General features: G+C 41.1%; 2 protein-coding genes across 9 annotated transcripts; one reads left to right on the plus strand and one right to left on the minus strand.

Moving 5' to 3' along the window:
* Positions 1–27,723: 27,723 nt before the first annotated feature.
* Positions 27,724–78,726, minus strand: NUGGC (nuclear GTPase, germinal center associated). 6 transcript variants are annotated; one of them, XM_061199447.1, is made up of 21 exons: positions 78,659–78,726; positions 74,608–74,710; positions 68,483–68,570; positions 64,667–64,771; positions 63,939–64,047; positions 62,580–62,802; positions 61,883–62,113; positions 59,147–59,356; positions 54,151–54,326; positions 52,729–52,747; positions 52,357–52,446; positions 45,930–46,035; positions 44,095–44,228; positions 39,422–39,586; positions 37,404–37,561; positions 35,775–35,916; positions 34,495–34,603; positions 33,303–33,439; positions 32,872–32,919; positions 31,194–31,284; positions 27,724–27,946 (listed from the first exon to the last, which is right to left on the minus strand). In XM_061199447.1, the coding sequence occupies exons 3-21, from the start codon at positions 68,523–68,525 to the stop codon at positions 27,807–27,809; spliced, it is 2,436 nt and encodes an 811-aa protein (XP_061055430.1). In that variant the 5' UTR covers positions 68,526–68,570; positions 74,608–74,710; positions 78,659–78,726; the 3' UTR covers positions 27,724–27,806. The 6 variants fall into 6 exon arrangements, with proteins under 6 accessions (XP_061055430.1, XP_061055429.1, XP_061055431.1 ...); XM_061199446.1 differs by lacking the exon at positions 78,659–78,726 and adding an exon at positions 78,511–78,569; XM_061199448.1 differs by lacking the exon at positions 78,659–78,726 and adding an exon at positions 76,889–76,968.
* A 118-nt stretch (positions 78,727–78,844) lies between these two features.
* ELP3 (elongator acetyltransferase complex subunit 3) lies at positions 78,845–183,591 on the plus strand. Of its 3 annotated transcripts, none has more exons than XM_061199452.1 (15): positions 78,845–78,934; positions 84,724–84,823; positions 87,555–87,693; positions 95,161–95,231; positions 96,170–96,233; positions 98,264–98,332; positions 100,695–100,849; positions 122,286–122,447; positions 125,226–125,352; positions 133,556–133,749; positions 145,827–145,917; positions 148,245–148,310; positions 149,884–150,111; positions 151,045–151,126; positions 181,138–183,591. In XM_061199452.1, the coding sequence occupies exons 1-15, from the start codon at positions 78,916–78,918 to the stop codon at positions 181,212–181,214; spliced, it is 1,644 nt and encodes a 547-aa protein (XP_061055435.1). In that variant the 5' UTR covers positions 78,845–78,915; the 3' UTR covers positions 181,215–183,591. The 3 variants fall into 3 exon arrangements, with proteins under 3 accessions (XP_061055435.1, XP_061055436.1, XP_061055437.1); XM_061199453.1 differs by having other exon boundaries at positions 84,727–84,823; XM_061199454.1 differs by lacking the exons at positions 78,845–78,934; positions 87,555–87,693 and having other exon boundaries at positions 84,764–84,823.
* Positions 183,592–288,358: the final 104,767 nt, after the last annotated feature.

The raw sequence follows: 288,358 nt of genomic DNA on the forward strand, positions 1-288,358 counted from the left end.
CAGGATATGGGATACCAGGCCTCTCAGGAACACATAAGAGAAGAAAATAAGATTTTTAAATGACTTTGAGGTTGATGTAAGTCAGCAAGAGTTGAGAGAAATAGATATTCAGCTATTTCAAAACTTGGGCTGCATCAGCAGAAGCATGGTGAACAGAAAAAGGGAGGTGACAGAGCTCCTGCAGTCTGTACCACTGAGCTCACACCTGGTGAAGTATGTTCAGTTCTAGGTGCCTCTGATTGAAAGAGTAAGTTGCAGCTTAGAGGGTGCCCATGGGTGTGAGTAGGGTGGAGAAGGGTCCAGAAACCAACAGGAAAGAGTAGTGTTTCGCCCAGAGCAGAAATCACTCATGGGGATGGGATTTCTGCTGACAGATGATGTATGAAGAGCTGTCATGGGGAGCAGTGTTAGGGTTTTTTTTTAAGTCCTAGAGAAAGAGGCAGATTTCCATTCACCATCTAGAAGCTCTTATTCACAACGGAGCTGTCTGGCTCTGGAGGTCCTGGCTGATGACTGAAAATTCACATTGTTTAATCAGAGCCTGGGTAGTCTGTGCTGAACAGAAGTACCGCAGAGGGGGTCTCCTAAACCAGGTGACTGGTTGGACCCAGTGACCTCTGACATCTCTCCCAAGTCTAAGAGCACCTTTACATGAAAAATTTCTCCACCTTGTTAAAAAGTCACTTAAACTGATTTTGCTGCTTAGATTGCTTTGGTTGGGGGAAAGAAAGAACATTCCATGCATGCTTTTAATATTAAGAACTAAGAACAGGAAACATTATGTTCAATAAATATAATAAGTAATAATAATAAAGATATTTTGGCTACATGTCATGCCAGAAAGAGAGAAAAGGAGAAAAAAGGGAAAAAGTTGAAGAGAAATTGAGAAAGAATTATGGTGGTAAAAGAGAGGAAAGCAAGGCAAATAAATGGAAAAAGAGAAGGGGAGGGAGAGAGGAAGGAGGGGGAGGGAAAGAGTGAAGGAATCAGACAGAATATCAAGTGATAGAATATTTTTCTTTCTTTCTCCCCCTTCCTGAAGCACTGGATATATATCACAGCTAGTGCAATATGAAGGTTTTCTTTCTTTAATTTAGATTTTACATTTATCAAAGATATGCATACATTTTAAATAATTTTTAAAAATAATCAATTAGTTCTACAGGTTTATTATGAAACAACAGCTCCCTAAATGCTCAAACCCAAATCCTAATTCCCATAGGCACCCATTTGCAGTCTTTAAACTGTTATTTTTTATATTTATTTCCATCTTTCTAAATAACACAGTTATACTGCTATTTCCTGATTTTTGTGTGTTTTATGCATTATCCATTCCCACTGCGGAGAAAAGAATTAGCTTTCCCTACCTCCCATCCCAAACACATTCCTTCCCCTGCCCTCTTAGTAAAACCATATCATACTTCTGTTTAGACTGTTTTTCAGCTTATTTTATTATGACTATGTAGATACTATTTACAGCCAAGCCATGTGATATATTTTCTTCTACAATATTTGATTTTCCGTGGAGTTAGTAATTATCTTATTTTTCTGATTCTGTAGTTTTCTATTTCTGTATCACGAATTCTTCTCCAATCTCCACCCATCCCCCAGCATCATTTGCATCCCTCTCTTCTAGATATAATCAAATACATCAGATATCCTACTAATTTATATTTCTGTAGATATCCCCCCAAACCTTCTGATTGGCTTCATGTAGACCAATTGCACTCTACACCTAGTTCACGGCTATTATCCAGAAATTTTCCTTCACCTTAATCCTGGAGCTTCTCCTTGATTCTGTTTTGGGTTGGAGCCTCTGCTTTCTTATTATCCTGCCTTTCTCTTCCTTGTTTGGTGGAGCACATTTATGGTAGAATACTTTTATGGAGACTTTGCACAGCTGAAAATATCTTTACTTTTACTTTCACCCTGGACTGATAGTTTGTCTAGGTATAAAATTCTAAGTTGAGATATTTTCTCCTCCAAATTTTGAAGGCATTCTACTATTGTCCTCTAGCTTCCAATATTATGAAGTTCAAAACCATTCTTATCCCTGACCTTTACCTATGACCTTCTTCCTTTCCTCTTTAGAAGTGTTTGAAACTTCCTCTGTCCCCAGTGTTTTGAAATTTTACAAAGATGACTGTTGATATGGGTCAGTTTTTACCCATTGTTCCAGGCACTAAATGGGACCTTTCAATCTGAAATCTCAGGTTCTATATTTCTGGGACATTTTCTTGAATTATTCCCTTCACAATTTCCTTCCCTCCCTCCCCCCTGCCTTTTCTTTTTCAAAACTCTTCTTATTCAGACGTTGGACTTCCTGAACAAGTTCTCTAATTTCCCTAGCTTTTCACTCCCAGCTTCCATCTTCTCATTTTTTGTCCTACTTTTAGGGACATTTCCTTGAATTTATCTTGCAAATGCCCTTTTTAATTTTAAAAAATTTCTGCTAGCAAATTTTTTAATTTCTAGGAGTTTCTTACTGTGTGATACATTTTAATCATAGCACTTTCTTTTCTCATCAGTGCAATATCTTCACGTCTCCCTAAAGATATTAATGATAGTTTCTAAGAAATATTTTCTTCTCCCTATAATTGTCTCTGTTTCCTCTAAGCTGCTTATATTCTCTTTGTTTTGGTCTTTATCTCTTATTTGAGAGACTTTTCTCTAAAGTCTTGATTGTATTTAAGAGTGGAGAATTGAAAAAGCTATTTGAAAAATCTGTGGATGTGGGTGGGTCAACTCAGGCTTTCATTGTGGGGGTGATCTGAATGGGCTGTTTTACAAGGGACCCCCCCAATATTTGTCTTTAATATTTTTTTCTTGTTTGATCATCTTCAGCCTTCTCTCTGGAGAGTCTAAGACTGGCAGTCAATTTTCTGGGAGCTGAAGGGGAAAGAGTGCTGACAAGTGGGCATCAGCATCCTGCTGTGTACTTAATTTGTTTACAGTATGCTATCAGTATGATATAACCAGGCTTGATTTTCCTCAGTCTAGAAACCCCCGAGAGACCAGCCCACAGTTTTCTGTTGGGGAAGGGAAGGAACAATTTCCCCAGAGTATGGAGTCAGAGAGACTAGCTGAGAGTTGAAATGCTTAATATACAGATTCTCAAAACCATCCAGTTTTAAGCTCTACCTTCAAACCGGTTCGAAGGGTATCTGGTGCTGTCTGTTCCTGAGACTCTGGGGAGTTTTATGGTTTGTATCAGTTGCTATTGCTGTGTAACAAGCCAGCCCAAATCCTCATAGTATGAAACTAAAACCATTTTAACAGGTTCATGGAGTCCATGGGTTAGGAATGTGGGCAGGCCAGGCAATGATGTCTGGAATTCAGTTGGGCAGACTCAGATGGCTAAATGTGACTCAAATAGCTGAAGACTGAAACAGCTGAGGCTGGAAGATCTACTTCCAAGATGGTTTCATTACTCATCTGGTACTTGGGCTGCAATGATTTGGACTGGACTCAGTCTGTTAGGTGGGACTCAGCTGGGACTCTCTACGTGGTCTCTTCATGTAGTTTGGTCTCTCACAGAGTGATGGCTAGGGTCCAAGAGGGAGCACTCTGAGAGCAAGCATTCCAAGAGAACCAGGCAGAGGCTGTATGGTCTTTTATGAACTGCTTCAGAAGTCCTACAGCATCACTGCTGCTATTCTCTATTGATTGAAAAAGTCACATCCTTCCAGATCAAGGAGAGAGGACATAAATGCCATCTCTTACTGGGAGGAGTGTCAAACAATTTGGGGGCTATGTTTTAAAACCACCACATTAGTTTTCAAATCAGATTGTTCCTTGGCCTCTCTGCCTTCACAATTTAGGGAATTCAGTTTTCTTGAATCTTCGTTTTTCTGCTTTTCAGCTTCTAGAATTTTGTTGACGTTGTTTTCTCTCCCATCCACTTCAACTAGGTTTGTGCCTAAAAACAACAACAAAATACCAAAACCATTTTTAGTTGTTTTAGTGGGGTTCTAAAGGCAGAGGAGATAAATATTTATATTCAATCTGTCATATTTAACCAAAAGCCCCATTTATTTAATTTTTAAAAATTCTTTGCACATGTAATTTTACGCTAGTTCATTATTGTGATTGATTCATCCATGATTGTTTTAGCCAATCTTTAAACACTTATTGGGACTTCCCTGGTGGCACAATGGTTAAGAATCTGCCTGCCAATGCAGGGGACGTGGGTTCGAGCCCTGGTGCGGGAAGATCCCACATGCCGCGGAGCAGCTAAGCCTGTGCACCACAGCTACTGAGCCTGCACTCTAGAGTCTGTGAGCCACAACTACTGAGCCTGCGTGCCACAACTACTGAAGCCCACACACCTAGAGCCTGTGCTCCGCAACAGGAGAAGCCACTGCAATGAGAAACCCATGCACCACAAGGAAGAGTAGTCCCCACTCACCGCAACTAGAGAAAGCCCACGTGCAGCAACGAAGACCCAACACAGCCAAAAATAAAAATAAATAAAAAATAAAAAATAGGGCTTCCCTGGTGGCGCAGTGGTTGAGAATCTGCCTGCCAATGCAGGGGACACGGGTTCGAGCCCTGGTCTGGGAGGATCCCACATGCCGTGGAGCAACTAGGCCCATGAGCCACAACTACTGAGCCTGCGCGTCTGGAACCTGTGCTCCGCAACAAGAGAGGCCGCGATAGTGAGAGGCCCGCGCACCGCGATGAAGAGTGGCCCCCGCTTGCCGCAGCTAGAGAAAGCCCTCGCACAGAAACGAAGACCCAACACAGCCATAAATAAATAAATAAATAAATAAAAAGTTTTCAAAAAATAAACACTTATTATTCTATGTACGGCTTTGTATTTAGACTCTTGGCCATCCTGGTCATCCTTCTCTGGACCTCCTCTTCTTTCTCAAAATATCTGTTGAGATGGACAACCCAACATTGGTCTGCAGGTCTGTAGGAGTATGGCACTTTGGGACATTGCCTCCTTGCTCCAGACACAACTCTTTGCTGTTGCAGCCTGAGACCAAATGACATTTAAATGCTGCTCGACACTGTTGACTGAGTCACGCAAACCACGTTACACACGGGTTATTCAACCAGGTTTTCTCCATCTTGTTCTTAGTAGTTGCCTTACGGGTTCTGAGTGAGCATCTACTTTACATTTATCCCCAGTTATATTTTATCTTGTGAGCATCAGTTCATCACTCCAGCCTGTTGAGATTTTTTGAATTTTGATTCTATCTTCCGTAATATTAGCGAATCCTACCTTTGTGTCATTTATAAATCTGACAAGCCTGCCATCTGCTACAACCAGGCCACTGATAATATGCTGAAAAGCTCAGGACTAAGGCTTTGGATGACCCTACTGGCTCTCTTTGGCCCCAAGATGATGCCGACCCACTGGGCAAGTATGCTTGGCTCTTATAACACAATCTATATCTCTTGGCATTCAGCCCATATTTCTCCATCACGGCCACAGGAATGTCATGAGTCTTTTTGCTTCTCTATGTCAATGGAAATTGTTTTAAAACAGAACGTGGGACTTCCCTGGTGGTGCAGTGGTTAAGAATCCGCCTGCCAATGCAGGGGACACGGGTTCGAGCCCTGGTGCAGGAAGATCCCACGTGCCGCGGAGCAACTAAGCCCATGTACCACAACTACTGAGCCTGCGCTCTAGAGCCCGCGAGTCACAACTACTGAGCCCACGTGCCACAACTACTGAAGCCCGCGCGCCTAGAGAAAGTGCTCCGCAACAAGAGAAGCCACCGCAATGAGAAGCCCGCGCACCGCAATGAGAAGCCCGCGCACCGCAACGAAGAGTAGCCCCCGCTCTCCACAACTAGAGAAAGCCCGCGCGCAGCAACGAAGACCCAACTCAGCCAAAAATAAATATAATTAATTAATTAATTTTAAAAAACAGAATGTATTAATAGAAGATTTGAGGTAGGGTAAGGCCAACAGATGAGGAGGCAAGTGCTAATGAAAAGATAGTTTGTTGCTCAAACTAAGAAAAAGGGGGCGGGGCAGGCCACACCAGGGTGGGTCAGGAGGCAGATGGAGTGGGGAAAATGTGGGCAAGAGCCTTCCTTGTGATTTCCCTGGGAAGGAACAGGTAAATCAGGATAAGCAAGTTTAGGATTAGCTATTTTGAATACTTTCAGCAGGCTCTGGAGCATGGGGGCTGTCCCTAGTGGTCTGGTGCCTGGCCCTGGAATGATTAGAGGGGGTAGTGACCAGAGTCAGAGCCCAATAAAGGAGGTGGCATGGGGCTGGGCTCTGGACTAGTTGGTTTGCATTTGAAAAGCACACCCACTGGAAGGCAAGTTGTTTACTAGCTGTAGGAGTTGGATAATCCTGAGGCGGGGGGTAGGGGACCAAAGTAATGAGGGGCAGTCCCTCCAGGGTCAGCAAGGCCCCAGATGTCAAAGTATCAGAAAATAGAAAATAAATGATGTGTGTAATGCACAAACACAGTGTGTTAAGACACAAACATAGTGGGCCAACGTTGATTCCAGGCAAGTCTGTGGACAGTCTCGTGGAAGTCCTGCCTTGGGGCTCATGATGCTACAGGTCTGCTCTCTCTCTAGCCCAAATATTCTCTCTTTTACTTTCTTCATCCAAAAGAAGAAGAGAAGAAAGTGTCGGAATAATCTGGCCACATTTCCACAGACCATTCCTCTCTGCTCATGAGCTTTGGGGGCTCTGCTGGGGTTAAGCCGAGGTTCAGGGTGCAGGGAGTGGCCAGCACTGGAGATCCCCTCCCTGGATCCCTCAACGCGCTTCTTGGAAAGTGTGTGTGCACGTACTTGTATTTCTCAAGATAGACTCATCCTCAGATCAATAGTTTTCCCCCTTCCCCAACTCATACTGATACCTATTATGCATGGAAACCTCAAATCCAAGGTAAAGACAGTGAGTTAGAATGAAGACTGGCTGAGATTAAGTGTCTGCTCCTTAAGAGCCACTAGGATGAGCTCTTGGCAAGGCTGAGTGAGCATTCTTGCTGTAGGGCATCTCTCCCCTTCTCTGGATTGCGTGCGTTTGGCCACCTCCCCGGCCCGCACTGGTTCTCCGCACGCGTGCCTCTCACAGAGTGGACTTCATCTCCTGAGGATTTTAGCATGTGTCAGGAACAGGCTTGTGAATCTTGCTGTCTTTCTCCGGAAACTCTTCCAGTCCCTTGCATTAATAGAAAGAAGCTGGTGGGGACCCAGACTAGAGGCAGATGGTCAGACCTCAGCCAGAGGCAGGGGCTGAGCAGGGAAAACCGCCCAAGAGCACTCACAAGCCTACAAGATGAGGCCAGCAGGCCAGCAGATGCCACATCAGGGTGAGCGTGGTTGACTCTCCATTTGGTCACACTGCTCCGGCCACTGTCCACCGCCACAGAAGACAGAAAGAGAAAGTCCCTGCAGCCACATCCTCCTCCAAGCCTGCATTCCCAGAAGGCGTATCTTGGATCAAAGATTCATTGGGAGGGATTTTACGGTCCCTTCCAACTCTTCTGCTCTCTGGCAGCATCCCTCCTTTAGAAGCCATCCTGCCTGGTAGCCAAGTCTGTGTTCTTGTTTTCTTCTTTGAGGAGTCCTCTCTCCAGCCTCATGCCCTGAGCTTGGGCACACACAGAGCCCATTCCCCTGCATGACTGCATGGCCGGGCAGCAGCATCTCCAGAGGCCACAGGCATTTTGCCAAAGGGTTGAAGCCCAAGCATCCAGGTGCCAACATGCCAAGCCCACACCCTTGACCTCTCTGCACCCTGGTGATTCCCAGGGCCCCTTCGGTGCTGACATTCCAGTATTCAGTTGGGCACATTTGAGCGCGTGGTCTCATATTACAGCACAGCTTGGCACACATTCAAAGCACCGAGCAGTCACTCCTAAGCTTCCTCTTCGAGGCACCAGGCCCTTTTAGGCCTAATCTTTTCTGACGGAGAGGGGAAAGCACTTCTCAGGGGGCCGGGAGACCTGTCATTAGTGGGCAGTTGGAGGAGTATTGATCCCTCAAGCATACAGCAATTCTAAAAATTGGCAATGCATTCTACATGGAGAGGAACTTTTGTGGGAACTCAAGAGTTAAGGGAATAAACAGACATAGAAAAGTTTGCCTGGTAACCCTGGGGCTGCTCCATTGTACAAATCCAGGAGGTCCCACTCACATGCATCCCTGGAGTTGTGCAGCACTGCTATCTACTGTGGCCTTCCTATTTCTTCATCCAGTCTATTATCATTTGGGAAAATGCCCCACCCCTCTGGCAAACTTCAAGTTAGTCTCTTAGAATGTGAGATCCAGAAGGGACCTTTGAGTTCAGTGACACACTGTTCCCTCATTTTGGAGATGAGGGGTCCGTGGCCCAAAGAAGTGAAGTAACTGGTGCAGGCATCCCAGCAGAAGAGGCAGGGCCTGTAGCCAGGGCTCTTGACTCCCTCTCCCTCTTTTTTCCCCGAAGAGTGGTCCAGAGACCAGCAGCGTGAGCAGATCTGGGAGACAGCTGCAAAGGCAGCTTCTCCAGCTCCAACCCCAGACCTGCTATATCAGAGCCTGCCTTTAAACAAGACTCCCTGGTCACTTGTATATACACATGCAAGTTCCAAGCACTGACCTTCACCCACCCAAGAAGAAACCATGGAGATCTCTACGTGCGCTCGTGTTTTCAAGACAACCCAAATTTTCCCCTGCCCTCTGGAAGGAAAAGAATTGATGGGGAGAAAGAGGAGAGACTAATGTGTGCATTTTCAGAATCTACTCATCTAGAGAACCGTACTCTTCCAGGTGGACAGCCTCAGAGGGACATCCATGGGGCGTGCTCATGTACGTCTGGGGAGGTATGACCTCACGTCCTCTCTCATTCTCTTACTTGAGCAGGGTTTTGTCTTGACTTCTGCCTTACTGAACAAAGGCCAAACCTCTTGGCTCCTCGCCCTCTTGATATCAAGAACATGACCCTTTGAAGAGGGAGGAGGGCCTGGAGGAGTGAGGGGCCTTGGACTTGAACACCCTTCAGTGCCATTAGCTCAGCTCAGCTTACTGTCTCCTGCAGTCACTGCTTTTCAAGAAGAGGCTACAGCTACCCAGGTGCTATGGACTGAATATTTGTACACAAAATTCATATGTTGAAATCCTAATCCCCCAATGTGATGGTATTAGGAGGTGGGGTCTTTGGCAGGTAATTAGGCCATGAGGGTGGAGCCCTTTTTTTAAAAAATCTTATTGAAGTATAGTTGATTTACAATGTTGTATTAATTTCTGCTGTACAGCAAAGTGACTCAGTTATACATATACATGTAGCTATTCTTTTTCAGATTCTTTTCCCATTTAGGTTATTACAGAATATTGAGTACAGTTCCCTGTGCTATACAGTAGGTCCTTGTTAGTTATCCATCCCATATATAATAGTTTGCATCTGCTAATCCCAAATTCCCAATCCTTCCCTCCCCCACCCCACTCCCTTGGCAACCACAACTCTGATCTCTATGTCTGTGAGTCTGTTTCTGTTTCGTAGACATGTTCATTGGTGTCATATTTTAGATTCCACACTTAAGTGATATCATATGGTATTTGTCTTTCTCTTTCTGACTTACTTAGTATGATAATCTCTAGGTCCATCCACATTGCTACAAATGGCATTATTTAATTCTTTTTAATGGCTGAGTAATATTCCATTATATATATATATATACACACACACATATATGTGTATATATATATATATACACATATATGTGTGTGTGTATATATATAAATATATATATGTGTGTGTGTGTGTGTATATATATATATATATATACACACTCCACATCTTCTTTATCCATTCATCTGTCAATGGACATTTAGGTTGCTTCCATGTCTTGGCTATTGTAAACAGTGCTGTTATGAAAATAGGGGTGCATATATCTTTTCAAATTATAGTTTTGTCTGGGTATCTGCCCAGGAATAGGATTGATGGATCATATGGCAACTCTACTTTTAGTTTTTTGAGGACTCTTCATACTGTTTTCCATAGTGGCTGCACCAATGTACGTTTGAGGGCAGAGTCCTTGTGAATGGGATTCGTACCCTTATAAAAGAGGCCCCAGAGAGCGCCCTTGCTCCTTCCATCATGTGAAGACACAGGGAGAAGGACCTAGCTATGAACCAGGAAGTGGGTTCTCACCAGACACTGAATCTGCCAGCACATTGATTTGGACTCCCCGGCCTCCAGAACTGTGAGAAATAAATTTCTGTTGTTTATAAGCCACCCAGCCTGTGGTATTTTATAGCAGCCCAAACAGACTAGGACACCAGGCAACAAGCTCCCTCTCCCCACTGAAGCCCCATAACTCTTTGTACTTCTCTTTAGGTTTGGTTTGGTTTTGTTTATAGAGGTCACCTCCACATCTCCACATCTCCAAAGCTAGATTGCAAGCTTTCATGAGGGGGGGCTTACTCTTGGGCATTGGAGCCCTAATCAGACTTAGTAGATAGGTAGTGCTGACCATGAATTACTGGAGAAGGACTGGTGAAGAGCACATGTCCGGAGTGCGGAGGCAGCCAGCATTGGGCCTTGTCAAGGATGCACCAGGCGTCCCTTGGTTCTGGGAAGACTGGCCCGTGGTTATGGGCTGAACTCTGTCCCCCTCAAGTTCACGTGTGGAAGCTCTAACACCCCACTATCTCAGAATGTGACTATATTTGGAGATAGTGTCTTTAAAGAGGTATTTAAGTTAAAATGAAGCTGATGGGTGGTCCCTAATCCAATCTGACTGGTATCCATATAAAAAGAGGAAACTCAGACATACTGGAAGACTCCAGGGAGCGCAGACAGGGGAAAGACGGTGTGAGGCTGCAGTGAGAAGGCAGCGTTCTACGAGCCAAGGAGAGAGGTCTCCAACCAACCCTGCCGACACCTTGAGCTTGAACTTCTAGCCTCCAGAACCGAAGAGAATAAATTTCTGTTGTTGCAGCCACACAGTCTGTGGTTTTTTGTTACAGCAGCTCCAGCAGACTAAGACACCCATGAATATGTGTAGCAAACCAGATTCTGACTTACCAAGCAGACATTATTTTCCATTTCTGTGAAGAAATTGGAGCAATTTCTAGGCTCATAGTGAAAAACTTCTTCTCTTACTTTGTTATAAACAAGTGATAGAAGAAAACAGAAGACTGTGGAGAAAATGTAAAATTTTCTCCCCACTGGAAAGGAATCTGCAGCATATCTGGTTGTCTTATGGCTGAGGTCTTTATTAGCATATTTTACAGCAGGGAGTGTGTACACTCCCTTTTCCAGGCATAATTAGATTTCCGTAGGAGCCAGAGAACCTACAGTGTAGGGTCTGATTTGATCTGTTGGTTATTAGTCCACCAGCAATATTTCTAAAACTGTATGCCTCAGGAGAGCAGCACTTGAAACACTTTTTTAAAAGATAGTTATAGTGCATATAATCTCTTTTTTAATTTCAGTTTTATTGTGATATAATTGACACACAGCACTGTATAAATTTAAGATGTCCAACATAATGATCTGACTTACATATGTCACGATTATCCCAGCAAGTTTAGGGAACATCCATCATCTCGTGTTGACATAAAATGAAAGAGATAGAAAAAGTGTTTCTTCCTTGTGATGAGAACTCTTAGGATTTACTCCCTTAACTTTCATATATAACATACAGCAGTGTTAATTATATTTATCATGTTGTGCATGACATCCCTAGTACTTATTTATCTTATAACTGGAACTTTGTACTTTTTGACCCCCTTTATCCAATTCCCCCTCCCTATTCCCTGCCTCTGGTAACCACAAATCTGATCTCTTTTTCTATGAGTTTCTTTGTTTGTTTGTTTTTGAAATATAATTGACCTACAACACTATGTTAGTTCCTGTTATACAACATACTGATCTGATATTTCTATACATTTCAAAATGATCACCATAGTTATGGCTGTGTCACCATACGAAGATATTACGTAGTTATTGACTATATTCCCCACCCTGAACACTTCATATCTGTGACTCATCTATTTTGCTTTTGGAAGTTTGTACCTCTTACTCTCCCTCACCTATTTCTTTCCTCCCCCCGCCCCCCTTTCCTCTGGCAACCACCTGTTTGTTCTCTGTATCAATAACTCTGTTTCTGTATTGTTATGTTTGTTCATTTGTTTTGTTTTTAGATTCCACATATAAGTGAAATCATACAGTATTTGTCTGTCCTCTGACTTATTTCACTTAGCATAATACCGTCTAGATCAATCCATGTTGTTACACGTTGTTACAAATGGTAAGATTTCATTCTTTTTTATGATCAAGTAACATTCCATGTGTGTGTGTGTGTGTGTGTGTGTGTGTGTGTGTGTGTGTACACCACATCTTCTGTCCATTCATCTATTGATGGGAATTTAGGTTACTTTCATATCTTGGCTATTGTAAATAATGCTTCAGTGAACATAGGCGTGCATATAACTTTTCAATAATAGTGTTTTTGTTTTCCCTCCGATAAATACCCAGGAGTAGGATTTCTGGATCGTATGGTAGGTCTATTTGTAATTTTTTGAGAAACTTCTGTTTTGTTTCCGATAGTGGCTGCACAAATTTACATTCCCACCAATAGCGCATGAGGGTTCCCTTTTCTCCATATCCTGGCCAACACTTGTTGTTGTCTTTTTTATAATACCGTTGTGACAGGTGTGAGGTGATATCTCATTCTGGTTTTGATTTGCATTTTCCTGATAACTAGTAACATTGAGCATCTTTCCATGTGCTTGTTGGCCATGTGTATGTCTTTTTTGGAAAAATGTATATTCAGACACTCTGTCCATTTTTTAATTGGGTTTCTTGGGTTTTTTGATGTTGAGTTGCGTGAGTTCTTTGTATAGTTTGGAATACTATCCTTATCGGATATATCGATTATCTTCTCCCATTCAGTAGGTAGCCTTTTCGTTTGGTTGATATTTCCTTAGTTGTGCAAAAAGTGTTTTAGTTTGATGTAGTCCCATTTGTTTATTTTGGCTTTTGTTTCCTTACCTGGAGAGACATATGCAAAAAAATATTACTAAGACCAGTGTCAAACAGTTTACTGCCTATGTTTTCTTTTAGAAGTTTTATGGTTTCAGGTCTTACATTTAAGTCTTTAATCCATTTTGAATTTATATTTGTGCATTGTATGAGAGAGTATTCCCATTTGATTATTTTGCTTGTAGCTGTCCGGTTTTCCCAACACCACTTGAAGATGCTGTCTTTTCCCCATTGCATATTCTTGCCTCCTTTGTCATACATTAATTGCCTATATATGCCTGGGTTCACTTCTGGGTTCTCTATTCTGTTCCATTGATCTATGTGTCTGTTTTTGTGCCAGTACTATACTGTTTTGATTACTGTAGCTTTGTAGTATAGTTTGAAATCAGGGCACATGATACCTCCAGCTTTGTCCTTTCTCAAGATTGTTTTGCCTATTTGGGGTTTTTGTGTGTCTATATAATTTTTAGAATATTTGTTCTAGTTCTGTGAAGAATGCCATTGGTATTTTGATAGAAATTGCATTGAAGCTGTAGGTTGCCTTCAGTAGTATGGTCATTGTTAAAATGACCATGAACACAATATAGCTTTCCATATGTTTGCATTGTCTTCAATTTCTTTCATCAGTGTCTTACAGTTTTCCAAGTACAGGTCTTTTACCTCCTTAATTAGATTTATTCCTAGGTATTTTATCCTTTTTGATGTTATTGTAAGTGGGATTATTTTCATAATTTCTCTTTCTGATAGTTTCTTTTTAGTGTATAGGAATGCAACAGATTTCTGTATATTAATTTTTATCTTGCAACCAAATTCATTGATGAGTTCTAGTAGTGTTTTGGTGGCATCTTTAGGATATTCTATATATAGTATCCTGTTATCTGCAAACAGTGACAATTTTACTTTTTCCTTTCCAATTTGGATTCCTTTTATTTTTCTTGTTAATTTGTTAATTGGTTATAACATTGATTGATTTGCAGATATTGAACCACCCTTGCATCCCTGGGATAATTCCCACTTGATCATGGTGTCTGATTTTTTTAATGTGTTGTTGAATTCAGTTTGCTAAAATTTTGTTGAGGATTTTTGCATCTAAGTTCTTCAGTAATATTGGCCTATAATTTTCCTTTTTCTGTGATATCTTTGGCTGGTTTTGGTATCATGGTGATGCTGACCTCATAGAATGAATTTGGAAATATTCCTTCCTCTGCAATTTTGTTTGGAATAGTTTAAGAAGGAAAGGTGTTAACTCTTCTCTAAATATTTGGAAGAATTCACCTGTGAAGCCATCTGGTCCTGGACTTTTGTGGGTTGGGAGTTTTTAAATTACCGATTCAATTTTATTACTGGTAATTGGTCTGCTCCTATTTTCTATTTCTTCCTGATTCAGTCTTGGGAGATTGTACCTTTCTATAAATATGTCCATTTTTCTTTTAGGTTATCCCTTTTATTGGTGTATAATTGTTCATAGTAATCTCTCATGATCTGTTGTATTTCTGTGGTGTTGGTTGTAACCTCTCCTTTTACATTTCTGATTTTACTTATTTGGGCTCTCTTTCTTTTTTTCTTGATGAGTCTGACTAAAGGTTTATCAATTTTGTTTATCTTTTCAAAGAACCAGCTCTTAGTTTCATTGATCTTTTCTTTTTTTTTTCCCCCTTCAGTCACTGTTTTATTTATTTCTGCTCTGATCTTTATGATTTCTTTCCTTCTGCTAACTTTGGGTTTTGTTTTTTTTTCTTTTTCTAGTTTCTTTAGGTGTAAGTTTAGGTTGTTTATTGAGATTTTTCCTGTTTCCTGAGGTGGGCTTTTATCTCTATAAACTTCCCTTTTAGAACTGCTTTTGCTGCATCCATAGATTTTGGATCATTGTGTTTTCATTTTCATTTGTCTCCAGGTATTTTTTTAATTTCTTCTTTATTTCCTCAGTGATCCATGGGTTGTTTAGTAGCATATCATTTAGCCTCCATGTGTTTGTGTTTTTTGCAGGTTTTTTTCCTGTAGTTGATTTCTAGTCTCATAGCATTGTAGTTGGAAAAGATGCTTGATATGATTTCAGTCTTCTTAGATTTACTGAGACTTGTCTTGTGACCGAGCAAGTGATCTATCCTGAAGAATGTTCCAAGTGCACTTGAAGAGAATGTGTATTCTGCTGCTTTGGGATGGAATGTATATATACAGTCCATTTGTTCTAATATATCATTTAAGGCCAATGCTTCCTTATTGATTTTCTATCTGGATGATCTGTTCATTGATGTAAGTTGGGTATTAAAGTTCCCTACTCTAATTGTGATGCTGTCAATTTCTCCCTTTATATTTGATAATATTTGCTTTATGTATTTAGGTGCTCCTATGCTGTGTGCATATATATTTACAAATTGTTATATTTTCTTATTGGATTGATCCCTTTATCTTTATATAATGTCCTTCTTTGTCTCTTATTATAGTCTTTGTTTTAAAGTCTATTTTGTCTGATATAAGTATTGCTAACCCAGCTTTCTTTTTATTTCCATTTGCATGGAATACTTTTTCCATCCCCCCACTTACAGGCTATGTATGTTTTCAGATCTGAAGTGTGTACCTTATAGGCAGTATATACATGGATCTTATTTTTTTATCCATTCACCGTTATATGTCTCTTGTTTGGAGCATTTAGTCTATTTAATTTAAAGTATTAATAATTATTAATAGATATGTACTTATTGCCATGTTGTTAATCGTTTGGGGGTTGTTTTTGTAGTTTCTTTTTTGTTCCTTTTTTTTTCTTTTGCTCTCTTCCCTTGTGATTTGATAACTACCTTTAATGTTATGTTTAGATTCCTTTCTCTCTGTGTGTGTTTGTGTGTGTGTGTGTGTGTGTGTGTATCTACTATAGATTTTTTGTTTGTGTTACATGAGTTTTATATATAGCAATCTATTTATCTATATGTATATATATACACAATTATTTTAAGTTACTGATCTCTTAAGTTCAAACACATTTTATCAACCCTACATTTTTACTTCCCTCCTCCCATGCTTAATGTTTCGTCTTTTAACCTTCCTGCTAGCTTTGTACATGGTTGATTTTTACCTTTACTGTATATTTGCCTTTACCAATGAGCATTTTCCTTTCATAAGTTTCATATTTCTAGTTTCTTTTCTGCTTAGGGAAGTCCCTATAACCTTTCTTGTAAAGCTGGTTTGGTGGAGCTGAACTCTTTCAGCTTTTGCTTGTCTGTAAACTTTTGATCTCTCCATCAAATCTTAGTGATAGCCTTGCTGGGTAGAGTATTCTTGGTTGTAGATTTTCCCCTTCATCATCTTAAATATATCATGCCACTCCCTTCTGGCCTTGCAGAGTTTCTGCTAAAAAGTCAGCTGATTGCCTTAAGGGAGTTCCCTTGTATGTAACTTGTTGCTTTTCCCTTGTTGCTTTAATATTCTCTCTTTATCTTTAATTTTTGTCATTTTAATTACAATGTGTCTCGGTGAGGTCCTCTTTGGGTTGATTCTGTTTGGGACTCTCTGTGCTTCCTGGACTTGGTTATCTGTTTCCTTTCCCAGGTTAAGAAAGTTTTCACCTATTATGTCTTCAAATATGTTTCCTGCCCCTTACTCTCTTCTCCTTCTGGGACCCTTATAATGCAAATGTTAGTATGATTGATGTTGTCTCAGAAGTCTCTTAAACTGTCCTCATTTCTTTTTATTCTTTTTTCTTTCTTCTGTTCAGCTTCAGTGATTTCCGCTACTATGATTTACAGTGTGCTGATCTGTTCTTCTGTATCATCTAATCTACTGTTGATTCCTTCTAGTGTATTTTTTATTTCAGTTATTGTATTCTTCTCTCTCTTTGGTTCCTCTTTATATTTTCTAACTCTTTGTTAAAAACTTCTAATTTCTCACTCTGTTCATCCTTTCTTCTCCTGAGTTCTTTGAGCCCCTTTATTATACTCACTCAAATAGCATAAATAAATGTCATTATCAAAATAATAAAAATTGAACAGTCTCAGTAAGATGTAAAGAAGTACATGCCTAAATATAGTCCTTAATTGTTCTCAATTATTCCTACCTAATGTTGGCTCTGCCCAATCTGGACTTGAGTAGGAATGTTTCAATCACCCTGAACTGTTTCTAAGACACAGGTAGTTTCACAGTTTCAACAATTCTACCAGGTTTTTAAAAACTTTCTACTACAGGTTTTGATTTCAGTGAGAGAGAGAGAGAGAGAGAGAGAGAGCCAATCAGCAGTCATCAGCTTTCTTTCTACCTGTCTATACTGCCTTTTCTCATCTTCTCACTCAAAGTAAGATCTGCCTTTTTCTCCATGTGATGCCAAAAGACAAAGACCACAGTCACATAACTTGTCCCCTTTCCAGCAGCAAGAACCCGCATGTTTCTGCCAGAGGGAAAAATAAATGAAAAGACTTGTATAAAGACTAGGCAGCAAGATTTTAAAATAGAAATTTAAAGTGGTTCTTATTACAGAGGGTGTCTAGAACACAGTCTCATCCAGATTTCATGGCTTGTTATCAATTTTCTCTTTATCCCTAATCAGATTAAACCATGTGGCTGGGAGAAAGGAAGATATACTGAGCTATGACATGGTAGTTAGAAAGAAGAAAATAAACCAGCACACATTCGTACTTTTCTGGGTAATTCAATTGGAATTGAGAGAAATGCAAAAGAAACAGAAGAACTGAAGGTAAATTGGTAACACACACTGCGCGTGGTATGATGCTTTCAGAGAAAATGAGAGGTCGCTTCTCAATTCTCTCCTTGACACGGAAATGCTGATACTGTTGTATTTTGATAATAACACCTCATTTATCCCATGTTGTCAGGTAGTGAAGTGCTCCACAAACAACACATTCCCTTATGTCATTTATCAGTGAAACATTTTTTATTTTTTAATTTTTTTAAACTTAAAAAAATTTTTTATTGACGTATAGTTTATTTACAATGTTGCATTAGTTTCAGGTGTACAGCAAAGTGATTCATTTTTATATACATAAAAGGCTTTGGCCATGAGCTCTGGAGCTTTCACCAGAAGATAGAAAAGGGAGGAATTCCCAAAGGAGGATGTCTGGGGCCTGAAGGGAGCTGCTGGAAAATGAACATGAGGAGGCGAGACCAAGGGAGGTCAGGAGACAGGGAGCTGCTAGTGGTCTCAGCCTGGCAGAGTCCTCTGCTTAGTGGCAAAGGTCATGCCTTTTGTTCCCCCCCAATGCTGTGCTCTGAGATGCGCCCTGCGCTTCAGGGGTTCAGCCGATCTGGAGAGTAAGGGAAGCTTGAGAAAGGAAGGTATTGCCTCCTGAAGCCCACAGGCTGAAATGGAGCTGAGGGTCCACTGCCTTCTCCCCGCTCCTGCTCCACATTGTGAAAGTATCTTGGCAATGCCTCCTGGTCACCAGCAACCATGGGCAGATGACATTCAGGTCTAAGAGACTGGGAGGCTTATTCCCAGTCCTCCTCAATCTTTCTGCCCTACACACTCACCCCCATGGGCTAGTGAGGACCGCCCTGCAGGACAGAGAGTGAGGGACCCGCTTCTAGACTAGTATCTGCTTTTAGTTTCCAGATTCCTCCCTCATTGTCAAGAGGTCAGCGGTGAATTCTGACTCTGTTCATTAAAAATGATGAGGCACTTAAGCGGTTGTTTTTAGCCAAAGATATCTAATCCTGATTACGAAGAGACATCAGACAAACCCACATTTTATAAAACACATGGCCTGTATTCCTCAAATATGTCTGAGATTAAAGGAATCTAATGAAGTACTTGGTCCTGGGTTGGATGCTATACCAAAAAGTATTGCTTTATAAGCCAACTGGACAATTGATGAAATTTGAAAGTAGACTGTGGATAAGGTGATAGTATTATACTGATGTTGAATTTCCTGAATTTAGTCATTATACTGGGGTTATGTAAGAGAACATACTTGTTTTTATGGAATACACAACAATATTAGGAGGTGAAGGGACATGACATACACAACTCCTTTGGAATAGTTGAGAAAGGTATGCACAAGCACACACACATACATTCATAAAGAACGGTAAAGCAAATGTTATAAAATGTTGGCAAGTTGATACACGGTAGATGGGAGTTCTTTGTACTATTGCAACTTTTCTGAGTTTGAAATTCCTTCAAAGTAAAAAGAAAAATGTCAACCCAAGCAGTACAAGGCAGTAATATTATAAATCTGATCCCATGGACCCACTGCAGGAAAGAATAATATTCATTTTTGGTTTAAAAAAAATGGTATCACAGGAATTCTCATTCCTGCTAGTAAGCAGTGTTTCTTGAAAACATTTGAGACTTTAAAATGCTCTTATACTCAGATCCTGTAATGGAATTCTTAAAAATTCATCCTGAAGATAAAAATCAGAGATGGAGACAGAGATATCTGTATAAGAATATTCCCTATGATATTATTTACAATGGAGAAAAACAGCACCATATAAATGTCCAACCATAGGAAAATGGTAAAATAAAGAGTAGTACATCTATACATCGGAATACTGTGTGGCATTTAAAGCTGTGTTTTCAAAAACTATTGTTTTCCCTGCCCACCTCCCAGTCTTCTGAGCAATGTAACTTCTCCCCTGGTCTCCTCTAGAATCAAGGCCTGGCTTGAACCCCAGTCTTGCTGTTTCTGATGGTAGCATCCTGCCTAACTCTAGCCAGTGTCCCTGGAAAGATGGATCAGCTGTGACTTAGAACCTTGATGGAGCCCGTGGGCTAGACTAAGGACCAAACGAAAGACTCTTTTTTTTTTTTAAATTGAAGTATAGTTGATTTACAATGTTGTGTTTGTTTCTGGTGTACAGCACGGTGATTCATTTATACATATATATATTCTTTTTTCATATTCTTTTCCATTATGGTTTATTACAGGATATTGAATATAGTTCTCTGTGCTATACAGTAGGTGCTTTTTTTGTTTATTTTATATATAGTAGTGTGTATCTGCTAACCCCAAACTCTTAATTTATCCCTCCCCTACCCCCTTTCCCCCCTTGCAACCACCAGTCTGTTCTCTATGTCTGTGATTCTGTTTCATAGATAGGTTCATTTGTGTCATATTTTATTTTATTTATTTATTTATTTATTTATTTATTTTTGGCTGCGTTGGAACTTCACTGCTGCGTGCAGGCTTTCTCTAGTTGCGGCGAGCGAGGCTACTCTTCATTGCAGTGCATGGGCTTCTCATTGCGGTGGCTTCTCTTGTTGCGGAGCACGGGCTCTAGGCACGTGGGCTTTAGTAGTTGTGGCTCACAGGCTTAGTTGCTCCGCAGCATGTGGGATCTTCCCGGACCAGTGCTTGAACCCATGTCCCCTGCATTGGCAGGCAGATTCTTAACCGCTGTGCCACCAGGGAAGTCCCTGTTTCATATTTTAGACTCCACATATAAGTGATATCATATGGAATTTGCTTTTCTCTTTCTGACTTACTTCACTTAGTATGATAATCTCTAGGTCCATCCATGTTGCTATAAGTGACATTATTTCATTGTTTTTTAGGGCTGAGTAGTATTCCATTGTATATATATACCACATCTTCTTTATCCGTTCATCTGTTGGACATTTAGGCTGCTTCCATGTCTTGGCTATTGTAAATAATGCTGCTATGAACATTGGGGTGCATGTATCTTTTAGAATTAGGGTTTTCGTTTTTTCTGGATATATGCCCAGAAGTGGGATTGCTGGATCATTTGGCAACTCTATTTTTAGTTTTTTAAGGAACCGCCATACTGTTCTCCATAATGGCTGCACCAATTTACATTCTCACCAACAGTGTAGGATGGTTCGCTTTTCTCCACACCGTCTCCAGCATTTATTATTTGTAGACTTTTTAATCATGTCCATTCTGACTGGTGCAAATGTTGCTCCCAACATTAACCACCTGAACCAGCAGCTCTTGTTCCTGAATCTCCTGTATTCCTCTTGATTCCACCCTTCGTGTGTAAGCTTTGTATAAGCTTTCCCTTTCTTTCTGGCATCTGTTCTGATCTTCTCTCCTGGATTCTTGTTAGTATCAGCCAGGACTCAAAACTCTGCCCCAGCTTCTTCCCCATTTGTTCTGCTCTGCCAGCTAAGTGCCTTCCTAACAGACAGCTCTTGGTTATGTTCTTCAGGCAGTTAACAAACAGCCCCACTGCCAGTGCCAGCTCCGATTAACATTCTAAGCTTTGGCTGGAGTCAACTCTACACCTCCTGTTAGCAACGAGGTAATTTTATTTGGGAAGAACTAAGATTTGGAGGAGAGAGATATAAATCCAACAAGATGTTAGTCTGCAGACCTCACTTTGCACAGAGGTTATTTAGAAGTGTGTTGTTTACTTTCCAAATATTTTCCAGATTTCTTTCTGTTATTGATTTCTAATTTAATTCCACTGTGGTCAGGGAATAAACTCTGTATGATTTCAATACTTTTAAACTTATTGGGACTTGTTTTGTGGATCAGGATAGGGTCTATCTCGGTAAATGTTCCAAGTACACCAAAATGAATGTGTACTCTGATGCCGTTGAGTAGAATGTTCTATAAATATCAATTTATAAGGTTGGTTGATATGTTATTCAAGTATTCTATATCATTTCTGAGTTTCTCTACTTGTTCTAACAACTAACAAGAGGAGGTATTGAAATATCTAACTGTAATTGTGGATTTGGCTTTTTCTCCTTTGAGGTCTATCAGCTTTTGCTTCATGTACTTTGAAACTGTTTGTGGTGTACAATTAGGATTGTTATATACTCTTGATGAATTAACCATTATGTCACTGTTCAATGACTCTCTTTATCCCTGAAATCAATACTTTGTCTGATATTAATATAGCAACTCTAACTTTATGTTAGGATTTGAAGTATATATTTTCTATCTTTTTACTTTCAACCTACTTGTGTCTTTTTATTTAAAGTGGGTTTCTTCCCCTTTCTGAGAGCTTCATGATGACGAATCATACTTCTACTTGCCACCATGCCAGGCCCCATGCCCTACAAGGACATAAGCTCCATTATTCAGGACCTTGCCCTATATATCTCTTCATTTGGCTATTGATTTGTATCCTTTTTTAATAAATCAGTAATCTAGTGAGTAATAAAATAAATAAATAAAGTGTGTTTCTTGTAGACAACACATAGTTGGGTCTTGCTTTTTTCAATCCAATCTGATAATCTCTGCCTTTTAATTAGTGGTTTAGGTCATTTACATTTAATGTAATTATTTATATGGTTGGGTTTAAATCTACCATCTGGCTATATGTTTCTATTTTACCATCTTTTATTTGTTCCTTTGCTCCTTTTCCTGCCTTTTTTAGGATTATTCAAGTATTTTTAATATTCCATTTTACTGCCTTTAGTGGCTTATTAGATATATCTTTCTTCTGTATTTCTAGTAATTACTCTTGGGTTTATAGTATACATCTTTAACTTATCACACTCTATCTTCAAGTAATATTATATCACTTTAGATATAAAATCCTTACAACAATATATTCCATTTCTCCTTTCCTTGCCTTGTGCTGTTGTCATACTGATATATTTTACTTCTACATGTTATAAACCCTGTGATACATTGTTGTTCTTTTTGCTTTAAACAATATTTTAAATCTTTCAGAGATGAAAGAAAAGTGAGAAAGTCTTATATATTTACCCACACATTTACTATTTCAGTGTACTTCATTTCTCTATGAAGATGAAAATTCCATCTGGTACCATTATCCTTCTGAATGAAGGACATTCTTTAACATTTCTTTTTTTTTAATGTATTTATTTTATTTGTTTATTTTTGGCTGCTTTGGGTCTTTGTTGCTGTGCACTGGCTTTCTCTAGTTGCAGCAAGTGGGGGCTACTGTTCATTGCAGTGCACGTGCTTCTCATTGTGGTGGCTTCTCTTGTTGTGGAGCATGGGCTCTAGGCACGTGGGCTTCAGTAGTTGTGGCACGAGGGCTCAGTAGTTATGGCTCGTGGGCTCTAGAGCGCAGGCTCAGTAGTTGTGGTACACAGGCTTAGTTGCTCCGCGGCATGTGGGATCTTCCCGGACGAGGGATCGAACCCATGTCCCCTGCATTGGCAGGTGGACTCTTAACCCCTGCGCCACCAGGGAAGCCCTCTTTTTTTAAATTAATTTTTATTGGAGTATAGTTGATTTACAATGTTGTGTTCGTTTCTGCTGTACAGCAAAGTGAATCAGTTATACATATACATATATCCACTCTTTTTTAGATATATTTTCCCATATAGGTCATTACAGAGTGTTGAGTAGGGTTCCCTGTGCTATACAGTAGGTTCTTATTAGTTATCTATTAACATTTCTTATAATATGAATCTTCTGGTAATGAATTCATTCAGCTTTTGTATGTCTGACAAAGTCTGTATCACCTGGCTTTTGAAAAATGTTTTTGCTGGGTGTAGAATTCTCGGTTAATGGTTTTGTTTTGTTTGTCCTTTCAGTTCTTTAAAGAGATCATTTCTCTCTCTTCTGGATTGCATTGCCTTTGATGAGAAGTCTGCTGTCATTCTTATCTTTATTCCTCTGTGTTTAATATCTTCCCCCCCTCACTGGTTTTATGATTTTCTCTTCATCACTGGTTTTTACAATTTTTTATGGTGTGTCTTGGTGAGATTTTCCTGTTTTCTTGTGCTTGGGATTCACTGAGCATCTTGAATCTTTAAGTTTATAGTTTCTATAAAGTTTGGGAAATTCTCAGCCATTGTGCTTTTAAATGTTTTTTTTTTTTTTCCATATCTGCATCTCTTTCTTATCCTTCTGTGATTCCAGTAACACATATCTTAGGTTGCTTTATGATGTCTCATAATTCACTGATACTCTGTTCTTTTTTTTTCTTCAGTTTTTTTCCTCTCTGTGTTTCATTTTGACTATATTCTGTTATGCTGTCTTCAGGCTCACTATTCTTTTCTCTTTTTTTTCAGCTTTATTGAGGTAAAATTGACAAATAAAATTGTAAGATATTTAAAGAGTACAACATGATGATTTGGTATGATTTGATATACATATACATTGTAAAAGGATTTCCCCCATCAAGTTAATTAACTAGCACATCCATCACCTCACATATTTACCTTTTTAAAAATGTAATCTTTTTTTTTTTTAAACAGCATCTATTCTGCTGTTAATTCCAGCTGAACATTGAATTTTTTATCTTGAGAAGTTCAATTTGGGTCTTTTTCATTTCTTTCATTTCTCTCCTCATTGTGTTTATGTTTTATCCTATCTTCTTGAGCATTTGGAGTAAATTTTTAATAGCCATTTTAATACCCTTGTCTACTAATTCTGTCACCTGTGTCATTTCTGGGTCTGCTTCTACTGATTTTTCTCTTCACTGTGGGTCATATTTCCTGCTTCCTTGCGTACCTGGTAATTTTTGTTTTGATGTCATACCTTGTGAAATTTCCATTGTTGGGTGCTGGAATTTTTTATTCCTTTAAATGCTTTCATATTTTGTTTTGGGATGCAGTTATTTGAAAACAGTTTGATCCTTCTGAAGCTTGTTTTTAAACTTTGTGAGGTGGGTGCACAACAACCTTTAATCTGGGACTATTTTGGCTCCAATATTAAGGCAATATTCTTCTGAGAACTCTACTTGACACCCCAGTGTATGAAGGTCTTTCCACCAAGGCTGCCCCTAGCTTGATGTGAGATTTAGGTATTTTTCTGCCTGCTCCTTTCCAGTGTTTCTTTCTTGGCACTTGCATGTGCTAGTCAGTACTCAGTTAAGATTCAAGGGAAACCTGCTTCATACCTCTGGAGCTTTCTCTCTGTACATCTCTTTTCTTCATGGTACTCCACCCTGTGAATTCTAACCACCTTGGACTCGCCAAACTCTGAACTCTGTCTCAACTCAGGGAGACCTGAGGCTCTGTTTGGGTTCTCCCTTCCTGTATTGTGGCCTGGAAACTCTATTCAGGCAGCAGAATGGGCAATTGTAGGGCTCACCTTTTTTGTCTCCCTTCTGGCAGGGATCCTTGTCCTGCACTATTATTTTCTCCTACATGAAAACCGTTGTTTCATAAATCTTGCTTGGTTTTTTTTTTTTTTAGTGGCTTAAGGCCAGAGGGTAAATCTGGTCCCTGTTACTCAAGCATGGCTGGAAGTAGAAGTCATCCACATTCCTCACTTGAAATATAAAAAGTGAAACTATGCAAACTGCAATGGAACTGTATGTGTTTAGAATTTTAAAATGAAAAGGAAGCACTGAGACCCACCTACATGGATGAATCATTTTTTATCTTACTCAGGGGAAAAAAAAAAACCCCACCAAAATAAGAAGGGAAGAATTTAAAAATCCTAGAATTTTAAAGACGCAAAAGATTTAAAAACCATCCAGTTAATCTCCCTCATCTGGTATAAGAGAAAATGAAATCTGAGAGATGTTAAGGAATTGTCAAAAGTCATATTAGTAGTGGGAAGAGCTGGAATTAGCCAAGTATCCCAATAAACAAGCCATTAAACCATGCTACTTCTGTTCTGCCCCCAAATAATAACCATTTATCAAGTACTCTTGAGTACAGTGTATCAAAAGCATTCTTGAAAGCATTATTTTAAACTTCCTGACACCCCTAGTAGTTTCAAGGTAGGTATTACTGTTATCATATTTTACAGATAAATAGCCTGAAGCTGAGGGAGTTTAAATGATTTGTCTAAAACAGTGGTTCTCAGGGGTTCTTGAAATACTTCTGTGGTCTGGTAGGTCAAACTATTTTTATAATAGAATTAGGACATTTTTTGCCTTTTTCTTTTTACCATATTGACCCTTACATGAAAGGTTTAAAAACAAAGGTAGTAAAACCACTTGCACCTTAGCATGAACCAAGGCAATGCCACCAAACTGTTCTAGTAACTATTGTATTTCTCACTATTCTGCACTTGCAGTTAAAAAAAAAAAAGGCCAGTTTCACTTTAAAATGTTCTTAGTGAAATATTATTAATTCTATTCATTATTGACCCTTAAGTAGATGCCAATTTATGTGACAGAATGGGGAGTACACTTAAAGCCCTTCTACTGCCTCAAAGAAAAGCACTTGTATGGTTCAGTTGTGAGTTGAACTTGACAGTATTTTCATGGAACATCATTTTTGTTGGAAATGGCATTTGACAGACAAACTATGGTTAATCATACTTAGTTATACGGTGGACATTCTCTCGAAAATGAACAAAATGAAACTATCGCTTCAAAGAAAACAACTGAGAGTATTTGTTGCCAATGATAAGCTGAGCTTTTAGGGGAAAATGGATATTTATAAAACTTGTATCTTCCACCACGAGTTTGACAGATTCCCAATACTTCAAAACTTTCTGGTGAAGTTGGTGGAGATATCAACAAATATGATTTTTAGTATCATATAGTGAAATGTCAACATTTGGAAGATCTGCTTAACCCAGTGAATGAATGTTTTCAAAATGACCAAAGGCTGACACCACAACTGGTAAAAGATACATTCAAAATATGAGATAGAAATGTATTTTAATGTAACAGGATATAAAAAAAAATTCACCAATATGATTTCAGATTCCACACTGCAACTAACCTTTAAGAAACTACCACTTGTCAAGACTGTAGTATCAAAGAAGAATATCCACAAATGACCTAAGAGTCTATTAAAAGACTCTTCCGTATTCCACCTCTGTATCTGTGAGACTGTATTTTTTTCATATTCATTGTCCAAAAAGATTGCAACAGATTGAATGCAGAGACAGATAAGGGAATCCAGCTGTCTTCTATTAAGCCAGAGAATAAAGAGATTTGTAAAAGTGTAAAATAATGTCAGTCTTCTTCACTAAATTTTTTGAAGTTTTTTTTCATAAAAATGTTATTTATGAAAGCATGTAGTAGGTTTATTATTGTCATTTTAAAATGAATTAGTAAATAATTATTTACAATTTTTCTTGGTTTTAATTTTGAGTACAGTATATACCAACCGATATAACCCACATCAAAAACCTCTTTAAAGTTCTCAATAATTTTTAAGAGTGGGGTCCTGAGATCAAAATGTTTGAGAAGTGCTCATTTTAGATAACAATCCTGAGAAGTGGTAAAGCCAGGTCTCTTATCTGTCTGGCTCTCAACCCACAGAACAACCCATGTTGTTTCCATGGCACAATGTTACCTCCTTAACCAAAAGTCTCATCAGTATTAAAATGGCAAATAGAATTGGGTCCCTAAAGCTTTATTTTGCAATTTTTTTCCCACAATATTTAAGTTTTTCAATGTTTATTTTTGGTTTTTGCTTTTTATTAAACTATAGTTGATTTACAATGTTTTGTTAGTTTCTGGTGTACAGTAAAGCAATTCAGTTATATATATATATATATATATATATATTCTTTTTCATATTCTTTCCATTATAGTTTATTATAAGATATTGAATATAGCTCCCTGTACTATACAGTAGGACCTTGTTGTTTATCCTTTTTACATATAGTACTTTGTACCTGCTAATCTCAAACTCCTAATGTATCCCTCCCCACCCCATTTCCACTGCGGTAACCATAAGTCTGTTTTCTATGTCTGTGAGTCTGTTTCTGTTTCATAAATAAGTTCATTTGTATCATATTTTAGATTCCACATATAAGTGTTTCGCTGTTTAGATATTTTTCTCCAGTAAAGCACAAGTTTCTTGTCCCTAGAGCTTTAGACCTTCGTGAGGGTTTCAAGATGACTCTTTCTGGCAATAGTAGAAAAATGAAATGATGTTGCTCTGTACTCAGCTTATGACAGAAGTAACAATACACGGAGTTGTCTATAAAGCCCCCAAAGTTGGGAGGTGTTCTTTATTAGGTTTTAACAAACAGTAGTAAATCTGATTTTTTGCCTCCAGGTTTGTACTCCATGGTGCTAAGCCCCAAGAATTAAATCTATGTTTTGGGGGGGCCAGATTTGCTGGGGGACATTCTCAGAAGGAAATCTTGCATGCCCCTACGCAGCAGTGCATTCTCAGCAACCTCCCTCAGGCTCCTGTGCAGCTTCTCCAGCTCCTTGTATTCACTTTTGACATCTACAGAAGAGCAGAAAGCAAGCATTAGGAGTTAGTCCTTTTCAGAAACGTCCCCAGAAAACAAATCCCCCGAGAATCCTGTTCTGACCTCGGTCACCTGTCCCAGGATGTGAGCTTGAGAATGGAGCTTAGAGATCAGACAGTCCAGTCAATATGTGTTACAAATAGATTGATCAAACCAGGCATTCTTGCTCTTACCTTAAGGCTTATCTCAGCATAGGGGGCACCTTGAAAATAAACACAAACCTACCCATAAAAAAGGTCTGGGAAATCACTGAGTCTTTACAAAGGCCTCATAAGTGCTCAGTGGAAGGAGATACAAAGCACACCCCACACAAAACCTCCCCCAAGTCTTTTCCAGGCATCTCTCTCCTTCTCTGATCTCTCTCCCCACAGCTGTCCCCGTTCTAAGTGAATTTGCTCTTATTTTTGGCATCTCAGGTTTTTAGCCCATGATCTGCAATCAAATGGTATCCCTTTGATGGTTAATTTTATGTGTCCGCTGGTCTGAGCTGTGGTGCCCAGATATTTGGTCAAACATTATTCTGGATGTTTCTGTCAGTATATTTTTGGATGAGCTTTACAGTTAAATCAGTGGACTCTGAGTAAAGCAGATTGCCCTCCACAATGTGGGTGGGCCTCATCTAATCAGATGAAGGTCTGACTAAAACAAAAGGCTGGTCTCCCCTGAGCAAGAGGGAATTCTCCAGCAGACTGCTTTCAGACTTCATCTGCAATGTCAGCTCTTCCTGGTTCTCCAGCAGACTGCTTTTGGACTTGAACTGCAAGTCCTTCTTGTATCTCCAGCCTGCTGGCCTCCCTTATCAGATTTTGGATGCACAAAACTGCCATAGTTGCATGAGCCAATCCCTTAAAATGATCTCTTTCTATATATATATATGGACATACGTATACATTCTATTGGGTCTGTTTCTCTGGAGAACCCTGACACAGTCCTCTTTGAAGGGACACTTCAGACTGACCTTGGGGTTGGCTCTGGCATTGCTCCTGAAAGCCTCTCCAATCGCCCTTGGCTCCATATGCCCCACATCATGACTCAGACTCACCCACCCTGAGCTGGCCAGTGATGGGAGCCAAGACCTTGACCAAGCAGGGAGTCTGAACCCTGAGTCTATTTGTCTTTCTCCTGAGTCTAGAAGGTCTCCCATTTCCTCACTGCCTCTTAAATCGTATTTATCCTTCCAGGCTCCATTCTAGGGCCCAGCTTACTTGAAGCTACCCCAGTGTCCCAGCCATAAATAACCACTGTCTTCTGCACTGTGGGAATAACAGTCTGGTGCCCAAGTGCATCCCCTCCCTCAGGTTTTTGTTTACATGTCACATTTCCAGTGAGACCTTCCCTGGCCACCCTGGCCCCTCCTCCGGGACCTCTCTCTCTCCTTCCCTGCTTTATTTTTCTCCATAGCATGTATCGCCCTTTGGCTTGCCACACACTTTATTTATTCTGCTTCCTGCCTACCTTCTGCCCTCTGGGCTGTAAGCTCCATGAAGGCAGAGATTTTTGTCTGTATTGGTCACTGCTGTATCCTCAGTACCTAGGACACTGCCCAGCGCCTAGGAGGGGGCTGTGGTTTCTTGTGGAGTGAATGCATATGATCTGCTATTGTGATTTACAGTCTTGCACATCTTGTCTTAACAACCATCTAAGACTCAGAGCAGGCACTGTTTCAGACCTCTTTGGTACCTGGTACAGTACTCCCTACATAGTGTATATTCACTGGTAATGGGAAGAAAAGGAGACGGTCTTAAATTGTGGCAAGAGTAATTTACATCAAACTCAGGGGAACATTTTCTGTCTGTGAGACCTGGAGAGTCGGAAGACCTTTGACCACTTCGAAGGGGGGTTCTTAAAAGAAGACACGATTGGGTGACTCTAATCTTAAAACAGGTTCAAGACAGATGGTCAAGGGAAAGACCGATAAACTGCAGTGCAAGGGTATCGTATCTCCTTCCCGGAGACCATTAGGAACAGGTTAGACGGCCGTCTCACCAGCCAGAATTGGGAGAGAACGATGATTTCCAAAGAAATACGTAAGTGCAGGACAGATCTTTAGAAGCGGAAATTGTGGCTTTTTCTTTGGAAATAGCTCTGACCACTTTCACCCTGATGGACTCACCAAAGGCAGCAGCTCTTTTTTTTTCCAAGCAGGCAACTGTGCACACAGTTTAAAACCTAAAAGACCCAGTGCAAAGCGAGTCTCCGCCCTCCCCATTCTCCAGGCTCCAGTTCCCCTCCTTAGAGGCAACCAGTGTGACCAGTTCCTGTGTACCCCATGGAGATTTTTCTGCATATACAAACACGTACATGTGCTTTTCCTTTTTTTTCTCTCACAAATGGCAACACATTACATGCTTTTTTTTTTTTTTTTTTTTACTTTACAATATATCTTGGAGCTTGTTTCTTACAGCTACATATAAAGCTGCTTTTTTTTTTTAACCAGTTGCAAGGTCCTCTACTACTGGTGTAGCTAAGTGAGCTTAACCGTCACGACCCCTAAGTCTATGGATGGATCTTTGAGGTCTTGACACCATGAACAATGCTGCCCTGAATAACCTTGTGCACATGCCACTCTGCCATGTATGAGGATATCAGAGGATAAATGCCTAGAAGAAGGATTGCTGGGCCAAAGGATGTGCACATTTTAAATTTTGCTAGAAATTGCCCAGTTGCTGTTTGCACCAGCTTACACTTTCCAGTTTACACCAGGGCACCTGATGGAGCCCATGGTGTGAAGGGGAGATGGCTGCCTGTACCACACGCACCCTGGTGCTGCATCCCCAGCTTCCTGGTGGATGAAAACAAACCTTCTCCACCACAACCAGAAAACGAGGCTTCTCATGGGAAGATATCAATCTAAAAGAATGGGTTTATGGAGACACCAGGACAGAGGTATGGATTTGAATTTGCCACTTTCCAGCTATGGATCCTCGGCACATTATCCAAGTTTCTGTTTCTGCACCTGCAAAATGGAGCAAGAATGCCTGCCCCTGAAGGTGAATGTAAGAATGTGGTGAGACACTGTACACAAAACCCGAATATAATGCTTGGTCTCAGCTGGGTGCTCAGCAAAGGAGGGGGCAGTCATAATTGTCCTCATCATCTCCATCCCTTGCCCTCGAAATTCTTCCTAACTTAATTTCTTTAAATCCAGCAAAGAGCAACCACAGTTTGGGGGGTAGGGCTGTCGGCATCATCACCCTTTATGCAAAGGTCGTCTGTATTTACCTGCTAGCTCCTTGTGGAGCCCATCGCCCTGGGACGAAGCAAGGGTCACCATGGTGGTGATGCTGCCCTTCACCTTCTCCGTGATTCCATTCTACACGACAAAGGACGGTCATTCTGTTAGGAGGGCACAGCCTAAGGGAAAGGAATCTCATGAAAGGGACCCCACCCAATCCCCCAGCCAGAGAGTGTTAGCAACTGGGGTTGCCTTTCGGCAACTTTTTCAAAGTTCGCCTTTTGGCAAATTTTTCAAAGTCAGGTCCAAGGGTGGACCACTTGAGAATACCCTGGGTGACCAGAGTCATCAGGACAGCATTTCTGAGGGGTCCCGCCTGCCTTTGTATCTCCTTTCCTAGACTCATGGAAATTGTACCTCTGATGCTGAATGACCGAATCAGGAGTAATGAGGACGCACAGAGGCATGGTGTGGGGAGAACAGCCACCGCAGAGACAGAAAAAGAGGCAAAGCGAGGGTCACCGTCCCATTGTCCTATCATGCATTTAGTCACTGTGTAAATGTTTGTAGACCTCCTGCTTTTCATAATACACCATTAATATATAACTTTCCAATTACCTGAGAAATGTCTTCTTGCTACTCTCAGTCGTTCTATCAACTAAAACCAGTTTTCCTCTTCTAAGCATCTCTTGCCTCCCTTTGAAAAACACTGGACTCTCCACTAGCCTGACAGAGCCTAGTTTTGAACCTGCATCTCCTGACTCCAAGTCTTATGGTCTTTTCTTCAATGCACCAGGCCGGGAACCCAAAGCTCTAATCTCGGCTGCATCTGTGAACCTTGTTCTAGTACCTCAGGCCCTTGGCCTCAGCTTCCTTGTTTGTGAGATCAGAGAATGGGAACCCTCTGTGGTCTTGCCCAGTTTCACCTTCCTGCATTGCTGTCATTTAAGATACATTTGTACATGCTCAAAGTGCTAATCATTTTTCAGAGGAATTGTTTTCTTGGGCACCTTAAGGGCCAGTTTTTATACATTCAGTGGGGATTGGCAGCTGTAGAGTTTGGCAAATTTTCTGCAAGTATTTGTAGTCGGTGGTAATATGTTAAATGATGGAAACTAAACCGCGCCTGGTAAATGAGATACCTCTTAGCCTGGTCCAAGAGATATTACATGCCTTGTATTGTGGAGAAAGGTACTTTCCAAAACCGTGGTGATGCGGGGAGAGGAGATTGTGCAGAAGCAGGTTTCAGGAAGCAGGCTGGTTCAGAGGTGGACGGAAATAGCAAGGAGCCGGGGTCCTCAGGAGGTTGGGAGAGAGTCAGCTAAGCCTGGACTGAGGCTCATGAATTTGGAAACCCTATTGGCTTGGGGCCTGGGTGGGGGGGCAGCCAGCAGTACCTTGGGCTAAAACAAAGAATTTATATTACTTGGGGAGGGGTTGGCAAGCTAAGAGACCCAGGGCTGGGATAAGATCGTCCAAGCGTACTTGACAGAAGCACTTAGGTTTGAGGAAACTGTTAGGAACTGTCTTCTGAGATACACAGCGTCACACCTAAATCTATGCCAGGGACTGTAACGGACTGACCTATAATAGTTGACTGGTATTTATCTATTGGTATTTTATGTAGACAAGTCATTTTCCCTCATTTAAAAAAAAATCTGTCTTAAGATTATGCTATTGCTGGAGCCAGGTTACCTGGTCCCAAATACCCGCTCTGTAACTTACTAGCTGTGCGACCTCTTGATACACCTCTCTCTGCCTCAGTTTTCTCATCTGTAAAATGGGAACAATAATAGTATACTTCACAGACTTGCTGGGGATTCAATGAACTCATGTTTGTGAAGAGCTTAGGATCCCCTCTAGATATTACAGTTGTCCTAGTGATGACTCAGTAAAGAGGAAAGAGGCAGGAGAGAGCTGGAGGGGCTGCATTTCTGAAGCCACGGCCTCAGAGAGAAGCCCGAGCCAGCATGTGGTGGCAGTGGAGGCTGGCCTCCTCCCCAGCATCATGGCCATCGGTTGGGCCCTCTCTACAGAAGGCACCTGGCTCTATTTGGGCCCAAACAACTACAACTTCTTCTGTCTTCTGTACCTGCTTCCTGTGCTCCCCCAGGAGCCTCTTTCAGACTGGAATTCAAACCATAGATGTCAAATACCTTCAGGTGGTGAAATTGGTGCTGCATCCTTTCTTGAGCCCGTTCGAACATGCCCTCGGCCACCTGCTGGTCCAGCCCTCTTCTGAGGACATCTTTCATTCTTTCACATGCTTTTTTGCCCGTGATCTGAGCTGCCTCTGGCAAAAATGATAGTCACAGTCACAGCACAGCAAGGACTTGCTTAGAGACCTTTAGCATCAGAAAGACAGACAAGCAAACAGGGACTTCCCTGGTGGCACAGTGGTTAAGAATCTGCCTGCCAATGCAGGGGACACGGGTTCGAGCCCTGGTCCAGGAAGATCCCACATGCTGCAGAGCAACTAAGCCCGTGCACCACAACTACTGAGCCTGCACTCTAGAGCCCGCAAGCCACAACTACTGAAGCCCGCACGCCTAGAGCCCATGCTCCGCAACAAAAGAAACCACTGCCATGAGAAGCCCATGCACCACAATGAAGAGTAGCCCCTGCTCGCCGCAATTAGAGAAAGCCCGCGCGCAGCAACGAAGACCCAATGCAGCCAAAAATAAATAAATAAATAAATTTATTTAAAAAATAAAAATAAAAAGTAAATTAAAAAATTTAAAAAGCACATTTTAAAAAAAAAGAAAGACAAGCAAACAAACTATACACACACACACACACATATACATACCTACATACATACACATATATATTCATACATGTAGCACCATTTTCTACACCATGGAAATAGAATAACATGATACAAAACACTAACTCAATATTTAGATCATTTTCATGTTGAAAATCTAATGAGTGAATTAAGCAGAAGCTTCCAAAATTCCAAACTCACCCACCCACCCCAGAAAAAAAAAACAGTGGGACCACCAAACCAAGAAAAAGCTGGAAAGTGAGTTTACAAATATTTAAAGAAAATAAGAATGAGAATTGGATAATGGATTTTATCGTTTAATTAGCTGAGATGCAGCACGGAGAGGAGAAGCCAGGTGTCTAGATAAAGGCTGGACAGAAAGAACTAGAAACACACAGACGGAAATGGTTCATGGCTGACCTCTCCCCACACCCTTGCAATTGTTTGGTTTTAATTTGTAGACCAAGAGTGCTATGGGGACTTAGGACACAGGAGGACAAATACTTTGAAGGGCAAGCAGCAGACAAGGAAAGAGCCGACAGACCCCGGAGGAGGCGGAAAAGTTACTCTCGGGGGCCCACCTTCGTAACAGGGCTTCAGGTCGTTCTGAACAGAGGTGCTGAGAGACTCATAAATCCTCCTCTTCTTTCTGAGGATGTGTCCCTCCAGGCCTCCCAGGATGGCGCTTATCTGAGAATCCACGTTAACCAAAAGCCATTTGTGACAATCCCTTAATAGAAGCAGGGCAGGGGTTCCCGTGTACGGCCACCGCCTCCTCTGCCCTGTATTATCGTTGGCTGTTCACACGTCTCCGCCACTGTGAACTCCTCACAAGCAGGAACTTTTATCTGAAGCATTTTTATTTCCCCAAGTGCTTCCCACAGTGCCGGGCACCTCAGAAGACTCGGTAACTATTTGTAGAGTTGAACTCGGGTGCGTGCAAGCTGCTGGGATGGGGCATTTGGGGGAGGGCGGGGGAGGCACAGGCAATTTCTCTAGTGTTACCCTGTAACTTGGGCTGGGCCTGTGCTGTGGACGGAATAGTCATGTTCCCCCAGATTCTTATGTTGAAATCTTACACCCCAATGTGATGGCATTAGGAGGTGGGGCCTTTGGAGGTGATTAGGTCTTAAGGAGGGAGCCCTCCCAATTGGGATGATTCCCCTTATAGACAAGACCCCAGAGAGCTCCTCTGCCCCGTCGGCCATGTAAGCGCACAGCAAAAAGATGGCCACCCGTGAACCAGGAAGCAGGCCCAACCAGACACCAAATCTGCCTGCGCCTCGATCTTATACTTCCAGCTTCCAGAACTGTGAGAAATAAATTTCTGCTGTTTATAAGCTGCCCGGTCTATGGTGTTTGTTACAGCAGCCCAAACAGACTAAGACAGCCTGGACTAAGAAAATGAGTCACAGACAAGAGTCTTGAGGACTCAAAACTAAAAAATGATCTGCAAAGAAAGACACTTCTTTAAACTTCACCGCTGTGGATAATACTTCATGATACTGGCAAAAATGATAAAGAAGTCAGTGAGAATGTTACCAGTGGATTCAAATGTTTATACTTCTAAGGATTCTTTGAAGAGTCTTCTTGGGAACTGGGTCTACTTGACAATCTCAGCATTTACTGTTGCTTGCTTCTCAGTGGGACAAAGCTTGCTACGTCTGTAGCAGACTCAGGACCGCTTCTCTTTGCCCCATCCCACTATGTTCTGTATCCCACAGTGCCTGCTATAAGGTCCACCCAGACCCTGGACACTCCAGGGAAACAAGTGGGAAAAGACAGGCAACCTCCAAAATCCTGCTGGGAAGAAAACCACTACCCCACTCTCGCTGCCCTCTTCACTTTATAAGGATCTTACCTCCTGGATCAGGAAACGCTTTTTATAGCTATCATATTTCCAGCCATTTCTTATCCCAATTTCCGTCATCTTCTCCTGCAGAGAGTGCTTAAAAGCATCTATGTGGGGCATCAGAGCTGAACCATCAGTGGGCTTCCCAGACCTACAGGGGAAAGCACCATAAAATGTTAAGAGACAACGGTGGCTATTGTGGGGTTAAAACAAAGAGGAAACTAGCTGGTATTCTTTTAATCATTTTTAAGAGAAGGAGGACGAGATCTAACAGTTATAAAATTCCCATAATGAAGTCCGTGCAATGATGTCCATTTTACAGATGAGAAAGCTGAGGCTCAGAGACAGTAGCTAATGTGTTCAAAGTCGCACAGCTAGTGAGTAGCAGGGCCAGACCTTGGGCACTGATCTGTTTAACCTCAAAACTCATAGTCTTTCTGCTGCCCAGGTGTTCCCACTTGAAAGGGTGGGACGAACTACACCTTAAAAGATGGGTAAGATTTAGGGATGTGAAAAGAAGGAGGAGGCGTTCTCCACAGGGACGACATAGTGAACTAGGTTTCAGGACATCCCAGGAATAAAAAGCATCAGGTGAGTAGAGGAGAGGGCAGAGGCTTGAAGTCCTAGCTCTCTACTTATGAGCCGAGTGACCCTGGGAAAACTATATGATTCCTCCGAATGGCAGTGTGTTCACTTGTAAGAAGACCAGAGCCACTTCAGAGGGTTATGGGGAGGGTGTGACGACAGGATGCCTGCCAAGTGCTTAGCACAAGTTCCTGGTACATATCAGTTGCTCTTTGCTGCCCTCAGGCTGGTTAAAGCCAGGGGTTGACACTGACAGGGGGGTGGGGAGAGATGGGAAAGGCCAGTTGGAAGCAGGTGGATTGTCTTGAAGGCCGTTCCAAGGAATTTGGAGTTTACCCTACAGATGTGTAAACAGGGGTGGGTGAGCGTAGGTAGAATAGCAGGATTCCAAACAAATTTAAAGGAAGGTTGGGGGCACGGGGGTGGAGGCACTGAGTAAGAATCGAGCAAAGGTAGAATGGCTCAAACAGGAGAGGGTGGTAGGCCAGGTGAAATGCCAGGGGCAAAGGAGGGAGACTGGGGACAGGCTGGGGATTAGGAGAGACTGTTTCTGTGGATGGAGAAAAGGATTGGAGGTCAAGGAAGAAGGGAAGGACGGGGCGCTGTGAAGGTTCAAGCCCCCCACCCCACACCATGTGTGAGCACGCTGTGTGTCAAAAGCAAGCAGAGTCATTGTGAGCCACTTTTCCTTTTCTCATTCAGGGAAATTTACGAAGGCCGTGTGTTTCCTTAACTCCACACTCTCCAACCAAAATACCCCTGTCCTGGGCTCAGATCTATAAGAAAATGGATCCCCGGTGCATGTAGGAGATATTTGAAAAATAATGGGAATCATAATATTAATCTGAAAGCAGCATCTCCAGCTGCACTCCAGGTCACCACGGGAAATTTTTAACTAAACCAAACTAAGGCTTTTGTGTTTTGCCAAAGACTAAGTTTTCCTCCTCAAGTTGCAAGCTACTCTGGACCCTTCCAGATCCAAAGTACAAATTCTTAAAGATGAGCGTTCTTCGGATGTTTGTTCACAGAGGAGCCAAGTGAAGGATCCTTTACCTAAAAATGCCTCCAAACACGGGATCAATTTGTTCATAGATGGGCTGCGTGATGGCTTCGTTCAGATCTATTCTCCCAAGAGTCCTGGAGGCGTAGATACCATTTTTCAGGCAAACCGCTTTCAGAGTCTGGTGAAAACCCTGGTTTCCTCTACTCCTCTGGATAATTAAACAATAAGACAGTGGAGTTAGTAGGTGTTACCTAGAATTCACGGGATCAGAGTTGCACTGCCTTTGGCCAAACACCATTACCAAGAATCACAGGGAAGAGTAGAGACATGATCTTTCAATGTATTATTAAGCTACACAGAGAGGACAGCAGTCACACCTCAAGTTGGCGGGTGTCCCTGCCCTGGGTTCCCAAAGCATCCTCTGCTCTCTGCTTACATACAGCTTTGCATTTGTGTCTTTACTCATCAGGCTGCTAAACTGGACCATCAGCTGGCTAAGATGAGGCCCAATGTTTCATCCATCGTGATGTCCTCACCATCTGGTCCTGGTATAGGTCATGCTTGATAAGTATGTGCCAAATGAGCAGTTATTAAATGAAAATGTGCTCTGACTCTACCGCGAGTATGTGTTTTAGGTTTTCCAAGCACAGCCTCGATGTTTTACACTTTTTATGAAATATTTGATAAAATGTAACTTGATGTGTGTATCTTTGTAATATTTTCTCCCAGAGACTTAAACTCACACATCGGAAGAAAAAAATAATATGAAGCTAGAGCTATAAGAGACTTGACAAATTTTAGCCACATGGTGATTGATCCTCAGTAAAGAGAATAAAAAATACATTTGCACTGACTGAAATTTCAGTAGAGGCCTCTGTGATCATTAATCAATGATATATGTTTTAAGGGAATATGTTTTAAGTGAATGGTCATGTAGCATGGTACAACTGGTATCATACTATCTCTATCTATCTATGCATATCTATCTTCCCATATCAATCTATCTATCATCTATCTCTATTTTAATATTCTGCCATTTTTGCTTAATATTATAACATGAGCATTTCCTGAATTCACTGTAAATACTTCCAAAAAATTATTTGAATAACCACGTAATGTCATATGGATGTATCATAATTCACTTTACCATTCTCGTATGATTAGACATTTAGGCTATCGTTACCTAAAGATATGATGTTAGTATATACATGTCTGCCCAAATATCTGATCGCAAAGGCAAGTTGCTTATCAAATAGGAACACCCTGGGTTGTGCCCATAGTCACAGAGTAAAGAAGCCATTGAAGGGCTGAGAAGAGAGGGGACGGTTCCTCGGATGAAGCCCTGGTGACAGCCTGAAGGTGCCTGATGCTACTCCTTCCTCCACAAGCACATTGTCTCAGAGGACTGGTCCCCACCTCGTGCCTTCACCTTCTCAGCACCCACCCACTCATTCACCTTTTGTGATCTGGGATCTTCCACCATCGTATAGAAACAGTTCTCTCCAGGGTCACTTCGTTACCTATCGCTATGAAACAAATTACCCCAAACTTCATAGCTTAAACAACCACACACATTTCTTATGTCTCATCCCTTAGAAACCCCATATAACTATTGAATAATTAAAAGATAAAACAACAATTTGTGTGCCAAGTGAGAGATTATAGGGTGCTTTCTTACTGTGTATCTAATTGATACTTACATCAGCCCTGTGAAATAGATTGGGCAAGTGTTTACCATCCCCATTTTATAGAAGAAAAATCCCAACAGGCTTAAGTGGGTTTAGGGCCTTGCCCAGGCCTACAGAGAGGATGTTTGGTGGGGCTGGCGTTCAAAACAAGACCCTCGGATCCTAAATTCCAATTCTTTCTGCTGCACATGTACCCTTCCCTGCGTCCTCACAATGCACAAACAATTCACTCAATATGCTTTCTTGTGTGCAATTTTCACTCTCTCCTAATTTCTTCTAGCTCTTTATTTCTTTTAAAAGCAATGGGATAGTGAAAAAAGGTGGAGAATCAGGCAGGTCTCACCGAACATCACGGTTTTTCTTTTTAGAGGGTCACTCACCACCAGGCACGCCCCAAGGATCTGTCGGTAGGAACTCCTGGCACTTCGGACCCCTTCTTGCAGAGGCTGCACTATGTGGGCAAAGCACTGGTCGATGGCCTTCTCCAGCAGCTCTATCTCCTCTTCCACAAATCTCCGCAGGCCACTCACGTGCAAGTATTCGTTCTAGAGACAAGGACCATCAGGAACATGAGGCCACCCCCTCCCTCAAGGCACCGTCTCCTCCAGCTCTGCTTGCTTTGAGTCTGTCACCAACACAGGATTTAGCTTGAGCAGGTCACCCATGGTGGACTCCTCCCTGTCATCCCAATAAGGCATCCTTCAGGGCACAGACCTCCTTAAGCTTTGTGGGATTGGAGAATCGAACAAATATATCCTCCTGCAACTTTTCCTGGGGTTTAATCCATTAGGCTACTTGAAAGAGTAAATATTTTTAAACAATCCAATTGTCATTAAGAGAGATTTTTCCAATGACATCTGATTCAACAAATATTTATGAACTTCGTGCACAAAGCAGTTTTGGAGGATAGGGTTTGTCAAACTTTAATGTGCATAGAAATCACCAGAAGAGTTGGTTCAAACCCAAGGGCCTGGAATTCTACATTGCTAGCAAGCCCCAGGTAATACTGATCTTCTGGACCCCACTTTGAATAAACAGCAAAGCTACAGGACCACAAAAATAAAGACTTGGTTCCTGCTTCAAAGGAGAATAGTCTAGTCAGGGAAGAAAATATCTATTCAAATAATACAAGGGAGTGACCACCAGGGGCAGCCTTGACCTCTAGGTTCCAAACTGGGAACTCTGTAGTGTCTGTCCCCTGTACGAGAACCCCAGGGACCACACGGTGCCTGACTGCAGTGGAAAGAGACCACACTTCTTAGCTCATCACTTAAGGTCCTTCGTGGCCAGAACTCAATCAATTTCTCCAGCACCACCAGCTCTCTGTTTGCCCAAAAGGTCCTCCCGCATAGCTGCCCCTGAACTTGCTACCATTCCCCAAACGTGCCATCCTTTTGGTCCTTTGCATGTGCTCTTCCCATGTTCTCATACTCCCAAAGCTCAAAAGTCACTTCCTATGTGATGCTCTCCCTGACTCCCCGGGCAGAGTTGGGGTGCTCTTTCCTGGGCTCCCGTTGCATTTGGGACACCCCTGCTGTGCTATGTCTCTCTCAGGCCATGTGTCTCCTGCCCTGGGCCAGGACCTTGCTGGAGAGACAGACTCTGTTATTCATGTTTGTTTATTCCAAGGCAGGGCATGGAGAGCACGGTCCATAAACATTTCTGGGGTGAATGAGTGGCGTGGAGAAATGGCTGGATAATGTAGGCTTTTAAAGTGTATTCCAAATTTGATGACAGAAATAGCTCTTGAATTGAGGTGTGACCTTACAGAGATGACTTAGCATCTCTGGATCGTAAGGGCATCGTCTGTGAAGTAAGTGAATGGGGCTGAATGATCCTGAAAACAGCCTCAAACTCCTATACCCTGAGTCTCAGAATAGAGGAGTTTTAGAAGTTTATGGAAACTATTCCGCTTCAGGCAAGCCCTGGGCAGTTTCAGAGTTTTCACTAGTTAGAATTCTATAAGCCATATTTTCTCCCCCCAGAGTTCCCTCTAGATCCTTTGGAGTTTGCGGTGTCACTAGTGATCAAAATGAAAGAAGAAAAAAGTCATGAGAAGAAACTCCACGGGCAAGATTCTCACAAAGGCTCACTCTCAAAGAATCCTTGTTGAAGAAGCAAAAGAATGATAAAAAGGGAAGGGGCTGGAAATAAAAGAGCAGTAAGAAAGGGAAAGGCTGGCATCTACTATGAATAAATGCAGGACTCATTCAACATTGAGATCGTCATAATCAACTTCCCATTGATTCTTAAAAATAAAGACTAGATCCCTGTTCATTTAAAATCACTACCTATCCAAACTCTAAAATTTTTGGTTTGAGTCACAATCTTAAAAATTGATCCATCACGTATATTTTTAGATTTGATTTTTTTTTCCAGAATGCAAAGGAACTGACAAACTCTTGCCTTCCAGCTTTCCATCAGAGAACTAAGACTGAGACCAGTATCTGAGGCCAAAGAATTTTGAGTAAGCCTGCTGGCAACTCCTTCTAAAAGGCTATCACAGAAGTGCCAGCCAGCCCCCTGCTCCGTGTCTTCTGTCTCCTGCAGTCTGGCTACAAGGAGGGACTGAGCCCCAACACGGGTTGCACCTCCATACCACGCTCCAACTTTGATTGCAAAATGCTTTGTCCCGGTGTTTATAAAGTAAACCAACCACACACGGCACCACGTCCGATTCGTTTTCCATCAGCACTTCCAAAAGCAATCTTTTGCTGGGCAGAGAGGCAACGTTCACCCCAAAGAATTTTGGGGGGAAGTTAGAATGTCAAAACTTTCGCTAGTATTTCAGAGGACAAAAGTCAAATTGGAAAATCTCAGATTCCAGGAGGGTTTCTTTTTTCTTACACGGAACTAGACCCAAACAAGGAATAAGAAATACGATGAAAAAGATGGTGAATCTTGCTCTATATGGCACTTTTAATTTCTAAAACGTGGACATTTGACTGACACTGCGTGGACCATCAAGAGTTGACATTGCTGGGACTTCCCTGGTAGTACAGTGGTTGGGAATCCGCCTGCCAATGCAGGGGACACGGGTTCGAGCCCTGGTCTGGGAAGAGCCCACATGCCGCGGAGCAACTAAGCCTGTGCGCCACAGCTACTGAGCCTGCACTCTAGAGCCCTCGAGCCACAACTACTGAAGCCCACACGCCGCAACAAGAGAAGCCACCTCAATGAGAAGCCCGCACACCGCAACGAAGAGTAGCCCCTGCTCGCTGCAACTAGAGAAAACCCATGTGCAGCAACGAAGACCCAACGCAGCCAAAAATAAATTAATTAATTAAAAATAAAAGAGTTGACATTGCTTACTTTTCACACTGAAGTCAGGTCCCCACCAGCTGCCTCTGCTCATCACTCCACAGGGCCCTCCCAGGTTCACTGTCCCACATTCTCAGGACCAGCCCTACTGGTACATTTCTCTCCCCTTTCCCTATTCTGCATAACAAGAAGTCAGACAGCTTGGCTGTGCAAATCTGATAGCTGACAGCAAGTGTGGAAATAAAGAAATACCAACCAAATGAGAACACACAAAGGCTATTAATTTAGAGCTTGCTATAGCAAGAGAGTCAGTGGCCATCACTTGCGTTTGGCAGACACTCAAAGGCAAGCAGAGGGATGGGAAGGCTTCTGGTGCCCTGATCAGAGGCCCCTGGCATGGGGCAGCCATAGGTGGAGACCTTGAAGCAGGGATCCTATGTGATTCATGAGGATGCATATTTATCTTTTCTTGATTTGTCCTCACTTGGAAGCAGGATAAAGATTAGGGAAGCCCATGAGCTAACAAGGCTGTCTGTGATGAGAGTTTCACGGGCAGCCAATTATAGTGAGGATGTGTGTGATCAGAATAATGCAGCCTGCTGGGAGACTGTCATTTGCAGAATTAAAGGCAATGCAATCGTTGCTAAAGGGCTTAGTTTGGATGGGAGATGTAACCTTCCAGCCATACTTCTGTCATCTGAATTTGATGGGTTGTTTTTGTATGTTTCAGGTTGTTTAAATTTTTTTTTTGGTTTTGTAAGCAGCCATTGCTCGTATTTTAAAACACCTAAGAGAAATGGCAATCTCTTTGCCATAAAATATGGATGATGATTTTAAAAAAAAGGATAAGGGAAGCCGTCAGTCATTAACAAAGGTCTGGCCATTTGGGGCTGATTGTTACAGAAGTTATTGTTTAGCTTCTTAGATTGTTACTAGAGATAGCAGTCTTAACTTCCTACAAGTTTTAGAGCAGGCTGGCTTCCTGAGCTGTTCATTGTAGATGGGGGGTTGGTTTCCTAGGCAGTTTGCTGCAGGCTGTGGGTCAGAGTTCTGTTTTTATATGTGCTTGTCTGTTTGTATTTTCATTCCCTCACAAGGAAACAATGCAGTTGGTGATTGATTCCAGCAACAAAGTTTTCTCCCAAACTCTCCCAAACCTCGAATTTAGCAGCTTATCCCTCTTATCTTAGGGTAAAAAAAATTCATCCATCAAAAAGATAACTTTGTCCACTACTATGAAAAAAGTCATTTTTAACTGGTTATTCAGAAGACCTGCATTCTAGACCGTGAAGATAATATCTCTCTGCTGAAAGGCCCTCCTCTTTTCCTTCCTCTCACATTATATAACCACGCTGCTCTGAGTTTGAGATTCTGACAGCACCAGGCCATGCAGGAAGTCCACAGGCAGAAGAAAGTTTTTTGGACTGTATGTGCACACATGTCTCTTTAGGATAACCAAGAACTGACATATTCCAGTAGAAGTAGACAAATCCCTCCTGCCATTAAACACATTCTACCTGATTCAAGTCTCAGGAGAGGCAAAAGTGACAATTTTTACCTTTTCCTCTCAGCCCATCTGTCCTAGGTAAAACATTATTTCTTTTTTTTTTTACTCAAAGGTTACAATGTTAACCCTCGAATTATCTTTCTGCTCTCTTTAGATTCTCTGAGCTTAGGGTCTTCTTCTGATGAGAAAAGAAAGATTACGGTGAGTTAATTTTCTAACTTGGTAAGAGGGAGCATTCTGCCCAGGCCGGGAGGCAGAGGACACACAGCCCAGGGGTCTTCCTACCGGCAGGTTGTCTGTGCAGCTGAAACTGTCTGTGAGGAGCAACAGGCCAAAAGCTTCAGTGACGTACTTGGTCGCCATCCTCCTCTTCTTATCCAAGAGCCTCCTCCTGATATATTCTCTTAACTTGGGGATTTCTGGAATTCACAGGCAGCACAAACAATTTGAAAAGGCCAGAGCTGGTAGGAAATAGAATTCTTAAAAATTAACAGATCAGGCTGGCAGTCTGAATTAACTTCCGCTGAGGTCCTGTGCGGGTGGGTTGCTCACTAAACCAACCTATCTGTTTTCCCCAGTCTAGGATCGGCAACTATGGACGGTAGATCAGCAGTGATGCATGCTAATTTTATTCAGTGGTAGAGAACAAACTCTGTGGAAAAGTTCAGGCTGGTCAAAAAAACGGGCACTTCCCTCTGGACGGCACTTACCTGGATAGTATATCGAACCGGGGGCTCACATTTCTAGAGCCTCAGCCATTTGGTCCCGCTAGACTTTTCTATCTATATCAAATAACCATTAACATCAAAATAGCTCATGCTTGCTGTAGAAAGGGTAGGACCTTTGACAAGTGCAATTCCAGATTAGACACGTATCTTAGTCCAAATCCTCTGTTAGTCGGAAGATAACAGATGTCATGCTACTTTCCCCCCATTATCCCTGTAAGTGGAAATGTTTCTATATTATTCCTTGCCTGTGCCGTGCTGATTATTTCTTTGATATCCTTGTTCAAGCAGTTCCCCATTTCTGGCAACTTTTCACATCTTCTGCTCCTTAATCGCCTTTGACACTCATCCATGTCTAGCGACATATAGGCCCATTTTAAACCATTTTCAGCTGAGATCAAGGTCAAGCTCAGATCCTGCCTCCTCACCCAGCTTTCCTTCAGTAATCCAGTCACACAGGTCCTGGGTTCTCTGAATTTCTGCTGTACTCAGAGCACCATAGAACTAGCCTCATTTTTACTTTGATTTTTGCATGTGGCTTAGTATAGTTAAGTCCCCTACTTACGAACCTTCAAGTTGCAAACTTTCAAAGATGCGAATGTGCATCTGGTTCCAGCAAGGAACCAGAGGCTGTGCCATCAACGTCAGGCGTGAGTGACATTGCAGCTCGCCCTCCATCTCCTATTGCTGACGATCCTTCAGCTCTACCATCTCCCACCTCCTCTCCCTCCTCCAGTCAGTAACTCTTCTTGCCTGTTCACTCCATGCCAGCCCCTGGATGCCACCTGTTGTTCTGTACTACTGTACTTTTCAAGGTACTGCACTGTAAGATTAAAAATGTTTTCTTTATTTTGTGTTTGTTTTTAATGTATTATTTGTGTGAAGAGTATTATAAACCTATTACGGTACAGTACTGTATAGCCGATTGTGTTAGTTGGGTACCTAGGCTAATTTTGTGGGACTTACGAACAAACTGGACTTATGAACGCGCTCTCAGAATGGAACTCGTTCGTATGTAGGGGACTTACTGTATTAGCTCTTCATGTAAATTTCAAGTTCTCTGAAGAAAGGAGCCATGTTCTCTACCCCCACCGCACCCCCCAAAGAAAAAGCATGCCATGGATGCTATTTCTACCTGTCCCTGGGTGAGCAAGGACTCTCAAGGCAAACACTAAGGAAATGACAACTCATCGTGAGATTTGGAGGAGAAAGGAATTGTGGTCTCAGGCACCACAACAATGCAGAGAGAAACACGCATATAGTTGCTCATAGGTATAGAAATGTGGCAAACTAGAAGTGTGGCACAGAAAGTTCTAGAACGGGAAATTCAGAGTGCCAAGCTTAATCCTGAGAATTGGAGTGATTGAGATGAAAATACATATATGTATAAATTACCGGTTTCCTCCTCGGTGAGGAGAGCCTGCTGCCAGTATTCCTGGGCGCTGACCGTGTACACCAGCTCTGAGTCTTCCAGAACCCTGGAGTCAGCTGGCAGTTTTCTCTGAAGTGAGAGAGGCACACAGAGAAGAGAATAACTCAACCGCCGCAAAGGCAACCATGCACATGCTCCACAAGAGCCTTCAGCAAACTTTAGCTCATTCGCTTTCAGTTCTGCACAAGCCCTGTAAGGAACAAGCAATAGTCCCAGTGTCCACCTCGCAAGGTCAGAGGTTGTGAGGACACTGTTGCAGAGATTCTCTTGGGAGTGAAAAAAATAGCAATTCTAGAAGGAAATGTGTAGAGAAAATAGTTCAAAAGTGTATTTAACCTTAAAAAACTAAAGATAGAGTTACCATAGGATCCAGCAATCCCACTCCTGGGCATATATCCAGAGAAAACTGTAATTCCAAAAGATACATGCACCCCTATGTTCATAGCAGCACTATTTACAATAGCCAAGACGTGGAAGCAACCTAAATGTCCATTGACAGATGAATGGATAAAGAAGATGTGGTATATATACAATGGAATACTACTCAGCCATAAAAAAGAATGAAATAATGCCATTTGCAGCAACATGGATGGACTTGGAGGGCATTATGCTACGTGAAATAAGTCAGAGAAAAACAAATACCATATGATATCATTTATTTGTGAAATCTTAAAAAAATGAACTTATTTACAAAACAGAAATAGACTCACAGACATAGAATATAGACTTATGGTTACCAAAGGGGATAGTGGGGGGGGAAATAAATTAGGAGTTTGAGACTAACATATACACATTGTTATATATAAAATAGGTAAACAACAAGGACCTACTGTACAGCACAGGGAACTATAATCAATATCTTGTAATAACCTATAAAGGAAAAGAATCTGAAAAAGATTAGATAGATAGACAGATAGATAGATACAGATATTATAACTGAATCACTTTGCTGTACACTTGAAACTAACACATCATAAATTAACTGTACGTCAATTTTTAAAAAAGGTATATTTAAATGGTCAGAGGGGGGAAAGTACCAGGATCTGTTTTGGAAAAAGAAGCACAACCCTGACAAAGGCAGTGATGGGCAGGAGCCAGCTTGGACCAGCTCCTGAGCATCCATCGTACACAGCTCCTCCCGACTCCGCCCTCAGCACCAGCACATCAGTAGCTTGAAACTGACAAGGGAGCATTTACACCACAGGAATCGGCAAATGCTACAAATTGGGCCTTTTTTGTTTTTTAAACAGAGAGCTGACTGTTAAAACGTTTATCAGTTTATCAGCACAACACAACACAACACTGGGCAAAGGTCCTATAAAAGTACAAGTTTCTTAACTGGGTGGTTAGTCATCCTACGTTTAAATGCAGAGTAATGTTTAAGCAAACGATGGTTTTAAATGTCAAGGAATTAAGAATCATATGAGAAATTTTTTATGATTAGAAAAACATCACCACAGAGAAGGCATGCTAGTCATGCTAGAATGACACATAAATGATGTTTCATAATACTTTATTCTTCTCACTTAAAAGAGAAAAGCCATAAAGAGTATGCATGTGTGTGCATGGGTATATGGGGGTGGTAGAACACAGTAGGGAGTTGTCAACCTTCTTCTGATGCAAAGATATAAAAAAGCTGAGTGAGTGGTCCACTGGGAGAGGCAAGAAGCTGCATCTCTGGCAAGTAGTGAGCCCATCTAGTCAAGGCCGGAATAGAGATGCTAGAAGGCCCACACTCGAGTCAGGACTAAAGTTATATAAAGGAGCTGCCAAGATTATTATTTTTTCCCTGTTTGATAGAGTTTTGACTCTAGGAAAACGTTTAGGGAAAGTTGACCCCACTTTCTACTGGGAGATAAAACTAATGTGGAATTAAATGTTAGTAGAGTTTTAAAATAGTTAAAAGGAAAGGAGTATTCCTAGCTTTACCCAGGTGTTTGCGTTATTTAAAATTTTGCTCTAAATTTTGTATATCTTTTCTAAAACATATTGAAGATTAGTTGACACTTCTGCTTGTTATTGTAATCTAAAGAAATATTTTTATCGTGTCAACGGGATGGCTACAGTAGCAGGTTCCATATTATTGTTAAAGAGAAGTAGAAACAGTTACAGTTGGAGGGTAGGATCCAAGAGCTAAGTAGATGCTCATCAGATTATCCTATAGAAAGATGAGCCACTGTTATCATTTACACACATGGTTTTTAATAACTATATATAGCATAATGTATTAAGTTTGTAAGAAGATATTGTATATAAGAAAGGAGAAAACCTGGAAACTCAAAATAGAAGTGACACAAGATGGAAGCAGAATCAAAAAGCATATAGTAAAGTTGGAGTTAGATTGAAATCAGGAATATAATTTGTAACCCCATTTTTTAAAAAAATTTATACAATTTTTAAAGGTTACTTTTCATTTACAGTTATTACAAAATATTGGCTATATTCCCCATGTTGAGCCTATCTTACACCCAATAGTTTCTACCTCTCACTCTTCCACCCCTATATTGCCCCTCCCCCCCACACTGGTAACCTCTAGTTTGTTCTCTATATCTGTGAGTCTGCATCTTTTGTGTTATATTCAATAGTTTGTTGTATTTTTCAGATTCCATATATAAGCCATTATCATACAGTATTTATCTTTCTCTGACTTATTTCACTTAGCATAATGCCCCCCAAGTCCATCCATGTTGCTGCAAATGGCAAAATCTCATTCTTTTTTATGGCTGAGTAGTATTCCATTGTATGTATGTATGTGTGTGTATATATCTATATCTATCTATCTATTTATCTACATATATATATTATATATATACACTGCAACTTCTTTATCCATTCATCTGCTGATGGATACTTAGGTTTTTTCTATGTCTCAGCGATTGTAAATAATGCTGCTATGAACACTGGGGTGCACGTATCTTTTTGAATTAGTTGTAACCCCATTTTTAAAAAATCTGTATTTTCTAGCTTTGTCATTAAAATGACTTTGCAGTGATATCACCCTGTCCACTTCTTTTACTTGTATGAATTATTTGATATGCACCTCTTGTACCCCAACTTTTATTTTTAATATTATTCTCTGCTAAAAGAAACCCAAGTTTCTTTGATAGTAATAGTTCCATGCCTTGGGGCAGGGAAAAAGAAAATGGGCCTGAATATGTTCTTGTTGTCAGAGAGGAAAGATTTTTTTTTTAATGTCTGGGTAATGCTAAAAGGAACCAGCTTAAATTAAAGGCTCCCCTTGGCCAAGATGTGAACTTGAACATCAAAAAGAACACAGTAATTCTGTGAAAAGCCATGAGTTCATTATAATCCTCAAACTGAGTAAAATAATAAGGTATTATGAAATAATAAGCTCTATCTCTATCTATCTATCTAACTATCGGTCTCTGCCCTGAGTTCCCAGCACAGGGCTCCTAAACCCCTTATAAATAGGGGGTTTCATTCTAACATTGAGTCTTTGGCCCCAGTTCCCAGCACAGAGCTCCCAAATCCCTTGGAATTTCTACCCCCCACCCCCATTCTCCAGAGAGGGGAGAGGAGCTGGAAATGGAGTTAATAATTGATCATGTCTATCTGATGAAGCTCCATAAAATCCCAGTAGTGTGGGGTTCAGAGAGCTTCCAGGTTGTGAGCACATCCACATACTGGGAGAGCGATGCACCCCAGTTCCATGGGGACAGAAGCTCCTGTGCTGGGGACCCTCCCAGACCTTGCCCTATGTATCTCTTCATCTGGCTGTTCATCTCTTATCATATCCTTTATTATATAGTAAACTGGTAAATGTGAGTGTTTCACTGTGAGTTCTGTGAGCTGTTCTAGCAAATAACCCAACGCAAGGGAGAGGAGGTCATGGGAACAAATTTGTAGCCAAGTCAGGCAGAGTTGTGGGTAACCTGGGGACCTACTTCTTGTGATTCATATCTGAAGTGGGGAGCAGTCTTGTGGGACTAAACCCTTAACTTGTGGGATCTGACACTATCTCCAGGTAGACAATGTCAAATTGAGTTAAATTGTAAGGTGCCCAGCTGGTGTCAGAGAGAATTGCTTAGTGTGAAGAAAACTCCCACACATCTGGTGTCAGAAGTGTGAGTGCGGTAGTCATGTGCGAGTGAAGGAGAGAGGCACTGGAGCAGTAGCATAGGTTTTCTTTACAGGTTTGCTAAAGCAAAGGTAAAATGCTGTATAATAATCAGCTCAAAAGACATGCCTGAGAACATCAAAACCCAGCTTTCTTTTACCTGCCACATACAGTTAGTCGTCCAGACTTATGGATCTGAACCCCCTATTAGTTCTTGAATGCATCTCCTCTACTCTATTTCTATGGTTACTGCCTGTTCAGGCTCTTATCACTTCTTTTTTTTTGGCTACGTTGGGTCTTTGTTGCTGTGCGTGGGCTTTCTCTAGTTGCAGTGAGCGGGGGGCTACTCTTCGTTGCGGTGCGCGGGCTTCTCATCGCGGTGGCTTCTCTTGTTGTGGAGCACGGGCTCTAGGCACGCGGGCTTCAGTAGTTGTGGCTCACGGGCTCTAGAGCACAGGCTCAGTAGTTGTGGCGCACGGGCTTAGTTGCTCTGTGGCATGTGGGATCTTCCCAGAGGGCTCAGACCCATGTCCCCTGCATTGGCAGATGGATTCTTAACCACTGCACCACCAGGGAAGCCCTATCACTTCTTTTTTTTTAAACACCACCTAGGTTACAGAAAAAGCCTCCCAGCTGGTCTTTCTACATCCAGTCTTCACCAGCCCCTCTCCCCACCATCCATTCTCCATATTCCTGAGAAAATCACCTTTCTAAGATGCATAATATTTCCAAATTGAAATCAATAAGTGTAGTCCCAGGAGCCTGAAATTTTTCTTACAATATTTTTCTTAATTTTCATTTTTATAATTAAAAAAATAAGCATAGACATCTCTATGAGTGGCTACCCTATAATCAACTTCTGCCTCATATTTTCTATGATCAAAATTAAATTTGCTCCAAATGAAGGTCTGCAGTACAAATAAAGGTCTCACAATAATTCAAACTGAAAAGAAGTGGTTGGAGAATGAAGGCGTTACCTAGCCATCAGAGGTGTAGGTGTGCAGACCTAAAAGAACTTGTGCCATAAGAATCAGAACCACAGTCACCCTGCAAGCTGATGTATTGTTGCCCAGACCCTATCTTGTACATACCAATTTGCCACATTTTTTAGCAATAAATATAATTGTAAATTGTGTATTGAGGTATTTTATGTTTCTGCTTCCAGAAACAATATAATTAGGTCCTCATAAAATGCATATTTCTTTAATGCCAAAAAGAACAGTTAAAGAGAATAAGAACAGCTTTACTGATTTATTGTCTCATTAAAATCAACATTCAAGAATTGCTCGGTAGAAGACTTTGGCTTGAGTATGAGGTCTGATTATTCTGAATTAGAAACAAAAGTCCTGAAATTTCCAATTCCACATTGTACGCCAGACATTTTCTGCATCAATATAATTGAAGTCAAAATACAGAAAGCAATTAAATATAGAACTGGACGTAAGGCCATGTGTTTTTACTGTTAAATCCAACACTGAAGATTTAGTTTCAGCAAAACCATCCGTTCTATCACATTATACTAAGTGTGATATAACACTTAAGTTGTTCTGTTTATATTTTATCTTCAAGTTGGTTTCAGTTTTATACTTGCATAAGACTATTACAGGAAGGGGTTTTATGTTTGCACCTATTTTAGTGACAGCATAATAAAAATAATTTAAGAAACAGCAAGATTCCCACAGAACAATTACTCAAGCTTGAAAAATAGAGTTCAGGGCTTTTCTCCCAACACCCCTGCATATGCCCCTTGCTGAGCTATTCAAAACTACTTGCCTATAATTCACCAAGCGTGGCAGTTTTTTTCAACTATGTTCTTCCTTCTGTATCAAACACATTTTCTCTGACTTCTTCACCTCACTCAAGACTACTGGTTCTTTAAAATTCTGCTGAAGAGGCTGAGAAGTTTTCCCTGAACTTCTCCTCAACACCGCCTCCCCCAGCTGCCCGCGTGACTGGGGCATCCTTCCTCTGTGTTCCCCCAGCCCCGCTGCATCCCTCTAGCCAAGCACACTTCAACCTGCACTGTGATTCCTGATTTTATCTGCACATAGTTCTCAGTAGACCATATGCTCATGCAATCCTTCCAACAATCACAGGCAGTACATATTATTATTCCCCCATTTTACAGATGAGAAAATGGAAGCTCAGAGAGGTACGGTAATTTGCCTAAGGTCACAAAGTAATTAATCAGCAGGACTAAGTTGTCTACTCCAAAGCTTCTGCCCTTGCTACCGCACAAGACCAAATAGGTGTTTCTCAAAATCTGAGTGGTTGAAAAGCAGAAAAATGCATAGGAGAATCTGTTAACTTACCTTTAGTTTTTCCTTGAGAACTTTATTCCTTTGTAGCTTTATCATTTCATTTCTTTCTAAAACAGCCTCTCGCTGACTTTGAATAGCTTGCTGGATTGTGAAAAGAAGTAAAAGCATAGCAAAGAGTCTACGGTTATCAAGAGTGATAAAGGGATAAGATGCACATTTTGGGGGCAGCTCTTCATCTGGCCCACACAAATGTGCATGTGTTCGAATCATATAATACTAATCATAAAAAGTATTATTTAAGAATAACGAGTCCAAACTCATCAAGATGTTTACATTAAATATGTGTAATTTTTTGTCTATCAATTATATCTCAATTGAGCTTTAAAAAAGAAAGAAAAGAAAAAATAACTAGTCCATACTTACACTTCCCACTTTTCTTTCCCTAAAATGAGAAATGTAACAATTATTTATCTCATGATGTGTCACAGCAGTCTTGACTTTCCCTGATAGCAGCGTATACTGTCATGCCTTTATACCTCTCCCTAAGCTCTTTCTTCAGTCCAAATGCTCTGACCCACGTCCAGTCTCCATTTGAAAAAAGTATCTTAATTTCTCACTATTTTGTCATCGGTGGAATTTTCTGTGACCTCACCACCTGGCCCAGTCAAAACGCAGCCCTCACTCTCCGAGGTCCCATGGTACTTTACTTGTCACTCTCATATAACCTTTCATCCTCTTTTAAAACAGTGACCTCAGCGACTAAGCAAGATGCCTCTCTGAATCTGCTGCCCCTACCACAGTGTTCAATAAACATTTAATAAATTCAACTGTATTATGTTCAGTTTTAGAGCTGGCATTGGAAAGGGAGCACTTGAGATACTATTCTGTGGGAGGGAGTGGGGTGAATGGAATTGCAGGGAAAAAAATAATGGAGCTGAAATTCCAACTTAGACCATGAAAGCAAGAAGTTGGGGGAAAAGTCTTAGTCTGTTTCTTCACTGAGGAATTTTTCTCTGCTTAGTTAGTTCCTGGAGACAGTAGACTCGAGTGGGGGGGGGGGGATACGGCAGAGGGGACAGGTGGAGAAGCTTTTGTTAGAGCAGAGAAACGCTGGCAAGGGTAGAGCCCATGACCATGTGTCCCATGCCCCCGGAACAGACCAGTGTATACCTGCCGATCCTCTGTAAAGATTAATAACAACCCCTTTCACTTTCAGAGTGTCCCAACATGGAAGATAAGTTCCAGTTCTCCTAGTTACAGGGGGAACAGACATGTGCATGGAAATCAACATATATTAACATCTATTAAGCTCTAAAATGCTTACCTTTCATTATTTTTTGTTAGAGTATGACTCTAAGAATGCTTTTACTTTGGGCCAAGCTCTGAAACTTTGAGAAGCTTGCTCCTTATGGGTTTAAAATCTCAGGAGGAGACAAATCTGAAACAGAATCTTGACACTTCAAAGCGGTACCGGGCCAGACGGTGTTATAGGAAGTGCCCACTAGCTGTGGGGCGTCTACACTTCCCATATCTGGGGGGACGGGCAGGTCCACCACTCTGTAAAATGCCAGGAGCTGCTCCTTGCATCTCAGACACCTGAGTGGCGCCCCTGGAGCTGTGCAGAGCACAGCCTGTTGGGCGTTAAGCAGCTGCTCTGGAAGATTCCCAAGACAACCTACCCAAGGGTCCTGATGTCCCAGGAAGTCACCCAGACTTCTCTTTTATCCCCAGTGGTCACTTCCCTGAGTCCGCAATGCCCATGAGTCAAAGCTCTGTTGTTACCGTAATTACGGCAGTCAGGACCCATGGAGGAAAGCCCGCATCCCTGTAAGCCCAGCACCGTACCTTAGATATTCCGACAAGTGGAGCTTGTCGGTCTTGGTGACCACCAGGGCCACGTCCCTGCAGAACCCCCTTTGGCAGGCTTTGATGCTCTCGTTCAGAAGGTCTTCATGGGCTCTCCCTCCAGAAACTCTTTCAATGTCACTGATCAGCCAGATCACTGAGCATTTATCAATCGTCTGTGAAACATGACCACAGCATGTTTAAGAGCATAAATGATGCCTCGGTTGTAGAGCATGTGCTTCCTTAATGTACCATGTCTGTCCTCGATGCTCTGCCCCGACTCTCTCTCCAACCCCACCTCTCATCCCTCCCCACCACATTCTTTTAGGCACCAGCCATACGAGCTTCTTACACTTCCTGGGATGTAAATTGCTCATCTATCTCTTGGGGCCTTTGCCCTTGCCGTGACCTCTGCTTGACCTCCATTTGCCATCTGAGACTGCCAAGGGCCACCTGAGGCTAGGTTGGCCACCTCCACCTCTGCATCCCACAGCACCTGGACTTACCTGCCACAGTACTTCTCAGGCAGAACTATTGTACAGGGTCGGCACTCTATACCCCTCTCCCCCTCTTCACCCAGACTGTGAGGTACCGGATGGGAAGGGGCTGCACCTTTCAGCTTGGAATCCACATCACCTCAAGCACAGTACTTGGCCCATAGTAGAGGCTTCAGAGATGTTTGTGCCAGTAGTCATTGATAGAATTCAAGAAATCAGACCTCCAGTTCCAGATCCATCACGGGCTTGATTTACCTCAGCTGTCCTCTAGGGAAAATTATTGTTCTTCCAGAACTAGTCCTGGTCATGCATCTACCCCAAAGCTGTCACCACAGGGCATCATTTTGACGTCTGGCTGCCCCTGAATATTCAGCATACTACCACCAGGTGGCAGCAGGGAGCCATAAACCGTGTGGTTCAAGTTGCAAAGGCCAATGAACCTGAAATTGCAACCTACTGATTGAACACATATGTATTGCTTTAGCTAATATGCAACTTTCATGTGACAAGCAATAGTGTGTTGCCTTGTGACATTTCTCTGACTGTATTGTTTCACTCATCTTATCTCGCCATATAAATGAAAAGCTGGTCCAACATCAGGACTGAGTTTGTTTATGGTTCCTCAGAACAGCACTTTGTACAAAAAGCTGTGACAACTTTGCGAGTTGCTAATGCAATCATTATTTGCTTTATACTAATGGTTCTTAACTAGTGGAGATTCTGTACCCCAGACGACGCTTGGCAATGTCTGGAGACATTTTTAACCGCTTTGACTTGAGGGGGCACTAGTGGGTAAAGGCCACGGATGCTGCTAAACATCCTGCAATGCCCAGGTCAGGCCCCTACAACAAAGAATTCGCTGGCCCCAAAATGTCAAAAGAGCTGAGGCTGAGAAAGCTTGATCTAGAGCAGGGGGTTTCAAACATGTTTTTAATGGTGGAGCCTTTTTCAAATGAAATCTTAGGAAGAATTCCAGTTGCCAAACTTGATTTTTAAAAATCCCCACCTGCTCTGTGTCCCACACCCTCTGCCCATGAACCTCTTGGCTTCACGGATCATTGTTATGAAAGCATCCATCTCAAGAGTCAAACAAACTTCATTGTTTTATAAAGAAGGTACATAACAGGGCCCCGAGAGGCAAAGGATCAGCTTAAGGCCACACAACTATGGGTCCTGAACTTCCTCCCCTACATGGATGGATTCAAATTCGGGCAGGAAAATAAAACCAATCGCTCCCTCCTGCTTCCCAAATTATAACCAATTTAGGGATGCTTCAGACTGTTCCATCAGGCTGTGGAAGATGAAGCTCCTCCTCTAGGGCAGGGCCTCTTTCACTTTTATATTCCCCTGGTCCTGGTAAACTACAGATGCTTAATAAATGTTTATTAAAAGAGAAGAGAACTGCAATCATAAAGGTTGCAGTGGTTAAATTTCAGGCCCTACACAAAGCTCCCGACTGCCAGGATTTGGTAAAATTAGAGTCACAGAAAACACCGGAAAAAAGCCGATCTGTAAGACAAGAGCCACTGGATTTGGGAGTGGGTAGGATGGCCCCCTGCCATCGCCGCCCTCCTCCCTTCCCACAATGAGAATGGGCCTCCAAGAGGTCAGGTGACTCAGGCAGCACGGGGACGTCTGAGCTCTTAATTGTTTTAGTTTAGGGAAGGTACTGCTGGGCAGCTGGGGAGGTGGGGGAGAGGCATCGTGTTCTGTTCTCCCTGGAAGGAGGGGAGTCTTTAGTAACTTCTCATGAGAGGGTATCACAAAACCACAAGCATGGAGGGGAGCTGCGACCAAGCAGAGCAGGCTGGGAACCATCACTTCGCTTCAGCCCAACCTCCTCAGAGTTCCTCTGTTCTGAGCGGCCTTTGATAAGCTGCCCAGTGTATCTGAACTGGCAGCAGCCTCGGCTCCATCCTGTGAGAGAGGCCGGCCACCTGCTCAGGCTGTTGCCCCCTGGGACTGGCCTGGAACTAGAGGAGGTTGGCGATTCCACTCCAAGAGCTGAAACCCTGCAGAAACAAAGGTTCTCCCAGCCAGGCCTGAGCAGACCACCAAGGGTGAAGGATGCTGGGACTGCCTCCACCTTAAAGAACTGTTAGGGGATGTCGTGGGGGGTGAGAGACAGAGCCTCAGCTGGGAAGGCAGGAACCTGCACTCTGGTTCAAATTCTGCCACGCAGTAGATGTGTGGTCTTGGGCAAATGACTTCCCATCTCTGAGCCTTCATTTCTTTATCTGTAAAATCAGGGCATAGGCTGATTATCTGTAAGCTGTCATCCTGATCTGTATTGGAAACCACAGTCACAAAGCTCCCCCAGCCCACAGTCATTCATTTAGCGCAAATCTCCTGAATTTAAAGTCTACATATAACAGAGAAGCAGTGGGCCTGCAGTGAGTTTTTCGGCAGCCACTGCACTGATCATGACTCACAGACACTGGCCCTCCTTCCCAGTCCCTTCTGGCTCTGGTCCTGTGTCCCGTGTTCCCTCCCACCCTGCACTCCTGAGCTCCTTCTAAGACGCCCTTTCTTTCTCTATCACTCACCCGAGTCCCTCTTGTCCTTCGAACTTCCCCCAGGAAGCATGGTATTAAAGCCCACCCCACCTTTCCCAGGCTTGGCTTCTGCGCCTCTCTCCATCCTTCCCCCACGCCCTCAGCCCTCTGGGCTCCGCAAATGCTGCTCTCCGGCCTGAAACGGTGCTCAGGGTCCCACCCCCACCTGCCTTCTCTACCTGGTGGAGGCTGAGGATCTGTGTCCACTCTGAAGCCTCACCCACCTCCCAGAGGAAGTCATCACCTTGTGCTCTCATTTTTAAGTAATGGGGTTTGTTCATTAGTGTATTTCATTCCCTTCTGGACTATAAGCCTTCCAAGGGCAAGGACTTTGTCTCTGTCCATCCAGAGCCTATTATAAAATTGAGTAGATGCTCAGTGGCTGTTTGTTGAAGGAATGAGCTCTCTGGTTGGAGGTGATTTCGACTTTTGAGAGCTCATAGCGCCTTGTGCTTCTCTTACATCATTTTCTGCCATGTATTTAGTCATCTGCGTGTTTCATTTCTCCTAGTAGACTCTAAGCCCCTCGAGGGAAGGCTCTGCTTCGCATTAACGTTGTTTTAGTTTGTTTTCGTCTTTTTAGTTTTAAAGATAATACATGTTCAGGCAAAATATACAAACAATACAGAGGTGTTTGTAGTAAAGAGCGGTAGGAAACACAGAAACTGCTGTTAACAGTTGGGTATGTATCTTACCAGAAGGCAGGATCTGACTTTTGCTGTGCATTTGCAAACATTACACACACACACACGCTTCTTAACATAAAAGGTCATGTTCTGTATCTGTTCATTCACTCTTCATTTTGTGTTGTTTATTATGTGGGATATAGTAGAGGTTGACAGCAGAGAGGCTCTTGAGCCTTCTTGCATGGGTTATTAGCTATAAAATTAGCTCAGCTATCATTATTATTATTATTATTATTATTAGCTATAATCTTTGCATCCTCAGTGCTTAGTACATAGTCTTACATATTGTATGTGTTTGATGAACAGAAAGCAAATTAACAAAGAGATAAATTCTTAAAAATCCCCCAGCCTCTAATCACTAGGTGCAGCTCAAACTGCCCTAGTGCTTAACTCTCTGGCTGCAGACATATCTGGGGGGGCCTCGATCAGCTTATGCTCCATTTGCTGGGAATTGAACTCCTACCTACTTTCATCTCAATGACCCCCTTCAGGCACAGCTGACTGCACTAGGGATGGATACGTAATCCAGAGAGAGTTGATCCTTAGCTGGGCGGTAATTGATCAGATTTTCCTTCTGAGGAATTTGAACTAAAAGACATAGAGACTATAGTCAGACCGTCACAGGCACAGGAAGAGCAATGTCATTTAGAGACGCAGCTAAGGTGGTCCTATTCCACAACATGGGTCCTAATGGCTAGAAGAGAAAGCTAGGGGAGAAGCAGGACTCTGCAGAGAGATGCACGAAGAGAAACAGGGTCACAAGAGACCAGGCAGAGGATGAGCGAGAAAATAGCTGCTTCCATCCTGATAGGTGGTCCTGGGGCCTGGCTGTGTCTCGTGAGATCCTTGGATAGCCTTTTGATGAACCCTTCTTGACTTGGGATTGCTTTAGTGAGTTTCTATTCCCTACATCCAAACATGGGAGCAGCCTCCTGGTTCCTCGGTGCGTGGCTATTGGCTTCTCTGCTTTGTACCCAAATCTTGGCCTCCCTCTCCTGCTCTGTCCTTGTTTCCTCTGCTCACTCTTGGACAACTTTATTGCTGGCCCTTGTCATCTGTCACATACTCATGATTCCTCCCTCCCCAATTTCTCTGGCCAACCATATCCTGCCATTGCCCTGAGGCTTAGAACGTGGAAGAATTTAACTCCGATGAGTTCATAAAATCCTGTAAGCGGAAAGCAGAGCATTCTTTGCTGCTTTAGAAAGGGTGCTGGCGTTGAGGGGAGAGGGAACAAAGCCATAGGAAAGAGAATCACCTTTCTCCACATCTCGTCCCTCTTGCTGTTGAAGTCGCCTGTGCCTGGAATGTCCACCAGCACAACCCCTGCTGGAATCAGCTCCGATTTGGGAAGAGTCACTTCCACCAGTTTGATCAAGGGCCAGATTTGTGTCTCAGCTGATCCTTCATCCCAGCCTCTCCTCTGAGTCCGGATGTAGGGGTCCAGCTTGAGAGACAGCTCTCCTGCCTGAGGAAGAGGGTCAGGTCACACACACCAGACATTCTCCCAGCACGTCCACCCTGAATGGGCTGTGACTCAGGTTCATCGAAGGTCCACTGAGAAACGTGAAAAGCAGCACCTGGGCAACAGGCACCAGGAGGCCTCAGATCCAGCCTGGAAGGGTCTAAACTCAGAACCAGAAAGGACGCTGGAGATCAGGAAGTTCAAGCTCCTTAACTGACAGATGCAGAAAACAAAGTCAGTTAGAACAGGGCTTCAGGAAAGTTATAGCTTCACTGGATAATGATTGTATCTTCTAAATTCCATTCCAGTTCTAAAATTAATGGAAGTCATATGCAATATTCTAAATGTGAGAGAGAGAGGATTCTTCCCACATGGTTAATGTGAACATGTTTATTACCAGAAAGCCTTGACTGTGGAAAATGGATAGTGAGATGGTGACCATATTTTCCAGATTGAAAATTGAAGTTGATCTTCAAAAAGATTTTAAAAATTTATCTTCCAAGTACCAAAAAATATATTGACATATAGGCATTTCCAGGATGTTTTAATGATGGTGGGTGAGATGCGGAATCACTCTCAGCCTATTGTTTTTCATGAAACATATCTGGGTACAATGACATATTCATGCCAGCAGCTATGTATGGCAGCGAATCTCTATGGGATACTTCAGGGGACAGAAGATTTGGGATGCACGGTAGTCACTGTTAATAAATATCTACAGAATGGTCCTGAAAGAAAGATAAAGTAAATTCTTAAGAGAGTTGAGATTAAGTCAGAGGATTTGTTGCAATCTGATTTAATTGCAGGGTAGGGAGTAAGAGGTTTCATCAATTCTAATCAAATCACAAGAAATTGTGAAAGAGGAAATGATAAAAGTTCTTTAAGATATTTTGATTAAAAAATAAAGGAGATACAAAAAGAGCAACATAAAAGAAAAAGCATGGGCTTTCTATGAGAAGAGGGCTCCACTCAATAAACTGGTGGAGGCGAGTCATTCTGGGAGGCAAACTCAGATTCCCTCACCCCAGCCTAGAATCCCTGACCCAAACTCTGAATTTGTGCCCTCATTCATGGAGATGGTAATTCTGTTCCTCTTGTTTCAATGGGGTAAATTCGTAACACCGGGAAGGGATATTTCTAAATACAGAGTAGTGAAGAAATGAATATTATATTGATACCTTGGTGTAAGCGGTGTGTATTCAGATAAAGTAACCAGTTTTATCATCATTATGTTTCTTTGGACATGCTCGGTCTATGTTTTACATATTAGGAGCATAATGAGTTTTAACTATAATAGCCATTTAAATATAAGAAATGGCTACTACATTTGTTCCATTTTCTAGATATATAAGAGCTAAGTGCCTTGAAAGGTTTAATTCATTTGACTTCTAAGGATGCCTGGTCAAGTAGTTCAATTTTTCTGAGAGAATCAAATATATTAAATTTGAACTATAAAAAGAAATGTTGATTAATTATGTAAGTAGCATTAACTTTTAAAGGAGGCTTTTCTATGGTAAACTTAGGAGATAATTGAACATTAAATTTTAGAACAGGCGTAAGTAATTGTTCTTGCTTTATACAAAAATTGCCAGATTTACAAATAGAATAACAATATATTAAAGGTGAATTTTAAGATGCAAGAAACACTAGGTTTTTAAATGTACAACATTAATAAATTACATATTAGTTGCCCGTGTATTCTGGTTTAATTTAAAATTGAATTTTAATTTACATACAATGACTATTGATCATAAAAATGAAGAGAGCATTGTTCTACTAGGTGCACATCCAGTATCCATCCTGCCCTTCACCTGCACCAGCAACATCCTGACTGTTTGTTTATTTGGGAAGGCAGTGGATTGAGATTGGTCTCAGCCAGTCTTGGCAAGTCTGCTTCTTGTTTTTTCTAGACTCTCCTTCAGCTCAGAAAGGCCATGTGACTCAGTTCTGAACAAGAAAATCTACATGGAAATTTGTTGGGTGTGTTTCTAGGAAAGCTTTTACTTCCCAGTGAAAGAGGAGATGTGGTTGGTGCCACCTTTTTATCCATTTCTTCCTTCCATGAAGCTAGCTGTGAAGTCCAGCACTTCAGTAGCAATTTTGTTACAATGAGGCAACAGGATGTGGAAGGTCAGGGGAACCAGAGGGATGCTGACATGGTTGAGCCACTGAACCAACCCACAAACCCAGCTGCCCCCAGAATCCTTATGGGAGAAAATGAATAAATCCCTATTTGTTTAAGCCATTAAAAATTGGGCTAATTTTTTAAATTATTTGCCACCAAAAGCATCCTTAATTAATCTTCAAGTAACTGTAAATAGTCTTTCCTGTGAACAAAAACTTCCCATTCAGACACTAAAAATTCCCATTTGACAGTCATAAATAATGAAAAACCACTTTCTCATGGATACTTCTGATTTTGGTATCAACTTATTTCCAATAAGAAAACTGTGCCTTGCGCAAATCCCCTAAATGGATTCAATTGTTATCCTTGAGACTCGTGAAAAAATAAAGACATCCTGAACCTACCTCTTCCGCCTTGAGGGTGATGACTCTGGAGGTGGGAATCTTTCCTTTGGGCTTTGCCCTTAGTAACTCCTCATAGTTCTTCCTTGCGGCCCCGTTTCCATAAAACATTTGCAGCTTCCAAATGGCTTCCTCCACTGCATCAGCCCTGTCCCAGGCATCCTCTTCTTCTCTGCCCAGCGCCTCAGGCCTGTGCAGGAGTTTCGTCAAGTTCTTCAGTTCCTCCTTCCACTCCTGCCAAGGCAAAGTGGGGGCCAAGCCCCCCATGACACAGATACAGAAGACACTGACAAAGAGAGAAATCCATCATCCCTGTGGAGGGCAGGGGGCTGCATACCCAGGAAATCTAAAATCACCTAATCCCGTCAGGGGTCATCTAATCCAACCCCCTTGTTTTGTCCATGAGGAAACAGGAACCCAAAGAGGGAAACGTCCTGCCCAAAGTCCCATAACGAGCTGAGACAGGACCCACTAGAACCTGCATCTTGTTCTGTTGGACTTTCTCATCCTGTACTACGTTCTTTTCGTTTAACGAAGACGTGAGCTATATTTACAAGGAACATAATGTTAGTCTCTGAGAGGGAGCAGGAAGGAAAGAAAAGGAAGAAGGAAGAAAGAGAAGGAAGGAGGAAGGAAAGGAGGGAGAGAGGGAGAATAACAGGGAGGGAGGGAGGGAGGAAGGGAGGAAGGCAACACTTACCTGGTCGGAGAGTAGGTGGATTTTGGCTTCATACTGCTCACAGCAGCCTGAGCTCACTTGAACAATACATGAGGTACATATACTTTCTCCAGACACTGGCAGAAACATGGCTTGCTGGATGATGGCATTGATCAGGGAGCTCTTCCCAGCCCCAGTGCTTCCAAATAATCCGATGTAGATTGGGTCCAATGACGGTTTTTCAATCAAGGCAAGAAGCCTGTTTCTAGATCAATTTAAAAATGCTCATTGTCACGGTCATCGAAGCATAGTAGGGAGATCATCAGAACAGAACACAAAACAACTGAGTTCTAATCCTGGGCAAGTCACCGCATCTTTCTGAATCTCTGTTCTCTCCCTGGTCAAAGGGGAATATTCATCCCTGTTTACTATACAGAGCTGTCATGAAGATCAAATGAGATTATGCAAAAATACTTGTTAATGATAATTCTACACAAACTCTACAATGTCTATATAGATGTGAAGTCTCCTTGTTTGTGTTCCATGGAAATTACATAGTCTTGATCTTAGAAATAAAGTTTATGCAGAGGTGAAGTATTATTAGGAGCAACATTAAGAGTCTTACTGGGCAGGAGATGCAGCCTTGACACCACTCAAGTCTTTCTAGTCAGCTGGGCACAGGCCACTGAGGGCACAGGCTCAGAGTCCCACAGCCTGGGCTGGATTCCAGGCCCTTTCACTTACCAGCCGTGTGACCTTGGTCAGTGTCTTGGCCTTTCAGAGCCTCAATTTCTGCAAAATGGGGGTGATAATAATGGCTCCTACTTTATAGGGGTATTGGGACAATTAAACGAAATCTGATATATATAAAGTATCTAGCAGATCACGTAGCCGCAGTGACAGCTCAGTGAACGGTAACTATCGGAAATAACAATAATGGCCCGTAGCTACAGAACTTTCTGGCTTTCTTTGCTCAGTTTTTGTTTTGTTTTTTTAAATTTATTTATTTATTTATTTATTTATTTTTGGCTGTGTTGGGTCTTCGTTTCTGTGCGAGGGCTTTCTCTAGTTGCGGCAAGCGGGGGCCACTCTTCATCGCGGTGCGCGGGCCTCTCACTCTCGCGGCCTCTCTTGTTGCGGAGCACAGGCTCCAGACGCGCAGGCTCAGTAATTGTGGCTCACGGGCTTAGTCGCTCCGCGGCATGTGGGATCTTCCCAGGCCAGGGCTCGAACCCGTGTCCCCTGCATTGGCAGGCAGATGCTCAACCACTGTGCCACCAGGGAAGCCCCTTTGCTCAGTCTTTAATTGAAAATTCCCTTTCATCGTTGGAGAAAAGCATCTACCACCACCTAAGGAAAGACATCCAAGTAAGATCTGACGGTAGCTGATGTCAGACTCACATGAGGTACTTGACACCATTAGGGATGCTGTCATCCAGGAACACAGACTGAATGAGTTTCTGGTAAGTGTTGCTCAAAACCCTTCTGGTCCGTGACTCCAGTTTTTCATCTGGAATCAATAGAGATGTATTAGCCGGGATGTACCTGGCAGGGATCAAGTACTTGGTCTCCACAAGCGGAATCTGCTCAATATTACAGAGAAAGGAAAAAAAAAAAAAAAAGAAAGAAATGAAAAGCCAATTAAACAAGAGAACAAGTTATCTGACATAAGAGATAATAGCTTGTGGGAGAGCAATCATTGATAATGAGGGCCTCCCATGAAGCCAGCCTGCTCTGAGGCTCAGTGTAACAGAAGTCAGCATATGCTTCACCATGGGCTGTAGCCCTTCTAGATTCTTCTCTCCTGTGGTCATAAAAAGAAAAAATAAAAATGCAAGGACATCATATAAATACCCATGAAAGCACCAAAACAGCCATTTTCATTCACAGTTCTAATCAAGAAGAGATTATTTTTGTAACAAGCCTCCTATCCAGATTCTGAGAGATAAACTGTCATATTACATTATCTCTGCAGAGACTAGGAGGCCTCCTTTTTTGGATTGGGATCATTCGAAGATGTTCCATCCTGCTTCTGAATGTAACCTTCTCTTCCTTTGAGCATGTTAACACATTTGGAAAAGAACAGAGCCACATTAAAACAAGTAATAGAGCCCTTTCATGACACTCACATTCCTTAAGGGCGCTTTGTTCCACAGAGGGAAACGCTCGGAACCGCTGGTCTCGATCTGACCGTCTTCTTTTTTTCGTTGGTTCTTTAAATAAATCATCATCAACTAGAGATAAACAGAGGTTATATAAAATTATAGGTCTTGGGGGCATAGTATACAGTTGACCTTTAAACTATATGCAGATTTCTGACTTCGAAGCAGGGTGGGCGCTCTAACCCCTGCGTTGTTCAGGGGTCACTGTGTTTGCCTGACCTCCATCGATACACAAACCCAAAGCGTCTAGGAGGACCCCTGCCAGCCCTGGATGTCCGTGAGCTCATTTCAGAAGCAGCCCTGTTGGGCCATTCCTAATTCCCAGAGTCCCAGGACTCTGCATCTAGTTCCAAAACGCAGAGTCTAACGTATCTCCCCAGAAGATAAGTTGAAATGACATGAAAAATTCCCGTTTGGGAATCCTGAGAAGACAAAATGGCTCGATATTCTTCACCAAATGCCAAGAGTGTAAAGAGAAGCCCAAGACGGCTCAGCGTGGGGTGGAGAAAGGCCCCTGGGAGATCTTTTCAAACAGGGAAATTGATTGGGAGCCGAATCAGAGGAAAGAACAGGCCACGTGACCAGGGCAAATCTCTTCTTCTCCCGGAGCCTCAGTTTCTTCATCTGTAAAATGAGTCGGCTGACAAAAATATCAATATAAGTAATACAAGAGTTTTGGAGGGTGCCCTCCCAGTGGACATCCTTCAGAGATTAAATTGGGGGGCTTTCCCCCCGCTTCCTCACTGAAAGACATTAGCAGCTGCTTCCTTACATGGGCAAGAAAAAAAAAATTGCCAAGAAGCAAATCTTTGTAGTTCTGCAGAGATTTCTTCACTTTAGTGGCTTCCATCGGTTATGAAGTGAAGAACTGGAAGGGTCCATAAACCTCAGGAAAGGGTGTAACCAAAACTGTGTGTTTGGGTGAGTTTTAGAAAACACCCCCCTGGCAGGATTCACCTGGTTAGAAAGGGGTAGTAGGTGGGTCTTTGGAGTCAAGATTGTTGGAAATGGTTCTAACCCAGTGCCCCTGGGGCTGGCGTGGGCCTTAGGAAACGGCCATGAGGTGACCTGGAAAAACAGGTGACCCCAAGAGTCATACTCTCTAAGCTCATAAAAGGGCGTGAGGCCTCCAAACCGAACATGATACAGGGTTCATATTCCTTCAAGAACCAGAGAGAGGGAGTTTCGCTCAGGGACCCAGGGTGGCAGCCTAAGCAGAAGGCCCAGCCTCTGCCACTGGCCTGCAGACGCGGGTCTCCCAGGTAACTCAGGCGGCCTCAGCCTCGCATCTTCCAGCACAGATTCTGCTGTGTTCTGGAGCCGGCTCACTCCCCACAGAGTACTGCAGCACAGCCTGCGCTGTCTGCCAAAGCCCGAATCTCTGCGCCCTCATGCTCACACAGTGACAGGGAGTTGACAGAACTTGTCCTTAGACCCTCTCTCTCAGACATTCTAACTTTACGAGTGAGATCCACTCAAAGAATTTACCCTGGCTCAGTCTAAGGACTGCCTTAGAGACACCAAGTGGTTGCTGGCTCAGTGGCTATGCCGGAGTGGAATGGGCAAAGAAGAAAAAAAACATGCCACTAGTTAGGGAGTTTGGGATTGACATGTACCCACTGCTGTATTTAAAATGGACAACCAACAAGGACCTACTGTATAGCACAGGGAACTCTGCTCAATCTTACATAACAACCTAAATGGGAAAAAAGAATTTGAAAAAGGATACATGTATATGTATAACTGAATCACTGTGCTGTACCCCTGAAACTAACACAACATTGCTAATCAACTATACGCCAATATAAAATAAAAAGTTAAAAAAAAAGTGGAGGCAGATAAGGTCTTCCAAAGTCCCCAGATTATTTGATTATAATATGCAAATATCAATAGCTAACTTTAATAATTTAGCTTAAGTAAGGGAATACACTGTAGGTTAAACTTTTGAACCTAGATATTGATAGTAGGGGGGGTGACAGAATCACAGGATTTATGAGCTGGAAAACAATGTAAAATATGTATGAATTGAGATGTAGAGTTCCAGAGAGATCAAGTGACTTGTTATAACGGGCACAGAGCTAGCAAATGACAGAGCAAGAACAAAAAGCCAAGGATGTAAACTACAAGTCCAATGTTTTTTGATGCACAATTACAGTCTTATTACTTTAAATTATTATACATTATGGTTTAATATTGTGGAAGATGTTTATAACTTATTCTTCTATTTTATCCATGATCCCAGAGTGTGGAAAAGAAAAACATTTAGAGTTATAAATACGTTATGACTGAAGCTATCAAGTGAAATTCTAGAAAATCTGCCAATAAGTTTTAACAAAATAAAGCAAATAATTTTTAACCATTAAAAAAGAAAAAAACAAACCAACATGTAACTTGGGCCCCTAGGCCAGCGGCCAGCGGCCAGCTGAAGAACAATTTAGTACGTGTTATAAACTGTGTCTTGGAATTCCAGTGTGTTTCCACCCTGCCTGTGGAAAGAAAGTAAAAGGATGGAGGGCCTTGATCTTGACTCTGTAACTCCGGAACTCTTTTGTGTAAACAACGTTTGCACAGTATCTTAGCCACATGTGCAAAAGAGTCTCAATACAGCCCATGTATCCTGGCCTTTATTTCAACTTTGTAAAGACTGGCAATTAATCTGATCAAAGTTTGGAAGCTTATTTCTCAACTAAAGCAAACGCTGAGAAGTCAGATAAAACAGCAAGGTTTTAAACTTTTTCTTCAATTTCTAAAATGAAAAACCACGTGGAAAGGAAAAAGTACTTCATCTGGGATTTAAACCACTTAAGGGTAGTGGTTTTATATTAAACTGTAACCAGAATGAATTGGTGTGAACTGGCCACATTCATTCTTTCCTGTAATTGCTCAAACACTCCCTTGCCTTTTCCAGCATTTTACACTGATTTATTCGAAGAAAGAGCAGAGGGGTGAGTAGCAGTCCGAAGAAGTCTTAGTCTCTGCTGCTGTTGCTTCCTGCCGCCACAAGGTGTCGCTTTTGACAACTGCTCTCAATACAGGCTGTTTGTTGATCCAGACCGTTGCCAGAACCTGCCGCAGATCTTCCCAGCAGAACGCCCCACGCCTTCAGGCCTGACCTCAGCCAAGGGGTCCCCAAAGTTGCAGTTCCTTCAGTTTTCATGCCCAGCCACGTCTCAGATGCTAGCACTACCCCCACTGACCCAGAAACACTGATCCCTTGCCCGTAAAGGAATTCATCCCCAGGAGTGAAGCAGTTTTTCCTCTTCAATTCTCAAAACACAAAGGATGTGATACACCCTGCTATCTGCACATAGGGGTTACTCCCCTGCATGTTCCGAGGGAAGGTTCCCCCCTTGTCTCCGGGGGCCCTACACCCAGCCTTCTAGGAAGGGGGGCCACCCTCACGCACTCCAGTGTTGTTCACCCTACAACTCTCCTTCTAAGGAAAGCACCTGCAGTGATTCCAGGGGCTTACCTTGCCCATTCTGAGAGGGCTACCCTCAGAAAACCCAAGATGGTTTCCTGGAACCTTCTTTTAAAGGAGGGGGAAGCACAAATGTAATTGCTGGTCAGACAACCCACTGTACTATGAATAGGATATTTTAGTTGTTATTGAAATAATTGATGTTCATTCACTGTTAAAAATGTGTCGTGAGAAAGCAGCTTCTGAATAAAGATCAAGGAACAATGACTATAGTTCAATACAGTCTCAGCTCATTTGCCCTTGAGTATATAATGGTAAACAGTTCCCATTCATTTCATCAGGTGATATTGTAGGGATGTTACCTGGATGTGGCTCCTGACCCACAAAATCTTCAGTTTCTGCCATTTCCTGTTGTGTAATCACCTGCTTTTGTCCACTTAGAGCATCAGCCTGAAAAAAATGCACACAAAGTACAAAGGTGGAGGTGGGAGGGGTAGACTGCAGAAATTGTAAATACAAAGCAAAAAACCAAAAATAACATGTAATTTTGCTTACGCTTTGTCTCCCCAGTTAGATCCCAAGCTTCTAAAGGGCAGTGGCCAGTCTAACTTATTTTCAAATCCATCACAACAGCTACTTCACTACATGTTGGTTTAAATATGACAAAAATCCATGTTTGACTATTGGTTTTCAACAGTAGTTGCATCCGTAGAACTTTAAACTGAAAAGACCTGAGATCTTTAAGGCAACTCACTCTGAAAAGAGAATAAACCTCTAGTGACCAGACCCTTGAAGGTGAAGTTACATAGCTTTGCTGCTTTGGGAGACATCAGCGCCCCAATCAGGTAACCCTTGAACTCCTTTGCCAGTGATATCGAGTCCCAGGGGGTCTCAGCAAGTGTCTGGGAGTTGGATGGAATATTTGATACTCCTGGGGCCCCCTGGAGTTGCCACTGAGTGGGGAGGAGAGATGCAACAACTAGGGTCTCTGGATCTTCCTCACCAGCCCACCCACCACTTCAATCAGGAAGACACCCCTACTGGGGTCTACAAGCAGCTCCGCCTCATGGGGCATCTGTGGGTGGCGGGGTGGGCGGAGAGAAGGAGAAGCCCCTCCAAAAGAAGAAGTGCCAGATCCAACCTGTCTCTAGTCCCGGGCACACAGGGTTGGGCACAGAGGGAGAAGTGGGTCTGTAAAGGCTCAGAACAGTGGGCCCTGCTCCCCTGGAGTTTCTTTGTCCCCACACGTTGAGGAGAATCTGAGGGACACAAGTTGGGGGGCATCTGTGCTTCTTCTCCACTTCTGATGTTGCTATTTGGATCACTCAGCTGCGTAATTCAAAAGCAGAGAGTCACCAGCCCTTCTGAAATATGCAAAAGCCCACCTGACCTGTCAACCCCGACGAGACCCACAGGCCGTTAGTTGTGGAGACGGTGCCTCGTTTACATATTACCCCCAAACGAAAATCACCACTCATCAGTCGAAAGAGCCTCTTACTCTTAGTTTGGCTCATGGGTATCAAACCAAACAAATGGTTTCTGTACTTGGTGGGTGTTTGTTGAATGTGGGGTGAACCCTACTATGTACAAGGTCCTGAGCCTTCACTAGAGCTCCTCATCTCTCCATTCTTCATCTTGAGGCTCCCTCTCGGACCACCCCAAACACCTTGCAGTCCTCCGAGGCAGGGAATCCAAGAAGAAACGTGCTTCTGTGTAGGGTACCCTTCCCCTCTTCTTCCTGGTGAATTCCTACTCTTTCTTCAAGATCTTGTTTGAGTATTTCCTCTGTGCAACTGTGTCCTGATTCCCATTCATTCCCTTCTTGTGTCACCACTGCTCCAAGGACATCTGTGCTATGATGCTTGCTATGCTTCCTTTATGTCTCTTCCTCTTTACTGAACCGTGAGCTATTTGAGGTCATGGCTGCATTGATTTCAATGCTGCATTTCTATCATGAAGTGCAATGACTGACAATAATGCTGAATGATTGAATGAATAAAATAGTGATGGGAAGCTTTTGATGAGATTCTATACCAAAGGATGTTTTAAAATCAAATTCATTTTGATAGGACTGCTCCATAGGAACTGAGAATGCTTAGCTTGAGGAAGGGAAGACACAGGCTAAGGCAGAAGGCAGGGAGAGGACTTCGTAGTGGTCTTCAAATACTTGACCTTAGAGCTGCATATAAAAGACGGATGATGCATGTTTCCAGTGGTCCCAAGCAGGGAGAACTAGATCCACTAGGTGTAAAGTATAAGAAAGCACATTTTTGCTGAACATTCTCTGGTAGTCAGAGTTGTCCAAAATGGAATGTAACAAATTTTCTGCCCCAGAGGTGTCTAAACCTTTACTGGCATAGCAACCTAATAATAGCATTGGACTAGATGGATTTTAAGGCTTCTTTAAATCCCAAGATGCTGTGTTCTTGCTTGAAATGGTCACCAGTAAAGCTGGTGGTGGGAGGGCTCTACGAGGTCACTAAAATTCATCAGTTTCCTGATTGGAAATGCTGAGTTAGAAATGCTAAACCACATCAAAACCTAGGCGAGTTAGGAGGAAAAAATATGGTAATGTCATCAGTAACTTTAGATGCGGAACTGGGAATTGTCCCTCAGAAAGAGATCTGTTGTTTTCTGAAGACAGCAGCTCCAGGAGCCATAGTCACACAAAATGTTAGGCATCATATCACAGTGGGCACTGGAAACAAAACAACATGTGTGGTCCTCCCAGGGGACAGATCCGCTGTAGACCTTCAGGACAGCTTATTCTGCTAGTCAAATGCCAGGAACAGATAGAGAAGCCGGATGAAGCCCCAAAGAACTAACAAGTTGATAAGTGTTACCACCATTTGAACACTGAGATTAAGGCCCTTCGGTCCAAGATGGAAGAGGACTTGGAGTACAAGCAGACATGTTCACCAAATTCTAGAATGTGGGCAGTGGTTTGGACTCCCTTCAGGGTCACACGACTTTACTGATTAAATCAACAGTGCACAGTGGCCAGCAAGGGTTATTGGCATGTAACTGTCTGGGGTTAGATTGGGTTTAGCTGCTTGCAATGCAGACACCAAACCATGAGCCTCCCACTATAAAGCATCTATGGTACCAGTATAGCAGTAATGTGTGACCCCTAACTGAAATTTGGAGAAACTGGAAATTATTTGAGTTGTGGTTGTGGTGAATTCTGCTTCATTTATTCCTTCTGCCAACGTTCCAACACTGGCAGAAAGGGACCATTTGATTGATAAATGAAGACACTGGAAAATGGAAAGGGATCGTTTACTAAAAGGCTGAAGAGGCAGAATGAAATAAATGCCAAGCACTTACAAAGGAAAACCTATAGACAAACATATCAATTAATAGGGGATAGTGTGGTATAGCCCCTCAGTATATAGCCATTGAGTTAAACTAAATGACACGGTGGGAAGGGCATTAAGCTGGAAATCAGGTGTGGCAGTTTCCAGTTCTGGCTTTGCCAAAATCAAAGGAACCATAGGACTTGAGACCCATCATTGTACCACTCTGGGCCTTAGCTTTCCCATCTATAGATTGAACTAGTCATTAAGGTGCAAATTTTCTCTGATTTAGTTGGGAGCCAAAAGGATTAAGTTCTTATTTTGAAATGTCACTTGCCATGGAAACCAAGACTGTACCAATAACTAGGGCTCCTGTGTAATCAAAAGCAGCATAGCTGAGATTACGGTCATTTCAGGTTCATTTTGCTTTGAAGAGCAAAAGACCCATAGTCCTTCCTCAAATTTTGTTGGGCTCCACTTTCCACCAAAGAGAGGTAGCAACAATGGTATATTTTGTGAAAATTTGTTTCTGTAGAGAAGCAATTGAAAACGTCCAAATGTATTGCTCACACGGGCAAGCTTTTTATGTGTGGTTTATTTCACTTGTACTTCAACTGTGTGGTTAACAGTTAAGTTTTGCTCTTAGTACTTATTTACATTCATGTGCACTGAGCCTAAGAATAGCATCTTTCAAATGAGACTCTCTGCATCTTTATCTAGATGTGTGAAGGTTGCACAGAACCAGTTTCCTGTCAAATAATTGTGACTATTGACACTTTTTCTTGCTTCTCTTGCTCTCCTTTCCTTCTGTTTGTGTTTGCTTACTGCCTTTTCTCTTAAGAGAACATAACAGAGGCGACACAAATGCAACGGTCACTCCTATACTAGAACAGCTTCATGTAGTGGAATTAAATAATGTTCTTGAGCCCCTTCTACAGATTTGGACACTGAGGCCCAGAGAGGGTAAGGGACTTGTCCAAGGTAACGTAGTGAGTCCAAGTTCTGTGTTCTCTTCATTCCACCAAGCAGCCTCTAAGTGGTACTATTTAAACAAAGTCTCCGGAGCTTAAGAGTAGGAGAATGAGGGAACAGTGCCCACAAATGAGGGGCTCCCTCTAATGCATGATGAAGGCATTCGGGGAGTGAAGGCTGTTGAGTAGCAGGGAGAGTGGGAACTTGATAAAAATTGTGCTTAGGGACTCCAGCTGAAGCTACTGTCTGCAAATTCTTCAATGCCCTCAGAAGAAAACAAGCCAGACTGTGTGCGGGGTGTGTAGGTGCGTGTGTGCATGCGTACGTGTGTGGTGAGGTGGGGGACGAGTAGTACATTTCACTGCCTTCAGTCCGTGTCTGAGGCAAACTGCATGTGTTTATTAAGAATGACAAGTGTCCAGGTTTCTTCTCCTCCTTTAGTCAGAATCTCATCCCACCTTCCCTTGCTTCCCATTAACCCCTCCCGACATGATTCTTGTTTTCCTTTCATTTCTGTCCCCTACCCACCACCCCAAGGTAACACTGATAGGAAAAAATTAAAATGCTTCAATAAGCAAAGTTCCTTGAAGGGGCATTTTAATCATTAACATTGGTTTATTCCCTACTTTTAACAAATGTGGGAAGTGCTCAGTGCTTAGTAAACACTGAATAAATATTTGTTTAATGAATGAAGCGTGTCATTAATAATGGCAGGAATTAAATTCATTCGTTCAATAAATATCTGTTGAGTGTCGACTGTGTGCCAGGCACTGTTATAGGTGTTGGGGACACATCAGGGAAGAAAATGGGCAAGGTGTGCCCATACCCAGAGCTTATATTCCAGACTGGGAGTGGTGTAGTGGGAAGTACTCAGGTTTTGGAGTTAGAATGCCTGGATTTGGAGATCTTGCTCTGGCATTTCAATGTAACACTGAACAAATCACTTAATCTCTCTGAGCCTCAGTTTATCCATGTATAAAATGAGAATTAAAAATACTTATGTCTGGAGTTCATTGTGGGGACTAAATGTGACATTGCATGCATAGTTGGTCTACAGACACTCATGCATCTGTACAAATGTTATTGTCTTTCAGAATATTTGGTGAAGACAGTTAAACAAGAAATCAGTACTAATATTTACCAGGGCAAAGTCTATTTATTTTGGGGGGAACAGATGCCACCTTAACTGATAAACTGACACCCCCATTCTTGTCCCCATTGACCAGTCACCTTGAAGGTTCTACGCACTTGGTAGAGTCTCGTCCCCTTCTCACAGGGAGGTAGCTGAAGAATGAAAAATAAGGGCAAGGAGGAGATTCTTAATAAAATGATGGAATGTTGATGACGTTTAGGATTTATCTCCTTTCTGTTTTTAAATCTTAAATACCTTTGGTGCTGGCAAAATTTCCTAACCACTTTATTGGACATTGCACTGCTCTTCCAAACTAGGTACATTCCAAAGGAACAATTTAAATACATTAGCTTAGAGGCAAAAGTGAAACAAGGGCCTTCAAACCCCCAAAGGAAAAGAGTTCTGTTTTGAGCATTAATGCCTCAGCTAATGTGTGCAACATTAGAAGCACAGCCATGGGAGGCAGATACAGTAGAGAAGGCATTGGGATGACATGCCTCCTTCTCCCCCAGGCGAATAGGTCAGTAAAATAAGCAGATATTTTCATTACGTACTTTATTGGATTCTAAGGAAATGAACTTGAATCCTCTCATATTGCTTCCTCAAGCTTGCCAAAGTTAATGAGACTTTTAACTCTGTAATCTTCCTCCTTAAACCCATAACTCCAGTCTAATCCTGAGAAAAAAAGGACAACTCTCAATAGAGGTGAGCCCTACAGAATGTCTGACCAGGACTCCTCAAAACTGTCAAGGTCATCAAAAACAAGGTCACAGCCAAGAGGAGCCTAAGGAGACATGACAACTAAATGTAATATGGTGTCTTGGATAGGATCCTAAAACAGAAAAAGGACATTAGGTAACAGCTAAGAAAATCTGAATAAAGATAGCCTTTAGTTAATAATAATATTATAAATGTTGGTTCATTAATTATAATAAGTGCATCATACTAACGTAAGATAAGAGGGGAAACTGGTTGTGGATTCTATGGGAACTCTCTGTACTATCGTCTCAATTCTTCTATAAATCTAAAGCTAATTTTTTAATCAACCATAAGTTACAGCATAAATTGCATAAGAGAAACAACTTACCAGATGTCACTTTTTCTGCTTCAGCTCCAGGATTCCAAAAAGAAGACAGTGGCAGCTTCTTTGCCTTGGTCTCGGTATGTGGAACCAGCCGGGGTATAGAGCCCTTTATAGCCACAGTCACAAAACCACATTTACAAATAAGCAGAAGTGAAACTAATTTGTCATCAGAGGGCTATTTATGATGACTTCCTCCCTCAGAAATTGATTCACGCTATTTGCCTCTTTCATTTAAACTTAAATTGTATGTGAACTGGGGCTCTTATATTCTTTCTTCTCTGCCCTATCCCTACAGGTTAGTCATTTTTCCCTTCCAAATAGATTGCAGGATCCATCCTGCAGCATTCTTTCTTTGAGGATGAGAATAATTCAGATGGATCTGACTTACATGAGCAAGAGAGGAAAAATGCCCCCATCCCAAGAGAGACAAAGCACTCCTTTCCCCTCCCCCCCCCCGCCAAATACAAGACAACTGGGAGAGATGGATAATATGAGATGATGAAGATAAACTGATTCTTGATACACAATCTTGACATTTACCAAAACTCAAACAACATTGGATTGTTTGATTGTAGAAATGTCATATAGTTTTAAATAACTCTTTCTGGAACTTAAATTTTACATCCATATTTTAAAAACAAAACAGAAAAACAAGTATTTTTAAATTGCTGTCCAGGAAAAGAAAGCATAACCTACTCCACATTGCTATATCTGAGAACCCAAACAATCACATCAAGTACAGGGGAAAAATATGTTTTTTAACCTGCAGCTTCAGGTAGTGTTTGACCTTCAAAGACAGTCAGTCATTACTAGGATAACCCTCGGTAACTGTAGGTATGTTTTTAGCCCAAAGTGGGGATTCAGAAAGCAAAAAGGTCAAAAAGAATGTGGTCTTAAAAACTGCTTTGAACTTTTAGCAAGATGGGTGCCTTATCCATAAGAAAACCATAGAAATACCAATATAAAGTTCAAAACAGAGAAAATCAGCGTGAATAACATGGTTAGTGTTGGATCTTCTACTTATCTCTGGGCAAAATCATACCTTATATTCATGACATATGTGCTTAGCTCTCCCTCTACTGGCTGTTTCTCTGCTTCAACAGGTAACTGTATTCTTAATCAGAGGTGCTACTAAAGTACCTAATAACTGAAATTAATTTTGGTCCTTTTTAAAGCTGCCTGGGTCCTTGACACCTGCTGTTGGACATCTGAATGCTAGGTCCTGAATGCTCAGTTAGAAGTTTGGGCAAACTACCAGGCTGAATTTTCATTGAACTCACTGGAACCACTGACACAATTGAAAGAGAACTTCCACAGAGCCCCACCATCACACCCAACCACCTCTCAGGATCTGCATCACCTGCTCCGCCTTCCAGCCTGTAAATAGGTGAACTACCTACGCATGTGCCCATCAAAAGCTAATCCCTTCTCTTGCGCACCAGATCCCACCCCCTCTCTCCAACCGCAGGACGAGGTAGAGTACTTTCCCCTCTTCGGTCATCAAATTTTCACTCTCCACTGGATATTCCCATCGGTACACAGACATGCTGTTATTTATTCCATTTTAACAAACACTCCCTCTGACCCCAGTTTCCCTGCCAGCTACTGTCGCATTTCTCTGTATTTTATGGCGAACCCCCTCAAGAGTTGTGTCTAAACTTACTGTCTCAAATCTCTCTCCTTTCAATCATCAACCCACTCCAGTCAAGCCTTCACTTCTACCGTTCTGTGAAACTGTTCTTGTCAAAGTCCCCAGTGACCCTAGTTAATTTTCAACCCTCTTCTTTCTTGACCCATCAGCCGCATTTTACCCAGTGGATCACCTCCTCCTCCTTAACACACTTTTTCCACTCGGCTTTCAGGAACCACACTTGCCTAGTTTTCTTCCCAACCTCCCTGGAGGCACCTCCTCAGCCTTCTTTTCTAGTTACTCTTCTTTCCTGCTGATAATAGAGGAGTAAACTAGAAAAGAAGGTCTTAAAGCTTAATCTTTGGTCTCTTCTCTTTCTTTTCCACGTTCACCCTGTTTCGCGGCTTTAAATATCACCTATATGCCCACAACTCTCACTTGAGTATCTCCAGCCCCAATCTTTTTCGTGTCTTACTGCTCACTAGGCATCCCAAACCCAATGCATCCAAATTAAGCCTCCCACACTCCTCCCGAAACCCCACTCCACCTACAATCTACCCCATTTCAGCTCAGGGCAACTACACGGCTCCAGTCCCTCAGTCCAAAAGCTTCCGTGTCACCCCTGATGTTGATGCCTGTCTTTCTCCCACATACCACATCTGGCTGTCCAGAAGTCTTGTTGAAATCTTCCAAGCGTATTCAGAATCAGAACACGTCTTGCGTCTCACTGCCTCCACTGCTTACTACCCTGATTCAAGTCATAATCATCCCTGGCCTCGTTCAGCGGTTCCCAAACTTTGCTGCATTTTGAAATCACCAAGGATCTTAAAAAATACTAATGCCTGGCTGCCACCCCCTTGAGATTTTGATTTAATTGGTATGGGATGTGACCTGGGCACCAGGATTTTTCACTTCTCTCCAGGTGATTCTCATGTGCATCAAAGTTTGGGAATCCCTGGCATAGGTATGATAACAGCCACCTAACTGATCTCCCTGCTTCTACCCTTCCTCACTACAGTCCATTCTCAACACAGCAAATAGAGGTACTTTTAAATTATAAATCAGATTATATCTCTGCTAAAAACTCTCCAATCGCTCCTCATGTGACTTAGAGTAAAAGGCAAAGGCTTTACACTGGGCCTACAAGGTCTTACATGAGGTGCAGTGTCCCCCATTGCACCCCATCACTTCTCTGACCTCTATTACACTTCCCCTGGTTCACTGCTCAACTGACAGCGGCCTCCTTACTTTCCTTGAATACACCAGGCATCCTCTCTCCCTAGGACCGTTGCTCTAAGTGTTCCCTCTGTCTGAAATACTCTTCCCCCAGATATCTGCGTATCAAATATTAGCTCAAATATCACATTTCCAATTATAAGTTAAAATCTACAAATGTACTACCCATCTCTTTCTCTTGTGTGAGGTAAAAGAGTGATGAGGTAGAGGATGGTGTCTTCAGTTAAGGAAGATTGGGGAAAGAGCAGAACTGAAGTAAAAGCAGAGTTCCTTTTGGGACATGTTAAGTTTCCGATACATATCAGACATGCAGATCTAACAAGATGTCAAATAGGGAGGAAGTTGGAGCTGGATATAAAATGGGAGCAGACAGATGGTGTTTAAAAGCTCTGGTACTCTGGGGATCACGTTGGGGAAGACAAGGCTGAGAAGTGACCCCTGTGGTACACCAATATTTTGAGATGATATACAGCAGCACTGAGAAAAAGCAGAGAAAAACTCAGAGTGTGGAGGGTCCTATCATAAAAGACTTCCTAGGTAGCTAACTTATGTCACTTGGTACTAGGATGACAATAAGGACACATAAATGCTACTGAATTTGTCCTGCTGGGCAGTCACAAAAGACCAGGACAGTTTCAGTGTCATGGCGAGGTCAAAGACTTGGAGATACCTCAGTTCTAGTGGAAAGTAAGGAACTGGAAACAACACAGATTCCTGTCTTTGTTAACGAGAGGCGTTCTTAATTTCTGGTCCATGAACAAAGGAGATCATGGACGGGTTTCAGGAAAACATGATTCCAAGTCCTGCCTCCAAACACTACAAAACTTTGTGCGTGTGTGCGTTTTTCTGGAGAGACCTCCAGAGCTTTCATGATGGTTACTGATAACGCGCCATTCATCCGAGACCAGGGGGATCCACTGGCGTCAGAGCCTGAACCTCAGATCGTTACTTGATCCCTGCATGGTCTCTTCCAGGCTCTGAATCTAGTTTCCCGCGATCCCCACTCACGTTCCCGCCCAGCCACCCTGGACGCAACGCACCCTGGGCTCCTCCACCTTTATTTACAGACCGCCCACATCCGCCCTCTTATCTAGGTTTCCTGGCACAGCCTCTGTCCATAAGCTCTGTCCTGTCGCTGTGCTGCCCAGGTCGCGGTTTCTAATGCTCAAGCTGCCCTTGCGTTCGGACCTGGGGACCCTACAGCCCTTAGACTCCGGGCTGTTTCGCCCGGGCCGCAGCTTTGCCCCGCCTCCTGAAGCTCCGCGAGCAGCTGCCGGGATGCGGGGCGGACCCTTTGCGCGCGCTGTCTTCTGGGAACAGCTTTACGATATATTGATCGTCATTTTACGACAGGACAGGGTTGCTTTGTGGCTGTCAATTTTCCCAGCGGTCCGAGTGGGCAGCGCTGCATTGTCTGGGGTGGCTGCTGCTACGACAGCGGAGAGATGAGGCAGAAGCGGAAAGGTGCGAAAGGGAGGGGAAACGGGGCGGTGGTAGGGAAGGGGCGAACCCCGGGCCCTCAGATGCTGAAGCCAGTTTTTCCCGCGGGAATCCGCTACCTGATCCAGTCTCCCCAGCCACCTGTGGTCCGTCTGTGGCCTCCAGCCCCCTGCTTTCTCGTTTCACCTGTTGTGCTTTTTGAACCAACCTATCCTTACTCTTCCTTTTTGGCAGTCACTTGGTGTCTTTTACATAAAGGACAAAAAAGCTCTAGTCCAAGGTATGCCCTCCAAGAAGTTAACGTGGTCGGTGGATTTAACACGTTCTCGGACTCTTAATTTGCTAAGATTCGTTTTACGACACATTTCACGTGCTTTTTTATCTGAGATTGTTTTAAAGCTCAAAGTTAAAAAAAGAAAGAAAGAAAACCACTGAATTATTCTTGGATTCTGTGGGGGCAGTTAGGCAGTTATTCCCATTTGTATTACCTCCTGAGTTAGCGTGGAGCAATTCCATCTTTAGTTTTTCAGCCGAATGGAGTCAAATTTCAAGTATTTTCTCACAGGTTCTAGTGTTATCTCTGTAAGCTCAATTGAGCAGTCGGTCTGATAATAATGATGGTTATGATAACTATGGCTACCGTTTATTGAGCCTTTGTTAATAATTCTTAGGCTGATATCGTCCCCTTTTCACAAATGAAGAAGCCGAGATTAAAAGAGTTAAGTAACTTTCCTAGCCCAGAATTATATTTAGGAAGTGGAACTGGTTTGTCAGGCTGTCTCTATGAACCCCAAAAACATAAAATTAAAAAAAAAATCTGTTCCTTAATCACTGTGCCTCTTGGCATCAACTGCTCCAAGTGTCCAAGTTACCTTCAGTTGCTTTGTGGCATTAAATTCTACATGCCCCTAATTGATTAGTCATCTTCTCCCTCTAACGTGCTCCTCCTCCATCTCTCCAGCTTTAAACTTTTGACTTCATTTATCACCAAATCCTGTTACTTCTTATACAAATTGCTTCTTGAAATAGTTTATTCCTCATCATTCTAGCCACCATCCCCCTAACCCACCTTCATTAAGAACTGATACTTGAATAATGCTTTGGCTTTCATATATACATTATTTTTGTTGATTCTTACTGAATCTTGTGAAAGCTATGTATGGATTATCCTCATTCTGCAGACAAGGAAATGGGAGCTCAGAAGCCATTCATCTTTTCATTATCACACAGCCAGTAGGGTTTGGAAGCTAGAGACTGAGTCTGTCATCCAAGTTTTTTTTACTGTAAATCTGTTTTGTTTTGTTTTTTTAACAATGTTGCCTTTCAAGAGCCTTTTACTTAGTATCCAGAGGATGTGTATTCTTTTCATCTTCTGAATCATTTTTTGTATCCTCTTTTTCTTTAGTATATTTTGTATACAGTTGACCCTTGAACAATGGAGTGGGGGGTCGGGGGCACTGACCCCTGCACAGTTGAAATTCTGAGTGTTGCTTATCTCTGCCTGAAAAACAAAGGAATTGATAAATGACTCACCCAAGGGCAGGAAGCTGAAACAGTTTGGATAGAATCAGGACTCAGATCCTCAAACACAAACTTTTCCCCACACTTAGTTAATTTAAGGATCTGTAAAATAAAAATACAGGTACTGTATTTATTTGAAAAAATGTGCATATAAGTAGACTTGTGCAGTTCAAGCCAGTGTTCAAGGATCAATCTGTACTTATTTTCTTTAAACACTACTTTCATCTTTTTACTCCCAAACTTGAGAACATATAATTCTCCACTGTGTATTGCATCCTATTTAAATGCCTTTGCCTTGTAGCCAGTGTACCCTGTAATTTGTTCTTACTGAACCCTGTCAAAAAGCCTCTATTCTATTTAGGCAGTACTCCTGCACATAAAGATGATAGGTAATTCCTATACCTAACATTGTTCCTTCTGGATTGCCCTCTGTTTTGCTTGTCCAAATCCTGCCCTTTAAAGATCCCTGTGTGATTTCCTCCACGAAGCCTTTTCTTACTAATTTACTTCTCTGGTTAATTCTTGATATACTCAAGGGCTATACAAGTGTTTTAAAAATCTTTATCTTCACGCATACCTCGTTTTATTGCACCTAGCTTTAGTGCGCTTCGCAGATACTGTGTTTTTTACAAATTGAAGGTTTGTAGCAACCCGTTTGAGCAAGTCTATCAGCTCCATTTTTCCAACAGCATTTTTGCTCACTTCATGTCTCTGTGTCACATTTTGGTAATTCCCTCAATATTTCAAACTTTTTCATTATTGTTATGTTTATTATGGTGATCAGTGATCTTTGATGTTACTCTTGTAATTGTTTTGGGGCCCCACAAATTGCCACATAAGACGATGAACTTAATTGATAAATGTTGTGTGTGTTCGGACTGCTCTACCTGTTGACCATTTCCCCATCTCTCCCTCCCCTCAGGCCTCCCTATTCCTTAAGACACAGCGATATTGAAGTGAGGCCAATTAGTAACCCTACAGTGGCTTTTAAGGGTTCAAGTAAAAGGAACAGTCATACATCTCTCACTTTAAATCAATAGCTAGAAATGATTAAGCTTAGTGAGGAAGGCATGTCGAAAACTGAGATAGGCTGAATGCTAGGCCTCTTACACCAGTTAGCCAAGTTGTGAACACAAAGTTCTTGAAGGAAATTGAAAATGATACTGTAGTGGATACATGAATGATAAGAGAGCAAAACAGCCTTATTGCTGATATGGAGAAGGTTTTAGTAACCTGCATAGAAGATCAACCAGCCACAGCATTTCCTTAAGCCAAAGCCTAATCCAGAGCAAGGCCCTAACTCTCTTTAATTCTTTGAAGGCTGAGAGAGTTGAGGAAGCTGCAGAAGAAAAGTTTGAAGCTAGCAGGGGTCGGTTCATGATGTTTAAGGAAAAAAGCCATCTCCATAGCATAAAAATGCAAGGCAAAACCCCAGGTGCTGATGGAGAAGCTGCAGCAAGTTATCCAGAAGGTCAAGCTAAGATAATTAGTGAAGGTGGCTGCACTAAACAACAGATTTTCAATGTAGACCAAACAGCCTTATATCGGAAGAAGATGCCATCTAGGACTTTCATAACTAGGGAGAAGTCAGTGCCTGGCTTCAAAGCCTCAGAGGACAGGCTGACTCTCTTGTTAGGGGCTAATGCAGCTGGTGACTTTTAAGTTGAAGCCAGTGTTCCTTTACCATTCTGAATTATGCTAAATCTACTCTGCCTGTGCTCTCTAAATGGAACAAAGCCTGGATGGCAGCCCATCTGTTTCCAACATGGTTTACTGAATTTTTTAACCCCACTGTTGAGAGCAGATTGCTTTCAAAATATTACTGCTCATCGTCAATGTACCTAGTCACCCAAGAGCTCTGATGGAGACATACAAGATTAATGTTGCTTTCATGCCTGCTGACACAACATCCATTGTGCAGCCTGATCAAGGAGTCATTTCGACTCTCAAGTCTTATTATTTAAGAAATACATTTTGTAAGGCTATAGCTGCCATAGATAGTGATTCCTCTGATGGACCTGGGCAAAGTCAATTGAAAACCTACTTGGAAAGGATTCACCATTCTAGATACCATTAAGAACATTCGTGATTCATGGCAAGAGGTCAAAATATCAACATTAATAGGAGTTTAAAAGAAGTTGATTCCAGCCCTCATGGATGACTTTGAGGGGTTTAAGACTTGATTGGAGGAAGTAGCTGCAGATGTGGTGGAAATAGAACTAGAATTGAAAGTGGAGCCTGAAGTTGGGACTGAATTGCCACAATCTCATGATGAAACTAATGGATGAGGAGTTGCTTCTTACGGATGAGCAAAGAAAGTGGTTTTTTGAGATTGAATCTACTCCTGGTGAAGATGCTGTGAAGATTGTTGAAACTACAATAAAAAATTTAGACTATTACGTTAGACTTAGTTGATGCAGCAGCAGTAGGGTTTGAGAGGATTGACTTCAGTTTTGAAAGTTCTGTGGGTACAATGCTGTCAATCAGCATTGCCTGCTACAGAGAAATCGTTCATGAAAGGAAGAGTCAATGGATGAGGCACACTTCACTGTGGTCTTATTTTAAGAAATTGCCACGGCCACCCAGCCTCCAGCAGCCACCATCCTGATCAGTTTGGTAGCTAGCATCGAGGCAGGACCCTCCACCAGCAAAAAGATTATGATTTGCTGAAGGCTCAGATGATGGTTAGCATTGTTTAGCAATAAGGTATTTTTTAATTAAGGCTTTTTTTTTTTTTAAGGCATAATGCTCTTGCACACTTAACAGACTGCAGTACAGTGTAACCATAGCTTTTATATGCACTGGGAAACCAAAAAAAATTCGTGTGGCTTGCTTTATTGCAGTATTTGATTTATTGTGATGGTCTGGAACCGAACCTGCAGTATCTCTGAGGTCTGCCTGTATTTTTATCACCCGAATCGCCTTTTCCCCCTCCAAATAGATTCTTATGCAGAACTTCAGCATATAAACAGATGAAAGCCAAGCTGCTTTGGTTGAAATGGAGAAAGAGAGCCTCCCTCTCCCTCCCCTTCCTCCTTTACCTTAATCACCACCAGCCCTACCTCTGTTACATGGCCCCTCAGGCACCTTTGTAGAACTCTGAAGGGCTGAGTTACATGGTTTAGAAAGCACTTAGCCTTTGACTATAGATGGACTTCTTTTTCTCTCAAATTGTTTTGTATGTGTTAGCTTTACCTCATTAAATGAGACGTGGCTTGGTACAGTGGGAAAAAGCATGTAAGTTGCGGAGCAAAGACCTGGATTTGAGTCTTAACTATGCCATTTACAATTATGTCTTAACTAGCCTTAATTTTTCACGTCTGTAAAATGTGGTAACAATACCTACCTTCCAGTGTTGTGAGGTTTCAAATGAGATAAAGTAAATGAAAGGGCTCCATGAGCGCCAGGGCTTTCTCATCTGTGTTTCTCTCTGATGACATCATTATCTTTGCACACCAGCTTTCTCTGCAGGCAGGAGGCAGGCTTGCTAGTAGCTCCCAAGCTGCAATCTCACAGCTTTTTATCACTGGAGAGGGACTGGTGTCTTTTGCCTTGAGAAAAAGAGCTCAGATTGGCCCGACCTGGATAGGTGCCCATCCTTGAACCAGTCAACTTTAACTGGGGGGATGGGGTCATGTAAGAACATGTCAGCTTCTGCTGTTGCCTTTTAGAGAAGGGCGGCCTCAGTTGCCAGGAGAATGTTGCGATGGCGGACAGACTATATTTTACAGATGTGTTAAGATCCCTAGGCACGTACAGACCCATGTCTTTGTATTTCAAAATAGTAATACATTGCTTTGTATTTCAAAATAGTATTAACATTACTTCTGCGGATACCTGGGTTTGAGTTTCAACTTCACCCCTTGGTAGCATTTTTATGGGACAGGCAAATATTCTTGTTCCATCCACCTCACTGTGTTCTGAGAATCAGATGAAATAATGCATCTAAATGTAATTACCAATCTGGAGATAAAGGGAAGCTGCTTTAACTACTTTGGTCCTTTCCTGTGTGATTAGGTTCTTTTTCCTCATGTTTGTCTCTACTCTTTCCTGCATCTATCATTCTTGAGGTGTATATGCTTCTAAAGTGAACTCTTCCCATATATAGGTGAAGCCAGGTTTGTTTTAAAATTAAAGATATAAAATATATGATCAAATTGTAAACAGTAGTGTCTTGTGTACTTGAGCTATTATTTTGACATGATTGGAATGATTTTGGAAGGAAAACTCCTAATAAATACAAAAACCTTTACTGAATAATATTTTTTTAGTGTCAAATATTATCTTTTCAGGAGATCTCAGCCCTGCTGAGCTGATGATGCTGACCATAGGAGATGTTATTAAACAACTAATTGAAGCCCATGAACAGGGGAAAGACATCGATCTAAATAAGTAAGTGGATCTATAAAAAAGAAGGTAATCTTGTTCTTGGGTAGTAGATCTCTTTTATGAAATTATCAAATACTACTGGTTCTATCTCATGTTTCATGTTTTAGTTGAGAATTTAGCTTTCTGCCCTGCCCTATCGATTATTTATGGCAAAATTGCCTTATAGCCTTATAATATTAATAGTTTCTAACATTTCTTGGGCGCTTACGGTATTCCGGTCACTGTTAGTAGTACGTTAAATGTATTGGCTCAGCTGATCCTCTCAAACACTATATGAGGTAGGTATTTACATCATTTGACAGATGGGTCCTCTGAGACAGAGAAAGGTTAAATAATTTGTTCAGGAGTAAATAACTGGTGATTGGCAGAGCTGGGATTTAGAATCAGGTCATCTGTCTCCAGAGCCCAGGCGCTGTCCTGCCGTGCCATCTCACTTCACATCCTTCCTCTCTTCCCTGTCGTCTCAGAGAGGTGGTAGCTCTCTTCCAGGGAAGCCCTCTCTTTGGGGCCTTTGATCCAATCCAGCCTTTCCCTACTTTAGAACATCCTTGACACGTTCATCCACTTCCTCTCCACAACCATGTTCAGCTTTGACTTTGCTACATCCTCAAATAAGAGTGGTCTTTCCTCTCTGCATCTATTTATTTACTATATATTTGTGATATAGATCTGCTCTAGTGAAAGGGTTCTCCCCCCATCCCCAGGTCGTCAATGGTCTAGTCACTACGCACATGACCTTTTTTTAGACCCTGTCTTCTGTTACTTGAGATACTACAATGTTATACCCCTTCCTTGGAACATTGTGCTTGATAAACATTTGCTAAAGAATAAATTAGTAACTATTCTTTTTTACCATGAAGACATTATATTTTATTGGTTTTTCTACCATGTGTTTAGCAGTGGGTTTTTTTTGCCCATCTTTGTTGGCTATGCCCCTAATTATACAAATCTTTTGTTTCTCATGAACATTTCTACTTCTTGTATATTTTTGTCATTCTCTTTAATTTAGCACATCTAAAGCTAAAGCTAGCATCTTCTTTAAAACCAGCCCCTACTCAGATGTCCTCTTTGCCTAATTGTTTTAACCTTCACCCAGGTTTGAAACTCTAGTGTCATCTTTGAATCTTTTCCCTTAGGTCCACTTAGAGTCAAAATTTTGCCTACTGCTTCTTCATTTTAACTCTCTTTCATGTTCACCACCAACTTCCTCTTCCATTCCTTTTTAAACTTAAGTCTAGACTCCTGCAGTAGTTTATGCTTTCAGTCCTTTTTACTCTCTTGCTGGATTAATTTTCCTTCGTCATTTCCCTGTGCAGGAACCTTCAGCACGTTCCCAGTGCTTGTGGAATTAAACGCAGATTCCTCAGCCCATTATGTAAGGCCTCTCAGTGTGGCTTCAACTTACTTTTCCAACTTTTTAAACTTCTGTATCTTCATGTTGAAAACCTTCTGCTTTCTGTTAAGTTGGTCTACTCATATTTCTTAAAATCTGTACTATCCTGTTTTTGCATCTTCACGTAAGCCAGCCTGTCGGCTCTCGGTGTCATCTCTGTGTCTTTATTGCCTGTCTGAAGCCTATCTTTTTTCTGTGCCCATTTTCTTTGAATATCTCCCCAGCACACATTGAGTTCCTCTCTTGAGCTCTGGAATCATTCATTGTTGTGTGTGTGTTTCATTATTGATACATATGTTTTTATTACTTGTAGATTTATTTTTGTGCATGCCTGTCTGCAAACATGCGAACATAGAGCACGAAACAGCTATGCCTTACACCTCCTGACGTACCAAGTACTTAGGTAGTCTCTTGTACCTATCAGGTACTCAGTAACCATTTGTTGAAATGATTTGAACACCCCATAATATTTCTAGATGGATTAAAGTGAGAAGATAAAGTGACTATTAGGATTTGGTTAGCAGCCACAAAGAAAAGAAAAATTGCTAAATTATAGAGGAAAGCGAGGAATTATTAGTTGGAATAAAGGTTACTTCTGGGGGTTAGGGATAGGGTTACGGTCAGGAAGGGGCAAACGGGTCTTCTGAAGTGCTGATCATATTCTCTTTCTTGGAATGTGGTTACAAGAGTGATTGTTTTTAATTGTTAGAGTATATTTATATGTTTTATTGTTCTGTTCTTTATATAATATTTTGTATTAGAAAAAGTTTTAAAACTTTTAAAGCTTTAAAAATATATCTACTTTATTTCCTATTTGGTTCTGCATAGCTTTGCTTTAAATTGTTCTGTTTTGTTTTGTTGGCCTGAGGCAGTGCTTTGCAACCAGGCATGACACCCGCACCCGCAAGTCATTTGGCAATGTCTGGTGACATTTTGGTTGTTACAACGGGAAGAGGTGCCAGTGGGTAGAGGCCAAGGATGCCGCTAAACATCCTACAGTGTACTGAACAGTCCCGCATAACAGAATTAATGTGATCCCAAATGTAGTAGTGTGGAAGCTGAGAAAAGGGTAGAATCCTTTGACGCTGGAGCGCTACTTTGAACGAGACCTACACTGTATCACTGTCCTGGGCTCCCGCCCTGTCGTCATCTGGTTTTCTTTCTGGTACTCTGGAGAACAAGAAGTCATGAATTTTGTTCTAGTTCCCTGATAATTACAAATGTTAAAACCGCTGTTGTCATCTGGTGAAAGGAGTTGATGATGTTATTTATAGGTTATCCTTTTGGTAGCTCGTCCTTGAAATATTGTGATCTTGATAATGCTAGATGCTTTACTTTCAGGGTGAAAACCAGGACAGCTGCCAAATATGGCCTTTCAGCACAGCCCCGCCTGGTGGATATCATTGCTGCAGTCCCACCTCAGTATCGAAAGGTCTTGGTCCCCAAGTTAAAGGCAAAACCCATCAGAACTGCCAGTGGGGTGAGTGATTCAATTCATCAAAGATTGATTGTGTATCTCGTCCACCACAGATCCCTGCCTCCATGTAACACCCGGGTAGTGAGGTGGAGGTGGGGGATTTGGACTAATAAAATCCATGTGCTGTGGTGTGTGCCGGAGCGCAGACACGTGCAGGATGCTAGGAGGGCACAGAGGGGAAAAGGTCACTGTTCTTAGAGGAGTAGATGATGTTTTGGTTTTTGGTGTCTTTAAAAGTATAGCTAGATGCTTGGGGACTATCATAAGATGACCAGTATTGTTGGCCATCTTCAGCTTGTGGTGTATAAGATTGATACTTATAAAAGGTATTTTGAAAAGTTAATTGATAGTGTAAAGTCATTCTATTAATATATATGGTAATTGTGAAACAGTTGACACCATAGGGAGTGATATGGGAGTCCAGAGGACAGAGATGTCCCTGCAGTAAAAGGGACTAGGGAAAGCCCAAGAGGAAGCGTGGAGTTTGACTAACATATAAATGGTGCCCATGTAAGCAGAGAAGAGCAGGTTCAAAGAGTAATGGGAGCGAGGACCCAGGAACTAGGGCACAGAGGTAGAGATGATGTAAGAGGTGTGTGTGCAGGGAACCACGAGTGTACCAGACTCACTGGGGCTGACAGTTCATTTTGGAAAACAGCAGGACATTGGGGTGAAGCGTTAGTGTGGGATCCACTTGTAAAAGATCTTAAATGTCCTGCAAAATAGCCAGATAATAGGAAACTGAAAGATTTTTGAGAAGGGGAGTGATGGGAACCAAATAGATTTTCAGAAAATTAATTTGCATACAAGATGTAGGGTAGCTTGGAGCCAAAAGGACCAGTTGGAATACTCTTGGTTTGACCTAGGTGTGAAGTGTTAAGAGCCTGAATCAAGGTAGGGCCTCCAGGATAAAAAGGATGAGTGTGAGAGACATGAGAGAAGAATTGCTAGGATTTAGACCCTCTTAAAACATGGTACCCAGAAGCGAATGCTGTGTTCCTGATGTGATCTAAGAAGTTCAATCTGTTGTTTGGATGGGGATATTGTACTTCTAGTAAGTGCAGCTTATAATGACTTGCTGGGTAGCCGTATCTCCTGGATCATATATTTGTGACTAATTAAACCCCAGAACTTTCACACACAATGTACCACCTATCCTAGTCTCTTCTCCTTTGTACTTAAGTGTTTGGGGTTTGTTTGTTTGTTTGTACCTAGTATAAAAGACTCTTTCAGAAAAACTAATAGGTCCAAACCCCTCACCTCCCATCCCCCCCCACCCCCACTATTCCCCCAGGGCAACCACTTTTAGGTCTTAGCTGATTTCTTGGCATTTACTTCCATATCCCTAAATAACGTGCTTTACGGGTGAGTCTTGGATTTTCAGTTTCCAGCATTGTGTGTGGGCTTGCCACCATGGAGACAAAGGTTTAGCAATGTTTCAACCTGACAAATGCACTTGGCTTTCATAATTCCGTTCTCTCTGTCTTCCTCCTACCTCGGATCATTTCTTTCTTTGACAGCTACTCTTGTTCTGCTTCCCTGTAAAAATTGATGTTTTCTGTGGTCCTGGGCCAACTGCTTTTAGTGTCACACATGCTTTCTTTGGTGATCTCATCCATTGATGTTTTTAAGTATTGCCATATGCTGACTCGTAGCTCCGACTTCTCCCCAAGCTTCACATCCATGTCAAATTGCCTGTTAGACCTTTCTCCTTTGACTGCCTGTAAGTATACCCTTAGGTATAGCATAACCAAAACCTCAGGCTTGCTCGTCCATCTTCCTTGTCAACCTTAGCTAATGGTGCCCCCATCCACTCAGTTTCTAAAAGATGCGAAATGCCTTGTCCATTCCTACCACCGCTGGGAGGAATGTTTTGGCCTTTATTATTTCTTGTTTAGATTGTTTTAGTCATTTCCTAATGGGCCTACTTTGTCTTACCTGCACCAAATCCATTTTCTGCAGTGTCACCAGAGTGACTATTAAACGTATCAAAAGAACACAGCTGATTGTCATTCCCTAGCTGCTATGCATCCTAACCTCTATGCTTTTTAAAAAATTTATTTTACTGAAGTATAGTTGATTTACGATGTTGTGTTAATTTCCACTGTATGGCAAATGTATGATTAAGTTATACACATATGCATTCTTTTTCATATTCTTTTCCATTATGGTTTATCACAGGATATTGAATATAGTTCCCTGTGCTATACAGTAGGACCTTGCTGTTTATCCATTCTATATATAATAGTTTGCATCTACTAATCCCAAAATCCCAATCCATCCTTCCCCCACCATGCCTCCCCCTTGGCAACCACAAGTCTGTTCTCTGTGTCTGTGAGTCTGCTTCTGTTTTGTAGGTAAGTTCGTTTGCGTCATATTTTAGATTTCACGTATATGCAATATCGTATATTTATCTGTCTCTTTCTGACTAACTTAGTATTATAATCTCCAGGTCCATCCATGTTGCTGCAAATGGCATTATTTCATTATTTTTTATGGCTAATATTTCGCTGTATATATGTACCACATCTTCTTTATCCATTCATCTGTTGATGGACATTTTGGTGGTTCCATGTCTTGGCTATTGAAAATAGTGCTGCAGTGAACATTGGAGTGCATGTATCTTTTTGAATTATAGTTTTCTTCAGATGTATGCCCACTAACCTCCATGCTTTTACTTCTGCTGTTACTGTAGTGCTTTGTTTATATTTGTTTATAGAGCAGCTTTAGGCGTACAGAAAAATTGACCAGAAAGCACAGAGAGTTCCCATATACTTCCTTTCCCCCTTCCCCAGGTTGCCCTATTATTAATACCTTGCATTGGCTTGACACATTTGTTATAATTGATGAACCAATATTGCTATCTTATTATTAACCAAAGCCTGTAGTTTACATTGGGGTCACTCACAGTGTTGTACATTCTGTGGGTTTTACCAAATGCATAATTTCACATATCCACCGTTACAGTATCATATGGAATAGTTTCACTGTCCTAAAACTTCCCTCATCATTTCCTCTGTTTCATACCTCTCTCAACTAGGGATCTATTTACTGTTTCTGTAGTTTTGCCTTTCCTAGAATGGTATATAGTTGGAATCAGGATGTTTCGTAGCCTTTTCTTATTGGCTTCTGTTACTTTGCAGTGGGCATTTAAGGTTATGCCATGTCCTATTAGTGGCTTGATAGCTCATTTGTTTTTAGCACTGAATAATATTCCATTGTCTGAGTGTGCCACAATTTGTTTATCCACACACCTGTTGAAGGACATCTTGGTTGCTTCCAATTTTTGGCAATTATAATGGACAAAGCTGCGATAAACATTTGTTTGAAGGTTTTTGCATACACAAAAGTTTTCAAACTCATTTGGGTAAATAAATACCTAGGAGCATGATTGCTGGATCATATGGTCAGACTACGTTTAGCTTTGTAAGAAATTGCCCAACTGTCTTCCAAAGTGGCTGCTCTGTTTTGCATTCCATCAACAGTAAATGAGAGTTCCTATTGCTCCACAAGCTCATCAGCCTTTGGGGTTGTCAGTGCTCTGGATTTTGGCCATTCTGTTAGGTATGTAGTGATATCTCATTGCTTTAATTTGCAATTCCTGAATGACATACGATGTTGAGTATCTTCTCATATACTTATTTTGCCTTCAGTGCATCTTCTTTGGTGAAGTGTCTCTTCAGATCTTTTGCCCTATTCCTAATTGGGTTGTTTGGTTTTTTTATTGTGAAGTTTTAAGGATTTTTTTTGTATAGTTAAGATACATGTCTTTTATCAGACATGTGTTTTGTAAATATTTTCTCCCAGTCTGTGGCATATCTTTTTAGTATACTTAAGTCTATGATCCATTTTGAGTCTGTTTGAAAATCATGATTTTTATTATTCAGAGTAGTATCATTACTCATTGCAACAGTAGTGACCATATGTTGCCCACCTGTTACATACCCAGCCACTGCACTGGTGTGTTTTCTAATTTAATCCTCAAAACTGTTTTGAGGGTAGGTAGTATTGTCTTCATTTTACAAAACAGGAAAATACACAGTAAGAGGCAGAGAAAAGATTCAAAGGTTCATCTCTCTGGCTGACTCCAAAGTCATAGCTTTTTCTACCTTATCAGTAATCTTTAAGCTGTATTCTACAAAACTACAGGATCCGTATAAGTTTTTTAGGAGCTACTGTGGGGAATAATAGGGAAGCCGTGGGAGCAGGCCCCATCTCTACTTCACCCAGGGCTGTTGCTTTTCTCTCTTCTGTAAGTTGATGTTCTAAGTAAAACATTACTTGAAGGGAGAGTTCAGCCACTTAAAAAATGCTTGAAAACTCCTGCACATTGCTTCCCTGGTCCCCACGTCCCTCTGCCTTCTTAGCTCAGTTAACTCTTACTCAGCATGGCTGTCAACCCCTTAGGGAAGGCTTCCCTGACGCCCCTGGTCAGGGCTAATTAATCCCCTTCTTTGGGCATCCCTAGTATTTTCTTTGTGCTTCTTACCATGTGGTTTTGAAAGAGCCTATTTCTCTATGTCCTCCTCCCCTGCTAGCTTGTATGATTTCAGAGGACAGAGGCAGTGCATTAATATTTTTGTAGTCTTAGGGCCCACCTGCTCTGTGTAGTTCAGAACCTGGCCTATGTTGTAGGCCCTCAATAAAAGATTGGGAAATTAGATTGACCTCATCAGTGGTATACATATACCACTTGTGTCTCATTTTAAATACAAACATTTGTTTGAAAATCTAAGTTTTTAATTCAGATTTGCAAAATTATTTATTTTGGAGTTTCTCTAGATCACTAATGATTTAAGTTCAATTTTAACCATTTTTATTATTAAAAAATAATCACAGACTTACAGAAAAGTTGAAAATCCACTACAAAGAATGCTTTATCCCTGAGCCATTTGAGAGTAAGTTGCAAAGCTGATGCCTTTGAATACTTTAGTGTGTACTTCCTACAAACAAGAACATTTTCTTGCATCACCACAATACAGCCATCAAAATCAGAAATTTAACACTGAAACGTTATCATCATCTAATCCTCAGACCTCATTCAAGTTCTAATGGTGTGTCAGTAATGACCTACAGGACCCAGTTCAGAATCACGTGCTGCATTTAGTTGTCATGGCTTTTCAGTCTGGACACTTCTTCTGTCTTTCCTTTACTTCATTACCTTAACACTTTTGAAGATTTCAGGCAAGTTGTTTTGTAGCATCTCCCTCAATTTGGTTTAATCAGATGTGTCCTCATAATTAGATTTGGGTTTGCATCTCTGGCAGGAACATCACAGAAGTGATACTGTGTTCTTATTATATCCTGTCAGGTGGTGCATAGTTTGTTGTCCTGTCACTGATGTCGTCTACTTTGATCAAGGTGATGTCTGCTAGGCATCCCCTTTGTAAAGTTATTCTTTTCCACTTTGTAATTAAGAAGTTTTGTGTGGTGAAGTACTTTGAAACTATGCAAATATCCTGTTCCTTATCAGACTTCCAGTTTGCTCATTCATTTGTGTGAATGGATTAAATGGTTTCCTGTTTGGTGGGTTATAATCTGTTGCATCATTATTTATTTTGATGTACAAATTTTCCCAGTTTTGACCAGTAGGAGCCCTTTCAAGCTGGTTTCTGTTTCTTTTTTAAATGTCCCCATCATTCTTTGAGCAGTTTCTAGCTTTCAGTCATAATAAAATGTTCCAGGCTCATCTTGTACTTTCTTTACCCCAGCCCTGGAATCAGCTGTTTCTCCAAGGAGCCCTGGTTTCTTTTAGTGGAGAAGAGTATTTAGAAACAAAGATCTGAGTGCTCAGTGCCGTTAGGGCGTTGCTGCTCCCAGACCCTCTCCGTGGACCAAACTAGGAAATATATATGTAGATGTACATACATGCACACACATATACATAACACACTTGCATCTATATTTGTGTGTGTGTGTGTGTGTGTGTGTATACTGTGAGTCCACAACAGTACCTTTAATTTCATCTAACCCACAGAGTTCATTCTAGTTCTCTCCCTTTCCATATTTTAACTTTCTTCTCTGAGGTACCGCCTCACACCGGTCAGAATGGCCATGATTAAAAAGTCATTACAAATAACAGATGCTGGAGAGAGGATGGAGAAAAAGGAACCCTCCTACATTGTTGGTGGGAATGTAAATTGTGCAGCTGCTATGGAAAACAGTATGGAGGTTCCTCAGAAAACTAAAAATAGAGTTGCCATATGATCCAGCAATCCCACTCCTGGGTATGTATCTGGATAAAACTATTGATATAATTCAAAAAGATACATGCACCCCTATGTTCATAGCAGCCAAGACATGGACACAACCTAAATGTCCATTGAGAGATGAATGGATAAAGAAGATGTGGTACATATATACAATGGAATACTACTCAGCCATAAAAAAGAATGAAATAACGCCATTTACAGCAACATGGCAAGTAAAGTAAGTCAGAAAAAGAAACACAAATACCATATGATATCACTTATATGTGGAATCTAAAACATGACACAAATGAACATATCTACAAAAGAGAAACAGACTCACAGACATAGAGGACAGACTTGTGATTGCCATGGGGGAGCGGGGTGGGGGAGGGATTGATTGGGAGTTTGGGGCTAGCAGATGTAAACTATTTTATATAGGATGGATAAACAACAAGGTCCTACTGTATAGCACAGGGAACTATATTCAATATCCTGTGATAAACCATAATGAAAGAGAATATGAAAAAGATTGTATATATGTGTATAACTGAATCACTTTTCTGTAGAGCAGAGATTAACACAACATCATAAATCAACTATACTTCAATAAAATAAATTAAAAAATCATAACTTTCTTCTCTGACAGTAAGAAACCTGGCTTGCATTCATCTTAGTGTATACCCTTATTTGACCAGCTGCCCCCATGTGTAACCGATTGTCTAACTCTGCCATCGCATCCTTCTCAAGCAGATGCTCTTCTTACCCAACTTGGGCTCTGACAGACCCCTCTGAGAATATCTTGCACACACTCTGAAGTCTAGCTCCTAGTTTAATAGTCTCTATTCTAAATATTGAGATCTATTGGGAAGAGTTTGAGATACAAAGGTTAGGTTTAGATATAATTTTATAGAATTGCATAAGTAATTGTTCTCTTGTAGGCTATTTTATTAAAACAAATCAGAAAGAGCAAGAGAGAATAAGAATCACCGTGACTTTAAAAATTATTAATTCCTTATTTTGCACTTAATTTATTGTAAAATACAATACAAACTAGTGTATACAATGCATATGTACATTTTGAAGATTAATAATATTGAAAAGAGATCAACCTGGTACCCACGGCTCAGTTTAAGAAATACAGCATTGCCAGTACTTTTGAAACCCCCTTGTGTGCCACCCTCTGATTGCATTCCTCTCCCGCTTTCTGAGCGATAACCACTCTCCAGAATTTTGTATGAATTATTTCATAATTGATTTTTTATTAATCTTCCTTTTATAGATTGCTGTTGTGGCTGTCATGTGCAAACCCCACAGATGTCCACACATCAGTTTTACAGGAAACATATGTGTGTGAGTATGATGATTGTGACAAGTTGTGTATGTGTGTGTATTTTAATTGAACCAGTAAGTCCCCTAGAGCCTTGATCAGTACATGCTGGTAATATTTAAAACTTTTTTTTGTTTGTATTTGTTTTTTGGCCACGGCTTGTAGGACCTCAGTTTCCCGACCAGGGATTGAGCCTGGGCCACAGCAGTGAAAGCCCAGCATAACTAACCACTAGGCCACCAGGGAACTCCCTGGTAATATTTAAAACTTTGACTTAATAGATTCATAAGTTAGTTCTTTGAAACAAGCACCTATTAATAGAATATTTCAATGCTTTAAAAATGAAGCATATAAAGATTTTAATTTGTTGCAATATACAGTAAAAAAAATTCATAGGTTACAGAACTCGAAACAGTAGATATTCTGTTAACTTGATAAATGATACATGGAAATATGAGCTGCCTAAATTCCAAATGTCAGAAGTTTATGATGAATTTGGATCAGAAAAGTATCAAAGTAAAATGTTATCCTTACTAATAATCTTTAAACTTATTAAATTTAGATAATTAGAAAAATTAGCAGAAGAATGTTCATGACTCTAGCCAGGAAGATTAATCAGGAGAAAGATTTTCTTAAGTGTGGTTACCAAGAGAGCCCTGTGCGTATCAGTCCAAACTTAGGAAAACTTAGGCCCGGTTATTTGCCCCTAAAAGCTTAAACTTCTAAAATAATAGTGACTGCTGTACTCTGAAAATGACTGTAATAATGTTCCTTTATCTGTTTATCTTTTTACTTGTTAGTAGAAAATGTGTATATTTGCAGATACTACAAAGGTACACTCTTCTGTTAGGATTCGAAAATGAAGCTGGTTCAGTCAGGATTTTATGGAGCCTGTAGATACTTGAACTAGACTGTTGAACTAAGTTCTGTATCTGACATCTTCATTTTATTGTATTGGCAGATACTGCCCTGGTGGACCTGATTCAGACTTTGAATATTCGACCCAGTCTTATACTGGATATGAGGTAAAGTAATGTGAGGCTGTCCTGAGGAGTGTTACAGCATACTTTATTAAGAGTATGCTTTTATAAGTACTGGCTTTCTTAAAAATTTTATTTTTTATTTTTTTCCTGATGACTTAAGTTAGTCATGCACCAAACATTTGCTGAGTGTCTGTTGTTCGAGTCACTGGAGAATATTTATGTAAGCACTTACTATTAATATATCAACTTTGTTCTCAGTGCTTTACAGCGTTAAACCTTACAGCAGGATTTTGAAGGTAGACACTATTATTATCCCAGTTTTATAGATAAGGAAACCAGGGCCTAGAAGTCTTACACGACTGGCCTGGAGACACGCCCCTAATATGAAACAGGGCCAGGCTTTGAATTCTGTGCTCCTCACCAGTACATTGTCCTGCCTCTGCAGCTGTGAAAAAACAGGTCAGGTTTTGAGGAAATTACATTCTAATAAATGGGGGGTAGACAGTAAAGAAACAAACAAGAAAAAAATATCAGGTACTGGTAAATGCAAAGCAGGGAAGTAAAGTCAAGTAAGGTGTAGTAGCAGGGTGGATACTTCAGCCTTGGAGGCTAGGAAGGAATGGTCTGAGGAGGTGACATTTAAACTGAGCCCTGAATGAGCCTTGAAAGAGCCTTTCAAGAATACCAAGAAAGAGCATTCCTAGCAGAGAGAATAGCTGGAACACGGAGCCAGGCTCAGAATGACGGTGGGGGGCTCTGGAGCAGAGCAGGTGAGGGGAGAATGAGATTCGGGAGACGGGAGACACAGGGGATTGTAAGCCAGGGCAAGGAGTTTGTTACAGGTGTCGTGAAAAGCCATCCAGGTTTAAAGCAGGGGGATGATATAATCCAGTGTCGGTTTTTTTTTTTTTTTTTTTAAATTTTAATTAGTTAATTAATTAATTTATCCTTGGCTGTGTTGGGTCTTCATTTCTTTGCGAGGGCTTTCTCTAGTTGTGGCAAGCGGGGGCCACTCTTCATCACGGTGCACGGGCCTCTCACTATCGTGGCCTCTCTTGTTGGGAGCACAGGCTCCAGACACGCAGGCTCAGTAGTCGTGGCTCACGGGCCTAGTTACTCCGCGGCATGTGGGATCCTCCCAGACCAGGGCTCGAACCCGTGTCCCCTGCACCAGCAGGCAGATTCCCAACCACTGCACCACCAGGGAAGCCCCCCAGTGTTGGTTTTTAAAAGATCATTTGATGGTTCTGTGAGGGCAGGATTAGAGCGGGGGCAAGAGTGAAAGCAGGAGGCCAGCGAGCAGGCTTTCGAAGCCGTCGGCCTCATCCGAAGAGGCCAGCAGCCAGGAAACCATGCGACTTTTTTCTTATACATGGTGTTTCATTCCTTACCTGTTTTTCATAGTTCAGATTTTTAAAAATACAAAAAGAATTTTTCAGTGAAAAGACTCCCTTTCATCACTCTCCCCTAGCCACCCCTTTCTGCTCCAGCCCCCGAACAGACAATCAGTATCATCCCTTTCCTATACGTCCTTCAAAGATAGTATATAGATATAAAAGCAATACATATTCTTTATCCTAACTTTTTACACAGGAGGTAGTCTATCAAAACCTTGCACCTTACCTTTCTCATTTAACAGTGTATCTTAGGGAACATTTTATATCAGTATATTGTTTCATGGCTGTAGACTATTCCATTGTATGATAGCATGATGGTTTTTGTTAAGCCATTACAAACTATGTTGTATTGATATTTAATGATCTGGTTTAAAGGTTGTTTTATCAAGTAACTCTTTTGAATGTGTATACACAGCTATGTCTGTGAGCAGTATAACAATTTGGTGACCCTGGGGATCCATAAGGGTTTACACAAAGATATAACTATGATCCAAGGAGCTGCCTGCTGTTGAGTGGAGACCAGCCAGGTGCTATTCAGGACATTATTTTGAACCCTGACAAGACTGAGAGAGGAAGAAAGGAGCCCAGGAGAACTTTATTTTTAATACCCTTTTGAAACTACTTTTTATTCTTAATTCAATGTGGGCATAACAGGATACTTTTCTTTTTTCTTAGCCAACCTCCATGCGAGCTATCCGTGCTAGGTATGACCCTTATCTACAGACAAGACACCGAATAGAACAGGTAAGGTTTTAAAAAGCATTTTTACATTAGATCTTTATACTTGGTTAGAAGGTATTATTGCTTGATTTGAGTTGAACCAGAAATAAGAACTGAAAGAATATTTCTCCCCTTTGTAAGTTTTTAATATCCATCTGAGGGAGAGGGACTATTTTGCAATACCTAGCAAGATCAAAAACACTACTTCCTTTAAAGACTGTATTATTTTCTGTAAGGATTTTATAGTCTCTAAAGTTCTTTCAATTTGTAGAAAGTTACTTATGGTATGAAATTTACAGAATGTGGATATGTCTTAGACAGTAGGTGGGTGGATTGAATTTTAGCTTCCATAAGCCAAGTGAGAAGTATTGTGACTGGTTTACTGGGGTGTGAATGGGGAATTGACTGTACAGGGGGATGAGGGGCTCTTGGGAGCCATGGAATTGTTCTGTATAATGGTGGTGGTAGTGGTTACACAACTCTAAACATTTGTCAAAACTCATTTAATTGTACAGTTAAAGTTAGTGGATTTTATTGTATATAAATTATACCCCAGGAGTTCCCTGGTGGCCTAGTGGTTAGGATTCTGGGCTTTCACTGCCGTGGCCTGGGTTCAATCCCTAGTCGGGAAACTGAGACCCTGCAAACTGCATGGCAAGGCCAAAAAAAAAAAAAATGTATACCTCAATATAACTGATTAAAAACAAGTACTGTGTAGATGGCCTTGCTCTGTTCAAGAACTCTGAGCATTAATACAGATTTTCTTTTTCACAATTTTATTTTAAACTTGTCCAATTTCAAACAATGCAAGCACTGTCCATAGTTTTTATAGTTACATCTAACAGGACAACTAGAAAATCTCACATGGAAAGTAGCACATACCATAGTAAGTGGCTTCTGTGCTTAACTGTTACTACGAGTGGATACCAGCCACTTCTAATTTTCGCATCATTGTCACCCAAGCGTATATGGATCAGGACCGCCAGCTGTAGGAGAGGACCCCACCTGCAGGGAGCCTACATAGTTTCTAAACTGACCATTGCTTCAGTTTCTTTTTTAGCCATAATTTTTTTTTTTTTTTTTTTTTGGAACCCATGCCCCTTGCAGTGGAAGCACGGAGCCCTAACCACTGGCTGGACCACCAGGGAATTCCCTTAGCCATGATATTTAACTCATTTGAAGTGTTTCAGTAGAGTTCGAAATGTTTATATTTACCAAAAAGGAGCACGGGTTTTGAAAGATTTTAGAAACTACCAGAGAGTAGTGATTCTTTTCCTAACTGTAAATGCACTAGAATCACCTGAGTAACTTTTCCAAAACACATGCCAGATTTCACTGCTGAAGTTCTGATGAGGTCTGGTTTAGGGTCCAGGCAAGACATTTTGAAAAAGCTACCAGGAAGATTTTGTTGTGTATTCCTGGTAAACAACCATAGTTATAGAGTATTCTTTTAGTGTTGATAGCTATGTACACATACTTACAGATATATATTTGCATGTGTATGCACCTGCATGCCCATATGCTTATGTATCTGTAAGGATTTACATATGTATAAGGATGTATGTATGTATAAGTTATTTGCCATTTTCAGAAACAAGCATAAAACAAGGTAACTTTTTGCTCATATTAAGTGTGGACATCCTCTTTACATAGTACATTAGAGTTCATAATTTGTAGTCTACTTGACCTAGTTTTTCTCAGGCCTAAGATATGGCAAGACATTTAAATACCTGTTTCTAAAAATTAGAATCTGGCCTTATTGTAGTTGAAAAACTGAAAGATCTATACCATTCTCTTCCCAAATAGAAGAGATGTCATATTTCAGACTTTTATTGTCCTTCCCCCCACCCCTGAAACCAGGCTTAAGGTGCTACCTGTACCCAGAAACTTCATAATTAATTCAAAACTTTTAATTTAAAACTGCTTTCTTAATGTTTCTTTCTAATCTAGTGTTCTCTTTCTTTCACTTGCATCAAGTCCTGATTATGTTGCATATAGTCTTCTTCGTCCCCAATGCTGACCACAAAGTCTGGCATAAAATATGCAATCAATAAATATTTGTTTATTCTATTACATATTGTGTTATTTGCTTTGCTGCTTTCTAATTTATATTCTTTGTATTATTAAATTTTCACTTAACTCTGTAAGTTGACATCAGACTTCTTGTTTATTATTTTTAATTCTCGTCCTCCTTATTTGAGCAATAATTTTCTTTTCGGGCCCTGGAGTCTATTTTTTTTAGTCCATAGAATTTGCTTAACATGTTTGCTTCTCATTTTTAAGCTATACTGATGAGAACACTGCAAAGTAAAATTAGAAATTTGCAATAACCCTCTTAGGGTAGTTGACTACATCTTTCTAATGCTGATGAATTTATGTCTTTCAGTTAAAACAACTTGGTCACAGTGTGGATAAAGTGGAATTTATTGTGATGGGTGGAACATTTATGGCCCTTCCAGAAGAATACAGAGATTATTTTATTCGAAATTTACATGATGCCTTATCAGGACATACCTCCAACAATATTTACGAAGCAGTCAAGTAAGAAATCCTTATTTTATCATATTCACCAACGTTGGTTGTCGGTTTATCCTCCTAGCAGCAGTCTGTGAGAATTCTTTTTGCTCTATGTCTATATTCCTAGTTCTTTTGGGGCAGGAGGGGAGAGGATGTCATTCTTTTTATTTGCATACCTTTTATGGGTTGTAAGGTTAGATACATTTTTTCCCGATTTTCTTGAGATACAATGGACATAGAGCACTGTATAAGTTAGGGTGTGCAGCATAATGATTTGATGTCACATATATCATGAAATGATGACCACAGTAAGTTTAGTTAACATCTATCATCTCATGCAGTCCTAGTGCTTGTAGTTGCTTCTGTTTTGTGGGAAAAAGGATTATGTTTTTAAAAAGTGAGTATGGTCCATTGGTTATTAGTATTTTCACAAAATCACTATGTAAAAGAATAAAAAGAAACTAAAAAAAAAGAAAAAGAAAGAAAGAACAACAACAATAAAAAACCAAAACCAAGGGATTTCCCTGGTGGTGCAGTGGTTAAGAATCCGCCTGCCAATGCAGGGGACACGGGTTCAAGCCCTGGTCCGGGAAGATCCCACATGCCGCGGAGCAACCAAGCCCATGTGCCACAACTACTGAGCCTGCGCTCTAGAGCCCGCGAGCCACAACTACTGAGACCATGTGCCACAACTACTGAAGCCCATGTGCCTAGAGCCCGTGCTCCACAGCAAGAGAAGCCACCGCGATGAGAAGCCCCCGCACCGAAGAGTAGCCCTTGCTCGCCGCAACTAGAGAAAGCCCATGTGCAGCAACAAAGACCCAGTGCAGCCAAAAATAAATAAAATAAGTAAATAAATTTATTTAAAAAAAAAAAAACCACTGTGCAGATCTTTTCGGCCTTAGGCTGGTCTAAACTGCAGGGGTAGCTTTGATTGGACTAGGTGAGCCTACCCAAAAGAGCACTGGGAGTACTCTTAATCTGAGACATTTAGCTGCTGTATAATCAACAAAACAAGTGACTTTTTTTTTAAACATCTTTATTGGAGTATAATTGTTTTACAATGTTGTGTTAGTTTCTGCTGTATAACTAAGTGAATCAGCTATAAGTATACATATATCCCCATATCCCCTCCCTCTTGTGTCTCCCTCCCACCCTCCCTATCCCACCCCTCTAGGTGGTCACAAAGCACCGAGCTGATCTCCCTGCGTGATGCAGCTGCTTTCCACTAGCTATCTATTTTACATTTGGTAGTGTATATATGTCCATGCCACTCTCTCACTTCATCCCAGCTTACCAACTTCCCCTCCCTGTGTCCTCAAGTCCATTCTCTACGTCTGCATCTTTATTCCTGTCCTGCCCCTAGGTTCATCAGAACCATTTTTTTTTTTTTTATGATTCCCTATATATGTGTTAGTGTATGGTATTTGTTTTTCTCTTTCTGACTTACTTCACTCTGTATGACAGACTCTAGGCCCATCCACCTCACTACAAATAAGAAAACACTCCCATTTACCATTGCAACAAAAAGAATAAAATATCTAGGAATAAACCTTCCTAAGGAGACAAAACACCTGTATGCAGAAAACTATAAGACACTGATGAAAGAAATTAAAGATGATACAAACAGATGGAGAGATATACCATGTTCTTGGATTGGAAGAATCAACATTGTGAAAATGACTGTACTACCCAAAGCAATCTACAGATTCAGTGCAATCCCTGTCAAGCTACCAAAGGCATTTTTCACAGAACTAGAACAAAAAATTTTACAATTTGTATGGAAACACAAAAGACCCCGAATAGCTAAAGCAATCCTGAGAAAGAAAAACAGAGCTGGAGGAATCAGGCTATCTGACTTCAGACTGTACTACAAAGCTACAGTAATCAAGACAGTATGGTACTGGCACAAAAACAGAAATATAGATCAGTGGAACAGGATAGAAAGCCCAGAGATAAACCCACGCACCTATGGTCACCTTATCTTTGATAAAGGAGGCAAGAATATACAGTGGAGAAAAGACAGCCTGTTCAATAAGTGGTGCTGGAAAAACTGGACAGCTACATGTAAAGAATGAAATTAGAACACTCCCTAACACCATACACAAAAATAAACTCAAAATGGATTAAAGACCTAAATGTAAGGCCAGACACTGTAAAACTCTTAGAGGAAAACATAGAGAACACTTTGACATAAATCACAGCAAGATCCTTTTTGACCCACCTCCTAGAGGAATGGAAATAAAAGCAAAAATAAACACATGGGACCTAATGAAACTTAAATGCTTTTGCACAGCAAAGGTAACCATAAACAAGATGAAAAGACAACCCTCAGAATGGAAGAAAATATTTGCAAATGAAGCAACTGACAAAGGATTCATCTCCAAAATATACAAGCAGCTCATGCAGCTCAGTATCAAAAGAACAAGCAACCCAATCCAAAAATGGGCAGAAGACCTAAGTAGACGTTTCTCCAAAGAAGATACACAGATTGCCAACAAACACATGAAAGGATGCTCAACGTCACTAATCATTAGAGAAATGCAAATCAAAACTACAGTGAGGTATCACCTCACACTGGTTAGAATGGCCATCATCAGAAAATCTACAAACAATAAATGCTAGAGAGGGTGTGGAGAAAAGGGAACCCTCTTGCACTGTTGGTGGGAATGTAAATTGATACAGCCACTATGGAGGTTCCTTAAAAAACTAGAAATAGAACTACCATATGACCCAGCAGTCCCACTACTGGGCATATACCCTGAGAAAACCATAATTCAAAAAGAGTCATGTACCAAAATGTTCATTGCAGCTCTATTTACAATAGCCAGGACATGGAAGCAACCTAAGTGTCCATTGACAGATGAATAGATAAAGACGATGTGACACATATATACAATGGAATATTACTCAACCATAAACAAAACAAGTGACTATTATTTAATAACTACTGTTTTAATTACTGTTTAATAACTATTAAATAATTTGTTTATGGATGGGATCATTTATTTCAAATTCTAGTTGACAGAACAGAAGACAATTATGCTTCCTTTTGATACCTCATATCTCCATTTTTAGCGAGAAGAATACTAAGGTTTCATGTATAGTTCAATGATTTAAGAAGTAAAAGTCTTAGAATAGTTTTTATTTTCAGAAATTTCAGGAACACCTGGCTAAGTTACTGTGTACTATTCTCTCTTATTTACTGAACGTTAATTGAAGGCCCACTAGGGGCCATGCACTGCCTTGGGCACTGGGAACAACATGGTGAACAAGACGGATGTTGTCCTTGCCCTCATGGTGATTACATTCTACTGGTTTAACAAATAACAAACAGTACGTGCTGTGATGGATATAGACGGCTGTGATGGAGAATACCTGGGCTGATTCTGCACATGAAGTGGTGACGTTTAAACTGAGATCTGAAGTATAAGGAGGGAGTCAGGCCAAGCGCAGAAAAAAGAAGAGGCAATGAAATGAGGAAGAACTTGAGGTGTTCCAGGAACAGAGAGGAGGCCAGGGTATCTAGATTCCAGTGAAAAGGGGGGCATATGTCATGAAGGGAGATTGAAAAGTTAGGTGTGGGCCTGATTATACATGCTTTTGAAGACTTAAAAGCTTTCGAGTCAGCAGTAGGAAGTAGATGAATGGTTTCAAGCAGGAGACTGACGTGTTCGGGTTTGTAAGAAGCTCATCCTGGTTATTGTGTGGCTAGTGGGTACAGGAGTGACGTGGGAAACCAGGTGGAAGAGTGTTGTATCCACCCCAGCTCAGATGAGGGTGGTGGCAGTAATGACAGAAAAGAATAGATGGATTAGCTGTATTTTTGTGTGGAAACTGACAGACTTTGGATCAGGTCCACGGTGAGAAAGAGGAACGAATCAAGGATGACACCCAGGTTTTGGTTGTAGGAAATGATCGAGAGTTGTGTCGCATACTGAGATGGAAAAGACAGAAGGAAGAACAGGTTTGTGGGAGAAAATCAAGAGTTTTACTTTGGCTGCATTAAGTTTGAAATGCCTAGAATACATTCAGGTGCGGATGTCCGTAGGCTATATAAGAGATGTCTGGGCTGGCAATATAAAATTGGGGATTATCAGCTCATAGATGGTATTTATAGCCATGCAAATGGATAAGGTCACCTTATGGGAGAGTTTCAGATTTCCAGGGTATGCTACATGAAAACGCAATTTTTAGAGCAATTCTTACAATGTGAGCCCATCATTTTTGTGTACGTGCCTGTGTGGGTATAAATGCGTAGAAGAGGTGGTAGAATGATGATCATCATAGGCAATAGTTAGCACTGAGGAGAAAGGGACATGAGACATGGGGGTAAAGGAGGACGTATACAGTGTACGGTGTGCTGAGCATTGTGATAAGTATTCACTTATTCAGTTCTTATAAGAAGTCTTTAAGTATTTAACTTATCCCTGTTTTACAAGTGAGGAAACTTTCATTACCCTGTAATTAAAGCAGTTTTTGGCACGTAGTAGCCACAAGCAAACTTGTGAATGAATTTTGAATGATCCATCTGTTGGTCAGATATTGACAGCTAATGACCTAGGTAGGGCTTCCTCTTGGAATTGGGGACAGGGCCCTCTTTTTGTGCTCGCCCTACTTCTCCTATCCCCTTAACTTCTTTTGCTCTCCTTTGGGTTGGTAAAAATGAAAAGAGTAGAGAGACTTTTTCATAAGTTTAAATAAATCTCAAGGGTAGTTTGAGGGGCCTGGGTAGAGAGTTCAGCAGCTGGGAGAGCATGTGTGAGCAGCTACTTTGTGTGATGGCCAGTAGAGGATGCGACAGGTTAATTCTATGTCCATGAATCTGGACTTTGAGCAACAGCTGGCCCAGGTGATCTCTCCATCCTGCAGGGCCTTTAGTAGCAGGATGAGATGGGACCATATTTTACTGCTCATTCAGAACCTTGATCATTCATGAATATGAGTCATGCTGAGTAAAACGCTGAAGTCTTTCAATCTTTAGAGGAGTAATGATGTAAATCCATCGCATTCTTCCTAATAATACTGAAAATCAGATGATAGCTTAGAATAAAATGCAGTTGGAGGAAGAAAAACAACCTTAATTTGTTCAAAGCTCCATGATATTAGGATGGCAGCAGTACCTCAGAGGATTACTGACTAAAATCCATTGAACTCTAAGAATTCCCTTACAGGATAATCTATTCAGACCATCATATTTTCCTACCCATGCCTATGTATTATATATTTTTTTCTCAGTGCAGCTGTTCTCATGTTGCAGACCTTGCACAGTATGTGGATTTGAGCCATAAATATCTTGGACTTGTCCCGCCCCTCCCCACCCCCATGAAAGTTTGCTGCAAAGCTTTTCAGTCTACAGTTTGGGTCCCCCGGGTCATGTGAGCTAGGCCAACTGAAGATCTGCATAATAAATTTTTAGAATGCAGTTAGTCTGACATCTCATCAACTGAAACTTTAAAATATTTGCTATATTCTTTGTGTGAAGTTTTATCTTTATTTTTGCAGAAATGGTGCAGTGTCTAGTGGTGTTTGTAAATTGCCTTTTTTTTTCCAGGTGAAAATAGAGTTTTATTATAACTTGCGATTACGGTATGTGTGTAGAAAAAGCCCTTTGGAGAAGCAAGCCTCTTTCTCTAATGGACTAGGCAGAGCCGGCGTTGTTTTGTTTCTGTTCTTGAATTTACCTCAAGGGGGCAACAAACACTTACTTTTGGATAAAAATTTTTATGGGATTTGAGCCTTCATTGCAACAAATATCATGAATGGCTCTCGGGAAGTAATAAAAGTACAATCTGGGAGCCATGAAACCATCCATAAATGCTACACTGAATCCTGCCAACCCACATTCGACATGTTTTGCTTTTTACTCCTGGTCTCTATACTTTTATGAGATTATCTGGAAAAAGCCAATTTGTGGTATCTTGTTTGCTTTGTTGAGGTAAATTTTTACTGCCAATTCCCTATAATAGAGTTGGTATTTGTTTTTCAGGGAAGCTTTGTATAATTTGAAGAAATAGTTGTCTGGTTTGTATTATAGAGACATAGAAAACTATTTTCAAATGTTGACATCTTTGCAAAATGTAGAGCAGCCCAGAGATACTGTGTTTTGAACGTAATGTTTTCTTCAAAATTTTTGTATGAGATATTTACCTTGCTGTTCTCTAAGTCCTCTTGCACAGAGGGTATTCATGAAAACTGTTTGGGTTATGCAGCGTGACCCACCTCTCTCAGAGGTAAGGTGATGAATTTCATGTTTATTTTACTAGTAGTTGATACTAGTACAACTACACAGATGTAATACTGACTTTGACAAGCTTGGCATAGGTGGGGTGTTTTTTGTTGTTGTTGTTTTTAATAAATTTATTTATTTATTTTTGGCTGCGTTGGGTCTCCGTTGCTGTGCGCGGGCTTTCTCTAGTTGCGGTGAGCGGGAGCTACTCTTTGTTGCGGTGCGCGGGCTTCTCATTGCGGTGGCTTCTCTCGTTGCAGAGCAGGGGCTCTAGGCGCGCGGGCTTCAGTAGTTGTGGCACGTGGACTCAGTAGTTGTGGCTCACGGGCTCTAGAGCGCAGGCTCAGTAGTTGTGACACACGGGCTTAGTTGCTCTGCGGCAGGTGGATCTTCCCGGACCAGGGCTCGAACCCGTGTCCCCTGCATTGGCAGGTGGATTCTTAACCACTGCGCCACCAGGGAAGTCCCTAGGTGGGGTTTTTTTTTAAGATTAATTTTAAATTAAGTTAAAAGTTACGTATTGTGACAGATGAGTCAACCGTGTTTAAGGTTAAAAGTCTTTGTTCGAATTTGTTCAAATTCTACTATCAGCTCGAGTGTGTCTCTGCTTTGCTATCGTGTGTGTCATCTGGTTAAAGTTTTGCTTTTTTCTTAAAAGATTAAGAGTTAGGGTAAGGAAAAGCCCTAACAAGGTGAACTTGGTTGTTATTTATGGCAGGTTAGTAACAAGCAGTATGTTATATCCTTGCAGTTGGAAACATTGGAAAGCTGAGTGAACAGAGAGGTCAAGGACAAAGCAGGTATGATTTCTGTGAAGGCTCATTAAATCAAGCAAAGTGATAATCACTCATTACTGTCAGCTAGACTGAGACCGCAGTAATCTCCAGAGAGCATCAGTTACTGGTGACTATCATCCTCTAAAAATCATAGCTGTGGAGGTGAAAAGGACCGGCAGTGGGATCTGAGTCACCCGTTCACCGGAATGCAAATGTTGCCAAATATCTCAAAACAACCTTTTAAAATAGTTTGATTCCTTTTTAATCAGCCTTGCCCAGAAGCAGTTTTGCATTCAATTTTTAATGCTCCTTGGCTGTTTTCACACGATGCAATTTAAAAGGGTAGTTACCCACCAAGAAGTAGGTGAGTCATACCTTCTCCCTGTGGAATTTTTAATTCAGTTCTGTTCCTTCCTCTTCCCCCCCGCCCCCATCAATGACTTTAAATCCTCCAACTATGTCCTTCTGTGTCTTGGAAAAGCTAGAGTGCTAGGTAATGCTGGGTCCCAGGCCCAGAAGATAATTTCATAAACTTGCAGAGGAATAAAGAAAGCAAAGCAACCTACGAAGGCCTGAAAGTGGCCGTCTCCTGCCTTGCTGCCCTGGCCTTATTTCTGGCAGGCCTCAGAACCTCCTGGATGTCTGGGCTTTGGCTCTAATACCCTCCCCATCCCCGCCCCTCACTTTATATGGTTGATCACTTTTACTTCCTTGGTAATCAGATTTTCGTAGATGGTGACCAGGATCCTTAACATTGGCAGTCCAACCTAGGATACAATCTTAGTCATCATAAAAAGAGGTGATATTAGTTGTTTTTCTTCCAACATTTTATTTGAAACAAATTTCCAGTGAACATCACATACCTGTCACCTAGGTTCTACAGTGTTTGCTTTATCACATACTAATCCAACTAGCCATTCCTCTGTCCATCCATCAATCCTTCTTTTTATTTATTTATTTATTTATTTATTTATTTTTTAACGCATTTCAAAGCAGGCTGCAGACTTCGGTACACTTCTCCCCAAATACGTGCATTTGCACATCATTAGCTAGTTCACTGTTTGTAATATTTTCTTTTCAAGTAAATTTACATACTGTGAAATGCACAGGTCTTATGGGTACTCTTTGATGAGTTCTAACAAATGCATATACCTGTGCAACAAAAGCATACTAAGATATAGAACATTACCATCGTCCCAGAAAGTTTCCTGCTGTCTCCTCCCAGTAAATCCTCACCTGCACCTCCCAGAAGCAGCCAGTCTTCTCATTTTTTCCCTTTCATAGATTAGTTTTGCCTGTTCTAAAACATCATGTGAATGGAACCATATAGCATATACTCTTTAGTGTAAGGCGTCTTTCACCGAGCGTTATATTTAGAGATTCATCCATGTTGGGTATTTCAGTAGCCGTTATCTTTTTAGTGCTGGGTAGGATTCCGTTGTATGCATGGAGCACAGTTTGTTTATCCATTCTATTGATGGATAGCTGGGCTGTTTCCAGTTTGTAGCTATTATGATAAAACTTCAGTGAACATACTTATATAAGTCTTTTTGTGAATATATGTATTTATTTCTCTTGGGTAATAACTGGAAGTGGAATTGCTACATCATATGTTTAGTTTTAAAACTGCCAGACATTTTCCCAAAGTGGTTGTACCATTTTTACTCCTACCAGTAATGTATGAGTGTTCATTTGTTCCACATCCCACCAGCATAAGGTGTTGTCAGTCTTTGTAAGTTTAGCCATTCTAGTGGGTGTGTTGTGGGTTTAACTGCGGTTTTAATTTGCATTTTTCTGATGACTAATGATGTTGAGCACTTTATTATGTGCTTATGCTTTCTATATATATTTCCTTTGTGAAGTCTGTGTTAAAATCTTTTGCCCATTTTTTATTGGGCTATTATACATCCTGGATTCTAGTCCTTTGTTAGATCTATATTTTACAAATATGAAAACCCAGTCTGTGGCTTGACTGTTCATTATGTTAATATATTTGAGCAGAGTATTTTGTTTTGGTAAAGTCTAATTTAGCAATTTTTTCTTTCATAATTACTGCTTTTTGTATTATCTCTAACAAACCTTTGCCTACTCACAAGGCAAAAAGATATTTTCCTGCGTTCTCTTCTAGTTATAGTTTTAGCTTTTATGTTTAGCTTTCATACGTAGGCTTATGATCCATCTTGATTTAATATTTTATGTATAGTGTGAGGTAAGAGTCAAGGTTTCTTTTTTTCCATATACATACCTAATTGTTTCAACATTACTTGTTTTAAAACTTCCCTTTCCTATATAGATTGTATTGGCACCTTTGTCAAAAATCAATTGTCTAGGGCTTCACTGGTGGCGCAGTGGTTAAGAATCCGCCTGCCAATGCAGGGACATGGGTTCAAGCCCTGGTCCCAGAAGATCCCACATGCCACGGAGCAACTAAGCCCATGCACCACAACTACTGAGCCTGCACTCTAGAGCTCGCAAGCCACAACTACTGAAGCCCGTGTGCCTAGAGCCCATGCTCCGCAACGAGAGAAGCCACCGCAATGAGAGGCCAGCGCACTGCAACGAAGAGTAGTCCCCGCTCGCTGCAACTAGAGAAAACCCACACGCAGTAACAAAGACCCTGTGTAGCCAAAAATAAATAAAATAAAATAAATTAATTTTTTAAAAAATCAATTGGCTATATAAATTTGGGACTGTACTCTCTTCTGTTCCGTTGATGTGTTTTTGTCTTTATGCCAGTACCACAGTCCTGATTATTGTAGTTTTATAGTATACCTTGAAGTAGTATAAGTCTTCTAACTCTGTCATTATTTTTCAAGATTGCTTTGGATATTTTAGGTCCTTTGCCTTTCTATATAAAGTTTATGCTTGTCAATTTCTATTATAAAATGTGATAGCCATATTAACAAACTGAAGGATAAAAACCATATGATCATCTCAATAGATGCAGAAAAAGCTTTCGACAAAATTCAATGATAAAATTATTTATGATGAACACTCTCCAGAAAGCGGGCATAGAGGGAACCTACCTCAACATAATAAAGGCCATATATGACAAACCCACAGCCAACGTCGTTCTCAATGGTGAAAAACTGAAACCATTTCCTCAAAGATCAGGAACAAGACAAGGTTGCCCACTATCACTGCTATTATTCAACATAGTTTTGGAGGTTTTAGCCACAGCAATCAGAGAAAAAAAAATAAAAGGAATCCAAATTGGAAAAGAAGATGTAAAACTGTCACTGTTTACAGATGACATGATACTATACATAGAGAATCCTAAAGATGCTACCAGAAAACTACTAGAGCTAATCAATGAATTTGGTAAAGTAGCAGGATACAAAATTAATGCACAGAAATCTCTTACATTCCTATACACTAATGATGAAAAATCTGAAAGAGAAATTAAGGAAACACTCCCATTTACCATTGCAACAAAAAGAATAAAATACCTAGGAATAAACCCACCTAAGGAGACAAAAGACCTATATGCAGAAAACTATAAGACACTGATGAAAGAAATTAAAGATGATACAGACAGATGGAGAGATATACCATGTTCCTGGATTGGAAGAATCAACATTGTGAAGATGACTGTACTACCCAAAGCAATCTACAGATTCAGTGCAATCCCTGTCAAGCTACCAATGGCATTTTTCACAGAACTAGAACAAAAAATTTTACAATTTGTATGGAAACACAAAAGACCCTGAACAGCAAAAGCAATCTTGAGAAAGAAAAACAGAGCTGGAGGAATCAGGCTCCCTGACTTCATACTATACTACAAAGCTACAGTAATCAAGACAGTATGGGTGGGAGGGAGATGCAAGAGGGAGGGGATATGGGGATATATGTATACATATAGCTGATTCACTTTGTTATACAGCAGAAAATAACACAACATTGTAAAGCAATTATACTCCAATAAAGATGTTAAAAAAAAAGACAGTATGGTACTGGCACAAAAACAGAAATATAGATCAATGGAACAGGATAGAAAGCCCAGAGATAAACCCACGCACGTATGGTCACTGTGTCTTTGACAAAGGAGGCAAGAATATACAATGGAGAAAAGACAGCCTGTTCAATAAGTGGTGCTGGGAAAACTGGACAGCTACATGTAAAAGAATGAAATTAGAACACTCCCTAACACCATACACAAAAATAAACTCAAAATGGATTAAAGACCTAAATGTAAGGCCAGACACTATAAAACTCTTAGAGGAAAACATAGAGAACACTTTGACATAAATCACAGCAAGATCCTTTTTGACCCACCTCCTAGAGGAATGGAAATAAAAGCAAAAATAAACACATGGGACCTAATGAAACTTAAATGCTTTTGCACAGCAAAGGTAACCATAAACAAGATGAAAAGACAACCCTCAGAATGGAAGAAAATATTTGCAAATGAAGCAACTGACAAAGGATTCATCTCCAAAATATACAAGCAGCTCATGCAGCTCAGTATCAAAAGAACAAGCAACCCAATCCAAAAATGGGCAGAAGACCTAAATAGACGTTTCTCCAAAGAAGATATACAGATTGTCAACAAACACACCAAAGGATGCTCAACGTCACTAATCATTAGAGAAATGCAAATCAAAACTACAATGAGGTATCACCTCACACTGGTTAGAATGGCCATCATCAAAAAATCTACAAACAATAAATGCTAGAGAGGGTGTGGAGAAAAGGGAACCCTCTTGCACTGTTGGTGGGAATGTAAATTGATACAGCCACTATGGAGAACAGTATGGAGTTTCCTTAAAAAACTAGAAATAGAACTACCATATGACCCAGCAGTCCCACTACTGGGCATATACCCTGAGAAAACCATAATTCAAAAAGAGTCATGTAGAACAATGTTCATTGCAGCTCTATTTACGATAGCCAGGATATGGAAGCAACCTAAGTGTCCATCGACAGATGAATGGATAAAGAAGATGTGGCACGTATATACAATGGAATATTACTCAGCTATAAAGAGAAATGAAATTGAGTTATTTGTAGTGAGGTGCATGGACCTAGAGTCTGTCATACAGAGTGAAGTAAGTCAGAAAGAGAAAAACAAATGTTGTATGCTAGCACATATATATGGAATCTAAAAAAAAAAAAAAAAAAAAAAAAGGGTTCTGATGAACCTAGGGGTAGGACAGGAGTAAAGATGCAGTCGTAGAGAATGAACTGGAGGACACGGGGAGGGGGAAGGGTAAGCTGGGATGAAGTGAAAGAGTAGCATTGACATATATACACTACCAAATGTAAAATAGGTAGCTAGTAGGAAGCAGCTGCATAGCACAGGGAGATCAGCTCGGTGCTTTGTGACTACCTAGCAGGGTGGAATGGGGGGGTGGGAGGGAGGCGCAAGAGGGAGGGGATATGGGAATGTAAGTATACATATAACTGATTCACTTTGTTATACAGCAGAAACTAACACAGCATTGTAAAGCAATTATACTCCAGTAAAGATGTTAAAAAAAATAAGTAAATAAAAATAAAAAGTGTGATAGGATTGGGATTGTTTTTAAACTATAGAACAATTTTGAGAAAATTACTATTTAACAATATTGTTTTCCAGTTTATGAACATAGTCTATCTCCTAGTTTCCTTAAGTGTTTTTTAATTTCTCTTAGCAATCTTCAGTTTGGATATTTTGTAAGCTTTTTGTTAAATTTATTTCAAAGTATTTTGTTGATGCTATATAAATGAAATTTTTAAAAATTGTATTTTCAAATTGTTTGCAGCTAGTATCTAGATACATGGTTGATTTTTGTATATTAACCTTATATCATATGACCTTACTATTAATTCACTACTTGGTTCTAAAAGTTGTTTTTGTAAATTTGCTGGGATTTTCTTCAAAAACAATCGTATGATCTGCAAATACAATGAGTTTTAATTTTTCCTTTTGGATTTGCATGCTTTTCTTTTCCTTGCCTTATTGCAACAGCTAGGACATTCTGTACAGTGTTAAATAGAAGTGGTGAGAGTGAGTCTGTCTTACTCCCAATAATACAGGAAAAACATTTAATATTGCAGTGTTAAGTACAGTGTTACTTGTGAGTTTTTTTTGTAGATACCTTTATCAGATTGAAGAATTTTGCTAAGAGTTTTTTATCATTAACTCATTTGTCTAATGATTTCTCTGTCTGTATTTAAATGATCATATGATTTTCCTCCTTTATTCTGATAATATATATCACTTTGATTGATCTTTTAATGTTAAACTAAACTTGCATTCCTAAGATAAACCCTATTTGGTCAAGATGTATTTTTCTTTTTATATATCACTGGATTCACCTTTCTAAGACGTTGTAAAGGATTTTGTTCGTGAGGGATGGCAGTCTGTGATTTCCTTTTATGTAACTTCTTTGTCAGGTTTTGGTTTTAGTGTTATGCTGGCCCTATAAAACAACTTATGAAGTGTTTCCTCCTCTATTTTCTGAAAGAGTTCATGTAAGATGATTATTATTTCTTCTGTAAGTGTTTGCTAGAACTCAACAGTAAAACTATCCAAGACTGGAGTTTCTTTATGGGAGGGTCTTAAATGATTAATTCAATTCCTTTAATAGATAAAGGGATATTCAAATTTTCTGTTTCTTCTGTGTCCGTTTTGGTAAATTATATTTTCCAAGGAATTTGTTTTATCCAAATTGTCAAACTTTTTGGTATTAAGTTGTTCATAATGTTCCCTTATTTTGTTTTTAATGTCTGTAGGATGTTAGTGATCCATCCCTCCTTCAATCCTGATATTGATTACCTGTGTTCTCTCTTTTTTTTCTTTATTAGTCTAGTTAAGGTTTATCAATTTTGTTGTTCTTTGTAAAGAATTAACTTTTGGTTTTGTTTATGTCCTCTACTTAATATATTTCTGCTTTTATTTTTATTATCATCTTCTACTTTGGATTTCCTTTACTCTTTCTATGCTTAAGTAAGGTATAGAAACTTATCACTATAGACCTTTCTTCTTTTCTAATGTAAGTATTTAAAGCTTTAAAGTTTTCCCCTAAGCACTGCTTTGGCTGAATCCCACAAATTTTAATATGTTGTATTTTAATTATTATTCCGTTCAAAATGTTTCCTAAAATTGTATTTTGACCCATGGATTATATACAAATGGATTGTTTAATTTCTAAATTTCCAAAAACTTGGAGTTTTTCTTGATTTCTTAATGTCCTTGATTTCTAATTTAATTCCATATTGGTCAGAGAGGGTCTATTCTATACAATTTCAATTTCTTAAAGTTTTTTTATTGAGGCTTATTTTGTGGCTCAGCATATATGGTCCATCTTGGTGAACAAACTATGTATATTTGATAGAATGTGTATTCTGCAGTTGTTGGATGTAATGTTCTATAAATATCAATTCAGTCAAAGTGGTAGATAGTGTTGTTCAGTTGGTCCTTGTCTTGGGGTTGGTTTGTTTTGTTTTGGTTTTTTTCTGTGTAGTTCTATCAGTTGCAAAGAGAGAAAGAGATTAAAATATCCAACTATGATTGAAGAATTATCTATTTCTCCCTTTAGTTATATTAGTTTTTACTTCATTTATTTTGAAGATCTGCTGTGAGGAGTATGCACATTTATGATTGATATGTTTTCCTGGTGTATGAACTTTTTATCAATATGAAGTTACCTTTTTATCATTATGAAATGTCCTTTATTTCTGGTTTTGAAGTTTCCTTTTTTTGATTTTAAATTAGCCATTACAGCTTTTTTTTTTTTTTTTTTGCCATTACAGCTTTTGCATATTTACTGTTTTCCCTATGTAGTATCTTTTTCCATCCATTTACTTTCCACCCATATGTGTCTCTGTATTGAAACTGTGTTTCTTTTAACAGTCTAGTTGGCAGTTTTATGGAAGTCTACAGTAGTTGGGTCTTGTTTTTTTATCCATTTTGACAATGTCTGCCTTTTAATTGGAATGTTTAATCTGTTAACATTAGATACCATTGATATTTGCATCTACCAATTTAGTCACTCCCTCACTTTGGTTTTCAGTAGCCAAGAGTAATGGTTTTACTGACTACCATTATTGTCTAATTCTGTGCAATGCATTTTTTCTATATCCTTTAATAGGGAATGTATTCTTGAGAGAGAGAGTCTGTCATATCTAACACAATTCCTTGAGGAGAGAAGGTATAGTAAGTCCCCTACATGCGAACCTTCAAGTTGCGAATTTTCAAATATTTGAACATGCGTTTGCATGTCCAGTCATGTAAGTTAGTTCATGTGTCTGGCATTATCTGTAAAAGTTGGGTACCTAGGCTAATTTTGTTGGACTTACAAACAAATTGGACTTGTGAATGTGCTCTCAGAATGGAACTTGTTTGTATGTAGGGGACTTACTGTACTTAAAAAACATTGTTAAATGAGTGCAGTGGGAAGAACTGTGCATTAAGAATTAGGTTCCAGACTTATTTCTGTTGTTATCTTACATTATTAATGAGGAGGCAGGACTATATTATTTCTAAAGTTACTTCTTTCTGTGACGTTGTATGCTTTGAAGATTTCTATTGGAAGGGGAATTTTTATCTAAAAGATGTGCTCGAAGGTTATTTTTCATCTAGCAGTCACTTTTGGACAATGACAACTTTTCTATAATGCACTTATGTATATAGCCCTTAAATTTGAATGTGAATAGAATATTAAAAGAATGTGTAATAACCATGATTGTTTTTTTCTATTAATAGTACATTGCTGTTGGCTCTTCAGCTGTCTGATTAGGAGTATAAAATGGTAGCATTCTTGTCGGCTACTGAAAGAATCAAAACCCAAACTGTTAAGGGTTGTTTTTCATATATCTTAAACCTTGTCAACTAGCATGATAAGGGACCAAAGGTCCCTGATTACTCTCTAAGCTATGTTACCAGGTGAGTTTTTCATAGGTTGTACTCATTTAAAAATTGAACTTCTGTTCCTGTCTGTTTCCTCAGTTTGTGTTGGGCAGAACCTTATGTTATAGACCCTCTTGACATAACTGCCAATATCCAGGAAGCAAACTTGACCACCATCTCAAAAGGAAAAAGATAGTTATTTTTAAATTCTCAAACACTGAACTCAGTCATTCTTAAGTTTGGAATATCACTAGCACAGCATTATGCAGAACATAAAATTTTGTTGAGATATTTTCCAGATATGATTATAGCCCCCGCACCACCCTGCCCCCCCAAAAAAGCATGTGTTCTGTGGTACTACTGAGGAATTACCCCAATCACCCCAGATGTTATTTGGCAAGTCAAAAAAATCTTTGGCTGTCCAAAGAAGTTTATAAATTCTCCTTACTCATTTTGAGACTGCAGATGCAAAAGAGAGTTTGTACGTTGTGATTAATGAAAATCAATATTTCATCTACATATTACAAATATTTACGTTGTGATTTGGTTTGAACAGGTTGAGTTTGAGGTAGAGGGATGTCCATGTAGGAAAGGGTCCATAAAACTCTCAGAAATTTGGGCTTAGACCTCTAGTGAGATTTCACACAGGAAATCTAAAGTAAGACACATCCAACTTAATTAATGACAGAGGTTTTAGAGAGGACTTCAGGAGATTAATAGTAATCAGAAGTGTTCTTTGATGCCACAGCCTTCTTGGAGTGAATCAGAAACCGTTTACAGAAGATAATAAAGAGACCTTCACATCGTCTTTCTTCAGTGTCCCCCTGGTTGGGACCTTAGTGTGAAGGGACAGTAAGTAATAACAATAGATGTCACTTTTATAGGTCACTTTCTTCCTTCCATAAATAGAAGCATGCTTTCCAAGAAATCATTTTTATCCAGTTATATATCTGCCACTTCTGGCTCTTGGTTCTTAAGTGGTTCTTGGCTTTAGCTGTGTGTCTTATCCCTACAGCTAGACTGTTGAGCATCTCTGGGACGAGAACTACTGCATCTTTACTTTCTGTAGATTACCTGGCCTAGTGTTAAGCAACTTTTAGGGTTAACTATTTGCAAGAGGAAAGGTAACCAGTAGAATTAGCTAGAGGCTGCTATGGGAGTAGAGAGAGACCTCCTATGTCTTCGGTTATGCCTCATTCATTTACTCATTCTTCATATTTGTAATTTTTATATTGAAGGAGAGTTTTTAGTGCTGAAGCCCTTACCTCTAAATGTATACGAGCCTACTGCCTTCCAGGAGCTTCCTGTCTAGGTGGATAGACAGACATAGCCACAAATAACAAGACAAACTCCATTCAGAGTATGGGCAAGGTACTTTAGGAATGAGAGCGCGGAGTTACTGAGAGGCGCTGGGAAGATGTCATGGCAGGAGAAATGTATTTGAGCTTTGTTTTGAAGTCTGGGTAGTGTTTGGTTTTTATTTGCTTTTGTATTCCCAGGTTACTGTCCCATCTCCCACCCCCTCCCAGCCTCAACCCCCCAGTTAAAAAAAAATGCTGTCAGCATAAGTTATTGGCCTAAGTTATGCTTCACAGAGAACATTAGCGTCTTTTATAGTTGGTGCCACTCCTATGGCATACAGAAACGTGTAGGATTCAGCATAGCCCCACAGTGGTGACGTTTAGGCTTATTTTAAATGACCCTATAATGCCACAAAAAGAGAAGTGGAATTGGAATCAGAAGACCTGGGTACAAGTCCTGGCTTTGTCTCTTAGAAGCTCATGATCAGGGTTGGAAAATTTGGTACATTTCCTAAACGCCCAAGAATTTAACAAGTCTGCCTCTCCCCGCTCCCCAACGGTATGGTAGTTGAACTCAGTAGTAAAGGAGAGCCACACTGTCTGATGGCTGTCTAAACAGTGTGGCGGGTTATAGCAGGCCATAAAATGCCAGCTCAGATATTTTGCTTAGATTAGTTGACAGCCTTTATGAACACATTTGCAATATTTTGAAAAACCAATCATATTGATATCTTTACATCTCTCTTTAATGAAGAGGCAAGAATTAGTGATACGTAGAACTAAATATAGCATTAACAAAAATCCTTTAAAAAATGATCTTATACTGTATAAGATGACCTTATATTCTGTTCTTTAGAAAATACTGCATTATTTTTGCTCAAATTTGATAGGAATTTCTGCTTAATTGCTTTTCAGATGAAAATACAATTCTGAAAGAAAGATAGTGGTAAATAGAAAATATTGGCTTTTAAAAACTTGAGTTATTTTTTGTTCCTCTGTTTCTGCTCCTGCAAAAGGTAATGACATTTTCCCCAAGAGGAAAGACACTTTTGAAATGGAGTTAAATTATTGTTTGCGAATAAGGTTTGCCTCTGTGTCCTGTACTACATTCTAACTACTTATGAAGAGACCTTATCCTCGCAACAGCTTTCTCTATCAGTCTTGCTTGGGCCTTTGATGATCTGTGCAATAGAGATTAGCTAGTGGATTTCTCTTTCCTCTAGACGAATTCCCATCTGTGCAGTTGCCTGTCCTCTAGTTTTAGTAATGCAGGGTACTGTTGTGCTGCCAACTTCGCTGATAACTTAATGGCATCCTTTTAGGAAATACTGTGGGTTGTTTTTTTCTTTTGTTTGTTTGTGTTTATTTATTTATTTATTTATTTATTGGCTGCGCCTTACGGCACATAGGATCTTTGTTCCCTGACCAGGGGTTGAACCCGTGCCCCCAGCATTGGGAACATGGAGTCTTAACCACTGGACCACCAGGGAAGTCCCAGGAAATACTGTGGGTTTTATAAAAATATCAGTGAATGGAGAGGTTTTATGATACAATTTTGGAATGCCTGATTGTAAAATGTTCTCACTTACTATGTTAAATATACTCGAAACTTAGAGTTTTCCGCTTTTTGGTTTTTTCCAGCTGTCATGCAATATGCTTTCTCCATAATACATTAGTGTTTTCTTTATTTTTTTTTTTAATATTTATTTATTATTTTATTTGGCTGCGTCGGGTCTTGGCTACAGCACGCAAGGTCCTCGTTGCGGCACGCAGGATCTTTTTTGTTGTGACGCACAGGCTTCCCTCTAGTTGTGGGGCACAGGCTCCAGAGTGCGCAGGCTCAGTAGTTGTGGCTCGTTGACTCTAGAGCGCAGGCTCAGTAGTTGTGGTGCGCGGGCTTAGTTGCCCCGCGGCATGTGGGATCTTAGTTCCCCCAACCAAGGATCAAACCCACGTCCCCTGAACTGGAAGGCAGATTCCTAACCACTGGACCACCAGGAAGGTCCCTTAATTTTTTAAAACAATGGTTTTCGCCAAACACAGTAATTGGTATTCGAAGAAGGTGAGTTACATGTATTCTGCGTGCCTTGGGACCCACCTATTTGAGAGGCATGAGACTTCCTGATCTGATTGTTTCAGAGAAGCTAGCTGTCAGAAGCAAGACTTGCTAAGATCTGTGCCCTTTTTTGTCTTATGATTCATCGTTTAGTAGCTATAAACTAGTTGTTTCCCTTTAGTTCTTGCTGCCTCTAGTAATCCTATATAAAACCTTAGGAATAGGGTAATAGTGTAAAGACTTTGAACATCTAGAGTGAAAGACTTCAGAATCAGTCCTTCAGTTCAGTGATTCGTAACCTTCTTAATAATTATTATTAAATTAGATAAGTCAGTTTTATTGACAATTATGGATGAATGAACTTAAAGGAGAACAGTAGTTACAAAACTATGAAAATTTTATGATTTTTATTTTTCAAGAAAAAAGCTATGAACTTCTTTGGAAAGAAGGAAATTAAGTGGCAAAAAAAGGCTTCCCTCACCCTGCCCGAAGAATTGAGAAAGTTGTAGAAGGGTGCACTGAGAAGAATTATTTCGTTCTAGGAGAAGTTGAAGAGAGGACAAATATGATGTCCCATGCTGAACTGTCCAAGCCATGTGATAGAGTGAAACACAGAGCAGGAGTTTTGAAGTCAGGCAGACCTACCTTCAAATCCTGACTTGGATTTTATGAGCTCTGTACCCTTGGACAAAGTATTTAATCACTTTAGGAACTTCAGTTTCTTTATCTGTAAAATGGGGATAATAAGACATACTTCATAGAGCTAACGGGAGCATTCAGTGCGTGTGGAGTATATAGTGCAGTGCTTGGCCGCAGTGGCCTCTGTAGGTAATGGTTCCTATTCCATCGCATCAGCAGACCACTTAGCAAGTCATTTTCCTCTTCTAGATTCTAGCTTGAGTCTAAAGTGGTACTCACGGGCTTCCCTGGTGGCGCAGTGGTTGAGAATCTGCCTGCCAATGCAGGGGACATGGGTTCGAGCCCTGGTCCGGGAAGATCCCACATGCCGTGGAGCAGCTAAGCCCGTGTGCCACAACTACTGAGCCTGCGCTCTAGAGCCCGCAAGCCACAACTACTGAGGCCCATGCGTCAGGAGCCCATGCTCCACAACAAGAGAAGCCACCGCAATGAGAAGCCCGCACACCGCAACGAAGAGCAGCCCCCGCTCACCACAACTAGAGGAAGCCCGCACGCAGCAACGAAGACCCAACGCAGCCAAAATAAATTAAATAAATAAATAAATAAATTTAAAGTGGTACTCACTACTCTGATATCTGGTTTTAGTGAAGGAGAAAAATGATTCCTAATTTTGTAAGTTGTTGCTAAGATTAATAGGCTTGACAAAAAGACTTGTGGGTATAGAAGACATTTCATCTGAATTACTCCTATGATCATTATGCATACCCTCCCCTCCCCCCTCTTTTGTTTTCTTTTATTTAACATAACTCTAAAATAGGGAGTGGAAAATAAATAATGCAGATGGTTTTCACTTCCATGAAAAATCGTTGCTAGGAATTGAAAATTAGGGTTTTCACAGTTGAAATCCCTGCTTTCAAGGAGATTATGGTTGCAGCGCACTGCAGGAGAATAATAACGATAATGGTGATGATCACATTACTTTGTGGCGGCTCAGTCACGTCAGTCCCATGAGGTATAGCGACTCTTATCCTCACTTTGCAGATAATGAAACCGAAGCACAGGGAGGTTAATAACTTTCCTGTTTGCATAGTTAGGATTTGAACTCAGACAGTCTGGCTCCAGAGCCCATGCTCTTTTTTTTTTTTTTAAACTATTTTTTAATATTTATTTATTTTACTTATTTTATTTATTTTTGGCTGAATTGGGTCTTCGTTGCTGCATGTGGGCTTTTTCTAGTTGCTGTGAGCGGGGGCTACTCTTCGTTGCGGTGTGCGGGCTTCTTATTGCAGTGGCTTCTCTTGTTGCGGAGCACGGGCTCTAGGCACATGGGCTTCAGTAGTTGTGGCTCGTGGGCTCTAGAGCGCAGGCTCAGTAGTTGAGGCGCACAGGCTTAGTTGCTCCGCGGCATGTGGGATCTTCCCGGACCAGGGCTCGAACCCGTGTCCCCTGCATTGGCAGGCGGATTCTTAACCACTGCGCCCCCAGGGAAGTCTGAGCCCACACTCTTAACCACTGGGTTAGAGCCGGGAGGACAAGAAGAAGCCATCCTTTAAATGAGAACAAATGTCCTAAGTTGTTTACTTAGGGCTATTGGCAAGTTGTTTACTTTTCGATTTTACTCTACAGGTATTCTGAGAGAAGCCTCACAAAGTGCATCGGAATTACTATTGAGACCAGACCAGATTATTGCATGAAGCGGCATTTAAGTGATATGTTGACCTATGGCTGCACAAGGCTGGAGATTGGGGTGCAGAGTGTCTATGAGGATGTGGCCAGAGATACCAACCGGTAAGACGGTGCAGATGATCTTGCACAAGCCTTCCTTTTCCCCCACCGACTGGATCTGTGTTACTACCCATCTGACAGGGAGAGGTCTAGGTATTCCTCGTATTCATTCTTCTGTCTGTGCTCTTAGTTCCATCTCCTCCTTCCTTGATTTTCAGTCTCTCTTCACTGGCTTTTTTCCAGTAGTCTACAAACATGCTCGTCTCTCTTCCAGTTCTTGTGATAAATAGCCTTTCCCATGTGGAAAGCAGAGGGCAGGGCTCAGGCTTAGTAGTTCAGAGCATGAGAGGAGGCCAGGGAGAATAGGAACAAAGAAAAGGGTTTGAACAAGAAGGAAACTAGTGTGAGATTTAAGAGATTAGTTTTGGTGAAGCAAATGCCAGTTGGTACGGTAGTGAAAGAAAGGCTGGTGAGGTGATGGGTATAAACTTTGAGAAATTTGGGAGTCTAAGGAAGGAAGGAAATAAGGGTTGATAGAGCCATATGAAGTTCTCTTCCCTCCAGAAATAAAGGCAGGCTTCAGGGAGTAAGTGTGTGTTGAGCTGGACCTTAAAGGCTACTTCACTTTAATAGGATTTGGATAGACATGGCGGAGGGTTGTGCTCGGAGAAGGAAGTAAAGGGAAACTAGGGAAACACACGGGTCAGCATCTTAGCAACAACCAGGAAGAGTGCCAGGCTAACGAGGGCGGATGCTTCCCTTGAGGTGATAGAGGTCTATTAAATATTTTGCACACAGGAAGAGTCAGATGGATATCAAGCTTGAGAAAGATCAGCCTGTGTAGGATGCGTTCTTGTCGGGGAAGGCTTGAACCGGGAACGCTGGTAGGGCTGCTGCAGTAACCAGGGCTACGCCAGAGAGGTACCTTGGGGGTGGAAAGAGTCTCTGGAAGAGTCTGAGTTAGTCAGGTGGGGAAGAGGAAGATTTTTTTCAGGCAGAAAGGAGAGTACGAGCAAGCTCCTGAGGATAGGAGCACACGGCACATTTCGGAAAGTTGGAGTGGTTTCATTTGGTGGGAGTGTGGAGCGTGAGGTAGGAGCGTGGTAAGAGGTGAGGCTGAAAGGGTCAGCAGGTTGGCCAGATCATGGGGCGCCTTGGAAGTCAACCCAGCAAGTTTGGGCTTTAATCCAAGGCCAGGCTGCAAGCTAACTTGTGATCAAGGCATACCTGCATTTTATTTGATTTTATTTATTTATTTTTGGCTGCGTCGGGTCTCAGTTGCAGCACGCGGGCTCCTCGTTGTGGTGCGCGGGCTTCTCTCTCTTTGTGGCGTGCAGGTTTTCTCTTCTCTAGTTGTGGCGCGGGCTCCAAGGTGCACGGGCTCTGTAGTTTGAGGCATGTGGGCTCTAGTTGAGGCGCACGGGCCCAGCTGCTGTGCGGCATGCGGGATCTCAGTTCCCTGACCAGGGATTGCACCCGCGTCCCCTGCATTGGAAGGCGGATTCTTTACCACTGGACCACCAGGGAAGTCCTGGGGATCACAGTGTGAGGGTGGACTAAGAAGACCAAGCTAGAAGGAAGGTGAGTTCAGAGGCTGCTGCGGTAATTTAAGCAGGAACTGATGTCCTGAAAAGCAGTGTTTGGTGACTGAGTGGGAATGAGGGTGAGAGAGAATGGGAAATAGAGAGGCTTGGAGGGAGGATGAGTTTCATTTTGGATAAACTAAGTTGTAGATACTTGTGGGGCAACCGGTTGAAGGTTTGCTTTAGAGCGGGGCCGTCCAGCAGAACACTGCAGTGACTGCAGTGTTCTGTACCCGCACTGTCCACTGTGATGGCACAGCCGAGGAATTGAATTTTTCCTCTGAATTCATTTAAAGATGAACTTGAATAACCACGTGTGCCTCATGACTAATATTGTACAGTGCAGCATTAGAGTATTGGATATTTGGGCATGGTGTCAGAAGAGAGGCCTGGCCCAGTCATACAGATTGAGAAGTCATTAGCAAAAAGAGATTAGAGGTGGAAGCCATGGAAATGGATGGGAACCTTCAGAGAGTGGGAAGGAGTCCATGGTTTGTAGGATTTTTTGGTGGTGAATGGGAATGACTAGGTGGTGAAAGGATTGATACAGGGCTTCGGTCTTTAGTAGCCCCAAACTATTATTAGGGCTTGCTTCTTACTTGAATGTGGCACTAGAATGTTAAGATGATTTATACAGCTGGCCCCAAATGATTCTGACTTGTCACTAAATCATTCTCTCTTCTTACTCTTTTTTTAGGGCCCTCCAACCCACCAGAGTGAAATCTACTTTGTATATAGATCTCTCTCTCTCTCTCTCTCTCTCTCTCTCTCTCTCTCTCTCTCTCTCTCTCTCTCTCACTTCCCCCCCCCCTTTCTTTCTCCAAATGAACTTATTTGTTAAAAGATTTTTAAAGGAAAGAGCATAACAAGATGCTGCTCCTGCATGGTTTTGAGCTCATTATTCTTGTTTTTAACCTAGATATTTACATTAGCAAGCTTATTTTGGCCGATGATGCTAAATCAAATAATTTTAGTGTATATTAACTCTTGTGACCTCAGTCACTTACTGTCAGAACTTACTGTCAGAGTAAGTACATAAGGGAATTTCTGAGAAATATCTCAGAAGTAAAATTATTTTTTTCCAGGCCTTCTCAGAGGTGGAGATGTAAAAATGACTTTCTACGATTTCTTTTTCCCCAACCATATTCTTCACTATAGAGCTACTGTTACGTGTCTCGGAGATTGTTTTCCCTCTATTCCTTGTACTCACCTTGTTGCCCATTTATTTGTGTAACAGGTAGTGAATTTTCTTCCTCAGGGGCCACACTGTGAAGGCGGTGTGTGAGTCCTTCCACCTGGCCAAAGATTCTGGTTTCAAAGTTGTGGCTCATATGATGCCCGATCTGCCAAATGTGGGACTAGAGAGAGACATTGAACAGTTTACAGTAAGTATTACCTTTAAACCAAGCTACTTGAGAATGCCTCTGCATGCTGCTTCTACCCTCTCTGCTCTTTCTGATTATTTACTGTTGATTTTTTTTCCCATTATTAAAGCAAGATATCCTCATTATGACACAGTGGAGAAAGAGGACTCGCTCACAGCCCCAACACCAAATAAAACCCTAACATGTCAATATACTCCCAGGGTTTTTTTATACTTAGGATTTTTTAGGGGATGAGGTGGGTGATACATAGATACACAAAGACATACTTACACTTACGTATATGATAGGTAATTATTTTAATAGCTTTTTCACTTAACATTATAGCAAGCATTTATTCCTGTTATAGCCTGGTCTCTGTTAAAAGGTTAACATATTTAAATATCCACTTAATTTCTATTGAACAAATATGCCATACTTTGCTTAACCACTTCCAGTTTTTTTAATTGAAGGTATTATCAGTTTTTGATAATATCAAAATATCAAATAGATATTTGTAAATAGACTGCACATCAACAATTTTACACCTGTAATTTTTTGTAGTATTTAGGGTTATTTCTTTAGGACAAATTCCCTGGAGTAGAATTATCAGGTAAAGGTATAAATACTTTAAGAATCTCACCATATTACTTAGTTGCCTTTCCCAGGGTTGTAACAACTTACACTCATTTCAGCAGGGTTATCTTTTTCCCCAAATAATTCTCTCCTATTTTTGTATTTTCTACATACATATATATACACACACACACACACACACACATACATACAATATTTTATCTTCGTTAATTTGATGGATAAAAGTGCCGTTTCAACTTGTATTTTGTAATTATAAGTAATGCATTTTTCAGGTTTGTATTTAATAAGTATAATTCTTTCATCTTTTTGGAATTGTGTGTTTTTGTCCTCTGACCAATTACTCTATTGGATATGAATATTTTTAATATTAATTATATGAACTTTCTAGGTAATGACATTATGGATTGTTTTTTATATTTGTTAAAAATATTTTCCCCAACCTATCCTTGACCTTTTGTTTCTGTTGTCAAATCTATCTTATTTACTTACTTATTTTCTTAGTGATGATTTCTTAAGATACTTCTAAGCTTAGAACTGCCTTTCTCGTACAGCATTTCATTAAACAGTGAAAGAAAATATTGTTTTCTTCTAGCCTTTCTGTTCTTTGAATTTTAATACCTAACTCGGGGGTTCGTTTGTTTGTTTGTTTGTTTTTACTCTATCACATGTTAGCTTGATTCATGTTAGCTTTGTCTTGGGAAATGAGATTGCTCAAAACTCTTTTTTCCTTCAGATTCTCAAATAGGGAAGGTGGCTTAAGGATATCCTTTTAGAGAAGAGAATGAAAATATTTATCAAGTTATTTCATCCACAAAAATACTTTTATTTTGCTCTGTTTATTAGAACAATAGAATTCATCATGCCTTATTTGTGAAGTTAATAATTCTTTCCTTTTAAAAAGTTTATTTTTATTATTTCTAAGCCAATGAATTATAACTAAAGGCCTATTTTATAAGACAGCATTAATTCACAGATGTTCACAGATGTTATTAATTCCCCCATATTGACTATGTAATAGATTTTGAGTCTAATATCTTCCCCTCAGTAGTACTAGCCAGGTACTCAGACTTCAAGCCTAAAAGGCACCTGAAACACACTTTTCTTTAGCACAGCTCCTAGGTGGGCCAGTGGTATAGCCAGCATTCATAACTTTAAGTGCCCTTGGAAAAAATATGTCAAGTAATAGCAAATAGCTGAGTCTTACAATTCATTTTCTTTGTGTCTTCAAAATAAAGAATAGTTCAGAAATAATATTGCAGAGACAGCCCTTCATGTAAACGGATTTATCTGCTTGTTTATAATCTTTTCAAAGAAACCTACAGGAAATATGAGCAGACCATATGCCTTTTCTAACTGCATCCCAGCAAATGAGTAACAAAATAGAGCTAAAATGAGAAATCTGATTTCTCTCTAGAGAAAAATTCTCTGAAAAATTAATCTATAGATTGTCTTAAATATTTTTACAAATCAATTAAAAAAAAGACAGACCACGTAATAGGAGAATGGGGAAAAAAAAAAAAACTTGAACAAACACTTCACAGATAGGATATTCAAATATTCAGTAAAACTATTTAAAAGTTCTCAGTCATTTACCTTCAAAGAAATGAAATTTAAAACTACAATGCATGGCTACTGTATACTCATCAGAATAGTTAAGAATAGCTAAAATGAAAAAAGACAATATCAAGTGTTGGTAAGAGTATGGAGCAACTGGAACTCTCATTTACTGCCAGTGGGAATATAGTACATCATATTAGAAAACTGTTTGACAGTATCTACTAAAAGTGAACGTAGGCATACTCCATGACCCAGCAATTCTACTCCTTCACGTTTACCCAACAGAAATGCACACATATTTACCAAGACACAGTCACAAATTACTGAGTGTAGTATCATCAGATTGGAAACAACCCAAGTGTCCATTAAAGTCAAATACATAAATATTGTAAGTTGTGGTGTAGTCAAACAATGAAATACATAAAACAATAAGAGTAAATTAATTATGACTTCATGCAACAACGTGGCTGATTCTATTCACCATAATATTGAGCAAAGGAAACCAGATCCAAAAGACTACCTAACATACAGTCTTATTAATGTGAGGTTCAGAAGCTTTGGGTGGAATTGTAGCTGGAAACAGGCATGTGGTAGGCTTCTGAGGTTTGGATAATGTGCCTTTTCTTGATTTGAGTGTCTAGGTGCTGGCTACATGATTTGTAAAAATCTATCAAGGTGTACACTTACGATTTGTGTACTTTTTTATACTAAGATATATTTCAATAAAAGGTTTACTAAAATTTTTTTAAACTAGTTTTTGTTTAAGAAATCTTGTTTGGGCCTATTTAGAATTCACAACTTTTCCTGAATTAATAGGCAGTATATTTTACACTTTAAACATTTCTTTTTTCCCTACTTTATTTTATTGTCACATTATTAGCAACCCACAGATACAGTTCCCTTAATGTGTTTTATCCATAGGAAGGGTTGCTAAGTAAAGGGTCTACTTGTATAATTGTAGAAGTCTAAAAAATGTTATATCTGTAGAGGACAAGATAACCTTGCCTGGCACGGATCCCAGCTATGTGCCTGCATGTGTTAGTTATAAATTGGCTTTGCTCTCACACCTTGTTGCTTAAGTCAGTTCCGGGTCGCTAAGAGCGGAACTGGTCATTTACGTCTGTTCATTGCAGATTCACACTCTTATCTAGTGGTAGGTACAGAGCTCACAGCTGTTTGTGATAAATAGCATTTGCTTATATTTTTCAGTAACTAAGATTTATTTTTGAAATGAAGTTTTCTTTTTTCTTATAAAGCTGAAAGTCCTGGTTGTGATGAAGAATGTTTAACATCTTAGGAATTTATCCTCCGAGCATTAACTTCACCCTTTCCATCTGTCCTCAGGTCTCCAAAATGTTATATCATTTACTACTCAAAATAACCTTTAGCTGTTTTTGTATTTTATTCTTTTAAAATTAGACTGCTCCTGGATGTCTAAGGTCAGGTTGCTGAAAATGTTTAGAGAGTGTCAGTTTCTCTTGAGGAAAAATTTATCTCCAGAACCTCTTGTCAGTAATGCGAAATCTTTCAAAGTCCATTAATGTTTGCCCACCCTTTGGACACTCAGAAGTTCTTTTTTTCCCCCACTGAGCTGTTTTTCCCAAAAGCCAGTGTGATCAAGTTACAGTTTGGCAGGTATGGTTAGAGGTGTTTGTTGTTGTTACTTCTTCATTTGCTTGGTTTTCTTAATGTAAAGGCTCGATACTTAAGGTAATGTCATAGAATACAGGTAGTGTAGAATTATATCAGAAAAGACCACCTGTTGCAGCCTCCTCAGAAAAGGAAACAAGACCTGCCGCGGCTAAGTAACTGTTAAAGGCCATGGTGAGTCTCAGGTAGAAGCAGGCTCTTAGGAAGGCACCCTTTCTATTGCACCTTTCTGTGTTTCCTTTCTTAGGCCAAGGAAAGTCTGTTTTACGATGAATGACTATGCATGACCTGAATGATGTTGAAATCCTGGTCGGGTTGGATCTTACAGAAACAAAACTTCCATTTTCAGTTATTTTTTATTTGTATCAAAGGAATACATGCAAAATTTTAAAAGTCAAATTGTACTGTAAGGCCTACAATGAAAAACAGCAGTACCCTGCCTTCCTTTCCCTTGAGTGCCCCCATGTCATTTACAAACGCTTCAGTGTCCCTGCTTCCTCCAAATCCACTGCAGCTTGGCTTCTACTCACTCCCCGCTGCCCACCAACACACACACACACACACACACACACACACTTTCTCTCTCTCTCTCTCTCTCTCTCTCTCTGAAACTATTCTCTCAAACATTGTAAAGTACTTGCTAATCTCCAAATCCAAAGGATACTTCTCGGCTGACATTTTATCCAATCTTAGCATCTGTTATTGTTAAAGACTCTCTCCAGTTTTAATTTCTCACCTCCCTGGCTTTTGTGACTCTGCTGTCCCCTGGTTCCCTTTTTAACCTTTAGGACTATTTCTTTTCCGCTAGATCTTCTTTTTCTTCCCACCACTTAAATGTGGCTTCTGGCTTTTGCTCTCGTCTATATACTTGTCTTTCTTCTGTTGTTCTAACTTCACCACTTACACTTCAGTGAATCTCATTTTCTCTCCAGCCTTAAGCCTTAGCTCTTAAGTCCAATTGCTGAATACTCTTCAACTAGCACCAGATGTCTTACGTGTACTTCGGACTTAACGTGTCCAATATGGACATACTTCATTCCCCCAGTGGTCTCCTCGTCTTCTGTTTCCTGTGATATTGGTGTTCCATCATCCACATACCCTCCCAAGCTAGACATTCAGTCATTCAGAAGGAAAGAGAGAATATGTGGAGCCAGACTGGGCCTAGTTTGAATCCTGGCCCCACCCGCCACCTGGTAGCAAACGGACTGCTTTGTTCCTCAGTTTCCTCCTCTCTGAAGGAGGCTGTTGTGAAGGCGGGCAGAGGTAATGCGTGCGGCATGCTTAGAAGAATGCCTGGCACATAGCGAGCGCTCAGTGCATCACTGCTGCTGCTTTTCCCTCTACCGGGGGTCTAATCTAACAGGAGGTCCTGTCTCTTACTCCCTCTGAATATCTTTCAGAGCTGTCGCCTCCTCCTCACCCCCACTGCCGCAACTTCAGTTCATGCTTTTGTCAGCTCACTGCACAGGTAGACAGCTTCTTAGCTAAGTCCCACGGCCACCAGCCATGTTCCCTTCTAATGTATCATCCACATTGCCACCAGAATGATGTTGATTAAATTAATTTTTATCTTTAGAGTATAAAAGGTATTAATTAATAAAATTATTATTAACTAGTGTTTGAAAATCCAGTAAGTCCTAAAGGGGTCGTATCAAAACACAGTAGGCCTCCGCCACTTTCAACTGTTGTGGCCAGGCCAGGCCAGGGGAGGGGGGGTGTCCCAGTATTTACCACTGTGTTTCCTTCTTCTATGCTTGGATTCCTGTTTCCTGACTATCAGTAGAGAGAGTCTCTTGTCTTACTGTTATCAGTACAATAGTTAAAGAGTTAATTCTTTGAACTCCCATTCTCCCAGTATTATTAGGCCACTATTTTAGTTATATGAGTAGTCAGTGTTTTCATTACAGTTTTTACATAAATTATTATTATTTGCATGAAGCCAAGTAATATACTATACTTACTTTCTTTTCTTAAATAACTTTTTGTTTTTCCTAGAGTTAACAGTAAAATTGTCTTATTTCTTTATTTGCTTGTTAGTTCTCTGAGTATCTGTAACCTTCAAGTGTGCCCATTCAGTGTTAAAGCCCCTCTCTCAGTGGCCGACCCTATCAGATACTCTCTAAGTTCCTTTTTTAGGCTGGAGACATAACTCCCGGAGGTCTGATCTTGCAGCTGCAAACTGGACTGACAGTTCTCTGTGCCTAGTTCCCAGGGGTCTTCCTTAGGGCTCCTCTTCTCCACTCTGTAGGATCGGAGCCTTTGTTTTTTGGAAACCAAGTTAATCCTTCTTATTGGTTTATTCCTTTACTTTACTAAAACACATTCTCCAGCAGCTTTCTAAGAAAGGATTCATCATGGGAAGTAAGCCTTTTACATGCCCCAAAATGTCTCTATTCTAATACCTTCACACTTACAGAATTCTGTGAAATCATTTTCCCTCCTTTTTTTTTTTTTTTTAACTCATTATTGACCGGGGGATTTTTGCAGAAATTAATGCCTGTGGCCGGCGATTTTTATTTCGGCCGATCAAAATTAATTCTGTTATTGCACTAACACTTGGTGGGTTATTACATTCAATAGTTACACCTGACACACCTGTAAAGTCTTCTAATTTTCATGAAATGTTGTCTTCAGTCCACTCTTCTGTAGAAGCAAAGGAGCATTCTCCAGCATCGTGAGTTTCATTTTCACTTTCCATATCTGAATCAGAACTATATTCTGAAGAACTGTCATTCCTGCTATTTCTGTTCCATGCTCGTTCCTGGGACTCTGGTGTGACTGAGCTGCCCTTTCATCCGTATCCCCCTTTGCAGATAGTTTGTGTACAGTTTTGCTCATTTGCAAAGTCATTTACCAATCTTCCATCCGTTTTCTGTCTTCCAAAAATTTATTGCCATCACTTATTCCCCCTCCTGTCTCCTCTGATGTTCTCTTTGTTCTTCTGGGTTTATGCTTTTTAAAAAATTATTTCCTGTTATTTCAGTGTGATTTTGGAAGGAAAGGAAAGAAACACATATTTTAATTCTCCATGTTTAACCGGAAGTCCAGCACCAATTCCATCTATCATCATTCTTATGAAAGGATTATATCAGCCCATATGTCCCCTAAATTTATTACATGAGTAACCAGAAGTACTTTACTGAAATCCTGTGTTCTAATATAGATGCAGACTAGGTAGAAAGTGACTTGCATACATACTCTTTGTGGATGGCTATAGAATATTAAAGACCTCATGAATCTTTAATATATAAATGTTACAGGGAAAATTACATGCAATTACAGTAGAATATCCCTAAGAGCAAATGGTGCACAAAGATTATAGCATTTAAGACTGTGACAGAAATCAATGAGAGAGGTTGAAAACTCTATAGTTATATATTTCTTTGAAAACCAAGTTAAACAATGGAAAGCTCTGTAAGAATAACAGCACAAGATAAAAAAGCATTTTCACAATTCACAAGATACAGTACTGCTGGCCATTTAAATACTAACGCCAGGGTCGGGGTGAGAGGGAGCTGTATGAGTCCACCTTCATTCCTCTATCACGTGTCAAGTGAAATCAAGATAAGAGCAAATTAGCAGTGCAAAGTCATAGAAAGGAGAATGCCTGATGTCTCCTTTCTACATCCCAAGTAAAGAAATAAGGCAGCCAGCTGGGATGATACAGTGCAGGAAATTACTATGTCAAAATAGATGAATTAGATGTATCCCTCAGTGTCCAGATAACAAACGGACTGTGTGTATCCCGGGTTAGGAATGGTGCCAGTTGGCCTGAGGACAAAATAGTCATATCCAGGTGTCGGCATACTTTTTCTGCAAAGGACCATATAGTAGACAGTTTAGGTTTTTCAGCCCAGATGATGATCTATGTCACAACTTTTAAAAGTTTAAACAAATATATTCCATTATTAAAGGAGGATACAATCTGGAGGTGAAGGCAGGCATCAGATAAATTGTCAGTATGATGCTGCTAAGAAGGCAAGAATACAGAATTCCAAAAAAACATTTTTAAGTGAAGCAACTTGTATTTGAAGGCCAGGAAGACCTCTCTGAAGAATTGGCATTCAAGCTAAGACCTGAAGATTAGCTAGATGAAGGAAAACTGATGAAATTTCCAGGCAGAGGAAATTGCCTTTGCAAAGACAGAAAAGCAAGGTGGGGAGGGTGGCATGCGATGACACCACAGCAGTGGACCAGGGTTGCGTTGGTTGGCAAAGGCTTGCTCACCCAGCACACACATGTTTTGCTCCACTGAGGCTGTAAAAACAATGAGTTTCTGTTCTGTCTACCTTCCCTCTCTTGATGGGAAGGAAAGTCAGTCTAAGGACCATGTAAGTATGTGAGAGAAGCCAGCCCCAGATTGAAACTTCACTATGGGTAATCTCCATATAACTAATGGAGAAGTCATTTTCTCTATTCACAGGAGTTTTTTGAGAACCCTGCTTTTCGTCCTGATGGTTTGAAACTCTACCCTACCCTCGTGATTCGTGGAACTGGGCTTTATGAGCTGTGGAAATCGGGAAGATACAAGAGTTACTCTCCCAGTGACCTGATTGAATTGGTGGCCCGGATCCTTGCCCTCGTGCCTCCGTGGACTCGAGTGTACCGAGTGCAGAGGTAATGTGTTAATCTTTTATGCCAGAAATCATCAGTGATGAGTCTTATCTGTTAACAGTTTCTAATGAGAAGAGTCTTACTGCAAATTGATGGGTTTGAATTTTTTTAAATTAAAAATGGGACACCTAGAATGCTGTCTGTAGATAGAGAGGATGGAAATGATAGGACAGCACGTCCAAGCCTCTTTGCCAGTATCAACGTTTATTCACATGTTCATCTCTCCATTCACGAGCCAGGAGATGGAGGATGATGGGAAGTGGGCATGGTGTTTGGTTCCAGGAGCTTGTGATCTACATCAGCGTTTCCTTTTTCAGATCTGCTCCAACCCAGATACTCTAGTGAGTGTGGGAGGAGGACGTGGAGCCATGTGTCTGTTATCCCTGTTCTAGAGCCTCTGAAGAAAAAAGAAAGAGTAGCAACAAGCATTCTTTACTGACATTAATGTAACTGTGGAGAAAGAGTGACATATTCCTGACAGTGTGAAGGAAATCATCTTAACTACTTTTCTAGGAGAAACTGAGATCTCATTTACAATCGTGGTCTTTTTTTTTTAAAAAAAAAAAAGAAACATAACACTGAAGAAAAAATTTAGAAGCTATAAAGTTACCTATTTACCTACAATCCTGACAAAGCCATTCCTGTACTTGCTGGTCGTTAAGGCACATTTCCACCACCCTGCCAAAAACTGCCTGGATTCCAGTATTACCAGTACAAGGCCACATGGGGATCGATAAATGCATGTCCAGTCAGCTGCTGTGACTAGTATTCCACTGAGCACAAAGACTGTGCTACTAATAACATAAAGCAGGACTATCAACTAAAGGAAAATTATCAAGGATATAAAATAATGGATTTCCTTAAAGGTCAAAGGATATTTACACCACATTTCTGGCACAGTGTATTTATTTCTCAAATTTTTAAAATTATTGGCCCAACTTAGGACCTAAATTGCTTAATGATCTCTATTTTTTAAAATACAGGTAAAAATACTAAGGACATAGTGACTAGAAAAGCAGCCATCAAAATCATTTGCATTATCCTTCCTCTTCTCTTCCACCTTTCTGGAACAATTCAGTCCAAAAGACATTAGGAGGTGCTGAGCAACGCAGGCATCCACACGAGGGACATAGGGAGCTGCAGGGCCCAGAGCATGGGGAGAAGGGTGTTCTTGGGGAGGAGGTGGTGGTGTGGTTCAGGCTGCTGCAGGCCAGATGTGTGAGGAAGGCGTTCTCACTGAGGGCTGACCTGGCACCAGATGTCAGAGCTCAGCAGGGCAAGGAGGATGTGTCTGAGGGGTGTGGAGACGGGGACAGCAGCAAAGGGTCAGTAACTTGCAGGCGGTGGATCTAATAAGTAGATAATATTAAGGATAATGGGAGCTGGGTTTTCTGTTATCTGAAAAGGGAATGACAAATATGAAGAAGGAGGAAATTAGAATGTACCCCGTGGTGTTTGGGAATAGGAGATACTGGTGTGAACTTGTGGTTTTCAACATATTGGTAGAGATAGAAATAATTGTAAATGTAACAAATGATAACAAATATAATGGTGTGTGCACATGTCCTTTTCACAGTCTATTTAGTGGCCATGATTTTTGCTGTTTTGTGCTGTTTGTTGGTGATTTCACTGTTTAAAATGGCCTCTAAGCATAGTACTGAAGTGTTGTGTAGTGTTCCTGAGTGCAGAAAGGCTATGCTGTGCCTTACGGAGAAAAGGCATGTGTTAGATTAGCTTCATTCAGACATGAGCTATGAGCCATGAGTTTCATGTTAATGAATCATCTGTCTATTTATTGAGAGAGAGAGAGCGAGACACCTTAAACAGAAATACACGTAAAACAAGGTCATGTTGATCAGCTGATGGAAATCCTGTGACCAGAGGCTCACAGGAAGCTGGGATGGAGTCTAGGATTAGACAATAGTAAAGTGCCAATGTTAGTTTCCTGATTTTGATGGTTGTATTACTGTTATGCAAGAGAATATCCTTGTTGTAGGAAATACTAAGAGTATTCTGGGGGTATTGGGACATCTTGTTCCCAATTTACTTTCAAATATTATACTTCAGGAATATAGTTATTTGTACCACACTTAGGAATTTTTCTGTGACTTTGAGATTGTTTCAAAAAATTAATACAATAGAAACAAAGATGCAATAAGTAATACTAATAACAACAAAAGAAAAACAGCATTTGCATTTAACTCACTGGGGCAACCAGAGAACAATGAAGACACTACTTCCCAGCAGCAGAGCAAGGCAACAGATAACAGAATAGATAGAATTTCACAGCCATAGACACCATAGTTTTCCTACCAAGAGTAACAAGGCATAGATCACATGGGCAATCAGATGAAGAATTTACATTCTCCCCATTCATTTTTAGCTTTAAATTTCTTACTGCTGTAACCAGCGAGTCAAAAGCAACAAAGACATTGCTATAACATTAAAAGCTTAATTTTATAGGCTTTATGAAATACCACTATGGGACATTATCCTGGCTTACCACCAGCTGAAAAAACAAGGATTTCGAGAAAACAGAAGCAGCAAATATAATCTCTATAGGAAAATTGTAAAGGGGTCATGACAGGAAGAATTAAGAATATGTATATTATACAACCAAAAGGGTGTACGAGGAGAAAGGCATGATATTATGGATAACGAACATGAGGCTGATTAAAGACACCTCCCCGTTCCCAGTTCTCCTGTCATGACCCCATTGCAGCTCTCTGGAGAGCTGTCCTTGTTCACATAGTACACTTAACGCTTAATAACAATTTGGTAGCTGTGTTCTGGTAAAACAGCTTCATATCTCTGCATAAAAACTTTATGCTCCATTTACTGATGTTTTTAAAGTTATATTCAGATATAGCTAGAACTTGGTATATCTAGACTTCTAGAAAGAAACTTGTATCGAGGGCTTGATGGTAAAATGTTGAAAAAGAAGAGCTAAGGAAAGTGCTAATGGGTAACTCAAGGTTTACATACAGATGTGTACAAGAGAAGGCTGAGTGTTAGACAGTGTTCAGGGGCTGAGAAACCTTTTGAGTTGGGAAAAGAGAATCGCAGTGTTTCGTCTAGCTTCAGTTTTAAACTTTTAGAACGATTTTGAAAATGTAGAAAACTGATAGTGGTTTAGAAGTGCAGTTAAGTACCCTCACTCTATTAATTTGGAAGCAGTTGGTTATGTCTTGCTGGAAAGAAGCCATTGGCAAAGGAAAAAGCCTCCTCTTAGGGTGTTTCATCCAGGTGATTTTAATAATTATAGTTTATTTTTGTTTTAAATCATAGTAAAGGAAAATCGTGTGTGTCTTTTTGTTCTGTGCCTTTAGAAAATCTGGCTATCTCTATGTTGGTTCACCTAGTGACAGCTTCTACTAATTACAAGCAACTTGCTTAGTGTTGACTAGCTAATCTAAACTTATATACATGGAGGATAAGATTTTAGGAATGATTTTCTTTTTTTTTTTTTTATAAATTTATTTATTTATTTTGAGCTGTGTTGGGTCTTCATTTCTGTGCGAGGGCTTTCTCTAGTTGCAGCGAGCAGAGGCCACTCTTCATTGCAGTGCGCGGGCCTCTCACTGTCGCGGCCTCTCTTGTTGCGGAGCACAGGCTCCAGATGCGCAGGCTCAGTAGTTGTGGCTCACGGGCCCAGTTGCTCCGCGGCATGTAGGATCTTCCCAGACCAGGGCTCGAACCCGTGTCCCCTGCATTGGCAGGCAGATTCTCAACCACTGCGCCACCAGGGAAGCCCTAGGAATTATTTTCTAGACAGGCATCGGAAGGAGCAAAGGAAGGAAAGTGGGGGGGAAGATATTTCAAGTGAAAACACAATGTTTTACACTTGTCTTTTTAAAAAAAAAATACTATAATTTACTATTAGATTACCTGATATTTTTTTAATTGGCCATTTTCCCCACCCCACCCCCCTTTTTTTATTAATTAATTTACACTTTAAATTTTATGACAGTTGAGTCAATACCATTTTACCGGGTGTTTTTATGACGTAGCATCCCAGTAGATGATTCTGTATTGCAGCCCTGAAGGGTGCAGTCAATGATTAAATGTACAATTCTGTCCAGGCACATGATGGAGCCACATTAAACTGCTGCTGCCCACAGGCTATTTAACAGCTGTCTGCCTTGATGTGATTTTTTTAAATCACTGTGAAGCATTTGAATAGAATACCAATTTGCAGCCAAAAGATGCTTCTGAAGTGCGAGAAACTTCAGACCAAAAAAGCTCTAGACAGCACTTTGAAAGGCTTTTGATGAGCAAATTGCAAATATTAGTGCCTCTAAGCTTGAAATGTTACCTGTGAAATAGAAAAATGAATATTCTTGAATGTAATATCTCTTCAAGCCAAGAAAGTGAAACAAATTGAAAAGCCTAAAAATAATTTTAAGTCCCACCTAGATGGATGTAGCAAGTTCAGATGGTCAGTAATCTTACCTGGGTTTTGAACTCCTCGGAGTCTGTAACAGTGTCTATTTTATATATTCCAAATTGCTTAATATACTACTTTGCACATAGAAGATGCTCAACATATATAGAACTCTCTCTCTTCATTTTTAGTGAAAAAAACTTTATCACTGAAAGTGGAGATTGCCACATTTCTATTCCCTAATGAGGAAAAACTCCTGTCTGGTACACTCCAGGCATTTCACTGCCAAAGACCATTAAAGCCATATTGCATTTTGTAGTGACAGACATAAATTTAAGGACATTTATGAACTGTCAGCATCATTATAAAGCCCTGTGTTACCAGGTCCGCACTGACTTGTGCTTTGGGGTAGTCAGTGCCAGCTTCAGGGACATGCGACCTGTGTAGTCTCATAGGACTTTAACTTGGCCTAATGCTCTGCTCTCACCGTCTTGAAATCATTAATAATTTTTTCAGAAGAGGCCCCCTGTTTTCATTTTGCACTAGGCACCACAAATTATTAGCTAGCCCTGCTGGTAATTCTGTCTTTCTGTCATATAGTTCTGCATAACAACACCATATGATAAAACCTAGACCTTAGAGAGTTTACTTGTATTGAAAATTTTAGTGTCTTTTAAAAGTACCAGTTCACAAGAGATCACTGAGGAAATCAAAAATACCTAGAAACAAATCACAATGAAAACATGAGGACCCAAAACCTATGGAATGCAGCAAAAGCAGTTCTAAGAGGGAAGTTTATAGCAATACAATCCTACCTCAAGAAACAAGAAACATCTCAAACAACCTAACCTTACACTTAAAGCAATTAGAGAAAGAAGAACAAAAAAACCCCAAAGTTAGCAGAAGGAAAGAAATCATAAAGATCAGATCAGAAATAAAAAGAAATGAAGGAAATGATAGCAAAGATCAGTAAAACTAAAAGCAGGTTGTTTGAGAAGATAAACAAAATTGACAAACCATTAGCCAGACTCAAGAAAAAAAGGGAGAAGTCTCAAATCAGTAGAATTAGAAATGAAAAAGGAAAAGTAACAACTGCCACTGCAGAAATACAAAGGATCATGAGAGATTACTACAAGCAACTATATGCCAATAAAATGGACAACCTGGAAGAAATGGACAAATTCTTGGAAAAGCACAACCTTCCGAGACTGAACCAGGAAGAAAATATAAACAGACCAATCACAAGCACTGAAATTGAGACTGTGATTAAAAATCTTCCAACAAACAAAAGCCCAGGACCAGATGGCTTCACAGGTGAATTCTGTCAAACATTTAGAGAAGAGCTAACATCTATCCTTCTCAAACTCTTCCAAAATATAGCAGAGGGAGGAACACTCTGAAACTCATTCTACGAGGCCACCGTCACCCTGATACCAAAACCAGACAAAGATGACACAAAGAAAGAAAACTACAGGCCAATATCACTGATGAACATAGATGCAAAAATCCTCAACAGAATACTAGCAAACAGAATCCAAGCACATTAAAGTGATCATACACCATGATCAAGTGGGGTTTATCCCAGGAATGCAAGGATTCTTCAATATATGCAAATCAATGTGATAAACCGTATTAACAAATTGAAGGAGAAAAACCATATGATCATCTCAATAGATGCAGAAAAAGCTTTTGACAAAATTCAACACCCATTTATGATAAAAAAACCCTCCAGAAAGTAGGCATAGAAGGAACTTACCTCAACATAATAAAGGCCATATATGACAAACCCACAGCCAACATCGTTCTCAGTGGTGAAAAACTGAAACCATTTCCTCTAAGATCAGGAACAAGACAAGGTTGTCCACTCTCACCACTATTGTTCAACATAGTTTTGGAAGTTTTAGCCACAGCAATCAGAGAAGAAAAAGAAATAAAAGGAATGCAAATCGGAAAAGAAGTAAAGCTGTCACTGTTTGCAGATGACATGATAGTATGCATAGAGAATCCTAAAGATGCTACCAGAAAACTACTAGAGCTAATCAATGAATTTGGTAAAGTAGCAGGATACAAAATTAATGCACAGAAATCTCTTGCATTCCTATACACTAATGATGAAAAATCTGAAAGAGAAATTTAGGAAACACTCCCATTTACCATTGCAACAAAAAGAATAAAATACCTAGGAATAAACCCACCTAAGGAGACAAAAGACCTGTATGCAGAAAACTATAAGACACTGATGAAAGAAATTAAAGATGATACAAACAGATGGAGAGATATACCATGTTCTTGGATTGGAAGAATCAACATTGTGAAAATGACTGTACTACCCAAAGCAATCTACAGATTCAGTGCAATCCCTGTCAAGCTACCAAAGGCATTTTTCACAGAACTAGAACAAAAAATTTTACAATTTGTATGGAAACGCAAAAGACCCCGAATAGCCAAAGCAATCTTGAGAAAGAACGGAGCTGGAGGAATCAGGCTCCCGGACTTCAGACTACACTACAAAGCTACAGTAATCAAGACAGTATGGTACTGGCACAGAAACAGAAATATAGATCAATGGAACAGGATAGAAAGCCCAGAGATAAACCCACGCACATATGGTCACTGTATCTGTGACAAAGGAGGCAAGAATATACAATAGAGAAAAGACAGCCTGTTCAATAAGTAGTGCTGGGAAAACCGGACAGCTACATGTAAAAGAATGAAATTAGAACACTCCCTAACACCATACACAAAAATAAACTCAAAATGGATTAAAGACCTAAATGTAAGGCCAGACACTATAAAACTCTTAGAGGAAAACATAGGCAGAACACTCTATGACATAAATCACAGCAAGATCCTTTTTGACCCACCTCCTAGAGAAATGGAAATAGGAACAAAAATAAACAAATGGGACCTAATGAAATTTAAAAGCTTTTGCACAGCGAAGGAAACCATAAACAAGACCAAAAGACCACCCTCAGAATGGAAGAAAATATTTGCAAATGAAGCAACTGACAAAGGATTAATCTCCAAAATATACAAGCACCTCATGTAGCTCAATATCAAAAAAACAACCCAATCCAAAAATGGGCAGAAGACCTAAATAGACATTTGTCCAAAGAATATATACAGATTGCCAACAAACACATGAAAGTATGCTCAACATCATTAATCATTAGAGAAATGCAAATCAAAACTACAATGAGGTATCACCTCACACCAGTCAGAATGGCCATCATCGAAAAATCTACAAACAATAAATGCTGGAGAGGGTATGGAGAAAAGGGAACCCTCTTGCACTGTTGGTGGGAATGTAAATTGATACAGCCACTATGGAGAACAGTATGGAAGTTCCTTAAAAAACTAAAAATATAACTACCACACGACCCAACAATCCCACTACTGGGCATATACCCGGAGAAACCCATAATTCAAAAGAGTCATGTACCACAATGTTCATTGCAGCTCTATTTACAATAGCCAGGAGATGGAAGCAACCTATGTGTCCATTGACAGATGAATGGATAAAGAAGATGTGGCACATATATGCAGTGGAATATTACTCAGCCATAAAAATAAACGAAATTGAGTTATTTTTAGTGAGGTGGATGGACAGAGTGAAGTAAGTCAGAAAGAGAAAAATAAATACTGTATGCTAACACATATATATGGAGTCTAAAAAAAAAATGATTCTGAAGAACCTAGGGGCAGGACAGGAATAAAGACGCAGACGTAGAGAATGGACTTGAGGACATGGGGAGGGGGAAGGGTAAGCTGGAACGAAATGAGAGAGTGGCATGGACTTATATATACTACCAAATGTAAAATAGATAGCTAGTGGGAAGCACTAGCTTGGTGCTTTGTGACCACCTAGAGGGGTGGGATAGGGAGGGTGGGAGGGAGACGCAAGAGGGAAGAGATATAGGGATATATGTATATATATAGCTGATTCACTTTGTTATAAAGCAGAAACTAACACACCATTGTAAAGCAATTATACTCCAATAAAGATGTTAAAAAAAAGAAAAAGGGGACTGGTTCATTATTAAAAATATTTGTAGAGCCCATCTTCCTTTCCCTTCATCTCCCGTTCCCATCACCTCTGGAGGCAGTGCCACAAAAGTATTGACAGCAGCATGCCTGGCATCTGAAGAAATGGAGAGTAAGAGTAGTGAGTGCAGAGGTGGCAACGAGAGTAGTTGGGAGATTGGTTATATTGAGCAAATAAGTTGTTTGATTTAGCAAACAAATAAATATACTAAAGATAAGAGAGCCAGATTTCTCACTGTCCAAAGGGATTTACAGACATTGAAGGGTAGAAAGCTGAAAAGAACACTGAGGCACTGGATTAGAATTGTAATTATCAACATGATCTCACGGCTTTTTAAATTTATATATAGAAACAGTTATAATGTTTATGTATATGAATATATGAATATAAATATATATACACATATGTATATACATACGTAAATTTCTTAGTTGTGTACACTGAAAGGGTCTAGAGGCAATGATACCTCAGTAGTAATGAGCACAATGAGTGCTCAGACCTTGGTTTCTAAATACCACTCTCCACTAAAAGGAATCAGGGATGCTTGGATAAATGGCCAATTCTAGGGCTGGGGCAGCAAACATATAAGATCAACCTGGAACATCTTGTTGTTCCAGAAAGTAAAGAAATATTCAAACAATGGTGGGAACATGTCAGAAGGACCCCAAAGCCAGCCTAAACGCATGCCCATGACCAAATCTAATGTAAGCAACAAAATAAATAATGTTAATATCAGATTACATCTCATTGAATAAAATAGAAATCTACGCATTTATAAATAAATGAATAAATAGAGAAGGGAACATTCTTCCTTAAAATACAAGCTCAAATAATAAATGCAGAAGGGATGGTAGAAATAGATAATCACCATTGTTGTCTATTCTACGGACGGTGATACAGAAGGAGTCATCAGTGGATGCTAGACTGGTAGTTGGAGGGTTGGTGAGGAACAGGATGTTGGCATGATGCAGTGTACTTGTTTCAGCTCTCATACTGTAACAAGCGTCTTTTCACCATCCATTTAATAACACATTTTTCACATTTTTATGCTTTTTGTTGATTTTGCTGTTTAAAATGGCCCCCACATGTAGTGCCGAGGTGCTATCTAGTGTTCCTGTGTACAAGAAGGCTGTGATGTGTCTTACAAAGAAAATAAATGTGTTAGATAAGCTTCATTGCAGCATGAATTATAGTGCTATTGGCCACAAGTGCAATGTTACCAAATCAATTCTGTGTTAAATAAAGTGTTTTTAGCTGGAAACACACATAAAACAAGGTTACGTGTTGATCGGTTGGAGAAAATGGACTGAAGGCTCACAGGAACCTAACCCTGCATTTTCCATAGGAGCAGTGCTTCAGTATTTGCTAATTCAGTGTTCATGGCACATTATAGGACTTCACTGCCATGAATAACAAGAATCAAATGTATCTCACGTAACGGGTACTGCCGAAACCGATAAGTGTCGTTTCAGGGGGGCTCCAAGGAGCCCGGTCTTTTATGTCTCAGTGCAGAAAGAATTCAGCGAGAGGCAAAGTGATAGATAAGCAGTGATTTATTAGAATAGGATGCTTGTGAGGCTTACAAGCGGGTGGGCAAGAAGGTGCCGTGCCCTGAGAACTTAGTGGGCTACAGTTTTGTAATCAAAGGAAAAGTGGGGAGGGTGAAAAGACCACCTTCTTCCTCATTCTTGAGTAGACATCACGCGTCCATCATCAGCTCCTCCTCCAGATTGGGCAGGGGAGTTTTCTTGTCCCTACATGGTCAAGCTAGGACTGTCATGGCACTATGGAAAAATTATTTCAGGTCTTTCACTTTGAAATGTCACCTTTCCATAAAGTACTGTTTTTTATGTGTGCAGAGAGCATGTCCTAGGGATCATTGACTTACTGAGCTCACTGGGCAGGATGTGGGTCTCATGTCACCATTGTTTTTATTGTTTTGGGGCTTGTCTCATGCTTCTGCTGCATGGGTTTTGCTGCTAGGCAGGCCTGCTTGGCTTTGTGGTTAAGCAAACCTGCTTTCTTGAATGACCATTAACTTACAGGGGTCTCCCATACTTTCTTGTTTACTTACAATCCCCTAGTGGGATTAACTATTTAATTGCCTAATTTGTCCCTTTACTTCGTCCCTATCACTAACAGTGGTTGCCATTGGTTTTATCAGATTAATTTCATATGACGTATAACAGCGTTCAAAATTTTACTTTGTTGTGAAACTATACACATGTATTTGTGAGTAATTTATAAAATATTTCAGGGTTAAAAGGGACATTTGGAAGACTAACTTTGGCTTATATAATATGAAATAGTAAAATATTTAAAACAGTTGTTTGTACATTTCTTGCTAAAATAAACTGTACTTTTTAGTTCACTAGCCTTCTTTTCAGTTTCATCTGCTTACTAATTTAAGATGAATTTGATTTTAAGAAATTATAGTTCCAAAGACAGAAAGTTTATTTTACTAGAAAGTATAAGTAAACCATATCTATTAACTAATCACTCTAAAATATGTTTTTTATGTTGCTCTCACTTTGAACTCCCTGCTATGTCTTTCTCTTAAAGAATTTTGGCTTATCAGTGCTTTATAGTTGCTTCCAGAGCCTGATAGATTTATTGTGTATAGTTTTTAATGCTAATCAATTGGCTTTTGATACTTTTTTGAGTGATTGGGGAGTATCTTATTAGAATCAAATGGATGAATTAGCTAATTGTATTTACTTAATGTGTGGATGGATAAGTGAAAAGAGAAGGAAAAGACTCAAGCTGATTCAAAAGCAAAAATGAGAAGAAAAGATAAATGACGTATTCTTCAAGTCTTCTAAATCAACCAAATGTTAGACAAAAGAAATTGGGAATTTATCTTTAAACCAGAGATGTGCTGAGCATATTCTTACTTTAGGTTTTTTTTTTAAACTGTCTTATCTTTAGATACTGATTTTTGTCTAGAAGGGATAGTGAGGGCTACTAAAATGAAACTCATAATTTCAACTTTTGATTGACGTTTCCTTGATGCCGGGCACTTTACACTATGTTAATGCCAGGAAATAAATTTTATCTACTCTCATCTTGAGGCAAGTTCTTATTCTTCGAATGCAGAGTCACTTCTAATTTAGATTTTTAGGAAATGGGAAAAAATTTATTCTTTGAGACCAGTTGTCTAAGCCAGGCTTTTGCACTTCCTGGTTACTTGTCATTCAGCAACTGTATGGGAAAGTGTTTGTAAGCTATAAATCAGTGTGTTAATAATAATTTTTATTTCTCCTCTTAAATTGGATTTTGTAAAAAACAGTTTTATTTCTTGTTTTGTTTAGTACAGATGTCTGTCTCTTCAGCCAAAAATCATTACTAATGGTTATTGGACATTTGTTTTGTACTCTGTAATCTTATAAAGTGTTTTCATCAGATGTTTCTTACAAAAACCCTGAGTGATAGGTGAAAATCGTAATTTCATAGATGGGAAAACTGGGGGGTAGAAAAGCTGTGAACCTTGCTTTTGGGTTAGAATATTCAACCTCTGCTTTCCTGGTCGGTTTTGAGGTGGGGAAGGGGTGGTTTTGTTCTTTTTTTTTTTTTTTTTTTTTAAAGTATCCCTGCCTTACTGCTGTAGAGAATGACTTATATTTTGCAACAGCTGATGTTTTTCTCCTACAGAGATATTCCAATGCCCTTAGTCAGCTCAGGAGTAGAGCATGGTAACTTGAGAGAGCTGGCGTTTGCAAGAATGAAAGACCTTGGAATACAGGTAAGAGTCTGACCATAACTGTTGAGATCAAAGTAATCTGAGACACGAAAACCTGTGATACTATCACATTACAAACTTACAGGTTTGGTCAAAAAGCTTTCATGTATTGAAGCCATTCTTACCGTATAACACGTTGAAATTGAAGCTAGTGGTTGCAAAGTCTGCATCCTATCCCCTACACCCCTCTGCTTTCTTCTAAAAGAGCGTAGGTTTGTGAATTTAATGGTTGTTTTTTCTGCCTTCTCAGATTGCCAACTATGTGTTCAACTCCTTTATAAAAAACTTTTTTTTTTTTTTTTTGAAGTATTGGGTGTTCGATTCTTGACTAGTGGTTAGAGAAGAATACAACATTTGAAGAAACAAGGCTTACATGCTGAAATAATTAGCAATGTTATTGCCCAGATATACCAGTCTCCCTTGTCCTGCCCCACCCCCATGTCTATTCACTCACTCATTTATTTCACAAATATTTACTAAGCACCTCCTTTCTGCTTTCCCTGAAAGAGCCCAGGAATCTGCAATTTGACAGTCTCTGTAGATGATTCTGAAATCAAGATAAGGTTTGAAACTCAGTGCCCTAGGAGCTATTTCTCAGAGCTGCTAAAGAGAAAAGGCCAGGAGGGTGTCTAGGCCTGAGCACTGATTCCTGGCCTCTGCCTTCAAAGATTCTCATTCACTCCATCTGGGATGGAGCTGTGGGGGGTTCTCACGCACAGTGCAAACATGGACCACACTTCGAAAGACGTCGTTGAGAGGACTGCATATCATGTTTGTGGACCTACCCAGAACATTTTGTTCTCTGTCAATATATTATGGAGAAAATTTTTCAGAAAATTGTTTGTCCATAGGAGAGTTTGTGAACATTATGGCTTATTCTACCCTCCCCCCCTGCAAAAAAAAAAAATTTCAGTTCTAGAAAAACAGCAAATGTCTGTACAGTAGTGAATAGCCCCAAACACGAGTGTGCGCCTGCTCAGCTTCCCAGTCCCCACCCGTCCTTGTCCAGCTCCTCCTCCTCCTGAGAATACCGCTGCCGCAGTGCCCCCCTGGCCTGCTGAGCCTGCTGACCTCGTCAACCAGCCACTGTTTTTAACCCTGTACCCCTCCTAAACCGTGATAGCCCCTCGTAAGGTAAACTGGGATTGAGTCTAAAGACTGGAATTCAGTCACACCAAAAGACATCTAGTTCACATAGGCAGTGTCTTTACTAGAAAATAAGCCCACACCAATCTCTGCCTTAAAAAGCATTCCCCTCCCCTCCAAAAAAAAGAAAAAAGCATGCAAGTGTTCATTAAGAGCATGTAATATGGGTTCCCGGGGCTTGGAAATAGCTTAGTTCTTATAGAACTGAATAATGAGCTCTTATTTTTCTCATGGAATTCCATCCATATATATACTCAATATACTATTAGTAGTATAGCTGCATGACGTCATCAGATTTCCTATGGCGATCTTTTCTCACTGATGGAAAATGTTAGAATCCTGGAAATAATTTTTACAGTTCTATAGGGGAAAATATACCATAGGGCATATAATAGTTACTGTAATTATAAATGTCAGGCTGTGTAGCCTGCACACTGGGTTGTGGAATAGAAGCAAGAGTTACATCACATAGCTTGGCCGTGCAGACCAGGCACTGCTTCCGTATCATCCACAGGCAGCTTTGTGCTTCCCAGGGACGCTCAAAGAGCCAATCTCCGACCATGGTTCAGATTGTATAATAAATAGCTCAAGGTTCTTTCTTTCCATTCTTCTTCCTTCCCTTCCTTCCTCCCTCCCTCCCTCCCATCCTTTCTTCCACAGAGCCCTTCTCTGCAAAAAACAGCAGTCTTAGCTTCCCTCTTTCTGACATTCCTAAAATGATACAAATATGGTGATGCTAAAAATGTTAACTGCCATAAAATGGTGAAGGTTTTAAAAAATTAGGAATTCAGTTTTTACTCTTCAGTAGACATAGTTTTGGATTGCAGTTTCAGATACAGTTATATCCTCTGGATTTTCAGATTTTAGGATGTATGTTCTTTACTTTCAATATTATATATTGATCTCCTTTGGATTCTAAACTTATTTTAAAAGCAATACTGTACCAACTTCATGTATTTCTAGTTTGTTTTTCCCTATTCTCAGGTTTATTAAAGATGGCTTCATTTTTAATTCATTTCTTTTATCTCAAGGTAAATTATGTCCAAACTTAATTTTGGGCCCAGGATTTGGTGGAGAAGTTTCAATAAAAATTGAATTAGTTACCAGTTTTATATTTGCCCCCCTTCCCACTTTTTTTTCTTTCTTTCTTTTCTTTCTTTCTTTCCTTTCTTTTTTCTTGGCAGTGTCGAGATGTGAGAACCAGAGAGGTTGGAATCCAAGAAATTCATCACAAAGTGCGTCCATACCAGGTTAGTTTCTTCATTTTATAGAGAGATTGGGTCCTGTTCATTAATCTTTGTCAAGCTTGGGCCTACACCTGCTTACCAGTAGGACCAAACCCTAGAAGTTAATGAGTAAACTAAGAGCAAAGAGTAACTGAGAATGAGGTCAAGCCAGGAAAGCCAGATATGAGGGTGGCTCAACTCTAGAAGAGCCAGGTTAGGAAAACCAAGTTTGAACTTCATTGTAGATCAGTACTGTCCAGTAGAACTTTCCGTAGTGTTGGAAATGTTCTATAATCTGTGCCATCTAATAGGATATCAGCTACCAGTCACATGTGACTTGAAATGTGGCTAGTGCAAAGAAGAACTTAGTTTTTAATTTTATTTAATTTCAAGTAATTCAAATGTAAATAGCCGAATGTGACTAGTGGCTACCTTCAGGTAAAGCTGAGTGTCATGTGCTTATCTCTGTGTGCAACTGTTAAATTATTGCCTGTTGATGGTAATCAAGCGAATAGATCAGCCATATCAACTGGGGTTCCATACAACGTGTTTGTGATGAATTAACTTCTCTCCTAGAATGACATCGTGTTAGCTATTTGCCAGATTTTCTGTGGGGGTTAGCTGTCGTGTGGGAGCCCATTTGAGAAAGGCTAGAGTAGATCAGCATTGATATTTCTGTTCTCAAAATGAATTGTTTATTTGATTGACATTTTTCACATTTTGGATCTTTTGAGGAAAAAAGTAGACCCAAGCATAGTTAGTCATTTTGCCAAATTCTTGTGCAATCCAGTTATTCAGCAAACATTAAGTTGAGGAGGAATGTCAGTATTAGTCTGTTTATTCACCTCACTGTGGGTCCAGTCCGCCCATTTTCAGAGTGTATCTGGGTGTGACCCTGCCCACATATGTAGCTTTCTCTGCATGCATTTTGCTTATATTTATGCAAAGTACAAGGGACACTTGAGCAGGAAGCAAGAGTCAAAAGCCCATGTAGATTGCTAACACAAAAGCTTCCCCAAAAGCCCCTCTCCGGTGATTGGATTTTCTTTAACATGTTAATCTCATAACTAGGCATACTATTTTAAAGGTCCTGTGGGATACTTTTTAAAAAAATTCCATCAAGGAATAAGTAACCAATAACACATTTTTTCCCCTAAAAGCAGGTTTTAGTGGAGGAGGTAAGGACTAGAAAAGAAAACCATTGAGTACCTGACAGTCCTGGGGCCTCAGGGTGCTCCCAAGAGCTGCACACGTGACATAATGTATAATTTTACCTTAGAGACTCTTCATGGAGGATCAGATTTAAATACATGGAAGCATTTACTGAGCCAAACTCTGTAAGAATCACAAAGTTAATGAGGTGCAAATATTTATGAAGTTGTAAAACTGGTTTCCTTTTATATAGTCCACGAACAAGTCATGAACTCTCGTTCAGTGCTATTGAGAGGAGACAAGTAAAAAGAAACATAATTTGTGGTTATTTATTCTTTATCCCTAATCGTGGATATTAGTCTAAATAAACATGTATAATTATAGAAACGCACTTTGTTCTCTAATTTAAAAAAAAAAAGTTTTTGCGTGGCTTTTTATGAAACAGGTTGAATTGGTAAGAAGAGATTATGTTGCAAATGGTGGCTGGGAGACGTTCTTATCCTATGAAGACCCCGATCAAGACATTTTGATTGGCCTCCTGAGATTACGGAAGTGCTCAGAGGAGACATTCCGTTTCGAATTGGTCGGGGGGGTGTCCATAGTCCGAGAGCTGCATGTGTATGGAAGTGTCGTCCCCGTCAGCAGTCGGGATCCCACTAAATTTCAGCATCAGGTATCCTGTATTCCATTTCTGTTTGACTATGATTAAGAAATTGCTCAAAGGAGGAAAAGAGAAAAAGAATGGAGCGAGGGTGGGAGCAGAGGAAAAGGAGAGGGGAAATTCGGGAAGTGTAGAAACAGAGGAACCAGTATAATACTACAGTTGTTCAGAGATGTTTTCTCTTTAAATTGCTCCCCTTTGGGTGTGAGGGAGGGGGAGGGAGAGACAAATTGAGACTCAGTCAAGTGGAATATAATAATAGACGGAACCATATGAAATTGCTATTTTTGAAAGTCAGAAATGGTCTAATACTGGCAATTTTGTATGATTCAACTATTTTGGGATCGAAGGAGATGATAATTTGAAAGAAAGCACTTATGAAATGTTAAAACACTTCGTAAAGACAAGCAAGCTATGTGATATATATAGTGGAACACTATTCCACTCCCCCAAACAACCTAAATAAATAACTCACTTTTTTAAATTTCAGGAGAATAGGTTAAAACTGTTAATGGTGGATGTAGCATAAACCCCCATATTGGTGATTTAAGAATATTGCCTGGTTTCAAAAAGCTTTTTAGAAATTGAAGGGGTGACTAATAATACAAGAGTACATGCCCCAGACTTTCATCACCTGGAGATTGCCTAGAACTTGTTTAAAAAGAGACAAGTTGAGAGGCAATTACCCCCTTGCTGTGACTAGATTACATCATCCACAGAATACCTTTTGATGGCTTTTGTTGCAGAGTTATTCCTAGTCTGCTACAGTGTGCTTTTGGTATAATTGAATAGTGAAACTTTTCCTTACACCCGTAAATGGTTTTTTTGTCACTCTTATTTTAAAAGAGTTTAGCAGCTACGAAATATTACCCTTCTTGTTTTATGGACCCCTCTTAATGACTTCTTCCCTTCTTAATTCCCTAACCCCTCCATTGCCTCTTACAGGGATTTGGCATGCTACTGATGGAGGAAGCAGAAAGAATAGCTAGAGAAGAACATGGATCTGGGAAAATAGCTGTTATATCAGGTAACTGGGGGAGGGCAGAGTTCATGATTTGTTCACATTTTTAACTTGGTTCCACAATGAAAAGTACCTCAGGCCTCTCTTGCCCCCATTTATGATTATTATGTTCAAAATTGCGCAGAGCCAAATAGGGAAAGACTGGTGCTCAAGCACAAAGAAACTTCCTGTAAGCAGTTTGGCGGAATAGAGCTTGCAGAAGCTCTCCATCTCTTGAGTGGCAAGGCCAGTAATCTATATCCTGTCTTCCTCGTGGTCTGTCACACTGGTCTCTTGTGCTTTCTGCCCAGTTACTCTGTCTGGGAAAAATGAAATTTGATGATATGGATCTAAGAAAATCATAAGTCAGTGTGGAGATTTGTCAGTATCATTCTGGAAATTAAAATAGAACCTACTTGCCAGTATAAGATGTTTAAAGGCAGAGTTCCTTGCTCCTTAAAAATTGTTTTCAATGACTTTGTTCCTGGGGAACAGATTTCCCCTGTTTGGAAGCTTTCCCCTTACCTTGCCTAGGACATCAGATAAGTGGAGAAGTGGGCGTGTAAAGGAAGGCCTGCTGTAAGTGGAGCAAGAAATAACGCATATGCACCCTTTCACTCATACTCTAGAGTGTCATATCCTCACAAACTTTGCTATTCTCAATAAGAAGCTAACATGGTGAAAGCCATGATCAAGATTCAGGTTATTTTCCCTGCAGAATTTGTTTTCCCATTAGACTATGGCATTATTAAATGAAAGTTGAAATGACACTTTTTTTTAAAAAATCAGTAAGTTGTTGCCAATCAATAAATCAGTACCTTTGCCCAGATTTCAATGATTCCAAATACGGAAATGTAATGACCCAGGCTCACTTAATCGATTATTCAGTCTGGCTATGGTTTTTGGCATTATCCAGACAGATAATAAAGCATTTTTTAACATGGCTAGCTCTCTCTATGTTTCTGTGTTATCTTTAATATTCTTTTAATTGAAGTACAGTTGATTTACAATGTTGTACTAATTTCTGCTGTACAGCAAAGTGACTCAGTTATACACATATATACATTCTTTTTTATATTCTTTTCCATTATGGTTTATTCCAGGAGATTGGATATAGTTACCTGTGATATACAGTAGGACCTTGTTGTTTATCCATTCTGAATGTAACAGTTTGTATCTACTAACCCCAAACTCCCAGACCATCCCTCTCCCTCCCGCTCCCCCTCCCCCCTGGGCAACCACAAGTCTGTTCTCTGTTTTTTCTGTGTTATCTTTAATCACACTAAAGAAGTAGGAACTAAATGAGGCTCACCTGATTGGTGCCGATATTTGTAATAAAAAAATGTTTACTTCTCGATTGTTTAGGCTGTGGTTGACCAGAAGTCAACCTTTCCTGGTACCAGGAAAGGGCCAGACCGACTCAGAACTCTTTGTACATGTGCACCTGTGGATTACCCGAAATTTCAGTGGCCTCCTTTGCCAGCGCACTGTCAGTGTTTTCAGTACAGTACTTCCCAATCGTTAATGTGCTTGTGAATCATCTGGAGATCTTGTTAAAATGCAGATTCTGACTCATTAGGTCTGGGGTGGGGCCTGAAAGCCTAGATTTCTAACCAGCACCCAGTGATAACCTATACTGATTGTCTTCAGACCATACTTTGAGTAGCAAGGTTTTAGTATTCTCTTCCAAATGTAGTATTCTCTTTCAAATCACTAAGGTAAAGATATTCTCTGTGACCCCGGCAGTGCCTGCATTCCCAAAGTCTGATATGCAGTCAAGTGATTTTCTGGTATCTGTGGGAACTTGATCAGTTTTAAAACTGAAGGGCATCTGTATTCTTTTTTTTTTTTTTTTTTTTGGCTGTGTTGGGTCTTCGTTGCTGCGTGCGGGCTTTCTCTAGTTGTGGTGAGAGGGGCTACTCTGTTGCAGTGTGCGGGCTTCTCACTGCGGTGGCTTCTTTTGTTGCGGAGTATGGGCTCTAGGCGCGAGGGCTTCAGTAGATGTGGCATGCGGGCTCAGTAGTTGTGGCTCATGGGCTCTAGAGCGCAGGCTCAGTAGTTGTGGTGCACGGGCTTAGTTGCTCTGCAGCATGTGGGATCTTGCCGGACCAGGGCTCGAACCCATGTCCCCTGCATTGGCAGACGGATTCTTAACCACGGCGCCACCAGGGAAGTTCCAGGGCATCTGTATTCTTTCACTTCTCCATTATATTTAATTTGCCTTCATGATATCTATCTCTTTTTAGAAATGTTACATGCAGAGAGGGGTGTCTGACTTGCCCGAGGTCACATTCAGTTGCCTGTAAGAGCCTCAGTTTCTGCTTTTTGAGCAGTGTCTTTCTACGTGGAAATCAGCATCTGTCCTCTTTCTAGCTTTTTGTTATACTCTAAATAATAGCTCAATTTCAGATCATCTGCTTGTAGAACTTTTAAAATAACAAGACTTGCTAAAAATAACAGGGAAGAACCTTTCTGCTTATTAGTTGTCACAGTAAGACTACTCGGTTTCTGTACAGGGGTTTCTCTTGGCCAGAGGGTTTCTACAGGAGCAGCCCTGGAATGCATTCTTGGCGCTCAAGGGAGTTCTGTGTTACTTCCTGTCTCTCTGGTCTGTGAGCCTCCCCACCACTGCTCTCTGCTGGGGAAACCAGCTAGGGCCTTGACTTGCTGTTTGACTGACGATCTGATCACTCTTCAAATGAAAACACCAAGAACATTTACTCTGTGTGTGATGCATTTTATTTCTCTAATTTAATAATATATTACTGTTCTATTTAAGTTTCTGAATCAGACATCTGAGGTGTCCATTATTCAGAACTTCAAGGAGGGCAGATGTAAAGTGTTTTTTATCATGTGTTTTTTGGTTGGTTTTTTTCTTCCATATTTGTTCAGTTGACTTTGGTCTTTCTGATTTAAGTACAATGCTGTGTGTGTGTGTGTGTTTAATTGGTTTTTGTAAAAAGTGAATTATTCTCCATAGGTTGATCCTTAGAATGCAAATCTCCTTGTGATAGTACTGGTGCTTGTGTGCTGCATTTATTCACAAGACTTCATTAGATGTGGTGTGTAAGAAGAGACACTTGGACGGGGGTGTTAGGATTCTGTTCCTGCGTTGACAGTAGCTCTCCTTGTGATCTTGAATAATGTTGCTTGATCTCCGTGGACCTTTATTTCTTTACTAAAAATAAGTGGGTTAGGTTATCTTTTACAGTTCTAACAGTCTAGAATTCTGCCCCTTAATATCTTCATTTCTTTTAGTCCTCAACAAGACCAACTGTGTTGTACTGATTACATATGAAGTAGATTCTTTTCTAAAACCATATTAAGAGACCCTTTAATTTCATTAGTAATTGATCTCAGTCTCATTTAGTTTGGGGTATTTAATGATAAAGTTTCCCGTAGGTAGCTAATCCTAGCCATGATTTGTGGAGGCATGTCCATTTCTGTCCCAAGTAGTGATATTTTATGACCCGTGTCCTACTTTTTTTTTCCTGACCTTGTCCTTGATTTGTAAATCCATCTTTGTTCTGGTCTGTAGGCTTTTGCGTAACTCATACACGGTGGTGGCCTAGGTATTCTGTCCTGGCATAACTAGTAGCTTGAGTAAAGGGAGAGACAGATCATTTATCATTCTGGTTTCTGTGACTGTAAGAGGAATGCATTTATGTAGAATTTTTTTTTTTAAATTACATCCTGATTCATTGTGACTTCCCTTCACCTTGCCAGCAGATTTTCTCTGTTTTCTTGGATTTATAATCTTTGATTCTGCCTCTAGACAATATTATTAACTACACAGTAGATGTTATTTGAATCACTAGTCAGAAAGACTCCATATAGTCTATTTTTCCATATTAAAAAACAAATTGTTTTTATCTGTTACCTCAATATATTTTGTTAATAAAAGGTACATACTGTATATTTTATAGCTGATTTATCTTTTTTAAAAGACTAACTTTATAGCTACATGAGAAAACTGAAAACTTGTTTATCAGAGTCCAATGAAGCACTTTCTCAGAGTGACTTTTAAGTTTATTCATTCTGCTTAAGTATATAAAATTGTCTTAGTAAGTAAACTGTGTGTTTTAAAATTAACCATCAACTCTAAATGTGAAAATTAAACAAAGCAAAAATGAAATGGCTAACTTCATCAACATCAAAATCACTACGTGTATTGAGTATCTCCTGTGTGCGGGGGACATGGGCTGAGAGGGCAGAGAGAGGAAGAAGGAGATGCCACTCTGCCTTTGAGGGATGTTGACATGGGGCCAGAGCAGCTCGCTCAGTCTTCACCCTGCGGATTGTCCTTAACTGCAGAGGAAGACAAATTTTTCCCTACTTAGACTATTTCTCAACTCAGGATTAGTTGCTTCAGCGTAAGAAAATCATCTTTTCCTACATATAAAAATGGGTAAATCAGTAGTATGAGAACAACCAGCTTATAATATGTAGGCAGGAAATAACAGTTAATTGCTGCTAAATATCTAAGCTGTTAATTAATCTAAGCAGTTAATTAAGTTAATTAATACTTAAGTCCAAGTACTTTAGTATCTGTCATCAACTTACTCATGTAGCTTTGACCAGCACACATCTGTTTAAGATTAACAAATTGTATCTACTTAAAAGCCATGATGTTTATCTACTTGGATGATCAGCATTCTTTCCTTTAAAAATGCTAAGATGGAGCAGTTTTTTCTCTTCCCTCTCATGTGGTGTAAAGTGCAAAGATTACACTGTAGAACTTAACCATAACATTTGAAATGCCATCACTAATAATCACCATGGAAACTGGAGACCTCTGATGTCACACTGCCCGTACGATTTCTAAAAGGGCAAGTATAACTGTCGATAGCCACTATTTAAAGAGCCACTTAATACCCCCAACAAAATGATTTTTTTTCCTTTAGGCAGTTTTGGCTAGGCATCAGATCCAATCATGTTCCTGCTTCTGTTTGCCAAGCTAATTGCTGTGCATCAAGATGAACAGCTATTCCCCAAGCTCCCCCTACTACCTTCGTCATAAGCAGTATCCTATTTGTGTTCTTTCAAGTAGAAAATTAACATGGCCATTGGCCAAGAATTGTACCAGGCTGACGGATCAAACAATGATGATGAGAAACGAGGAAAATGTCTGAGTGTTTGATGACAGAAATCACTGAAGTCAGAGGCTGATAGCCATTTTGTTTAAACCTATTAAAAAGGCAAAGAAGAGGGGAAAAGAGAAGAGCTTAAATAACAGGGTGAGCAAACGAGTCACCGTGGGATGACATCATTCTAGATCATGATGCTCAGAGTTGTATGACTCTAAAGCCACATGTACAATCCCCACTAGTGAAAAAAATCAATGTGCCTGAGACTTACAGCATCCGATATGGCTTCCTGGGACTGAAATTAATGGTCTTGTGCCCCAGAGCCACTGATTAATCAAATGATATGTGGGCATATATAGAAAGTAACAGTCGTTTTGTTTCAATGAACTACGAATGACTGAGATTACTTACTGGGCCCCAGAAACTTGGCCTGTATTCCAGGCTGTAACACATCTCCCTCCTTTTGAGGTGAAGGTAGTTTTATTCTTTGCATTATAATCTAGTTGGGAAAAAAAGGGTACATTTGTAACTAGATCTGTCTGGTAATGGACTTGTAATCATTACCAAAATGCCTAGAAAAGCTTTTCCTTATTTTGGCTTACCTATTTGCTAATGGACGCAGGAAGCCTGCCAAATGCAAACCAGTTTGTGCCGCATGTGTTAATATAGGACTTCTCAGAAAGGAAGGGAAAAGGCTGTTTGCTCTTTTATAGCTTCTGTTTCATCCCTTTACATAATATATCTTTTCATAAATTATCCCCTAACTATTCCCTAGTTAAATGCACATTATTAGGGTTCTATATATTCCTCTGTTTCTTTCATTTTGATATTCTAACTGTGATCATACATATTTCTTTTTTGGTGCATGTTCCAGTGGGATTTTGTTATGGTGGTGGTGAATATCTTTCTTTTCAAGAACAATAGGTACAACATAAAATATTGCTTTACAACAAGAACTTTATTAATTTCATCGTCTTTATTAATCAGACTAGCACTGATGACATAGAATACTACTTAGCTTGGTATCAAATTAGCTAAATGTGTGCTAAGTGGTGTCTGTATTGCTGTGGAGGCATTGACGCATAGCTCACTTCAGGACTCTTTATTCCCTGACTTGATGTTTATTCATTTATAGATGAATCAGGTACCAGTTATATAGTACATTGCATATCAAGTGCATTGGACCCATCTCTCACTTGGCATCACATGACTATATTAATTAATGCATGTTTTTCAAATATCCCCAAATAGGCCATTAGTTAGTTTCCACTGTTTGGATCTTGTGGGCAAGTGAATTTTTGGTGACGTTTCCTAGGCAGAAGCTAGTGATACCAGTAGATATGCTGACACTGGAGGAACAGGATTTGGATTTGGCACGTGCTGTTGCTCTTCCCACGTGCACGCTGTCAAGTCTTCCTGTGTCTCCGAAACGTGCAGGTTAAAGTCTTGGAGGATAGCCTTGCTAATGTGGTTGACACACCTACGTTTGTAGACTTTTTCTCCCCATTCTTGTTCCTTTTTGTTTATGGGTATTGGGAATGATAGCTGTATACTTCTGCTTGGGTAGAGGAATAGTGTTAATATTATGTGGTTCCTAATAATATGCCCGAGAGGTCTGGGAGCTTTAATATAAAGGACCGCCTTTATTGTAAAGTTACATGCTTCACAGGCTTTTTTCTGAGCAAGGACTCCTTTTCCAAAGTGGTCTAGCCTGCACTGCTCACCATCTGCTGTCTATCACAAAGGCTCTTTTGTAGTTTGTTGCAATGTTAACTCCTTACCAGTGTAACATTCATGTGATTAGTACTGTGCTTTTCTCTAAATGTTTGACATTGCTATAACCCATTCAGTTTGATAAAGCTTTTCTCTTTTAGATCTATTAGAGGCAGGGCTTTGGCAGATTCTTCCCGTTTGGGTGAGCAGGTAACTAAATAATGCTGGAAAATACTGATGCTCCCTTTTTTTAGCAACAACCAAGATACTGATATTATAGAGCCTTTTTAGTTTGGGCATTTCTAATAGCAGCAGGACATACACAGGGGATTTCTTTGGTCAGTCTGGCTTAAACTGTTGACTCTAACCAACGGCTCACATTTTCAAGACATTAAGTGGTGGATTTAGGTTTTAGATTGTAGCCATAGGATAATGTTTCCTTATGCACCTCATCCTGTGCCTCCCAATGCATCCAGTTGTTCAGTTTGTCCACCATTTGTGAATGAATCACTGATGTCTAGTATACCAGTCAGAAGCCCCAGGTCTATACCCTGTGTGGTCTGTTACCTCTTACTGCAAATCCTACTAATTAGTGGTTGTCTGGGTTATTTATTGTGGTGGAACACACCACCCCAAAATTTAGTGTCTTCACACAACCATTTTATTTGCTCAGTGATTCTCTAGGTCAGACATTCAGCAGGGCATGGAGAAGATGGCTCCTCTCTGTTCCATGATGTCTAGGGCCTCGGCTGGAGTGGCTTGAATGGCTGGCAGCTGCTGGGGTGGCTTGCCTCGAGTCTGTCTTCTAGCTGGTAGCGGGTGCGTGGCTGAGACTGTCCACATGAGCACCTTGCTGCTTCTCCACATGCCTTGAACTTCTCCTAGCATGAAGGCTGGCCTCTAAGAGGAGGGAGGAAAGGCCTCAGCTTAGAAGTTGCAGAACATCTTATATGCATCATTTATTGCTGTGTAATAAAAAAGCCACAAAACGTAGTGGCTGAAAACAACAAGCAGTTATCTCATGGTCTCTGTAGGTAAGGAATCCAGAAGGGACCTAGCTGGGTGCCTCTGGCTCAGAGCATCTCATAAAGCTGCATTTACAGTGTCAGCCGGGACTGTAATCATTTCACGATGCAATTGGGATGGAAGGGTCACTTCCAAGTTCACTGTATGGTTTTTGGCAGGCTTCAGTTTCTCACGGGCCGTTGGTCTCAGGGCCACCGTTCCTCCCCATGCCATGTGGGCCTCTCCATGGGACCGCTCATCACGTGGCAGCCTGCTTCCCCCAGCAGAGTGATCACAGAGACAGAGTCCCTTTGACATGGAAGCCTAGTTTTCATAACCTGGTCTCAGAAGAGAGCCGGCGAGTCTAACGCCACCTTCAAGGGAAAGGGATTACACATGACTGTGAATACTGGGAGACAGTGAACTTCGAGGGTCATTTTAGAGACTGCCTGCCACGATGTGACTTCTGCCCCATTTTTTTTGGTTAAGGAAGTCATTGGGCCAGCCCAGATTTAAAGGGAAAGGAAAAAATCCCACTTCTCAAAGAGAGAGGCTCTGGTAGTGACCATCTTTGGATACTAAGTGAGCGAATACACTTTCATTAACTTGTGATTAATAGGCATCCAGCCCCTTTCTACAGGAAACTTCATGTAGCCTTCTCCCAGGATGGACTGTCTTTGGGCATACCTAGCGTCAGGGGTTCTTGTCCCCGTCCTGATATCAGTATTTTCATGCAGCCGTCATGCAGCACAGGCACACCTAACGCTGTCTTAAGCGGAGTTTGGCAGGCCGCACGAGAAGCACCTGCATCTGACCTTTGTCTGCCCTCTCTTCCATGAGGACATTCCTCTGTTTCCCCTTACAGGCCTGTCTAAATGTCTCATGCTTTAGGTCTAAGATGTTGCCCATTTATGTCTTCCTTCTAGGCTATGGAATATAGAAGACCATCTTAGGCAAGGGTACATGCTTTCCCTAGGGAGATCTGACCCTAATCGACGTTCCTTCCTCTCCATAAATACCAAAAATAGTTAATGCACCTTAAAATCTTTTTCCCCCCATTTGGGGAAGCAGTAAATTGTATATAACATAAAATTTGCCATTATAACCATTTTTAAGTATACAGTTCAGTGGCATTAGTTACATTCACAATGTTGTGCAACCATCACCACTATTTCCAAAACATTTTCATCACCCCAAACAGAAACTCTGTACTCATTAAGCAGTAATTCCCAATTTCACCATCTCCCAAGCCCCTGGTAACTTCTAATCTACTTTCTGACTCTATGAAATGGAATCATGCAATATGTGTCCTTTTGTGTCTGGCTTATTTCACTTAGCATAATGTCTTGAAGGTTCATCCATGCTTTACACACACACACACACACACACACACACACTGTTGGGTTGTTTCCATCTTTTGGCTATTGTGAATAATGCTGCTATCACATTGGTATATAAATATCTATTTGAGTCTCTGCTTTCAGTTCCTTTGTGTCTGTACCCAGAAGTGGAGTTGCTGGATCAGTGGTCGTTCCATTTAATTTTTTGAGGAGTCACCAAATTGTTTTCTACAGCTGCTGCATCATTTTACTTTCCCATCAGCAGTGCACAAGGGGTGCAATTTCTCCACATCCTTGCCTGCACTTGTTATTTTCCATTTTTTTTTTAAATTTTTTTTTATTTTATAGCCATCCTAATGGTGTGAAGTGATGTTTTATTGGGGTTTTGGCTTACATTTCCTTAATGACTAAAATGATGTTGAACATCTTTTTGTGTGCTTATTTGTCATTTGTGTCTTTTAAAAAACGTCTATTCAAGTCCTTTGCTCATTTTTTAATTGGGTTGTTAGTCTTTTTGTTGTTGAGTTGTGGGAATTTTTAATATCCTCTGGCTACAAGACTCTTAAATGATCTGTGATTTGCAAATATTTTCTCCCATATATATTCATAAAGATAGTGGTCTGTAATTTTCTTTGTAGTGTCTTTGTCTGGCTTTGTTTTTGTATCCATTCAGCCAGTCTGTGTCTTTTGGTGGGAGCATTTAATCCATTTACATTTAAGGTAATTATCGATATGTATGTTCCTATTCCCATTTTCTTAAATGTTTTGGGTTTGTTATTGTAGGTGTTTTCCTTCTCCTGTGTTTCTTGCCTAGAGAAGTTCCTTTAGCATTTGTTGTAAAGCTGGTTTGGTGGTGGTGAACTCTCTCAGCTTTTGCTTGTCTGTAAAGGTTTTAATTTCTCCATCAAATCTGAATGAGATCCTTGCTGGGTAGAGTAATCTTGGTTGTAGGTTTTTCTCCTTCATCACTTTAAGTATATCCTGCCACTCCCTTCTGGCTTGCAGAGTTTCTGCTGAAAGATCAGCTGTTAACCTTATGGGGATGCCTTTGTGTGTTATTTGTTGTTTTTCCCTTGCTGCTTTTAATATGTTTTCTTTATATTTAATTTTTGATAGTTTGATTAATATGTGTCTTGGTGTGTTTCTCTTTGGATTTATCCTGTATGGGACTCTCTGTGCTTCCAGGACTTGATTAACTATTTCCTTTCCCATATTAGGGAAGTTTTCAACTATAATCTCTTCAAATATTTTCTCAGTCCCTTTCTTTTTCTCTTCTTCTTCTGGGACCCCTATAATTCGAATGTTGGTGCGTTTAATGTTGTCCCAGAGGTCTCTGAGACTGTCCTCAGTTCTTTTCATTCTTTTTTCTTTATTCTGCTCTGCAGTAGTTATTTCCACCATTTTATCTTCCAGGTCACTTATCCATTCTTTTGCCTCAGTTATTCTGCTATTGATCCCATCTAGAGTATTTTTAATTTCATTTATTGTGCTTTTCATCGTTGCTTGGTTCCTCTTTAGTTCTTCTACGTCCTTGTTAAATGTTTCTTGCATTTTGTCTATTCTATTTCCAAGATTTTGGATCATCCTTACTATCATTATTCTGAATTCTTTTTCAGGTAGACTACCTATTTCCTCTTCATTTGTTAGGTCTGGTGTGTTTTGACCCTGCTCCTTCATCTGCTGTGTGTTTTTCTGTCTTCTCATTTTGCTTATCTTACTGTGTTTGGGGTCTCCTTTTCACAGGCTGCAGGTTCGTAGTTCCCGTTGTTTTTGGTATCTGTCCCCAGTGGCTAAGGTTGGTTCAGTGGGTTGTGTAGGTTTCCTGGTGGAGGGAACTAGTGCCTGTGTTCTGGTGGATGAGGCTGGATGTTGTCTTTCTGATGCGCTCGTCCACGTCAGGTGGTGTGTTTTGGGGTGTCTGTGGCCTTATTATGATTTTAGGCAGCCTCTCTGTTAATGGATGGGGCTGTGTTCCTGTCTTGCTAGTTGTTTGGCATAGGGTGTCCAGCACTGTAGCTTGCTGGTCGTTGAGTGAAGCTGGGTCTTGATGGTGAGATGGAGATCTCTGAGAGATTTTCACCGTTTGGTATTACATGGAGCTGGGAGGTCTCTTGTGGACCAGTGTCCTGAAGTTGGCTCTCCCACCTCAGAGGCACAGCCCTGATGCCTGGCTGGAGCACCAAGAGCCTTTCATCCACACGGCTCAGAATAAAAGGGAGAAAAAATGGAAAGAAAGAAAGAAAGAGGATAAAATAAAATAAAATAAAGCAATTATAATAAAAAATAAGAAAAAAATTATTAAGAATAAATTTATTAAGAAAAAAATTTTTTTAATTTTTAAAAATAGATTTATTAATTTTTTATACTAAAAATAAGAAAAAAATTATTAAGAAAAAAAATTTTTTAAATTTTTTAAAATAAAAAATATGAAAAAACTTATTAAAAAATTTTTTTTTAATTTTTTAAAAATAGAAAATAAGGAAAAAATTATTAAGAAAACATTTATTAGGGAAAAAAAATTTTTTTAAGTAAAAAAAAAAAAAAAAAAAGGACGGACCTAACCCTAGGACTAACGGTGAGAGCAAAGCTATACAGACAAAATCTCACCCAGAAGCATACACATATACACTCACAAAAAAAGGAAAAGGGGAAAAGTTAATATATCCTGCTCCCAAAGTCCACCTCCTAAATTTGGGATGATTCGTTGTCTATTCAGGTATTCAACAGATGCAGGCACATCAAGTTGTTTGTGGAGCTTTAATCCGCTGCTTCTGAGGCTGCTGGGAGAGATTTCCCTTTCTCTTCTTTGTTTGTACAGCTCCCGGGGTTCAGCTTTGGATTTGGACCCACCTCTGCATGTAGGTCGCCTGAGGGCGTCTGTTCCCCGCCCAGACAGAACGGGGTTAAAGGAGCAGCTGCTTCGGGGGCTCTGGCTCAGTCAGGCCGGGGGGAGGGAGCGGTACGGAGGAGGCGGGGCGAGCCTGCGGAGGCCGGCGTGACGTTGCAGCAGCCTGAGGCGCGCCGTGCGCTCTCCTGGGGAAGTTGTCCCCAGATTACGGGAGCCTGGCCATGGCGGGCTGCACAGGCTCCCGGGAGGGGCGGTGTGGAGAGTGACCTGTGCTCGCCCACAGGCTTTTTGGTGGCGGCAGCAGCAGCCTTAGCATCTCATGCCCGTCTCTGGGGTCCGCGCTGATAGCCGCGGCTCGCGCCCGTTTCTGGAGTTCGTTTAAGTGGCGCTCTGAATCCCCTCTCCTTGCACGCCGCGAAACAAAGAGGCAAGAAAAAGTCTCTTGCCTCTTCGGCAGCCGCAGACTTTTTCTCGGGCACCCTCCCGGCTAGTTGTGGTGCGCTAGCCCCTTCAGGCTGTGTTCACGCAGCCAACCCCAGTCCTCTCCCTGCGATCCGACCAAAGCCCGCGCCTCAGCTCCCAGCCCCCGCCCGCCCCGGCGGGTGAGCAGACAAGCCTCTCAGGCTGGTGAGTGCTGCTCAGTGCCGAGCCTCTGTGCGGGAATCTCTCCGTTTTTCCCTCTGCGTCCCTGTTGCTGTGGGATCCGCGCTGATAGCCGCGGCTCGCGCCTGTCTCTGGAGCTCGTTTAGGCGGCGCTCTGAATCCCCTCTCCTTGCGCGCCGCGAAACAAAGAGGCAAGAAAAAGTCTCTTGCCTCTTCGGCAGCTGCAGTCTTTTTCCCGGACTCCCTCTCGGCTAGCACCGAAGCCCGAGCCTCAGCTCCCAGCCCCCGCCTGCCCCGGCGGCTGAGCAGACAAGCCTCTCGGGCTGGTGAGTGCTGGTCGGCACCGCTCCTCTGTGTGGGAATCTCTCCGCTTTGCCCTCCGCACCACTGTGGCTGCGCTCTCCTCCGTGGCTCCGAAGCCTCCCCCCTCTGCCACCCGCAGTCTCTGCCCACGAAGGGGCTTCCTAGTGTGTGGAAACCTTTCCTCCTTCACAGCTCCCTCCCACTGGTGCAGGTCCTGTCCCTATTCTTTTGTCTCTGTTATTTCTTTTTTCTTTTGCCCTACCCACGTTCGTGGGGATTTTCTTGCCTTTTGGGAGGTCTGACGTCTTCTGCCAGCGTTCAGTGGGTGTTCTGTAGGAGCAGTTCCACCTGTAGATGTATTTCTCATGTATCTGTGGGGAGGAAGGTGATCTCCGCGTCTTACTCTTCCGCCATCTTGCCCCTCCCCCTTTGTCTGGCTTTGGTATCAAGGTATTGCTAGCCTCATAGGATGAGTTAGGAAGTGTCCCTCTTCAGTTTTTTGGATGTGTTTGAGAAGAATTGGTGTTAATTCTCTAAACATTTGATAGAAATCACCAGTAAAGCCATCTGGTCCTGAGTTTTACTTTGATGGGAGGTTTTTGATTATTGAATCAATCTCTTTACTTGTTACAGGACTATATAGACTTCCTGTTTCTTCTTGAGTCAGTTTTCGTAGTTTATGTTTCTAGGAATTTGTCCATTTCAACTAGGTTATCCGACGTGTTGGTGTACATACATATTCATATTGTTATTCATATTCTCTCATAATTCTTTTTATTACTGTAAAGTCAGTAGTAATGTTTCCTCTTTCATTTCTAATTTTAGTGATTTGAGGCTTTTTTTTCTTTGTACTTTTTTTTCATACTTTGTATGATTTCAGTCTTAAAATTTATTAAGACTTGTTTTATGGCCTGATATATGATCTAACCTGGAGAATGCTACGTGTCCACTGTGGAAAACGTGTATTCTGCTGTTGTTGGGTGATGTGTTCTGTTAGGTCTAATTGGTTTAAAGTGTTGTTCAAGTCCTCCATTATTGAAAATGTGTATGGTAGTTTCCAGCTCTTGTAGAACTAGCTATTTCTCCCTTCAGTTCTGTCCATTTTTGCTTCATATATTTTGGGGCTCTGTCGTTCGATGTATATACATTTATAATTGTTAAACCTTGATGAATTGAACCTTCTATCAATTTGCAACATCCCTCTTTGTCTCTTATAAACTTTTTTTTACTTAAAATGTGTTTCATTTGATACTAAATCCACCCCAGCTCTCTTTTGGTTGAGTTATTTTTTAGTGATTACCTTAGGGATTGCAATTAACGTCTTAAATTTATAATAACCTAGTTTGGGTAATACCATTTTAGTTTGAGTAATATGCAAATACTCTGCTCCTATACATCTCTATCTCTCGTTTACATTGTTACTGTCACAGATTACATCTTTATACCTGTCTGACCTTTGACATAAATTTATAATTATTTTATGAATTTGCCTTTTAAATTATATAGGGAAAAAAGAGGAGTTACAAACCAGAAGAGCAATAGTATCAGCTTTTATATTTACCTATGTAGTTATCTTTACTAGTGTTTACTTATTTCTTCATATGGCTTTGAGTTACTGCCTAATGTCCTTTTATTTCCTCCTGAAGGATTCTTGTAGGATAGGTTTAGTGATAACAGATTTCCTTAGCTCTGGTTTATCTGGAAATGTCTCAATTTATCCCTTGTCCTTGAAAAATACTTTTGCCAGATAAAGAATTTTTGGTTGACAGTTTTTTTTTTTTCTTTCAGCACTTTAAATGTGTCACCCCACTTCCTTTCTGACCTCCATGGTTTCTGATACCAGCTCTTAATCTTATTGAGGATCCCTTGTATGTGACGAGTCACTTCTCTCTTGCTGCTTTCAAGATTCTGTCTTTGGCTTTCAACAGTTTGACTGGGGACTTCCCTGGTGGGCCAGTGGTTAAGACTCTGCGCTTCCACTGCAGAGGGGTGGGTGTGATCCCTGGTCAGGGAACTAAGATCCCACATGCTGCTCGGCACAGCCAAAAAAAAAAAATTTTGTTTTTTGACTGTAATGTTCCTCGGTGTGGATCTCTTTGAGTTTATCCTGCTTGGAACTTGTTGAACTTCCTAGGAGTGTAGATTCATGTCTTTCATCAAATTTGGGAAGTTTTTGGCCATTATTTATTTTTTCTACCCTTTCTCTCTCTCATCTCCCTCTGAGACTCCTATGATGTGGTGTTAGTATGCTTGATGGTGGTGGTGTAACACAGGTCCCTTATTTTAGGTATTGTACTTTTCAGCTCCAGTATTTCTGTTTGGTTCCTTTTTATAATTTCTCTTTATTGGGTTCCCCCCTTTGTTCATACAGTGTTCTCATTTCCTTTAGTCTTTTTTATTTTTTTTTTATTGAAATAGATTTGACATATAACTGTGTAAGTTTAAGATGTAGAACATGTTGATTTGTTACATTTATGTAATGCAGTATCATTGCCATTGTAGTGTTACACCTCTAAGACATCACATGATTATCATTTCTTTTTTGTGGTGAGAATAATAAAGATCCAGTCTCTTAGCAGATTTGATGTTTATAACGCAGTACTGTTGTCTGTAATCATTATATTGTGTATTAGATCACCAGGATTTATTTATCTACAGGTGTCAAGTTTGTACCCTTAAACGGCATCTCTCCTATTTCCCTACCCCGCAGCCACCGGTAGCCACCATTCTATGCTCTCTTTTTACAAGTTTGGCTTTTTCAGATTCCACAAGTGGTATACAGTATTTGTCTCTCTCTATCTGACTTATATCACTTGGCATAATGTCCTCAAGGTTCATCTATGTTGTTGCAAATGGTATGGAAATGAATTTCCACCTTTCTTAGGGCTGAATTATATTTCTCTGTGTGTGCGTGTGTGTGTGTGTGTGCGTGCGTGCTTGTGTGTGTGTGTGAACAGTTTTTTTAATCCATTTATTCATTGACAGATACTTAGGTTGTTTCCATATCTTGGCTATTGTGTATAATGCTACAATAAACATGGGAGTGCAGATTTCTCTTCAATATCCTGTTTTTATTTCCTTTGGATATATACCCAGAAGTGGAATTTGCTGGATCATATGGTAGTTCTAAATTTTTGAGGAACCTCTGTACTGTTTTCCATAGTGGAAAAAAACATTACCAACTTACATTCCAGCAGTGGTGTACCAGGCTTCCCTTTTCTTCATGTCCTCACCAGCACTTGTTATCTCTTGTCTTCTTGGTGATGGTCATTCTAACAGATGTGAGGTGCTATCACATTGTGGTTTTGACTTACATTTCCATGATGATTAGTGATGTTGAACACCTTTTCATGTACCTGTTGGCCATTTCAATGTCTTCTATGGCCAATAGGAAAAACGACTATTTAGTTCCTCTGCCAATTTTTTTAATCAGATTTTTTTTATTGAGTTATATGGGTTTTTATATATTTTGGATATTAACTCCTTATCCAGTATATGGTTTGCAAATATAAATATTTTCTCCCATTCTGTAGGTTGCCTTTTCATTTTGTTATTTTTTTTTGCAGTGCAGAGGCATTTTAGTTTGATGCAGTCCCACTTGTTGACTTCTGCTTTTGTTGTTTGCGCTCCTTTAGTTCTTTGACATGATTTCCTTTAGCTCCTTGTGCATAATTAAGACAGTTGACTTTGCCTAGTAATCACAGTGTCTAAGATTCCTCAGGCATAGTTTCTGTCAACTTCTCTTTTTCTTGTGAATGAGTCTTAGTTTCCTGTTTTTGGTATGCTTTGTAATTTTTTGTTTAGAACTGCACATACTCAAGAATTATAAAAGTCAGATTCTCTCCCTCCTCGGGGATTGCTCTTGAGGGCTGCAGTCATCCACTTGTATTTTTTCAAGCTGTTTTGGCAAAGTCAGTATTCTTTGTTGCATGTGCTCACTAAAATTTCTTGTTTCATTTTCTCTGCAATCAGCCTGTGATCTGACAGGGATTTCCTTAAATGTCTGGATCTTTTTTAAAAAGGTGGTAAGGGAATATATCTCTTCAAATCTTACAATAGATACCGTTACTGCCCACCCTGGCTCCAGCTGGCCACTCTAGGATAGGGGGATGGTAGGTGGTTCACATCTGCTGCCCTCTTACCAAAGGGCAGCAGCCTCTCCCTTCATCAGGCACTCCCCTGGTTGCTGTAAGTGCCTTATCAGGTTCTGATGTCCCCATGTAGTTGGCTTTGATTGTTGTTTCCAGCTTACTGGTTGTTTCAGTAGAGGGACTGATCTCTAGCGTTTTCTACTCTACCATTTTCCTTCTTAAAGTCTGGTTTTTTTTTTTAAAGACTATAAATAGAAGGGATCCCTCTTCCTACCAGGTTACTGATGACAGTCTTTAACTTCTACAGAAACACACTAATGATTTGAGACATGAAGTAGTGAAAATGATCTGTGACATAGCAGACATTCTGCACTGGTGGGAATAGAGCCACTCATTTTTGAATTAGATGACTGTGGGCCCTCCTATGTCAGACTCCCTGTGAAGAATAAACCTAAGAGCTATAGGATAACCCTCCAGCATCTCCCTACTGTAACTATCTCCCTACTGTAAGCTACCACGGTAGCTTCTATTTAGAGTCTCTATACGTGCTTTATAAGTTACTGCTTTTATTCTTTGTTCATTTTTACTTTGTTATCTTGGTGTACCCATTTCAGAAGGAACAGGGGAACCTTTAGGCTGCTGGGTAACTGGTTGAATCTCTTCTGAGATATTCTCTCTATCTTCCAAGGTGATGGAGAATAAATGTACTAACGTGCTGTGTTAATGACTTGCAATAACCAACTACTTTGAAGAGCTAAGATCATATGTGGGTAACCTTCTAAGAGTTTCTTTAACAGAACAGGAAAAAAAATTCTCTTTCAAAGATTTAGGGTCATTGAGTTAATTTGGCTCATTTTCAAACATTCAGAAGAAAAACCTTTCCCCAAATCTGATACCAGTGTGTATTGTTGAAGAGTGAAATATTGCCATCCTACTAAGAGATCAATGAGATGTAATAAAATCTCATTTCAGTAGCAAATGAATGAAACTAATGAATACATTTGCCTTGTATTAATGCTGCTAGTCATATATCAAGCACTCAATAAATAGTTGATTAATTGAACCCAAAAGTAATTAAAACAGTTTTTTGAAGTTGTTTTTATTTCACTGATTTTTTTTTTATTAAGTGATCATGACTTATCTCAATCTTTTGCATCTAATCAGAAAAATCAGAGATTTAAGTTTCAAAGGATAGATTTAGCATATTTTCTCTCTTTTTTCAAGTTTGGCTTTAGGAATGTGATGTGGGCTCAATTTTAATTCAGTCCAACACATAACTAGCCATGAAGCACAGCCCTGTGTCCTAACAAAGGTCGTGTCAAAGAACAGGAATGAACCTCCAGATTTCGAATTCATTTTCCTTCTTCAGACATGAAAATGTCTGTTAGGCTAGAGTTTTTCTTTTCTTGAAGATTCCAGGAGGTAAAACTCGTTAATTTCCAGGCTCCTAGTATATCCTCAGTAAATACTTGATTAAATGATTTCTTCCTCTATTAAGTCACATTAGAAATTTCATGTTCTTTCTTTGTCCTGTTGGAATCACTAAACCCAAGTTTTCTCATTTGATTTTCCATATGCGTGAAGAATTGATTTATTTCCCCATTTAAAGAAACATTCATGTAGTTGAAATAACTTAATCTTACCTTCTCTTTTTCATTTTTATTTATTTTTTTTTCATTTTTAAAAGTTGACAGTAAACTGTAGCAAATAGACAGCAAAGTTGATTAGATGTTAAAAAATGAATTGTTTAACCAGCCCCCACTTAGGTCAAGAACATAACCAACATCCCTGTTGACCCCACTCCTTCCCCAGTAGCCTCTTTTTTCCTACTTTATTCTGTGTGTTTCTTTTTATTCCACTACCTAATTATGAATCATTTATAAATAGTTTAGTTTTGTTGTTTTTAATTTTAGATAAGTGGGATCATTTTGGTATATTTTTGTTGTTGTTCTGGCTACTTTGGTGCAACATTATTTGTGAGATTAGGTCACATTGTGTGTGGCTATGTCCATTCATTTTCATTGATAGGCTGGATTCCATTACGCAAATATCTCACAATTTATCTGTCTTACTCTTGCTGAATATTTAGGTAGTTTCCAGTTTGGGCTTATGAATATTCTTATATATGTATCTTAAGGCTCATAAATACACATTTGTGTGGAATATATACCTAGGGGTGGCATTGCTGGATTTCAGGGAATACATATGTTCAACTATAAGAGTCTGCAGAGTGGTTTTCCAAAGGGCTACCAATTTTTCACTCCCACCAGGAAGGTATAAGAGTTTCAGTTGTTCAGTATGATTTGTATGTAGTGGTGTTTCTTTGTAGTTTTAATTTACATTCCCTGATGACTAATGAAGTTGACTACCTTTTCATATGCTTGCTGGCCATTTAGATGTCCTCTTTTCTGAAGTGTCTGTGTGTGAGATATATTTTTTCAAAAATCCACAAGACATTATTATTATTACTACTATAATAATTATTGTTATATACAGTCCATATTCATTTAGATTTACTGGTATATTTATCACTTTCTTTGCTCTTCAATCTTTGCTGAATCTCTAAGGTAGTTTATTCATTTTCATTGATAACATAGGATTCCATGATGTGGATATAGCACAGTTTATCTGTTTTACTACTGATGAGTATTTATTTGGGTAATTTGCAAGTATTGTTTTCTTTGTACCTAAAGAATTTATTTTAGTAATAATCTGCTGGTAGCAAATTATTCTAATTTTGATTGTATGAAATATCTTATTTTGCTTATTCTTAAAGTAAGTTTTCACTGAGTATAAAATTCTGGGTTTGCATTTATTTTTTTTTCAGCACTTTGAAGCTGTCTTTCCACTGTCTTCTGACTTTTAATGATGCAGTTAAGAAGTCAGATGTCTGTCTTTGAGGATATACTCTGACTACTTTTATGATTTTTTTTTAGTATCTTTATTTTTAGATTGTCTTTGTTTTCTCTAGTTTTACTATGATTGTTTCTAGATATGCATTTCCTCTGCTTGAGCTTGCTTAGGTTTCCTTGGGTTTCTATAATTGGTGGTGGGTTTTTTGTTTGTTTTTTAGTTCTGTGTAATTTTCAGTCTCTGACTCATATATTGATTTTATCCCATTCTCTTCCCCCTCATCCTGGGACTCCAGTTAAACATATGTTAGACCTATTCATTGTATCCATTGTGTCTCATACCCTCTTCCCCCACCCGTTATTCGGTTTCTCCATGCTTCGTTGTTGATAGTTCCTTCTGACTTAACTTACACTTTACTGATTAAGTCTAATCTACCATTAAACTCATCCATTGATGCCTAAGTTCTTATTTTATCTTTCAATTCTCTGATTTCTGGCATCTTTTTCAACTCTGTTATATCATGTTTTATAGTTTCCTGTTGCTTCTAAACATTCTTAAATTCAGTATCCATCCCCATGTATGTAGTAAGCATAGCTTTTCTACAGTCTATGTCAGATAATGGCAGGGACTCCAGATTTGAAGTCTCTTATTTCACCATGTTGTCGTCTCTAAGTGTGCCTCGTTTTTATTATTTGCTGAGCATTTTATGAGAGAATTTGCTTTCAGGAATACTTCAAGACCTAGATGATGGTTGCTCCCCCACCTCCCTTGGAGTGTAGCCCTTCGTGAAGAGGAGTGAGATTCAGGGTGTTGGCAGCTGGTTCTGTGCCTCTGGTGGCCACGTGACTCCTCCCATCCTACTTGTCTCTGGCCGGCCTTTGTGGATCTGTCCGACCTTTCTGGGTTGGCATCACCACAGAGGCAGAAAAGGCTCTACTCCCTTCTCAAAGCTCACGTTTTCTCCTTATTCTCTGCCTGATAATTAATAACTGTTAGATCTTTGATATTTTTCTAATGGAAGCATTTTTAATTTTGTCTAAATTTTTAAATTGTCTTTAGCTGGAAAGTTGATCCTGGTCATTTAGTCTGCCGTAATCAAGCCTAAAGTCACCTTTTCTGTAAGCTTAAATACTCCTGACTTGTCTCCTCCTCTAGGGTCTAGTTTCCATCATTGTTCCATCTTTGTTGCTTTTTTTCCCCCAAACTCTACATCGTATTTCTCTTTATTTTAAAAAGGGTGACCACATTTATCAAGTTGTTATTTAAAAGTATCCCCCTTCCCAGTAGTTCTCACATTTGTAAGCCACATCTTTTAACACAGTTTTGTGTTGCCTGCCTATGTTATCAGAATATTTTATGTAATTATTGTTTCTTACTGAGCTCTGTTAGTGAAATGGAAATAAGGTCACCATGTTTGTTTCATCTAGTGATTTATCAAACAAAGAACACTGAGAAACTAGACACAGATAGAGGAGGTAAGGTGATCGAGACAAGTCAAATGTCATTTCTGTGCTTTAATAAAAAATGGATGTACTGTTATCAGAGCCAACTAGATATTTAAAGCCAGAGCAGGGGAAGCAGGGTCTGGCATCACCCACAACACAGGCACCATGCCTCCTTGGGAATACTCTGCGTGCCGTGGAGACAAGCTGGCTCTGAATTATGGTTCTTCTACTTCCCAGCCATGTGACCTTGAGTTATGACCCTTTCTGAAACTCTCGTGCCTCCCAGGATAGTAATCTCAGTCTTGTTGGTGTGTGTTGAGCATCCAGCCTGCGTGCCTGGCATGTATTTAAGGGCTCAGAAAAGAGTCGTCTTACTCTAGCTTTGTGCTTTACAGTCGCTCAGCTATAAAGTTGTTGCTGCTTTTGTTTTGAGATGGAGTTAGTCAGAATCACAAGCTAGGTTGAGTTGAGGCTCATTTCCTGCTCCTGACTTATTTTCTCTTTTAAAGGGAAAATGTGTTTATTTTCAGCTTCTAAGCTTTACTCTGGTGTTGGATTTATCCCGTTAGAAAGAAAGGGCTGCAGTAATGTGGAGAAGCAGAGTTTCACAGCCAAATCAAGTACCACATTGACTAGTTTACTCCTTTTGCCTGCTTCCTCTAAATTTATGTTAAAATAGATTGCATACTTTCTAATATAGAATCAGTAGAATTTAAACAGCTAGGTTTTTTCCATTTTCATCTTTGATTCATCTTTTTAAGGTTTTGTGATTTCCCCCCCGCCCCGCCCCCCCCCAAACACACATACTTTTTTTTTTAGTTTTTTGTTTTTTGGGTTTTTTTGGCTGCTTTGGGTCTTCGTTGCTGCACACGGGCTTCCTCTAGTTGCGGCGAGCGGGGGCTACTCTTCGTTGCGGTGCGCGGGCTTCTCATTGCAGTGGCTTCTCTTGTTGTGGAGCACGGGCTCTAGGCGTGCAGGCTTCAGTAGTTGTGGCACGTGGGCTCAGTAGTTGTGGCTCGCGGCCTCTAGAGCGCAGGCTCAGTAGTTGTGGCGCACGGGCTTAGTTGCTCCGTGGCATGTGGGATCTTCCCGGACCAGGGTTCGAACCCGTGTCCCTGCATTGGCAGGCGGATTCTTAACCACTGAGGCACCAGGGAAGCCCCAAGGTATTCTTTTTCACTTTCATCGTCATCATAGCTGGTAAAGTAGTGAAGATAAAAATATTTATCCTGCCTCCAAGAGTAGGAAAAAGGCCCCTGTGATATAGGTAGATTCAGGTTGTGGGTTCAGTAACTTGGAGGATAAAACAAAGCAAGCATGTGGACTGCCCCTCTCCTCCCCATCCTTACTGCTCTGCTGACAACTGTCGGCTCTGCCGCTAGGGCACCCTGAGGACTGCTGCACAGAGGTTACTCCTGCTCGCCCCCCAGCCCAGGGATTGGCAGAATCGCACGCAGGTGATCAGGTAGAGAACACGGATACTTGTACAGCCCGCTGCGTGTCTGTCCTCAAGGGCAGGAGCCTGTGACACAGCTGCCCGCGTCAGTCCAGGAGCTTGGCTGACGTCAGCTGTGAAAGGTAATTGCTTTTTCTTGGCTGGCTAACGAGAGGAAAGTTACTGTGACGAGGACTGTAGGAGCCCTGCTAACCAAGGAGAGGAGCAGGCGGCAGAGCGTGGCCTCCACCCACGCCGCTGATGGTGTGGTCCCTTCTACGCTGGCTAACAATGCTAATACTTTCGCCAGCCTGTTCTGCAGAGTGTAGAAACGGAGGAAGAATCTTTCTTTCAAGAAACAAGAGGCACAGAGAAATACAAACGGGGAATATTTTTGTTTAGTCATTTAAGTAAGAGGTTGGAGTCCAGGCTGGCTAGAGGTCAAAAGACTTAAGGCCTCCCTGAAGGTCCAGAAGTAGACTTCTCGTCTCAGTGCTGCAGCATGTTACTGAAAACAAGGAGAGGAGCTTGAAAGATATGCCTTTATTCAAAAAGGCTCATAGCAAAGCCTGAGTGCCTCTCCTCAAGGTGGTAGTAGTTTCCAGGGCCCACCTCCTGTATTAGGGCAGAAGTAGAGAACCTGAGGAGCCTGCATGCTCAGTGCGAATCTGACTGAGGAGTGCTGAGTTGTACCCCAGTAAAGCTGTTCCTTTAACCGGCACACTTAGGCAATCAGGGCACTCCAGAACATGGCACTTTGTGGTTGTCCAGGGGTGTTGAGTCCTGTGTTAGGTGTAAGGAACAGCTGTTTTTGGTAGGTTGTGACAGATGTAGGTTGTGGCATGTTTGGGGAAGTAAAGCTCTTTGACCAGCTGCACATCTTCAATCTGGTAATAACTGGTAAAGAAGATAGTAAATATTACCATCATCTTTATTTGAAAGAGGAGAATTAAACATGTCTCCAGTGACTGAGCTGAGCAGAACCAAAAGGAAGTGTTAAATCTGTCTTGTGACTTCACATGGGTGGAGAGCTAGAAGCATTAGAAGTCTGATGGATGAACTGATCATCGTTGAAGCTGGGTAGTGGGTCTGTGGAGGTTCAACATACCATTGTCTCTACTTTTGTACATTTGAAATTCTCTGTACTAGATTGTTTTAAGCCCATGGGAAATGGCATCTATTTTGTAAAATTAGAAGTATAAAAAGCCAACCTCACACCAGTCAGAATGGCCATAATTAAAAAGTCTACAAATAATCAGTGTTGGAGAGGGTGTGGAGAAAAGGGAACCCTCCTACACTGTTGGTGGGAATGTAAATTGGTGCAGCCACTATGGAGAACAGTATGGAGGCGCCTTAAAAAACTAAAAATAGAGTTACCATATGATCCTGCAATCCCACTCCTGGGCATATATCTAGAGAAAACTCTAATTCAAAAAGATACATGCACCCCAGTGTTCATAGCAGCATTATTTATTGATACAATAGGCGAGACATGGAAGCAGCCTAAATGTCTATCAACAGATAAATGGATAAAGAAGATGTGGTACATATGACCAATGGAATATTACTCAGCCATAAAAAGGAACGAAATAATGCCACACACACACAAAATAGAATACTACTCGGCCATAAAAAAGAGTGAAATAATGCCATTTGCAGCAACATAGTGGACCTATAGATTATCATATTAAGTAAGCAAGAGAAAGACAAATATATGATATCACTTATATGTGGAATCTAAAAAAATTATACAAATGAACTTACTTACAAAACAGAAATAGACTCACAGACATAGAAAACAGACTTATGGTTACCAAAAGGGGAAGTGGGGGGAGGGATAAATTAGGAGGTTGGGATTAACAGATATACACTATTATATATAAAATAGATAACCAACAAGGACCTACTATATCACACAAGGAACTATATTCAATATCTTGTATGTGTGTGTGTATATATGTGTGTGTGTGTGTATATATATATATATATATATACACACACATAACTGAATCACTTCGCTATACACTTGAAACTAACATAACATTGTAAATGAACTGTACTTCAATTTTTTAAAAATCCAGAAATATTTCTGAAAATTTTAGGGGAAGTTTTTATTAGTTAGAGGTAATAGTATAAATCAGAGAGCTGCCTCTATATCTGTAAGCTAACAAAGTAGGAAATCTATAACTAGATTAAGCCCTACCCTTCATCCCTTTTACATTGAGTCATTCCCACTACCTGGCAGCTAACATAGGGCCAGTTCTTCTTTCTTTTCTTTTTTTAAAAAATACATCCCCCAGGAGCACATTTCTTTATATATACACAACATAATGATAACTGAATACAGTACAGTAAATCTGCAAGCATTTATTGCCTGTTGATTATATGCAGACACTGTACTAAGCCCTGAGGATAGAAGTCATTGACTTCAAAAGGCTCACATTCTAGGAAGGGGGCTAGACATGCAAGTAAAATAAAGCACAGCATGACTACTGAAACAGTAGAACTCTAAAGGATCCAGCCAGCGTGGAGAGGGGGGTTATGAATGCCAGACTCTGTGGAGAGGGGAGGTGTGTGCAGCTGTCTCCTGGCGAAAGTGGTGTCCGAGGGAGGGTTCAAGGATGAATGGGAGTGCCCTGGGGCATGGGCTGCAGCACTGAAGGGGCAGCGGCCAAGCCAGTAGATTAGGGAAATTATGCCTGGTTTGGTAACGCCAGACTATAAGGACTAAGGTCAGTTGTGGCAGGAACTAGAGGTAAACCAGACGGGACGTGAAAATCAGGCTGAGGAATCTGAGCTCTGTCTTGGGACTTGCCAATAGGACAGCAGCATGGTCAGAATTACCACCCTGATTTATGGTTTTAAGTGCTGACTTGACCTCATGTGTTTAATCTCTTCCTGTCCTCAAGCTCACATGTCAGTTACAACATTTTTAGTTACAAGTAACACAGAACTCAGCTCACATGGTTTAAACCCAACATGGATGAACCTTGAAGATATAAGCCAGTCACCACAAGACAAATACGGAATGATTCCACTTCCATGAGGTGCCTAGAGTAACCAAATCCATAGAGACAGGAAGTAGCGCAGGGGGGTCGCCAGGGACCAGGGGGAAGAGGGAACAGGGAGCTGTTGTTTACTAGGTCCAGAGTTTCAGTTTTACTTCTGGAGACGGATGGTGGCGATGGTTGCACCAGAGTATGAAGGTACTTAATACCAGTAAACTGTACACCTAACAATGGTTAAAATGATAAGTTTATCTTATGTATATTAGTACAATACAAAAAAGTACCAAAACAAAATGGCTTAAACCAAACGGAAAACATTATTTCCTAACAGCTTCCTTGGTAGAGCAGCTTCAGACTTGGTTAGTTGTTGATTCAACAGTATCAAAAAGGACCCAGGTTGTCTTCAGCTGCCCCCTCCGCCAGCCTCCACCCACCTGCTTCCTCCTCAGCCAACTCCCCTCATAAGACAACTGCCCCAGTCAGAAATTTCTTTCCAACAGACTCACAGATATGGAGAACGAACTAGTGGTCACCACTGGGGAGAGGGAAGGTAGGGGTAGGGGATTAAGAGGCACAAACTACTATATGTAAAATAAATAAGCTACAAGGATATGTTGTACAGAGCAAGGAGTATAGCCAGTATTTTATCATAACTTTAAATGGAGTATAATCTATAAGAATTTTGAATCACTGTGTTATACACCTGAAACTAATATTATTATAAATCAACTATCCTTCAATTAAGATAAAATAAATTTCTTTCCAAAAGAGCATCCAAGAAAAGAGACCATCTAAGAGAAAGGAAGGCTTCCAAAATCACATATTCCTCAACATCCCCACTTGAATGTCTAATAGCCATTTCACCTGCAGCACAGCCAAAGCCGAGCTCCTGCTGTCCTCCTCCCCGACCCTCTTCTCACCGTCTTTCAGTCTCACTAACTGGCAGTTCATTCTTTCTCCAAACCATTCCTGTACTCAGGCCAAAAACCTTAGAGGCATCTTGGGCCCCTCTCCTTGTGTCCCACCCTGCATCCATCAACAGATTCTTTTGACTCTGCCTTTAAATGTTTCCAGGGTCCAGCTACTCTTCACCACCATGACTCTGCTTTGAGCCACCACCATCTCTTATCTGGATTATTGCAATAGCTTCTTAACTGGTCTCCCTGTTTCTGCCCTTGGTAACGTATTCACTCATTGAACAAATATTTCAGTGAGTACTTAATATGTGCAGGCATTGCTCCGGGTGCTAGCAATCCTGCAGGTAAAAATCCCTGCCCTCCTGGAGCTTTCATTCTGTTCTCAAAATAGCAGTCAGAGTGATCTCTTTCAAATGTAAGTCAATCATGTCACTTCTCTGCTCAAAATTCTTAGATTTATGCTATAGTCTGTACATGTAGGTGACGATGAGGAAAAGCACGTTTTAATCTCAGGGTGCCTGTGCCTCTGACGAATGCTGTCATGTCACAGAGAATAGTTCAGTTTGAATGTGAACTTTTAAAGTGCGGAGAAAGAAAGAGGATGAAAAAAATAGTTTCTAGCATGCGGGATTCTAGAAATAGAAAACACTGCATTGAATGACTTCAGAGGCATCTATGTGATAGAGTTATCACTCCAGTAATGATTTCTTAACCACCTGCCTCTCATCCTTTTTCCTTATTTTCCTGAATTCTTTGGACAAGTTGAGCTCTCAAAACACATTGAACATCTATTAAATGGATGTACCCCCTCTTGAGTTTTTTTAAATTGAGCTAGGACGTACATGCAATAAATTACAACGTTTTCAGTATACCACTTAATAATGTTTTGCCTGTGTATGTTCCCATGTAACTTCTAATCCAGATCAAGATATACCATCTTTCAGCACTCCAGAAGACTCCCTTGTTCCCTCTTTCAGTCCATATCATCTTCCAAATGTAACCAGTATTCTGACTTGTATCACCGTAAAATTAATTTTGCCTGCGTCTGAACTTTGCATTGATGAAATCTTTTACATCTGGTTTCTTTCATGCAAAATTAGGTCTGTGAGATTCATCCATGGCATTGCAGGTAGCTCTAGTTCTTTCTTTTTTGTTGCAGTATCATATTCCATTGTGTGAAAATACACAATTTATCCATTCTACTATTGATAGATATTTGGGTTATTTCCTGTTTTGGCTGTTATGAGTAACATGTCTTTTGTTGGCTATAAGCATTCATTTCTCTTTTCACTCTGGGATTATACTTGCTGGGTCATAGGATATAGAACTTATGCTTACGGATATAGAACTTTAGGAGGTAGTGCAAACAATAAAGTGGTTGTACCCTCTGAGGGGTGTGAGATGTCTTCCTGGATCCAGTGGGTCTGAGCTGCTGCCTGACCCATTATTTGTTCATGTTTTTGTCTTCCCCCTGCTCTCCCCCAAGCCACGGTGTTGAACAAAAGTAATGATTAGAACACAAAGACAAGGTTGAAATTGTGCAAGACGGAATATCAGTAATCCTTGGATTAAAAGGGAAATTCTCCAGTGACCTATTATCACATGACACGGTTCTGTTACCTTCATCACATCAGTTTCAGTTCCATTTTCTTAATACTTGAAATTTTTTTGAACGAGGTGGGAAACAAAACACGGTAGGAAACCCTATTCCTAAACAGTAAATGTTTGGGCTACAGAATTAGGCGAGACTGGAGGGGGCTTAGCAGTGATCTGATTTCATGCACGTACTGATCGCTAGGAATACAAAGTGACGAACAAGATACATAGAGCTTCCACCACGTGGGGAGGCCGACCGGCAATCGCAGTGCACCGTGGGGAGAGCCGTGGGGAGGAGCACAGTAAAGAGAAACGCCAGCGTCTTCCTTTACGTTACACACATGAAAACCACAACACTACTGCGCCGGAGGTGTGGGGTTTCCACACGTCACGCGGCTCTGCACCTCCAGCCAGGTGGCCTGCCGTTGCCTCGGTTCTGACACTGTCTCCCTGGAGGTGGCATCAGACTCCACAGGTTACGGGTCGGTCCCGCGGGAATGACCCCACCTCAGATGCCAATTGCAAACCTAGGTTGTCACTGTGCTTCTGACCGACGAGCTCCAGATCAGAGGTTCCCACGAACCCCCTTGGGTTCGATCAGTTTGCTAGAGGGCACAGCATGAGCCAAGCCTGGAAGCTAGGTAGAGCCAGACACACCGGGAGCTTTTAGAAAAGTTAAATCTTCACTGGGGCTGAAGCATAGTGTTTCAGGGGAGAATAGTAGCAAGCAGTGAAGCCAGAAATATAATCAGATATCAGACCATGAAAAGCTCTAAAATAATAACAGCAGCAGCCAATTGGTTCTGGAGGAATTGGCTTTTTCCAGACTCCGGACCAAGCACATATCAAGGACTATCTCATTTAATATTCAGTATCCTTAAAACATAGGTACATTATTATAGATGATAAAATGTAATTAAGTAATTGGCCAAAGCTATAGCCCTTAAAATTACAGGTCTAGACCTTAAATCCGTATCTTTTGAATGATCAAAAGCCCATTCTCTTAGCCACTCGTATAGATAATACCACATAAGCCACGCTTTATCCTCCTAGGAGCTCAGCTTCTTAAATGTGATCGTGTTTTATTATAGCGGCACCATTTAGGATAATGATTCCTTTTAAAGAAAAAACTTCACGGACCTTTAGTATTGACTTAAATCAGCTAGTGTTCCTTAAATGGATGCAAATATAAAACTGACAAACTCCTGGTACTTACACTGCTCGTATATCAATATAAGTATACCAATTAATACCCCCCAAAAAATATAAAGTGAATGAAATGCAAATTAAGTAGCACTAATTTAATGTCACTGATGGTGTTTGGTGAAAATCGTTGCTCTGGATGAGTGAGTGGCACTGACACGTCGCTTGGTCAGGGCACCCTGGCTGCCGGCGGCTGTGGAGACTCCACTTCCCATACCTGACCTCTCGTTCAACCTTCCAGGAAACCGTAACGCTGTCTGGCTTCACTTGGAGTGTGGTCATCTCACACATTAGATCCACCACTTCCCGTTCACCTATAACACCTGAAGCCGTGCTGCACGGTACCCACAGGATTGTAAACCCACAGGCTCTGAAATACAGTTTATGTGTTTTAATGCAACTTGAATTCAGAATGTTTTTAAATTTCCGAACTTAATCAAATGAGATTCGATCTGGAAAGGACTTTGGTCTGTGAATGCGAGTGGGAGAAGGAGGACGGCTAGGAGGGGCACGTGTGCTGGCTTTTGAGGGCTGCTAAAGTAATGCTTAGTAAGAGACTCTTCTGACTTTTGTTTTTCTGCTTCTTCACAGGGGTTGGCACCAGGAATTATTACAGAAAGATTGGCTACAGATTGCAAGGTCCGTACATGGTAAAAAATCTAAAATAACCGCCACACCAGCGCACCTTGATACGTATCCTCCCTGGCAGAAAACAGAGATTCAGGATGTCTTGAACACTCAGCACAGAGGCTGAGCGAAGCACATGGACCTCCCTGACCCCCTGACGAGGAGCCTCCCCCTCGCCCTCCCGCTGGAGCCACAGAGACTGGAAGCCGCGCTCAGGGCCGGGCTGGGCGTCTGCTGACCATGCCCACGGAGCCTGGGCACTCGGAGCTCCCGCACCGCGCCCTCTTGCATGTTCTCAAGACATCACTTCCGTTTTCAAGGCTTAAGTCCTGTAACCAATTTCTAAATTCTGCATGAGGCCTGCAAGTGACCTAACCAGGACTCAGGCACAGTGACAAAAGCAAACTGATCAACTCATTTGAACTGCACGGTTCATGAACTAAAAACTGGCTATGTCATTTGAGGAGGACACTTAGTTTCCCATCAGCAGGTTATTTATATCCTGTACAGACAAAACGCCAGGTTGGGACGTGTGAAAACTGTCACGTTGATCTCTGACCTATAACTACATATGCCTTCCAGCACAGGTCAAGAAAATGAGCTTTTGCTTTCATGGACATCATTCTGGTTTGAAATAACAGTGTGATGGGGAGAGAAGAAGCGAGATTGTAGGCTTGTGTTTCAAGCTTGAAACCAGCCTTTCTCATCTGGGCGTCTACCATCTATGAAGGGCCATTACAGACATCCATTTACAGACATCCATTTACTTCACATTTTTAATCGTCTGTACTTTGCACACTCTTGACAGTTGCAAAACACCGTGGGCGGCACTTTCGCCCAGAGAGGCGTTTGGCTTCCCCATTGGTCTGTCCTGAGCAGGCAGAGTCTGCCGTGCATGTGTCTGGGTTTGGGTGACGTCTGTGGACGTCAAGAGGCACATCCACAGGAGCTGTTCCCTGCATTTTAATTCTTTAAATGGATTTTGGTTTGTTTTAAATGGAGAAAGGTCAGGGTTAAACTTTTTTGTGAAAGCAAAAAAATGGAAAACAGGCCCAAATCTAAAAATAGGAAAAAGACTGGCTTTTTCAAAGTTTCATCTTTATAGAACTGCCTCTATGTAACTTCCAGGTAATCTACTAAGGAGACTCAGCCTGGAGAGGGTCAGTTCTTAAGAACATGGCTTAACCCTGCATCCCTTGGCTTCTGTGGCATTTTACAAAGGTTTATTAAATGGAATTGATTCTTCTAAAGGTTTGAAAAATAAAATCTTCAACATACAAGGAAGAATCACGTAAGGTTTTTTCCTCTCCTGTAAACGCAGTGACATTTGCCATGAGTTTACAGGTTTGGGTTTCCTGCCTGTGGCACTGTTTGTTTCTTCCTGGGTGCTGTTTGCCATTTTGTTAAACTGCTACAAGGCAAATGGCATTGACTTCCTGTGGGCTCGCTGTGGCACTGCAGAGGCTTTCTGTGAGTGCTATTTAAGGAATTCAGCTACTTCTCAATTTTGAGCCAAACTGACGATTATAGCCCAGAAGACAGCCTCTCAGATAACTGAGGAACTGCCCCAGAGAAGCGTGGTTTTCAGCACAGTCTTGGGGCGGGGAGGGGGCGGAAAACAGATCAGCACATAAACAGCGAGTCAGTATGGTCTTGGCACCTGGGAAGGAAGTCTTGTCGTGGAAGGAGTATCAGCATTGGCTTCCCAGCCAGAGAGGCATTTGATCTTTATGTTTAACGTGGACATTCTTCTACTCAGTGTGCCCTTTTCTTTAATAATTAAAGCAGATGTACAGTGTATGTTTGATAGGCCACAAACGGGCTGTTCTGTTCAGCATCAGATTCAAGTTAACTCATGGATAAGCCAGAATGACTTCCCCAGACCTCGATACGTGAACATTTCTTTTACCAAGCCTTTCTGCCGCTAGAAGCTTCAGCTTCTCCCCTGACTGCCAAGCACTGTCCCTGGCATGTGTGGTGCCTGGCGCCTCCACAGCCTGGCTGGCCTGGCTCTCCTAGAGATACGTGCGCTTGCTCAAATGGACCACCTCGTAAGAAAGATCAGTTAGACAGGATCCTGTCGGCCTCCGCGTGAAACCTTTAAAGCTGCAGCTTGTGTTTCTGATCTGTATTGAATGACTCCTTAGCAACCATCTCAGGCCCACTCACATAGCTCCGCTTTTGACTCAAGTTTTTCTTAAATCACCTGGAGAGGTTTCGTCGTTGTTTTTAAATTATCAAAAACAGACTGAAATCTATTCAAATAAAAAATGAGACTTTAAAAATACATCATCGCCAAGTAAAAGGGCCTGGTAGGGCTCACTGTTTCCCCAACTTAGGAATGAATGTGGAGCCTTTTAAAAGAAAAAATGTCTGCTAACACAAAAGAATACTGACAAGTACAACTTAAAAACCAAAGCCTGTTCTACGAAAACAGCTTTCGAATTGCAAGTTTTCATTTCCAAAGGTTTTTATGGGTGGTGGTTGTTTTTTAAGATTATCATCTAATTAAAAACAAAATTTTGTTCATAAAGAACTCACAGACCCTTAAGCTGATGAAAGAGCTCAAGATCTAGGTTCTGAAAACCTGGGCTCCTTTATTAACTCTGAAGCTGTGGGCAAGTCCCCTCTCCTTTTTCATCTACACGCCCCCCCCCTCCAATTTGTAACATGAGAGAATTGCCCATCTGTCAGGGTAAGCGCAAGGTCCAGTGGGGTCCCATTTGAGAGACGCTGCATAAACCACGACATTATGTAAAATGCCGTTACTCCAGTGAAGTGGCTTCTCAACAGATGTGTGACCTCGAGCAAGAAAACTCTGCCTCTCAGCAAGTTTCCTGTCTGTAAAGTGGAAATGATAATTTCTCCCTCGTGCAGTAGTTGTCAGGATTAAATGAGCTCACGTATGTCAGTTTCTTAAACCAGGGCCTGTGGAACGTAAAACACACTACAAGTACTGGCTATTATGACCAATATCTAACAAGTGCAGTATCTGGCCCATTTTAACATGGGAGTTTCTTATCTGTTGGCAATAGAATCTGATTTTTTGCTAGAATCTCGAACTTTTGCTAGAGGCCAGTGTCAGAAGAATAGTATTGCTGGGGTCTGAGACCTTCTCTCCCATCCTCTGATCGGTCCTTCTGTTTCATTCACATAAGTATAGGGTTACAAATTGTCAGATCCATGCTTAGAGGGACAAGAAACTAGCTGAGACTCTGCAACAGCAAAAAGCATTTCCAAATATCACTAGCTCTGGGGGCTTCCCGGAAAGTTGTCCAGTATTAGATTAGCAAGGACTGCGGTCTCCCATGAGTGTGCACAGGTAGCCATATCCACTTAGGGAGTCCCGAGGGAGGCTGGTACCTTTCGTGGCAGGGAGGAGGAGCAGTGCCACATCTGTGCCTTAGACTTGTGTGTGCCCTCTGTACGGTTGTGTTTAACTCCGTGAAGGCAGTTCCAAAAACTAAGCTTACAGACCTTTTAAAGAAACTGATTTTAACATAGACAAATAATCAAACACATGCCTGTAACAAGGGGCAAACCAGCTGCTTTTCTACATCCAAATGTGCGGCCTTATCTCTTCCTGTCTCCACATGCGTAGAATACCCTTCTGTCCACCTGGAGGACTCCTCCTCCAGGGAGGGAACTGCCATCTGAGGCCCACCATGTGCTGCTTCTCTATCTAGGCCACCCTTATGCAGCCTTCAAGGTCAACACTTGTCTTCCCCATTAACAAATGAGGACACAGGCTGGTGTCATCATGGCTGGGCCTGAAGCCCCAGGGCCACCACGTTGCCCAGTAGAGTCGGCACCAGCCCTAAATGTCCACGGATCGCATACACAGCCACGTGAAAGGTGCCCGCAGAGCGGCCCAGCACAGAAGCCCTGAGCTCAGCTGTAATACTAAGTGGGTTTAGGATTCCAACGCGAGTCACTGACTCGGCCTTTCTCCACTCCACCCCCGTGTTTCCTTTTTTAGGGGAAAAATGTTTTCAGTCAGCTTATGTTTAAAGAAGACACAAGTATTGAGCAACGAGGCTGTGCTTTCTTATTATTTCATCCTCACAACAGACAACCTGTAACTGAGTCCTGTCACCAGCCCGGTTTTCCCCAGTGCAGGTAGTGGAAGGGCACGATGTCATCAAGAGAGAACGCAGAGCAAAGGGAGAGTCTGCTCTTTCCGTTTCAATAAAAATAGCTTTTTTTGGTTCTAAAAATTATATATGCTCAATATAACAGATTGAAATGAAACAGAAAGGTACAAAATAACCTGAAATCCCACCATCAGACAGTGGTAAGCCCTGTGATGAACGTGCTTCCATGCGTCTCACCCACACCCGAACGCACACAACCATCAGTCACCTTTACGTAAAATGGTCACACAGTGCCTGTCACTTTGTAAGCTTTTTCACTCCACAAAATGTAAGTAACACCAGCATCTTCCCGTGTCAGTACACACGGATCTACTTCATCCTTTTTAATGACTACCTAGCTTCCCATTGTCTGCAGATCCCATACTTTATTTAAGTGGGTCTTCTCATATCTTACATTCCTTTATATCCTCATTGTCACAATAGCTAGAATTGTGTATGAAGCATGGGGGCTGCATACACTCGTTGACTCAATACTAAGATTTGCTTTAGTTTTTTTCTACAAGCCTCACTCATCCATGACAGGCTTCTGTGTCCCTCCCTGTGGTTCTTCGCCCCCAAGCCCTTCCATCCTTCACTTGTTACCCGCCTTCCAGGAGGTGGGGAAGGAGCAGCCTGCCTGCGGCCTGGCCTTGCCCCAGCAGAGGCGGCAGCACCTGCGGTTGGGAGCAAGTCCCATCACAAAATGCCAAGCTCTGCGTCACCGAGAGGCGCTGGAGCGTGAACGTACTTTCATTGAGGTCAGAGGTGACCGCACCTTATCTCATCTCCCCTGATGGAAGTTACTGCTTCAGGTCAGATTCCTCAACTGCTCAAGCCCTGCAGGGAAGGTTATCCTCTTGTTTCAGGGCCGATCTTGTCTGTGAGGTTAGCGGTATGAGCTAACCTCACAACATTTTTTTTTTTTTAATGGTGTTTCAGGGCTCACATGCCCTCTCTGTAACTCTATCCCTTTTTTTTTTAATTAATATTTTTTAATTTTTGGCTGCTTTGGGTCTTCGTTGCTGCGCGCGGGCTTTCTCTAGTTGCGGCGAGCGGGGGCTACTCTTTGTTGCGGTGCACGGGCTTCTCATTGTGGTGGCTTCTCTTGTTGCAGAGCACGGGCTCTAGGCGCATGGGCTTCAGTAGTTGTGGCACGCAGGCTCAGTAGTTGTGGCACGCGGGCTTAGTTGCTCCACGGCATGTGGGATCTTCCCGGACCAGGGCTCGAACCTGTGTCCCCTGCATTGGCAGGCGGATTCTTAACCACTGTGCCACCAGGGAAGTGAGCCAGGAAGACCATCGTCCCTGCTGTCCAGCTGGGCAGGTGGGGAGGGGCCCGGCACTTGGCCACCACCCCACCCCGCCCTCCAAGGAAGAGCCGGCATGGCATCCAGCTGCCTGGGTTTGAGGCTGGCTTCTGCCTCCATCTAGCTTTGCAAAAACTAGGGTCTTGGACCACTGCGTGCTTGGAGTGCTGGGGCAGTAGGTAAGGGACTACTTACATCAACCTGAAGGAAGGGAAAGGAACGCTGGGGAAAGGGAAGGAGAAAGGGAAGAATATCTGAGTGGACAGGCCTGGTATTGCCCTCACAACAATCCTCCGAGGTAGGAATTTTGGCCCCCATTTTACGAATGAGAAACCAAGGTTCAGAACGGTTAAATAATGTAACCAAGGCCACAAAGCTGGTAAGTGAAGAGCTAAGTATAAAGGCAACAGGTTGACTTTTGCAAACTTGCAAAGATTTAAGGACCCTAATACCTATGAGGAGTGGTGGCTCTAGAATTTCTAAAACCGATGGTTTCAGGCTGGCAATTGGGTTGGAAAGGGATTTTTTTTTTCTTTTTTTTTTTACTTGAAGCTATGTTTGCCTTGCAGATGCTCTTTGCTCTCCACCCCCACCAACCTCCAGCCACTTCTCGCCACAACTGCCAGTGAGCTCTCCTTTGACAAACTACTCGAATAATACAGCCAAGAGACCTATCCATATAAGGAACTTAGGAACAGGGATAATACGGAAAGAGAACCAGCAGTAAGTAATCAATCCATTTAAATAGAGAGCTGAGACCAAGTAACTCTGGAAGTTACTCTCATAGAAAAGGACGGACGCTTCTGGGTTAAAATAGAGGAGTGAATACACACATCTAGTTTGGCTCACACAGACTAAAGGGGATTTCTTTTTTTTTTTTTCAATCTACAAGGACAAAAGAAGAGACGAAAGTGCTAAGATTTTGGAAGCTCTAAAGCAGATGGACAATAGTAACTCAGTTGGCAGTTGAGACTGGATAGTGGAGAAAGTTCCAGTACAATTTAAGCCACAGGACCTGGCAACACCATACACTGGAGGGGAAGGGACGAGCCAGGGCAGGACTGATGGAGCTCCTTTACAGGTCCTGGGTCCCTGAGTTCCCTCCATTCAGCACGTGCTCTGTTACCACCTCAGCAACAGACTGGAGGTGAATTAAGGGAGTCAAACAAGAGAGGATCTTTGGATGAGAGAACTCCAGACGAAGCTGAAGGTCGGGGTAATAGAACTGAGAACAGGGTGATGAAGTGAACCCATGCATATTAAATAGTGAGTACTGAGACTTCCTGCCGTCTTCCCCAGCTCAGTTTTCAGAATGCTGACAAGACCTTTCCCCACAGGCCAGAAATTGACAGGCTCTTCTAGAGAATAACCAGCCCGAGAGGAAAGACTTAAACATACAATCATATAGAGTTCCTCAAGAAACAACCCAGACGGCAACTCCACGGCAAAATCAGTAAGCCCTGCTCTGATGGGCTGAATGTTTGTGTCCCCCCCAAAATTTATGCATTGAAGCCTCAACCCCTAATGTGACTGAATTTGGAGATCAGGCCTTTCTGGAGGTAACTAAGGGTAAATGAGGTCACAGGGTGGAGCCTTCATCCAATAATATTAGACAAGAGACAACAGAGGACAGTGGCATCACCAAGACGGTGACATAGTCCATTCCTATAGGCCTTCACTCCCCCTCAGGAAGAACAACTAACAATTATTCATGGGCAAGACACCACTGAGAGAACCCTAGAACACAAGAGTGAGGCTGAAGCAAGCCCTGCACTGCAGAGACCAAGACGCCGCATCAGAAGGGTAAGAGGAGCCGCTGCGTGCTGACAGCGCTGCCTCCTCCCCAGGCTGGTCAGTATCACACTGAGAGGTCGCCCCTGAGCCTACGGCTCCTCCAGTGGGAAAAGAGAGCCAAGGGTACATATCCAGCTCCCACTGTGGGTCCCTTCTTGGGAGCCCCCCACTCTGGTCATGCCCCACAGGGATTGCAGGGGTACCTGCAGGACTTGACCCCTGGGAATCTGATTGTGATGGAGAAGTGGGGAAGGGCTGGCAACAACCAGCACTCAGATCTTAGCAGACCGAGTCCTACCTGTGGTGTCTGAGAAGTAGTCCCAATGACTGCAGCCGTTTTGTTCATCTGCAGAGCCAAGATGGGCACAGTCTGGCCAGGGAACTCGGCAGGATACAGGCTTGCCTGATTTGGGCCCTCAAACGAAGAGCTTTGCCAGCCCTGGAGGCTGGTCTGCCCTGGCCCAGGCAGGGGAGCTGAGTCAGAGCCCAGCCTACTGCTGAGTGTAGCTCCCAGGCCCTCCAGCTAGAAAGCCTGACTGGGGACACCTGGGAGGCTGCATAGCCCAGCAACGCTCAAGCAGAGCAGAGGATACGGCAGGCAGAGCTGATGACCTGTAGAGCAAAGCCAGGGGCACCAACTGGCCAGGGAACTTGGGGAGTGGGTCAGCTTGAGTCAAGACCACAAACAAAAAGCCTTGCTGGGCTTGGAGAATTCCCCTCTTCACCCAAGCAGGAGAACTAATCCATAGCCCCACCTACAGCTGAGTGTAGTTCCTCGCCCCTTCTGACCAGAAAGCCTGATCAGGAACACCTGGGAAGCAGCTATGAGCTGGCTTTTCCTCCTGCCCATGGAGGGGAGCTGAGTCAGCCCCACTCACTGCTGAGTGTCGCTCCCAGCCCCACCTGACCAAAAAGCCTGACCATAACACCTGGAAGCTGTGAACCCAGCAACCCTTGAGCAGAGAATACACTAGGCCAGCAGAGCTGATGGTCTGCAGAGCAAAGCCAGTGGCCCTGTTCAGCCAGGGAACTTGGGGCATGGGTCGGGTTGAGTCAAGACCACATACAAAGAGCCTTGTCGGCCTTGGCACTGGTTCTCCCACTGCACCTGGGCAGGGAAGCTAATTTGTAGCCCCACCCACTGCTAAATGCAGCCCTCTGCTCATCCTACCAGAGAACCTAACCAGAGCGCATGGGAAGCTGCATGGCCCACCCAACGGTCCTACTTCCAGAGGCACTTGAACAGAGAGCACACTCATGGCTTTCCCTGTCTGCAGAGCAAAACCAGAGGTCCCATCTGGCCAGGGAATTCAGTGCAGTCTTACCTAATTCAAGTCCCCAAAGAATAAGCCATGCAGGTCCTGGGGCCCATCCTGCTGCCCCTCCAAGACAGGGAAGCTAATTCATAGCCCCATCCTTTGCTGAGTAGAGTACTCAATCCTGACCATCTAGTAAACTTGATCAGAGAACTGAGGCAACCAGAGAGCTCATCCTACAAATTTGCTTAGGCAGAGAACCAAGTTTGCTTGGGCAGGGAACCAAGCCAGTAGTCCTATCCAACTGTTCTCAGCCAGTGGCACAACCCCATCCTGCCACCTCAGAGCTCAGGCAGTGGCCTCACCCAAAAATAGACCCTGCCAGCAAGTCTTACCTGCCCAAGAGCATTACCAGCACACACATTCAGAAACGTAAACTGAGCTGACCGGTGAAGACCTGCCTCTGCCAAAGGAAACGTGTAAAGTCTGGAAGAGGAGACCATGTACCCAGATGGACAAATACGAACATAAGGAATCAAGGATTATGAAAAATCAGGTAAACATGACACCACCAAAGGACACCAACAGAGGTATGATGACTGACTCTAAAGAAACGGAGATCTGTGAACTGTCCGACAAAGAATTCAGAATAATCCTCTTAAAGAAGTTTAGCGAACCACCAGAACACAGTGACAACTAAATGAAATTAGGAAAACATTGCATAAACAAAATGGGAATTTCAACAAATAAATAGAAAACATCAAAAGAAAACAAACAGAAATCCAAGAACTGAGAATACAATGACTGAAGAAAATACGATTGAAGAATTCAAAGGAGAGCTTCAAAAGCAGACATGACTGTGCAGAAGAAAGAATCAATGACCTAGAAGACAAGACATTTTAATTTATCTACTCAGAGGAGTAAAAGGAAAAAAGAATGAAAAGTGGTGAAGAAAGCCTACAGGACTTATGGGACACAATCATAAGAAATAATATCCACATTATGGGAATTCCAGAAGAAGAAGAAGAAGAAAGAGAGAAAGGGACAAGAAGTATATTTAAAACAATAATGGCTGAAAACTTCCCAAACCTGGGGAGAGAAATGGACATCCAGATCCATAAGGCCCAGAAGATCCCAAATAAGTTGAACCTGAATAGGTCTACTCCAAGACATGTTATAATTAAATTGTCAAAAGTCAAAGACAAAAAAATTTTTGAAAGTAGCAAGAGAAAAGAGAGAAGATTCACATAAAGAAAACTCAATAAGGCTTTTTAGGCCAGGAAGAATGCCATGGCATATTAAAAATATTGAAAGAAAAAAACCTGTCAGTGAAGTATTCTATACCTGGCAAAGCTGTCCTTCAGAAATGAGGGAGAGTTAAAGACTTTCCCAACAAGCACAAGCTGAGGGAGTTCACCACCACTAGACCTACCTGACAAGAAATGCTAAGGGGACTTCTCTGAGTGAAAGTGAAAGGATGCTATTTAACATATTAAAAACATAAGAAGATAGAATAAAGCTTGCTGGTAATGATATATAGTCAAAGTTAGATTTTGTAATATGATAATGGTGGTGCATAATTCACTTACAATTCTAGTTTAAAAGTTAAAAAACAAATGTAGTAAAAAATAACCATAACTACAATAATCTGTTATTGGTTACACAATATAAAAAATTTGTAAACTGTAACATCAATAACCTAAATTGTGAGGCATAAAGTTAGGAATACTATTGAAGTTAAGTTTCTATCAGTTTAAAATATGGTGTTATAATATTATTTTATGTAAGTCCCATGGTAATCACAGGGGAAAAACCCATAGTAATTACACAAAAGAACATGATAAAGAAGTCAAAACATACTGATACCAAAAGACCTCAAAACACAAAGAAAGACAGAAGAATAAGAAACAAGGAACAATGGATCTACAAAACAGCCAGAAAGCAGTTAACAAAATGGCAATAATAAGTCCTTACCTACCAATAATTATCTTAAATGTAAATGGATTAAATTCTCCAATCAAAAGACATAGAATGGATGAATGGATTTAAAAAAAAGGGGGGGGCTTCCCTGGTGGTGCAGTGGTTAAGAATCCACCTGCCAATGCAGGGACACAGGTTCGAGCCCTGGTCTGGGAAGATCCCACATGCCACGGAGCAACTAAGCCCGTGCACCACAACTACTGAGCCTGTGCTTTACAGCCCATGAGCCACAACTACTGAGCCCATGTGCCACAACTACTGAAGCCCGTGCACCTAGAGCCCTTGCTCTGCAACAAGAGAAGCCACCGCAATGAGAAGCCCGTGCACCGCAATGAAGTGTAGCCCCCTCTCGCTGCAACTAGAGAAAGCTGTGCACAGCAACGAAGAACCAAAGCAGCCAAAAATAAATAAATAAATAAATTTATTTAAAAAAAAAAAAAAGATCCAACAGTATGCTGCCTACGAGAGACTCACTTTAGCCTTAAAGACAGACTGAGAGTAAAGGGATATGGAAAAAGATATTTCAAGCAAATGCTAACCAAAGAAAGCAGGGGTTGCTATACTTAGACAAAATAGACTTTAAACTAAAAATGGTAAAAAGAAACAAAGAAAGTCATTATATAATGATAAGGGGGTCAATCCCTCAAGGAGATATAAAATTGTAAATATTTATGCACCCAACATCAGACTATCTAAATGTATAAAGCAAAACCTAACAGAGCTAAAAGGAGAAATAAACAGCAATACAATAATAATTGGGGACTTTAATACCCCACTCTCAACAATGGACAGATCATCCAGACATAGTCAATAAGGAAACAGCAGATTTGAATAACACTATAGACCAAATGGACATAACATATACAGAACATTGTACCTGATAACAGCAGAATATACATTTTTCTCCAGTGCACACAGAACATTTTCCAGGATAGACCAAATGTTAGGCCACAAAACAACCCTCAGCAAGTTCAAGAAGACTGAAATCATACCAAGTGTCTTCTTTGACCATGATGGTATGAAACTAGACATTAATAATAGGAGGAAAACTGGAAAATATATGAATAATGGAAATTAAACAACACTCTTCTGAGCAACCAATGGATCAAAGAGGAAATTAAAGGGGAAATTTAAAAGTATTTTGAAAAAAACAAAAATGGAAACACAACATACCAAGACTTACAGGTGCAGCAAAATCAGTTCTAAGAGGGAAGGTCATAGCTATAAACACCCACATTAAGAAACAAGAAAGATCTCAAATTAACAATCTAACTCTATGTCTCAAAGAACTAGGAAAAAAAAAAAGAAGGAATTCCCTGGCAGTCCAGTAGTTAGGACTCGGCACTTTCACTGCTGGGACCCGGGTCAAATCCCTGGTTGGGGAACTAAGATCCCGCAAGCACACAGCATGACCAAAATAAAAGAACAAACTGAGCCTAAAGTTGGCAGAAGGAAGGAAATAATAAAGATCAGAGCAGAAATACATGAAATAGAGAACAGGAAGACAACAGAAAAGATTAATAAAACTAGGAGTTCATTCTTTGAAAAGATAAAATTGACAAACCTTTAGCTAGACTAACCAAGGAAAAGAGAGGGCCCAAATCAACAAAATTATAAATGAAAAAGGAGACATTACAACTGATATCACAGAAATACAACGGATCATAAGAGGCCACTATGAACAACTACATGCCAACAAACTGAACAACCTAGAAGAAATTTAAAAATTCTTACAAACAATCAACCTACCAAGATTGAATCAAGAAGAAACTGAAAATCTGAACAGATCAATTACTAATAAGGAGATTGAGTCAGTAATCAAATACCACTCAATGATGAAAAGCCCAGGACCAAATGGCCTCATTGGTGAATTTTACCAAACATCAAACGAGAATTAACTCCAATCTTTCTAAAAGTCTTCCAAAAATCATGGCGGAGAGGACACTCCCAAATTCATTTTACAAGCCATCATTACCCTGATATCAAAGCCAGAAAAGGACACTACCAGAAAAGAAAACTACAGGTCAATATCCCTGATGAATATAGATGTAAAAAATTCTCAATAAAATACTAGCAAACCAAACTCACATTAAAAGGAACATTCACCATGATCAAGTGGGATTATCCCTGGGATGCAAGGATAGGTCAACATATGCAAATCAGTCAATGGGATACATCATAGTAATAGAATGAAAGAAAAAAAAAAGCACATGATCATCTCTATAGGTACAGAAAAAGCATTTGACAAAATTCATCATACATTCATGATAAAAAAAAAACTCTTAATAAAATAGGTATAGAAGGAACGTACCTCAACATAATAAAGGCCATATATAACAAGCCCACAACTAACATTATATTCAATGGTGAAAGACTGAATGCTTTTTCTCTAAGATCAGACACAAGACAAGGGTTCCCACTCTTACCACTCCTATGCAACATGGCACTGGAATTCCCCATCAGAGCAATCAGGCAACAAAAAGAAATAAAAAGCATCAGAATTAGAAGGGAAGAAGTAAAATTATCTCTATATGCAGATGACATAATTGAATATATAGAAAATCATAAAGACTTCAAAACACCATTAGATCTAATCAATGAATTCAGTAAAGTTGCAGGATACAAAATAACATACAAAAATCAGCAGCATTTCTGTACACTAACAATGAATTATCTGAAAAAAAATAAAGAAACCCATCCCATTTATAATAGCATCAAAAACAATAAAGTACGTAGGAATAAATTTAACCAAGGAGGTGAAAGATCTCTACAATGATAACTACAAGACACTGATGAAAGAAATCAAAGAAGACATAAATAAATGGAAAGGTATCTTGTGTTTATGGATCGGAAGAATTAATATTGCTAAAATATCCATACTACTCAAAGCCATCTATAGATTCAATGCAATCCTTATCAAGATTCCAAGGGCATTTTTTTACAGAAATAGGAAGAAATCCTAAAATTTATATGGACCCACAAAAAAAAAAAAAAAAAAACAAATAGCCAAAGCAATCCTGAGAAAGAACAACAAAGTAGGAGGCATCCCAATTTCAAGCTATATTATAAAGTTGTAAACCAAACAGTAAACCAAAACAGTATGGTACTGGCATAAAAACAGACACACAGACAAATGGAACAGCATCAAGAATCCAAAAATAAACCCATACTTATCCAATCATCTAATATTTGGCAAGTGTGCCAAAAATACTCAACGGAGAAAAGACAGTCTCTTCAATAAATGGTGCTAGGAAAATTGGATATTCACATGTAAAAGAATAAAACTAGACCCCTACCTTACACCTCACAAAAATTAACTCAAACTGGATTAAAGACTTAAATGCAAGAGCAGAAACCATAAAACTCCTAGGAGAAAACATAAGAAAAATCTCCTTGACATGGGTCTTGGCAATGATTTTCTGGAAATCACACCTAAAGTATCAATACCAGCAACAAAATAGAAATAAACAAGTGGGACTATTAAAAAAAAGCTTTGGCACAACAAAAGAAATGATTATCAAAATGAAAAGACAACCTACAGAATGGGAAAAATCTTTGCAAACAATGTATCTGATGAGGTGTTAATATCCAAAACATATAAAGAATTCATACGACTCAACAGCAAAAAAAAAAAAAAAAAAAAACCCACAAAAAACAAATAATCCAATTGGAAAATGGGTAAAGGACCTAGACATTTTTCCAAAGAATATATATAAATGGCCAACAGGTATATGAAAATGTATTCAACATCACTAATTGTCAGGTAAATGCATATCAAAACCACAATGATATATCACCTCACACATATTAGAATGGCAGTGATCAAAAAGACAAGAGATAACAAATGCTGGCAAACGTGGAGAAAAGGGAAGCCTCGTGCACTACTGGTGGGAATGTAAGTTGGTGCAGCCACTGGAGAGAAGAGTATGGAGTTTCCTCAAAAAGCTACAAACTACCATATGATCCAGCAATTCCACTTTGGGGTATATATCCGGAAAAATGGAAAACACTAATTTGAAAAGATACATGCACCCCAGTGTTCATAATAGAACTATTTACAAAGCCAAGATATGGAAACAACCTAAGTATCCATTAACAGATGAATGGATAAAGAAGATGTGGCACATATATACAATGGAATACTACTCAGCCATAGAAAAGAATGAAATTTTGCCACTTACAACAACATGGATGGACTTGGAGGGCATTATGCTAAGTGAAATAAGTCAGACAAAGAAAGACAAATACTGTATGATATCACTTATATGCAGAATCTAAAAAGTAAAACAAACTAGTGAATATAACAAAAAAGAAACAGACTCACAGATATAGAGAACAAGCTAGTGGTTACCATTGGGGAGAGGCAAAATATGGGTAGGGGATTAAGAGATACAAACTACTATGTATAAAATAAGTAAGCTACAAGAATGTATTGTACAACACAGGGAATATAGCCAATATTACATAATAACTATAAATGGAGTATAACCTTAAAAAAAAAGAACACATGTCAAAGATTTTAACTAATTAATGAGGTAACCAGAAAGATGTTAAAACCTATCAAGGGTCTTCCCTGGTGGTCCAGTGGTTAAGAATCCGCCTTCCAATGCAGGGGACACGGGTTCGATCCCTGGTCAGGGAACTAAGATCTCACATGCTGGGGACAGCTAAGCCCGTGCACTGCAACTACTGAGCCTGTGCACCACAACTAGAGAGCCCGTGTGCTCTGGAGCCCGCATGCCACAACTAGAGAGAAGCCCACGTACCACAACAAAGATCCTACATGCTGCAACTAAGACCCGACGCAGCCAAAATTAAATAATTAAATAAATAAATAAATATAAAATATTTTTTAAAAAGAGAGAGAGAGACAGGAGAGAACCTGCTTCCCTCTCTCCTCTCTGCCATGTGAAGATAGAGAAGACGTCTGTCCTCAAATCAGTAAGAGGGTCCTCATCAGAACCTAATCATGTGGGCACCCTGGTCTCAGACTTCCAGCCTCCAAAACTCTGAGAAATAAATTTCTGTTGTTAAAAAACCAAACAGGGGCTTCCCTGGTGGTGCAGTGGTTGAGAATCTACCTGCCAATGCAGGGGACACGGGTTCGAGCCCTGGTCTGGGAAGATCCCACATGCCGCGGAGCAACTAAGCCCGTGAGCCACAATTACTGAGCCTGCGCGTCTGGAGCCTGTGCTCTGCAACAAGAGAGGCCGCGATAGTGAGAGGCCCGCGCACCGCGATGAAGAGTGGTCCCCACTTGCCGCAACTAGAGAAAGCCCTCGCAGAGAAACGAAGACCCAACACAGCCATAAATAAATAAATAATTTAAAAAAAACAAAAACAAAAACAAAAACAAAAAAAAACCAAACAAACAGAGGAGGATTAACCAAGATGGCGGAGTAGAAGGACGTGCTCTCACTCCCTCTTGCGAGAGCACCAGAATCACAACTGGCTGCTGGACAATCATCGACAGGAAGACACTGGACTTCACCAAGGAGGATACCCCACGTCCAAGGACAGAGGAGAAGCCACAGTGAGACGGTAGGAGGGGCGCAATCAGAGTAAAATCAAATCCCATAACTGCTGGGTGGGTGACTCACAGACTGGCGAGCACTTATACCACAGAAGTCCACCCACTGGAGTGAAAGTTCTGAGCCCCACGTCAGGCTTCCCAACCTGGGGGTCTGGCAACGGGAGGAGGAATTCATAGAGAATCAGACTTTGAAGCCTAGTGGGAATTGATTGCAGGACTTTGACAGGACTGGGGGAAACAGAGAACCCACTCTTGGAGGGCGTACACAAAATAGTGTGTGCATCGGGACCCAGGGGAAGGAGCAGTGACCCTGGGGGAGACAGAACCAGACATAACTGCTGGTGTTGGGGGGTCTCCTGCAGAGGCGGGGGCTGGCTCTGTTTCACCGTGGGGACAAGGACACTGGCAGTGGAGGTTCTGGGAAGTACTCCTTGGCGTGAGCCCTCCCAGAGTCTGCCATTAGCCCCACCAAAGAGCCCGGGTAGGCTCCAGTGTTGGGTTGCCTCAGGCAAAACAACCAACAGGGAGGGAACCCAGCCCCACCCAGCAACAGTCAAGTGGATTAAAGTTTTACAGAGCTCTGACCGCCACAGCAACAGTCAGCTCTACCCACCTCCAGAGTCTCCCATCAAGCCTCTTAGATAGCCTCAACCACCAGAGGGCAGACAGCAGAAGCAAGAAAAACTACAGTCCTGCAGCCTGTGGAACAGAAACCACATTTACAGAAAGATAGACAAGATGAAAAGGCAGAGGGCTATATACCAGATGAAGGAACAAGAAAAAACCCCAGAAAAACAACTAAATGAAGTGGAGATAGGCAACCTTCCAGAAAAAGAATTCAGAATAATGATAGTGAAGATGATCCAGGACCTTGGAATAAGAATGGAGGCAAAGATTGAGAAGATGCAAGAAATGATTAACAAAGACCTAGAAGAATTAAAGAACAAACAAACAGAGATGACCAATACAATAACTGAAATGAAAACTACACTAGAAGGAATCAATAGTAGAATAACTGAGGCAGAAGAACGGATAAGTGACCTGGAAGACAGAATGGTGGAATTCACTGCTGCGGAACAGACTAAAGAAAAAAGAATGAAAAGAAATGAAGACAGCCTAAGAGACCTCTGGGACAACATTAAACGCAACAACATTCGCATTATAGGGGTCCCAGAAGGAGAAGAGAGAGAGAAAGGACCAGAGAAAATATTTGAAGAGATTATAGTCGAAAACTTCCCTAACATGGGAAAGGAAATAGCCACCCAAGTCCAGGAAGCGCAGAGAGTCCCATACAGGATAAACCCAAGGAGAAGCACGCCGAGACACATAGTAATCAAAGTGGCAAAAATTAAAGACAAAGAAAAATTATTGAAAGCAGCAAGGGAAAAACGACAAATAACATACAAGGGAACTCCCATAAGGTTAACAGCTGATTTCTCAGCAGAAACTCTACAAGCCAGAAGGGAGTGGCATGATATACTTCAAGTGATGAAAGGGAAGAACCTACAACCAAGATTACTCTACCCGGCAAGGATCTCATTTAGATTTGATGGAGAAATCAAAAGCTTTACAGACAAGCAAAAGCTAAGAGAATTCAGCACCACCAAACCAGCTCTACAACAAATGTTAAAGGAACTTCTCTAAGTGGGAAACACAAGAGAAGAAAAGGACCTACAAAAACAAACCCAAAACAATTAAGAAAATGGTCATAGGAACATACATATCGATAATTACCTTAAACGTGAATGGATTAAATGCTCCAGCCAAAAGACACAGGCTTGCTGAATGGATACAAAAACAAGACCCATATATATGCTGTCTACAAGAGACCCACTTTAGACCTAGGGACACATACAGACTGAAAGTGAGAGGATGGAAAAAGATATTCCATGCAAATGGAAATCAAAAGAAAGCTGGAGTAGCTATACTCATATCAGATAAAATAGACTTTAAAATAAAGAATGTTACAAGAGACAAGGAAGGACACTACATAATGATCAAGGGATCAATCCAAGAAGAAGATATAACAATTATAAATATATATGCACCCAACATAGGAGCACCTCATTACATAAGGCAATTGCTAACAGCTATAAAAGAGGAAATTGATAGTAACACAATAATAGTGGGGGACTTTAACACCTCACTTACACCAATGGACAGATCATCCAAAATGAAAACAAATAAGGAAACAGAAGCTTTAAATGACACAATAGACCAGATAGATTTAATTGATATTTATAGGACATTCCATCCAAAAACAGCAGATTACACGTTCTTCTCAAGTGCGCACGGAACATTCTCCAGGATAGATCACATCTTGGGTCACAAATCAAGCCTCAGTAAATTTAAGAAAATTGAAATCATATCAAGCATCTTTTCTGACCACAACGCTATGAGATTAGAAATGAATTACAGGGGAAAAAGCATAAAAAACACAAACACATGGAGGCTAAACAATACGTTACTAAATAACCAAGAGATTACTGAAGAAATCAAAGAGGAAATCAAAAAATACCTAGAGACAAATGACAATGAAAACACGACAACCCAAAACCTATGGGATGCTGCAAAAGCAGTTCTAAGAGGGAAGTTTATAGCTATACAAGCCTACCTAAAGAAACAAGAAAAATCTCAAGTAAACAATCTAACCTTACACCTAAAGAAACTAGAGAAAGAAGAACAAACAAAACCCAAAGTTAGCAGAAGGAAAGAAATCATAAAGATCAGAGCAGAAATAAATGAAATAGAAACAAAGAAAACAATAGCAAAGATCAATAAAACTAAAAGCTGGTTCTTTGAGAAGATAAACAAAATTGATAAGCCAGTAGCCAGACTCATCAAGAAAAAGAGGGAGAGGACTCAAATCAATAAAATCAGAAATGAAAAAGGAGAAGTTACAACAGACACCGCAGAAATACAAAGCATCCTAAGAGACTACTACAAGCAACTGTATGCCAATAAAATGGACAACCTGGAAGAAATGGACAAATTCTTAGAAAGGTATAACTTTCCAAGACTGAACCAGGAAGAAGCAGAAAATATGAACAGACCAATCACAAGTAATGAAATTGAAACTGTGATTAAAAATCTTCCAACAAACAAAAGTCCAGGACCAGATGGCTTCACAGGTGAATTCTATCAAACATTTAGAGAAGAGCTAACACCTATCCTTCTCAAACTCTTCCAAAAAATTGCAGAGGAAGGAACACTCCCAAACTCATTCTATGAGGCCACCATCACCCTGATACCAAAACCAGACAAAGACACTACCAAAAAAGAAAATTACAGACCAATATCACTGATGAATATAGATGCAAAAATCCTCAACAAAATACTAGCAAACAGAATCCAACAACACATTAAAAGGATCATACACCACAATCAAGTGGGATTTATCCCAGGGATGCAAGGATTCTTCAATATACGCAAATCAATCAATGTGATACACCATATTAACAAATTGAAGAATAAAAACCATATGATCATCTCAATAGATGCAGAAAAAGCTTTTGACAAAATTCAACACCCATTTATGATAAAAACTCTCCAGAAAGTAGGCATAGAGGGAACCTACCTCAACATAATAAAGGCCATATATGACAAACCCACAGCAAACATCATTCTCAATGGTGAAAAACTGAAAGCATTTCCTCTAAGATCAGGAACGAGACAAGGATGTCCACTCTCACCACTATTATTCAACATAGTTCTGGAAGTCCTAGCCACGGCAATCAGAGAAGAAAAAGAAATAAAAGGAATACAAATTGGAAAAGAAGAAGTAAAACTGTCACTGTTTGCAGATGACATGATACTATACATAGAGAATCCTAAAACTGCCACCAGAAAACTGCTGAGCTAATTAATGAATATGGTAAAGTTGCAGGATACAAAATTAATGCACAGAAATCTCTTGCATTCCTATACACTAATGATGAAAAATCTGAAAGAGAAATTATGGAAACACTCCCATTTACCATTGCAACAAAAAGAATAAAATACCTAGGAATAAACCTACCTAGGGAGACAAAAGACCTGTATGCAGAAAACTATAAGACACTGATGAAAGAAATTAAAGATGATACCAACAGATGGAGAGATATACCATGTTCTTGGATTGGAAGAATCAACATTGTGAAAATGACTATACTACCCAAAGCAATCTACAGATTCAATGCAATCCCTATCAAATTACCAATGGCATTTTTTACAGAGCTAGAAAAAATCATCTTAAAATTTGTATGGAGACACAAAAGACCCCGAATAGCCAAAGCAGTCTTGAGGGAAAAAACGGAGCTGGAGGAATCAGACTCCCTGACTTCAGACTATACTACAAAGCTACAGTAATCAAGACAATATGGTACTGGCACAAAAACAGAAACATAGATCAATGGAACAAGATAGAAAGCCCAGAGATAAACCCACGCACCTATGGTCAACTAATCTATGACAAAGGAGGCAAAGATATACGATGGAGAAAAGACAGTCTCTTCAATAAGTGGTGCTGGGAAAACTGGACAGCTACATGTAAAAGAATGAAATTAGAATACTCCCTAACACCATACACAAAAATAAACTCAAAATGGATTACAGACCTAAATGTAAGACTGGACACTATAAAACTCTTAGAGGAAAACATAGGAAGAACACTCTTTGACATAAATCACAGCAAGATCTTTTTTGATCCACCTCCTAGAGTAATGGAAATAAAAACAAAAATAAACAAATGGGACCTAATGAAACTTCAAAGCTTTTGCACAGCAAAGGAAACCATAAACAAGACGAAAAGACAACCCTCAGAATGGGAGAAAATATTTGCAAACGAATCAACGGACAAAGGATTAATCTCCAAAATATATAAACAGCTCATTCAGCTCAATATTAAAGAAACAAACACCCCAATCCAAAAATGGGCAGAAGACCTAAATAGACATTTCTCCAAAGAAGACATACAGACGGCCAAGAAGCACATGAAAAGATGCTCAACATCACTAATTATTAGAGAAATGCAAATCAAAACTACAATGAGGTATCACCTCACACCAATTAGAATGGGCATCATCAGAAAATCTACAAACAACAAATGCTGGAGAGGGTGTGGAGAAAAGGGAACCCTCTTGCACTGTTGGTGGGAATGTAAATTGATACAGCCACTATGGAGAACAATATGGAGGTTCCTTAAAAAACTAAAAATAGAATTACCATATGACCCAGCAATCCCACTACTGGGCATATACCCAGAGAAAACCGTAATTCAAAAAGACACATGCACCCGAATGTTCATTGCAGCACTATTTACAATAGCCAGGTCATGGAAGCAACCTAAATGCCCATCAACAGACGAATGGATAAAGAAGTTGTGGTACATATATACAATGGAATATTACTCAGCCATAAAAAGGAACGAAATTGAGTCATTTGTCGAGACGTGGATGAATCTAGAGACTGTCATACAGAGTGAAGTAAGTCAGAAAGAGAAAAACAAATATTGTATATTAACGCATGTATGTGGAACCTAGAAAAATGGTACAGATAAGCCGGTTTGCAGGGCAGAAGTTGAGACACAGATGTAGAGAACAGACATATGGACACCAAGGGGGGAAAACTGCGGTGGGGTGGGGATAGTGGTGTGCTGAATTGGGCGATTGGGATTGACATGTATACACTGATGTGTATAAAATTGATGACTAATAAGAACCTGCAGTATAAACAAACAAACAAAACAACTAATACTAAACTTTCATTGGGTTATTTGTATGGAAATATGTTAATATAAATGTTTCAGACATTACATGAAATTTCTAAAAAAAAAAAAAAAAAAAAAACCAAACAAACCTATCAAAAGACCAACTGAGAAGCTAGTTATGTACATATAGTTTAATTATGGGTTAAATACAAAACTGGTTAATGTCCAACAGGGCCATAAACCTTTGGGGTTTTCTATTCCTCCGGACAGAAATGATTTTCGTCTCTACCTGACGACCATCTGCAAGTTAACTTAACCTCTGCCCCAAGGGCTTGTGAAATACCTAGTAAATAGAGTCAGGCCTAGCATTGCACTGAAAGAACACTTTCAGTGTTCTCTCTTTTTCCTATTTCCAAGTTTCAGATAACTTTTCTTGCAAAAAGCACAAAAAGCCGAACATGCAGCAAAATTAATAAAACATAAAGCAATGGGAGACTAATTCACTTCTGTCAGAGTAAGATCAATCTTTTTTATCTTTTATAATAACTATAAGTGGAGTATAACCTTTAAAAATTGTGAATCACTATATTGTACACCTGTAACTTATATAACATTGTACAGCAACTATACTCCAATAAAAAAAAAAAAAGATCAAACAATCTTTTAAAAAATAAGGAAAAATATAGAGCCGGGGTTACAATCTCAAAGCTTGCAGGGGATTATCATAAATGAAGTAGGTTTAAGAAAAAGATCAACAACCAAAAGTATAATAACCTATGTGTAAGTACATCCTTCACGCAGGACGTGATGATACTCTTTCTGCTGTCTCAGAGTTTGGGCTGAAGTCCCCAAGCTGAGGCTGATAGTGACAAGGACCTCTACTTCTACAGACAGCTGAGATTTAATAAACTAACATTTTAATAAATGAGAGCAGATCCAATAACCCAGTAAACTAGAGCAGAACCAATCTAGCTGGACACCCCCAGCCTAGAACAAGAAGACTGAAAGGGGAAAGGAGAATTACTGGCAGGGAATTCACAGGACTAGAAGAGGGAGGCAGGGGCCTCCCACAAGCCAGCTGAGAGGTCTCCAGGAAAAGCACTGAGCAGGATGGGGAGCTCCCGGGGAAGGGGTGCCTGAGGTCTCCCTCCAGCTATAGAAACTCATGGGACCATCCTGGTGGGGCCACCAGGATGTAGATGGTGAGAGAGGGTTGGGGAGAACCCGAGTCAGGGGATAGGTGTGAACATAAGCTCATGAGCAGTGAGTAGGAGTGCAAGGATGGACACATCCCCATGAAGCAAGAGGACCCAGGGAACACAGCCTGCTTGAAACATCTTGAAGTTCCTCCTTCCAAGAGGAGTGTCTGCAGCGATGAGGGAATCAGCAGAAAGAGGCTGCCTTAGTCCATGTTACAAATATCATAGACCAGTGGCCTATAAACAGAAGAAATTTATCTCTCATGGTTCTGAAGGCTGGGAAGTCCAAGATCAAGGCAATGGCAGATTCAGTTTCTGATGCAAACCTGCTTCCTTGTTCACAGTCAGCTGTCTTCTTGCTGTGTCCTCACATGACAGAAGGGGCAAGTAATCTCTCTGGGGTCTCTTTTATAAGGACACTAATCCCATTCATAAGGGCTCCACCCTCATGACCTAATCACCTCCCTAAGGACTCACCTCCTAAGACCATCATATTGGTGGGCAGGATTTCAATATTTAAATGTTGGGGGGACACATTCAGACCACAGCAGATATTGTAGATGCAGATGGGGACCAGGGTAGGGAGAGAATCCACCAAATGGCAAGAAAGAGCATGGCACAGAGGTCCTTGCAAAGGTGTGTTCCAGAAACACACCTCATGCCTTTAGAGTAAAGAGGTACCAGGTGGCCTCATCACGGCACTCCTGTCACATAGGCTTTACCCTTTTCTTCTGTGCCCCCCACTCTCCCCCCACCTTTGAGGAGCCAGAGCAAGATGGAGCCAGAGTATACACCCCAGGCCCCTTCCTCACCCCCAGGGGAGGGGACCCGTCTGGAACTCAGCGTGACGTCACAGTGCTGACTTAGGCTAACTTTTAAATGTCTGCAAAGGAGACTGTTCTTACAGCTAAAACAGGACAACTGTGGGTCTGTCTGAGATGTCATAGGGGGTGGAGGGCCGAGAGGGAGATTGATGGAATCACGTGACGGTATTGGTGGTAAAAATTATAATAATAATAAAGCTGCTCCCCGACACTGCCCGCGGAGCTGGTCCATATAATGAAAGGCAAAATGGCAGCTCCAGCAGGGTTTATGAGGAGGGAGCTATCCAAGTGGGGTACCCAGACTCAGGGCACTGGACATGGATCTTAAACCTCTCATCATCCAGATCAGGAATATAAGTCAGATTGGAGATGAGGAGATTTTGGAATCTAAAATGAGGGGTTTAGAGACACCCCTCATCCCCTTTCCTCAAAGAGGGGAGGTGGAAGTTGCCATCACCTGAATTCGGCTTCATCAGGCCCCTCTGTGAGCTTGCTCTGTGCTCTGCCTGCATGGGCACAGTTTCGCCCTCCAGGAAAATCTGGAATCTTCTGACAGCCCCTCCAGGGGAAGTGAGAGGAATGGGAGTAAGGAGGGAGAGAGGAGGGGGCGCGCTCCCAGGATCTGTCTGGATGCAGATGCACAAGTGTTCCCAGGGACCAGAGGTGAGCCACGCGAGAGGAAGCCAGCGTGGGGTTCCAGGGCTTGTCCAAAACTAGGGGCAACTAGGTCTCTGCCAGGAGAAGCTGAAAGCACCCCCAGATTCCTAGGGCTGCAGAAGGAGCAAGGGGCCAACCAGGAAAGAGATGCATGACCTCACAAAGCCAGCCTAGGACAGGCCTCCCCACCTGGACTTGTCTCTAGCCCCAGCCCTTCATCCTGCAGGGAGTGGGGAGGAGGCCTGGCACCCCCCTGTAGCAGCACCTACCCCACCCCACCCCCGCCAATAGGGAGAGGGTAGAGGTCACACCTTTGAAGCGTGGCTTTTATATGGGATGGGACATTCTCACTGTTGAACTGGGATTGTGTTGAGGGACTCAGAAGAAAAGCCTCTCATAACCTAAGAGAGGTCATAGAAGTCCTGGGAGGCCCCTGAGACCCTCCCATCCACTGGGCTCATTCAAGACAGTAGTGAGGACCTAGAGATTGTCATACTGAGTGAAGTAAGTCAGACAGAGAAAGACAAATATCATATGATATCACTTATACGTGGAATCTAAAGAAATGGTACAAATGAACTTATAATATTTACAAAACAGAAATAGAGTCACAGATATGGAAAACAAACTTATGATTACCAAGGGGGAAGGGGGGGAGGGATAAATTGGGAGATTGGGATTGACATATACACACTACTATATACAAAATAGATAACTAATAAGAACCTACTGTATAGCACAGGGAATTCTACTCAATACTCTTGTAACGGCCTATATGGGAAAAGAATCTAAAAAAGGGTGGATATATGTATAGTTATAATTGATTCACTTTGCTGTGCGCCTCAAACTAACACAACATTGTAAATCAACTATACTCCAATAAAAATTTTTTTTAAAAAAGACCTCATAATAAGAAAAAAAAAAATAGTAGTGACATTCTTCTGCTCCCACTCTATCCACTCAGGCCATTCAATTAGCATGGGCAACACTCGATTTGCATTTTAAATTGAAAATTGAAAACAAATTGAATAACAAATATTTAACTACCACTTTTGTTTTAATCATTTGTTACCCCCCTTGAAAACAGACATTTTTTTCTTCTGTACCAAGATCTCAGTGCCAGGTGTGGAATTTGACACTGCTCTGTAACTAGAGAATGCAGCCTTAAATCTGTGAACAAAAAATGTTGCCTGCATTTCAGTAAACAAAGAATGTTGCCTGCCTTTCCGGTAAACAATAAATTATGCTGCCCATCAAGTCAGCAGCCATTGCAGCTGCCCTGACAGTGTGCCCTCAGGGGATTCAGGATGGAGAAAAACAGGAGACTGGCCCTAGATAGTTAAGGTGCATATCAAAGGAATGATTTCAACCAACCCAGACTCTTGCATCTTCCCATATATAGAAAAGTGCTAAAATCATTCACTTAAGATGTCTGTTTTTTGTGATTAGTGGTGATCTTTTGATGTTCCACTACCTTTTTTTTTTTTTTTTTTTTTTTTTTTTTAGCAAAAACTCCTATATATCCCGGCTCCTCTCCAACCTCTTTGGAACAGACCCTCAGAGACATCTGAGAAGCTGCCTTCCCGGGCTATACTCCTCAGTGATGCCCTAAATAAAACATAATTCTCAATTTTTAGGTTGCGCATTTATTTTTCAGTTGACAAATACTTAGACTGAGATTATATAAGGGTGAAATCGTTTTCAACCACGGAAAGTTTACAATGAAATTCACACTATCGATACTTCGGGGCTAAGGTTAGAGATAATCTATGTATTTGGTGTTTAAAGTGTCATTTTTCAGAGAATGACATTTTAGATTATTTGACAGATGAGCTTGTGATTCCAATTTAAAATGTGCCATTGATTTTTAGACAAAGATTTTAAGTTGGAAGGTGTGAATTTGTCTAAATTTGCAAACAGTGCTGGAATATTTAAGAAAACATGAGATTTACAATATTTAAATTTTTATATATTAGATTTCTAAGAACTTTTTTACATTACTTGGGAAAATTTTGTGTGTTGAGGTCATAAACTGCCCGGTCAGGGATCTGAAGTGAATAAAAAGAAAATCAAGCATATTGAATTTATATGAATTCATGAATGTGCTTTATAACATTAAAGGAAATTGTATTAACTGAGTTGAAAACAGGGCTGGTTTTGAAGATTCATGCTTAACCTGCATACCAGCTATGGAGAAGTGCAGGGAATCACAGCCCAGTCTCATAATCTGGAGTCTCATTTAATGCACTTACCCCTCGTGGCTCTGGAAGTTACACAGCAAAGTTAGCTGAGAAAGGCAATACCCTAAAACTGCCTGATGGTGGTCAGTTCATGGCATTCGTTTATTACCAAGAACAGACTGTAGCAGGAAAATCTATGGAAGCCTAGTGGAGGACATTCAATGAGAGGAAACCTTCTGCGGGGAGGGCCATGAGGATGAATAAGAGCGGCCGGGGCGCAGGGACACAGAGAGAACTCTAGGCCGAGGGGTCTCACAAACCTGCACAGAGAAGCCACAGAGCAGAGTGCACTCCAGAGGCTGGACATGGTGGGGGGTGAAGGACGTTTTCTTACCACTGGGTGGTGTCGACTGAAAAAAATGCACCTAAAAATTGAGAACTTGCTGAGGACTTAAGCCAGGGAAACAGCCTCTCAGATTGCTCAGAGGGACTGTTCTGAAGAGGTGAGGAAGGAGCCAGGATATAGGAATTTTAGCAAAAAAAAAAAAAAACCTCACCATCGAACATCAAAAGATTACTGCTAATTAAAGAAAAACCAGACATCTCAAGTTAATGAATTTAGCACTTGTCTGTGTATGGGAAGATGCAAGAGTCTGGACTCATTGAAATCATTCCTCTGATACGCACCTTCTCTAGAGCCAGTATCCTGCTTTTCCCCATCCTGAATCCTCTCAGGGTGCACAGTCGGGGCAGCTGCTGTGACTGATGGCCTGATGGCTGCAACATCCTTTGTTGACTGATAAGGTAGGGGACAATCTTTGCCCACAGTGAAAAGACCAGTTTTAGAAAGAAGTAGGCTGAACAAGGTGAAGGAGAGAAGACATCTGAGAACTCAAAATGCAGCAGCAAATGGACAAAAGAGGGGGCAGGGAGGGGTACACAGAGCTGCAAATGCAGTGAGTGTCCTTGACCCCAATCTACTCAGACACGACGACACAAGTTCTTTACAACCACCTCTGAGTAGAGAAGGCAATTGGGGGCGGGGAGGGGAACTGGGGGCTCACCCCTGCCCCCTCCAGGCTGTGAGCGGCTCCAACCCCAGCACGCCTCCTTCACCTTTGTGTCCCCAGAGCCTGGTACCCAGGCAGCCTCAGGAAACGTTTGCTGGAGGAAAGGCCAGAACAGAAGTCACGCTACTGCTGTGGAATCAGGAGATGCCCGGAGAGAAGGTGAGCGGCCTCAACGCAGGGTGCTGTGGTCAACGTGTGGTTTCTCTCTTAATCTTTACGCGCTTGTCTTGCCAGACACAAAAATAACCAAAGTTGCTTTATATTTTGTAGCTTGCATTCAATACTGTAAGCCAGGAAGCTTTTACTTTAAATGTTTTAACAGAAAAGTGTCCTATGCTTTAAAATGTCAACATGGATCTCCTACTTTCAACTCTGGGGGCCTTTTCTCCAGTATTTTTTTCTCTCTCCCCAGGATCGTTATGATCCTCCCCGCCTTCCTTGGGCTCAGACGACATTCTACGTTAGACACGTGAGCTTCCCCACCACCCTCCCCTCCCCCGTCACCTCTCCGCGAGGACAACGGCCTCCACTGTGATCTAAGATGCGTCATGAATCCATTAGTGACCATGGAGTCCCCTCTTCATGGGCTCCAGTCAACCGTTTCCGATTGCATACTTGACATTTCTACTGTAATGGCCCACTGTCACCTCAAAGTCATCTAAAATTAAGCTAGAGTCCCTCCATCCCCACAGAAGAGCTGCCCTGCCTGACTTCTATTTCTACTAATGGCTTCAATAGCCTCCCAAGTCCAAACTCAAGTTCATGGTCACTTTGGACTTGGCTCACTCTCTTGCCTTCCCCCACCCACCACTGCAGATGTAGCCAACTACTGAGTTCTTTCCTCAACTTTTCTCTAGCATTCCTCTGAATTTTCACTGCCTCGACCATTTTTTAGGTTCGTACTACCTCTTTTTTTTTTTTTTTTTGGTTCACACTACCTCTGCTCCTAACGTATCTACCTGCCTCCATTTTCTCTCTCCTTTAATCTGATCTAACAGATTAATCTTCCCATAATAAAAGTAAAAATAACAATAGCCAACATTTACTAAGCACGTACTATGTGCCAGGTTCTGTTCTAAGATCTTGACATATATCCATTCATTCAATAACCACAGCAATCTTCATTTTGTTATTCTGACTTTACAGATGAGAAAACTTGAGGCACAGAGAGGTTAAGCAGCCCACCCAGGAACACACAGCTAGGCGTGTGGAGCATTAGGATGACATAAGGGCCCCCCCCACCTCCACTGTGTACAGCGTGTTGACCAAACCACATCTCCCACAGAGTGGCCCCCACCTCACTCTCTCTGCTGTACTCGTGTCAGCGAGACTCCTACCTTTCCCTTGGCTAAATATGTCTGGTACTTTCCCTCTCCTGTCTCCTAGGTCCCCCTCCATCCTTTCTGCCCTCCTGACCCGTCCTCCCAGGCACAACTGCAGGAGCCCTCCTTCCATCCCGTCTTTGAGGCCGTCGTAGCCCGCCATGGTCCCTGCTGCCTCTGCTGTTGTCAGTGCCCCTGCTGAGCAGTGCCAGTGGTACCTTATCTCCTGGGATGTACTGCCAAGTATGATGCCCTGGCATCGCTGATGTGACGGGGCCATTCTGGCGTGGAAGACGTTTTGAGGTGGCAGGATCCAAACAGTCGTATCTAAATATAAACAGGTTATTGGTTTTTCTTTTTGTTTTTTTATCTTATTGTATTTCATTTTTAATAACCAAGGAATATTAATAGACATCCTTAACCCTCACCCTTTCCCCTTCTCTTCACCTCTCCCTGAGCCTAGCTTTTGCTCAGGGATTGGGGGTGGGCAGTCTGTGGCACACATGACCTGATCTTTTTTGTTTTCTTAGTTACTTTTTCTACTAGGATATATACACACGGCACAAAATTCCAAAGGCACAAAAAATATATCATGAAAAATAAGTCTCCCTTACTACCCTGTCCCTAGCCACCCCTTCCTCTCCCAAAGGCAGCCACTCATCTTTTCGGAGATATTCAGGATATGCTCAAGCATATAAATATATATGCTTGATGCTTTTCAAGATGAAAGTTTTAATCATTTGTTTTCTGACACTGTGATTATCAAGACATAGATATTAAAAAGTATTCTGTACACACTACTATATATAAAATAGATAACTAACAAGAACTTACTGTATAGCACAGGGAAGTCTACTCAATACTCTGTAATGACCTACATGGGAAAAGAATCTAAAAAAGAGTGGATATATGTATATGTATAACTGATTCACTTTGCTGTACAGCAGAAACTAATACAACATTTTAAGTCAACCATACTCCAATAAAAATTAATTTAAAAATAAAAAAATAAAAAGTATTCTAATGTTGGAGCAATTAGTATCTAATCAGTATAGTATTTCAGTGTTGCAAGTTTTAGAGACCTGTTGCACAAAATGAGAATATACTTAACACCACTGAACTGTACACTTAAACATGATTAAGATGGTAAATCGAATATTATGTGTTTTTTACCATACTCTGAAAAAAATGATCCTGATGTCCAAATGGCGGTATTTGGACACATCATGCACCTCCCCTCCCAGCTCTCTGTAACTCGACTGTCTTGTACATTTCTGTACCTCTGCTTCTCTCTTCCCCAAGGCCCAGTGCTGGTCCAGTGTCTGGGCTCGGAGCAGACACTCAATAATCTGGTTTGGCGCAGTGCAGGGCTCAGTGAAAACCACAGTGCAGAGCAAGGAAAGGCTCTGAGTGAGAAATGGAGTGGGGGTCGGGAGGGGCAAAGAGAGGGGAAAGATGGAGGAATTAGCCAGGGAGAAAAACCCAGACATGGAGAAAAGTGGAAGTGTGAACTTCAGTGCTTGCCGTGTCCACCGCCCCTTCCACCAGCGCGTGGACGCACCACGGGAGAGGCCCCACGTGTCTGTCTGCTGGGGTCTCACTCACCCCAGCCCCACCCCCTGAGGAAACGGGGCCCTGGCTTGGCCCCCCTTCCCTGCAGTTTGTTCACTTTGCAGAACTGGGCTCGGCTTGGCTTTCCAGGTGCCATTCCCCAAACAATCACCATCGCTTTGAGAAAACTGTTTCTGTGGTGACTCAGAAAAGGAGTCATAAAGCACTGAATCACCACTGCCCCCTCCTGCCCTGCTCCGTAGCTTCTGCTTTGTGTTTTCCCTTCCAGAGACAATTTAGGATCCGTTTCTGTGCTCTTAGCCCTATACAGCAGCTGCCGCTGCCAGCTACACCAAAGTCAGCAGTAACCTTTTCCCCTACTCAATGTTCACCTGAAAACTGGCTGTCACTGATAAATGCCCTGCCTTGCCTGGCTACTAACCAAGTTGAAAAAGGAAAGGAAATCAGATCAACAAGAGAACAAATCTGTACTTGGCTGAGGTCCACACTGCTTCTAACTGATAAGCAAGAAATTCATGTCCCTTACTGAGACTCTGAGAAAGCTTTCTCTGTGTTTAAAAACTGTTTAAGAATGATTCTAAATGATGTAACTTTGAAAAGGCCCACATGGAAAGGAAATGAAATAGTCCTTTAAAACACATGAAATTTTTTCTAATAAATGCTCAGTAATTCACATGTAGAAAATCTAAACACAGACCTTAAACGCTTCCCCAAAATTAACTTAAAACGGATCAGAGACCTAAATGTGAAATACAAAATTACAAACTCCAGAAGAAAACCTAAAGACTTTGGGTATGCGATGACTTTTTGGATATGATACCAAAGGCACAATGCATACAAGAAAGAATTGATAAGCTGGAATTCTTTAAAATTGAAAACTTCTGCTCTGGAAAAGACACTAACAAAAGAATGAGAAGACGAGCCACAGACTGGGAGAAAATATTTGCAAAAGACACATCTGATGAAGGGCTGTTCTCCAAAGTGTACAAAGAACTCTTAAAACTCAACAATAAGAAAAATTTAAAAATCAAACAATTAGGAGTAGGGCAAAAGAAATAAGCAGACAACTCACCAAAGAAGATATACAAATGGCAAATAAGTACATGAGAAGATGCTCAATATCACATGTCACTCGGGAATTAAAATTAAAATGAGAAATGAAACTGAGTTATTTGTAGTGAGGTGGATGGACCTAGAGTCTGTCATACAGAGTGAAGTAAGTCAGAAAGAGAAAAACAAATACCTTATGCTAACACATATATATGGAATCTAAAAAAAAAAAAAAGGTTTTGAAGAACCTAGGGGCAGGACAGGAATAAAGACGCAGACATACAGAATGGACTTGAGGACACGGGGAGGGGGAAGGGTAAGCTGGGACGAAGTGAGAGAGTGGCATGGACATATATCCACTACCAAATGTAAAATAGATAGCTAGTGGGAAGCAGCCGCATAGCACAGGGAGATCAGCTCGGTGCTTTGTGACCACCTAGAGGGGTGGGATAGGGAGGGTGGGAGGGAGACACAAGAGGGAGGGGATATGGGGATATATGTATACATATAGCTGATTCACTTTGTTATACAGCAGAAACTAACACAACAATGTACAGCAATTATACTCCAATAAAGATGTTAAAAAAAAAAACAAAAAAAAACGAGATACCACTACACAGCTACTGAGATGACCAAGATCTGGAACACCAACACCAAATGCTGGTGAGGATGTAGAGGAACAGGAACTCTCATTCGTTGCTGGTGGGAATGCAAAATGCACCAGCCACTTTGGAAGACAGCTACAATGCTTACAAAACTAAGCATTCTCTTACCATACAATCCAGCAATCGTGCTCCTTTGATATTTACTCAAAGGAGTTGAAAACTTATGTCCACGCAAAAACCTAGACATAAATGTTTATAGCAGCTTTATTCATAATTGCCAAAACTTGGAAGCAACCAAGATGTCCTGTAGTAGGTGAATAGATAAATAAACTCTGGTTCATTCAGAAAATAGACTATTATTCAGCACTACAAAGAAATGAAAAGATGTGGAGGAACCTTAAATGCATATTACTAAGTGAAAGAAGGCAATCTGAAAAGGCTACATGCTGTATGATTCCAACTATAGGACATTCTGGAAAAGGCAAAACTATTGACAATTAAAAAGATCAGTGGTGGTCAGGAATTAGGAGGGAGGAGGGATGAATAGGTGGAGCACATAGGATTTTTAGGGCAGTGAAACTAATCTGTATGATACTGTAATGATCTATACATGTCATTATACATTTGTCCAAAGCCTTAGAAAGGACAACAAAAGAGTGAACCCTACTGTAAACTACAGACTCTGGGTGATAATGATGTTCACCATGAGATTCATCAATTGTAACAAATGGACCACTCTGGGGAGGGATGTTGGTAGTGGGGGAAGCTATATGTGGGGCTGGGGGCATATGGGCACTCTCTGTACTTTCTGTTCAATTCTGTTATGAACCTAAAACTGCTCTTAAAACTTAAGTCTAGGGGCTTCCCTGGTGGCGCAGTGGTTGAGAATCTGCCTGCTAATGCAGGAGACACGGGTTCGAGCCCTGGTCTGGGAAGATCCCACATGCCGCGGAGCAACTAGGCCCGTGAGCCACAACTGCTGAGCCTGCGCGTCTGGAGCCTGTGCTCCGCAACAAGAGAGGCCACGATAGTGAGAGGCCCGTGCACCGCAATGAAGAGTGACCCCCGCTTGCCGCAGCTAGAGGAAGCCCTCGCACAGAAACGAAGACCCAACACAGCCCAATAAATAAATAAATAATAATTTAAAAAAAAAAAAACTTAAGTCTATTTAAAAATCATAAGAGGAAAGATTTTAAGAATAAATTAAAACTCAAGGTTATGTTAAAAACAATGAATATCCCTACTATAAACAACCACATGAATGACCACACAAACCCCTCAGGCCAGGAGGCATGGGTTCTCAACACATTCTCTCTTGGACCTGTTGGGATATGTGTATTCTGTCCTGACTTTTTAAACCAAACCATCAAGGTGTGGCACAGTAATTTTTTTTTTAATTGGTTTCCTCCTCATATTTTTCCCTTGTTCTTCCCCATTCTGATGGACTCCATTCTTTGTCTCAGGATATAAACTTTTATCACCATTTCCTTGGTTGAATTAACAAGTGGATTGGCTAGATTGTGAAAGACATTAGGGAAACAGAAGCTGGAACCAGGAGGAATTAGATGCTGTGCATAAGAAGACTCTGTGCAAGGCCCATCGGTTGCTCATGGATCCATGGACCCCTAGGACCAGTGGTCATAGCACTTGACAGGGTCAGACGAGGATAATTCACATAGCCAAGGGCATTATTCACACAGTGCAAGTGAAGAGAACAAGTGCGGCCATTAAGGAATAAAAAAGGATCTGACCAGCAATTTGTACAGATCTATGCATGAGAATAACTAAAACATGCACAGGGTCAAATTCATTTGCATGTATGTGTGTGCATCTCAGGTTATACATAAATTATGCACACAAGAAGATATGCTCTCATGGGCACATAGGTATACTGAAAAGATCAGAAAAACTTCTCCTGAGTATGTATCTTTAACCAAAATGCAAAAGAAAACATTTCCAATTTTCGTCATTATCATCATATTAATATTAATGAGCAAATTACAATGTAACGCCAGCCGGTACGTTTCTCAGACAACAAGTTGCGCACTAATACACAGCTTTTTATGTTTTGTTTTCTTAAAGTATTCTGTTGTTACTTTTTCTACAATTATAAATAGAGTTCCACATCAATAATTATTCTGAATTTTTTTTATCCTTCTGAATCTGGAATGTAAGCTAAACAGTTTGAGATAAAATTCACACACCATACAATTCACCCATTTAAAGTGGTCAACTCAATGGTTTCTAGTATATGCACAGAATTGTGCAAACATCACCACAATCAATTTTGGAACGTTTTCATCTCCACAAACAGAAACCTTGTACCTTAGCAATCACCCTTCTATGCTCGCATCCGCGTCAGCACCAAGCAATCGCTAACCTACTTTTCTGTCTCTACAGATTTGATTATTCTGGACATTTTACATAAATGAAACAGTATAATATGTGGTCTTTCATTACTGGCTTCTTTCACTTAGCATTATGTTTTGGAGGTCCATCTTCGTTGTAGCATGTCTCAGTACTTCATTTTTAAAAAAAATATATTTATTTATTTGGTTGCGCCGGGTCTTAGTTGCGGCAGGTGGGCTCTGTAGTTGTGGCATGCAAACTCTTAGTTGCATGCGTGTGGGATCTAGTTCCCTGACCAGGGATCAAACCCGGGCCCCCTGCATTGGGAGCATGGAGTCTTAACCACTGTGCCATCAGGGAAGTCCCATCATTCCTTTTTATGACTGAATAACATTAAATTGGATGTATAGAACATGTTTTGTTTATCCGTTCATCTGTTGGTAGACACGAGTTATTTCCATCTTTTGACTACTGTAAAGCTGCCATGAACACTGATGAACAAATATCTGTCTGAGTCTCCATTTTCGATTCTTTTGGGTATATACCTAGAGTGGAATTTCTGGATTATATGGTAATTCTATGTTGAGCTTTTTGAGGATCTGCCAAACTATTTTGCATAGTGGCTGTACCATTTAACATTCCCATCAGCAATGGGTTCCAATTTCCCCACATCCGCACCAATACCTGTTAATTTCCTTGATGATGATGATGATGATGACCGTGAGAGCCATTTAGGTGGGTATAAAATGGTATGCTTACTGTGGTTTTGATCTGCATTTCCCTAATGACTAATGATGGTGAGCGTCTTTTCATGTTCTTACTGGCCATCTGTATATCTTCTTTGAAAAATATCTATTCAAGTCCTCTGCCCATTTTTAAATGAGACTGTCTTTTAATTATGAGTCCATTTTTCTTAGCAGTCCTTGTTTTTAGCCCAAGTTGCCATATATGTTAGTAAGGAAGGCCCAGAAGTTAAATTTCATGTCCCTCACTGCTACGACTTCAGTAAGATGGACAAGTCTATTTTGGACTCTGCTGCTGCCCTGCATTGCTCTGTTGTCCTCAACCACAAGTCTGTCATTCTTACATCATCTGGGGCCTCTGAGTGGCATGACATTCACTTTATGCACCACTGTAAGACAAATCTAGTCAAAGCATCATCGTTGCTTGAGGAGAGTTTGATGCAAGGGAGATTGTGGCTGATTTTGTGAAGTGAAGGGTCTAATCCTCCCCTTTTAATAAACTAAAATTTAAAGAAGATAATGTTAAATTTATACCTACCACAAAGGAAGCAGTCAGCAATCTTTGCATCTTTTGCAACTTAATCTTGATGTAAAACGTGAGTTGCAATGAAGGATAGGTTATATTTAAATGAGGAAAAAATCTGATTGATTCATTGCTAACTGCTGAGAGAAATGTCAGAGGAATATTCCGTGATGAATGGAATTGAACTGTGAGGCCCACCCCTACCCATCTGGCGGAAGCTACTCCATTAACAAGCCTCACAGTGTTTTTCAGAGTGGGGTAATGTGCAGCTCGCATCAGAAGCACCAGGGGTGCTGGGTAATAATGCATATTCCCAGGTCCCGCTCCAGCCCAGAAACATACATTCCTACAGGTGGGCCCAGGAATCTAAATTTTAATGTTTCCTAGGCAATTCCTGTGCACAGCACAGTTTGACAAAATGGGGCTGGAAGACCTTTATCAGCCTCTAAGGGAACTGGCAAATTTGATGTACAGAAAGAATGACCACTTTTAAAGTCTTTAGATTAAGCATAAATGGGTATGTTAAGAATTCCTCCTTCAAACAGGTGCTCAAGACTTTTTTTTAAATTGTTGTCAGGTTAGAATTATCCGGATGATCTTATTTCTAGTTATTATCTGCCTATTACATGGAAGTGCAGCCTAGGGCTATACCAATATGCGTTAACCTTGAAATACCGAAGGTTATTTCAGGACGCTGTGGGGCTCCTGGGAAGGGAAGCCTTTCAGACAGTTGCTAATCAGGGAAGGGAAGGGATGCAGAGACAAGGGAGGAGCAGCCACAAAACAACAGTGCAGCCTTGGGGCAGGGTCCTGGTTCCACCTCAAGGGATACACATAACAATATCTTTAAGCTCTTCTGCAGAACTAAAACTCCCACCAAATGGAAGATGTTCCAGAGAGAAGGTCACAGCTTGATAACCTCAAAGCTCACCAGGAAATCACCTGAAGCCAGATTAAAGGAGTACAGGCCCTGCACACACCCTGATCCTTACCAGCAACCCCACCCTAGCATTGCTATAAAACGCCTCACCAAATCCTCCCAGGTGGGGGGACACAGTTTTTCAGGGCATGAGCCTGCTGTGTCCCCTCTTTGCCTGGTGAAGCAATAAAGATATTCTTTTATACTTCCCCCAGAACTCTGTCTCCAAGATTCCATTCAGCACTGATGCACAGAGGCCAAGCTTTCAGCATCAATACCATTTCCAATATTTCCATATACCTACTTTAGAGGACATTTTTCTGTCCCTGTCTCTCTCGCATGCAGCGAAAGAGTAGAAACAACCACATGTTCGATAAGAGGGGGATGTCAAGCTGGCCCATTAAAACAATGGAATATATGCACTTATTAAAATTAAATTTATAAAGATTATGAAATAACAAAGTTATTTCATAATGTTCATACTGTGATGTCAGGAAAAACAATCTATATAGACTCTGACGATTATAACTTTGTATTATAGAAAATACAAATACAAAATAGCTGGAAGTAAGTTCCCAAAAAAGGTTAGCAGTGGCCCTCTAAGTGATATGACTATAGCGAGTCTGTTTTCTTCCTACTGTTCAAACTGTCCAGCTTTAAAGACCATATCTTATTTTTATAATGCAAAAACCTTTTCTTCTAATAAAAGGGGCATTCTATTGCCGTGAATAATTACCACTACTCAGTTCAGTTTCTCTAGACAATGGTTTAGCAGCAGCCATTCATCTTGCCTACAGCATCGTTCATCTAATCAAAAATGCAAGGAAGTTAAGTCTTCCAGAAATTCAGGACTTGAGTTTTTCTCTTTTAGCCTCCACTGGACTGGTTTCCCTGGGGCAAAATGCTGGGGGCGTTTACTCTGATTGTTGACTTTCACCAAACTGAAGGATATCATCTAGACAGGGTGTAGTGCTTTCTGAGATAAAATTCAACAATTGAACAGGGTGGAATCAATTCATCTGAAAGCACAGAGTTATGAAACTTGGGTTCCGGGCCCTGATCTGCTCTCAGCTGCCTGCCTGATGTTGGGAAAATTACTTCCCCTCTCTTGGCCTCCATTTGTCTGAAAATGATAAGGTTTTGAAACCGAGCAGGACCTTGTGGGGCTCCTGGGCACAGAAGCCTTTCTGTGTCCCCCATTTCTTGTTTGTAAGAAACAGGCTTCAGCCTCCATGACCTTCTCTGAGTTCCAAAGGGCAGGTTCAAACAGTTGCTAATCAGGGAAGGGAGGGCATGCAAAAACAAGGGAGGAACAGCCAAGAAACAATAGTGCAGCCTTGGGGCAGGGTCCTGGTTCTGCCTCAAGGGACACACATAACAATATCTTTGAGCTCTTCTGCAGAACTAAAACCCCACCAAATGGAAGATGTTAACTACTTGATGAAGCACTCTTCATTCCAGAGAAGGTCACAGTTTGATAACCTTGAGAACCACAGAAGCTCATCAGGAGACCACCTGAGGCCAGATTAAAGGAATGTGGGACCTGCCCACACCATGATCCTTATCAGCAACCCTGCCCTTGAAGAATTGCTATACAACTTCTTGCCAAATCCCCCCTGGGTTGGGACACACAGTTTTTGAGGGCATGAGCCTGCTGTGTCCCCTCTTTGCCTGGTGAAGCAATAAAGCTATTCTTTTCTACTTCACCCAAAACTCTGTCTCCAAGATTCAACTCAGCACTGGTGCACAGAGGCCGAGTTTTCAGCATCAGTTTGACTAGATCCATAAGGTCTCTCCAGCTTTAATAATCTGTGAATCCCACTTAAAGAGGTCAACAGCCCAAGGAGATCACAGTTTTGTAGAAAATACCTCTTGTGTGTATGGGTGAGGGGGAGCACGAGAGGGAAGCCAGAAGGACTCATCCTCAAGAAATCATAGACAAAGGGCACAAAGTTATATGAGCAACGATATTGTTTACAGTGTTGTTTATAATAGAGAAAAATAGACAATGTAATTTTTCAACAGTACAGGAATTAAATAAATTACAGTATAGCCAAAAAGTGTAATATTTGGTAGTCATTTAAAATTAGAGGGACTTCCCTGGTGGCGCAGTGGTTAAGAATCCGCCTGCCAATGCAGGAGACACGGGTTCGAGCCCTGGTCCAGGAAGATCCCATGTGCCACGGAGCAACTAAGCCCGTGTGCCACAACTACTGAGCCTGCTCTCTAGGGCATGAGAGCCACAACTACTGAGCCCGTGTGCCACAACTACTGAAGCCCGTGTGCCTAGAGCCCATGCTCTGCAGCAAGAGAAGCCACCACAATGAGAAGCCCGCGCACCGCCACGAAGAGTAGCCCCCGCTCATCACAACTAGAGAAAGCCCGCGTGCAGCAACGAAGACCCAAGGTAGCCAAAAATAAATAAATAAAAATAAATAAATTTATTAAATAAGTAAATAAATAAAAGTAGGTAGATCGGTACATACTGACATAGAAAGCTATTCACTACATATTAACTGGAAAAGCTACTTATAAAAATATTTAAAATATACCTTTTTGAAATCTGTACATCTACACACAGCTCTTGAGAGGTTATTTTGTGGTGGTGGTGAAATTGCTGGTAAAATTTTTCTTTTGGTTTATCTGTAATTTCTAACTTTCTATACTAAACATGCCTTATTTGTGTAATTAAAACAAATACACAGTGTGTATCAGTTTGGGTTCTCCAGAGAAACAGAACCAATAGGAGATTATATATAATCTCACACACACACAGAGAACCAATAGGATAGATTAAAATACATATACATAGGACATATATGTGTATGTATGTATATAAGTATAAAGAGATATATTTTAAGGAACTGGCTCGTATGATTGCAGGGGCTGGCAAGTCTAAAATCTGTAGGGTAGGCTGGCAGGCTGGAGACTCCAGCAGGAGTTAATGTTGCAGTTTTGAGGCAGAACTTCTTTGGAAAACCTCAGTTTTTGTTCTTAAGGCCTCCAACCAATCAGATGAGGCCCACCCACATTGAAGGTCGTTTCCTTTACTTGAAGTTAACTGATGATAGATCTCCACCACATCCACAAAATACCTTCACAGCAACACCTAGATTAGTGTTTGATGAAATAACTTGGTACTGCAGCCCAGCTAAGCTGACACTCAAAACTAACCATCCCATAGCAGAATTCCTTTCAAGTGCTAAGGTAAAACAGCAAGATGGAGACATTTTAATTCACTGGGATCTCAGGGGTCCCGGACCCTGCAGTCTGGTGTGATGAGGGGCCGTTCCTCCAAGGAGAGCCTGCAGGGGTGGCCCTTTCCAAGGCCTGTGGGTGGGTGGTCCCGCAGGTGTGACAGCAGGGAGGCCTCAGGTAGGAGGAGACAGGAGAGCCGGCAGAAGGCGAGGGCTGCCTGGAAATGATCCCTTCCCTGAGAATCTTCAGTTACCAAATTGGTGAGGCACCTGTGAACCAGAGCTGCCCACGTGGAAGCAGGATGGCAGGAGAACGCCACACAAAAAAGCAAGGGCAGAGAGTGGAAGGAAGCTTAATGTCCCAGGCTGTGGAAGTGAGTTTGGGTCAAGTTCCCCCGGACTTTCAAGGGGTGTGGGAGCCCCCAATGACATCCGGTTTTTACAAATCAAACCCAGATCTAGTTGGCTCTGCAGAGTTCCTTTTTCCCCCATGTTGGTGGCAATCAAGCGGCTCAGGCTGATGTAACCTACGTTCCATATAGAGTTTTCAGTCATTAGCAGTTCTAAATTAACCAGCAGGATGATTTCGCTGCGAGAAGGAACAGGGGGGTCACTGGGGTTCCGGGGTATCGACTGATCCTTCAGCAGCACAAAAGAGGCCAAAGAAAGACGTTAGACAAAGTGGAATTATAGGAGCACCAGTGACGATTCGAAAATAACAAAATAAAACCTTGCTGCTTCATTTGGGAAAATTACAAGGCAAAACTGGACAATCTTTCTCTCTCAATATGTTTGGCAAGGAGGAGGGAGAAAGAGGTTTCTTTACCATTTCTCAGTCCCGGCAGATGAGACATCTCTACTCTTCAAGGAGCAGACAGCCTGGCCAATTTTCCTGTATCTCTCTGCCTTTTCAAAAGTTCAGAAGCGGGCTTCCCTGGTGGCGCAGTGGTTGAGAATCTGCCTGCTAATGCAGGGGACACGGGTTCGAGCCCTGGTCTGGGAAGATCCCACATGCCGCGGAGCAGCTGGGCCCGTGAGCCACAACTACTGAGCCTGCGCGTCTGGAGCCTGTGCACCGCAACAAGAGAGGCCGCGAGAGTGAGAGGCCCGCGCACCGCGATGAAGAGTGGCCCCCGCTCGCCGCAACTAGAGAAAGCCCTCGCACAGAAACGAAGACCCAACACAGTCAAAAATAAATAAATAAAAATTAAAAAAAAAAAAAAAAAGCTCAGAGGCACTAGGTGTTTCCTCTTCGCTTCACACTGTTTCTCCAATGAGCATGCATTACTTTTGTAATCAGGAAGGAAAAACAATTTACATTTTAAAAATCTGGCAGGGGACTCCTGCTTTCAAGACGGTAGTTTGAGAACACACACTTTACCTCCCCACTAATGTAAAAATCCTTTGAAATGATCCAATAAATAGTAATATAGGGGGAAATATGTGTAGCAGGGCTGGAAAAATACAGACAGGTACCATAAATGAACCAGAACCTCTGAGGACTTTCTAGAAATCCTGAAGTAGGTGGGGGCAGGGAGACATATTGGGAGAGAATAAACTGGTCCCCTTTTCTGGAGGGTGATTTAGCAGTATATTAATTATGTATATAAATGTACACACCCATGTTTGCAGCCACCCAGCCCCTGGGAATTTATCCTAAAGAAATAATGGCACAAATGTACAAAGATGTATGTTATGATTATAGCTATAGTTTCACATTTTTATATATTTTCAAGGCTTATTAAACTTCACTTCTGTCCTTCATCTAAGTGTTCCCCATTCATACGCTCACTCTAGAAGTTGAAACCAATAAAAGAAAGCATTTCGTTACCATTATTATGCAAATATTTCCCCATTCTGGGCTGCACAGTGTGTTAGAATTACATTAATTTCTCTATGAATTTAATTTTACAACACCAGGCCACTTGAAAGAGTATCTCTAACATCAAGGAAAAATAAGATTCTCTATTTTCACACCCCATTAACTCCTTATAATTATGTCACATTTTATGTTGGCTTATATATTTCTTGTGCAGTTTATCCCCTCTCTTTTCTAATTTTCTTTCCTTTCTTTAATTATTTGCCTTTATAGTCTCAATATTTTTTTCAACCTTTTAGTCATACTCTCCATTCTGTGACCACCCCCCCCACCCCTTCTTAAAGAAGAAGACCCCTAGTCCTCTTCTCCCTTGTGGGCTGGGACTTCCAAAGTCCACCACACAGCCATCTCCCAGGACTTTGCTGCGTATGCTCTCAGAATATCAATTCCATGCTTTCCCCTTTCCTGGTTTACAAACTTGTTTTTCTGGAGAACATCCTCAAGTAAATTCCTAAGAAAGGTAGATAAATAATATTAGAAATGAAAAAAGGAACACAACTCCCAATGCTGCAGAAATAAAAGATATGGACCATCAATAAAACAAAAATACAATCTACGGAATGAGAGAAAATATTTGCAAACGATGCAACCAACAAGGGCTTAATTTCCAAAATATAAAACAGCTCATACAGGGCTTCCCTGGTGGTGCAGTGGTTGAGAATCTGCCTGCCAATGCAGGGGACACGGGTTCGAGCCCTGGTCTGGGAAGATCCCACATGCCACGGAGCAACTGGGCCCGTGAGCCACAACTGCTGAGCCTGCGCGTCTGGAGCCTGTGCTCCGCAACAAGAGAGGCCGCGACAGTGAGAGGCCCGCACACCACGATGAAGAGTGGCCCCCGCTTGCCACAACTAGAGAAAGCCCTCGCACAGAAACGAAGACCCAACACAGCCATAAATAAATAAATAAATAAATTTTTTTAAAAAAGTCTCTTTAAAAAAAAAAAAACAGCTCATACAGCTCAATATTGAAAAAGCAAACAACCCAATCAAAAAATGGGCAGAAGACCTAAATAGACATTTCTCCAAAGAAGATATACAGATTGCCAACAGGCACATGAAAAGATGCTCAACGTCGCTAATTATTAGAGAAATGCAAATCAAAACCACAATGAGGTATCACCTCACACCGGTCAGAATGGCTATCAACAAAAAAGTCCACAAATAATAAATGCTGGCGAGGGTATGGAGAAAACGGAACCCTCCTACACTGTTAGTGGGAGTGTAAATTGGTACAACCACTACAGAGAACAGTATGGAAATTCCTTAAAAAACTAAAAATAGAGCTACCATACAATCCAGCAATCTCACTCCTGGATATATATCCAGAAAAGATGAAAACTCTAATTCGAAAAGATACGTACACCCCAATGTTCATAGCAGCACTATTTACAATAGCCAAGACATGGAAACAACTCAAGTACCCATCAATAGACAATTGGCTTGAAAGATGAGGTATATATACACAATGGAATATTACTCAGCCATAAAAAAAATGAGACATTGCCATTTGCAGCAACATGGATGGACCTAGAGAATATTATACTTAGTGAAGTAAGTCAGACAAAGACAAATACTCAATATCACTCATATGTGGAATCTAAAAAATAATACAAATGAATCTGTATACAAAACAAAAACAGACTCACAAACATAGAAAACAAATTTATGGTTACCAAAGGGGAAAGGGAGAGGGGGAGGGATAAACTAGGAGTATGGGATTAACAGATACAAACTACTATACATAAAATAGATAAACAACAAGGATTAATTGTATTGCACAGGGAACTATACTCATCTTGTAATAACCTACAATGGAAAATAATCTGAAAAAACATATGTTTAACTGAATCACTTTGCTGTATACCTGAAACTAACACAGTATTGTCAATCAACTACACTTCCATTTTAAAAAGGTAAGGAGAATATATTATGAGGAAATTTATTAAGTTTGAAAAATTAGTTGAAATGGATCCATTCCTATAAAAAGTGGAGCTTACCAAAATTGATAAAAAATAGAAAACCAAATCATTCCGTAATGTTAATGAACTGAATCAACAGTTTAAAATCTTTCCACAATAAAGCACCGTCAGCTTTAATGGAAAAATCTACCAATCATTTAAAGAATGAATAAATTTCAATCTTAGCCAAACACTTCTCAGAAAAAGAAGAAATACTCCCAGTTTATATCCTTTTGTAACTAGTATAATCTACTCCATCCTTAAATATCAAACACCAGACAAGGAATATATGAAAGAGGAAAGTTAAAATCCAATCTCATTCATGTAAACACTATGTTAAGGACGTCTGATGCTCAACAAAATCTATGCTCTCCTTTTCTTCCTGGGCACCAGGACTACCTTGTCCAGCCTCCCTTGCAGTTTGTGTGGCATTCTAAACAATGAAATGTGAACAGAGTGATGTGTGCAATTTCAGGCGAAGGCTCTCAAGTGCTCATACTTTATCCTGTTTCCACTGACTGAATGCAGAGAGGATTCCAAGGCCCTAGGGGATCATGAATCCACAAGACAGAAGGAGCCTGATTCCCACCAACCAGATTGTTACATGAGCAAGAAGTAAACTTTGTAAAACCATGTAAATTCAGGGGGGTTGTTACAGCAGCTAACAGCATCTTTCATTAGAGATTGATAGTTCGAAGTGCGGTGCTGTCATAATAAAGCCAAAAATACGTAACCGTAGCTTGGCCGTTGAGGGGCAAGCTGCAAGAAAGTAGATTTTTAGAGGCCAAATCAACATTTGGTAAAACTTGCACCTGTGATAACTTGGAAGCTAGACCATGGGCCCATTCGAGCTTGTAGTTATAAGGAAAATGGTCGGACAGGCCATGGTGTTAGTACGTGTCTGTTTTTATTTGTTGCATTCTGTAAGTATTCTGAGGAAGAGTTGAGCACAAACAATGCCTGGTTTGAGAACAAAAATGAGGAAATAGCACAAAAATTGGGATTGAAAATCTGAGCCAGGAGCCTAAAGCCTAGGAGCTTTGCTGGTTTATCCAGGCTTCTTAATGACTCAGTCCTATCGCAACAATCAGCTTGGGAGAGCGGCCATCCACTCAACGCTGTTGCTGACTCGGGCTCCAGGTAGCTCCCAGTCAATTGAAGCAGAGAGAGGCTGGAGGGTGAGGAAGCAAACAAACAAGCCAGGCTTAAGAATTATGTCTAGAACTATGCTGTCCAATACGAGTTATGAGCACCGGAAATGTGGCTAGTTGGAATTTACATGTACTGTCAGTGTAAGACACCAGATTTCAAAGACTTGGATTAAAAAAAAAAAAAAGGTAAAACATCTAGTCAGCAATGTTTTCATATTGGTTACATGTTGAATTAATATTTTAGAATTGTACTGCCATCAGAAAAAAAAATTTTCAGGCCTAGGCTTAAGAGGCTGCAACTGTAAAACTTCAGACCCTCAAACTTTCATCAGCAAGGAATTCCCACGCACACGGGCTTCTGTTTCTGCGCTCTTGAAACTTTCTTAAGAAGGCGAAACTCCCAAATCATGTACTACAGTACCGGTGATGAATCATTTTTGATTCAGACTTAAAGAATATAAAATATCTGAAGAAATTAAGAACGTGATAGAGAAAAATGGGCTACTCAGAACACATTTTGTTTTTACTAATCAAATTCAAAATAACAGACTTAAGAAGAATGCTTTAAGAAGACAGTTCCCTAGAGTTTGGGATCTAGAGACACTAACAGTTTTTAAATAAAAGGTCTGTAAATATGCTTGTATGCTTGCTGGAGAATGATGCCAGCAGGTAAAGATGAAGGGCTTTCAGACTTGCACAAGTTATGACCCCTTGGTACCCAGTTATTCCTAGAAAACAGGCTAGTTAAAATACTAAACTATTTTCTGCTATGCACCAGCCTCTCAGCTGGTGGTACAGCCACTTAAGAGAACTCACATCTCATGTTCTTTAAGAAATCGCTCCATTCTGGAACAGAGCTTCCTGAGAGCCATCCTTGCAGAGTTCCATCCATCAGGACCAGAAGAAGCAGCATTTCAACAGGTAGGCAGGCAGCGTGTGGCCCTGTGCAGGATGGAGGGGCTGCCGTGACCCACATACCAGAGACTATCGCAGTGAGCTCTCATCTGGGCTCCTGCGGCCGCCTCCTAGCAGAGTCCAGCAGGAATAACCCTCCCTTCCACGTGGGGCTCATCATTAGCCTGGATGAAGTGCTATTTAGGCTGAAAGAGGGAGGGCTTCACAAGGAAATCCTGTGATCTGCTGTGTTTAAAGAGCCCGAGTTCCTTTTTCTAAGCCCATGGAATAGTAGCAAAGTATACTGAATGGAAACAGTCATGTATTTTGGAATTTTCCATTAAATAATTTGCTTTTTCCAGAAAAAAAAAATAATGGTGGATGTCCTCTTCTTGGTTGGTTGCTGCTATTTTCCAAGTTCATGGTACCTGGCCCTCCAGATGGCCGGCATCCAGATGCTGGCTCTGTCCCGAGGCACAGGTGTGGGCCCTTTGGAGGGTCCAAGGGGCTCAGCAAGACGGAGGAAGCCCAGGTGTCTTCCAGAGGACCATGCTTTCTCAGAGTTCCCGGATGGCTGTTGCTGAGGTGCATCTTGCAATCATCGTAAGAACCACAAGGGCTGGTCCAGCCACGACACTGGCTCTGAAAGGGGAAATGTCTGTGGCAGCTCGCATCAAAAGGGTTAATCATATTTTTTTCATGTGCCATTAAAAGCGAGCACCTATTTGGTGCAGAGGCTTCTCCTGCAGCAATGTGGCTACATGACCTTCCCTGGGTTCTGGGGCTGGGCCTCCAGCCATGTTAATGCTGTTGTCCAGATATCGGCCACTGTGGCTGTTCAGCCCTTTGCATCCTCAAACGTGTTGCTCTTAGAAGTTGGTATTTTGGCATATTTAGAGTAGTTTTGAAAATGCACCTTAGACATTTTGATGACGTTCAGCACGTTTTGGTTATAGACTTTAGGCTGAAGGTGCGAAGGGTTTTCTGATTAACTCAGAACCAGAGAATGCCTGTGAGCTCACAGCCCTTCACCCTTGAAAAATCACTGGGATTGTCATTGAGTTAATTAGAAAAATGATTATAATTTTTTTTATCCTTCCCTGGATTTTTTAATTGACATGGAACACTGTATTAGTTTCAGATATAAAACATAATGATTCAATATTTATATATACTGTGACATGATCACCACAATAAGTCTATTTAATGTCCAACACCATACATAGTTACAAAATTTTTTTCTTGTTATGAAAACTTAAGATTTACTGTCAACAACTTTCAAATATGCAATACAGTATTATTAACTGTAGTCACCAGGCTGTATATTACATCCCTATGACTTATTTATTTCATAACTGGAACTGTGTACCTTTTGACCCCCTTCACCCATTTGACCCCCACCACACCCCTCACCTCTGGCAACCACCAATCTGTTCTCTGTATCTATGAGCTTGGATTTTTGTGTTTTTTGTTTTTTAGATTCCACATATAGGTGAGATCATATGGTATTTGTCTTTCTCTGTCTGACATATTTCACTTAGCATAATGCCCTCTAGGTCCATCCATGTTGTCACAAATGGCATGATTTCCATCTTTTTTATGGCTGAGTAATATTCCATATTATATGTATGCCACATCTTCTTTATCCATTCATCTATCAGTGGACACTTCAGTTGCTTCCATATCTTAGCTATCGTAAATAATGCTGCAACGAACATTGGGGTGCATATATCTTTTTGAATTAGTGTTTTCATTTTCTTTGGATAAATACCCAGAAATGGAATTACTGGGTTATATGGTAGTTCTACTGTTAATTTTTTGAGGAACCTCCATAATATTTTCCATAGTGGCTGCACCAATTTACATTCCCACCAACAGTGTACAAGGGTTCCCTTTTCTCCACATTCTTGCCAACATTTGTTATCTCTTCCCTTTTTTTTTCATAGCCATTCTAACAGATGTGAGGTGATATCTCATTGTGGTTTTGATTTGCATTTCCCTGATGATTAGTGGTGTTGAGCATCTTTTCATGAATAATGTTTTAATTAAACATTACTTTTGGAATAATTTCGATTTACAGAAAAGTTGCAAAGATAGTTCAGAGTTCCTATATACCCTTCACCCAGCACCCCCTAATGTTAACTTCTTACATAACCATTCTACATTTGTCAAAACTAAGAAATTAATACAAGTACAATACTATTAATTGAACTACAGACTCTATGTGAATTTCACTCATTTTTCCATTAATATCCCTTTTCTGTCCCAGGATCCAATCCAAGGTTCTGCTTTGAATTTAATCAACATGTCTTTCTAGTCTCTTCTGGTCTGTGATGGTTTTTCAGTCTTTTCTTGTTTTCATGACCTTGAAAGGTCAGGTATATTATAGAATTCCCCCAAGTTGGGTTTGTTTGGTGTTTTCTCATTACTAGACTGGGGTTATGGGTAATTGGCAAGAATACCACAGAGACAAAAGGCACTTCTCATCATTTCATGTCAAGGAATACATATCAACATAATTTATCACTGGTGATGTTGACCTTGATCATTTGGTTAAAGTGGTGTCTGCCAGGTTTCTCTGCCATCAAGTTACTATTTTTTCCCTCTCCACACTCAATTTTTTGGAAGCGAGTCACCAAGTCCAGCCCACACCCAAGAGGAGGGAAATTAAGTCCCACCCCCTGGAGAAGGAGAGTCCACATATATAATTTGGTATTCTCTTTAAGGAAGGTTTGTGCCTTCTCCTCATTTATTTATTTCTTCAATTGTTTCTTTATATCATTATGGACTCAGATAGTTATTTTATTCCTTAGGTTATAATCCATTACTATTATTATTTATTTTGTTCAAAATTTTCTAGCTTTGGCCATTAGGAGCTCTTTCATTTGGCTCCTGGGTCCCTTTGACACACCCCCATGCTTCCTTCCTCCCTCCCTCTTCTTTTCCTTCCTTCCTTCCTTCTTTCTTTTTCCCCTTTTTCTTTTTCTCCCCACACACCTCTCCTCTCCTCTCTCTTTCTTTCTCTCTCACTCTCTCCCTCCCTCCCTCCCTTCGTCACTCTCTTCTTATTTCCTTACTTTCTTCCTTATTTATTTAGTGAGCACTTCCTTACTTCCCTGCTTCAAGGTGCACCAAGTTCATTTTGTATATCTCTGCCCAGTTCTACTGATGGCAATTTTGATATTAAGATCTTTAAATGTGGGACTTCCCCGGTGGTCCAGTGGTCAAGAATCCGCCTTCCAATGCAGGGGACGCAGGTTCGATCCCTGGTAGGGGAACTAAGATTCCCACAGGCCGAGGGGCAACTAAGCCCGCGTGCTCTAGAGCCCTCATGCCACAACTAGAGAGCCCATGTGCCACAACTAGAGAGCCCACATGCCACAACTAAAGAGAAGCCCGAGCACCACAACTAAGACCTGACTCAGCCAAATAAATTAATAAATAAATAAATCTTTAAATGCACAGAGAGCAGAATACAAAGCAGCCAGAGTTCACAATATTGATGCTAATTAACTAGTCAGCATAGAATCCATATAATGAGGTTTTTTAATGACATTTCATCTGTCTTTATTGGGAAAGAACGGGGTAACTCTCTGAAAGATGAGTTCACATATGAAGGAAGAGGCCACACTGTTTAGCTCTGGAATTCAGCTGACCTCTGGAATTCTACCTTCTTTATTCTATTGGGCATCCATCTCACCTTGGTACTCATTTTCAAATTCACACAATTTTTCCAGGACAGACATCCAACTAGAAGAAACATTTTATATAAAGATCATCCTAAGAGATTTTGACTATGTAAATTCCAGAAAGGAGAGGGGTATGATGCATGTGCCATCTGCTAGGATGAATGTAAAGATGGGACCAGCTCAGCATCCTTCCCAGTTTCCTCGTTTATCACTGCAAACATGTAGTTGCAGACTCTTGGTTAAATATATCCCCAAACTGCCTGTCCCATCTGTAAACAAAAAAGAGGGTTCCTTCTCAGAAAAATTCAGACTCTGACACAGAGTGGTCATGAAGTTTCCAGGCACACCCCCCATTATATCAGAATGTGGCTGTATTTGGAGACAGAGCCTTTAAAGAGGTAATTAAGGTAAAATAAGGTCACTGGAGTGGGCCCTAACCCAATGACTGGTGCCTTTATAAGAAGAGATTGGTACAGAGACACACACACAGATGGAAGACCAGGTGAAGACACAGGGAGAGGACAGCCATCTAACAAGCTGAGGAGAGAGGCCTCAGAAGAAACCAATCCTCCCGACAACTTGATTTTGGACTCCAGCCTCCAGAACTGTGAGACAATAAATTTCTGTTGTTGAAGCCCCTAGTCTGTCACACTTTGTTACGGCAGCCCGAGCAAATGAATCCGCTAGTCATCTAGGGCTCTGTGGAAATCCTGCTCTTATCAGAACACGACAGAATCCTCAGCCTCTGAGGAAGACAGCATTAATTCCAAAAGTCCTGACACAGAGACAAAAGTGATAAACACAGGGTCATGGTCCAACCGCAGCTGGGTGGGGGATAGGATGACAGTATAGCAAATGCTTTTTGACCTTCAGAGGCTGATGAACTTATTTCCCTTCAAAATGCTGATTTAGGAATACTGTTTGGTTTCTTCCCCCTTCAAGTATTTCTGTAAAATAACTTACATCAGCATTCTACATTTTAATCAGATTATTGAAAGAAGGGTTTTGATCAGGTGTTTAACTGTAGGAATAAACTTCATTTCACTATTAAATATAATTTTTTCAAGTAGAATTTTTGTTAGAGTAGTTTTAGGTTCACAGTAAAACTGAGTAGAACGTACAGAGATTTCCCATACACCTCCACCCTCACACATGCACAGCCTCCACCACAAAAGAAACATATATTCAACAGTTGTCTTCCTCTTTTCTGTTCCCAAAGCAAGAACAGGCTGTGTTGGGGCAGATTTTGAAATAGTGGTAATTTAAAGGTTTTCAGTACTATTGTGCTATGTACAAATTTGATTCGGCGGCTGAATGAAGGCACTCTGACTTTTTAACCTCCTAAACTTCGGTAACCTTAAGAGTTTGGTGGGTGTCATCAAGTGAAAGATAGAAGCACCACATGGAAATCCAGCAGTTCAGCAACTGTTCTGTTGATACTTGTACTAAAGCTCATCTTAGGACCATCAGCCCAACTGTGTACAGGCAAATTGTGCACCTAGAGTATCGGATTTGAAAACGAATGCATATGTGTATTTAACAGAACTTGTGATGTACCTAAACCATATATCAATAGTATCAAAAGCTAAATTATGTCATGTGCAGCTGTAACTCTGCAGGACACACATACGTATTTAATGAAATGCTAAGAATATCTATATGGCTGTGTTTGAAGCTACATACCCATACAACAAATGCAGGTTTTCCACTTTAAGTAACAGCAAAAAAATTAATTTTTAATAAAATGTCAGATTCATTCTTATATCCCATGAGTTCTTTCTGTGATAGTGATAACTAGCTTCTGCCTCAGTTTCAGCTTAATGTGAAATTTTTGTCCTTAGCCATTTGGAGATCAACCAAAATGAATATTCAGTGCCTCGCAATGAAGTCCACTTTAGCCAAGCACCCATTCTCCTACAGTGTTCATTTAAAGAAGCTGGGACTGGGACTTCCCTGGTGGTCCAGTGGGTAAGACCCTACACTCCCAATGTAGCGGGGCCCGGGTTCAGTCCCTGGATGGGGACCTAGATCCTGCATGCATGCCGCAACTGAGTCCGCATACCGCAACTAAGAAGTCTGCATGCCACAACGAAGATCCCACGTGCCGCAACTAAGACCCAGCACAGCCAAAATAAATAAATACATACATACATAGATTTTTAAAAAAAAAAAAGAAGCTGGGACTTTCATTTCTAAGTCAGTTCAATACCACTGAGACACTGAAGGGGCCCACGTGCCCAGAGTTCTAGCTCTGCTGTCCCCACGGTGCCCACAGAGAATGGGATTGATGGGAGTGGGTTTTCTCTCTCCCCTGCACGAGGTTTTCTCTCTCCCCTGCACCAGGTTTTCTCTCTCCCCTGCACTGTTGGCAAAGTACCTGCAGTGCTGCAGACACTGACTCTGGGCATTAGAGACTCAGACACGCAAACAAAAACTAAACTCTCCACATTAGAGCAAGGAAAATGGATCTCACACACCAAGGGGAGAAAGACGCCAGGGATACACTGGACTCTCCTTAGGCTGCTTTGGAAGTTCCTGATATTGGGCAATTTTGTTTCTCAGAGGACTCATGTATAGTTGGGCAATTTCCCTTACAAAATCAAGCCAAGAAAAAATAGGGTTTAGACACCTACAGAATCTTCTGTGTCTCTTCCTTGGTTAGGACAATAAAACTTGATTACGGTGAAAGAAATTGCATGAGTCACCATTTTGGAAGAATCAGAGGTGATATTGTTAAGAGATATTTGTTGGCTTCTGTTTGTTATTTTCCTGCCATTACTTTAACCTGTGAGCCTTTGCTTTGCAGGCCAGGAAATTCCGGACTGAGGTTGCCCCAAAGGGAAAAGAGCCATGAAGAAACAAGAGGGAAATAAAAGTTCTTGCCTTTAGGTTTAGAAAACCCCAGTCAAATTCTGCTGCCACCTAGATTTGTTCTCCCCCATGAAACAACCAAAACCTGGACAAAATACATAAAAAATGGTTTTCGAGATAGTGAACATCAGACAGGGAAGTACTGTGATCCCTGAGACAGGAAATAGACAAAGCAAGCCCTACGACGGCCCCAGCTGAAGCCTTGAGAGTTTCCAAGACACAGTACAGGGAAGGGCATCAGGTGGAACCCGGCAGACTCCCTGAATTGGAAAGACAGATCTGAAAATCTAGAGAGCCCAAGGAGGCTAGAGCTTGCAGGACACAGAGCTGCCCAGGGAGAGAAGCTGGAGCTCTGCAGGGGATCACCCTCAAGTATCCAGCAGAGCACTGAGAGGGCACACACGTGAGGATACTACCCGGTCCGGGAGAGACCCACGTGAAAGGATTAGAGGCCTCCAGGAATGAGGCGTGGGATTCATGGCAAATTAGATATCAAAGCTTGATAGCAATAATTTCAGATGCTACGATACCTCCAATGCAGTACCCATATTTCTTTCTTGATCTTTTCTAATAAACAATACTCAGTTTCACTAATGGTTTGTATATTGCTTGCTTATTTACTTTCTCATTGATATGCATATATTTGTTAAATTCTTTCATCTATATACCTTGGACTTTATTTTTCTTTTTCTAGCTTCTTAAGGTGGAAGTTTAGGTCACTGATTTTAAGCTTTTCTTTATAATATAAGCACTTAACATTTTAGTTTTCTCTTGTATATCAATAGTTCTTTAGTTCCATCCCTCAAATTTTAATGTGCTGTGTCTACATTCTCATTCAGTTCCAAATATATTCTAATTTTCTTTGTGACTTCTCTTTTGACCCATGGATTATTTAGGTTTTATTTCTAGCTATTTTGTGATATGATGCATATATTTTTGTTATTGCATTCTAATTTAATTCTTTTTGTATCAGAGAACATACTTGTATATTTCAATTCTTTTGCATTGAGACTTTTTTATAGCCCAGAATACAGTCTATCTTGGTGAGTATTCCCTGTACATTTGAAAAGCAGTACCCATTTTTTAATCAAAATTTTATACAGGGCTGTACCCCCAAAGGAAAAACACATGGCCTGGGAACCAAGGGGTGGCATCACTTACCATCACACTCAGCGACCCACATGGGGAATTTGTGCTTCTGTCCTTGCAGCTCTGGGCTCTGCAACTCATGGTTCCCAAAGGGAGGACACCTCTTCCAGTGGACACAGCAGGACTCCCATTGAAGTTGAGGTGGTGACTGCCACCTGTGTGCTTCAGCTCCTGGAGCCAAGGGACCACAAGGAAAGAAGGGAATGCACATCCTGGCAGGGCTAATTAACACTGATCAACAAAATGGGGGTGGGGAGGAACCACTTGAGCACCTCTCGGCACTCCTTTGTCCAATTTGGACACAAAATGAACAAAGGCAGGAATTCCAGCCTAAGATGGCCTTAGTGACCACGCGGCTCAGACCCCCTCAGAGGTGAGAGTCTGTATTATGCCACGAGGACCAGCAAACGTGCTAGCCAAGGTTGCAGGGAATCTAGCCAGTAGAGGAAGGGGATAATGAATGTCAGTGTGGCCCAGAGGCCAGCTCACAGGTGAATGTTGTAGTTCATCCCATAAACCTTCCCCTTGTAAATTTCCCCCAGGAGGAAAAGTGCACTGGCACCCTGGAGTAGCTGCTCCTGAAACACAGATGGAGAAGATCCAAGCAGTGTCATGGACTGAAGTGGATACTGTAATGTATCACCAGATCTGCAGCTACAGGTGGGTGGGGGGGTGGTGTAATTGGCAGACAGCCTTCAGCTGTCAGCCCCTTAAGAGTCTGCCTCAGGGGACTTCCCTGGTGGTGCAGTGGTTAGGAATCCGCCTGCCAATGCAGGGGATATGGGTTTGAGCCCTGGTCTGGGAAGATCCCACATGCCGCAGAGCAACTAAGCCTGCGAACCACAACTACTGAGTCCGTGTGCAACAACTACTGAAGCCCACATGCCTAGAGTCCATGCTCCACAACAAGAGAAGCCACTGCAGTGAGAAGCCCGCGCACTGCAACCAAGAGTAGCCCCCGCTCGCCGCAACTAGAGAAAGCCCGCACGCAGCAATGAAGACCCAATGCAGCCAAATAAATAAATAAATAATAAATTTACCCAAAAAAATTAAAAAAGAGTTTGCCTCAGCTGCAGAGAGCTGCCTTGCCTGAGATTACATCACTTCCCAGGGTAGCCTACAACCAGTGACTGATCAATGTGCAAGTATGAAGACCTGGCCATCTCAGCCCAACTTGGGACAACTCAGAAGGCTATCTTAGCTTCAGAGCAGCCCGTGGGGTTGGCCAAAGCTGTCTTTGGGCCTACATTACAATTGGACTTCTTTCTTTGTCCACTCCCACTCCCGTTCCTCCCCTGAAAGGCACTGATCCCAAGGGCACTCCTTAGCAAACATCCTGCATCTCATAGGTTGCTCCCCAGGAACCCAATCTGCAGCACCAAGACTGCACAAGATTGTAAGTAGAGATGCTGGTTTTCAGTGCAGGTTCAAAGCCTCATTCATGATCATAACAGTCTGTGGCCTGCCTAAGCCTGGAATTTAGAATCAGTCTTATGGAGAGGAAGGGGAGTAGGGGAAATCCTTACCTAACTTTAAATCTAAAAGGACTGAGAAATCATTGAAGGGATTGAATTTTCTAGAAGTGGCTTGATTAAATTTTGATCAGGTAAATGAAGCTTGAGATAGAAATTATAGGGGAACAATTAAGGGTCCCTTTTTGCTCATCTGAGTCTTAGAAATCATACCCATTACAAAACATTTAGCATCAGTGAGCTTTCACTATTGGAATTAGAGAAATAATCAGAATTATAGTGCTGATATAGTAACATAACCATTTCTGTATTTTCCCAGGAACTGTCTAGTACGTCAGCCCACAGAAATGTTTCTGTGCCCAAAACATCAAGGCATGGGGCTAAAGATAAAATATCTGTAAGTCATCCAATTTGAAGTCATTCTTAGTCCTCTGTGGTAGACTAAAACAAGGACCCCAAAAAGATACCCATGTCAAATCTGGAACTTGCGAATGTGAACTTATTTGGGAAAAAGGATTTTTGCAGATGTAATTAAGTCAAGGATCTTGAGATGAGGATTATCCAGGTGGGTCCTTAATTCAATGACAAACGGATTTAAGAGAAAGGCAGGGGAAGATTTGAGACAGACAGAAGAGGGGAGAAGACACAGACACACAGAAGAGAAGATGAGGGGAAGAGGGAGGCAGAAACTGGAGTGATGCACTCCCAGCCCAGGAATGAGGGGGCAGCCCCAGAAGCTGGAAGAGCACCCGGGGTGCACTGCCCTGGTAGATTTCAGACTTCTGGCCTCCAGAACTGTGAGAGAATAAATCTCTGTTGTTTTAAGCCACCAAGTTTGCAGTAGTTTGTTACAGTAGCCGCAAGACACCTACACATCCTCCTGCCTTCTACATCTGAATGCATCCTTGACTGTTGGTGAAATATACAGATTTACATTCCTCAACTGGCCAAAGAAATAGTTGCAATAGCACAGCTTCCCCCAGGTATAAGCGCTATGGGTACAATCGCTGTGTAAAAATTGCCCACCGCTGAAGACACAGCAGTATTGATCTGCCCATGAAGATGAATTACAGCTCCTTTCCTGAGAGAGCGCGCAGTGGAGTGGGGATGCGTAGATTTTTACATGCTGAGTTTATTTCAGTCACATCTATGCTGAAGGTCAAACAACTTAAAAACCCATAGACAGTCAGTCTTAGATCCAAAGAATTGATCTCACTGGCATTCTGTTAACAAACTAAAAAGTAAATCATTTATTATTCCATGACATGCAAATGATTAATGCCAAGCAGGAAGTCAGACCTTGCTTTGATCCCATTTTCCACTGTAGAAAGAGTGCTGATAAACTGATGAGGATATCTGAATAAGGAAGAGGACACTTCCAAAGAAAGCCAAGGAGAGAGATTGTTCTTTCACTTAGCGTAGCAGGAGATTCATTTCACGGTGCATAATCCAACAGTTACATTGTCTAGAGAGCTATTGTTCTCTCTCCCCGGGGAGCATACAGAAGGATCCAGCTTATCTGTGGAGGTTCAGGAACCTCTCAGGAGGGACTCAGGAGCCTCAAAGCTCAGTGCCTTTTCTCCGGGGAGGGTGGGGGCAGGTGGAGGTAGGAGCGAATTAATAAATAAAGAATGAGGTTTTAAAGACTGTTAGTGAGAACTCCCAAGTGATGGCCAATTGTTTAATGCAAAGGCTTAAGAGTGAATAGGCAGAAAGGAATAAATATTTTACTTAACTCTCTGCACCATTCTGAGTGGTGGATGTTATTGTCCCCACTTTACAGATGAGAAAAATGAGGTTCTAAGAGGTTAAGAGACTTGAGGTCACAGTAAGAGATGAAGCTGGGATTAGAACCCAAACCTGTCCGGCTCCAAAAGCTCGGCTCCTTGAACTCTCCCCTAATTTCCCAAGGTCAGATATACACATAAACAGAAAGGGGGTATATGGACACTCCCTTGGGAGAGAAAACAGTAATATTTGTCTACCTCACAACACATGAGGTAGGGGGTCAAATAAGATAATTAATTTATTCATATAAATCAATATTCATATTAATATAATCATATTCATATATTGAGTTATTTCTATGTTTAACCAGTAAGAACAAGGGGCATATAAAGATGAAAAATGGATAAACAACAAGGTCCTACTGTGTAGCACAGGGAACTATATTCAATATCCTGTGATAAACCATTATGGAAAAGAATACCAAAAAAAAATATATATATATATATATATATATGGCTGAGTTACTTTGCTGTACAGCTGAAATTAACACAACATTGTAAATCAACTGTACTTCAATAAAATTTTTTAAAAAGGGAGTTCCCTGGTGGTCCAGTGGTTAGGACTCAGTGCTTTCACTGCTGTGGCATGGGTTCAGTCCCTGGTTAGGCAACTAAGATCCCACAAGCCATGCAGCCGTTAAAAAAAAATTGTTTTTTAATAAAAAAAGAAAAGAAACTGGGAAAAAAGAAACAAAGATGAAAAATGCACAGTTGTCTCTACCTTCAAGAAATGTGTAGTTTAGAAGGGGAAATGTGAAATAGAGAAACAATAACGTGAGGATGGTCTGAGCAAGCGAACACAGGTAGAGATCCAACACAGAAGCTCAGAAGGAAGAGGCTACTTTTAGATGGAGGTGGCATTTTACCAAGTGGGAGGAATTTGGTCAGGTGAAGAAGGAAATTTCATGCTAAAGAAAGCATACACAAAGTTAGAGAGGCAAGATGGGATATGAAAGGGTTTTGAAAATATATAAAATGCAAAGACTTATTTGGACAGAAGCCCAAATGCAAATAAATATTAGATTCCAGCTTCTGTAATATCCAGGAACAGACCCTATATATAGGAGAGAATTTACTGGCCTCAGCCCATCAGACCATTATGGATCTGAAGTTGAAAAAGATTCTTTAGAACCGCAACTATACAGTAACTATGCTTTAGTTAATATTTTATATAATGCATTAGTTTGGTATATCAGAACAACTACACAAAAACAAACATAATGGTCAACTAAAAATTACAGTACAGAAAAATGTGCATTGTGAAGACTATGTCAAAACATAAACTATTGTGTGATATAATATGCAGGGGAGACTTCTGCTTCTGGGAAGATGGAGTAGACACACTTTTCCTTATCCCTCCTGCTAAGCACAACTAAAACTCTGGATATTACATGTGCAAAAACATAAAAAAGACTATGAAAGGTGGAGAGAAGATGGCCCACTATGTAGGCGCTTTGGGTCCCGAGGAAACTGGTAGTGAGCTCCTTGGGTTTTCTCTTTGCCTCACCTCTCTCAGACTTGGAGCTAAGAAGCTGCCAACTCAAAAACATAAATGAGTGCAGATAAAAAGCCCCCCCAAAAGCTTGCTCTCTCTAGCCAAAGGACCAGAAAAGGGTCAGCCTAACAAGGGACTTCTCTGGTGGCACAGTGGTTAAGAATCCACCTGCCAATGCAGGGGACACAGGTTTGATCCCTGGTCCAGGAAGATCCCACATGCCGTGGAACAACTAAGCCCATGCACAACTACTGAAGCCCGCGCGCCTAGAGCCCGTGCTCTGCAACAAGAGAAGCCACTGCGATGAGAAGCCCGTGCACCACAACGAAGAGTAGCCCCCGCTCTCTGCAACTAGAGAAAGCCCCATGCGCAGCAACAAAGACCCAATGCAGTCAAAAATAAATAAAATTAAAAAAAAAAAACCTAACAAGATAGAAAACATTTAGACAACAACTGCTCTACTCCAACCAAATATTATGGAAAAAAAATTGTGGCCCCACCTCCACCCATGCCAACAAAAGCCAAGTGGGGAGCCTAGATTTCCACACTTTTCAGGGAGTAATGAGGCATTCCAACACACCTCCCTCCAACCATAGTGGTGTCAAAGAAGACAGAGTGTGGACCAAGATGTTCAACCCTGCCAGGTTATAACACTGTTCATCAAAACCACCACCACCACCACCCCTCCCCATGGTGTCAGCGGAGAATACACTGGGAGTCTGCCCTGCCACCCCTATCAGGCAGTCATGAGGCACCCTCCCACTCCTCCTGGGTGGTACCAAACATTGCCTAGTGGAAAGTCATGGCTTTCACCAGCATACAACAGTAACACGACCAGCCTCCCACGTAAAAGTGTCAGTGGAGACCACGTGGGGAGCAGTGACAAGGCACTCATACCTCTCCCAGGCAAGTCAGTATCAGTGAATGCCTAGTAGGGAGATGCAACTCTTACACCTCTCCAGTAGTAATGAAGAACTCTCCACTGTCAACAGAAGCTGAGAGGGGAGCCTAAATTTTTACTTCCATTTGGCAATAGTTAGGCAGCATCCCCCCTTCTCCTGATGGAGGAGTGTCAGAGGAAGCCAGCTAAAAGAGAAGCTGTTTGGTTTTTTTCGTTTTTTTTTAATTGAACTATAGCTGATTTACAATGTTTCAGGTGTACAGCAAAGTGATTCAGTTACATATATAAAAGGTTATATGTGAAAAACCTACAGATAACAACAAAATCAACAGGGAAAAACTGAAAGATTTCCTTCTAAGATCTGGTACAAATCAAGGATGCCCACTCTCAACACTTCTTTCCAACATAGTACTGGATATCCTAGCTAGAGCAATTAGACAAGAAAAGGAAATAACAGGCATCTAAATTGCAGAGGAAGAAGTAAAATTATCTCTGTTTGCAGGTGACATGATCACATACATGGAAAAATCCTTAAGACTCAAAAAAAATTGTTAAAACTAATAAACAGATTCAGTAAAGCTGCAGGATACAAATCAATACACAAAATCAGTCACATTTCTTTACATAAACAGCAAATTATCTGAAAAGGAAATTAAGGAAACAATCCCATTTGAAATAGCAACAAAAATAATAAACTTAGGAATAAACTTAATCAAAGAGATCAAAGATTTGTACTCTGAAAATTAGAAAACATTGATGCAGGAAATTTTAAAAGATATGGAAAATTAAATGACATCCATGTTCATGAATTGGAAGAGTTAATATTGTTAAAATGTCCATACCACCCATAGTGATCTACAGAGTCAATGCAATCCTTATCAAAAGCCCAACAGCATTCTTTAGAAATAGAAAAAAAAAATTCTAAAATTCATCTGGAACCACAAAGCACCCTGAATAACTACAGCAATCTTGAGAAAGAAGAACAAAACTGGAGGCATCACACTTCCTGATTTTTAAATATATTACAAAGCTATGTTAATTAAAACAGTATGGTACTGGTATAAAAAGAGTCATATAAACTGATGGAACAGAATAGAGGGCCCAAAAATAGATCCACAGATCTACAGTCAACTTATCTTTGACAAGAGTGCCAAGAATACAGAATAGGGAAAAGACAGTCTCTTCAGTAAATGGTGCTGGGTAAACTGGATATCCACATGCAGAAGAATAAAAAAGGACCCTTATCTCACACCACATACAAAAATCAAGTCAAAATGGATTAAAGACTTAAACATAAGACCTGAAACTATAAAACTACTAGAAGAAAACCTAGGTAAATAGCTTGTTGACACTGGTCTGGGCAGTGATTTTTTTGGATATGACACCAAAAGCACAGGCAACAAAAGCACAAATAGACAAACGGGATTGCATCAAACTAAAAAGCTTCTACACAGGAAAGGAAACAATCAACAGAATGAAATGATAACCTATGAAATGGGAGAAAATGTTTACAAACCATATATCCAATAATGAGTTAATATCTAGAATAAATAAGGAACTCATACAACTCAATAGCAAAAACCCAAACAACTCAATTAAAAAACAGGCAAAGGACTGGTATCTAGAATATATAAACATTTTTAAAAACCCTCAAAACTCAACAGTTTGAAAAAAGCAATCCAATTAGAAAATAGGCAAAAGACATGAGAAGATATTTCACTGAAGAAGATACACAGATGGCAAATGAAAAGATACTCATCATTAGCCATTAGCGAAATGCAAACTAAAACCACAATGAGATATCACTACACACTTAGAATGACTAAAATAAAAGGCAGTGACGATACCAAATGCAGGAAAGGATACAAAGAAACTGGACCACTCATGAACTGCTGGTGGAAATGTAAAATAACACAGCTACTCGAGACAACAGTTTGGCAGTTGCTTAAAAAACTAAACATGCAACTATCACATGACCCAACAACTGCATTCGCAGGCACTTATCCCAGAGAAATGAAATCTTGTGTTGCCACAAAAACTTGTACACAAAGGTTTATAGCCCAAAACTTCAAACAATGCAGATGTCCTTCAACGGGTGAATGGTTAAACAAACTGTGTACATTCATACAGTGGAATACTACTCAGCAATGAAAAGAAATAAACTATTGATACATACAACAACCTGGGTGAATCTTCAGAGAATTATGCTAAGTGAAGAGAAGGAGAAGACAGCTATCTACAAGCCAAGGAGAGACACCTCGGGAGAAACCAACCCTGCCACTGCCTTGATCTCGAACTTCTAGCCACCAGAACTGTGAGACGATAAATCTCTGTTGTTTAAGCCACCCAATCTATGGACTTTGTTATAGCGGCCCTAGCAAATTAATACATCTGCCTTTTCAGATTGGATTGTTAACTAGTGCTATACAACAAAAGGTCCCACAGGATCCTAACCCAGGATATAGCCTGGACTCGGAATCAAGTCAAGCTGGTCAATTCTGTGTCTGCCACTTCCTAGCTATGTGACTGGGGAAAACACTTACTGTCTCTGGACCTTAGTTTCTTCATGTATTAAAGGTGGGTTCCTACCTCACAGGGTTAAATAAGGATCCAATGAGACTGGATGAAATGAGGTCAAGTTTAAGAAGTACCTGAAACCTGCAAGGCACTAAGTACATATTAGTTTCCCTTCCCTTCTCTTAAAGACTGCATATCCCCAGGTAGATTGATCCTACCATCACTTGTAGACTGCTTGGTACTTCCACATATCTTCACATTTTCATCTAAGTTTTACTTGATTTTCAATTAAAATAGAAAGGGTAAACATGACCCCATTTTATAGAGAGGAAGAATGAAATAACTGGACAAAATACAAAGCTAAATATAGAAGAGACTAGAACCCAAGCTTCCTGTTTTTCTGTGACTATAGAAGGGTAAAACTTCCAGACATGGAATGTGGCTGTCCCCATGTAGGATAGGAATATCTATCCTTGGAGGAAGGGGGAAGGAGAGTGATGACCATGTTTGTAAAATTCTGCCAAACTGTCTAGTAAGAGATACTAAACTGATTGACCTAGTGATTCCACTTTGGGGAACAGCCTCCAAGAAAACCCAAAGAAAAAACACTAATTTATGCAAAGAGGCTCATGATGGTTTCACAGAGAGAACTGAAAGTTTGGACATTCCTCAAATGCCCCCTTCGACATGTACCACCACTCCCCACTACCAAAATTAGGGAAATGGTAAAGGAAATTATAATAAACCAATATGCTGGACTATTGTGAAGTTATAAATAATATAACTAGATATATTATATATATAATATATATTATATATATATTGATATATATATATATCTATATATCAAGTAGATAAATGATTTTAACACATGGAAATGTGTTTGAGAAAAAAATCAAGTGATAAAAGCCCTACACATGATTGCACCCACAGAGGGTGCATCTGTGCAAACATTAATCACCCAGCACTGACAGAACCACAGTGAAACTGATGCAGTAGAAAGAAAACGTTTCATGCATTAGGTTCTTTAATATGTAAAGTCACCTAAGTTTTTAAAATGTAATGCCAAAAGAGTTCTCCCAACACGCACAGGGGGACGGCCACTATTTTAAAACTACCTCTTTGCCAGAGCTATAAAGAGTGTAAAAAGTCCCTCGCGGTCTTTCTAGCAGTAAATTTACCTATTTTCAAATAAGCAGAACAAGCAGGAGATGTACGTCTGCATTCCTAAAGCTCTGTATTTTCTCCTCTTGATGGTTTTGGAGTCCTGCCCTCTCTCTGTGTAGATCTTCTGGCTAAAAGCTCCAGTGAGGACTGTCCCAGGAGCCCTGAGCAAACACAGCCTTCACCTCCAAAGCCCAGAATTCTGGACTGAGTCTCCCCCCTTACTTCTATCCCACAAAGCCTTCTCTTTGCCCCCCAAAAAAAATCTGAGAAAAAGACATTTAAGTAGGATGCCTAACTACAAGAGAGTAGGAGTTTTCCCAGATATTTTTTTTTCCTTGTATGGAGGCAAGGGGACCTTGAGAATCTGAATTCTGAGTCTGAATTTGACCTGGCTTGGCCCAATGCCAATATTTCCAAGTTGGCTCTGGACCAAGTTATTTAAGCCTCAATTTCTCCATCTGCAAAATGAGGATGCCACCATCAAGCTGCTGGGGTGATGTGAGTATAAACGTGTGAAAGACTTGGTACCCAAAAGAAAAACAATCACCCGATCCTGCCCGCCCCCCCAATCCCTCTTGTCAGGCTCCAAAGGTACTAGTACAGTTTTCAGTACTTAGCTCCTCAGCTGTGTTTCTCTCAATACATATTTTCACTGATGGGAGAAAGGCCCTGGGAATGGGCAACCTCGCAGAAATGTTTCTAATTCTTTAAAAGCCCCACGTGAAGAAAACTATACCCTCCAACAAGGAACAAGTAACAAGTCTTCTTCAGAATAAGGAAGGAAATAAATGAGTACGCTTTCCCTCTCACACACGCCTTGCCCAGAGGAGGTGGCCACCAAGGACCCGGTGACTGGTCTCTCTCCACCTACTCTACCCCAGCACGTGGACCAGGCGACCAGGGACTTGAGTTCGACTTCCGGCTTCCGGTTCTGTTGTGGGCGGAGCCTCCGGGCGGATGGCTAGGGAGGCTGAGCCTTCAGTATCCCAGCAGCCTAACTCTAAGGGGTATCCCCACCCCGCAAATTCATCCGGACTCGTTCTTGCACACTCACGCTTCATTCCATCTCTTCTCAGAACCTTCTCTGACTCCTGTCCCCACATTTCTAAAAGAAATCCTGCCCAGCGCTTCCGTCTGACCTTCACACAGCTCGGTGGCCGGCCTCACCCTCCTCGTCCAACTTTGTCCGTGAGCCCCTCCACTCTGTGGGCCCCGTTTCCCAGCCCTCCCTCTCCGGCCATACTCTCCTCCACCTCAAGCCTTGGCTCTTGCTTTTCTTCCCTTCTCCTTCTCTCCATGCAAAACCAGTGTGCCTATTCAAGGCCAACTTTATTGGTCTCTGAAGGCTTCCCAGACTACTGCAGACCCCCTTTCCCGGCTCCTGGTACCTCAACCCCTCCCTTCACCCCCATTTCACTGAATGATGATTCCCTCCGCTCAGGGATCACCCTTCACTGCCTCACCACCCGCAGGACTCAGAATCTTCACAAACACAGCTTCCACTGTGTTTCAAAATAAATTAGTAAACAAGGACCCAAGGGCTTTTTCCTCAAAGGAGAATTAAAGGATTTGTTTGAAGACTCTTTTTCATTTAACAATGTACAGGGATCTAGCTTGGGGCCTCCTTCTGAAAGCAAGAAAAATACAAATTTCTTTTTAAAAGGCAAACATTCCATTTTTATGGATTAAATCTGATCCTCAGGATAGAGGCTTAGTAAAATATATTTGTAGTACTTTCTCTTAACACCAGAGATAACTGGTTAAGAAAACACAGGGATCACGCTGGGGCATGGCTAAGCCTCAGGAAGAGTGAGGAGAGGAGGTCAAAGGTCAGAGGGGAAAGAGGACTAGACACCTACACACTGGCTAAAGTGAGTTCTGGAAAACAATTTTGTCAAGATCATCATAGGGCAGATTATATATTCCTCGTGGAAACTACATTATAACTGGAAGTTAACTGAGCACCATTAACATACCATGAAAGCAAAGACGTATTCAATACTATAAAATAGTTCTCTAATTATTTACAAGAAATATGTATGCAAGAATTGGCATAAATATATCATATATATGATATATGCTGATTAAAAGAGGGATTCATGGTACACCCACAAACACATGAATGCACAATTCTACTGTATCACAAATTTTTATCTACAACTAACATATTAGTCATAATAACTATAAACATTGAATGAATACTAACTTTCCTTCTTGGTATTTGGACCAATTTTGAGAGAATGGTTTGGATGTTCCAGTTATCCTAAAGAGATAATTGGGAAAGTTTGAACAGATGTAGCAAAGAGAAGTATTGAAATGATCTGGTTAATCTCAGAGTGACCTCAGAGTTTGTAGGTGGTAAGCAGAGCAGGTGAGGGTGGCGGGAAAAGTGTGAAAGCCGAAGATAGTGCCCCAAATTATTTTGGAAGGAGAGAAGAATGCAAGGAGTCATCCAACCTTTAGTGAAATTTTTGCTGGTAGGAGGGGGAGAGGAGGACCAATATGGATACTGAGGTGACAGCAGCCCACATTCTCTTTGTGGTGGTGAACTCTATGTGTCAATTTGGCTGGGCTCTGGTGCCCAGTTGTTTGGTCATACACTAGTCTAAATGTTTCTATGAAGGTATTTCTTAGATGTGATTACATTTAAATCAGTAGACTGTGAGTAAAGCAGATGACCTTCCAGAATGTGGGTGGGCCTCATCTAATCAGCTGAAGACCTTAAGAGTAAAGACTGAGGTTTCCCAGAGAAGAAGGAATTCTCCTCAAGATTGCCGGATAGAAATGCTACCTGAGTTTCCAGTCTGTCACCCTATGGAATCCAGATTCAAGATGGCGGCATCCACTTTTACCCAGCTTAGCGACCTGCTCTACAGATTTCAGATTTGCTAGTGCCCACAATCACATGAGCCAATTCCTTACAATAGATCTAGATAGATAGGTAGGTAGGTAGATAGAAAGAAAGATAGATAGATAGATAGATAGATAGATAGATAGATAGATAGATAGATAGATAGATAGGTAGATAGATAGGTAGATAGATAGATAGGTAGATAGGTAGATAGACAGACAGATATGTATATCCTGCCATTTCTGTTTCCCTGGAGAACCCTGACTAATATACTTTTCCAGCACCAGTGGGCCCCAGATGGAAGTAAGTTATACAGAGAGGGGCCTGGACAGAAAAGAAGCTCCAAAAACTGAGGAAAACTATGGCTGAGGACTCCAGTTCACTCCATCCATAGATCGCTCTTCCAAAGACAAGAAGAGACTTCTGAGGTTATTGGACAGCCCTGGACACCACACTTTTCTTTTCTTTTTTTTTTTTTTTTGGCCATGTGGCATGCAGGATCTTAGTTTCCCAACCAAGGATCAAACCCACGGCCCCTGCAGTGGAAGCACCAAGTCTTCACCACGAGACCACCAGGGAAGTCCCCGGGCTGGCCTTGATATTGCTTTGGGCAGCAGAATGTGGTAGAAGTGGCCTTGAGTGAGTTCTAGAACTGAAGAGGCCTGCAGCTCCCACTCTCTCTTTTTTCATAATCAGTATGTAAAGAAGTCCACACTCTCCTGCGGGAGGGAGGTCACACAGAGGGAGGGATCCCGAAGGATGAGAGGCCGTGGGCAGAGAGAGGTCACAGGAAAGAGACCCAAGAGCCCCCAGATAACAGCCCCACGAGGCTCCCTCAACGCGAGGAGCTCAGACTGCATCCCTGCTGACACCGCATGGAGCACAGACCAGCTGGAGCCACTGAACTCTGCCCACATCCCTGACCCACAGAGTCATAAGCAACAAGACAGTCATTCGTGCCCACAGAGTTCTGAGGTGCTTTGCTACATGGCAATAGATAACTGACCCATGGTCCCAGAACAAGGAGATGAAAATACAGCTCAATTAACTGAGAGTTTTCAGGACCCAGTCATAGAGAGTAAACAGAAAGTCAGACTATAACTGGGCCACCTGACTCTCATCGACTCAGCCAAAAAAAGACAAATCTGACACCAAATTCTCTTTTTTTTAATTGAAGTATAGTTGATTTACAATGCTGTGTTAGTTTCAGATGTATAGCAAAGTGATTCAGTTATGCATATATATATACACATATATATTTTTTTCAGACTCTTTTCCATTATAGGTTATTACAAGATATTGAATATAGTTCCCTGTACTATACAGATAGTATAGGGGAAGTCCACCAGGGAAGTCCATCAAATGTAATTTAAACTAGGTCATCAATTCAGGTCCATTCCAAAAAAACTGACATTTGCTGAGATAAGCTGGGGACATTTGCATACTGAGCCCAACCAAACTGGAAGCAACATCAAATAATAAATTATTAAAAATATAAAAATTATTTTAGGGACTTCCCTGGTGGCTCAGTGGTTAAGAATCCACCTACCAATGCAGGGGACACGGGTTCGAGCCCTGGTCCAGGAAAATCCCACATGCCGCGGAGCAGCTAAGCCTGTGAGCCACAATTACTGAGCCTGCGAGCCACAACTACTGAGTCTGCGTGCCACAACTACTAAAGCCCACATGCCTAGAGCCCATGCTCCGCAACAAGAGAAGCCACCTCAGTGAGAAGCCCGCGCACCACAACGAAGAATAGCCCCCGCTCGCCGCAACTAGAGAAAGCCCGTGTGCAGCAACAAAGACCCAATGCAGCCAAAAATAAATAAATTTTAAAAAATAAATAAAAATGATTTTATAGTTTATACCCAAAAAAGTAATAGACTTTGTTTGCAAAGTGATAATAGGACTGATTTTTTTCTTCTACTTTTTCAGTGTTTTCCTAATTTTCTTAAGTAAATGTGTGCTTATTCATAATAAAAATTAACTTTTAAATGAGTAAATCAGAAAACAGAAATTAAATTATCATTATGCTTAGTCCACTGGATGCTTTTTTTCAAAGTGGTATTAAGGCAGATGTATTGTTTCTTCAGCCTGAAAGAATCATTCACCAGTGTTCTGATCATCAGCTAAATATGATGTGTGGTCCAGCTCTCTGACAGATAGAAGCCAAGCATCTAAAAGCCGGTCAACCCACGTGCCCAGCTGGCCAGCTTCCCTGTTTCCAGCTGATCCTTGGAATTTAATCTCAGTCCCAGATTTATGGGTGAAATTCTCCCATCATACCCCCCATCCCTATGAATGATCAAAATGGCTCTAGTTTCATTATTTGAAATCTTTTCAAAGTTAAACTTCAAGAAACACCTCTGTTCTTATTTGAGGAGCCTTCACCTTGATATCTTCCCTTAAGAGAGTCTAAAGTTGTCTTTAAATTAAAATAAGATCTTCACTCCTCGATCTACCATAAATATCCTTCACCACCTGGTCCAGTCTGCCCTTTCAGCCTCATCTCTAGGTTCTCCCTGGAACCCTGTTTCTCAGTGTGGCTGGTAGAGCATCCGTATCAGAATCACCTGGGTCTGGTTAAAATGCAGATTCCGGAGCCCATGTACTGATGCAGAATTGAAAACAGGTTCCCCAGGTGATGTTCTGGTCCACAAAATCTTGAGAGTCACTGCTGCAGAGCCAGAAGACTGCTCACCATTCTTCCAGCATAGCATGTAGTTCTGTGCCCTCTGCCTAGAACGCTCTGTCTTCCTCCTTTGCTGATGCCTGCCTATTTTTCTAGACCTCGCTTAAATGTCACCTGCCCTCTGAAGCCTTCACTAGCCCTCTGAATGTGGACTGAATACTTGTATCCCCCAAAGTTCATCTGCTGAAGTCCTAACTGCCATGTAGCTGTAATTAAGGTTACGTGAGGTTCATAAGGATGAAGTCCTAATCTGATAGGATTAGTATCCTTATAGGAAGAGACACCAGAGAACTCACCCCCTTTCTCTCTCTGCATACACACAAAGAACTGGCCTCCAAGCCAAGAGAAGGGGCCTCAGAATGAAATTTACTTTGCCTGAACCTTGATCTTGAACCTCCCAACCTCCTGAGCTGAGAGAAAACAAATTTCTATTGTTTAAGCCGTGCAATCTATAATATGTTGTCAGGCAGAATAAGTCATTTCCTTGACTGGTCCACCACACTTATCACTTTGTACTGTCATTAGCTGGACACTTCTCTGGCCTCTGCTGGATGGGAACTTTGTGAGGATGGGGATGCCTTCATCACAGAGCACAGGGCCCCATCAGAGCTGAGTGCAGTAGAGGAGAGGTCAGGCTGGAGGTAACTTAGGGCCAGGCCAGGAGGGTATCGAGGGCGGTCTAAACACAACATGTTGGCAAGACCATGAACTTTCAAGTCCAAAAAACTGTTTCAATCCTTCACTAGTCCTTACTGGCTCTGTGACCCAAGGAAGTCACTCAAGCCTCCCTGAAGCTCCACTTCCTCACCTGAAAAATGAGGATGGTACCACCTACTTCCCAGGTGGGGTGTCAGATAAAATGCAGGATGTGCAGTTAAATGTGAATTTCAGATAAATAACAATTTTTTAGTATAAGCATATTCTGTGTAATGTTTGGGACATACTTTTACTGTGAAAAAATATTATTTCTTCCTCTGTAATGAACTATATGGGAAAAGAATCTAAAAAAGATATATATATATATATATATGTATAACTGATTCACTTTACTGTACACCTGAAACTAACACAACATTGTAAATCAACTATACTCCAATAAAAAAAATTTTTAAATATTATTTCTCTGAAATTCAAATTTAACTGGGCATCCTGGTTTTTTGTTTGTTTGTTATTGTTGTGAAATCTGTGAACCTCTCCAGGGGTATTGTGAAGATTAAAGAAAATGATAACAGGGGCCCGTCAGCAGCATGCATACAGTAGGCGCTCTGTGGTAGTACTTACTAAACAACAGGACACCATGAACATTACTTGAGCAAGAGGATGACAGAACCATCCATCTTAGAGGTTCTAAATTTAGCTCTGGCCAAAAACAATTATTTGAGATTTCTTAATGTGCCTAGAAGTATAAAGTTGAACTCATTTAAAATATATCACGTAAGTAGCTTTCAATTATAACTTCATCTTTTGCAGGTTCTGCCCCAGCAACTTTGTAATCTAGTGGTTTTTGAAGTGTCTGAAGTCTCTGCACATAATGAATGGGGATAATCATCCTCTCCCAAAATGCCTTGGCTTTGATGATACAGTGTTAGACATATGGCCTGACTCGAATGACAATTGACTAAATCATTGTTTCCGCTCAATTAACTTCCAACCCCGGGGAACAGAGCCTGAGTTCTGAGCTCAGGTCTCCTGACAAGCCCCCTCCCCATTAACAGCCCCAGATCTCAACCCCAGGCTTTACTTGAAGAATGGAATATATCTTCCTTTCATAGGTGACTCCTGCAGCAAACAAAAAATTTCACAAATTTGCAGAGAAATCATGTAAAACTTAAAACAGGTGTATTTAACTCTCACATCACTAAAAACATGATGCACAGATCCACTAGCCAGCTATCCCCCAGTTATTTCTCCTCTCTTTCCTGGACACGTGGCTATACAGCTGGAGACAGGCTCTCCCAGTTTCCCTTGCAGCCCAGTGTGTCCATGGACTTGTTCCAGCCCGTGGGTTGTGGATGAAATTGACGCGTGTGAGTTTCAGGGACATGGTGAGAACCGCACCTGCTACTCTGGGCTCCTGGATGAAGTCATGGTGCAGAGGCCACCCACCTGCCCTGGACCAAATCGTGAGAGAGGAATAAACTGCTATGTTCTCGAAGCCATCAAATGTTCTTGAGTAGCTTTGTTACATCAGCCTCACGTTTACTCTAACTGTGAGAAAATCAGTCCATGTAACTCGTTTTGCTCACATCAATTACGAGTGAAATCCAAATGCCTTGACCAAAGCCTACAGGACCGCGCATGATCTGGCGGCTCCCCCTGCCTCTGCAAACATGAAGCCCCTGCTTCTTCTGCTTCTGCCTCCTTTCTGACTCCTCCTCAGTAAGTCTCACTTGCTGCTACGGGCTGAATGCTTGTGTCCTCTCCAGATTTATATGTTGAGGCTCTAATCCCTGGTGTGGCTGTGTTTGGAGGTGGGGCCTTTGGGCAGTAACTGGGTTTGGATGAGGTCATGGGGGTGGAGCCCCCAGGATGGAATTGGTGTCCCTCATCAGTGGATGAAGAGACCAGAGCACTCTCTCTGCCAAGAAGGCCCTCTGCAAACCGAGAAGAGGGTCCTCGCTAGAACCCAACCACACTGGCACCCTGATCTGAGACCTCCAGCCTCTGGAACAACAAGACATAAATGTTTGGTGTTTAAACCATCCAGTCTATGGTTTTTGTTACAGCAGCCCGAGCAGACTAAGACACCCAGCCAACAGCTCTAAAGTAAGTGTCTCACACCCTACATCTCTACCTGCTCTATTGATCTCCTTCTCGGCATTGATCACACCCTGTAATTTTCTTGTTGATGTATTCTTGTACTCGCTCATTGGCTCTGTCACTATGTAGGCCCCCTGACAGCAGCAGTATTACCTCTCTTGTCCCCATTGCATCCCCAGCACCTGGAGCATGCCTGACACACGGCAGTGCTCCATAAACATGTATCAAAATAATGAATTATTGATTATTTATATAGAGAGAGCTAGAGATAGAGATAGAGATAGAGGCCAAGGGGCTATGAATGAGGAACGCTGGACCTGGGGATGCGAGCAGACATCTGGAGGGGACACCAAAGGGAGCCTTCCACCTAGACAGCTGAGAAACTCTCCAGAGACCTTCTCTCCACCTTGACTTAGCTTTCTACCCCCTACCAAAACTCCAGGTCTGCTTCTGTCAGATTCCTGAGGCCAAAGGAGAGAGGGCGAATAACAAAGGAACAAAGTAGGATTAGACTAACCTGGCCCTCTGACGATTATAATTCATTGAGTTTCAGGTCCTGTTCTAAGTGCTTCTATTTAATCCTCACTATGGGGTAATCCTATCTCTGAGGTAGGTCCTGTTATATCTTTCGAAGGGATGAGAAGACAGACACAGAGAGGTTACAGGATAAGCCCAAGGCTGTACAGCCAAGATTTGACATTTGAGGTCTGGCCTCAGAGCCTGTGCTCTGACCCCCTTTGCGCACTGAGGGACAGAATACGTAATCCACAGCCTGCACACTGGCCCCGTGCTGGAATGAGGGACACCAAGACTAGCTAACTGCAGCAGAACGGCAGGACAAGGAGTCCAAGAGAGGTGGCCACTCGACGCTCAGCAGCACCAGGCTTGTTGGCAGGAAGCAGAAAACACCACATCGAAGCTTGTGGGGATAAATAATAAGGTCCTACTGTATAGCACAGGGAACCATATTCAATATCCTGTGATAAACCATAATGGAAAAGAGTATGAAAAAGAATGTATATATGTGCATAACGGAGTCACTTTGCTGTACAGCAGAGATTAGCACAACATTGTAAATCAACAACACTTCAATTTAAAAAATTTAAAAAAGAAAACAAAAATGCCTGTGGGACCTGGCGTGAGGGCAGGGCCACTTCCAAAGGGAGGGGAAATCTGTCTACACTCTGGACAGGGTTATGTGTGTAAGGCTGCATCTATGCTATGTCTACGTGATGCATCGTGTGTGTGTGTGTGTGTGTGTGTGATCAGAATAAAGGTTAGAGCTGCCTTAGATACAACTCTAAGGGTAAAACCTAACTAGAGAAACATCGACTTGTGACTTGGCAACTGAAGCTTCTGTGCCCTGAGCCAACAGTCTCTGTCATCACTGACAACAAGGATTTGAGACCCGGATGAGAGGCAGGAGCTCTTCCCTTGCTACCTTGAACCCCACAGTCTGCTCATAGAAACTGCCTTAAGATGCTTCTATTTCATTCTTCAATGCCTTGGCCCAGCTCTTTGTCAGTTTGGGAACTGATTAGTTCCAGAAGCCCAAGTAAATTCAATCTTCAGTTCACAATCCCAAGGTAGTGAGCATGGGCTGAATAAGCGACCACACAGACCTAAGGAAAAATTAAATCATTTTTTTCTGTTGTTTCTTTTTCTTTCTGATATCATCTGCAGGGACATGCCACAGTGAAAGGTTAGGACTGCTTGAAATGAGGGTTCTTCCCTCTACTGAACTAGTCTCTGAATTCCCAAGATACAATCATATCTGAACAGCAGGGCCTTGTTGCTCTCCCTGGAACTCCTTCTTAGAGCTGCTTCCCTGTAAGTCACTCTCTCAACCAAGGCCCAGCATCATCTCAAGAGCTAAGATACTCAGCACAGCAACAGCCGTCTCTCACTCTGGGTGTCTTGTGGAAGTGAGAAGAACCACGCTGCATGCAGAAGAAACTGAAACGGTGACTCACTCTTGCTCTCTCCTGGCACACTCGACTCAAGACTAAATTTGTACCCGCAGAACAATAGGGAAGAAGTATTCACTGGGTTGAGTGTGAGACACCATTTCAACAAAGAGAGATTTCCAAGCTATTGAATCTAAAGAGTAGAATGGGGTCCCCAGCCAAGAGGCATCAGATAATATTCAGAGAAACACAAAATAACAAGAGAAAGGGAAAAAAGAGCCACAGACACAAGAAAAAGAGAAAACACCCAAGAAAGTAAGAGACAGTGTGGCCAGCAGCAGCAGCAAAGGGCTTGGAGGAGAAATAAGGGGAGAAGATACTTACTTGAATCCACATAAAGAAGTTGGGGAGTTCCCTGGTGGCCTAGGGGTTAGGATGTCAGGTTTTCACTGCCATGGCCCAGGTTCAATCCCTGGTCAGGGAACTGAGATCCCGCAAGTCACGCAGCGTGGCCAAAAAAAAAAAGAACATCACTAAATGTAACTACATAGGTAAATATAAAAGACAGTTTAAAAGGAGTCAAAAGGAACAAACTTCCAGTTATAAAATAAATAAGTAATGGGGATATAATTTTAAAAGTAAAATTTAAAAGACAGTTTAAGTCTTAAAAAAGAATATTAATACCTGAAAATCAAAAGACATCTCCAAATGGGTCATGAATGATATGAAAAACCAAAATCAGAACATCACCAGAACCTGGAAGCACCTAGAAAAGTGTAAGTCTGGTAGAATCAGGGTAAATATAATCTCTGAGCCACACTTAACTAAAGGTTTTTAGGAGGCTTTTTGTAGGGAAGAATTAAAAATTAATAATACTTTTGCATTAATATTAGGCATGAATTAACTCTACCTTAAAGTATATTTAGATTTTTTTCAATATTTTTGATTCAATTATTCTTATGTTCTTGACTTCAGAAAATTTTAGGTTAAAGACTCTACCATTGCAGTGATCCTTAAATTGGGGACAGCCATGAACTTATTTGATTATCTATTAAAATGTATATGTTCTTTTCACTAAAAAAGGAAAAGAAATAGGGGAGAAGAAAAATGACAGGTAAGGCTTAGAAGGAAATAAACAGACACAGTAAGAGTCAGCCAGACATGGTGATAGAGACAGACACGCAGAGATAAATGCAAAAACCACAAAAAAACAATAGGCAAAATGACCATAGGCAGAGGTCCTGTGTCTTAAAATAAGCCAAAACAGGGACTTCCCTGGCAGTCCAGTGGTTAAGACTTTGCCTTCCGGTGCAGGGGGTGCGGGTTCTATCCCTGGTCGGGGAGCTAAGATCCCACATGCCTTGCAGCCAAAAACCAAAATATAAAAGAAAAAAGAAGCAATATTGTAACAAATTCAATAAAGACTTTTAAAATGGTCCATATCAAAGAAATCTTTAACCCAAAAAAAAAAAAAAAATCTTAAAAAAAAAAAAAATAACCCAAAACAATCAGTCAAAGCCCTTGGTGGCAAGTATGTCATTGAAAGGACCATCTTTTAAGGGAAGACTGCAGGTGAAAGTCCACAGTATAATTTCATCCCACCTGTGTCTCAAGTATGCCATCCCCAGTGGAAAAGCCTGGAAAGACAGAGAGCCCTCAGGCTCATGCAGCCAAGTGAATCTTGCACAAGTATGCATGCCCTTAAAGAAGAGTGGGTGATCAGCCACAGGTAACAGCGGACCATTTCACTTCAAGGTAATATCAGATGTTCTTTCCCATCCACCCTCTTCCCTTCGTACCCAGTGAGCATGTACACAGCATCCTCTGGAAGGTTCCAATGAGCATTAACGGGGGTAGAGACGTGGGTGGGAACGTGGAACATGGGCAAGGCTTGAGGGATATTTTCCCTCAATGACTGTCAGGTTTTTCCCCATATTTTTTGAAATATTTTATTTTCTGTTTCTAAGCTCTATATTGCTGATAAATACGGAGGTCCCTCGCTATAGCCTGGTTACTAACCTCAATTTTTTCCTGGCTTCACCATATTTACTCTAAAGGTCTAACTGGTTGCAAATAACCTCTCCTTTGCAAAACTCTCAACAGTCATCAGAATGTATTCATATACACCGAGTAAAGGATGTTCACAGAAACACTTTAAAGAAGGTAGGGCCACATACGAATTTGCTCTACAAAAGGAAGCCCAGAAGAAACTCGTGGAAGAAATTCATCCAAGGTCTCACAACCCAGCCAAGGCAGAGACAAGACCCAAATTTAGGTCCCCCGCCCAGTGACCTTCACTGCTGACTGTATTTCCTTGGCTGTATCCTTGGGGTACAGAGCTTCTGATCTCACACAGTTTCCCTCCTTCTGCTTCAGATCTTCGTTGTTGTTAAATTTATTTTTGTTGAAGTATAGTTGCTGTACACGATCTTTGTTGTTTTTAATTAAAATATCACATTACTTGAGTCCCTACCTAGATCCCATCATCCTTCCTCCCTCTCCAGAGATAACCACTCTCCTGAACCCAGAATTTGTCCTTTCCGTGTATATTTGATAGTTTTATTCCTAGGCTATATACATACAAATAACCTAACGCTTTGTTTTGTAGATTTCAAAATCATTTCTATTATTCCGCAACTTGATTTTTTCTTTCCACAATTGTTTCTGAGCTTTGTCCATACCTGAGCTCTGATTCATTCATTTAAACTGCTATTAGTATTCCATGGCCTCACCTGTTTTCAACAGCCAAAAGCCACGCTGCAAGTCCAATGTTTCCCTGTTTTCCACCCTCCTCCTCAGGACTGAGCATCAGAATTTGGAACCAGATGGGCTCCATGAGCCCTCCCGGGCTTTCAGTGGGCCCATCCCCTGCTACGTTACAGCCTTTACTAATTTCCATTGGGGTTTATCCCGAGTGATTGGATTAATGAGACTTGATGTTGTCATTTCACTGCCATCTTCATAATTAGTTCTCAGTGGAAATTGTTATAGTCATGACCCTTCTCAGTAGGAAGAAGTCAAGATCAAATTCTGGGAATAGAGCTTTCGAAACTACGTGAAGCAGGAAATTTGAAATGGGACCTGACTCATTGCTCCTCAAGAAGATGACTAAAACTAGGTAAATAAAAGTAAAGTAAAAGTTGTGGTTTGGGAATGTTGGGAAAGCATGTGTATGTAGGGATGTCATATTCTAAAAATATTCTGATACAATAATTAAACCAAACAATCATTATCTGAACACTCATTTTGGGGGCAAACCCTAGGAATTATATGGCATAACAAAGCAATAAAATGGCTTGTTTCTTGGGATAGGCACTCATGAGAGTTGCTCATTGTCTATGCTTACCTCTACTGCAGCCCTCAGCATTACATGATAGCTGTTTACAAGCCCATCCCTCCTATTGCAAACTTCATGATGGTGGGATCCATGTCATTGGTCCCTGGAGCCTGACACATATTTGCAGTTCCATTTGTCAAATGAACTGTTTAGTAAGAAAAGAAGAGTAGCACCAGTGAAGTCCTATTGGCATGTAAGAATCTCCTAGAAGCTGCCCATGAAAAAACGAATCACACCAAGCTACTAAAATCGTTGCAGAGCAAGCTCAAATATGGCAGCCATGAGAGGAAGGGGCAGAAGCGCATCTACAGATGTGATGAAGCCAAGTTCATTCACTCAGCAAACACCAGCTGAGTGAGGACCTGAGGAGGAACAGAAACAGTCTAAAGGGAAGGGAAGGAGGGAAATATATAGTTACTGAACCTCTACTTTCTAAGCTTATTTATGTTGGATATAATATTTACCACACAGAAAAGTGGGTACAATCTCTATTTACTCATGAAGATACCAAGTCTCAGGGAGGCTGCCTTAGATAACCACTATCATTTCACTCATCAGTGATAAACCCAGGATGCAAGCTCAGTTCTATCTGACCTGAAGGCCAGTGGGCTTTCCATAGCAAACATGGCATCTCTCCAAGGTGAGGAATGATTCCTAACTTTGAGGAGCTTATGGTCCAATAAGGGAGGTCATTTTGGCTTAATTAAAAAAAAATAAAATAATGACTAATTAGAAAATAAACACATCGCAAGAGGGAGGAAATATGGGGATATATGTATACATATGGCTGATTCACTTTGCTATACAGCAGAAACTAACACAACATTGTAAAGCAATTATAGTCCAATAAAGATGTTAAAAAAAGAAAAGAAAAGAAAAGAAACACAGAGACTGAGATGTCAACATTCCTTATAGCCAGGTAAAGTTTAGCCTATTAAATTTTGCCTCCTACTACTTTTTTCCTACCTTCTAGAAAAACACCATGTCAATGTTCTCATTTCTTCTGTTTCCTCTACCTAGGATGCTTTCTTTACTCACTCTACCTGACCACATGCCTTGCAGGTTTGTCATGGACGTGTTCACTTTTGGACCACCCAGAATCTGAAACTCTGTCCAACATTTGGGAAATTCCCAACCTTATGAATTTTAGTGAGAGGCAGAGCCCACCTCCCACTTCAGAGGCCAAAAATGTCAATTGGTCACCTTCTGCCTACCTTGCAGCTAGAACACAGCTCAAGTTCTGCCAATCAGGCATACTCACCACAGACTTGGAAACAGGAGCAAGTGAGGTGAAGAAGCAAGGACCACAGATGATTCTGTCTGGAAGTTTAACGAGATTGAGGTGCTAGAGTGGAACTGAACAGGACTGGGCACAGAAGCCTTTCTGTATCCCCCATTTCTTGTTTGTAGGGAATAGACCCCAGCCACCATGACCTTCCCTGAGTTCCAAAGGACAGATTCAAACAGCTGCTAATCAGGGAAGGGAGGGGTTGCAGAGACAAGGGAGGAGCAGGCAAGAAACAACAGTGCAGCCTTGGGGCAGGGTCCTGGTTCTGCCTCAAGGGATACACATAACAATGTCTTTGAGCTCTTTACAGAACCAAACCCCCCAACAAATGGAGTTAGCATTCTTCATGCCAGAGAAGACCACCTGAGGCCAGATTAAAGGAACCAGAGAAGCTCATCAAGAGATTATCTGAGGCCAGATTAAAGGAGTGCAGGCCCTGCACACACCCTAATCTTATCAGCAACCTCACCCTTGAACTATTGCTATAAAGCTCCTCACCAAATTCTCCCAGGTTGGGAAACACAGTTTTCGAGGGCAGGAGCCCTCTGTCCCCGTTTGCCTGGCAAAGCAATAAAGCTATTCTTTTCTACTTCACCCAAAACTCTGTCTCCGAGATTCAATTCAGCATCACTACGCAGAGACTGAATATTCAGCCTCAAGAGTAAGAGCGGTGAGTACTAGTGGTGGCAGCTTGAGTCCAGAGCCAATGGTCTTGGTGCTGCAAGAGATGGCCCAGTACTCGGCATGACAGCGGTTGCGTCCTCCCCAGGCCAGCTCTGTGTTGGAATGGCCCGAGATTTTACCCCTTAATCCTGGTTTGATGGCCTCAGAGCCCACATCTATGTGCCTCTACCACTCCAGTAAGCTAGCTGATATAATTTCTCATAACAGTTTAATTCAGTGAGCAAGATGTCAGGCATAGTGGGTACCAAGATAATAAACCTCAAAAGTAAATCTTTGACAAATCAGCTAAATCCCACTTGCCTCTTCCCAGCAAGGCAAGCACGCTGCTCTGAATTGGTATTCTCATTCTCAAGCATCTTTAATACTTTACTATACATGTATGTAACCCTGAGCACTAGATGGTAATCATCTTGTTTATTCTTAAATTTCAAATAAATGATGTCATACTATATGTATCCTTCTGCAACTGGCTTTTTTGCACTTAACACTGTGATTATGGAATCCTTTCAGGATGATATATGTGGCTACTAGTTCATACATTTTTACTGCTGTGATGTTATAGAATTCCACTGAATGAACATGCCACAATTTACACATTCCCTTATGGGCAGACATTTAAGTTATCCTAATTTTATGCTAATAGAAATACTACTGCTACAGACCCTTCTGTACATGTCTTCTGGTGTGTGTGTGCAAGGGCTTCCAGAAGGTATATTTCTAGGAGTAGAATTGCTGGGTCATACCATATGAGCATTTCCAAGTCTCCTAGTTATTGTCATATAGCTAGTCCTCTAAAGCAGTTGTATCTTACATCATTTTAACAAGTTTCTTCTGCTTAAACCAGCTAGAGTCAACTTGTAACCAAGAATGCAGATGGATGCTGGGAAACAATTATCCATGGGTCTCCCACATTTCTGCATGTCTTAGAGCAGAGGCTCTGACTGTCTTTATTTCCAGACTATCTTTTTAAGAATGTTTGTATAGTGAACAGCCTTGGGAAACAGAGATAAGGTCTCCTTCAAGAGCAGAGGGGAGGACAGATTGTTATTGTCTAGTTTAATGAAGACAATGTCTCCTTCTAGGACAAAAGCCAGGCAGGCTCATGTCCATTATAAAAGATACAGTTTACTTAAGCTTAGGGCTCCTCTCTTGAAATTCACCCCACTGTGTGTGGAGGTATCATCTGGACCTCTTTGCATCACCCTGTGGGAACTGAGGCTCAGAAAACTGGTGCAAATGTTGATATTCTGGTTATTGACATTACAGTGACCAAGGAAAGAGTTTCATGTCTTCTGCCAGCATCTATGAAACTTGGGAGAGCTAACTTATTAGCTTGCAAGTAGGATAAAATCTCAGACTTTTCAGTTTTTGACAATTGATACAGGAAGTGGGGTGGTTTGGAAAATGGACCATCAGGGAAACCAGGAGAGGAAAATAGGATTGGTTGTCGGAAATGATCATAGCTTAAGACAGTAAAAAATCCCACTAGCATTAACAAAAGGGACTTCAGCAGTTCATGTGATTCCATTAGGAACACTTTCTGCTCTAAGTTATAGAATATTCATGTTAATAGTGAAACTGAGCAGGACCCTGTGGGGTTCCTGGGCACAGAAGTTCCTTGTTTGTAGGGAAGAGAGGAGGGAGGGGATGAAGAGACAAGGGAAGAGCAGCCAAGAAACAATAGTGCAGCCTTGGGGCAGGGTCCTGGTTCTGCCTCAGTTCCATAAGCAAGAAAGGAAAAGCCAAAGGAAAGTGGGATGAATGTTTATCAAAGATCCAATGATGTGGCCATAGTCTACCCATGAGACCAGCCAACATCTCCATATGTGACAATCGAGCTCAAAGTCCAGGATCTTAGACCCAAACATGCCTTCTCAACGTCTGGTGACCTGGGAGCTTCGGAACACATTGTTTAATTCACTCAGTTGAATTCACCCAATACACAGCGATAAGGAAGGCATAGGATAAGTGAATCAACATTGTGCAGAAAAGGGAAGAATGGAAAACACAAAGCAAGCGCCAGTCCTACCATGTGCCGTATTCCACTGAATAGGACGGGTACTCTGGTTGGCAGAACAGTGAGCTCCTTTGCGGGTTAATCCAGAAATCCCTGGTTCTACTTTTGGAATGCTCCTCTTTGCCCCCTGGCCTCTGTGATCCCTTGTCCTGGCCTCTGAGAGAAACTTCCAGGCCCACTGTCCTCACAGCCCCCTCTGAGGTGGGCCTTGAGGAAGACAGCCTTCTGGGAGGTGCATGGCTTTCATGGTCTTTTTAAAATTGATGCAAGTAGTTTTTATTATTATGAGTAAGACTACTATGTACATTCTGCACAATTCTTTCTGTGGATATCAGAGACCATCTTTCACTTAACAGATTGGAAAAGATCAAAAACTTTGATAACACACTGCATTGGCAAGCCAGTACTGGCAGACACTTTCATATATATGCTGACAGGAGCATAAACTGCAGCTCCTTCCATGGAGGGCAATTTGACTAAATATATTACTCATAAGTACATATGAGTAATTTTGAGATATATATAGATATCTATCTATATACATTTGGTTATATACATATACATTACTCATGCAATATCTTTTGACTAATTCCACTTCTAGGAATTGATCACACAAATGTATTCACACAAATAAAATGACATTTCTGCAAGATTATTCACTGCAGCTGTGTTTCTAAAGCACAGGATTGGAAACCACCTAAATGACAATCAATAAAGGATGGTTAAATAAAGCATGGCACACCCATACAATGACGTCCTATACAGCTATAAAAAAAGAACGATAAAGCTCTTAATTTAGGTCTCCTAGAAACATTGTTAAATTTTTTAAAAAACAGGTGCAAAACAGTATAAGATAGTAAGTGTCACCTGAGCCAGAAAGAAAGGACAGTCACACATCTCTGGGAGGACCCCTGAGAAACAGATGACAAAAGTTGCCACTGGGGAAGGGAGCTGGGTGGCTGTGAGCATGAGTGGAAGCAAAACTTTTCACTGTGTTTCCATTCTTTTGTATTTGAGCCATGTGAACACGTAAGCCATTCAAAATCTTTTAAATTGAAGTATAGTTGATTTATAATGTGTTAGTTTCAGGTGTACAGCAAAGTGATTCCGTTTTATATATATATATGTATATACATATATATCTATTCTTTTTCAGATTATTTTCCATTATAGGTTATTACAAGCTGTTGAATATAGTTCCCTGTGCTATAGAGTAGGTCCTTGTTGTTTAGCTATTTTATATATAGTAGTGTGTTTCTGTTCATTCCAAACTCCTAATTTGTCTCTCACCCCCCTCACTATCCCTTTTGGTAACCAAAAATTTATTTTCTATGTCTGTGAGTCTATTTCTGTTTTGTAAATAAGTTCATTTGTATCACTTTTTTAGATTCCACATATGAGTGATATCATATGATATTTATCTTTCTCTGTCTGACTTACTTCACTTAGTGTGATAATCTCTAGGTCCATCCATGTTGCTGCAAATGGTATTATTTCATTATTTTTTATGGCTTAGTAGTACACAGCTGTAAAAAGTCAAGTGGTACACACTTGACTTTTAACCCAAGGTCACCTCATGGTCCGAGATGGGTACTGGAGTGCCAGTCATCACAGCTAAGTGCAGGCAGAAGAAGGAAAAAGAAGAAAGGACAAAAAGGAACATGTAACACTGAATTATCTCCCTTTGAAATAGCCTTTCCAGAAATTCTGATATCTAATTGACAAAACATAAATCCCATGTTCAACCCTACCAAGGGGACTGAGAAATGTAGTCCTTTATTCCAGAAAGCAACATATTCTACAACGTGTTACTAAAGAGGAAGGGGAAATGGATTTGGGGATAAATAACCTTTAGTCTTGCCAATAGTGGGTAAGGCTGCTGCTAACACTGGCTTCCGTTTGGCCTACAGAAGTTGGCTTTCCCAGTCCCTCCAGGCTCCAACTGTAGAAACTTCAGTTAATGCAGACATCAGGCTATAGGAAAAAGAAGATCTCTCTTTAAAAATTTCTATTTTCTTTTCTCTATCTCTGCTCTAAATTATTCCCTCTTTGGTAGGACTTTGCTGAAATCTAGATGCAAATGAACTAACACAATTTAGTATCCTGAATTTCCCCTGTTATTTGCCCCAATACTAGAGCCCCAGTTCTCAGAGGAAGAGCCACCCACACTTCGTGGAAGCAGCAATGCCACTTGGCCTGCCTTGTGACCCAGTGAGACCCGTGCTGTTCCATGTGCCTGGGCCGAACTCATGTTAACCTAATTACAGACCCCAGTGGATGCTCTGGGGCCACAGCAAGCCCAAGACGGAGAATCTTAGCAGAAGCCCCAAAGTTGTGGAGCAAAGTCATATTCCCTCTTCAGTACATAACCATTTTCTTTTTGAGGAAGAGAACACCTGATGGGGGGCCCCAGGAGGCCATGGCAATGAAGTGTTTATGAGCTAGATTATCTGAACCACCTAGCAGCCATAAAATCGGAGGAGCTCAGCACCAACAGAAGAAAGCGATACATGCAGGACTGGACCAAGCAACTGCGAGCCCCGTCTCCTGATGTCTCAGAGGGAAGTTACAGGTAAAAAAGGAAGACTATGGTGAGCCATGTGGTACTGGATAAGAGTTGAAGACATCAGTATGAACTCATGTTAACCTTATTACAGATACAGATATATAGTACAGTTGAAAAGATACAGAATGATTATAGATATATGTGTACACATGGATTAGTATATACACATATATTTCCTAGCTCTGCCCACAAAAAAGCCCAATGGCAGTAACACCCAAGTAGCAATAAGAACACCCAGCCCCCAAATCTTGTTATCTAAATACCATTTCTCTGCCTAGGGCTGAGGAATGGAAAACACAAGATGAGTCTGGAGTATCTTGTCATGCCAGAAAGTAAGAAATTGTTCAAAAAATAGCAGAAGAGGGCATGTCAATGGCCAAGGCTGGAACAATTTGATCAGTGAGATAAATAACATAATACTGGATTATAATCCAAAGTAAAACATTTCATAAATAAATAAATGGGGAAGAAGAAGAAGCACATCATCCTTACAGAAGGATTCCAAATAATTTATGTAGATGATGCCCCATGCCAGAGGTGGAGTTTAATCCACCACTCTCAACCTTCACCCCCACATCCTTGACTGCAAGTGTGGACCAGATTTATGACTTGATTCCAAATATCAGAGTGTGGAAATGGGGGAAAGGTAACTTGAGACTGAAGAAGCCTGGCAAGCACGACCTTGATCAAGGTTAACCTCACCAGTGTTAAGTCATGTTGATATCGTATACCCTGTGATATATGACAAGAAGCATGCTTCTCCTCTTCGGTACTCTTCCCCAATACCAATAACCCAGGCTTATTTATTTATCAATAATTTGATAAATTATTTTTATATAAGTAACAGAGAAAGGAAAACCAACATGTCAGACAAACAAGGTCCTGAAGCATGAGCATCAATCGTTTGGTCAAGGGCAGGGGACAAAACAAGCAGTAACAAGAAGAAACAAACCAAGGCAGGTCCCTACAGTCTGTCCTAAGGAAATAAGATCTTGTAAGGGGCGGGGGGGTGGGGTGGTGGGAGGGAGACAGACCTGAAAACTAATGTGAGTGCAAAGGGGAGTGCAAGAGGCATTCTGCAAAATACCTGACCAGTACTCCTCAAAACGGTCAAAATGATGAAAAACAAAGACTGTTACAGATCTGCTATAGAATGAATGTCTATGCCTCCCCCCAAAATTCATATGTTGAAATCCTAACCCCCAAGGTGATGGTATTATAAGGTGGGGCCTTTGGGAGGGGATTAGGTCATGAGGGTGGAGCCCCCATTAATGAGATTAGTGCCCTTGTAAAGGAGACCCCACAGAGCTCCCTTGCCCCTTCTGCCATGTGAGGACACAGAGAAAAGATAGCCGTCTATGACCAGCAAGTGGGCCCAAACCAGACGCCAAACCCTCCAGCGCCTTGATCTTGGACAACCCAGCCTCCAGACTGAGAGAAACAAATTCTGTGTCTATAAGCTGTCCAGTCTATGGTATCCTGTTATAGCAGCCTGATCAGAAGGCAAGATCAGAAGAAACTAAGGAGACATAACAACTAAATGCAAGGTGGTATCCAGGATTAGATCCTGGAACAGAAAATGAGCATTAGTTTAAAAACTAATGAGATCTGAATAATGTCTAGAGTTTATGTATTAGTAATGTGCCAATGCCAGTTTTCTACTTTTGACTAATGTACCATTGTTATGCAAGATGTTAACAATAAAGGGAACTGGGTGCGGGGTAAACCAGCACTCTCTGTACTAGCTTGGTGATTTTTCTGTTTTTCCAACATTTTTAGTTAATTTCAGAAACAGAATTTGTCAAAATAATCTGACTCACCTAAATTTGACAAGGGAACTTCTTCCCCCAGGTACTCCCATAAGTATGTCCTTCAGGTCTCTGCCCAAACGTCACCTTCTCAAGGACTCCTTTGACCACCCTATTAAAAATAGCAAACCCTATCTTACCTGGTTACTCTAACCTGCTTTGTTTTTCTCCCTGGCACTTATCACCATCTAATACTCTACATATAATTTATTGGTTTATTTTCTTCCTTCCCACCTCCTCCAGCCACAAGAGGGCAGGAAATTTTGTTCTCTGAATCCTCAGCACATGGATAGGTACCTAGTATACAGTTAGCACTCAATAAACATTTTTCAAATGAGTGAATGAACCTTCTTTTAAATTATTTAATTGGGATTTCTATTACTTGCAGACAAAAGCATCCTAACTAATATGCATGTACAGTGGTTTAAGTCAATGGAGAGCCAGAACCACCTGACACAGGCAGGGCCACCATGACTTCAGACTCTCAAGAATGATGATTTGGGTCACTGCATGGAGTGGCAAACCCCAGTCAACTGACAAAGAGAACAAGGGTTGGATGGTGCTGCAGAAGAAGGACAGTCCCAATTATCAACCATGGCTTCATGAGTAGTCTAGAAACAAGAACTGTAACATCTCATCCTAACTTTTTTCCTAATGTGTCAAAGAAATATTTATGTATTTTAACTAATTTTACCCCTGGTGTCCATCTCCCTTTTCCTCATCACTCTCTAAAGGATTTCAGTAGGTGGTCTACAAGAACGGCTTCTATCCCAAGACACTATAATGGGACCAAAGAGGTAATTGATGAGTATTTGGGTCATTCCTCTTTGGGGGAGGGATGGATGCATTTTCTATTGTACTAATGCTGCACTATGTGAGTCTGGAGTTGTTAAATTTCTATTTGAAAACGTAAATATGGGAAGAAGTGCGTGTGTATGTGACATTGGACAACCATACTGGAGGACTCTGATGGACATTTATCTATCTCTTTGGCCACACAGCATTTGAAATTCCCACTTTTATAGCTAAGATTTATTGAGTGCTTATCATGTGTCAGGCACTGTTTCAAATGCTTCGTCTATGTTACCTAATAAAATCCTCACAGCAACCCTATGAGATAGGTACTATTATTCTCCTCTTTTTACAGATGAGGAAACTGAGTAACAGGGACATTTCATAATTTAACAAAAGCCATACAGTTAGTAAGTGACAGACCTTGAATTTGTATCCAGAGAGTTTGATCCCAGTGTCCACACTCTTAACTACTACTCAATATTGTCCTCACTATATTGACTATATTCAGAAAATTTCCCATCTTGTGGTTTCTAGTGGAAGGCAGAACCCAACCGCCATTTTAGAAGCATCAAGAAAATTCCAGAAATTCACCTCCCCAGGCCCCCTGCAGGTCAGTCATGAGTACAGAATCTAGACTCCATCAATCTGAAGCAACTGCCCCAGACTCTAAGTCAGTAGGCATTTTGTAAAGATATAAAAATCACGGAGAATTTTTTCTGGAGGCAGTGGCATTGTACCAAGATTGAACTCCTGAGCTTGAACTCCTACTGAGATTGAGCTCCTGAACTCCTACTGCCCTGTCCAGTGTCAATGGTGCTACCCACACATGCAGTGTTTGGTGGTGGGGTCAGTCTGTCAGATAGATAGAACCAGTCTACAGCAGTAATTTTGATCCTGACTTCTGGCTGTATAGCCTCCAAGTCTAGTTTTCCAAGCCACTTCCCCCGTGTGCTTCTCTGAGCTACCCAATATCTTTTTATAAGAACGATTATTATCTTATTACTGAGTTTATTTTTTTCTTTTTTAATTGAGCTATAATTGACAGTTAACATTGTATTTGTTTTAGACATACAACATAAAGATTTGATATACGTATACATTGCAAAATGATCACCACAATAAATTTAGTTAACATCCATCACCTCACATAGTCCCAATTGTTTTTTCTTGAGATGAGAACTTTTTAACTGTCTTAGTGACTTTTAAATATGTAATACCATAATATTAACTGTAGTCACCATGCAGTACATTACATCCCCAGGACTTATTTATCTTATATCTGGAAGTTTGTACCTTTGGACCACCTTCATCCAGTTCCTCCAGCCCCTACCACTCACCTCTGGCAACCACCAATCTTTCTATGTTTGTTTGCATTCCATTTTTTTTTCAGATTCCACATACAAGTGAGATCACACAGTATTTGTCTTGCTCTGTCTGACTTATTTCACTTGGCATAATGCCCTCAAGGTCCATCCAATTTGTCGTAAATGGCAAAACTTCCTTCTTTTTTATGGCTGAGTAATAGTTCATTGTGTGAATAGACCACATCTTCTTTATCCATTCTTGCACTTATGGACATTTAGGTTGTTTCGATGTCTTGGCTATTGTAAATAATGCTACAATGAGCATGGGAGTTCAGATATCTTTTCAAGATAGTAACCTTGTTTTCTTCAGATAAATACCTAGAAGCAGAATTGTTGGATCATATAGTAGTTCCATTTTTATTTTTTTGAGGCACCTCCATACTGCTTTCCATAGTGGCTGCACCAATTTACCTTCCCATCAACAGTGCACAAGGGTTCCCTTCCCATCATCAGTGCACAAGGGTTCCCTTCCCAATCTGATTTTAAGAAATGACTTTGCTACTAATAGCAATGAGAATCAACTTCTGTTGCTTGCAACCAAGGACCTTGGTGTATGAGTCCTTTCCTGAGGATGAGAGACCCAGAAACATCTAGGCTCTAGTCATACCTGGGAAGTTGATGGCACAGTCATGCCAGAAGCCTATCAGTATAGGAATCATGTGGGCTGTGGTGCCTCTTGGAAAGAGAACTTAAGCTCTATTCTCTGCTGGACCTCATCCATATCTTGTATGGCAGACTGATGGAATGGCCACACGTAATCCTCTGTTCAGGAGAGCTGAGGACCCTGTGATGGTTCATTTTATGTACCAACATGACTGGGCCACAGGGTGCCCAGACATTTGGTTAAATCTTATTCTGAGTGTGTCTATGAGGGTGTTTGGTGATGAGATTAGCATCTGAATCAGGAGACTGAATAAAGCAGATTGCACACCGCAGTGAGGGTGGGCCACATCCAATCCACTGAGGGCCTGAATAGAACAAAAGGCTGAGCAAGCTAGAATTTGCTCTCTCTCTCTACCTGACGGTGTTCATGCTGGAACATCGGTCTTCTTCTGCCTTTGGACTCGTATGGAACTTACACCATCAACTCTCCTGGTTCTTAGGCCTTTAGACTGTATATCTTTGGACTTCTCACCCTCCATAATCATGTGAGCTAATTTCTTAATAATGAATGGATGAGTGAATGAATGAATGAATATTCTTTTGTTCTGTTTCTCTGGAGAACCTTGGCCAATACAGACCCCCTTGAGAGAGAAATGATCCTAGGGGAATAAAGAAATGTACTTGACCTAGTAAGGAAAGGAAAGGCAATTCTTTAAGAAGAGTTGTTATGTTGAACCAGGATTTCTCTGACTTTGAAATCCACAGGCCACTTAACGAGCCAAATTTTAGGTCATTTCTAAAGAGAGTCATCGTGATTTTAATAACAAACATCAAAAACTTTAAAATCAATAGTTTATTTCATATCAATTGAAAGGGTTGAGACTTTGAAATCTCTCACTCTTTGGCTTAGTGACGTAGTTTTGTCACCAGATTCCACATCTAATTGGTTTCTCCTATTTTTTTCTACCTAATTATAAAATTCTAAATTCCAATTATAAGTTATTGAGCATGGCAGGAAGAGTTAGGCTCTGTCAGATAATGCTAGGTATTTGGGTTGAACAGGGACACGGAAGTCATGGAGAGATGACTCACTGAAGTCTTCTTTCAGCTTTGCATCAGATGCTCAGTCAATAAGCATATCACACTCAAAAGCTGGAGGAATGACTCGCAGCTTGGGAATCGGTGCTGAATGGATTCCTAATCTACTCTTTGGAAAGTAGCTTTTCATGCGCCCTTGCAGCCCCTGGACATAATTTTAAAATATGGCCAATAATACATCATTGATTTCTTCTCCCTGAGAAGGAAATCAGCAAGTGCTGGAGAAAAGACAAACTTTCTGCAACTGAGCTATTTGCACCATGAAGAAATTCTAGTATCTTACCCTCAGTATTAAAATTTATGATCATTCAGCCCTGAGGCAGTAGGCTCAGGCTCGCAAGACGATAAACACATTGTTTATTGCGGTTCCCATGGGAAGGAATATGTGAGGCAGGGTAAACTGGTTTAGGATTGGCTAAATTAATATTTCAGCAGGCCCTGGGGCATAGGATAGGGACTGTCCCTAATTTCTGCTATGTTGTCTTGGAGGTTTTAGAGCAGGTGGATAGTGGCCCGGAGTGTGAGAGGCTGATAAAGAAGGTGGTTGGAGGTATGGGCTCTGGATTGGTTGGTTTGCATATAAAAGGCAATTCTGGCGATTTTCATTTACTTTCTCTAGGAATTAGCTATCCTGGGAGGGGTAGTCTCTCCAGTCTCAGCAAGGCGCCAGATGTCAAAGCATCAGCACACAGACAATGAAAGACACATTGAAGATAGGATGCATACTGTTGGCCAACAATTATTCTCAGTAAATAGAGCAGTGTGGGCACGACATTACAGAGGACTTTTTTTTTTTTCAGGTATAATCTCTATGCTTTCTTCATTTCTTTTTCTTTTTTTAAATTTTTTATTGTAGTACAGTTGATTTACAATGTTGTGCTAGTTTCTGCTGTACAGCAAAGTGAATCAGTTATACATATACATATATCCATTCTTTTTTAGATTCTGTTCCCATATAGGCCATTACAGAGTACTGAGTAGAATTCCCTGTGCTATACAGTAGGCCCTTATTAGTTATCTATTTTATATACAGTAGTGTGTATATGTCAATCCCCGCCTCCCAATTTATCCCTCCCCCCCATTTTCCCTGGGTAACCATAAGTTTGTTTTCTACATCTGGAATGCCTCTCCTTGCTTTACACACAGCTATGTATATTCAGGGAAGGTCCCAACATTTATTTTCTAGTCTACACCATCACTCATGAACTAATCAGCAGCTAGGTGAAAACTCTCTTCTGCAGCACATGCCTTTTGAGTGAGAAACAAGACAAAAAGTCTCTAAACACTTCTCCCTCATGTTTGCATCACACGTATTCCAAGAGCTATTTCACTCTCTATACATCAGTAGTTTCGTCCAACCATACATGATGATAATTGCTCTTTCATATTGCCTGTGATATCCAACAGCATCATTTTTCAACAGCATCATTTTTTAAAATTTATTTATTTATTTATTTATTTTTGGCTGTGTTGGGTCTTTGTTGCCGCGCGCGGGCTTTCTCTAGTTGCGGCAAGCGGGGCCTACTCTTCGTTGTGGTGCGCGGGCTGCTCATTGCGGTGGCTTCTCTTGTTGCGGAGCACGGGCTCTAGGCGTGCAGGCTCAGTAGTTGTGGCCCGCGGGCTCTAGAGCGCAGGCTCAGTAGTTGTGGCGCACGGGCTTAGTTGCTCCGCGGCATGTGGGATCTTCCCGGACCAGGGCTCGAACCCGTGTCCCCTGCATTGGCAGGCGGATTCTTAACCACTGCACCACCAGGGAAGTCCCAACAGCATCATTTTTTTAATGAATTTTTCAATAACTTGTTATGCTTTCTCTCTGAGTACAATTGTCATCATATTTAGCTGGTTTTATAAGCTTCCCTTCAATAACATAAATAATACCTCTTTTTCCTCTGAGGATAGCAATTCTGAATGATGCCTCTAGTTTTGGTCTCCCTTCTGCCTTTAATGGGAAAATTAATCAGTTCAAGGTTTACTAAGGAGGTTTCTGTGCTTCATTTGCAAGAAATTTGATGGCTCTCTTTCACTACTTGACAAAGTTTCAGACAACATATGAGGGACTGGGGGAAATAGATGACCTGTCCAACAAAATCCAATTTCTAATTTATTATCACACTTCTTTGCACTCCTCTTTGACAAATTGTGTGGTCTTACTTGTTCCAGCACATAGACTCACATACTACATTTGAGTTGTACTCTTTACATTATTGTTTTCACCTCTATTTGTAACGCTTCATTGAAGCACTTCCAAACCATCTATCTTTCTTTGTAAACTAGGGAAATGCTACAACACATTTTAAACTAGAAATTTTCCCTTAAATGTTGCTTTCACTGTGTCCAACCGGTTTTGATATAAAATGTTCTCCACTTCACTGGTTTTCTCGACATTACAATACAAAAATTAACTATGACAAATGCAAACTTCAACAAATGTATACAATAACTCACGAATGCCATGGAAGTACGATGAGCTAGATGAACTGAATTCTATTCACTGAAACTTTACATGAGATGATATCACAAAATTGGAGGAAATACACAATACATTTTGTAATAAATACAAGATGTTTAAGAAGACAAACAATAATGTAGTGAGATTTTAGTTAAAATTATAACTGAGATTATAAATTTGTAAAACTCAGGTGAATAATATTGTCCCATTGTTTTTTCTTTTGAAAATCCCTGTGAATCACTCGATAGCTGGGCAGGGATCACAATAATCACAGTAGGTCTGGTTTCCCTTTTGATCTTCCGGATAACTAAATCAGTCATGTTTGTTCCATTGTTTCAGGTATTCTGTTCACTTTTTTAAATTCAGAAACAACTTTGTATTTCCAGAAATTTTTTTTTTCTATTTGACTGTTCCTTTGCAATATAGTAAGATTTGTATAATTTTTTTAATCTCTAATTTCTTCCTAAGTCTGTGTCAGAACTCCCTATTCTAGTTTTGGTTAGATTTGCCTTCTGGCTACTGAGCCCATTATATGATTCAGGGGCTTTCTTCGCCTGTTTGCATCACTTAATGCAAGTCAGGATGCTGGGCTCTTGCAGGCAGCGGGGAGCTGACTGCTTCGGAAGAAACTGCTTCTTCTGTAGGTCAGAGCCAAACAAACTGGCAAGCTGCGACTTTTTTTTTTTTTTAAAAACAGGGTATTTATTTATTTATTTATTTATTTATGGCTGTGTTGGGTCTTCGTTGCGGTGCGTGGGCTTCTCATTGCAGTGGCTTCTCTTGTTGCCGAGCATGGGCTCTAGGCACGCAGGCTTCGGTAGTTGCAGTGCATAGGCTCAGTAGTTGTGGCTCGCGGGCTCTAGAGCACAGGCTCAGTAGTTGTGGCGCCCGAGCCTAGCTGCTCCGCGACATGTGGGATCTTCCCAGACCAGGGCTCGACCCATGTCCCCTGCATTGGCAGGTGGATTCTTAACCACTGCGCCACCAGGGAAGTCCCAGCACACTCATTCTTAAGTGTGAAGGAAAGGAGAGAAAGAAAAAAGAAGAAAGGAAGAGAGGGAGGGAGGGAATGAAGAAGGAAGGAAGGAAAGAAGGGAGGGAGGGAGGGAGAGAGGAGGAAGGCAAAGAAAAAGAGAGAAAGAGAAAAGCAGCATAGAGTACATTTTAAAACTTAACCAAGAGGATGGATTTTTGTATCCGCATGACAACAAGCCACTACATGATTACCTAGTTTCCCAAAAGATAAGGGTTTGTCCTGAATCAACAACGGAGATACCACCATTGCAGGCCATTGTCAGAAAATACAACCTTGAACCACCTACTCTGCTCTTTTAGAAAGTCTTGCTAAGAGGTGTGGCATTTAAGGGGGTCCTAGAGCCACCTACTTCTAACTTCAGTCCTACCAATTGTTCAGGTGAAGCCACCAAAAGGCTTTATACTTGGCCCCCAATAGCCTGAGCTACAGAACCATCTTCACTGAAGTGCTCTTAAGTTTTAACATCAACTTTCATTGAGCATTACTACAGAGACAGACGGTGTATGAAATGTGATTTTGCTTTTGTTAAAAATCTTGTTATTAAGTAAATTATTCAACATTCCTGATAACAAGGATAACAAAAGTAAAAACCCTGTGTGAAGGAAAGCCTGAGAAACTCACAATCCAGAGGAAACTAGGGAGACCAGACGACTAAATCCAAGATTCGGTCCTGGATATATGGATACCTGGATACCAGGACTGAATCTTGGACACCCAGATACTAGAACTGAATCTTGGATGAGAAAAACGATGTTAGTGGGAAAACTGGTGAAATCTGAATAAAGTTAGAGTTTAATTAATATTTATGTACCAATGTTAATTCCTTAGTTTTGGTAAATGTTAGGGCAAATTGAATGGAGAGTCTGCAGGAACACTGTATTATCTCTGAAACTTTTCAGTAAATCTAAAATTATTCCAAAATAAAATATGTATTTAGGGGATAAAAAGCTTACATGAGAAGCTTAGAAGCTTAGAAGAAAAAACACATCTCCCAAGAGAGTCTTCTATGCATTCCTCTTTTTTAACAATAAGTTCCCATAACTTACTGTCCTTATTTTTATGTTTGCTATTCAGAAGCTCAGAGCCAAATTCCACGCTGGGTCACATCAACTTCATTAACCCTTAGAGTTATCATATTTGTTTCCTCATTTTTCCTGATCCTGATTTCCCATTTCAGTTAGGAATAAAGCCTAACCTTGCTGTGTTTTTGCTATTGTTGTCATAAGCCACCTCTAATCCTTTCAGGAAGGAGGCTCTGCATTAATTATAGATGTGAAAATTGTCCTAAAGCAGGGAAGCAAGATCGTGAAGGCTCAGAAAGTCATGGGTCACAAGGAACGGCTCCTTTAGGCAGAAAGATGACTCAGGGGAGAAACAATGGTTGTCTTCAAATAACTGAAAGAGTGCCCTTGAGAAAGCAGGAGAGACTTTCTCCATGCTGCACCAGAAGGCCAAACCCCAACCAAGGGGTGCTCATCACCAGAGGAAGACCCTCAACTCAAAGTAAGGAAGAACTAACAAAGCTGACCAATGAGGAAGTAGTTAGTTCCCTGGCCCTAGAGACACTTAAGGCATATCTAGATTATTTCAGCAGGATCCTCTATTTTTTTAAATGCTATTAAAATGCAATAAGTCTGATTCAATGGGTACCAAGACTCTAGTCTAGACCATCTGTCAGGAATTCCTCATTGAAGAGGTTCAGCTAGGACATCTGAATATTTCTTTCAGCTGCATATTCTGCATAGTTCATACTACAGTTCTGGGATGTAGAATGAATAAACGTAACAGCAGTGGGTGATATTAAATGCATACCCTGTGTCAGGAGCTGTGGGGTGTGCTTTGCATCCATTATCTCTAGTAACCTTCCAACAACTCTTCCAGCTGGCCCAACAGGAGAGTTTATGCCCTCCTGGCCATGCCTTTTCACACTGCTCTTGTCTCTAGTGGCAGTGTTGGTGAGATAGCTGCAGCATGATACCCCAAAGGCAGAGTCTGAGATAGTTCCTTGTGTCTTTTTGGAAAGAAGTATGGGTGACTGAGTCAGGTGACCCATTTAGTCGATAGCTATGGCCTTAGCAATCAACTTAATAATGTACTGAGAAGATGGCAAGTCTATCTGTTCAGGAAGAAAATCTCCTTTCCCTCAGCATCCCTAGCCTCAAGCAGAACTTCCTCTTCTTTCTATATTTGGGTGAGTGCTGTGTAATATATATTATATAATATGGCACCCACTAGCTGTGTGACCTTGGACCAGTCACTTAACTTCTGTCCACCCCTCACATGCTCCAGGGGGTCAGACAAATATTTTTGAGAACCCTTAGTGCTAACATTACCGATGATGGACTTTCCTGGTGACGCAGTGGTTAAGAATCCGCCTGCCAACGCAGGTGACACGGGTTCGAGCCCTGGTCCAGGAAGATCCCACATGCCGCGGAGCAACTAAGCCCGTGCACCACAACTACTGAGCCTGCACTCTAGAGCCCGCAAGCCACAACTACTGAAGCCTGTGCGGCCAGAGCCCGTGCTCCGCAACAAAAAGAAGCCACCACAATAAGAAGCCCAAGCACCGCATCGATGAGTAGCCCCAGCTCGCTGCAAGTAGGGAAACCCTGCACGCAGCAACGAAGACCCAACACAGCCAAAAATTAATTAACTAATTAATTTAAAAAATAATAATAACATTACAGATGATGGATGGAGGTGAACTGATATTTTCAACAACGTCCAAAAGTCAAGTAATGAGTGAAGGATCATCTGAATGTTTCATCTTGAGGTTTAAACTTTTCTTTACAAAGTGCTCATTTGCCAGCGATTTTATTTTTATCCTTACTACCCCTTGAGAAGTAGCTATTGAGCTCCATTTTTAACATCTGCAAAATGGGGACATGGGCCTTACCCAATGACTCAGCCCTTCTGACCCTGGTGGGTTACCATGCTGGGTTCCAGGACAGTGAAAATAGGGCTCTTGTGAAATCACAGTTTCTGCCTCAGGAAAGGGCTAATGATATTGACTGTTATTACACCATCCAGAGGAACATTTGGAAGCAGAACAGCATGGGCCCTACAGAGAATAAAACACAGGAGTTTGTGGAAAGGATCTTGGCCCCTAAGAGGAATAGCTTGTAGGAAGAGAATCAATGATGCCCAAGGTTCAAGGGAGAGAGAACCTTGTTAACAAGGTAACAAGTTATAACAATTTGTAACAGTTATAACAATTTGTCTCTCAGTGCCCAGATGGCATGTGGCATATACAGATCCATCAGACACCTTCCCTGCCCCTAATTACCAGCAGTTCACAGGGAAGGCAGAAAAACAACCAATAAACAAGGCCAACTGGGTTACATGTAATAATAGTGCTGTGCCAGCAGAGAAGAGAGCAAGGTGGATTCAGAGAAGTCTTGATAAGCTTTTTGAAAAAAAGCGGCATCAGAATTTTGTCTTAGGGATGGTAAGAGTTCTATAGATGAGTTTAAGGGAGGAAGGAGGAAAAGGAAGAGATTCTGACCAGGAAGACAAGTTATAAATAAAGACACAGAAGCAGCCAAATTAAAATTGTGAGTTTCTATAAGATGAGGAAGAAAGGGGATACAGGAGATAAGGGGAAAAAAGCAAGCTGAAGGCTAAGGCTTGCTAAGGAAATCAGCTGCCCTCGGAGGGTTTGGGGGGATTTGGAGAGTTTTCATCCAGAGGAGAGGATTGTAGCTGTGTTTTAGTAAGACTGCTCCAGAGGTTGTGATCAGAAGAAGAGATTGAGGCAGGAAGCTCAGGAACGAAGCTTTTATAATGATCCAAGTTCACAATATCAAAGGGCTCGGGTAGGGGCAGGGCAGTGAAGTGGAAATGGTGCGTGTGGGGCTCTTCGGGATGCCCCCCCGGGTTGGAGGTCCAGGTTTCTGGAAGGCATTGGTGACATTAAGCAAGAAGGGACACATTTGCTCTGCACTTGAGTTTCCACACCACTTCCCCTTCCTTTCTCTCATCCCTGAGCCACCCCCATCTCCCTCAAGGTGTCACTCCCCTACCACCTAGTCTTTACTGTGATCCATTCCCAAGAGGCTGCTAGAATCACACTCCAAACACATTTTCCCACTGGCTCGAGAACCTGAAGTGGTTCCCAGTTCAACCCCTCAGATTCCTGGTAAAAAATAGAGAGGAAGGACTTCTGATTATTAACAGTGGATCTATTTCATCCACATTCTTTCCCCACTTGGGCCCCGGTGCCAGCCAAGGCCTGTTTTCCAGCATGTATGAGTGACCAGCTGAGCCCTGCTTCTGCTGGTATTTCCTGATGTCATTTGCCCGACTCCCCTCCATCCGTCTACACCCCTCTCCTTCTTCAAAATCCAGCCTGGAACTCACCCCTAGGAAACCCGAGAGTAGCACACAGATGACCATTATCAACTGGACATGCCCCCCACTTTGGGCTCCCTGTCCCCCCCTCACTGCTGAAGACTAGCAGCCCCAGAGGTGGCCCTTCTGCCCAAAGGGACCCCATCTACTCTCCCACACCTGGTGGGAATCAAGGCTCCCTGAATCTCTTCCTGACAGAACTGTACATGCTGCAGAGACGTCCACCATCCAAAGTCCCTGGTTTCCCCTTTACCTTCCACCTGTTCTCCAAGGAGTCAGGGGGCAGAATATTTTAAGACACGGGCACCTCAACCTCACTGAAACTTGACCGCCAGGAAGACTCTCAGGTCCTTGGATGACCTACCATCCCCTTCCTGCCAGCAATCTGTCAGAAACAGTGAAGGTGCCAAGATTTCTTCAACTAAAGAAAAGAGGATACTCAGCCAGGCAGAGAAAGATACTGTAGATAACTGAATAAAGCGCTTGAAATCACTCAGTGGTGCAGGCATCTTTTAATTACCTTGGAAACAGGAGATAAGAATAACGGAAAGCTACAGATAACCCATTAGTTTCAAAAAACCTTCCACGTCAAATGTGCAGTTTAAGTTGATGCTTATGAGACACAAAAGAGGCCAGGGAAGAGTTTTCGGAAAGGAAGTAAAATCCAAAGGACAGGAAAGACACAAAAACCTTCTGCAGTTATTCACCGAAACGCCGCACACTCTTTCCCATTAACGGAAAGGCTAAAGCTTTTCCAAGTATGACAAGTAGCATCTGATCACTCCCTAGGGATTCTCTGTTCTTTAGCCACTTAACAGTCACAATAAATTTTCTGTAGTTCCACTTAAAACATTATTCTCCAGGTGGTAGTCTAGTTTACCTTGAATAGCCTGTGACAAATACCCCAACCAAGAGCAAAAATGCTTAATTCAACCCACTGTAAGAGGCAGAAAAGTCCGCCCAGCCCAGGTAACTTTGTGAGCCAGGACGGAGGCTGGTTCCAAGTCTAATTCTGCCCTCTCGCTTTGACAGGCAAGACTGTTCCATCCAAGAAAGGGGAAAAGACACGCCCGCGGTCACATAACTCATTAGTGACAGAGTCTGCTCCAGGTCTGGGTCCCTTAAATCTGAGACCACCTCCCCAAGAATCCTTCCTTCCCACCCCTTACAGCAGGTTGTGCCAACTACCGCTTCTGGAAGCTGTGGAGAATGTAAGGTCTTGTGTAAGTGACTACGTAGACCTGTTAAGAGCTTTCTTCTCTTTCTACTCCTAACCCCCTACCCCTCAGCGGTAATTAGAGAAGTCCCCCAAAGAAACCACTGTTTCGACCTATGAGGCATTAGAACTATGCTGTTCAATTGGTAGTCACTTTTTTTTATATATAAATTTATTTATTTATGTATTTATTTTTGGCTGCATTGGGTCTTCGTTGCTGCGCGCGGGCTTTCTCTAGCTGCAGCGAGCGGGGCCTACTCTTCGTTGTGGTGTGCAGGCTTCTCATTGCGGTGGCTTCTCTTGTTGCTGAGCACGGGCTCTAGGCATGCGGGCTTCAGTAGTTGTGGCACATGGGCTCAGTAGTTGTGGCGCACGGGCTTAGTTGCTCCGCGGCATGTGAGATCTTCCTGGACCAGGGCTCAAACCCGTGTCCCCTGCAGTGGCAGGCGGATTCTTAACCACTGCGCCGCCAGGGAAGTCCCGGTAGGCACTTTTTAAAGTGGCTAAATTTAAGCCTTATTAAAAATTCAGTTCTTCAATTATATTAGCCACATTGGGAGTATTCATGTGGCTGGTGGATTCTGTATTAGACAGCACAGAGATGATGAAACATTTCTATCATCACTGAAAGTTCTACTGGGCAGCAATGCATTAGAATACTTTTGCATTACCCTTCCTCAGATCAGTTAATTTTTGTTAGAGAATATTGATACCTTAATTTGATCAGTTACAATGTTCCATGAAAAATCTTGAAGACACTTTTTTATGTTCTTTATATCCTTCACCACAAACAAATCTTGCTTTGCTCATTTTCAGTTTCCTGTAAAGTTTCTCATCTTCAAAAGAAAAAAAAAAAATCTGAGACCACACTTAATTTAAAATAGAAATTTTCTTCCTATTTTTCTGTCCCTCCTGTAACCGCCTGGGATGGACGTGGGGATGCACCCCCCTGGACTCCCTTTCAGGAAGGACTGTGGCCCAGCTGTGGGATGCATTTGCGGTCAGCACACAGCCACCGGCTTTCAGCTCCTTCAGGGTCTGCCTGCACTGTACAAGCCTATGCCACCCAGGGTCACACCCTTCCTGGGCAGCCTGCATCCACTGACTGAATGAGGCGGAGTGTAAAGACCCAGCCATGTCTGCCCAACAGGGGCAGCGCAGATAGGCAATATTCACTCCAGAGCTTCCTGCTGGGCTAACCAGGGTTTTATCAGACCCACATCACACTGTGACTTCTTCCTCCGCCCGATCTTGTTTCCTTCCCCTTTCTTTCACCCATACTGATCCCTGAGACACACCTCTCACACCCCAGACTCCTCCTCAGTACCTGCTTCTGGAGAACCCGACCTGCCCCACACCACACCCCAGGCCAGGCCACCCCACACTCAACTGGCGGCCCCCTGTGCTCGATTTGTTCTTCCCTGACTTGCCCATCCTAATGCTAGGCTTGAGCTGTAGGCCACCAATTCAGGCAGCCTTTCTTTCCTCACTTTGTACCCCAAGTCTTCCCCTTGACCCTGAACTGCAGCTCTCTGGCGTGTGGTCTTCCTGCCTCTCCGAAATCAGTGACACAGCACAGAAAGGAAGCTTAGGACAGCTGGACCATCTCCTCACAGGCCTCTGCCCACCAACCCAAACCCATACACAGGGGCCTCAGCTCACATGGGACGAGCCAGGTTCCGGGAGCTGGTAGAGCAGCTGCGTGTAAGTGCGTGTGAAGATGCCCCTTATCCTGGGGTGCGTGGATCGCTCATGTACTTATGGCTCCCTTAGCATTTGCTGGGTTTGCTTTAAGGGACAGGAAATTTAAAAAAATAGAGTTACCATATGATTCTGCAATCCCACTCCTGGGCATATATCCGGAGAAAACTCTAATTCGAAAAGATACATGCACCCCAGTGTTCATAGCAGCATTATTTATTGATACAATAGCCAGGACATGGAAGCAACCTAAGTGTCCATTGACAGATGAATGAATAATGAAGACGTGGTACATATATACGATGGAATACTACTCAGCCATAAAAAAGAACAAAATAATGCCATTTTGCTGCAACACGGATAGACCTAGAGAATATCATACTAAGTGAAGTAAGTCAGACAGAGAAAGACAAACATCATGATATCACTTATATGTGGAATCTAAAAAAATGATACAAATGAACTTACTTACAAAACAGACGTAGACCCACAGACAGAAAACAAACTTACGGTTACCATAAGGGGAAAGGGGGCTGGAGGGATAAATTAGGAGTTTGGGAATAACAGATACACACTACTATATATAAACTAGGTAAACAACGAGGACCTACTGTATAGCACAGGGAAATATACTCAATATTTTGTAATAACCTCTAAGGGAAAAGAATCTGAAAATATATATATATATATAAACTGAATCACTGTGCTGTACAACTGAAACTAACACATTGTAAATCAACTATACTTAAATAAAATACAGTTTTTAAAAAAGAGAAGATTAAAAACTAAGGCAGGATTTTGGTGGAAAAACACTTGTGTTCCAGTGAAGTTTGACTATTTGTGGGTAGAGTGCCCATAGGTCTGGTTTACCTGGAACGGTTCTGATTTAAGCCTGCCATCACGGTATAATTAGCAAGTAGCATCATGTTTCACTCTCAAGTGTCCCGGTTAGGTGATAATGAGGTCACCCAGTGTAAAGGCCATGTGACTTCACAGCAAGTCTCTGTCTGTCTAACCGCCCCCCCCCCCAATCTTGGCCATGCTGAGAGAGAGGGATGGTGGTGCTCTAGGTGGTGAGTGGAAAGAACATGGTCCCAGGACAGACTTGGGAATGAGTAACCTCTGGACCAGGCACCAGCTCAGACACTTAGATGAGTTCCTGAGTCTCCTCTTGCTTTATCTGAAAAAATGGAATAAAGTACGCTCAGCCTTTTACACGTGGTTGTTGAGAATATCAAGTAGAATAATGGATGTAAAGTTGCTTTGAAACTATAAAGCCCTATTCAGATGTCAGGTAGGAACAAAATGCCCAACATAATAAATAGTTGCTAAATGAGTGAATGAATGATTAACTGATTGATTGAATGGCAAGGGAGAGATGTTAGGTATAATTATTATCAATATGTGGGAATGAAAACCAGCATTTTTTCCTAAAAGTCAATGGGCCTCCCGTCAAGAGGTAGAGTCTAATTCCCCTACCCTTGTATTGGGCTGGACTTAGGGACTCATGTCTAATGAAGAGAATGCAGCAGAGGTGACACTGTGTGACTTCCAAGGCTAGGTTATAAAAGGTGCTTTAGCCTGGCTCTCCCTCTCTTGGGATGCCTGCTCTTCAATCTCAGCCGCCATGATGTGAGGAAGCCCAGGTGACAATGGAGAGCCCAAGTGTAGGGTTTTCAATCCTCAGCCTCAGTCGAGGTCCTAACAAACAGACAGCTTTTGAAATGACTCCAGCTCCAGTCACTATCTGATTGCAACCTCAGGAGAGACCCTAAGTGAGAACCTCCTAAGCCCAGTCAACAATAAGTGATCGTTTTGTTTAAAAAGAAGAAGAAGAAGTCAATGGGCATGTGTTCTGAAAACAAGATGCTCTTCTTGGTACAGACTACTTCCCAAGGATGTAAGAAGGAGCACACTAAATGTGACTTTGCCTACACAGCTAGAAATGTATGGCCCTGACAATAGTCTTAGGGGAGGGCCACTCAAAATATTCAGGTTTTTTTTAATAGCCAATTATGACTGTCATCTCCACATTTATCTTAATCTTTGAAATTACATTTTCAGGCAATACCACCTCTTGGGATAATAGTTCCATAAGCTTCTTGCCTATGAAACACTTCCAGAATTTGAAAAACAAATGCGTGCTCAATTTCTGTACTGCACTTAACCATTTCAGAACTTACAATCCCATTCGCTCTCAAATTTAACCTTTCCAGACTGCGAAGTCTGGTATTTTTCATCACATCCCCTATTGGCAAACAAACGTGGCACCTAAAACACTCAAGGCCTGTGAAGTCAGTGCAAACTCCCAATGAAATGGAGTTTAACTAAGTAGGTTATTTGTCAATATGTGTATGGTTTTAATTGAGTTTGAAGACAGCATGTGGGTTTTTAATTTGTGTAAAAGAATGTAATACATACTGGAGTACTTGAAAATAAATGTATAATGCTCTGAACTGAATGTTAAGATTCTTATGTGTGATTTTTATTACACATTAAAAACTAAAATTTTTCCTGGGAATAAAGCATCACAATCATACTATAATAAAAAAACAGCCAGAAAATGTTTGAATGCATCAGGCCACCCCTGCTCAAAACCTTTTTTTTTTTTTTTTGACTTTTTACATTTTTTCCCACCTTTGAGATATTATTGACATATAACATATGTGCATATGTACATATACTGACATATAACATATGTACAATGTGATGACTAGATATATGTATATACTGCAAAGTGATTACCACAATAAACTTAGTTAACATCTCTTATCCCTTCACGTAATTACAATTATTATGTGTGAGGTGCTAACATTTAAGATCTACTCTCTTAAAAACTTTCAAGTACATAATACACTATTGTTAATTATAGTCACCATGCTGCACAAAATGTATTTAAAACAATGTAGATGTCCCCCAATTTACTGGTCAAATTATGGTGCTTCCATACTATGAAATGTTATTCATTTGTTTAGAAAAATAAAGTGAATTGATATTTAGAAAGTTCTTCATAACATACTACTGCTTGATTAAAGTAGGCTAGAAAATAATTATTAATACCGTCGTGCAATTTATGAAACTAAATGTATTTTTTAAGTCTAGAAAGGTATAACCAAAAAAAAGAAAAAGAAAAGAACTTAGAAAAGTATAAACGAATATTTATACCTAAACAGGTTGTCTATGAATGGTTGGACTGTGAATACCTTTTTCCTTCCTTTTGTTTCTTTTCAAAACCTTTAAGAGTTACTATGCCCTTGGACATATACACACTACCAAACGTAAAGTAGATAGCTAGTGGGAAGCAGCCGCATAGCACAGGGAGATCAGCTCGGTGCTTTGTGACCACCTAGAGGGGTGGGATAGGGAGGGTGGGAGGGAGACACAAGAGGGAAGGGATATGGGGATATATGTATACATATAGCTGATTCACTTTGTTATACAGCAGAAACTAACACACCAATGTAAAGCAATTATATTCCAATAAAGATGTTAAAAAAAAAAAAAGAGTTACTATGCCTTGCCTTGCAGCATCGAGTCTACATTGCTCAAATGGATGGTGTCCACAATTGGACCTCCAACCGGATGCTCCCTACTTCTCAACAAAACGTCAGGTGTGATAAATAGGATCTACTTACTGATTCCCATACACACAGGGCTACGTTGCCTCTCCCCGTCGTATCTGTTTGCCAACCCTGCCTCCACAGCTGGAGTGTCTGTCCATCTTCACCCACTTTTCCAAATCCCCTTTCGCATTTCTTTTTTGAGTCCTAACTATTTATAAGGATTGATATTTTAGGACTATCTTGTTTCTTAGAGGTCTTCCAAAGAACAAAAAGAGAATTCCCATAGTTTTAATTAAATAAAAACTTCTTTCTTGCCATTACCATATGGACCCTTTTATCTAAGGGTAATGTGTCTAAGATACAACGTGGGATCTTAATGATCTTATTTTCCCTACATCTTAAAACATGTTACTCTTCCATTACCTGGGACATTGTTGCTCATCTTTCCCCATCATTACTCATCGACTGTTCCCAACTATGCTAAAAAAGACGAAAATAATTTTTAAATGGAAGGATGACAGCATTGCCTAGGAAGATGGTGCCAAGTGAAGAAATCATCATTCTTTTGTTTTCTTGTTGCCAAAAGAAATACATCATCTTTTAAGACGGTATAGAAGAAGGCAGTGGACACAATCTTTGTAGTCTGCTCTCAGCCTTCATTAAACACAAATGACAATTTGGAATTTTCAACTTCCTACCTTTGAAGGCAAAGAAAATAAAACGAACAGAGAAAGACATTTTAAATTATTAGACAAACCAGAAAACGAAATGAAAAGCGACAGACAGCAGCACTCTAGACTAGAATCAAGATGGGAAAATGTAACCTGTAAGTGAAATCTCAGACTGCAGGTCATCAGATGATGTTATCCTGATGATTCTTCTCAAATTTATGAACCAATGTGTGGACAATGTATTTTGAAGGACAAAAGGGAATGTGGTATTTTCATCATTAGTCTGTCAAAGGATGGGTAATTGTTACAAGCACCTGGCCTATCCCATTTTGCTAAAAGGACATGTGATAGCATTGTTTCATTTTTTATGATGTTTGTGACTCAAAATTTACTTGATACAAAGAGGTTTACTATTTTTGAATTCTTATTAAAATTTCTAATGAAGTTGTTTTTCACTATTCCTTTATGTTCACTTCAGTAAAGTATTCAGAGAGACTTAAAATATAAAAGACAAATAAATAAACCATTGGACCCTGATGGTGACTATTTTTCCATCTACCTCCTGGAAACCTCCCTTCTGTTCCAGCCCACCCTGATATTCCCTTTCTAGAATTGCTGTCCCCAAACTTCCACCATAACAATAGTTTCATGTGATTTTTACATTTGCTTGGTTTCTTACCTAAACCAAATTATAATGCTCTTTAGGGCAAAGATATTCAGCCAACAAACATTTGAGTGCTGTGACTGGCCCTGCAGCAGGCCACAGGGACACAACAGTAAGCACATTACACATCATCCTTGCCTTTATGGTGGTGCTTACTTCAGCTGTGGCAATGCCAGAAACTGACCAAGGGGGAGCACAGTGAAAAACGTCATAGCTTCAGTGTGAGACAGACCTGGATTTGAATTCTGGTATCACCACTTCCTACCTGCAGGAACTTGGGAAAGTTCCCTTGCCTCTCTGAACCTTGTTCTCTTTATCTGAGAAGCAGCGGTCCTAGTTCCTTCCTTGAATAAGTGTGTATTAGTTTGCTAGAGCTTCCATAACAAAATACCACAGCCTGGGGGGGCTTAAAAACAGAAATTCATTTTCTCACAGTTCTGAAGGCTGGAAGTCCAAGATCAAAGTGGTGGCAAAGTTTCTCCTGCAGCCTCGCTCTTTGCCTTGCCAACGGCCAACTTCTCACTGTGTCCTCACACAGCCTTTCCTCTGTGCACATATCCCTGGTGTCTCCTCTTCTTCTTATAGGGACACCACTCATACTGGATAGGGCCCCACCCTTATGACCTCATTTAACCTTAATTATCTCCTTAAAGACCTTATTTCCAAATATAGTCACATGGGGGGTTATGGCTTCCACATATAAATTTTGGGAGGACAAAACTCAGTCTGTAACAAAGCATTATGAGGATTAGAGCATATACCATATATAACATACCTGGCACACAGTAGATGCTCAATTTAAAAGTATGAATTATCATTAAAGTCTTTTAGCTCCTGGGTCAATACTTTTTTCACAAAGTCCTTCAAACAAGTTGAAATGACATTTCACAGTTGTTACAGAATTGATTCATTTGACATTTATATGGCACTTTTTTTCACATTCTTCAAGCCAACATGCACCTGTTCCTCTGTACAAGTCTTTCCCGGTGTTTCCCCTCACTTCCAAGTGTGAGTATAACGTCCTGAACAATGGGAAGCATGTCTTCCATTCATTTGCACATTAACGAGTTTAACACTCAACACACAGTCCGTGCTTAATAAATGCTACATCCTTGACCATGCCTGATGCAATACATAGTAGGTACTCCGGACGCACTTGATTGACTGTAGCAGCGTACCAGTGGTTTACACGTACAGGGTTATACGGCACAAGAGAGAAAGTGTCACCTTTGGTGTCTCAAGAACTGGTTCAAGTCTGGACTCTGACACTTACTAGCATGTGACCTGGAGCAGGTTTCCTAACCTGACATTCCTTCCCTCTTTGTAAAAACAGAATAATAGTATCTATTTTGCATGGTTGTTTTGAAATTTAAATGAGATACTGGGACTTCCCTGGTGGTGCAGTGGTTAAGAATCCGCCTGCCAATGCAGGGGACACGGGTTCGAGCCCTGGTCTGGGAAGATCCCACATGCCACAGAGCAACTAAGCCTGTGCGCCACAACTACTGAGCCTGAGCTCTAGAGCCCGCATGCCACAAGTACTGAGCCCATGTGCCACAACTACTGAAGCCTGCACACCTAGAGCCCGTGCTCCACAACAAGAGATGCCACCGCAATGGGAAGCCCGCGCCCTGCAACGAAGAGTAGCCCCCGCTCACCGCAACTAGAGAAAGCCCACGTGCAGCAATGAAGACCCAATAACGAAGACCTAATTCGGCCAAAAATAAATAAATAAATTTAAAAATAAATAAGTAAATGAGATACTGCCTGTGACATCAGCTATCCTGGCAAATAATGGGAGATCAGTAAATATCAGCTGAATTTTGAGAGTCTGTCTGCATATGGACTCCTAGGGAGGTAAGAGGCCCAATAAATAAAACTGTTTGCTCCCACCAACATATTCATATGGGTAAACCTGGGTTCAAACAAACATCAGAGGTAGGTTTGAAGTAGAAAAATGGGATGGACGTGTCTCAAAAAGGTAACATGCGGAAGGCTTGGGCTAGGCCCTTGGTCCCAGTCCTGATGTCCTGGAGTATTAAACCTTCCAGATTTTTCCAGCACCCAAGGGAATCCCCTCCCCTCTAACACACACACACACATACACACACACACACAGGCAGGAAGGTTTGTTCCATGGGCCCCTCACCTCGTACCTCAGCCCCCTCCATAGCCACTGGGGTGGAGGATGGGGGGTAACATATTCGTGTTAAGCCATTCAGATTCTCTCTTTTGGTTGGTCCCAGATCTGGGGTGAGGAAGTCCAAGATAATTCTGGAACACATTGTGCCAGAAGACACAAAGTATTCATGGGGTTAGCGCAGGACACAGAAGCCAACTTGAAGGACTCCCACTGGCCAAATTTGGGGCAACGTATCAGAAAGAGAGTAATTACAGTAAGTATTGAGGGTTTTTTTTTTAAGATATAAATTCTATAATGCTCCTAAAGAAAGAGGTGGAAATAGAAGGAAAATGGGGAAAACTCTTCTTTATAAGACTGCCATGTAAAAATAAGGAAGGGTTGATAGAAAATCATTTTGCAACCTGCAACACAGTAATTAATTTAGGCAAAGATCATCAAAGAATATTGGGTAAAAGTTGCAGGGAAACAGAATATTCACACTGCCTCCAAGTTATCACCCCACAGATTGCTTACGGATTAGAAAAGCCAAATGTAACGTTACAATAGAAGAACTTGGTGGTTTCTATATTAACTAAATAATCAAGTTTAGTCTCACCAGAAATTGCCTCCTGATGTGTGAAATAGGAAGTATACAACATCACCGAGTTCATTGTTTTACCAAAAAATGTTTAACCTAAATCTAATCATGAAGAAACACCAGACAAATCCAGAATGAAGGACATCCTATAAGACAACTGGCCAGAAGGTTTCAAAATGGTCAGTGTCGAGAAACATGAAAGAAGGCAGAATGA

This window comes from Eubalaena glacialis, chromosome 9 (assembly GCF_028564815.1).
Source record: "Eubalaena glacialis isolate mEubGla1 chromosome 9, mEubGla1.1.hap2.+ XY, whole genome shotgun sequence".
NCBI classification, from domain to species: Eukaryota; Metazoa; Chordata; class Mammalia; order Artiodactyla; family Balaenidae; genus Eubalaena; species Eubalaena glacialis.

Bases quoted from the DNA above. Each gene is read 5' to 3' on its own strand.
- NUGGC (XM_061199447.1), bottom strand. From the start codon at position 68,525: ATGGCAGAAACTGAAGATTTTGTGGGTCAGGAGCCACATCCAG. The intron at 39,587-44,094 runs GTAGGAAGACCC...CCTTGTCTCTAG, and splicing joins GCTGCACAGACAACCTGCCG to AACGAATACTTGCACGTGAG. The intron at 27,947-31,193 runs GTAAATACAGAC...GCTCTTCTGTAG, and splicing joins GCTCCACAAGGAGCTAGCAG to ATGTCAAAAGTGAATACAAG.
- ELP3 (XM_061199452.1), top strand. The intron at 98,333-100,694 runs GTAAGGTTTTAA...TATGTCTTTCAG, and splicing joins CAAGACACCGAATAGAACAG to TTAAAACAACTTGGTCACAG. The intron at 148,311-149,883 runs GTTAGTTTCTTC...TTTATGAAACAG, and splicing joins ACAAAGTGCGTCCATACCAG to GTTGAATTGGTAAGAAGAGA.